Source organism: Coenobita brevimanus, chromosome 40, assembly GCF_032717465.1.
Source record: "Coenobita brevimanus isolate Jiangsu-jjx chromosome 40, ASM3271746v2, whole genome shotgun sequence".
NCBI lineage: Eukaryota > Metazoa > Arthropoda > Malacostraca > Decapoda > Coenobitidae > Coenobita > Coenobita brevimanus.
In genome coordinates, this window is record NC_136993.1 from 13,115,835 (window position 1) to 13,371,075 (window position 255,241).

General features: G+C 41.0%; 1 protein-coding gene across 1 annotated transcript; it reads left to right on the plus strand.

Annotated features, from left to right (window-relative positions):
* Window positions 1–33,119: 33,119 nt before the first annotated feature.
* On the plus strand, window positions 33,120–213,265 carry LOC145396960 (putative glutamate receptor). Its single transcript, XM_080270193.1, has 15 exons — window positions 33,120–33,124; window positions 33,853–34,048; window positions 34,893–35,038; window positions 35,340–35,433; window positions 52,629–52,781; window positions 65,628–65,807; window positions 66,084–66,170; window positions 90,077–90,221; window positions 107,924–108,081; window positions 113,049–113,200; window positions 180,939–180,948; window positions 182,227–182,526; window positions 182,886–183,044; window positions 202,605–202,748; window positions 213,065–213,265. Exons 1-15 carry the CDS (start codon window positions 33,120–33,122, stop codon window positions 213,263–213,265), a joined length of 2,130 nt encoding a protein of 709 aa, XP_080126319.1.
* The last annotated feature ends 41,976 nt before the right edge of the window (window positions 213,266–255,241 follow it).

Genomic DNA, 255,241 nt, shown 5'->3' on the forward strand with positions numbered 1-255,241 from the left:
GAAGGGGTTAATATGGTGATGGAAGCATTAGTTAAGGTTGTTGTTGATGCGTTACCCCAGTCTGTCTGGCCGAGCAGCTCCATCAACCTCAGGCAAGCAACCGCCCCTGAAGGATTACCCCGTCCTGTGAATAGAGGTTTCGTAGCTGCAGACAGCGCCTAACCACAGTTAGGCGCAAGGAATTATATATGTAGATTTTGTTTCCAAGTGGATGCCGCATTTGCGTCTCCCCACCAAGTGAACTGGGCACCATGGTACTGTAGGGTACACTTCACCCCACAATGGTTACCATCCAGCAATGTAATGGGTTTCCTGGGCTACAGGAAAACCTTAGGCTTGTCACTCAGTATAGAAAAACTGAAATTTTGTTCAGTAACTTAAGACTGTTCTGGTCGAGCAGACCCATAAACGGCAAGCAAGCAACTGTCCCCATAGGGTCGTCCCACGTGGTGAGCCGATTTCCCTTGCGGTAGACAACGCCTCGCTATATTGAGGCACGGGGAAGGGTATGGAAGTTTGGCTCTGGGATGGATGTCACATTTGGGTCTCTTCAGCCATTTAACAGGAACATCATTGTAGGCCCCATATCGCCCGATTATTTGGCTATATATTTACCACACAGCGTTGTCAATGGCATCCTGTGTTGCATAAAACCATTTGTTTTGTCACTTGTGTAGAATCACCTGAAGTGGATAGAACTGTAATAAAAAGTGACAGAAAGGTTCGGAGAAACAGCAAGAGAGGGGGCAGAGACAGTAAAAGGATGATGAAGGTGAAGGAAGAAGTAGATAGCACTACATCAAATAAGTGGATAATGGTCGGCACCGTCTGCCACCAAGGTTATTTGCGGTAATTCACCATAATGAATAATGTTACTGGACATGACACTATGTTACCCACCACAGAGATAAATATGTAGTACGTGTGCCTCAATACTAAGCTGAGGCACAAAAATAGTATTAAGGAATCGGCTGTTCGTCAGCGATAATGGCTGTAAACTCTCAGTCTTATCAGTGACAATTTCTACATACTTGTTAATAAAGAATCTCGAAGTTCATTTCCATCATCACCATCATATCATCATCATCATCCTGACCCTGTTTCCCACCTATGGGGTGACGTAGGATCAAGAAACAAGGAAAAGGGAATATAAGCTGGAGACTTATCAAGAGTATATAATTAACATGATTCTTTTTCGCTGTGTGTTGCCTCCCAAGGAAAGCGTAAATAATTATTTGGAATATTCTGAATTGGCGACAAATCGCAAAAAGGGTCATAGGAAATGAACAAGTAACTAACGGGAAGTAAGAAGATGACTTCATTATTACTCCAGTGAGAAATGGAACATTGGTGTACACCTGCACAGAAAAGTATCCTTCGTAGGAGTCCAATGGATACGAAAAGGAGCACCACGAAGACTGCTGCCTTGGAAGGGTTGGTACTCATGCGTGGTAGACATCTCAGCTAATAAAGACGGTAGTTATCCATTACTTTCTATGGACTCTAGTCATGCATTAACTATTTAACATCATGAAAGTATTGTATTCATCATTTCACAGAAAGCTTGACGCTCTATAAGAATCATGGCAATTACATCATGGTAGGAGCTGCCATGAAGGAGTCGATGGTTGCCATACAGTAGCCTAATAACCCAAAAAGGTGATATATATATATCACACATTCACTGAGTAATACATACAGCCACTACTGTATATCATTGGCGTATTTAACGTGGCATCTAGGATCCTGGAAAAACTCTTGTAATATTCATAAACTATCGTATCCTTAAATAACCACCCAAGACTGTAAACGTGATGATTATAATAAGACTGACAAAGGATTCGGGCACCATATCTGAGAAAAAACACAACGCGCCCATACTCCTGTATATCATACGAACTATGTTTGAAGAGGGTCCCCAAATGTTTCAGTTCTTACACGATGCTTCAAGTATGCTTCGGGGTTGACATGATGCGTTATGTGATGGTCAGGGTTACCAGCAGTTTCCATGGCCCTTGCCTAAACGTCCATTGCCATCAACGTTTGTGTCCTGTTGTTTAGCACAAGATCGTACGGATAACTTTCCATGCAAGTTTACAATGACACCCGAAAGTCATGTCGCAGTTTTTTCCTCAGATTAAGTGGGAATCGTGAAACATTATGATAGTTCTACCATTTTAAACATATTCGTGCTTGTCTTGCCTGACCTCCTCAAACTTCATATCTGCTGATGGGATGACGGTATGAACGAATCCAAGAATTTCCGAAACCTCAACATCGATTCGCGAGAATTACTACTTCAGTGAGACGAAATGATCGCCTGATCGTTTCTTCTGACACCTTATCAGAAACGTCAAGCAGCTGTAGTATATTCCTTGATAGGGAGAGGTCAAGCAACATGTGGCCAACTACTAGGGAGATGACGGGTGGCATGATCTTCATTTACGTAGGGGTAGAGAATACCGTACAAATAGTTCAAACAATCGGTGTAAGTATAACCGTAGAAAGGTGGATTATGCAATTCTGAGAGAAATACGCAACAGAGAACTGTTATTGTTCGAATCGCCAATATAGGATCATGAAATAATCACAACGATGGAAGGCAGCACCTGCAAGCAGTGCTTACGCCGTAGGAGATGAACTGCACTTACAATGAAGTACAGTCATAAGAAAAACTATCGATACCCTTCAGAGGTATGCACTATGACACAACGACGAAGTGTTGTAGAATGACGGGACAGGAAAGTTTGTACCGCAAACCCGTCAGTGTCGGTTATGTGAGACACAGATATTAGAATTTGTGCTAGAGATAATAAAAGCTAATTAGATCGTTTGGCCTCTGTGCATAAAAACAGTACTTTTTATCATCCGGCACCGAATTCATTAAGTTAAAATGTAAGAGAATGGTGTAGAGTCGGCAACACACATGCAGACGGGCAATGAGTATGTGCACGCATGGCAGACGTATGACATACTTCAGCCTATACAAGCCAAGTTAGTAAATATCTACGTAATAATGATTTGTATTGCTTTCTACATATAATAAATGTTGAGTAGAAGGAAAATAAAAATACGTGTCCAGGCTCATTGCTTTAACATTTTGTATATGGGTCATTCCACGAAGATGTCAACTTTTTATGTCAAAATCAGAATAGCTTACAAGTATATAAATTATAGATCATTTTAAAGCTTAATCATTAAATTTTATGCATCTGAAGAGAAAAGGAGCCTATATTGTCAACTAAGGGAACCGCATAAAAAATTGTCATGTTATGTCACCGAAGAAAAATCAGTGCTGAATTTAGCACTTCTCATAACATCATTGACCAGAGTATGTTATTGTTTGGAATGCTGACATTGTGTTTTTTATTGAAAATGCGTCTATTTGAGTTGTGATTGACACTACAGTTGTTTACATATATGTTGTGGTCAGAATGTAGCATGACCTTTAAATGGAAGTAATTCAGGAGTAACGTGTCTCACGTTTTTTTCCCCATTTTTCCCAAACACAGCTAACAAACTTGAGAATACCAACATAACTTTATATTATAAATAGGCATCCCAAGGCCTTAATAATGTAACGTAGGGATACTTTGAAACAAACCCTGGTAAGCCATATGATCCGTCACACACGTTACATGCCCACTGTGAGGAACGTTACCGGAAGATGATGTAACGTTTCTCATGCACACCTTTGAACAAAAAATCAAAGTTGCTGCACTGAAGTCCAATGATAAAACCCCTGTGTTTGTTGTTCAGTATGTTTCTTTTAATTTTTTGTTCTTTCCAGACAGTAAATTGATTTTGCCTGGTACCTTGTGAGCGTGCTTTACCATCATGTCCCCAGTGGCTCCAGCTGATTATTTGAATTCTGCTGGTATTCATTTTATACATGTATCATTGTGGACTGATGAGGCAGCAGCCCACTTCAAGAGTAGGTATTCTATGACAGCTCTAACCTTTTACAAAGACATCCACAACTGCACAGCTGAATGGAACTTTCAAGAAAATTATCATGACATGGACACACAAACACACACACACACACACACACACACACACACACACACACTGTTACATAGCCTATGATTTCATCATCCTTTGTGTAATTCTAACGTACAGTATGCTGCATGTTTGATCACGAGCGTGTTCTACCTCAGTCCCCCCTTCTACCGTAATAGTAGAGTAAGTCGTTCTTTCTGTTGTTCAGAGCAGGATTGTCAACTCTTTGTCCCCTCTGGCTTCATTTGCGCGTCCTTCTTACAAGTTGTATCAAGCTCTGCTGGCCCCTATATAATGAGCTCAGTCTCTGCATTATTGCCACTTAGATCTACTCCTCATTTTGTTCACATCTCTGTCCTCCCCTGTACAGTTGTTATTATTGTGAGTGCTCAGGAAATCTCCAACCATCTAGCAGCTGTGTAATTTGAGTATAACTGTTATTGCATTTTTTCTTGTACTGTGTAGCGTAAGGTGTTAATTCTTAGGCCTAGTAAGGTTTTTGTGATTCATGTGTTTTGGGTGTCAGCCCTTATTAATTATATTTTGTATCTGTAATAATATATCTTGCATTCACTGAGTATTATCTGGTATTTCATTTTATCAGGGCTGACTTAGATAAATTTACTCATGCTAATTTCGTGTTAATAGAGGCTATTGCAGTTAACTAAATATTTAACCTGTTTTTTGCCATTACATTATCCTTATGAGTCCTGAATGTTTTGTTGTTAGTTTGAGCATTAAACTTTAACTTGTAATTTTACCTAACTCTTTTGTTTTGAACCTGGAACTTTACGGGACAGTAATGATTTTTAGTATTCTCACTTAAAGTGTACATTATCTTTCTCTGTTCCGTAACATAAATTTGGGGACCTCTTATCAGGATATTCAGGATATTATCATAAGGATATTGCTTGATATTTTGTGACTGTGATTTATTCATGATGTCTACTATTACTACACTTGATGAAGCCAAAGATTTTTTGTCATATGTGCAAACAGTGTGTGATGTAGAAAACAGAACAAAGAATGTACTTAAGCTTGTTGCTCAACAATTGGGAATTGCTGTTCGCTCTCATCATTCTAAAGATCAAATTGTTGACATGATTAATGAAAGCTTGTTTAATGTAACTCCTCCAAATGAGCAAATGCAGATTGAAATAGCTAAGTTACAGCTAGCTCTGCAGGAGGCTCGTGTTAAGGAAGCTGAGTTTCAGGCTCGTGCTAAGGAGGCTGAGTCTCAGGCTAAGGAGGCGGAGTCTCAGGCTCGTATTCAGGGGGCTGAGTTTCAGGCACAAGTTGAACTTGCTAGGATTCAGGCAGACCATGAGTATCGCATGAAACAAGGTGGAACTGGATCATCTAGCTCTGATGATTTTGATGTGGCTAAAAATGTTAAACTTGTCCCTCCTTTTAATGAATCTGATTTAACAAAGTATTTTCAGTTGTTTGAGAGGGTAGCTACAGGTTTTAATTGGCCCAAAAAGTATTGGCCAGTACTCCTTCAAGCTGTTCTCACCGGTAAAGCTCAAGTAACTTATGCATCTTTGCCTCAGGATCAATGTGATAATTATGATGTAGTTAAGAGCTTGATTCTTAAGGCCTATGAGCTTGTTCCTGAAGCCTATAGAGTAAAATTTAGGACAACTTATAAGCAAGATAAGCAATCCCATGTTGAGTATGCAAAAATCAAAGAAGATCTGTTAGAGCAGTGGTTAAATTCTAAGAATGTGGAATCTGATTTTGACAAATTTAAGCAGATGATTTTGCAGGAGGACTTCAAGAGGTGTATTAATAAAGATGTAAGCCTATATCTTGATGAGAAAAGAATAGATAATTTGTCTGATGCTGCAGTTTTAGCTAATGAATTATGTTCTCACTCACAAGAGATATTCTGAAGAAAAGAGGAAAGCTGAGAGTAAGTACGATGCCTCTACTCAGAGTACAGGTAACAGGAAAGAGAATAAAGATGATGTTTCTCAGGAAGTAAATACCAGCTCCACCTCTAGATTTCAGAAAAGTAAATGTACTTATTGTAGTAAGCTTGGTCATACTATGGAGAAATGTTTCAGGAGACAGCGTGATGTGAACAAAAAGGAGTCTTTAAATATTCAGTCAATTGGTCTAGTGTCCACCCTTGAGAGTTCCCAGAATTCTTTAACTGAGTTAACTGAACCAGCTTTGAGGGGTAAATTAAATTCTCATGATGAAGCTCCTCTTTTGAGCAGTAACATGGGTGACACTCTCAAGAGTTCATGTGCTAATTTCCTGTCTGATGGTTTTGTCAGTCCTCTGGACAGTAATGACAGGAAATCAGTTAAAATATATCGTGATACAGGTGCTTGCCAATTCTTATGCTGACCAGTGTTCTAGGCTCTAATGTTAATTCCTCTGATGAAACTGTAATCTTACCAGGTGTAGGGAATAATTACTTCTCCGTCCCTCTGTGCAGAGTGAATTTAGAGTCTGGTTTTGTTAATGCTTCCGTTATGGTTGGGTTGGTTGAGACACTTCCAATGTCAGGTGTAACTTTCTTACTTGGAAATGATATTGGTGGAAGTCAAGTGTGTCCAGCTCCTCAGTTGTCTAGTGAGCCAGTGGCTGCGGCCCAGGATTGTGATGTCCCTGATGTGTTCTATGCATGTGCTGTCACAAGGGCTAAGTCTAAAGTTACTGGTGACTTAGAGGATAATGATGATGTTAATGTTATCCTAGCTGACACTTTTCTTGCTAATTTGGACCACTCACCAGATGAGGCAGTACCCCGTAGTGTTGATAATTTGTCTCGTCAAGAGTTGGTTGAGTTGCAGGTTGCTGACCCTGAGTTGAAAGGTCTAGCTAACTCTGCTTGCGGTGAGGAAGAGTCAGCCGGTGCTTCTACTTGTTATTATATAAAGTCAGGAGTACTTATGAGGAAGTGGAGACCCCCAACAGCATCAGCCGACTGTGAATGGGAGGTTGTACATCAAGTTGTCATCCCTCGTGTTTGTAGGTAGGATATCATTAGAGTGACACATGATTCCAGTTTGGCAGGACACCTTGGAGTGAGGAAGACTGTGGCACGCATTTTGAAACACTTCTACTGGCCAGGTATCTTCAGGGATGTTTCCTGGTATTGTAAGTCATGTCACACCTGTCAAGTTGTGGGGAAGTGTAATCAGACCGAAAAGGTTCCACCTCTAGTTCCCATTCCTCCTTTTGAGGCGCCTTTCACCAGTGTGTTGGTGGATATTGTGGGCCCTCTTCCTAAGACTTCTTCAGGATTTTCTTATGTGTTGACCATGATTGATATGGCTACTCGTTATCCTGAAGCCATTCCACTTAGAAATATCTCAGCAAAGAACGTGGTTAAGGAAATGCTAGGGTTCTTCACAAAGTTTGGTCTGCCCAAGGAGGTACAGTCAGACCGGGGAAGTAATTTCATGTCAAATGTTTTCAAGCAGTCTCTGAAAGAGTTGGGCATCACCCAGATCACGTCTTCAGCTTACCATCCCCAGACCCAAGGAGCGTTGGAGAGATATCATCAAACACTCAAATCGATGCTCAAGAAATACTGTTTGGAACATCAGAAAGACTGGGATAAAGGTCTTCCATTCGTTGTGTTTGCCGCAAGAGAATCTCCAAATGAATCACTGGGCTTCTCACCTTTTGAACTACTGTTTGGCCATGAAGTAAGAGGACCCCTTAAGCTACTCAAGGAATGCTGGCTATTGGAGGAAGATGACGTCAACCTGCTGGAGTATGTGATGAAGTTCAAAGAACGGCTGTCCACTGCTTTACAGCTGGCGAGAGAGAATTTAGGAGCTGCTCAGGAGAAGATGAAGACTTGGTATGATAAGAAGTCCAGGTTACGCCACGTTCAGCCAGGAGATCAGGTTTTGATTCTGCTACTGGTGCATGGGCAACCTCTTCAAGCCAAGTTTAGTGGTCCTTATTTCGTGGAGAAGAAACTCAGTGATGTCAACTATGTCATCGCCACACCAGATCGTAGAAAGAACAAGCAACTTTGTCACATCAACATGCTAAAGTTATATCACAGGCGGGACGAAAATAACCCAGTCTGCACTGTAGCTGTTCCACCCGAGTCTGCAAGTGAAGTTCTCCCATGCAGCATGAGCCTGAGTGATAGTCTGGGGAAGAATCCTGATATCATGAATGATCTCCAGACTAAGCTTTCTCATCTAGCTCCCAAGGAAAGGCAGGAGTTTTCGGCATTACTGCAGGAGTACCCGCAAGTGTTCCGTGCCACTCCAGGAAGAACCACTGTGTTGATGCATGATGTCGATGTTGGAGACGCAAAGCCAATTAAACTGCCTCCTTACCGTGTGAACCCAGTGAAAGTTCCTCTCATCTAGAAGGAGCTTGGCTACCTGTTGGACCACAAGATGATTGAGCCCTGTCAGAGCGAGTGGAGTTTTCCTGTCACTCTAGTCCCTAAGCCAGGTGGGTCACAGCGGCTTTGCATTGACTACAGACGTGTTAATCAGATAACCAAAACAGACACTTACCCTCTCCCTCGCGTGGAAGATTGCATAGACAAGATCGGAAAGGCTAGGTACATAAGTAAGTTTGATTTGTTAAAGGGATACTGGCAAGTACCTATGACTGAACGTGCTAGGGAGATCTCATGTTTTGTAACACTAGGAAAGACTTTTGCATGTTCTGTAATGCCATATGGTATGAAGAATGCACCAGCCACATTTCAGAAGCTCATGAATGTTGTAACAGAGGGTTTGGCAGGGTGTGTTGTTTATATTGATGATGTATTAATCTTCATTGACAACTGGAAAGATCACCTATGCCATATCAGTAAATTTCTTGAGCGTTTGGTTCAGGCTAATCTTGTAGCTAAATTGTTAAAGTGTGAGTTTGGTCAAGCTAAAGTTCAGTACCTTGGGTACGTAATTGGTGATGGACATGTTGCACCACCAGCAGCTAAGGTTCAGGTTATAAGTGATCTTCCCAGACCTAAAAGTAGGAAAGAGCTACAAAGATTTTTGGGAATGGTAGGTTATTACAGGAGATTTGTTCTTAACTTTTCAATTCTTGTATCACCACTTACAGACCTACTGAAAAAGGGAGTTAAATTTGTCTGGACCGATAACTGTGAATCCTCTTTCAGCAAACTTAAAGCTATTCTATTAAGTCAGCCAGTGCTCGCTACTCCAAATTTTGCTAAACCTTTTAAGATGGCTGTTAATGCAAGTGATACAGGAGCTGGGGCTGTTTTGCTGCAAGAGGATGATCAGGGTATTGAACATCCTGTATCTTATTACAGTAAGAAGTTCACGCCACCTCAAAAGAACTACTCAACTATTGAGAAAGAGCTTTTGGCCTTGATTTTGGGTTTACAGCATTTTTCATTTTATTTGTGTTCTGGTTTTGACCCCATACTCATTTATACCGATCATAACCCACTGAAATTCCTTAGTAAGTTTAAAGATAAAAATCAGAGATTGACAAGATGGAGCCTACTTCTTCAGGAGTATTCATTAGACATACAACATGTCAAGGGGTAAGAAAATGTTATTGCAGATTGCTTATCTAGACTTTAGACAGATTGTTTTAGAGTAATAAGAAATTTCCTTTGTAAATTTCTTTTTCTTTCTGGGGAGGTGTTACATAGCCTATGATTTCATCATCCTTTGTGTAATTCTAACGTACAGTATGCTGCATGTTTGATCACGAGCGTGTTCTACCTCAGTCCCCCCTTCTACCGTAATAGTAGAGTAAGTCGTTCTTTCTGTTGTTCAGAGCAGGATTGTCAACTCTTTGTCCCCTCTGGCTTCATTTGCGCGTCCTTCTTACAAGTTGTATCAAGCTCTGCCGGCCCCTATATAATGAGCTCAGTCTCTGCCCTCTGGCTTCATTTGCGCGTCCTTCTTACAAGTTGTATCAAGCTCTGCCGGCCCCTATATAATGAGCTCAGTCTCTGCATTATTGCCACTTAGATCTACTCCTCATTTTGTTCACATCTCTGTCCTCCCCTGTACAGTTGTTATTATTGTGAGTGCTCAGGAAATCTCCAACCATCTAGCAGCTGTGTAATTTGAGTATAACTGTTATTGCATTTTTTCTTGTACTGTGTAGCGTAAGGTGTTAATTCTTAGGCCTAGTAAGGTTTTTGTGATTCATGTGTTTTGGGTGTCAGCCCTTATTAATTATATTTTGTATCTGTAATAATATATCTTGCTTTCATTGAGTATTATCTGGTATTTCATTTTATCAGGGCTGACTTAGATAAATTTACTCATGCTAATTTCGTGTTAATAGAGGCTATTGCAGTTAACTATATATTTAACCTGTTTTTTGCCATTACATTATCCTTATGAGTCCTGAATGTTTTGTTGTTAGTTTGAGCATTAAACTTTAACTTGTAATTTTACCTAACTGTTTTGTTTTGAACCTGGAACTTTACGGGACAGTAATGATTTTTAGTATTCTCACTTAAAGTGTACATTATCTTTCTCTGTTCCGTAACAACACACACACACACACACACACACACACACACACACACACACACGCACGCACGCACGCACGCACACACACACACACACACACACGGACACACACACTCACACGCACACACACACACACACACACACACACACACACACACACACACACACACACACACACACACACACGTACACGCGCGCGCGTGAATATTGCTATTAATATTATTATTATTGTTACTGTTACTGTTGTTGTTTTGTTATTAGTTGTAGTAATAGCGTGGCCTTTTATTATCACTATCACCAGCATAATCATTACGGTACTATTATGAACTATCACTTTTATAATGGATATCATCTCATAAACTACAATTGGCTAAAAGTCATACATCATGAAATTAGGTTATGAAAACCTACATTTTTCTCCACCTTTATACAGTATGTGTAATTTTTTTCTACTGTGCACAGAGTCATGATACATACAGGGTAATTTACAATTAATGTTCGAAATGCCTTCCCCCAACTTAAATGCACAGATTACATAGTCTGACCACAGAGTCCCACGGGCACCTTGGATGCGGGAGAGCAAGTCGTCGAGTCTGTCAGCTGGCCTTTCATACACAAGCTGTTTCAAATGACCCCACACAAAATAATCAAGAGGGTTTAGGTCTGGTGACCGTGCTGGCCACGAAACTGACAAAATTTGTGTTTTAAAAATCACGGACGATGTTGCTTGTGTGAGCATGTGCTCCATCGTGCATGTACCACATTCCTCTTCTTGACAACGAAGGTACGTCCTCAAGAAGCAATGGCAGGTCATTCTCCAAAAAAGATAGATGTACCTGACCTGTTAAACGACCATGGAGAACATAGGGGCTATTACATAATTCATTATTCCACACCACATATTGACAGAAAATCTCCACTCAAGCCCCCTTGACTCAGTAATGTGTGGATTTACATCATTTCACACATGCATATTGTGAGCTTTGAATATCCCAGTCCTAGTCGTCCTAGTGAAGCTTGACTCATCAGTGTACATAAGCTTTTGTGGGAAATCGTCATCCTGTCTTACTTTGCCTAGGAACCACTCACAAAACTGTTGACGAGCTGGATAGTCTTCTGGGATTAGAGCCTGAACCCTTTGTGTGTGGAATGGATGTAAGAGTTGCTCATGTAGAAACTGCCACACTGTGGAATGGTTTGCTCCTAAAGCCCTAGCGATGTTCCGTGTGCTTGTCCTAGGGTTCTCTCCAAGAGCTTCCAGCACTTGTACTTCAAAATCCACAGTTTGAACAGACCGGCCTCGTCATGTATCAGTCGTACACGTAGGTCACCACATTCTCTCAGTCTCCTATCTATGGCATGAAATGTGAAGTAGGGGTGATGTCGATGAGGATACATTTGTTCGTAGATGCACCTAGCTTCTCTGCTGTTGCCGTATGCAGCACCGTATGCCATGTGCATATCGGCCATCTCCTGGTATGTGTATGTACCTCTGCATGGTGCCAAGCTGCCAGTGTAGGGAAAACATTAAAACATGATATAATTAGACTCTCAGTGCGGTGATGCATGTCGTATTTATTCTGGCTACACTCAGAGGTTTTATTCAGCTTTGGAATGATCTGTGGCAGTTGAAAGTGTTAACTGAGATATTTTGTAGCCTAATAATTACTAGGGGTCGTTCCTACATTGAGTAAATCGTCTAATAGTGGTCAGAATATAATGAAAAGGACGTGTCCCGTATTGAAAGGAGTAAGGATGCAGAAAATAATATTCATTTGAGAAATATACTTTTTTTCATAAGGCTCATAGGACTCATAGGGTATTATGTAAATGGTTTTAGGCCACATTTAATGATATGATTTAGGAAAGAGAGAGAGAGAGAGAGAGAGAGAGAGAGAGAGAGAGAGAGAGAGAGAGAGACCAGCATGGTACTGTACATGAGGCAGATCTGGGGTAAGTATGATACACATTAAATTTATAAAAAATTTCATCACGTCATTCACCTAGCAAAGCAAAGTAAAAGATCTCACATTCTGCTTCACGTCTCAAAAAAATGCTTCGAACACCAGTGGCTTACGTGCGTTGATATAAAGAAACAGTAGCATTTTATCTAGAAAACTGATCTAATGGCGCTCCCATATCATTAAGAAGTGTCCATTTATGATGTACAGAACAAAGGTTCACATACAATAAAGAGGAAAGAAACACAGTGAGGGTGTGATGGAGTGATGTCCGTTCGTAAGACACCGACTTTGGTTTCCTGTCTTGCTGTGTAAAAAGCGTTGCCAATTATGTAGCACATGTCTTCCAACGAGATTGCTACGTTTATCCATAGTGTTGCTATTTTCAGTGAGTCTAAGATGTTTTCTATTTTTGATGGGGTTTAATATTGTATAATGAAGGTTCATGAAGTATGTTTGGTGATACAATATATTCTCATTATGTAATTCATCATGTTATGATTGTTATTTTATGCTCGCCTTACACCCCTGTTTCTGCTACATAACTATTCAGACATGTATTTCGTTAATGAATCAACATAGGACATAATATTACATGGAATTTTTGTCTTAACTCTTTTTGCCCTATACAGTACACCACAAAATATTGATGGTGTCGTTTTCAAACACAATATAAATATATATATATATATATATATATATATATATATATATATATATATATATATATATATATATATATATATATCTATATCTATATATATATATATATATATATATATATATATATATATATATATATATATATATTAGTGTTGTCCTCCTCAGTACATCGAAACCGAAAAAGAAGTTTTCTAAAGGCACTCCCTTAAAATATAGTTCATACAGATAAGAAAATGCTTGGTGCCAAATATTTTCTTTAAATGACTTCATTAACTACTGTCACATGTGCGGTGAATATTGTGGGTTTTTGGTCTCCGAGCCAGAGGATAGCAATGTTGCAGTTTTCGGTACTGAAATGAAAATTGTCGAGATGTTACTTATTTCAGTGGAATAACCGAGGAGCAAAAACACTTCATTCGTGTACTTCTGGTTTATCGACAACTAGACAAGTAAAAACAAAACACCACCAAGGAATTACAAACCATCGCATTTCACAAGCAATAATTAATTCCGGGAGCAGCTTGATGGAGTTCCTGCTTTGATCGTGCCAGGGAATTAGTGACGATGGCACTTAAAACTTGCAGTAGATATTGTCGTTACTGTTTATCTCTTGTAATGACTTGATTATATTCCTGTATAACAGCTACTCCACGATCTGCAAAGTCACTTACAACGTCAATCGAGCACAATACCTGTCGTGTTGACTAGAAGAAGCCGTCCTCCCAATCAGCTGGGTGTCTTTTTAGGAAGTCCATACTGATGCCGAATTCCTAAAAAAATCCGGTTTAAGGCAGATGTGTTGAAATTCGCTACATTCTTTTCTGCAATGACTTCCTTTGTTACTAGGTCAATATGTGCTCTTGGTTGAAGTTTCTCATTGTGTTCCCCCTTATGCGCGACCACACTTGCTCTTAAAATAAAAGGGAACTGTCCAATTGAATATAGTGAGTCTGGCTACCTCTTTACTCAGGTACCACAGGTGATTGGCGAGTTTTTGCTAGCGACCGAGGCAATGCTGAAATCAGGAGAGGAGAGCAGTCCTTTCAAGAATGCTAGACGTCCAGCTGGAGCAGCAGTAGGTGACGGAGCATCAAACCAGGCTTTTATATATATTACTCCTATGAGTGTAACAAATTGTCTCAGCAGCAGCAGCCATTTGAAACTGAGCTCGAACCAAATACATCTTGATTCTGTAGATCATGTGGGCCATCCATCTTGCACGGTGAAGGGCACCTGGCCGGAAGAAGTTGAAAGACGCCCTTGGTGGACGCTTACCAAAGAGAATGATGACTAACTCAGGATGTTTACGGTAATCATCTCTAGGTTGAACAATTTTGAGTTCCTTAATGCAAAATGACACAACCTGTTTTTTGCAACGGCGAAACGTACTGGCCACCGCAGGATCCAGAACAACAGGCATCAATGGCTCAAAGTTCTCTTGATCAATGGTTTTCTATCTTGACTGGAAACGCTTGAATGTGGGTATATCTGCACCAGAAGATGGGCCAAAACACGTTGAGAAAACTGCTCCCGCAACCAATTGCAAGATGTGATGACGGCATACGAAATGAAACAGTGGGCATCACAGCTGTTGCTGCAGAAGAGTAGATGCACCTAATGCTGATCCAGTGTTACTTGACGTTGTATCAAAGCTCATACCGACAACCTTCTCTGATAACTCCCAGTCCTTAAGACATTACATCACAGCAGTAGCTTGTCCAGTCCTTGTAGAAATCTTCGGTACACCAAGAAGCTTTTCAGTTCCTCTTGTGTCAGTGACAGTGACAGGAACACAGCAACCTTCTCCTTACCTTCATCTGGAAGGATTTTCCCATCCCATTGGACGATTAGGCTCCTGTTGCATGCAAAAGATTCCAGGATCAATCCATGATTGCCCTCTGTTGGGTTCACATAGATCTTCTGATTGACGACTAATTGATTGCCAACTCTGATCATTCATGACCCAAGGCAGAAGCTGCTATGGATAGTACGTGAACTGCCGATCGGTCACTGACTTTAGTGTGCGGTCAAGTACTGCAGTCAGCTCTGATGTAACAATGTTCCTTGTATGGCACAACCTCTTTACAGTGGCAGCAGTGCTACCACTCTCTCTATCATTGGCTTAATAACTGCAGCTGTCACTGCTGTTCGGTGAGTATGTCAACCCGACTGTCTTCTCTCTCACTGCTTGTTACTTTTTTTTTTACTGCTGCACTCTCTTTGTCATCGACTGGTTATGTTGAAGAGCCTGCTCCTCTTTTTATGCTAGGATTCTTGTCCTCGCTGACTATGGAGCCCCGATTCCTAGGCTCCCGTTGCACTCCGTGGAATTTGTTATCCTCTGGAACTTTAATCAGCTGAAAAGCCTCGACGTGGGCAGTATCAATTAAAGCGCTGAGTCTCCTAAAACTCATCTTTCTTTATCTGTGGTGTAGATCGTCAAGTTTTTCCCTTAACCCCTTAACCGCGGGGCGTCACTTTCGTGACGCTTGGGAGCAAGGGATCATACCGTGGGGCGTCGCTTTTGTGATTTTGTGTTATTTTGAATTCACCCGGGCTTCCAAGTGGGGGCTTGTATCATCTATCAGTACTGCCAATGTCCAACACTAGTCAGCACTCCTAATCTCATCTGTACTCCCATCCATTGTTGACAATTTAGCCATTTCTCCCCGTTCTTGACTCCCCTTCCTACCCCCCCTCCATTACCCTATCTTCTCGCCTGCCCGGCCATGCTACGCTAAGTAAATCTTCCCTGGAATTTTTCACTGATTTCATCCATTGAAATAAGCCCTATGTCCTATTCTTATACCAAATAATATATACAAGAAAGAAATAAGGTAAGTGAGAGTGCCAAACACCTGGAATTGGCTAATTATCACCTGACAACACCTCACGTGCACTCGTTCGCTAATTTTCGCTGTCTTTTTCCCCTTGAAATATGCCCTATAATCGATTTTCGTAATAAATATACATGTAAGGAGGGAAGGGAGAAGCCTAAGTGATATTTACATTCACCTGGAACTACCTAATTTATAATGTATTGTCTAGATTTCCTGCCAATCATATCAGTGCTAAACAAAGATGTTTCAAGATCTAACATTGGTAGCTCTGAAAATATATCTCCTAAGTAGGCCTCTAATCTATTTTCGAAATAAATATACATGTAAGGAGGGAAGGGAGAAGCCTAAGTGATATTTACATTCACCTGGAACTACCAATTTTATAAAGTATTGTCTAGATTTCCTGCCAATCATATCAGTGCTAGACTTAGCTGTTTCAAGAAGTAATATTGATAACCCTGAATAACCCCTTAGCAGGCCTCCACGCTAGCCCTCCGTTATCAGGTTACTCTCAACTTCCGAAGTGAGAGTACGTATGTTTCTTCTTGCTGACTTCAAGGCCTTTTTTCACCCCCATGCAAATGGCCCTGTGACCTTTACCCCCTACTAAACCTCGTGTGGAAAGAGGTAAAGGGCTGACAATTGATAAAAGAGTGACTACGATCTTTCTATTGAGTAAAACAGTGCAAGTGGAATTGTAAATAATGTGTAAATAATGTGTAAACAGCAAGTGAAAGTAATGAATGTAAATATACGTGAACAATGGAAAACAGTTTTATAAGTTATTTCAAGTGACTGCACAACACAGTGTAAATAAAATAGAAATGTAATTAACGTAAATAAAATAGAGAACGTAAATAGAAATGTAAATGAGTAGTATTATACGAATACGAGTATATACCCTAGGAGTAATGAAAGTGAAAGTTTCACTCTAGCATGTCTGAATGCTATGAATTATGAGAGTGAAGATGAAAGTGACATTCACTCTCAATGCCAGTATACAGGACGAGAAAGTGAATGCTACGTATTTTACTGAAAGAAATTGAATCCCTACAGTGACAATAAACTAATACTACTGAAGGAAACTTATTAATAAAGACTGTAGATATATATAAGTGTTATATAGTAATAGAAATATAAAGTGTGAGGGGTTTTATGAATAATAAATGACAGACTACTAAGAGCAAACTAGTGCCAGTGCGACGATCAGATGCGCTCGTAATTTCCATTGCTTTCACAGTGTTTTTTTTTTTTTTAGTATGGATCCCAAACTACTTGAAAATTGTAGAATAGTGTTTATAGTGTTTGTATCTGGCTGTGGTAATCATATTACGGGTTGTCGGGAAGTGTAAAGTGGAGACTTCGTTACCCTACTTCAGAGGTCTCCACAAGTCCTACGGTAACTGACGAAGGCTCAACAATCATTCCAGGAGAAAGCTGAAGGTATGTGCCATAAGCATATGTAATTTTATTATTCTAGGACTAATAACTGATTTTTGGCAAATATTTTTTGAGAGTCTGTCGGAGCCCAAATAACCCCGCGGCACACGCAAGTCATTGGTAAACAAGCCCGCGGTGTAGGGGTTAAGGATAGACCAGTACTGCTTCACCCTCTTTTCCAACTTAGAAATGCCATTCTGCTCTTCTGTAGTTGGGATTCGCTTCATCTCCAAGATGCACACTGATTCGTCAACAACTTAGATGTTGCACTTTTTACTTTCATCTTGGTATATCTTGAAATACCACCCCAGGACTACTACCCAAGATGGGAGACGACTTTAGGGTATCACGTCAGCTGGAAAGCCAATCAGCCAAGCATGATCCTGTTTTGGGGTCGAACATGCCATGAGAGAACTAGAGATGTCCAAAACCGAAAGCCCTACCTGACGTAACACTACTCACCATTTCAACATAACAACTGCTTTACAATCTAAGAGTCTAACCTTGTTTAGCTGACGTTCGTTGATGACGGTGTTTTGATATACTCAACTTGAAATGATGTAATCAACAGTGAGAATATCAAATTACTGATGAACGGTTTGTGGCTGGTCATTTATATACATTGCGGGTGTGGCTGTCTAGGCCAAGCCATGATAGAATGTTCTAAGACATTGTCCATAGGCTGGCTGTTGTGACTCATTAAATATATAAAATCTAACTAATTTAACATTGTATATCTAATTTAAACTAAAAGTTGTTAAATCTAAGATTCTGTAAATTTTTATGAATACTGTGATAAAATGAAAAAAAGACATGACGTAACACTACTCTGCTACGTCTCACGCGGCTGATACGGGGTAATGCAGGATCATGTGACACTGGTAAAAGTTAAAGAAAATGAAATTTTGCAGAAGTCAGTAGTTCCGTGGGTGCAACCAAAATAATGCAAAGCATTTTCAAAATTTTTGTAATGAATATTGGGGACAACCTAATATCTATCTATCTATCTATATACCTAGGCTACTTCCCCCAAGGAAAGGGAGGTAGCCGAGACAGGATGACACACTCCCCATTTACTCATCCATTCAAACAGTCATTCGCATCTTAGCCCCAAAGGGGAGAAGAGACAGATCCTCACTGCACCACACCAAACATGGGTCAACTGCGCAGTGCAATCAGTGACATCCGCAGCAGGGCCCGACAGTAGAGCTGGTTTAACCCTGCCACATCATAATAGGCCCATCCCCTTACTCGTACCTGACCTGACTAGCTGATCAGACCAAATGCGGGAGAATATCCCCTCAGGGCTGCGTCATCATTTATTCATTCACAATTTCTCTCCATTTATTTCTGTCATGCACAGCCACTCTTCCTTGCTCAACAGACATCCCTCTCGCATCCAGCGCTCTCTTCACACTGTCCATCCATCCTATTCGTGGTCTCTCTCTCAGCTTTACACCTCTCACATCAGATCTAATTATCTTTTTCACCAATTGCTCATAATCCATTCTCTCCATATGCCCAAACCATCGCAACACCCTCTCCTCAACTCTACCAGCCATCTCCTGAACGACTCCAGTTCTCCTTCGCACTTCATCATTTCGCACTCGATCCATACGTGTCACTCCACACATACTCCTCAGACACCTCATCTCCATTACATTCAAACATTTCCTCTCTGCTACACCCATATTCCATGTTTCATCCCCATATAACGCAGTCGCTACCACAACATCCTCATACAGCCTTTTCTTTACATCCATTCTAAGTGAACGACATCTAAACACTCTTTTCATTCCTCCCAGCACCTTTCCTACTTCATTTATTCTAAACTTCACTTCTGCATCTATTCTTCCATCCATAGCAACATGCGACCCTAAATATTTAAAACACTCCACCTCCTCAAGCAACTCACCATTCAAAACTATATTCATCGCCCTACCATCTACCAACGTCGTACACTTCATCACTTTACTCATATTCTCATTTACTTTCAGTTTCCTCCTTTCACACACCCTTCCAAACTCCTCTACCAACTGTCTCAATCTCTCCTCTGAATCAGCCACCACTGCAGTATCATGTGCAAACAGCAGCTTCTTAAGATTCCACTCTCCACCATCGACATTCACCAGACTTAGACCTCTACCTAAAACACTTGCATTCACCTCTCTTACAACACCATCCATATAAATATTAAACAACCAAAGCGACATCACACATCCCTGTCGCAGCCCCACTCTCACGAGAAACCAATCACTCACAGCATTGCCCACTCTTACACACGCTATACTATTAGCATAAAAACTTTTCACCCCTTTTAGTAACCTACCATCAAGTCCATACAATCTTAAAACAGTCCACAAAGCCTCCCTATCAATTCTGTCATACGCTTTCTCTAAATCCATGAATGCCCAAAACACATCCTTGCCTTTCGCTAAATACTTTTCACACACTTGTCTCACAGCAAACACCTGACCCACGCATCCCCTCCCTCTCCTAAAGCCACACTGCTTATCACCAATTACTCCCTCTGTAATGCTGATTTTATGTGTATGGCGTGTCAAGGTAAGCAGGTGGAGATTGTCAGACATGAAAGGACTGAACTTGCTGGTGAATCTCTTGAGTGTGTGGAAGAATTTTGTTATTTGGGAGACATGTTGTGTGCTGGAGGTGGGGCTGGAGCTAGCTCTGTGGCTAGGGTGAGAAGTGGTTGGAAGAAGTTCAGGGAGCTCTTGCCTCTCCTGACATTGAGAGGACTCTCCCTACGTGCTAAGGGGTCTTTGTATGCAGCATGTGTTAGGAGTGTAATGCTGTATGGTAGCGAGACCTGGGCAGTGAAGGAGGAAGATATTCGCTGGCTCATACGTACAGAAATGACAATGATTAGGTGGATGTGCAGTGCATCCCTGCGTCCAAGGCCTGGAGGGGCTGGGTTTACGATGGAAGAGTTGAGAGGTAGGATGGGACTGGAGTGTATTGGTGTTGTGATGAGGAGGGGTAGATTGAGATGGTTTGGACATGTGGAGAGGATGGGGGATGATAATTGGGTGAGGAAGGTGAGAACTGTCAATATTGGGGGTGGAGTTATGAGGGGTAGACCGAGAAAGACATGGCACGAGGTCATTAAGCGTGACCTCAGGGTTAAGGGACTGAACAGGGAGGCTTCAATGGATCGTGCAGCATGGAGAGCCGCCATTAGGTGACCAAGGCCGACACATGCAAGCATGTTGGAGCCTTTAAAAACGAAAACGAAAACGAAACGAAAACGAAAATGTACTCTCTCTAACTCTCATAATTAACACTCTATCATAAACCTTACCTACAACACTCAACAGACTTATACCCCTAAAGCTAGTACATTCATACTTATCACCCTTGCCTTTATACAACGGGACCACACAAGCACTTGCCCAGTCAATTGGCACCATACCTTTCACAAAGCACACATTCAACAATCTTACTAACCAGTCAACAATAGTCACTGCACCACCCTTCAGGCATTCCACAGCACACCCATCCATACCTGCAGCTTTCCCTGTTTTCATCTCCTTTACTGCCTTCTCCACTTCCTCCTTCGTGATCAAAGAATCATTCAACTCTCCCAACACATTTATTCCTTGCACCCTTCCATCCGCCACAATCTCAGCCACCCTAATATACTGTGTATATATATTACTCCACTTTCTCCACATGGCACCGAATAATAACTTAAATAACATCTTAACCACCTCAGTGTGAAGGAGATAAAAGCATTTTTTTTTTTTTTGTTCGAGAAATGCCAAACGATTTATTTAGCCAGTTTGGGACGTCTCGTGCTCACATGTTAAGAGGAACAGGCAATACATCACTTCAGTTGTTCTACTTTTTCCCCTCAGCAATTAATAGTTTGTGTTTGGCTTTTAAACAGAAGCATCTATGATGGAAGAGCTGCACAGTTATAGACCCACAACGTTGTCAGAAAGGAAGAGGTTTGTGTGGATGTGGCGCAGTGGACTGTCAGCCCGCGTTATTGCTCAAGACTGTGGTACGAGCGTCACCACAGTGTGCAGGTGGATCAGGCGATGGAAGCGGGAAGGAAATGTTAACACGAAATCTAGAAGTGGAAGACCACGGAAGAAAGGAAGTGACCCTTCAAGTAACTCGAAGAACAAACTTTATTACAATCCCTATCCACTTCCGGACAGTAATAGTTTTATTCATTCGGATGGAGAGTTAACTTACCAAGACCTAGAGAGACATTACTGGGACGACATTTACAGTACGCAGATGATATGTTTGTAGGCCACAGTCCGACGTGCTCTTCCTCATACCCTTACTGCTTAGATAATTCGGTATTTATGAAGAGTGATGGATATCTCAGGGATGGAGGGACAATACTTAGGGCACCGTGGAACACAAATTAGGGATGCGTGAAAGTACCAAGGGAAAAATGTCAATGTTTCTGAAGTTCTATAAGTCGTGAGTTGTTCAAATGCAAACACTGTACCCACACTGGTTGTTTAAATTATAAAGAACATGGAAGCACAACAACAAATGTCATTGCTGCCGCACAACAAGTGTACCCTGATGTTGAACCTAAATTCATTGCGTAGAGACAGTCATTCACGTTGTTAACCCCTTGAAATGGATGATGTTCTTTTTGTTTTATTTTTAATCCCACCAGGAGATGGTATTCAGCTATGGACGGCCCTCTCATACTGCAGGATTTACTGAAGCGTATTTTCTAATCCCTCCAATTCCAAGTCTCTCCCAAGCTAAGTCAGATCGTCCGGAGGTACCCGGGCAGATGTTGCTTTCTGTCTGTCTTCCATGGTCGGTTTCCTTTTTTTATTTTCTGAAGGAAGCACACCTCCTCAACTTTTTTCAATTAATTGATATGTATATTCAGTAGGAAAAATCATTTTGTAATTTAATCATGGAAGAAGTTATTTATTTTGTTCTGTTATGAAGGTTTCTATATGTTTTTCCGGCGCCTTATGACCGAGTTGTTGCTCCGTCAAGTTAATATTTAATAATTCTATTCGATTCCGAAGGTACCATGAATAAAATGACAAACACGTCATAGGACTGAGGGAGTTAAACCTGACCTATACAAGACATTAGCTTCGCCATTTTTTTTTTTTTTACTCTCTCGATACTTCTTTATTCAACTGAGGAAGGTCTTTCGACGTGAAGGAAGTAAATATCTATCCATTTCATTAACCCTTTCAGTTAGAGGTCTTTTTCAGCTTGAATAATATCGTCTGAAAGTAGCAAGAATAGAAAAAAATGCGCCATAGTACTCGGCAACTTTTCAGTGAAAGACTGAGCCATTTTGAAATACTAGGGTGGGATTTTCAAACATACTTACGATCGCTTCCTTGTCGTAACTTAGACTTGTTTTTTGCTGGAAGAACTAAACACATACAGGAAGATTTTGCACTTCCCTTCCCTCGCTGCCCTTAAAACAACCGACGACAATTTTCCTCTACTAAGATATTTGTAGGAGGAGCAGAGTATATAGGAAAACAGTGCTGTCAATTGCCCTTGTTTTTAATGAAAAAAAAAAAAAATCATCAAGGAATTGATCTTAATTATACTTCAGAGTCCCACCTTTATATCATTAGTTACACCGTAACGAACATTCGACTTAATGACTTTTTGAACATTAAAGTTAAGTTATTCACAGTGTTGCTGATAATTTGCAATGTTTGATTCTACTTAGTGCCGACATATTGTCAATAATATACACATCCTGAAGCTTGTCATTTCAGTACCCTGTTATAAGTATAAATGTGTTAATAAAGCTTATATCTTATAGTAATAGGTGGAAGGGGGAGACGGTAGAAAATAGATAATCACTTTTTTTTTATATAGATAACAGAACAGAGTAAGGAAAAACTAATGAATAAAAAAATAATCCATACACCAGATTAATGGTGTCCTCCATTCATAAAAAGTCTGTAACAGTTGTGCTTGAACAGATGTAGGTTGAAGTTCTGGGGAAACAGCTCTGGGATAGCGAGTTCGAAAGAGATGCAGTTCGGGGAATAAAAGATTTCTGATAAGCAGAAGTTCTGCAATATGACATGTGACATTCCAGTCATGAGCGCTACCAGATTCCCGTGTAGCACAAGGGAAGGAATGGAGAGGTGGCACAATGGATGCAACTTTGTCTGAGCATTTGCCATAAAAACATCTGTAAAACAATGCAAGGTAAGCAACATTCCTTCTTACCTGTGGAGGAGGTAGTTCATTTATAACAGAAGAGTTATTAACAATTCTAACAACTTTGTTCTGAAATTTGTTTATTTGCTTTAGTGCAACCTCTCCACATCCATTCCACAAGGGTGAGCAATATTCCAGCTGAGAGTGAACATGACTCTTATAAACTATAGCCAACTACTCATCAGTGAAGAAGCTACGAACTCTGGCCAATAATTCAAGTTTCTTTGAGGTAGTTTTAGCAAGTGATCTGACATGAGACGTCCAGCTGAGGGCACTGTTAAGTGAAACCGAGAATACAATACTTTGTGAGACTGGAATATTAGTAGCACTGAAGGTATTATAGAAATTCGGCAATATTTATCTGTTAGTAAAGTGTGTATGTTTGGTTTTACTAGCATTAAATGAGACAAGGCTATTTTGTCCACATTCACTGATCCTTGATGGATCTTGATTTATAAATATTGCTACACCGAGTTGTGAGTTAGAGATAATAAAGTTTGTGAATGGATGTTTAAGTATGAATGAACTGTGAAGTGTTGAGTCATCTGCATATGAATGGATGTGATTATGGGTAACATATATGAGATATGAGATCATTAATATGAATTAGGAATAGGGTTGGAGCCAGAACTGATCCTTGCGGCATTCCGGCGTTAATTGAGTGGAAAATGGACAACCTACCAGAAAAACAACAAGTTTGACACTAGCACACAGCCAGCCTTGTACATCACCTCAAGACATCTCAAAAGTTGTCCTGTCTTTCGATACACCCTCCCACCACTCAGATACTCCACAGACACATCACTAATGTACATTGCATGCACCTCTGACACATCTCAAACATGCTCCACTTACACAGCAAACATACTACCAGTATCCCTCATCCTCAACACACCACATAAAAAAAAAACAAGTCCAGTGATCCAGTGATTTGGTGGCACAGTTTGGAACACACTTGATTTTGCCACAATATGGGTGCAACAAAATTTTATGGATGATTAGATATTTGGGAGGCCTTTTATGTCAACATTTTCTAACCAGTTATGTTTTGTATTTCACTAGCTTTGCCAACAGGATGACTCAGCAAGTTTACACACACACACACACACACACACACACACACACACACACACACACACACAGTAGCTTTAATAATTCATATTATCTCTAGAATATTATGTTAAGCTTGGGAGAAAGATTTTGGATTGGATAGAGTTGATGCATCCTTCATTTGTCCTTTCACAAGAGGAGCACCCTGTTATTGGAAGATATTAGGAGTAGTAGAAGTAACTAATAAGACCTCACTCTATCGAAGAATATCAGTCTTATTAGAGTACTGGGTACAGGTAGGCTGAACTGCACAATGAAGTGGCACTGCTACTTCTGGTCGAGTATGTTGCTGCTGCTGTGTGCTGGAATGACATATCACGCCCATGCATCACCCGAATCAGCCTCGAAGGGAAGGACACTCTCCCATTCTCAACAACCACTGCTTGTCCACAACACTTCACATCCAGGAATTATCCAAACCCATAATAACATCTCGGATAAATTAGTACCCACAACAGCTGTAATAACTGGTTTGGGGCTTCTAGACTCTCCTTTACGAAGGTAAGTGGTAAAATTAAACGGTCATGAAATGATTTTTGTACTAGCCAATAACAAATATGGATATTTAAAAAATAAAATAATAATGCTGATGTGTATCTTTTATTAGGTCTGTCAGTCATCAAATCTCTTCATTTATAACCGAAGTAATTTCCGTACGGCTCACTCTGAGTTTAGGACAACCACAAGACATCATAGCTTACAGTACTGTACGTGCACAGGCACTCACAACAGCATAAGTAAAGGGCGTGACAAACTTATAGGAATTGCAAATACAAGGATATGGATGCAATAGTAAACAAAAGTAACTGGAACTTTTGCACTTGGGTTAATACAATGAGAAGTAGAAAAAATGTTGCTTTGATGGATTTTGCAGGATAAGTTTTGAGAATATGCAGTGAGAAAGAGGAAGACTGGATTCGCTGGACAACTACAAGGACAGTGGGAGAGCGATATTTAAAGCGAGAATGGAAAGAAATATCATCTGGGAGGGGAGGGAAAGCACTAAAATTAAAAGCAAGGGTTAAACTGGCGATTAGAGAAATGTATGTTGTTTTTTTGGGGGGTGTAATAATAGGAAGGAAAAATAGGCTAATATGTCGTGGAGATGGAGAAAATGATGGAAGGTAGGGGAGATGGGAAAGACAGCCGAAAATCGAGGAAAGGAGTGGATCCTCTTATGGACAGAAGTCTGACAATTAAAAAATTATGCAACTTAATAAACGTAACCATTAAAGTGCGCTTTGTGAGCGCGTGACGAGAGAGCAAGCGTTATATTATCACAATTTCCCTCTTATATAAAATTATAGGCGGAATCTCTGATATTTAATTGCTTAAATTGATGCCAAAAAATGCAGTGTTACACCGTAAAATCATTTTACCTTCCACCTCACAAAGTTAGAGGAGGGTATTGTTATCGCTGGTGTCTGTCTGTAGAATTGGGTGGCTGGGTGTCGAGATTTCATTTCTGGATGAAATCTCAGCAAGTATTAACTATAGTCATGAAACTTCAGTTATGTGTCTCACAGTGACCTGATGCCTTTTGATAGGTAGAATGTTGTGTCAATCATTAAAAAAAAAAAAAAAAAAAAGTTTTTCTAAGAGATTTCAGTGCAATCTGTATAGGGTATCTGAAGCCAGAACCAGAACGTATTCACATTAGAGCCATGAAATTTCAAATAGTTATGCGTCTTATAGTGAACTGGTGCCTTTTGATAGATAGAATGCAATGCCTTAAGTAGTTTTTTTTTTTTTTTTTTAATAATGAAAAATAAAAATACAGTAATTCTTCTGAGATAACTGTTGACTCTGTGTTATACAAGGGGTGGCGAGGTGAGGGTCGTTATACGATTAGTTACGTGTGCAGCGAGGTTGAGGGTATGTGCTTAGTCAAATGGAGAGTTGTAACAGCGTAGTGTTATCTATGTTTAATTTTGATTTCATAATAGGGGTATTCACCAATTAAACCCGAACACCCACTTCAAAATCTCAAGATTCCAAGGGGTTCTTACACCTTTATGGGTGAGTTTATAGACTTTTGTATAACAAAATTTGCTGAATGAGTGTATCACATGCTGAAAGAATTTCAACTCTATTTCACATAGGAGTAAAGATATTAGCTTCTGCCTAGTGTGACGGTTGGTTCGGGTCGGGCCACTCACTTCCATACATAGCTGAAAGTAAACGTCGCTGACCCGCTTCGCTCGCTTGCTCCTAATAATTGGACCGAAGAATGCCTCACTACCTGTGCCAGGCATAACATAAGGAAAGCAGAATGAATGGATGATTAATTTTAAGAAACACACACACACACACACACACACACACACACACACACACACACACACACACACACACAAACACATCAGAGAGAATATGAAACACGATTATATACCTGAGACACTGAAGTGCATAATGCCTCTTGACAGGCAAGAACAAAGTGAGTAATGAGGGGCTCTTCTCGACTGCATTCAGGACTCCCTCCACACTATGTGCTGCACAATTTCTTAAGATAATTAACCTTACAGCAAGGGACTAACTAATACAAATGACAGGAAATGTATAGGAAGGAGGGGGATCACACACACACACACACACACACACACACACACACACACACACACACACACACACACACACACACACATAAAAATTCTGTGAATTTTATGAAACAGGAGTCCAGAAGTACATCCCACAGCACAAAGAAGCAGATAAGAAAATACAGAAATGGTTCAATACAGAATGTAAAAAATCAAAAGAAAGAAAAGATTTGTTGTGGAATAGATACAGAAGACATAATGGTGAAAGGGCGTATAATAATTACAAACAGGCAAGAAACAATTATACAAGAATAAGGAGGGAAGCCCAAAAACAGTTTGAGGAGGATATAATAAATAAAAGTAGTAATCAACCAAAGCTGTTTTACAGCTATATCAGAAGCAAAACCAAAGTAAAAGATATAATACAATCAATTACGGACGAGGGAATCACTTATACACAAGAGAAAGATATTTGTGAAGCACTAAATAAGAATTTCCAATTAGTTTTTACAGAAGAAAAAAATTTTGAGAGGGACTATGTGGAGCATGCATGTCCACACATACTACCAGATATACAAATAGCAGAAAAAGTAATACAGGAGGAGTTAAGTAGATTAGACGGAGAAAAAGCAAGTGGTCGTGATGAAATTTCATGTTGGGTACTACGAGAATGTGCAAAGGAGTTAAGTAAACCATTATTTTTAATTTTCAAGAAATCCTTGAGTCAAGGTAAACTACCTGATATTTGGAAAAAAGCAAATATTGTCCCCTTATTCAAGAAAGGAAATAGACAAAATCCACTCAACTACCGACCAGTATCACTGACCAGTGTTGTAAGCAAGGTATTAGAAAAGCTTATAAGAAAAGATTGGGTAAATCATCTAGAAGAACACAGTATGATAACAGAAAGACAGTTTGGTTTCAGAAAAGGAAAATCATGTGTTACTAATCTGTTGAGCTGCTATGACAGAGTAACAAACACAATACAGGAAAGGGAAGGATGGGTGGACAGTATCTATTTAGATTTCAAGAAAGCTTTTGACACAGTACAACACCAAAGACTTCTATGGAAACTGTACCATCAAGGAGGAACTCGAGGCAAACTGTTTTGTTGGATGCAAGACTTTCTCATAAAAAGAGAAATGAGAACAGTACTATGAGGAAACTACTCATCATGGAAAGAAGTGACTAGTGGAGTACCACAGGGTTCAGTGCTGGCACCAATCATGTTTTTAGTGTATATAAATGATATAAACAGTAACACTGGAAATGAGAGCTATCTGAATATGTTTGCAGATGATGCAAAAATACAAAGGAGAATTATTAACACAGACTCTTGTAAAGAGCTACAAGAAGAATTAAATAAATTTCATGAATGGAGTAGTACATGGCAAATGGAATTCAATATGGACTCGTGTCATGTAATCAAGTTTGGTAAAAGTGGAAAAAGACCTGATTGGGAATATATGTTAGGAAATAAAACCCTATACACATCAGAAAGAGAGAAAGACCTAGGTGTGATTATCAATAACAGACTATCTCCGGCTGACCACATCAGCGAGAAGGTGAGGAACATGTATACACTGCTTGCAAATATGAGAATAGCATTCACATACATAAATGAAGACATGCTAAGAAGGATAATAACATCATTCATTAGACCAACCCTGGAATATGCATCAGTAGTCTGGAGTCCTCATCTCAAAAAGCACATAGACAAGATTGAAAAAGTTCAAAGGGCCGCCACAAGATGGATACCAAGCTTAAGGGACCTAAGCTACGAAGAAAGACTAAATAAACTGAATCTACCAACACTACAGGAGAGAAGGAAAAGAGGTGACATGATAATGCTATATAAGAGCATATCAGGGAAGGAGAAAATAGACATAAATGATTACTTAACATATGGAGAAGCATCAGCAAGAGGACGCTTAAAAAAACTGCATAAGAAGAGAGGTGATAAAGACGTAAGGAAATTCAGTTTCCCAAACAGAGCAATTGATCAATGGAATGCACTACCGAATGAAACAGTGTGTGCCAAAACAATTCACAAATTTAAGGATATGTACGATAAATATGGTTTAAGACACGGGACAATACGAGCTTGACTCATTCCTGTAAAGATACAATTAGGTAAGAACACACACACACACACACACACACACACACACACACACACACACACACACACACACACACACACACACACACGCTCATATCTACTTACAGATAAATAGATAGATAGATAGGTAGGTAGATAACATTAGTCTCAGTAACTCCTAAAACAATAAGGAAAACAGTTTGGCAATCTCTTGAAATAGTTATGAATTGAAGATTGCGAATAATAATCACCCTTGACGACACCATTATAATGAATTTGATCACAGAAGAGAGGATTATTCTTTGCTTTAACAGAAAATCAAATTAAGTACAACCTTCAGGTTACTCTGAACGATTAGAATTGAGATCCACGCTGACGCAGCCAGTATTCCTTCGGGGCTGGTCCCTCGAATTAGCGGCTAGTATAATGCAGTAGCACATATATTTTAAAACGAATTTTCCTCCACTGAGAAGGGGAAGAACAAGTCCTTGTTTATCCTTATCATTGGCATGAAGGATCTGCTGCTGTTGCTGGCGTGCTCAGCGTGGTACGTAGATACTGTATTCTTCTTTGGACGTGGGTGTTAATATTTGACTTCTAGAACGTTTGCCCTCCATTTTAATCACTGTTTGACAACTTGGATGATCCATATTGTGGAATGGGAGTCGTCTTGTGAGAGCTTGGATTCTACTTAAATGATGTTTACAGCTTTCCATCTTCTTTGGCATAGTCCTCTGTGGCATCTTCTTTTGGGTTAAGTCTTTGTTTTGGTCTTCTCTGATGTCTTAGGTAATTTCTGATGCATATTCTGTTTCCCGTCTGGAGCCTATTGAACTGAGGGTCGTTTTCGGCCTTCTTAGGATGATGTTGATGGACTCTGGGATCTCGTCCCAGTGATAGGTCGTTTGTTGGAATCTTCTCACATGGGGTTTCCGAGAGTCTGGTCTCGCTGATGGATTGCTTGATGACGAGTTTCTTGTATATGGGGCTGACATTACCGTGATGGTCTTCGGAATAGTGAGATCTGGATTTTGATGGTTAACAGACCGCTTTCTTGGAAAAGATGATCGATGTATCACGCCATCAGCTCCCTGTCTCTTCTCCAGAATGTTTCGGCAACTGGTATATGCAGTCGCATCTTTATGTATCTGTTTCAGTCAAATCAATGTTTCTTGTTGGTTTTGAGTCGCTCCTAACTCAGCTGACGTAAATTTAGCAGCGGCTTCGGGGTAGATTGTGTAGTATCTGGGTTGAGTCTTGCTGGTAGCAATTCGCGGGAGTGCAGTGGGTGGATGTTGGGCAGCGGGTGTTTCCTGGCGGGATCTTGTTACTTGGATAAGAGAGTTTCATATTTTGCACTCCCTACTGACGACTGTCTTGCCTTGAGGCACATTGTACAGGGCTAGGAGGAGGCGGTACAGCTGATGTAGAAGTTCCCTGCTTTAGCACAGTTAGAACAGACTTGGTTAGTGGAAATGCAGCCATGGTTGTTTGGTCTTACTCTTATCACCTCAGGCATTGCTCCAGGTGGATCCACTTCCTCTCTGGTGTGATCCACTCTCGTCATAACTGTCGTGCCTTATTCTGGTAGATACATAAAATCTTCCTTTGGCGATCTTTGAAGTCTGGAAATCTTGATTTTCGCGTTCTTTGAAGTCTGGGGACATACGCTATACCAGTTTGTTCAAGCAAATCATACAGCTTGTTGTAATTTTCCTCCTTTGTCAGGTAATGGTGAAAATCAGGATCTCTCTCATCTCTTCCGAGCAGAATGAGTCGTGTTCGGGAACTAGGTCCAGCCAAATTCCAGTTGTAACGAGTGACTTTAAAACTTCTTGGGTAAATGAATCATAATTCTGTGGTCCTCCTAGGAATAAATTTGTTCATTCGTTCTCTTCACTCTAAACCTTCCTGAAATGTATCTCATCGATTTGGGAGACTGTTTGGGTAGCATCATCGTGGAGGACTTCGTCTTTCTCAGTCATGATCCTGATGAAGTGCTCTTTCTTTTATTATCGCCCTCCTTAAGCAAGGCAAAGCAATGTAGTTTTTGTCAGTGTGTGTCTGTATCTGTTGCCAAAATATTTCGAAATATTGTGGATGAATTTTCACCAAACCTTCAGAAAATAGCAACAAAGTGGATATGCAGAAACCTATTTCTTTCGGTTAGGATCTGATAAAAAAAAAAAAAAAAAAAAACGACCTAATGCCAGCTGCTATATGTTTCTTAATATGGATTGGCTTTTTGTGAAACACAGCGTCTGAATCCCGTAGGGTTTTGCGAACTGTCTTTTAATTTGGTTTGTAGGTAACTTGTACCTTAGCCAACAACGTATTTTGGCGGGCGATTAGCATTCGGCGCCCCAATGCTTTTGTTTCAAATATTCATTTTACATTCATTTACTTTATTATTGAGGGAATAATATTTAGGGCTTCTGGCTTTTTAATTCTCCTTTTTTGCCTTTAAAAAATACTGATCAATTCCTTCCCACCGTAATGGAAGGCGCAGCTTGACAGCAAGGCAATGTTGAGGTTGAGTTGTGGTAAAGTCGGTGATACGGTTGTGTTAGGGTCAGTGATAAGGATGATTTGTAGCTGGGTCGGTGATAATTTTGGTTTGAGGTAGCGTCGCTAATAAGGGTGAGTTGAGGAAGGAGCAGTTAGAATATTGGTTTTAGGCTGGAATGGCGATGAGTTGTGGTTGGATCGGTTATAAGGAAGAGTTGAAGAAAGGTTGATGATGCCGTTAAGTTTCAGTTGGGCTGGAGATAAGACTGAGGTAAAATAGGGGTCGGTGATACGTTTGCCGTGAGGTTGGAATGGAGGATTAGGTTCAGATGTATGCTTAAAAATAACGCAAAAGAGTATGTTAGAAGAGAGAAGGCATGGTTGGGAAGAGGTTTCACTAGTGGTGATGGATTTTCGGGATGAGGGAGAGACTCGTGAAAAGAGAAGGACTAAGAATACCACGTCTGTGATGGAATACCATGGGCAATGTATGTCCAGTTTGCTGAATAACCCATACATAACTGATATGGGGAAACAGATTTCTGAATTATACCCCAAAACATCACTTATTTTTTTGTTTCACAAGAAGGTCCAGGTCATGTAAGACTGATCTGTTTGGGGTAGGTTAGTGTAGTCTGTTGTTATTCATTTTGGTTTCCCGATTGAAAATAGCTTTGGTTAGGCTAGAATACTGTTAAAACAGTAAGAACAATAATCCTGGGGAAGTACAATTTAGCATGCTTTGGTAAAAAGGCTAATAGTATGGAGAAGGGGAGGGAGGTGCAATATGGAAGGAAATGTAAACTGAGGTTATAAATCGTTATAATGTCTCTTTAGCTTTCAGCAAAAAGAGATCGCTTTTTGGAATGTTCACTTTTGTTATGGATTAAACAGTTGTTCATCATTGTTGGATAATTATTCAATTTTCAAATTAATTATTTAATTAATAATTTATTTATTTAAATAATGAAAACTGAAATTTAGAAAGGTTCCTAAGGATGCTAAAGTAACGTCCAAAGGAACAAGTTTTCACTGTAGATCATGTCCGTTTTTGAAGGATACCCACTTAGGCTCAGTGGATGCCAAAGTTAAGTCCAAAAGATCCATAGGTTAGGTACAAAGGATACAATTTTCTTATTGTATCTTTTAATGAGTAAACTAATATAAAGTTTTAACAAACTGCTCTAGTTGATAATTTATCATGTGAAAAACAAAGGCGGATATTAAAAATCAATCTTCACCTACGTCATTACGGAAGTGATTGTAAAGCTGTTGCACGAGTAGCCAGCATGGAGTAAGTGGTAATTTACACGTGATGGTGTAATGGAAATGTCTTCAAGTGGTAAGTCGTGACATTCAGGTGCTAAATGACATGTGGGGAGTATGAAGAGGACCTTGGGGGCAAATGTTTTTGTTTAATCCATTGGCGCCCTGTGTCCTCTATAAAGGAAGGAACTGGGCATTTTCAAAATTTTATAAAGAAGGGGACCCTGGGGTAAGGACCTATGAGTTTCGCCACTATAAGCCGACAGGCAGAAGACAATACGCTTAGTGCTTTTCCAGCAAAATCCCTCGCACAGGAATGCTGAGCATTAATGGGTTAAGATATGGGACTGGTAGGAAGTTATAGGAAGGGGATGATGGCTTGGTGAAGAGTATATAGTATCATCTTTCTGCGTGAATGAGAAGTGATTAAACTTGAATCGAGGTGTGAACGGATAAGTTATTATTAAGTATCCATTCCATCACCATCTTCTGCAAGAAAGTATCACCCATATCGTCGACATATTTATCATTATCATTGGAATAATAAAACTATATCTTGTCTTTTGGTCTTCTTTCTGTCACTCACAAAATAGTTGGCTAGATGGGGAGGGAATTGAAGCATTTAATTATAGTCTCTTCTTTAATCCTTCTTCCCAAAGATACAGTGAACCACAACTCTAGTAACACCAACGCATGGAGATTGGAATATTTGTTTGGATGAAGATAATATAATGATTGCATTTTTCTTGACACAAGGAGCAAATTATCGGCCGTGGTGAAAATGAATGGCCTGGAGGACGTGGCGGAGAAAGAGAAGGTGTGGCTGGGTGCTTTGCTGGGGTGGGTGCTTCGCGGTGACATCGCTCAGTGCTCACTGCTGTTTGCTGTGGACTATCTGTTCCTGACGTCTTCACTCATAAAAATGCTTGATTCGTTACCTCACCCAAGACAGGTTAGGTTGAAGTTTGGCTGACATCAACACATTGTTCAACTATTTAGGGAGGGCGGGCTTCCTTTAGCTATGTTCGGCTATATTTCAGTAGTGATAGTAATTTATAATAATGCTTGCCACTCATAAAAACTCACAAGTGTAGGACTATCATTTTTTAGAACCCAATATGATGAGTATTATCGTCTCTCGTAGCCAAAAGGAAATTATTAAGAGATGAACAGTACTCTGAAGGGCAGAAAGGTTTATTTTGTCTCTGCTAACCTTTATTTAAAAAAGAGTTGTGCACATGAATCCTCCTCTATTATAAAACTGTGTGTGTGTGTGTGTGTGTGTGTGTGTGTGTGTGTGTGTGTGTGTAAAACCATCAGTTGTCTTCTCTGATTTACTGCCATCCTTATCACTAATGAGTGCCATCATAATTCATCACCAAGATGACCCTTCTTCCCTCACAAAGATGGGATGATATTTGAATGATCCAGAAACAACAGAAAACAAAGCAAGAATGAGGGATGACCATCAACAGCATGCCCAGTGAAGTAGTGAAGTCAGTCATTCACATATAAATCGCTTCCAAAATCTTCTCTATATCTCACGTGTTTTACCTACACATATTTCGTGCTTTTTTTTTTTTTTTTCATACAACTGCCAGATAGTAAATTCGCTGAGTATCTCGTTTTAATGAAGGAAACAAAACAACAAAAAAGTCTTCAAAAACCCGTGTGTGCTCCGTGCATACTGACCCAATCAACTCGATTCCCTGTTAGTTCTCCAGCCACATTAATTTCAGTATCCTGCTTTCTCATACACTCATTTAATAGTTAGTGTGTGTTACTTAATTTCCAAGTTGGTGTTGGTGAAAGAAGCAGACGACCTATTGAAAGCCCTGTGGAGTGGTGAGCTTTGTCGAGCCTATCTCTTTCTTCTCCACAACCCTCAACCTCTGCTGGCCTTCGGTGACCGCCACCTCAGAGCCTGGGACTACTATGGCAAGTGAGTGGAAAACTCACTTTACAATTTCTAATATCCAGTTTACTACTGTAATATCAAATGGTTTACTAAAAGCTACACCTTCCGTCTTCTTATATTTATTGTTTGCCAATTGACAGACAACATTACTCAGCTTGTGAAGAAAAGAGCAGACCACCCCATTATAAAAAAGTTTTTTTTTTCAAGCTTAATAATTATGTATGAAGTCAGTGAGAATAAAACTAAAAAGGCATCATTATGCTGAAGGAGTTAAAATTAGTCACCCAGTGACCCCTCTATTCATGATAATCTTGTACTCCTGCAGGTATGTCGTTGTTGGGTTCAGCCTTGAAGAATTTGATGATTTCACTCAAACGAAGAAAGGAAGGAAAACTCAGCACATTGTGGGCATTGTGCAGGTGACGTATAAGTATTCCTGAGATAAATTCAATGTAAAATATTTTTAGAACTCTCAGTACATATATATATATATATATATATATATATATATATATATATATATATATATATATATATATATATATATATATATATATATATATATATATATATATACAGGGTGTTCGGAAAGTCCTTAAGTGGTTTTAAATATTTATTTAACCAAAACCATAGCAGATAGTATGATGATTTTTTTTTTTTTTGGTCATAATGTTGAGTACACAATGGATTTTCCTATATGTGTTACAAAAGTTCATTGTGGAGTTTAGTTCACTGGAGTTCAGTGGAGTTTAGATGTGCGTTCATTGTGCAATGAGAAGTTTCCAGGCAGATGGATTGGGCGTGATGGGCCGATTTCGTGACCAACTTGGTCTTGTGATGTTACCCCCTTGGAGTTCCTCCTTTGAGACTACGTAAAAGATGAAGGCTACAAAACACCTGTTCCAAACAATGGCATCCTTCATGAGCTGATAACGAAAGCCAAACATAAGGTCACCAGTGATATGCTGGGGGTCACATATGAAACTGATCGTCAGTTGGATATGCTAAGGGCCACAAAAGGAGCCATCATTGAACTTTTCTAACATATATAAGAAAACTCTATTGTGTACTCCATACTATGGAAAATCCGCATCATTCTATCCCTAATGGTTTTGGTTAAATAAATATTAAAAACCACTCAAGGACTTTTACGAACACCATATATATATATATATATATATATATATATATATATATATATATATATATATATATATATATATATATATATATATATATATATATATATATATATATATATATATATATGAGAGAAAGAGAGAGAGAGAGAGAGTGAATACAGTTAAAATCTTGGGGGCGCAACTTTCAGGGTCATATGCCGCCGGACAACAAGGTAATGGACGCCACAAATAAAATACGCATGTTCAAAATAAGGTTAATATCCGTTAAAATATATGAAACAGGGAAAATAAGAGAATAGTTAAAAAAATACTAATTACTTACAAAAGTGGAAAGAGGCCCGCTTCCTGAAGAAAACTAAAAACATTATTAAAATCGCTAGAGGCTCCACCAAGCATCGAGAACAGACAGAAGGCACCATCTGCCCCCTTATGCCTACGGAGGAATCTCTGACGTAGGTCCCCCAGACTTGGACACTCTATCAGCAAGTGACGGGCAGTAAGGGGAACAAGGCAATCGTCACAATACGGTCAACTCTGGAACTGTCTCCTTCTGTTTGTATTTCCTGCTTCCTATGATCTCCAGTCTTTCAAACGCAGTGTGTCCAGGCATCTCGAAATGATCGGATCTTGAATTTGGCTCTCTCTTGTATTTTGTTTTTCCCTTGGAAAGTACAGTTTTGCAGGCTTGTTGCCTTTGGTTCCTTCTTCCTCACATAAAAAAACAAGTCCCATCACTCATCAAGAAAGCATGTGTAAGATGGGAGTGCCCAATGGAAAGCCTGGTAATGGCTACCTCCAGTCACTGAGGCACTGAGGGAAGAACCCTTGGCACAGCCACTCTCTGAAAAATTTCCTTTAGTTTGTTATGAGCAAAACGATCCCAGTGTCTCTGCCAACACACATGAATCACGTATCGCATGTAAGGTGTTACATCAGAAGTGGGAGGTAGTCGGTAGGTGGCCATCGAGATGAAGCAGCTTTAGCTAAAGTATCTGCCCTCTCATTGCCAACCACACCAACATGTGCGGGAATCCAACAAAAGTCCACATGATGGCCACGACGACCAAGAAGAAAAAGCGACTAAAATTAATAAAGCCAGTGGGTCGGATGCATTAAAAGACTCCAGTGCAGAGAGAGCACTATAAGAGTCACTGAAAAATCACAAAAGGATACTGGAGGAGAGTAAAAATGATTTGCAGAGCAAATATAATTGCAGTCAGTTCTGCTGTACACTCTGAAGTAACACCAGGAAGGCTACCCCTCCTACTAAAAGAAGGGAAGACAACACCAAAGCCCACTCCAGTAATAGTTTTCGAGTCATCAGTATAGACAGGGACAGAAAACTTATGAATGGAGGCATGTTCTAAAAAGTGTGAGAGACACATCTGAGAGGGAATAAGCCATTTTTTCCAACAATGGACCTACAGAATGTCACCTGAGGGAGTAGCCAGAAACTCACCCTCGGGATCCGATGTGGACAGACTGCCAGCTTTGGAACTATGAGGGCTAACATAACAGACCAGACCCTGTAACCAAAGGGCTTTGGGAAACTAGGACAGGAGGTATAAATAGGTGATCGTGAATCCTGGGAGACATTGGCACAAGAAACAGAGTCTGGAAGGCGGTGAAGACTATACCAACATCTCATCATCAATGATTGGTGATGCAAAGCCAGTGGGAGGGCATCAGCATTCACCAACAAACTCAAAATCGGGGATGACCTAAATACCCCAGCTGCCAATCGTACACCACCATGAAGCACAGAATCTAATATCCGGAGATTAGCAACTGTTGCAGAGGAGTAGACTTCACATCCATATTCAGGTCTAGAAAGGATAAGAAATCTATGCTAGAGTAGGGGGGTCTGACGATCAGCATCTCAAGTATGTCTCAAAATCCTCAGAAAATTCAAAGCCTTCATAAAAGTTGTCATCACAGAATGAATATTAGGAACCCAGGATAGTCGTCTATCAAACAGAAGACACCAAAACCGAGTCTCCTCACACAGGATATTCTACGACCATAAAGATACAAGTCAGGGTCTGGGTAAACCCCCCAAAGACAACAGAAATGCATAGCTACTGTCTTTCGTAAAGAAAAGCAGAAGCCACAAGACTCAGCCCACTCCGAAATTCTGTTAAGAGCTGGCTGCAACCTCCTGTCTATCAGAGACATCCTAGATGCGGTGAAGGAAATTGAGAGGTCATCTGCATATAATGAACCTCACACACCAGCAAGGAATACACTGATTACACTGTTGATGGCCACAGCAAAGAGAGTAACACTAAAGATACTTACCTGTGGTACCCCATCTTCATGTGCACAAGCATTAAAAAGCACTCCTCCCACTCAGACCCTTAACCCTTTACCCGTGGGGATGGCTGGACCATGCTGTGTCCCTCCCGCAGGGATAGCAGGAAATCTAGGCAATACACGATAATTTAGCTACTTCCAGGTCAATGTAAGTATCACCTAGTTCTTTCTCTTTTTTTATATATATTTTTTAGTATAAGAATAGGTCACATGGGACATTTCAATGGGTAAAGAACAGGGAAAATTAGCGACCAAGTTCATGTGTGGTGTTGCCAGGTGATAAATTAGCTACCGTACTTCATGGCCAATGGCAATATCAATTAGCCTGTTCCCTTTTTTATATATATTTTTTTATATTAAAACAGGACATAGGGCACATTTAAATAGAAATAGCGAATGGAAAAAAAACGGCCGGGAGTTGTGTTATGCGGCCAGGCTGTAACTAGGCGGGGGAGGGGGGAGGGGAGGGGAGGTGGGGAAGTGAGGCAAACAGAGGAAAAATGGCTAAACTGGTAACACTGGATGCGAGTGCTAGCGGTATTAGCAGCGCTGCCTATAGCTACACACTGACAGTACTGATAGATGATACAAGACCGCACTTGAAAGCCCGGGAAATTTTAAAAATCCCTGGATCACAGAAGTGACATCCCATGGTATGGTACTTGTGTAACGAGCGTCACGGTAGTGACAGCCCACAGGTAAGGGGTTTAAAAACAGTTAGATAAATCTGCTGAACAAAAATACGTAAGCAGTCACGAAGACCAAATTCATGAAGAGAAGGTAAAGTGCCGTGATGCCACGCAGTGTCGCATGTCTTCTTCAGATCGAAGAAGACAGTGACCTGGTGTCAGTTAGTTGAGAATGCCTAACAGACAGAAGATTCCAAGGACAGTAGGTCATCAGTGGTAGATCGCAATTTACAAAAACCGTACTGCATTGATAAGAAGTAATTGCCCCTCTAAGTACCACATGAGCTGGCCATTTACCATCTTCTCCAACACCTTCCAAACACAAGAGGTCAGAAAGATGGGATGATAATTTGTTGGCTGTAGATGATCCCTTCTGGGCTTAGGGATGGGGATAACCACAGCAACACACCAAGAGGACAGAAACTCACCAGTACACCAAATTCTATTATACAGTATAGTGCCAGTAAAAAGGAAAATGATTTGTCAGACATATGACGTAAAAAGACATATAAATATCATCACAGCCTGGAGATGATCATGGCACTGTGATAAAGCTGCCCCAAGCTCAGAAACAGAAAAGAGGACATTGTAAAATTCACCCCAAGAAGATGTGAAGCTGAGGCTACAGGATTCCAGTCACTGACATTGGCATGCCGAAGGCTGTTCAGTGTCATTCTTAGACACACCAAAAAATGACTGACAAATGATTCAGCAGCAGCAAAGTGATCAGTCACAACCCCACCTGCATCATATAAAACAAGAGGGGAAGGAACAGGAAATTTGCCAGAATTATTTCTGACCCAATTCCACACTTGGGTGAGAGAAGTCCTCGAGAAAAGGGAGGAAACATCCTCTCGCCATGAAGCATGTCTGGCCTCCTTCAAAACGCGACGTGCATGACCATGTGCCCTCCAAATAGCCCTCAAATACTGAGTGTCCCCTTGATGGTGGTGAAGCTGAAAGATGGCGACCCATTTGGCCCTCACTGCAGAGGTGCATTCAGGGTTCCACCAGGGAACTGATGTTTAGGAAATCGACCAGACGTCTTGGGAATCAATAAAAGAGCTGCTGAATGCATTACATCAGTTTTATATGCCACTGCCTCATCAGTACTATGAAAACTGTCCACAGTGCGGTCAGTGGAACATAACTCCCTGAAGAGTGGCCAGTTTGCCTTATCCAGGCACCAGCGAGCACGACAACATTGTGACTGACATGCAGCAGAAGTTAAAAGAATTGGGAAGTGATCACTGCCATGCAAATCTGGCAACACATCCCATCTAAAATCTAAAACAGCAATAGCTGAGCACAGAGACAAATCAGTGGCCGCAAAAACATCAGTCTGACTATGAATGTACGTCATTTCACCTGAATTCAACACCCCCAACTCCTCCTCCTCCTCCAACGAAGCCAGCATAGCATCTCTAGGGTTGGTCATACTCTCTTCAGATCACTTAGTAAAAGAAGGGGTATCGAAGGTCACGAATAAGGCAGACAAGATCTACCTTCTCAACAGGTGCATATGGACAGAGATAAAGACTACACAATGTATGTTGATGGTGAAGGTAAATCTGAATGACAACAGCCTGCAGTGGAGCTAAAAGTCTCAGACAAGTGAATGGGACATCATAGTGAACTAGGATAGCAGCACCACCATGATGTCCCTGGCCAGGAAGAGGATCAGAATGAAATACATGGTACCAGGAGGACCAGAAGGAGCAGCATTCTTAGCCATGGTCTCCTGGATCCATGTGCTATGCACACTGGGGAATAGCGGACAATAAGACTACGCAATTCCTCCCGATTAGCATGTAAACCACAACAATTCCATTGAAATACAGATCCCATAATGGAGTGGCATTATATCGTGTTAATTTCAGTACCAGAGTTCTGGACACTGGCAACCTTGACGGGTGTCCGAGTACCTGGACGAGGGTTATTAGTGAAAGGTTTTCTAACCACAGCTGACCCCCAGGAGGAGGAACCCAAGATACCTGGTTTTGTAGACAGGAAAGGGGAGGAAGAAGAAGGCCGGGCAATGGTCTTCTACTGTGGTGGAGTGAGAGATGGTTTGGTAGGGGGACTGCAAGCTGCCTTAGCCAGAACAGGGCAGGCAGTGCCATCACAAGGAGAAGCACGATCAGTAGCGCACCCCAGAGTACTAGGATCGCAAGAAGGCAAGGCATCATGCAACTGAGGAGGCGCATCAACAACCCGAGCATCACCACTGTTTGGTGAGGTACAGATCGTCAGCTAAATACTGTCATCAGCCTGCACTCACCCAGACTCCTGAGAACCCTGAAGAGAATGGGTAGTGGGCTTCCCAGCTGAAACCTTTGGTGGCAGGGCCTCAGTCTCTGAGCATTCTGAGGAGCCACGGCATTGCTTGCTATGCACAGGAGAGACTCAGATTTTTTGGATATGTCAGGACAAGGAGAAGCATCGGCATGGACATCAACCACCACTATGGAAGGGTGTCGACTCTCTGTCACTAAAATGGAGGCAGAAACATTAGTTGAAGCAGTTGGGTTACCACACGTCTTTTCTGGCTCTGAAGATGCACGTGATGGTAGCATGCGTCTGTCATTTGTTGCCCCTGCCCTGACCAAGGGTCCAGCCTTCAGTCCAGGAGCAGGGATACATGGAAGAAGGAAGGCACCACTACATACTGGTGGGACCCCCTCAGAATAGGCACTGCCTCCTCCATGTGTTGCCGCCACAGTAGCATCCCTCAACTGGGATATCTGTGACGACTGATTACCCCGAGAAGCAGGTGAGGCAGCATGAAGTGTTGTCTCGTTGTACTGTGGAACCTCCTTACAACGTGATAGAGCTGAAGCAATGGTGACCCCAGGGTGGAAAAACATCCCTCTGACCCTTTCCTTTGCCTCTGCAAAAAATATCTTCTCATGGGTTTGTACTGACATGACATCATTCACAAACTTATACTGGTCACACTGTGTTGGTGAAGCTAGGCAAGCACCATGGCAGTTAATACATGAGGGGGGATTCAGGAAGACCATCTCACCATATGAATTACCACCACAATTAACACACACTTTGCACGTTCCTACTACTAGACCTGCTGACAAGCCCAAACCTCTGGCAGTGGAAGCATCTCTTAGGTCTTGGCACATATACATTGACCCGAAGGCTGTAGTAAGACGCCTCTAAGACATCAGGCAATGTCAACTGATCAAAGGTGACAATCAGTGACTGTGTGCCTGTCAATATCTTGTCTACCTTTTTCTTTATCCTCTCCACCTTCACTACTCTCTGGTCTTTTAGCTCATCCAGGAGGTCCTCCTCTGAGTACCTAAGGAACTCCTTAGAGAAGACAACATCCCGAGTCTGGTTCAGGGTGGAATGACTGGTAACTAACATTTGATCAGCATCCCTGGCCTCTATAAGGAGTGATCCATCTGCTTGTGGAAAACCCTTTGGGGATGACCCACAAGCCTTGGCCAAGTCACAGTGAACCTTAAATGCATTAAGATCCCTGAAGGAGGAACCATCAGCCAGCTTCAAAACTAGAATTTCATGTTTTGGTCAGGCACAAAGACACCAGGCATCATCTCAGTGAAGGGTGAGAGAACTTTCCTGGAGGGCTGTGTGCCGCTCCCTCAAAAGCGCTTCTTACCCCTGTTGCCCTTATGTGGTACAGGGTCGGCAGGAGCAAAGATGTGGCGTTGTTGGGGATTCATGGGCCTGGCCATCTCCCACACGAGGACGAAAAACCTTCATTCCCTCACCCCTTTACCCATCATGGAGCCCAACAAGGGAAGGCCATATGCCAGGGATGACACCACTGGCAACCCCAGAGGTAGTGAGGAAGTATACATGGGTAACCACTGAGGGACCTAGGCAAAGGTAACTCCAGGACAATAGGAGCACCAGGCCCACCAGTGCCCACTTGACCTTAGCCAACGCATGACCAGCCGATTGACCTGGTCAGGCCCAACCAGGCCGTCCATCTAGCAGGAATAAAGGACCAAAGAGGTGTATTGCTAGCTGCAGGATGCATTGTGCAGCATCAATCAACCCCCAGGACTCCCGTCTCCCAGAATTATTGGACGCCATGAACAACGAACACGTGGGGAGGCAAAAGTCCTGCCCTAGATAGCAAATGGGCAGGGACTAACATCACTAACAGGCCTCCTTCACCAATGATGCAGGGGGTGCTTGGTCCATGTGGCCGACAAATGCTGAACCCTACAAAGGTAGGCATGCTTCCAAAGTAGGTGGTATAGCCAACCACGCTTCAAGCCCCACCACCACGTCAAGGAGACTCACCGCAGCCGAGAGAGAGAGAGAGAGAGAGAGAGAGTCCCGGGAGGAAAGAGCATTACACTGGAAAACGATAGATGAGAGAATTCTAAGCAAAAAATGTTATGTGGACATTTGTTCAAATCTCAGCCGTTAGGGAACTACAATTACTGATGACATTATGGATGAAATTTGGAGGAGAACATTTGCTTCCATAAGGTAGCAGTAATTGTGGCTTTATTAGTTTTGAGATTTGGACAAATGCCCATATAAGTTTTTACTTAGAATTCCCTCATCTTTCATTTCCCAAAGTTATGCCCTTTCTTCCCGGGACACCCTATCTATCCATCTACAGCATATCAGTCTAAATAGATAGATAAATAGACTGATAGTTACATACATTTTGCGTGTGTGTATATGTGTGTGTGTGTGTGTGTGTGTGTGTGTGTGTGTGTGTGTGTGTGTGTGTTTCTTCGTTGATATGTTGACATTCACGGGGAAATAGGAACACAAGATAGCTCGAGCACGTAAGTGGGCTAGACCTATTACATTTGTCATATTTTCACAGAAAGTTGATCCACTTGGAACTTCATCAAGTGTATGGTCACATATTAATGTGATTAACAGTCACGATATTGCTTAATATTGCAAAAATCCATTTATAATACTTAAAACTACATCCAGCAAGATACATATATTTGTGGATACCTTAAAATATTTTACATATGATTATATGTACAAATGCTTGGAGCTGTATATGGCAGAAATCAAGATCCTAATCTTTTAATTGTTTCAGGATTTTTTTTTTTTTATGCAAGAAAGAACGAACCAAAGGCCAGGAACCCACAAACTATGTTTTCCAAGAAAAGAAAAGAAAAAAAATATATATAAAAGAGACTATTTCAAGATCCGTTCATTTCGAGATGCATGGACACACTGCGTTTGAAAGACTGGAGATCATAAGAAGTAGGAAATACAGACAGAGGGAGACAGTTCCAGAGATGACCTGTTGCGTAAATGAAAGACTTGGAGTAAGGGTAAACTCTTGCATTAAAGAGTTGGACAGAAAAGGGATAAGAGTTTATTGCTGGATGGGTGCTACCCATCCGATGTACAGGTGCAGGGATGAAAGCAGACAGTTCAGAGGAGCAGTGACCATTGAAGTAGTAATAGAAAAGAGATAAAGATGCAACAGTGTGGTGAAGAGACAGAGTTTGAAGGGAGCCAGTAATAGGAGGAGAGTTAATTAGACGAAAAGCCTATAACTCCACCCTGTTGAGAAGAGCTGCATGTGGGGAGCATCCCCACACATGGGAGTTGTACTCTACACGGGAGCGAATAAAACCCGTGTATAAAGTCAGCACCTGTGGAGGGGTAAAGAAGGTATGGAGTCGGCTTAGCAGATTTTTCAGGAGATGTAATATGATCTTTCCTAGATAAGTCCCTAGTGAATGAAACCCCAAGCATGTTCAAGGATGATGCAGGGTTGAGCTGGATATTATTAAACATTAGTGGGTACTCCTTGTGGAAGAGTTTATCGGGTTGATAGGTGCAAGAACTGAGTCTCTGATGCATTAAAAACAACAAGATTCCTTTCGCACAGTCAGAGATTCGAGCCAAGTCAGACATTAGGTTTGCCATATCCTTATCTCTTGTTTGTTGAAGTAATTGCTGAGATGGACGTTGCGGGAACCGAAAGGAAAGGTGAAGGGTAGAATCATTAGCGTACAAGTGGATAGGGTTAGATGTACAGCTTTGAAGGTCATTGATGAATTTAACCCGTCACGTCCCGAGCTATTTCGCACCTCTGACACCCCCCAATCCCGAGGTATTTTCAACAAATTTTTTTTTGGCTAAAACCTCCGCTTTTGGTGAGAAACATCGAACATTCATAGAGAAATCGCTCACCTAAGGTTTAAAATACTCGATCCAGGTACCAGTACCTCCTTACCTGACTGGGTTTTCTAACAGGCTGGCACCAATTAAAACGAGTTCTGTGGGAGGGTAACTATTTCACACCACTCATAAATGGTATTTATTTATTTACTTGGTACAAATTTATATGTAGTACAAGAGTATATTGGTTTTCAAACAGTAATATAGGCATTATAAGCATTGTTTCACTCACTAACTCATCACCATACTTGACTTTCTTTTGCCACATTACCTGATCATTATTTCTGACTGTTTCTTCCTCTAATGCTATGTAAACTTTGTCCTCCACATTGTCATCGATTGGGGAATCACTCTGGCCCTGAAAGTCTTTACTGGCCAGGTGAATTGCCGAGACAATGGCGTGAGGGGGGGAGGGGGGAGGTTATGCGGTGTAAGGCATTGTCCCTGCTTGGCATCTTGTAGAGCAATAGAGGAAGGTGTACCGTGTATACGTACGAAAAATCACGCGCGAAAATTGAAAATTGTGTAAATTAGGGACCTTGCAATTGCACGATGTACCAGTACGTCGTTGGGACTGGCAAATGCAAAATGTTGCAACATACCCATACGTCGACAGGACAGGGCGGGTTAAAGAAAGAGAGTTGCTGATAGGACAGAGCCCTGAGAAACACTACTGTTGGTAGATCTAGAAGAAAGATGGCTATGCACAACAGCAGCTATAGAACGACCAGAAAGGAAGCTATAGATGAAGGAACAGATACAAGAGGAGAAACCATAAGAGGGCAGTTTGGAAATTAAAGATTTATGCCAGACTTAATAGAAGGCCCTTGAGATGTCTAGTGCAATGGCAAAGCTTTCGCTAAAGTCCCAAAAGGAGGATCACCAGGAGTCTGAAATGTTGGTGAGATCGCCAGTGGTGCATCCCTGACAGAACCCATACTGATGATCAGAAAAAAGGTTGTGATAAGAAAGATACTTTAAAAATTTTCTGTTAAGAATAGACTCGAAAACTTGTGAGACACAGGATGTTAACACAATTGAACGGTAGTTAGAGTTGGGAATGGTCACCCTTCTTTGGGACTGGCTGAGTGAAAGCAAACTTCCAGCAAGATGGAAAGGTACAAGTTGATAGACAAAGACGAAAGAGTTTACCTAGGCAAGGTGTGAGCACAGAAGCACAGCTCTTGAAGACAACAGGAGGGACTCCATTTGGCCCATATGCCTTGTTAGTATTCAGGCCAGTGATGGCAGAAAATACATCAGCTGAAGAAACTTTAATGCCAGCCATGAGGCAGTTAGAGGAGGGAAGTGATGGAGGAACAGCAACGGAATCGTCTCAGATGGAACTGAAGCAGCAGATTGGGTGCTTTCTAGAACTTTGTCCTTAAAGCTTCTACTTAGAACCAAGGATGCCTTCTATGGTAGGTATCAAAAGGATGATTTCTCAAGTGAGGAGATTGAGGAACGCTTGATGCAGCTCTGTAAACATTTGCAAGGAACAGTAAACCCTGTTGAAATTAAACAGAAGTCTGAAATAAAGAAAAAAAACACTAACCAACTGGTTGGGAAACCTAAGTCGGAGAAGGCTAAGTATGTGCCTAAAGAAGAGATAGGTACTTTTCTTAGCTCTTTAAAGGCTGAGGATAAAATATTAAAGACAAGGAATAGACAAGCTGATGAAAAAAGAAAGTAAAACCTTCCATGGTAAACGACAGGAAAATTTTTGTATTTTGTGGGGAGCAACATTTCAGTGCATCTTGTCAACATTATCCTGATTATGCTTCTAGAGTGGCTGTATGAACTCCGAGCATACTTCTGCAGACTGCAGGACTAAACCAATCTTTATTTCAAATGTAAAAGGAATCATCATCATAGTGCTTTATGCCCAAGGATGGAAAATGAGGTACCTGCAAGTGTCAATATGACAATTGAAAAGGGGAATGCTCCAGTAGTAATGCCAGCTGCAGTTCCAATAGCATATGTGAAGATAGTGATTGAGAATAGAAACCTATTAGCATTCACTCTTTTTGATACGGACGCTCAGAAAACCTTCATTTTTGCAGACATTGTGAAGAAATTAAAGTTATCTATTACTGGCAAGGTAAATCTAGCCATTACAGGATTCTTAACTACTAAGGAAGCTCAGTCTTTTAAATTTGGTTAGACTTGTAATACAACTAGGCAGACATAAATGCCGTATAACTGCAGCTGTACTGAATAATATGGAGACAAGTATATATATATATATATATATATATATATATATATATATATATATATATATATATATATATATATATCAAGGGACTGAAGGAAACCTCTGATCATCTACAAAGCTTAATGATAAAGTTGGCTAAACAGAATGTGGAATCAGATACTGTGGGTCCCACAAAAAATGATAATTGGTTCTGAGGACTGTGGAAGATTCCTACATAGGACCTTCAAGAAGAATAAGGTACAGTTGTTCAAGAGTCCAGGAGGTAACCTTGTTATGGGTCAGTTGCCTTTTCCAAAGCAAGAGGCTAAACTAGTAGACTCAGTCTTTGTTACCCCCACACAGGCAGTGATGGTAGCTAGAATAGGAGCGGAACTAGAACCCACTCAGATAAATGGCTTGCTGAATGAAAAAAAAATGAATCTGTACACAATTTATAGGATCTAGATATTGCAGGAATACTCTCTGGGGAATCAACCCCTGAAGATAAAATAACTTTGGATTTGTATAACCAGTCAGTGGAATTTAAGGATGGACAGTATTCGGTAGGATTACCATGGAAACTAAAACATTCGGAGTTGCCAACAAAGTACTAAGCAGCTAAGGCTCAGTTAAATTCTCTTTTAAGAAAGTTGAGAGATAAACCAGAACATCTAACCATATAATATTATAAAATTATCAATAATATTATAAAAGATCAACTGAAGAGTAAATTTACAGAAGAGGTATAATTCCCTGTTAGCCATAAGGAGGGACATTATTTACCACATCATGCTGTAAGCAAGGATTCAGTAACTACTCCCATAAGGATAGTTTTCATTTGTAGCAGTAAAGCGCCCAAGGGATCAGCTAGCTTTAACGATTGCCTATACTCTGGACCTACACTAATGGAGAAGTTAGGGACTGTATTACTAAGACTCAGAGAGAAACCTTATGCTTTTACAGCAGACATTAGTAAGGCTTTTCTCAGAATAGGATTGAGGGAGGAGGATAGGAAATTTACAAATTTCCTCTGGCCTCAAGACCCTCAAAATCAGAATAGTTCATCGGTGCTCTTTGGCTCTTGTGCTAGTCCTTTCCTACTTTGCAACACTTTAAAGTATCATTTTGGCAATGCCAAATGCCCGGAAATAGGGCAGGATTTTTACATGGATAATTTGCAAGGTGTTGCTGATACTGAGGCGGAAGCGTTGAAGGCTTATGAAGTAGCCAATTCCAAATGTGGGAAGGCAATATTGCCGTTACAGAGCTGGAATACAAATTCACCGCTTTTGAGGAATGAAATACAAGGGGACTCCAAATACTGACATTCCCCAAACTCAAAATGTGTTGGGTCTTAACTGGGATACAACAGCTGATGAAATAAGTTTGAAGCCAATTAAGTTCTCCGATGTCTCTCTCACCAAGAGATCCTTGTTAAGTCAGGTCTCCACTCTATGTGACCCATTGGGATTGGTCAGTCCTATAGTTATTAAGGGCAAATGTTTAGTGCAAGAGGTTTGGCGAGAAAAGTTAGACTGGGACACTAAATTGGATGAGACATTGTGGAACAATAGAGTGATGACTATTAAAGAATTGTCTTCAAAATTTAAATTTATGCATGTATCCTCTACACAAAACCCAGCTGATCTGCTCTCGAGAGATTCGACTGTAAAGAGACTGAGCAAAGATAACTTGTAGTTTAAAGGTCCTAAATGGTTACTCACTAAAGATTGGCCTGAGCAGAAACAGTATAGTATTGTGACGTTGGTGCAGTAAACTTAGATCATGTAGTACCTGAGCCAGAAGAAATTGACATCAGCAGATTCTCGTCAATAAGACAACTTATTAATACTACTAAATTAGTTGTTAAATCTTTGAATAAGAAATTGAGGTTTCAGAAGTTAGATCTCATGGAATATTGGCTGAAAAGGATACAAAGGAATTATTACGGAGAGATCTATGACCCTTTAGGCAAGGGCACTGGGAACAAGAATAAGTTCATTAGAGACTTACGCTTCTTCTTGGACGGAAAGGGTCTAATTAGATGCTGGGGCCGAATACTAGAGGCTGATTTGCCTCTCCAAACTAGACATCCCATATTATTACCTAAGAGCGATTATTTTGTACAGTTAATTCTAAAAGAAGCCCATGATTTGACTCTTCATGGAGGTGTGCCGCAGACTTTGGCCCGAATCCGGGAAAGGTATTGGATCCCTAAGGGTAGACAGGTCATAAAGAAATATCTCAAAGGTTGCACTACATGTAGGAGGTATGAACAACGACCGTATGACTATCCAGGACTACCTGCCTTACCAAGGGATAGGGTAAATGTAAGTCGGCCCTTCAAGGTAATTGAAGTAGATTACACAGGGGCTATAACTGTTACCGGTGAGGGAACTCGCCATAAATGTATATATATGTCTGTTTACTTGCACCTACACAAGGGTAGTCCATCTAGAAATGGCAGAAGATTTAAGTTCAGAGACATTCCTGAAGGTATTTAGAAGATTTGCAGCTACAAGGTCAGTCCTAATAAATTAATAAGAGACAACGGAACCAACTTCGTTGGAGCAGGACCTCTACTTTTAAATATAAGGAATGACCCAAAGGTTAAGTCGGCACTGGGAATCCGAAATTGTACCTGACAGTTCATAGCTCCAAGAGCACCGTGGCAAAATGGATTTACCGAACGAATAATTGGTATTGTGAAGAAATGCCTTGGGAAAACCTAACACAGAACAAAGATCACAAGAGAAGAGTTAAGAACAGTGATAACTGAAACTGAGGCTAGGATTAATGATAGACCCTAACCTATCTAGATGACACTAGCGTTTTGATTGAGGCTTTGACACTGGCTCATATGTTATATGGTAGAAAGCTCTATCCGGTGCCTTGTGTGGATATCCAGGAAGAAATAGATGATCCTACCATAGAAAATAATGAATTAGGACAACATCTGTGGGAGGGATATCAACGTCTGAAAAAAGTATTAAACACCTGGAATAGACATTGGAGCGAAGAATATCTTTTGAACCTATGAGAAAGATTTTATGGGGCTCTGGCTGCCAGCAACAAGTCTGTTATAAACATAGATGTTGTCTTAGTAAAAACAGAACAACCAAGATCCCAGTGGCCATTAACTAAGTGATCACGCATCCAGATTCAGAGGGTGTGCTGAGACTCGTAAAATTAAAATGAAGGGGACATACCAACATGAAAACTATTGATATCCTGGTACCCCTTGAGTTAACGGCTACCCCGGAGACAGTGAATGGTGGAGACCAAATGGGTCAAGATGCGCGACCTAGAAGGGCTGCAGCACAGGGTTCTCGAGACCTATGCACAGAACTCCTGACTAAGGGTCACATTACATGATACAGCGTATCATTTTTCGCCCAGCCCCAAAACTGTGGGAAATATTTTCCAACCTGGAGAGCGTTAATAACTAATCAACACGTTGTATAACCCAGAGATTACGTTCTCTTTAATAATTCTTAATATTAATAAATTAAATGCTACTGCGTTTAACTCTTGTGGACAACTATATTGTAAATACATGTAATTACTTTGGAAATTTCCATTGACCTAAACTGCGTCTGCGTGGTAGATGGCGTGTCCTGGGGATGAAAAGCCCTCACATGAGAAGCAGATGTGGGTTTAACATATTTACATATATAAGGTGAATATTTGGCTTGGGTTTAGTTTAATCAGAACTAAGATTAATTGGTTAGATTCGCCTAGTATATATCATGATGTAACCTAACTGTATTTAGCATTGTAATTAATTAAGAGCTGGCACCTCTTCAAATCCTATGAGGGAGAAGAAGCTCGCCATGTTAGTCACTCTGCTCCTAGATTTGGTTCAAGTAGCACGTTGTAATTACGCACTTCAAGGAGGCTTGGAAGCCCAGGCAACCGACCTAAAAATCAGGCTTGTCGTCATCAGTTGTCCGACTCTTTCTAGCTAAGTAACCTTTACGAATTGGCCAGTTCAATGGGGAATTAGCTAGGAGATAGGAGAATAGTAACTAGGTATTGAAATATCCGTTACACCTAATCCTCCTAAGAGACTTCTGTGAAATTACGTAAGGTCATGTTAGACTAACACTCTTCAGACAAAGGAGTGTATTAATAATATCTGATACCACTGAGGAAAATTTCAGGTCTCTATCTGGAACGGTCTTGGAATGCCAGCCTTCTAGATCTCCCTCCTCCCTCCCCCCCCCCCCCGAAAAAATCTACAATATTAATAAGAACTCACTAGAATGTGAAGTTCTTAATAATAATGATAATAATAATAATAATAATAATAATAATAATAATAACAGTAGTAATAGTAGTAGTAGTAGTAGTAGCAGTAGTAGTAGTAGTAGTAGTAGTAGTAGTAGTAGTAGTAGTTATGGTAATAAGCTAGAATTATGAAATTGCTGAAACAGTACTCGAAGAACTCCACATTCCAAATGAATTGCAGACCTAATAATGAGGGACTTTTGGTTTGACCAAAAATTTTTACAGATTCTTACCTGTGACCTTGAGATCAGGTCTAGGTTGTTCATATTATGCAAATCATGTTCTCATGATTCACTACATTTCCACCATATTTGGTCACAATCGGCTGAATACTCTTGATTTTAGCATTTTCAGACATGAGAAGACCATTTTGATTTTCCTCACTATCTCAAAAAGTATTTGCTGGACTCAGAATCAATACCCACGTACACCAGTATATGATGACTACATAATGGACCATGTGCAAAGCAATTGGTTCAGTATTTTTTGGAGTGCAAGAGAGCAAAAATCGAAGAAATAACATTGAGGGCGCTAGTGCTGCGCTAGTGCTAGGATTTTTTTTCTGTGCCAAAAGAAGCCTGCAACCAACATACATCATTCCTTTAAATTTCATGTCTGTCTCGAACGGTCTTGGAATGCCAGCCTCTAGATTCCCTCCCCCCCACAACCACACAAAATAATATCAACAGTATCAATAAGAACTCCAAAGAATGTGAAGTTCTTAATAAATAAATAAATAAAACACTAAGGAAGAGTTACAATGAAATCACCTTTGCACCTTTATTACGTTCTGCATTAATGAGATGTAACTATTCCTGCAGGCTGGGTCAGGTGGTGAGTGGCGCGTGTACATGAACAAACTATACTCGAAGCAGAGGGTGGCGTTCTTGTCTACCTGGCGACGATCACACTTCACACGTATGCCAAACATCTTCCCAGACAAAATCTCGGATCTTCTGGGGGCCACGCTTAATGTAAGATTGTAGTGATTAGAACAGTAGTGTATATGAGTGTAGTTGTAGCTGTAGCTCCAGGTTCATCTGAAACACGAACCTGGTGGATGCCGGTTGAAGTTACACTTTTCCAGTAGCACACACTCCTACTTTCACTTGGAGTTAAGAGACTCATCTTTAACTGGATAGCAGACCTGCCAACCAATATCTGTATTGCTTCTTAAAGGCGTCCTTCTTCCACAGAGAAAGAGTGAGGTAGCTGTTGTTGTTGTTTAACGCTGGTCTGTCTCACTGAAAAGACCTGTCAACTGCAGGCAAAAACTGTTCTATGGGGCCGTCCTATGATAGAGTATTATACACACACTGTGCAGGGAACCCACACATCCTTGTCAAAGACAGTGCCTTACTAGGTTTGAAACAGGGGAGTTCCCAGGGCAAGGTGCAGGGAAATAATTATGAGTAGGCCTGGCTAGCGTGCGGACACCAGAGGCGCTCCATCGAGGGTGCACAGTGTTACAGTGGTGCAGTATCATTCTGTAGCAATGCAGGACGTAATGAAGAGGTATTAATAGCATGGTGGTGCCATTAGTAGACATGGGCATGGAACAGCTAAGCCACCAAGTCAAACTCACAGCTAAGAAAGGAGATTTGTACATTTTGAGTTGATAGTTATACTGGTCATGTGATTTTGTGTTTGTCTGCAAAAAATGAAGTCATCTGTACCATGCACATGCGATATGTGGCAGGTTGCACACTTCAATAAATGTCAATCTTCTTTTCAGTTTCTTAACTCACTTAACTCCTAACTGCCAGGTGTTGGTCGGAACTGTAAAATAATCGGTGGCACAGCGGCGCTGGGTGTCGGTAGGAACTGCACTTGTTTTTCTGGTATATTTTGAAGTGGCCGCCACTTTATCTCATAACCAAGAGCTGGGGGAAGACTCCTACCAGCCTGCCCAACCATACCTCGATTGTCTCTGTGGCGTTGCTAGGTGTAGGACGATCTTTTTATACCTTTCTCGTCCTATTTCATTCCCGCCTCGTGTGGACTTTTGCCTCATCCACCCCTGCCAAGCCTCTTTCCTGGGATACTAGGAAAGGACTAGTGATAATGCCAAAAGGGTGTGCCTTGGACACAACTGTGTCTAGTTTATCTAGTAATGGAGAAGCTATTACACTGAGAACAAAGCCATAGTCGAGGCCATGGGCAGACACATGAATACATCCTGTTCTCGCGACGAAAATTAGTCCTCTTCCTCACGTCACTACTTGTCAAAGCAACAACCTGCAGACCTGGAGATATTTTCATTCGCAAGAGGAACAGTTGATGAGTAATGTGGTCATTAATTCATTTCCCTAACGTGCTATAGTTTCTGATTTATTAAGGTTAAAAGTTTTTTTTTTTTTTTTCATACTGAGGTGAGGCGCGAACAGATTTTAGCCTGGCGTCCAGGGAATTATCAGAGAAACTACGTATTTACAGCCTATAAGAAACCCACCATAAGACCGCCATCACTGGGGGTAGCGCAGAGACTAAGCACTTTGCTAAGAAAGCAAATTTGCCATCCGACATGCAGCTGCCTTTACCAAAAGTCAAGAGTGCCAATTTTGTTGGCATACGCATGCACAGTTCTGTTTTCATGTAATACACAGCTACGAATGTTGAGTGTGGAAAGTAATAATTTTCAGTGCAGAAGAAGCAGCACTAAGAGGATATCCCTCCCTCCCCCCAGCCCTTCCAATGGGTGGTGGCGAAAGTGGTCGGGGTGGCAGGGATCGTCACAATTATACAGTAAGTCTTCATCATATTATCATCATTATCATCAGCAGCAGCAGCCATTGCAAGTCTACATAGGCCTTCCATAACCTTTTCCACAACTTCCTTGGCTAAGCCAATCGCTACCACATTATGCCTTCAAATTCTGTCTCATCTCTACCTCCTGTCTGGCCTTCTTCTGCTATGCATAAAGTATCTTAGAGCCCAATCAGCCAACCTTTTCCTCCATCGGTTATCCATTATCCTTGCTACGTGACCTGCACACCTCTATTTCCGTTCTTATATATTTTCTAAAATGTCTTTGATTTTAGTGTACTCTTTCACCCAAGTTGATCATTTCCTATCTCTTAAAGATATTCTCAAAATTGTCCGTTCCATTGTTCTTAGAGAATGGATTAGTTGAGTCTCCATCGATTATGTAAGTTTCCATTTCTCACAATCGTTTGTCATAGCTGGGATTATACATTCATTATAAACTTTACATTTAATACATAGTGGCAAGCTGCTTTTCATGAGGTCTCTATGTTTACCGAAAGCTTTGCAACCAATTGTAATACGTCTTTTTATTTCACTATCATGGGCTTTCGTTAGATTTAGTACTTGTCCCAAGTAATTGTACTCTTCAGCTTCTGCAGGAATGTCTTCACTTATTCTGATGACACACTTTGATAGATTTCGATCAAACATTACTTTTACTCCCTTTCATCTTCAGCCCTACTGCGAGACTTTTCTGTTTTGGCCATTTAACATTTCTTGCAATGTCTTTGCGGTCTCTGAGATTAGGATAATATCATCTGCAAATCTTAAATACTTTAGATTTCACCATCTATGTTTACTCCTTTGTTTTCCCAGTCTAGCTCTCAGAAAGCACTTTTATAATTTTGGTGAAATTGTATCTCACACTGATGCTTGCCTTTCTCAGTCTTAATATTGTCCGAGTCTTTATGTAATTTAACTCTAGCATCTCCCTCTCTCTCTCTCTCTCTTTTTTTTTTTTTTTTCCGAGCAGTTTTACAATGTTTTTTTTTTACACTTGTTCCCACAGTGAATTTATCTCTGCCACCTGTTCCATTGGTTAGAAAGCATTTTCGTACTCAACAAAACCTAAGCACAGTAGTTTATTATATTCTGTAGTTTTTGCAATTAGCTAATTCATTGTGTAAGTGATCAGTAGTGGAATACCCACTTCGGATTCCCGCCTGCTTATGAGGTTGATTTTCTTCTAAATTTGTTATTCTGTTCATAAGGACCTTAGTGAACAGTTTGTAAATAACTGGTATTAAGCTAATGGGTCGATAGTTACTAATTCTTTTGAGCTGCATTTTCGGTACAGCAAAATAACGTTTGCATTACACCATGTTTTGGAAATTTTCTTCCTTTTTACACATCGAGCACATAAGTGGGCGAGCTTGTTTTACACTTCTATTCCGGCATCCGTCAGTAAATCTGCAACTATTCCTCCTTCTCCTGGGGCTTTCCTTCTTTACGTACTTTTAAGAGAAATTTTTTCTTAGGGTGGTGTTTCCTCAGGTATTTCATTTGTGTCAACTGAAAAGTTAGCTATTGGTACAGTTGTCCGTGATGCATACAGTTCTTTATAAAGTCCTTCAACTCTGTTCACCATCCGATCTCTGCATTTAATGGCTTCACCGTTTTTGTCTTTCAGAATTTGTTGCTTCCCTAGAGCCATTTTACTTCGGACCTGTTTCAGACGTTTTCCTTTTTGGCCAGCTCCATGCTGCCGTTGTTGTTAGTTGTTTGCTTTCATTCTTTCTCTCTTGTATTCATGTATTCTTTCTTTCTTATTCAATTGTGGCAGACACTTCTACCTTTCAGGATCGACTGATCCTGACGAAGTATGGACACAGTGACCAGCCTATGACCTAGTTGTCTCCGCTAGGTTTTCTTTGCTTGCCAACGACTCGTTGCCTTGCAATTGCCGAAAAACCCCTTTCTTCGTACTTTTCACGTTTTGAACTGTAGAAGTATTACTAATGGACGTAGAAAACACTGACTTTTATAGGTGTAATCTTGAGGTCATTCCCTATCGGGAGTGTGCCTTCCATTTTTTCCCTTTTCACCTCTAGTTTTCGAGTGGCAACCCTGCAAAGATTGCCCTTAGCATCCCTAGCAGTCTTGTTTATTTGTGGCAGGCACTTCTACTCATGAGAGTTAACCGGTTTTGAACAAACCTGAACATAGTGACCACCCTAAGTCCCAGATGTGTCCACAAGGATCTGGTTGCTAGACAATTACTTGTTGCCTAGCAAAGACCCCCAGAGAGCTGGCCACCGTCGCCTACCTGCTTGTTAGATGGTTTCTTTGATTTCATCCATGTTTCTATTTCATTTTACTTCTTTCCATATCTTGTTGAAAAGGGTATTTAATTATGCTCTTTCCATTTAATTTTTGTTTGTTTTTACTTTCATATTTCTTCCTGTCATCAGCTCGAGGGCCTTTTCGTAATGCTTGTTGGCTCTGGTTGTATTAACTTTCCCTACACCCTCCACTGATTCTCTTAGCACTTTTGTTAGTCAGTCATTCAACTCATTAGTGTCACACTCAGCATAAAGCTTGAAATCTGTTTGTTATTTCTAACTGAAGGGCTGCTTTGTTTTCGCCTATTTTTACTGGGTATATCTTTTTAATCATCTTCTTTCTTTCACTTCTGAAACAGAATCTTGCTGTGCAACCCACTATTTTATGGTCACTTCCCATATTTACTTTGTTGATAACTGTGACACGATCATGTTATTCTTATCTGCTGTAATGAAGTCGATTTCATTCTTTGTTTTTCTATTTGCACCTTTGTGGGTCAAATTTCTCCCTGTTCTTTTGTGAAAGAATGTGTTCATTATTCTCATGTTTTACATTTTAGCACCATTTGACCACAATTTCACTTTGCTCATTCCTTTCCCACTCTGTATTTTCCTATACAGGCTCCTCCATTTTTCGACTTGCCAACTTTTCTATTGAAGTCTTCCATGAGCATAGTATATCTTGTCTTTTCTTCTTCCAGCTCATAACTACTGGTGTAGGGAGGTGTACCTGCCATTCTTTTTAACCCGCCCCGTCGTGACTGATTTTCCACCACTGACTCCCTCCAACCTCGACCAATTTTGAAAAAAAAAAAAAAAAATTGGCTCAAACCTCCGCTTTTGGTGAGAAACATCGAAAATTCATAGATTAATAGCTCACCTGAAGTTTAAAATACTCGATACAGGTACCAGTAATCCTTACCTTACTGAGTTTTCCATCAGGCTGGCTCCAAAGAAAATGAGTTTTATGGGAGGGTAACTATTCCACACCACTCATAAATGGTATTTATTTATTTATTTGGTACGAACTTATATGTTGTACGAGAGTATATTGGTTTTCAAAGAGTAATGTAGGCAATATAAGCATTGTTTCACTCACTAACACATCAACATACCTGACCTTTTTTGGCAACATTACCTGATCATCATTTCTGACTGTTTCTTCCTCTAATGCTACATAAACTTTGTCCTCCACATTGTCATTGATTGGGGAATCACCCTGGCCCTGAATGTCTTTATTGGCCAAGTCACTGGTAACAGGTGAATTGCCGAGACAATGGCATGGGGGGGGGAGGTCATGTGCGGTAAGGCATTGTCCCTGCCTGGCATCTTGTAGAGGAAGTTGTCCCGTGTATATGTACCAAAAATCACATACGAAAATTGAAAATTGTGCAAATTATGAACCTTGCAATTGCGCGACGTACTGGTACGTTGACGGGACGCCAATGGTTAAAGATTTTGCATATACCGTTTCATATGTTTTAAACATAAGATTTCAGTGTATTTTTGTCATTCCATAAACATAGACCATATTCAGTCATACAGTAATAGTTAAATTAAAAAATAAAAAGAATTTACATCTAATATTACAAATTTACTTAAAATACTATTAAAACCAGAGTAGCATTTATTTAATCTCTTTTCAATATCGTTTTCATCTCCGATCAGTGGCAAGATAGTGACCTAAATAACCATACATTTTAACAATCTCTAGGTTGTTATCACCTAACTGAATACAGTGTGAGCAAGGGATTTTCCCTAGCAGTAGTAGTAGTACTAGTAGTTGTTGTTGTTGTTGTTGTAACAGTAGTAATAGTAGTAGTAGTAGTAGTAGGGCAACCCAGGTCTGTCTGGCTGAGGAGACCCATCAACCTCAGGCAATCAATTACCCATGTAGGGCAATTTCATGCAATGAACCAATGTTCTCCTGAGGTGCAGGGGTGAATGTAGAGATTCTGGTCCTGGATGGACACCGCACTTGCGTCCCTCAACCCAGATAACTTGGACACCATAGTTGGTTCCACATGACTCCATTACCTGATTATATGGTTATCACCAAGAGCTATATATGGTTTCGTGGGTTACATTAAATCATTGGGCTTGTCACTTAGTGTAGAGTCACCTGTGCATTACATTAAGTGAGTGGATGATGGTCACCACCACTCAGTAAAATTTTTTAGCATTTCATATGGTGTTTTCTGAAGTTGTATGTGTGTGTTCTTACCTAATTGTTCTTACCTAATTGTATCTTTACAGGAATGAGTCAAGCTCGTACTGTCCCATGTCTTAAACCATATTTATCGTACATATCCTTAAATTTATGAATTGTTTTGGCACACACTATTTCATTCGGTGGTGCATTACACTGATCAATTGCTCTATTTGGGAAACTAAATATCCTTACATCTTTATCACCTCTCTTTTTATGCAGGTTTTTGCAGTGTCCTCTTGCTGAAGCTTTCCCATACGTTAAGTAATCATTTATGTCTATTTTCTCCTTCCCTGATATGCATTTATAGAGCATAATCATGTCACCTCTTTTCCTTCTCTCCTCTAGTGTTGGTAGATACAGTTTATTTAGTCTTTCTTCGTAGCTTAGATCCCTTAACCCTTTAACCGCAGGCATTGTTTTGCCCCGACTGGCCTCTCCCGCGGGGGTTCCAGCCAAATGTAAACAAACCTTTAAACCTTAATAACTCTGCACAGAACAAAGCTAGAGAAAAAAATAAGGTACCATTAGAAAGTACTAACCTTCAGCTTTGCAGTGATGTAGGTTTCATGACTTTGTGGACTTTCACAGGACGGGCAGTGCCGTTAGAAGTGAGGGGTGTAAAATCACTATTTTACGCCCCACACACCAGTACCAAATGCCAACCACTCTCTGATAATAGTACTATAAACATATATGAACACTGCACATATGATAAACATCCACTCTGTGTTCACTGAGGTAGGTAAAAGGCACTGTAATTGCCCGCACTTCACTGCGGCATCACACGCTCACTGACGTTTGGTTAGCGGCGATGTTTTCATTATTTCTAACTACTATTACTATTTTACATATAATCTGGGCAATATACATTATATTTACACTGCACTTATTACTATATTGCGTCACTGTCGCATCACAGAATTACAGCAGTGCTGCAGATTTTCTTATTACCATATCACTTATATACTGGCTATATTTACATAATTTTCTAGGTAAAATATCTCTTATTACTATATTATACAGTTATTGGTAAAGCACGTCACTGTCGCATCACAGAATCACAGCAGTGTCGCAGATTTTCTTATTTCAATATCACTTATTATACTGGTCAATATTTACATTGTTTTCTAGGCAAAATATCCCTTATTACTACATTATCCCTTATACAATTATTGGTAAAGCATATCACTGTCGCATCACTGTATATCACTGTCACTGTCAGTATTTACTGAGAGAGTGGTACTCGGCAAAGCACGGAGTCACACAGAGAGCGACTTGGCATTCCTGGCACTGGTGTGTGCTCATTTTTCTCGTCCGAGGCCTCCGTGTGGTGTTATGACACACTCTGCAGCGACCCTGTGACAACCTGTCGCCTGCGGTGAGAGGCAATTTCACAAGCTGGTGCCGGCTCATGTAATTGCGGCACTCAAAACGGTCAGGTTGTGTGTCAGAGTGTCGCCTCGGGACCAATGCCGTCACCTGACCAAATCGTGCAAGCAGCTGCTGCACGACAGTCTTGGAGAACTGTCTCAGGGATGGTTGCCTTATGCCCCCGACTTGTGTCTTGTAGAGGAGGAAGGCGTTGAGCATGCACATATCGAGCATGTGGAGGCAAGCCTTCCTGTACCATCGGGTGTTTCTCCTGAGACAGTCTATCTCACCAATCATCATGTGAGACTTATCAACATGTCTCATGTTGATATTATAGTCAATGACGGCATCAGGCTTCATGATTGGCTCTCCCGTCCTGTAGCTGACCTTCCCAGTTCTCTGCAATTCCTCCTTGTGGATGGTGCTGAGCATATTCACGACCTTCTTGTCGTGCCACCTGATCGCCAGAAGCTTGTCAGACTTCTTCAGGTGCACATGTCCCTTGGATGATGATGATGCTTCAGGGAAACTTGGCCACTCTTTCCTATGGCTCCATACAGTGCCAACAGTGCCGGTGCCGTGTTCAGTCAGATATTTGGCGAGTTTCGGTGCTGTGTAGTAATTGTCTGTGTACAGCACATGATTTCCACCAAAATACCTCTCCATCAGCACTTTTACTACGGAGCCAGAGAAGCCAAGGGGGTCTTTCCTGTCCACGTCCATTGTACTTACAGAGTAGATCACGAAATCAAGGATATACCCCGTGTCACAGTCACACAGCACAAAGAACTTTATCCCAAAGCGGTGGCGTTTGCTGGGGATGTACTGCATGAAGTTGAGACGTCCTCTGAACAATACCAGGGATTCATCTATGACGACTTTTTGCATAGGACGGAAAAATCGCATAAATCGATCCCTAATCCTGTTGAGGAAATCCCTCACTTTCCACAAAGGGTCAGTTTGGGATGGGTTTCCATTGTCAGCAAAGTGCAGGTATCCTAGCAGCTGTCAGAACCGATCTCATGACATGTACTTGCCGAATGTTGGGATTGAAGTAATGTCATCAACCAGCCAGTACTCCTCCAACTCATGTCTCTTGATATGGGGCATCAAGAACATGAGAGCAAAGAACACATACAGCTCTCTGATCCCAACAGGCAACCACAACACTTGCTTTGGTAAGCCAATAGGTCCCAGCCCTTCTGTTGCACACTGAGCTGCATACCTATTGGTCTCATCGCTGACAAACTGCACGATTTCGTCATCCATGAAGGCCAGGAAGTAGTCAACAGAGTCATCTCCTTCGTTGCATGGGAAGGCAGGCTGTATTCACGCATTTGTCATGTCAAACGGCAGATTGTGTGGCTGAAAATCAGCACCGTCAGACCAAACAAATGCATCCACTTTCCCGGTGCGTGGTTCAGTGGCAGTGGCAGGTCGCATTGCACTCTTTTCCCCGTGAAAAGGAGCTGAGGTGGAGGCAATGAGTGAGGCAATGGGTGAGGCAGGAGGTGAGCGGGAGGGGGGTGAGTGGGGTGGTGGTGAGTGGGGGGGTGGCAAGGGTGAGGGAGCTGGGCGGGGGGCAGGCGGGGGGGTTACTGACCTGGTGTGTGGTGAAATCTGACCCTTTCTTCCCTGCTTATCACCTCGCTTATCACCCCGCTTTGCCCTCCTACTGCCACGCATCCCCTTTGTTCTAGGCCGGCCTGCCCTGCTTACCCTGCCTGCACGGCCTGCACGGCCTGCCTTCCCTCACTGTGCAGGCTCTGGGAATTCATATTCCTCAGATGATGTAGACTGAGGAGAGGGCATGGCAGAAGATGAAGATGATGTGAGGGCAATAGGGCTAAGGGAACGGGAAAGTGGTGGGAAATGCTTGCTAGGGCCTGGTGTAGGAGACATAAGTTTACGCTTCACTCCCTTCCCACATGCTACACCAATTTTCCCCATAGGCGCCTTCCCTTTCCCAGAGTAAGTTGGGGGCGGTGGGGGGGAGACAACATGTTCACTTTCATCACTGTCACTGTCAATCCTAAACGGTTCACCACCAATCACTGCATAGTCATCACTACTACTTGCTGTAAGTGTATCACTCTCACTGCCATAATCCAGAGTTGTACTTACAGTTTTATCCAGCTCTGTCCTAATTTCTGGGGTACTCAACCCCTTCTGCCTCGCCGTCGGCAGTTCCTTCCTCGGTGTAGAGGTCGAAGGCACACTAGCACTAATAATTTCCGAGGAGGAAGCGAGCAACGATGACTTGGGACAGAGCGCCATTATCACGCACAGAGCTGGACAGATACTGACTGATGCGTGTCAGGGCAGGGGTGGGGGGGCCCCCAGGGGGTGGGAGAAGGGAGGTGTGGGAGGGCTGGTGTGAAAGAACTCGACAGCTACTTTTTCATGAAACAATTTGCGCACAGGAAAAACGCGCGGTGTTCAAAATATTCACGAACATTCCAGAATGACACCCGCAGTTTGGTCCAGTTTTGTTGATGTCATTCTGGAATGACACCCGCAGTTAAAGGGTTAAGCTTGGTACCCATCTTCTAGCGGCCCTTTGAACTTTTTCAATCTTGTCTGTGTTTTTTGATGAGGACTCCAGACTACTGATGCATACTCCAGGGTTGGTCTGATGAATGATGTTATTATCTTTCTTAACATGTCTTAATTTATGTCTGTAAATGCTATTCTCATATTGGCAAGCAGTATATACATGTTCCGTACCTTCTCACTGATGTGGTCAGCCGGGGATAGTCTGTTATTGACAATCACACCTAGGTCCTTCTCTCTTTCTGATGTGTGTAGGGTTTTATTTCCTAATGTATAATCCCAATCAGGTCTTTTTCCACTTTTACCAAACTTGATTACATGACACTTATCCACATTGAATTCAATTTGCCATGTATTACTCCATTCATGAAGTTTATTTAATTCTTCTTGTAGCTCTTTACAAGAGTCTGTGTTAGTAATTCTCCTTTGTATTTTTGCATCATCTGCAAACATATTTAGATAGCTTTCATTTCCAGTGTTACTGTCTATATCATTTATGTACACTAAAAACATGATTGGTGCCAGCACTGAGCTCTGTGGTACTCCACTAGTCACTTCTTTCCATGATGAGTAATTTCCCCTTAGTACTGTTCTCATTTTTCTTTCCATGAGAAAATCTTGCATCCAACAATACAGTTTGCCTTGAATTCCTTCTTGATGGTACAGTTTCCATAAAAGTCTTTGGTGTGGTACTGTGTCAAATGCTTTCTTGAAATCTAAATAGATACTGTCCACCCATCCTTCTCTTTCCTGTGATGTGTCTGTTACACCGTCATAGTACCTCAAAAGATTAGTAACACATGATTTTCCTTCTCTGAAACCAAACTGTCTTTCTGTTATCATACTGTGTTCTAGGTGATTTATCCAAGCTTTTCTTATAAGCTTTTCTAAAACCTTGCTTATAACACTGGTTAGTGATACTGGTCGGTAGTTAAGTGGATTTTGTCTATTCCCTTTCTTGAATAAGGGAACAATGTTTGCTTTTTTTTTCCAAATATCAGGTAGTTTACCTTGACTCAAGGATTTCTTGAAAATTAAAAATAATGTTTTACTTAACTCCTTCTCACATTCACGTAGCACCCAACATGAAATTTCATCAGGACCATTTGCTTTTCCTTTGTCTAATTTACTTAGCTCCTCCTGTATTTGAGGGCCTCCCCGACCAAAGGGGGCGAAGCGACAAAAATAAAATTTTACAGGAGAGGCTTTTAAAGTTCAACAAAGTGTTTGCAACTGTAACTTCGCTATTTATTGACGTACATTGCTCATTTTGATATCAAATTAAACCTTACTATCGCAAGTATATGAATCTGATGGAAGATAATGAAAATTGTGAAAAATAATGTACCTGTTGCTTGTTGTTACAGTTGCATAATGTTGCACACTTATTGAACTTTTCAAGCATCTCCTGTAGCGAAATATTACAATAATACTGATATTATTATTGTTAATAAGAAAATTAATGCCCACACTCACCCATTAGTACTGGAGAATGCAGCACAGTGCCAGTAGTGCCATGTACAGTAGTGCCAAAGTCTTCATCCATTATCCATAATCCGTTGTCCATTATCCAGGCCAGGGTCGTCAATAGGGGTGGTCAGGGCAGGTGAGGTGTGACACTATCTTCGTCTGGGTGCTGGCACTGGCACATAGTCCAGAGTGTCATTATCTGGGTCGTCCTCTGGTGATGCCCCGTTCTCTGGTGCCACATCATGTCCCTCACCCAGTAGTGCTTCCTGGCGATCGAGTAGGCCCTGTAACCACTCCTTGGCAGTGGATTCAAGTAGGTGCAGCATACTCCTGAGGTCTGCAGTCTTCTCCTTTGTGATGACTCTGTCGTGAGTTAGCTTAGGTGACAGTGCCACCTGTGACAGGTCGAAGGTTTTCCTTGAATACCTGCCTCTGCCCTTCATCAAACGAGCTTTGGTGAGGGTGTCTGGGGTATCTGAATAATCGTAGTCCTTCTTGATGTAATACCCCTCTGGATAAGCAGTGTCAACCACCAGTTGACAGGCTGTGGAGAATCCAGGAGTGTGCCGGTTGGTGACATGTGTTGCAAGCTGCTTGAAGTCAAGGAAGTCCTCCCTCTTCATGGCCACAACGGGGAACTTCCTTGTCACAGCTGATGCTATTACATCCATGTAATCTTTTGTACTGGGCAGGTAGTTTGTCTTCCTGAGTTTCTTCTCGATGTTGCCAAAGGCCCGATCGCAGGGCATGTACGAGTGGCCTGGCTTCAGGAATACAAACTCCACCCTGCACAGACGGTGCATGTGTACCTGTTGCAGGGCCATAAGGATCACATAGATGTTCTTGTTCTGCCCTGCACAGTTGTCACAGAACACTCGTAGTCGGACAAAGTCGTGTCCTGCATCAGCCTTGATTTTCAGCCACTTCAGTAAGCAGCTGGCAATTTCGTCTGAACCACGCCCTGCAATAGTCTCATCCCAGATAAACATGGTGGCCTGTTGCATGCTGACGTCGTATACGCAGAAGTTGTCGACCCACAGCTTCCTTTTGTAGAAAGCCACTCCTGCTCGAAGACGTGGGCATGGCAGAGTTTGCTGCAGGTCCATGGCCACCACTCGAAGGTAGTCATCATCTGCTGCTAATGGGGCTGCTTCAGCCTCCTGCAGGACCCTACGAGGGACCTGGGCTTCATCCTTGTGTTGCTGAAGTTGCTCCTCGATGCCAGAGACGTCTTCGCCGTCACACCTGCCATTCCTCAGCTTGACATCGAACGTCTCACAGGTGGCACACACATCATTCTTGGGGGGTTTAAAAACGATGTTATAGTCCCGTGTGAAGATTGTGTGGTAAAAACGTTGTGAAACCTTCTCATCCACAGGGTAATGCTGGTTCATCCAGATGATGTAGGTATTGTGGAGCTCTCCAATACTAGTTCCCTCCTCTAAGTATCGTCGATGGGGCGTTGTCACACGGCTGTAGTGGCTGCTGGTCACAGGTAAAGACTGGATGTGTTCATGAACATGATCCAGCTTGGTGCCAACGATGGCCCTTGGTGATGGCTTGCACCCACGTCGATCCAACACTGGTGTGCCAGATGGTGCCTCCTTCCTCTTCTCCAACAGAATCTGCATCTTCTTCTTCCCCAGGCCATAAATGGAAGTGAAGGCAGTCTTGCACACCTGCACGTCACTGTGTTGCACACGCACATGGTAAGCATAGTTGGTGGTCCTACTGCTCACCTCAGCTGTGGTACGCTTACTCTTGACAGGAACGTTCCTTATCATGGACTGGAGGTAGGCATTTTGGTGATTATAATCACCAATAGACCAAAAATCAGCGAAAATCTGGTCAATTTCTTGCCTACCCACCTTGTTAAAGCATCCATCTGGGCAAGGAGGGCCAATCTTACGTGCTTTCATCACCTTTTTTGTTCCATAACTGATGTATTCCTGCCCTAGGTTACGTTTTTTCTTTGCTACAACCTTGCCCCATTTGTCCACATTACGTTTCCTGATACGTCCTTTCTTTTCTATGTGTGTGGCGGCATCACGCTTTCTTTTGGCGGGAACACGTGTAGCAGCACCACCACCCTCACCACCAACACTTACGTCGTTCCCAGGACTATCACCTTTCCCATTATTGTCACTATCATCATCATCACCCGTCACTGTATCACTATCATTGCCACTCACATCAGAATAACCCCTTTTTTCAGGCACATAATGTGGATCATCTACCGAATCATCACTATCATCACCACCACTCTCATCGCCTCTGCCACTACCATAAAACAGCCACCTTGGTATGATTTTCCCTGTTCCAGAAGGACCAGGAACACACTCATCACGAACACCATCCTTAGATGCCATTGTAGTAGCACTATAATGCAGGTAATCCACGAGTTATCGTGTAAAATTGCAACAAAATCAGGAATCCCTTTGGACGCGTCCGTACAGCACAGAGTCAGAAGGCAGACAAACATGGCGAGGGAGCGGTCTGGCCAATCAGCGCGGACCTACCGCCCGCCTCCTGCACGCTGATTGGCTAGACACCCATCACGCCACCACCACCTCCACCGCCGCGCTCACTGCATTGGATTTGCTACCCTTTGGTCGCGGAGTTTCTCTCGAGCCGAGGCAGCTGCGTGCAGGTTTTGACGCGGCACCCTTCCACGAAATATGAATTTCAACCCTATTTCCAGTGTCGGAAGGGGGTCATTTCACAGCCAACCGCTAGAGGAAGGGTTAAAGTAGTGCTATCTGGTGCTAACACAAAACTGGCCGGGATGGCGCTTCACCCCCTTTGGTCGCGGAGGCACTCATTTCTTTTTCTGATGTTTGTATATCTGGTAGTATGTGTGGGCATGGATGTACCACATATTCCCTCTCAAATTTTTTTTCCTTTGCAAAAACTGATTGGAAATTCTTGTTTAGTGCTTAACAAATATCCTTCTCTTGTGTATAGGTGATTCCATCGTCCGTAATGGATTGTATTTTATCTTCTACTTTGGTTTTGTTTCTGATGTAGCTGTAAAATAGCTTTGGTTGATCACTACTTTTATTGATGATATCCTCCTTAAACTGTTTTTTGGCTTCCCTCCTTATTCTTGTATAATCGTTTCTTGCCTGTTTGTAATTTTTATATGCCCTTTCACTATTGTATCTTCTGTATCTATTCCACAACAAATCTCTTTTTTCTTTTGATTTTTTATATTCTGTATTGAACCATTTCTTTATTTTCTTTTCTGCTTCTTTGTGCTGTGGGATGTACTTCTGGACTCCTATTTCATAAAGTTCACAGAATTTTTCATATATAGCATTTAAATCTTGTCCTGTAAGCTCCTTTTCCCAAACAATTTCTAAAGAAGTACTTCTTTAGGTCATGATACTTTCCCTTCTTATACTTTATGCACTTTTTTAACTTTCATTGCTATTATCTTTGTCATATGCAATCCTGAAATTGCAGTTTGGTTTTGCATGGTCGCTTTTCCGAATGGAGGGTGATATATTAAATTGTCAGCATCGTTTTCTTGCCTAGTAAATATGAGATCTAGCATTGAGGGCTCATCGAGTCCTCTTTTTCTGGTGCTTTCCCTTACATGTTGCGTTAGGAAAAACTCTTGCACAAGATCCAGTAGCTTTTGGTCCCAACAGCTTTCTTGGCTTATTATATCTAGAGTATTCCAATTTATATTTGTATTAAAATCTCCAGTTAGTATTATTCTTTTCGATTTCTCTTCCATTTTATGTAGTAATGCTCTTAAACTCTGAACTGTACTTTCTGCCAGGTCCTCATATTCATCAGTTTCCCATGTGTTTGATCTGGGTGGCATGTACAAATTGGCTACAATTACTTTCTAGTCTGATGTATTTATCTCTACTGCAGTCACTTCTACTTGTGAGGGTATATCTAATTCTATTTCTTTGACTTTTAGATTTTTCTTAGTTAATATTATAATTCTTCCTCCTTTTTTTTAAGTTCCTATCTCTTCTCCATATATTATATTCCTCTAAGTTTAGGATGTCATTCGATATCCTTGGTGTTAATTTTGTTTCAGTTAGGCATATTAAATGTGGTTCATTTTCTCTGACATCTAAATATTTAGATACCATTCCATCCACATTTGAGTACATCTGCTTAATCATCTTGTTTATATACTTATCATGATTTGGTTCTGCTACCTTGTTCCTTTTTATTCCCTCCTGTTTATGTACCACTTTCGTACCTGCAATCCAATTACTTTGTTAAAAAATGTATTCTTCTCCTCCTCTGATCTTCCCTCATTTTTTGTTTTTGCTTCCTCCCTCTTCTCTTTCAGTAATTCCAGTTCCTCTTGTGTTAGGCATCTTTTTATCCATACATTTTTGAACTCCTCTTTTTCCATAAGGTTCTTTGCATTTTTTAGTATCTCCTCCACTGTGTTTATACTCTGGAAGGTTACCTTTAGAGGTTTTGACTTGTTTTTCTCGTATTTCCCTAACTTTTTGTGATCCTCTATGTCTTTACTACAGATTTCCTCTGATACTTCTTTCAATATGCCCATTACATTTGCCATCTCCTTTTTGTCTCTTGAGATCTTGTTTTTTATGTCTTCCTCTTCTATACCAGTGATTATTATAGATTTGTTAATATCTACTGAATCTCTGACTAACTTAGGATTGTTTTGGATTATTTTTTTCACTTCCTTTTTAATGCTTTTTTCTTCCACCCTTGTTTCCAAGTCTTTCTTTACTTTTACCATTTCAGCATAAGTGGTTTCCACATCATTTTTGTAGCTTTGCACAGCTTCATTCACCTGTGTTATCTTCTCCTCAATATCACTGCTCTGATCTATCAACTGCTTACTTGCCTGATTGTCTCTGTATCATTTTTGAACTCTTCCATAATACTCTCGTGGTTGACTACTGTACTTGCCATTTCACTAAGTTTCCTCCTAAGTGAACCCACTTCAACTGTTAGCTCATTTATGGTTGTTTCTTTCTTGTTGACTTCCTTTCCTAATTTTTCTATTTCTTCCTTTTGTAAGTGGATCTGTTTCTTAATTTCATTAGTCTTATTCTGAAAAGCCGTCTCCAACCTATGTACTCTTTCAACCAGTTTGTTGTGAGTCTCCATTTCAACCAGTTCTTGGTGTGTGTGTGTGTGTGTGTGTGTGTGTAAACAGAATGTTTAATGTCCTTGATACAGGACTGTTTAGCGTTGCATGGGGGGTCAAAAGAAGGTCGATAACTGGCTGCGGGTCAACAGGAGGTCGATGAATGATGAAAGGTAGATTGGGGACCCACCAGTCTACTAGGATCGAAAGCTGGAATTCATTCATTCATTCATTGCCAGACGCCATGTATCCCAGACAGGGTGGCCAAGGGCTTAGAGTTAATTGTTTTACAGGGAGGGGCACTAATCCTCCACCAACCCCACTTGACGTAGGTATGCCAACAGCATCTGGTGTTCCCAGGCGGTCACCCATCCAAGTACTAACCAGACCCAACGTTGCTTATCAGAAATTTATAGTAAATACATAGCCTACAATATCATGCAATAAATTGCTAAATATTGCCACATGATTTATGTATAATCAGTTTTTATTTTATATTATAGATTAGTTTTACTGAAACAAATTAATATCTACATTTATCTATCATTAGCCAGAACCACATGATGTTACAACACCATTATAATCAGTGCCGTTTCTAGCCTTTGGGGGGCCCTATACGAAATGCTGTTTGGGGTCCCTTACTTACATTACTCACTTTATGGCACTTGCAATAATTGGCAGGTCCACTGTACCCCCTACAAAATTTCATGAATATGGAGTGACTCAACACACATTTTAATTTCTAAAAAAAAAAGCCAATAATGGCAGCTCGGGGGCCCTATGCAACAGCGTAATTTGCTTACAGTAAAAAACGGCACTGATTAAAATGTCTCTTTCACAAGGATGAATAACTTTCATTTTCTTTAGTCATGTGCACTATCTCAACTAATAATGGATAAATATACTGCCTTTACACATGAGAACTTCATAACTCTTGTCTTGTCCACTTCTTGTATATCTGTTCCATTCCCCTCGTACCCCTCACCCTTCCCTTCGTCTCTCTCTCATCTTCCTAGTCCCAGGAAGGATATACATACGTGTAGCATTTCAGTTCACTTCCCTTGCTGAACGTACTCCCCCCACCATACACAAGCCCAGACTCTGGACTCTGAGGAGCCAGTACATTTTCACCACCCATAGCGACAGAAGTGGTGTCATTGGAAAGACTGCTACGCCTTTACTAAGAAACAATGGCTGCTGTTGATACCAAGATGAAATGCCGATAATATTCACAACAGTATTACAAATTTTGATTCACCACTTCGTTTACCAGTGAAGCAATGCTTTTGCGCCTGTTATGAGAAGAGACTTTCAATAATGATATCATGAAATCTGCAAAGATGAGAGACCACCTTGAAAGGGTTCACTCTGATAAGAAAAACAAATATCTTGTATCTTTTATGGCACTGAGAGAAAAAGCAAAAAAAAAAAAAAACCGAATTTAAAGAAATTTTTCAAATGAACCGGCCAATGTTGATAATGAAGGAGGACTGAATGCGTCATACAGTATCTCCTTGACAATAGCAAAGACATGAAAATCCCGTATACAGAAGAACCTCGATTATCCGGGAACCACGGGGAATTCATAATGCCGGTAAAACATTTTTTCTGGATAATCAATTAACACCTATTACCTGTTGTCCTACATCGTACACTATAGACGTAGCGTGACTTACATATACAGTAATAATATCACATACATAATAATTAATGTAATAATACATAAAATTAATATAACATAAGCAACGTTGGGTCTGGTTAGTACTTGGATGGGTGACCGCCTGGGAACACCAGATGCTGTTGGCATCCCTACGTGTCAAGTGGGGTTGGTGGAGGATTAGTGCCCCTTCCTGTAAAACAATTAACTCTAAGCCCTTGTCCACCCCGTTTGGGATACATGGCGTCTGGCAATGGATGGATGGGATGGGTGTATATGTATCGCATACAATGTACAATAATACAGTACTACTACCTTGTTCCTCGTGTACTTACCCATGTCTCGGAACCCTGCAGCCTGCTGGAGCATCGACAGGTCATGGGTGAGTACACATTACAATTACTGTATTATTGTACACTGTATGCTATACATAAAATTAATATGATGAGGTGAAAGAGAGAGAGATTGTCCAGGTGCTTGAGGGTGCGAAAGTGGATGTATGTGGAATAACTGAAACAAAATGGAGAGGAGAAAGTGTGAGAGAATGGGAGTATGGATGGGGTATATGTGCAGGAGTAGATGAGAATGAGAGGGCAAAGGAAGGAGTATGTATAGTTGTGAGTAAAAGATGGAAGAAGAGCATAAGACAGTATGGATCAGTTGGGTCAAGGATTGTGTGGGTAAAGTTGAAAGTTGGAATACAAATGTGGGCGATTGTGTGTGTGTATGCACCAACGCAAGATCGTGCTAGAAGAGTGAGAGAAGAGTTCTGGACAAATGTGGAAGTGTGCATGGAAAAGTTTGGAAGGAATGAGAGAGTTTTTTTGATTGGTGATATGAATGGTAAAGTTGGTAATGTGAAGGTGGATGGTGAGTGGGGTGTGCCTGCTGAGATAGATGAGAATGGGAGTGCGTTAGTGGACATTTGTGCTGGGAGGGGGTTGGTGATAGGCAATACCCTCTTCAGGCATAAAATGATCCACAGGTATACATGGCGAGTGATGAGAAGGGTGGGTGGTGAACTGAATGAAAGGAAGGCAATGATTGATTATGTGTGTGTGGATGAAAGGATGCGAAGATGTGTAAAGGATGCAAGAGTGTATAGAGGTTGGGGGAGTGGACTTTCTGACCACTATTTGGTGGTGGCCAGAATTAGGATGCAAGTAAGATGGAGGAATAGAAGAAGGGAAAGACGAGAGGAAGGAGTAGTTGCAAGGAGAGTGGAGAGGTTACAAGAGGATGAGAAAAAGGCAGAGTATAAGAGAGAAGTGGAGGAACGATTGGGCAAATATGAATTGGAGCAGATGGGAGACGTGGAAGGTGTGTGTAAGATATTTACAGAAGAAATATGTGCAGCATGTGATGTGGTGTGTGGAAGGAAGAGAAGACGGACGGGGGTGCAAGGAACAGCGTGGTGGACTGAAGAAGTGAAACAGGCTGTGGCACAAAAGAAGAAAGCATACAATGAATGGATGAGAAATAGGGGCTTGGAAGAAGTTGAGAGGCTGAAGAGAGAGTTATATGTGGAAAGAAAGAGAGAGGTGAAAAGATTAGTAAGAGAGAGTAAGAAGAGAGTGGATGAGGAATTTGGAAGGAATTTGAGTGTAAAGTGGAGGGACTGTAAGAAAATGTTCTGGAGAGAAGTGAAAAGAGTAAGACAGGGTGGAAGTGAAGTTAGCAGGGGAGTGAAAGATAAAAATGGTAGATTACTAGTGGAGAACGGAGAAAAAGTGAGCAGATGGAGAGAACACTTTAAGGAATTGTTGAACGTAGGGGATGGAAGTAATGCGAGTATAAGTGGCTGGGGAATGGCTGGGAGAAGGAGGGAGGTGAGAAGACAGGAAGAAATCAGTAGGATAGAAGTTGTGGAAGCAATGAAGAAAGTTAAATCGGGGAAAGCCCCAGGAATTGATGGAGTGTGTGGTGAAATGTTGAAGCATGGGGGAGAGATAGTAGTAGAATGGATGTGGAAGATGTGCAGATTGGCCTGTGAGGAAGGTAGAGTCCCGGAGGATTGGAAGTCAGGTATGATTATTCCCTTGTACAAAGGAAAAGGGGAAAAAGAAGTGTGTGGTAATCATAGGGGCATTTGTCTTCTTAGTATAATAGGAAAAGTGTATGGTAGGATACTTATAGACAGAGTTAGCGAAAGAACAGAGGAATTAGTTGGAGAAGAACAGGGAGGCTTTAGGAAGGGAAGAGGTTGTGTAGATCAGATGTTCATTCTTAGATCTTTAGTGGAAAAGTTTCTAGAGAAGGGAAAGAAGTTGTATGCGGCTTTCATGGATTTGGAGAAAGCATATGACAGGGTGGATAGACAAGGATTGTGGAAAGTGTTATGAATATATGGAGTAGATGGGAAGTTGTTGAATGCTGTGAAGAGTATGTACGATGGTGCGAAGGCTGCAGTGCGTGTGGTTGGTGAACTAAGTGAATTTTTCTCTTTGAAAGTTGGTTTGAAACAGGGATGTGTCATGTCTCCATGGTTGTTCAATCTGTACATGGATGGGGTAATAAAAGAGGTACAAGGTAGGGTAGTGGATGTTGGAGTGGCCCTGGTGAGAGAGGATAGTGTTTGGAAACTCCCTGTACTGTTGTTTGCAGATGATACTGTGTTGTTGAGTGAAGACGAAGGGGAGCTGCAAGGCTTGGTGGATGAGTTTGAGAGAGTGTGTAAGAAACGGAACCTAAAGGTGAATGTAGGGAAGAGTAAAGTGATGGTCTTTGAGAGAGGTGAAGTTAGTGAATGTACAGCGAGGTTGGATGGTGAGAAATTGGAAAATGTGAGTACGTTTAAGTATTTGGGTAGTGTGATGAGTAAGGATGGAGGTTTGGGGGGTGAAGTGCTTGAAAGGGTGCAGCAGGGAAGAAGGGTTGCTGGTTCCTTGAAAGCAGTGATAAGAAAAAGGGAAGTGAGCATGGAAGTGAAAAAGTTACTACATGACAGTATTGTGATACCGACTCTAACGTACGGAAGTGAAGCTTGGACATTGTTGGAAGGACACAAGTCAAGAGTGAGAGCAGTGGAAATGAGTTATTTAAGAGGAGCCTGTGGAGTCACGTGGAGAGACAGGCTGACGAATGAGGATGTAAAGGAGCGTTGTGGTGTGGATGTGGATGTGATAGGAAGCGTTATGAGGAACACACTGAGGTGGTTTGGCCATGTGGAGAGGATGGAGGGTGAAAGACTGACGAAGAGAGTGTATGTGAGTGAGGTGGAGGGGGGAAGAGGGAGGGGGAGGCCGAGGATGAGATGGAGGGATGGGGTGGAGAGGTATATGAGAGAGGGGGGTGTGAGTTGGGAGCAGGGCAGTGAAATGGCGGGGGACAGGGCGACTTGGAGGCGATTTGTTTGTGGCCACCCCAAACGGGATTGAGGCGTCTGGCAATAGATAGAGAATAGATAGATGCTATACATACACACGTTACACTATTTTTATGTATTATTACATAAATAATTATGTATGTGGTACTGTATATGCAAGTCACGCTACTTCTATAGTGTACGGTGTAAGACGGATCTGAGACAATTCGCCGTCAGACTTATTCCCCTTCAAAACATGGATGATTCCCAGTCAGGACAATTCGCAACCTGGACGATTCCCCATCATCAGTAATCCACCTCCCAAGCTACCCAAAAGCCACTCAACCTCTACTATAATAATTTTACTAAATGTCTAATACAACTGTATAATGTATAATAAAATTATGTTTACTGAGCTAATACTGTAAAAATTAAATGTTAACCACTATTGTATCCTTCAGCTATGCTACGTACAGTTGGTTGCTCTCCCGCGAGGGCCACCTTAGTGTTGGCAACGCTGGCCGAGATAGTAACCGCGAATCATTAGTAGTGAGCTCTGATCGAAGCATTCACAGGACTGAGGGAGGGAGCGGGTTTGAGGTGGGTAGGTGGGTGCCTGTACACGAGAGGCGAGATATGACGATTGTTGAGGCGACAGAAAAGTGTAATATTCATAATTTTTTTTTTTTTTTTTCGTTGTTACTTTTGCCATCATGAAAAGTAAAAAGATCAACTTTAAATATTATACTGCAAAACGAAGACAACCGATCAAGATTCATAATTGTAGACTTTAATCGTATTTTATTTTATTGTCGTTTCCAAGCAATGGACGCTGTAAAATACAGACAAAAACTGCCTGAAAATAATGAATCAGAATGCTGTTTATTAATCACATGTAACAAATGTAAGTAACTTCATCCGGAATGTGGCAGCTGCTGACACCACTGGCACATATCAACATCGCCCATATCTAGCGTTACCTAACAAGCAGTTTAAAATCGCATCGTTGCGTCCTCGCATCGTGGAGTTATTAGGGCTCCCATCGACCTTCACATGATAGCAGATTAAATATATATATATATATATATATATATATATATATAGATAGATAGATAGAGAGCGAGAGAGAGAGAGAGAGAGAGCGAGAGCGAGAGCGAGAGAGAGAGAGCGCGAGAGCGAGAGAGAGAGAGAGAGAGAGAGAGAGAGAGAGAGAGAGAGAGAGAGAGATCACAAATTGTTTAAAGCCTCATTGGTCAAGACGTCCATAATTTCATTTTTACAAACAACCATCTGTTGCCATCGTGTCCGTGCCTCTTTGCCTATCTCGTACTATGTAAATTTTTACATAGCAAAATCTGACTATAGCATTTAGCGTTTAGTATCATTAATCAGAATGTAGAAAAAATAGTAAGGTAAAAGAGTGATACAGCATCCCTAAATGCGGTGTTTGTTGTCGGGTGTTAGGAAACGCTTGATAAGGAGGATACGGAGGTGTGTGCTAGGGGTGTCAGCAATTACCGCATGCAGTATTAAGGATTCACATTTGCTATATTCAGTAGCATTATGCTTTATGGTTTCCAAGCATTAACTGTGCCACTTTTCACAGCGGTAATAACTTGACAATAAAGGTATTAAAATATATATGATTTGTTACCAGGTATTGTAGATTTTTATTATATATAGCTTCCAGCCTTCCACTCATCTGTTTCAGACGTCATCCCTCACCTCTCGTGCATAGGTATCCCTCCACTCGCCTCAAACCCCCTTCCTTCCCCCCAAACTCTCTCTGTACGACTCTCTCTTACTGGCTGTGGATGCTTCGAACGCATCTCTCTACTAGTGTTTCAAAGTCAATATCTTGGCCAGCGTTGACAACACTGTGGCCCTCGCGGGAGTGCGGCCAGCTGTACATTATTTTTGTCTTTGTTTTAATTTTCCTTTTTTTTTTTTTTTTTTTTTTTACTGTATTTACTGTACATGATGAGTCATCATCATCACTCATCACCATCACATTATCCACATGAGATTCAGATTCAGAGGGAGGACTGGGTGGGGGAGGATGAGTTGTGGGTGATGCAGGCTTATCGAAGCGAGTGGATAGGCTGGCTGGGGGTTGAACGGCCTGATGGGAGAGACTGGTGGAGCAGCCATCTTTGCTGGAGTACTTGCTGCATCACTATCTGGGAACCCCACACATGAACAGGAGGGTACGATGAAATATTTGTTGTTTTTGCATGTTTACCCCTAGTGAAGTCCCTGATGTCTGACTGATTGCTACATGACGGCGATTTTGGAAGTCATAATGGCTACGAAATGAAGCAGTTCATTAGCTGTGTAGGCTGGATTTCTCTCCAGGAATCGGATGATCTTTCAAAATGATTCATCACCATGTTTCCACAAGACGAACATACTCCTTCCTCCTCTTCCTCATCGCTTGAATCCACCTCTTCCATATTTTTCTTTTCAGGCAAAAGAACACTGTCGATGATTTCCTGGTCAGACAGAGCTGATATTCCACCAAATAGTACGGAAAATTGCTATAAAACAGTGGTGTGTTGTGGTGTTTATACTGTTAACCCTCAAAACAATGGCGGGAACTGCGGTGATGCATTTTAGCGGCGAAAGGAATGAAAACATTCGGGCGGGATGGTTGCGCGGTGAATTTGATATGCTGGATAGGTCCCGGAATTTCCCCGGTTGATCGATTTAAGAATTTTTCTTTGAACTGTCCGGTTCAGTGCCAATTCCGGTTGATTGGCTCGCGGATAATCAAGGTTCTACTGTAGTTGGAGAGCAGACCATAATTCCACCAGTTAAACAGGTGATTGAAACTGTTATGAAAAAAGACTCTCAGCCTGTCCAAAAATGTCTGTCATTAAGTGTCAGTACTGTGCAGCGATGAATTGATGAGATGGCCGATGATTTATAAATTTAATTTTGACATCTGAGCTTCAGCATTCCAAGTTTTCCCTCCAGCTCGGTGAATCAACTTCCACCAGTTCAAACTTTCTTATGGCCTATGTGCAGTATTACAGTCCAAGTCAAAATTGCATTGTTGATTTTTTTTTTTTTTTTTTTTTGCCTAGTGTCTTAAAGCTGATGCAAAAGGTAAGACAATTTTCCAGTGTTTGGAGGAGTATTTGGAGATGCACTGTATACCCAACAGCTATAATATACTGATGGTGAACCAGTAATGATCGGCCGATTCAGAAGATTTGTCACTTAGGGAAAATGTAGCTAATGTTCGTACTGTCCATTGAGTATGACACAGACACCATCTTGTAGCCAAGAAACTCATTGGCGAAAGGAATGAAGCCTTTTGTGTGTATCAGAATAATTAGTGAAATCAAAGCACATCCACTGAACTCAGGATTGTTTGCAATACGAAAAGAATGATGAAAATGAACCAGTGGGGTGCTTGTGAAAAGCCTAGTATTCCGCTAGATGGCTCCACAATTAGGACAAACACATTCCCTGTGCTGTTTAAAAAGCATATTTTCTTTGTGGCTATACTGTCGTGTGAAACTGTGAGTCACAGTAATATTATATATCATAATATATATAATACAAATAGAACACGTACATACAAGTAGCATAAATTGTTTTTATTTATCATAAACGGAAATTAAAATATCATTGATGGCATGTGATGGCAACCCGCCCTTTCAGTGGCCTTATATTATTTAATTTCTGCTACATTTAGTGCAAGTTAGTTCTTAATACATTGTTTGTCCAGATTGTAAATTACGTCAAGTGGGTATTTTGACTCATGCAGTCTCTGTGTGGGCAGGAATTTAATGTTAAGTAAATACTGGGGCTCAACATAATGCTCACTGCCTTCAAGCATGCACACCACAAGACAGTCCCCTGCTGCCCCCACTGAGCTGTATAACCCTCAGACCCTCCAAAGCAATTACAGTACCTTACTTCAGCTACCCTGACCAGACTTCAAGTAGTCTAATCTGTATTATTTAAAGCATTATGTCCTCATGTGTTTGTTTTGAAAACAAATCTCGTGAAAAAAACACGGGACTGTCTTGTGGTGCGCATGGGTGAAGGGAAGTGAGCAGAATCTTGAGTCCCAGTATTTACTCAACATTAAATTTTTGCCCACATAGAGACTGAATGGTCAAGATACCCACTAGGTGTAACTTACAGTCTCAACAAACAATGTATTAAGAACCTAACTTGCACTAAAAGTGGCAGCAATTGAATAATATAGGACCACTGAAAGGGTACGTTGCCATCACATGCCATCAATGATATTTTAATTTCCGTTTATGATAAATATAAACCATTCACACTACGTCATATATACGTGTTCTATTTGTATTATTTAAATTATGGTATATGACATTACATTGATTCACAGTTTCACACAATAGTGTAGATATTTAACAAAGAAAACTGTAATTTTTACACTGTGTGGGGAACGTTTTTGTCCTAATCGTGGAGCCATCTAGTGGAATACTAGCTTGGAAAACACTCCATTATTTTTCCACACTGAGGTAAGATGGCTGACTAGCGGTGATAGTTTGTAAAGATTTGTAAACTGATACAACTCAGCTGTGCAGTTACTAACATATGTACTGTAAACCCATCACTATGTGAAGGGTTAACAAGTGTGAGAATTCTCTTTTCTGTTTGCCAAACCTATATTCAAAAATTAATGAAGTACAGATACGTCTGAAGGGTAAAGATGTTGCAATTATTCAGACCAGAAGAATTCTATTAGGTTTCCATGCTAAAACAGGCCTTTTTCAAAGCTTCATTGGTATGTAGAAATTTTCAGGATTTTTCAAACCTACGGCAACTGGAAGAAAATGAAAACACCTCAGACTGTGATCTGTTGATATGCACACCACACCTTGACAAATTAAAGGAGGACTTTAGGTACACTTGTGGACCCGGCAAAAATGCTTGTGCCTGACTGGATTTTTACACCTTTTGATTTAGAAATGAAAATGCAGACATTGACTTTCAATTACAGGAAGATCTTTTAGACATGACCATGGACCTCGAAGCAAAAGCCTTGTTTAGAAGTAAAAACCTCAGTGACTACTGGAGCAATGTAAATACTGTTGCTAAATACCCCCCAGCTTTGTGCAGTGGTTGAGCTATATTTACTTGCATTCCCAAGTTTTTACATGGTTCAAGCTGGTTCTGACCATGCAAATGAACTTCTAACAAAATAGAGTAAGAGACTGAACCTTGAAGAGCATGGTGATTTACGATTAATACACACCAACCACCGACCAAATATCAGTATCCTTCTTAATGCTTATCAGAAGCATCCTTTCCATTACTGATATCAACAATTTCTGTAATAAAAAAGGTGTTTTTTTTCTTCTTCTTGTAATTATTATTATTATTATTATTATTATTACACTGGTCAACAAAATTTTATAAGCGTAATGGTTCTAGTACATTTTTTGGTGATTCTAAGCAACATGAACCTCAAAAATTCGATTATGATTTCCAATTTTCCTCAGCACGTCCAGTTTTCGAGAACCAATATACTATAGGAAAATCTGCTCGTGTGTTGGAAAATCCGACTCGACTACAGTCATAAAGATAGATATACCTTGTAAAGTTGCATTCAGCTAGTAACTGTGGCGGTTATGTCAGCTTCAGTTATGTACCTGAACCACAAGATATTTAGCAACTCAAAAATCAGCCACAGCGGAAAGTCGGGTAAAATTTTCCCACTTTTAAGCAGATGATTTTTTTATTTTTTGACAACAACAATGTATGCAATGGTAAACTTATATTTGTTATTATTGCATTTCGGCTTTACTGTTACAGTGCCTTGATCTGTGTTGGCAAGCAGTGAAGCACCGCAACTGTATGAATGCATCAGACTTTTCTGCTACATCTGCGGGTTCTTTACACCTGAAGGCCTGAAAAGACGAGTTACAAGGAATATTAAAAATGGTTATAAACATTACCTCAGTTGTCTTGATGGTAATCAAGACAAGAAGTGGGCATCCCTATTGGATGCAAGCAGGGTGTAAACCACATGAAACGGCTATCAGGTATGCCTTTCACCGTACCAATGCTTTGGCGTGAAACTAATTATCACTGTCCTGACTGCTACTCTTGCCTCACTAACACCAAAGGGAATTCAGTGAAAACTCGGTCCAAGATCAGGTATCTTTATGTACCTTCTCTAAGGCAAGCACCCCATGGCCTTGAGTTTTCAATTCCAAATCCTCCATTAAGTACCACAATTGAATCAGAACCTAGTGAGGAGGAGTGTTGCATGGATGCCGACTTTCAAGAGGGTTTAGAGAACAAGGAGCCACAACTCGTCAGTCAGGTAGAGTTGCATGAACTTATGAGATCTTAACTCCCCAAGCAGAAAAATGATTTCCTTGGATCTCAACTCAAGCAATGGAACGTGCTACTAGGTGGAGTTTGTACCACCACTTTCCATCATATAGCCTACAATAAAGCTCTCAGTGTACTTCAAGATGGTTGACACGATTTGTTACTGTTATGATATTGCATCGTTAATGCAACACCTTTGTAAGTCTCGTCGTTATCAAAATGGAAAATGACTGTTGTTCATAGATTCTGGGATGAATGCATTGAAGGCATTCTTTCTCCATAATGGAAATGAGCTTCCTTCTGTTCCGGTTGTGCATGCCCGTGGAATGAATGAAAGTTATGAAACTATGAGTACTCTGTTGACCGTTACTGCCTACAAAACACGTCAATGGAGCATTTGTGGGGATCCGAAAGTCATCTGCTTCCTTCTAGGACTTCAGCAAGGTTACATAATAGCTATTTAGTTATTTACTTGGTACAGTACATATTTATATATAGTAGAAGAGTATATTGGTTTTTGCACAGTAATATAGGCGATATAAGTGTTGTTTCACTCACCAAACACATCAACATACTGCACCTTTATTGGTGACTTTATCTGATCATCATTTCTGACTGTTTCTTCCTCTGACACTATGTAAACTTTGTCCTCCACATTGTCAACGACTGGGGGATCACTCTGGCCTTGAATTTCGTACAGTGGTGCAACATGGCTTTACTGGCCAGGTCATTGGTAACAGGTGAATTGCCGAGACAATGGTGTGCAGGGGATGGGGAACTTCATGCGGGGTAAGGCATTATCCATGCCAGGCCTTGGGTAGAGGAAGGTGTCCCATGTATATGTACCAAAAATCACAAGCAAAATTTGAAAAATGTGCAAATGACAGAACTTACAATTGCGGCATATTTATATACGTCAGTGGGAGTCTATCTATCTATCTATCTATTGCCAGATGCCTCAATCCCGTTTGGGGTGGCCACAAACAAATCGCCTCCACGTCGCCCTGTCCCCCGCCATTTCACTGCCCTGCTCCCAACTCACACCCCCCTCTCTCATATACCTCTCCACCCCATCCCTCCATCTCATCCTCGGCCTCCCCCTCCCTTTTCCCCCCTCCACCTCACTCACATACACTTTCTTCATCAGTCTTTCACCCTCCATCCTCTCCACATGGCCAGACCACGTCAGTGTGTTCCTCATAACGCTTCCTATCACATCCACATCCACACCACAATGCTCCTTTATATCCTCATTCATCAGCCTGTCTCTCCATGTGACTCCACAGGCTCCTTTTAAATAACTCATTTCCACTGCTCTCACTCTTGACTTGTGTCCTTCCAACAACGCACAAGCTTCACTTCTGTACGATAGAGTTGGTATCACTATATTGTCATGTAGTAACTTTTTCACTTCCATGCTCACTTCCCTGTTTCTTATCACTGCTTTCAAAGAAGCAGCAACCTTTCTTCCCTGCTGTACCCTTTCAAGCACTTCACCTTCCAAACCTCCATCCTTACTCATCACACTACCCAAGTACTTAAACGTACTTACATTTTCCAATTCCTCACCATCCAACCTCGCTGTACATTCACTGACTTCACCACTCTCAAAGACCATCACTTTACTCTTCCCTGCATTCACCTTTAGATTCCGTTTCTTACACACTCTCCCAAACTCATCCACCAAGCCTTGCAGCTCCCCTTCGTCTTCACTCAACAACACAGTATCATCTGCAAACAACAGTACAGGGAGTTTCCAAACACTATCCTCTCTCACCAGGGCCACTCCAACATCCACTACCCTACCTTGTACCTCTTTTATTACCCCATCCATGTACAGATTGAACAACCATGAAGACATGACACATCCCTATTTCAACCCAATTTTCAAAGAGAAAAATTCACTTAGTTCACCATCCACACGCACTGCAGCCTTCGCACCATCGTACATACCCTTCACAGCATTCAACAACTTCCCATCTACTCCATATATTCTTAACACTTTCCACAATCCTTGTCTATCCACCCTGTCATATGCTTTCTCCAAATCCATGAAAGCCGCTTACAACTTCTTTCCCTTCTCTAGAAACTTTTCCACTAAAGATCTAAGAATGAATATCTGATCTACACAACCTCTTCTCTTCCTAAAGCCTCCCTGTTCTTCTCCAACTAATTTCTCTGTTCTTTCTCTAACTCTGTCAATAAGTATCGTACCATACACTTTTCCTATTATACTAAGAAGACAAATGCCCCTATGATTACCACACACTTCTTTTTCCCCTTTTCCTTTGTACAAGGGAATAATTATACCTGACTTCCAATCCTCCAGGACTCTACCTTCCTCCCAGGCCAATCTGCACATTTTCCACATCCATTCTACTACTATCTCTCCTCCATGCTTCAGCATTTCACCACACACTCCATCAATTCCTGGGGCTTTCCCCGATTTAACTTTTTTCATTGCTTCCACAACTTCTATCCTACTGAAATCTTCCTGTCTTCTCACCTCCCTCCTTCTCCCAGCCACTGTGAGAAATCGTTTGGACTTATATGTATGTCAACGGGATGTGGTGGATTAATTACCTTTGTTGTATAGAGCACCAATAGTAACGTACTTAGAAAATGGGGAATGAAAAACAGCTTGAACACAAATATCTGTGTAGTGGTCCTCATTTTTTGGGCCACTTTTCTTTTTTCATGGTATTTAAAAGAGATAATGAATGGAAGAAGGAAAAACAAAGAAAAAAAAAAGTCCATTTGCCTTAAGACATTCTCCATTCATGAAATATTTATAGCAACTGAATTTTAATAAAAGTGGATTAAATGTCTGTGGGAAGCAACTCCCAGGAAGTGAATTCCAGAGAGTAGTAGTTCTGGGGATAAATGGATTTTGATAAGCAGAGGTTCTGCATTGTGGGCGAGAGTGTGTTGGTTTATGGGTGCTCCCGGTTGCCTGAGTATTTCAGGAGAAAATGTGAAGGGGAGGCACAATTGAAGCTAGTTTGTCAGAGCACTTACGTTAAAAAAATCGGTATAATAATGCTCAGGATGCAACATCTCTATGTACCAATAATGGAGGAAGGTCTTGTGTAATGGCAGGATTATTGATTAACGTAATGGCTTTATTTTGTTTTGAATTTTGTCCAATTGCCTCAATGCAACTGCTCCACATCCACTCCACGGTGGCGAACAGTATTCGATCTCAGAACACACATGGCTTTTGTATATTGTGGCCATCTGCTCGTCAGTAAAGAATTCACGAACTCTGCACAAAAGTCTCAATTTTTTAGAAGCACTTTTAGCAAAATATTTAACATAAGCTGTCCAGGTTAGGTTGGTGTTTAGTGTGACACCTAGGATATCAATTGTAGTGGATATGGGAATACTGACATCATTTATAATTATGTGGGAGTCTGAGGGATTCTTTCTGTTGGAGCAATTAATGTATTTAGTTTTCTGAGCATTAAATGAGACCAGATTTATATGTCCCCATTGATTAATTTAAAAAAAAGCCTGGTTCAGGGAAATTGCTGTATTTTGGGGGAATTTATAATATCAGATTGTGTAAAGAAGGTGCTAAACGTGAAAGAACTATGAAGTGTTGAGTCATCAGCATAAGAGTGTACCGGGTTGTGAGTGACAGATAGGAGGTCATGTATATGAATGTGATACAGGGTTGGAGCCAACACTGATCCCTGAGGTACACCAACATTTATGGAATGAAACTGGGAATAAATTTCATCTACCATGACCCGCATTTTTCTGTTATGAAGGTAAGAAGAAAGTAGAGGAACCAGTGATGCTAGGCCATAATATGTCATCTTAAACAATAGGGCCTGGTGACATTGTCAAATGCTTTTGAAATATCAAGTACTACTGCGTGTGTTTCACCATGTTGGTCTATTGTTTTGTTAATTTAATGGGTAAAAAGGCAAAGAATGTCTACAGTTGAATGTTCATGTCTAAATCCATACTGCTGATCAATGATTAATTTATTGATTTCAAGGTGCTTGACTATGTGTTTTTTTAACAGTGTCCCAAAAATTTTACCGAGAATGGAAATTATAGCGATTGGTCTATACTTTGATGGATCAGAAGTGGCCTCCCTTTATAGGAACAGGATGGATATTTGCTTCTTTCCAAGAGGCTGGAAAACTTGAGGTACAGATACATAAGGGGAAAAATTTTGTCAGTACAGGAGCCAACATGGGAGAGCAATTTTTAAGTACTATTGAAGGAATTTCATCTGGACCAGGAGCTAAAAGATTCTGTACTGCAGCTTGTACATATCTTGTGTGAATCTTGAAAGTGTGTATTTGAGGGGAATCAAAATCAAATACAGGAATATGGTGATTTCCTGTATTTAGGGTTGAGTTTGTTGAAAAAATATCAACAAGGTTGGCTTCTCCACGTGGGTCATTTACTAGATTTAATTTTCCATTGGGGGATATTAACGGTGGAATAGAAGAGATGGTAGTGAAGTTATTTGAATGAATGAAGGGTAGGCCAGAATATTTTGTTATCATTTGGGTTGTTTTGTAGTTTGTTAGCTTCTCTAAGGAGAATGTTTGATTTAGAAAGATTGATAATAGTTTTGGCATGGTTTTTAAAATTTCTTTAATAGCTATTGGCTTCTTTAGTTTTGGTCCTTGTATATGTGTTATAGACTATTGTTTTATGTTCTGTTACTCTAGCACAATTGTGGTCAAACCATTTAGGTGAATTACATCTTTCTCTGTAACTATGGTGGAGAATGAGTGTTTCCATGCCAATTTTATTGAAATTCTGTATGTGGCCCAATGTGGAGTTTGCATATTGAGAGAAAAAGTAATTTGCAGACCCTCCCAATCTGCCCTGTCGTAGTGCCACTTAGTCACCACGACCGGTTCACACAGGAAGGTTTGGTAGGTGTTGAACTGGTGGCTTGTATCAGAATATGATCCGAGGATCCGATGGGGGACTTCCCGTCGACATTATAATTATCTGAATTGGATGTTAGGAACAAGTCCAACAGGTGGGGAGTTTGGTTGGGGTTGTCTGGTACACGGATAGGTTAATTGACTAACTGGGTGAGATTAAATGTGTCTGCAAATAGCTCGCATTCAAGACCAGAGTCATCAGTTCTGGCTGAATAAGTAAGCCGTTCATCATTATGGTATTAAAATCACCCAGGATGGTGATTTCGTATGCAGTATTTATGTTGAGGACACTTAGTTGTGAAGACAGAGAATAAAATAAACTCTGTTCTGGAGGGGCATTAGACGAACAATAAACACAACATAAATACTTAATTTTACCAAAATAATTTAATTTCTATATTGAATAGTCGAAATAAGGAAATTTAAATTTAGTAATCTCCACCAGGGCAATTTCTTATTTAGCAAGGCAACATACGCCTTCTCTGGGTCCGAAATTTTGAATCAAGATATAACCAGGAAAATTAAATCTAGCTAAGCAAGAGGTGGAGCTTACTTGAGGCTCTGTCAATAATAATAGATCTGGGGATTCAAACTGGAGGAAATTGTGAACAGAGTTGATGTTGAAGTGAAGTCCCCCAATAATGCAGAAGAAAATTTTACTGCATTGATGAATAGTTTAGGGGTGCCGCAGCACTGAAAGAGGCACAGTCGCTTGATTACGACCGGGAGGGCCCTGTGCAGATGACCCAGCCCTGCTGGTGGTGGTCATCTGAGAAACCACCACACTAATTCCCAGTATAACAGCAGCCATGGTTCTTTTTATGGGGGGGGGGGAGGCAGAGATGCATTGTGTAATATGCATGATATGCAATAACAAGACTGATGATTTATGGAGAGAGGATAGCAGGTTTAAGGCAATGTGATATGCTGTAAATGTGTGTGCTGTGTTAGAAGGGTAGCCTGATGCCCTCTGATGTGTGAGGCAAAAAGATGTGTAACCAGCTACCAAGGCCTAGGAGAGAAAATGGAATCCAGGCTATTCATTGAGTCTCCCGTTACCTTGGCGATAGTACTTCCCTGGGCTGGGCTGCATACCCCTACTAAATGTTTCCCAAAACTTCATCTTAGTTTCAGGCAATTACTCAATCATCCTTCCAAGTGGTTTCTCAGGCACTTCTATGATGACAACATAACTGAGTTACGTTACTGTCAACCTAGTTCCACATTTGTTGTCTAAACATCGAACCATTACCTTCAGGAATTCAGAATCATCAAATAATCGTCTAGAGGACGAAATCTGTACCTCGGAAGTAGTCATTCTTACTCATATGTTAATCATTCACCCTAGTGAGGCTACGGTGATTATTTGAGAAGAAAGATATTTATAAGTATACATGGGTGAGACAGGAGACTAGAAGGGTTGTTGATAGAGCTTTGATGGACTATGTGGTTGTGTCTAGAAATGTAATAGGAAGATTGTTGGATGTGAGAGTTCTGAGAGGGGAGGGTGGAAGTATGTCTGACCACTACCTGGTGGAGGGAAAGTTAAGAGTAGGTAAGAGATGGGTGAGAGCTAGGAGGGTTAGGTGTGGCAGGGAGGTTTTGAAAGTGAGTGAGTTGGATCAAAGAGAGACAGAGTATCAGGAGAAATTGAAAGATGAGTGGAACGCAGTGAAAGATCGGGAAAATGGCAGTGTGGAGGAGGAATGGCAGTTGTTTAAGAGTGTTGTGGTGGGGCATGCAGAAGAGGTGTGTGGTGTGAGACGTGTGGGTGGCGGTGTAAGAAAAGGAAGTGAATGGTGGTGCGAGGAAGTAAGTATGGCTGTGGCTGAGAAGAGATGTACATATGAAGTGTGGCTGCAGAGGAAGGATGAGATGTCATATGAAAGGTATAAGGAAAAGAGGAATAGGGCGAGAAGGGCTGTGCGTGATGCTAAAGTGGCAGCAGATGAGAGGTGGGGTAGGCGGCTGACAGAGAATTTTCAACAGAATAAGAAAATGTTTTGGAAGGAGGTGAAAAGGGTGCAAAAGGGAGAGTCTGGGAAAGAAGAACGAGTAAAAGCAGAGGATGGAAGGATGTTAATTGAGATGGATGCAGTAAGGAAGAGATGGGAAGAGTATTTTGAAAGATTATTAAATGTAGAGGAGGAAAGGGTGGCAGAGATTGTGGCAGATGGAAGGGTTCAAGGAATAAATGTGTTGGGAGAGTTGAATGATTGTTTGATCACGAAGGAGGAAGTAGAGAAGGCAGTAAAGAGGATGAAAACAGGGAAAGCTGCAGGTATGGATGGGTATGCTGTGGAATGCCTGAAGGGTGGTGGAGTGACTATTGTTGACTAGTTAATAAGATTGTTGAATGTGTGCTTTGTGAAAGGTATGGTGCCAATTGACTTGGCAAGTGCTTGTGTGGTCTCGTTGTATAAATGCAAGGGTGATAAGTATGAATGTACTAGCTTTAGGGGTATAAGTCTGTTGAGTGTTGTAGGTAAGGTGTATGGTAGAGTGTTAATTATGAGAGTTAGAGAGGGTACAGAGGAAGTGATTGGTGATAAGCAGTGTGGCTTTAGGAGAGGGAGGGGATGCGTGGATCAGGTGTTTGCTGTGAGACAAGTGTGTGAAAAGTATTTAGCGAAAGGCAAGGATGTGTTTTGGGCATTTATGGATTTAGAGAAAGCTTATGATAGGATTGATAGGGAGGTTTTGTGGACTGTTTTAAGATTGTATGGACTTGATGGTAGGTTACTAAAAGGGATGAAAAGTTATTATGTAAATAGTAAAGCGTGTGTAAGAGTGGGAAATGCTGTGAGTGATTGGTTTCCCGTGAGAGTGGGGCTGCGACAGGGATGTGTCATGTCGCCTTGGTTGTTTAATATTTACATGGATGGTGTTGTAAGGGAGGTGAATGCAAGAGTTTTAGGTGGAGGTCTGAGTCTGGTGAATGTTGATGGTGGAGAGTGGAATCTGAAGCAGCTGCTGTTTGCACATGATACTGCACTGGTACCTGATTCAGAGGAGAGATTGAGACAGTTGGTAGAGGAGTTTGAAAGGGTGTGTGAAAGGAGGAAATTGAAAGTAAATGAGAATAAGAGTAAAGTGATGAAGTGTACGAGGTTAGTAGATGGTAGGGGAATGAATATAGTTTTGAATGGTGAGTTGCTTGAGGAGGTAGAGTGTTTTAAATATCTAGGGTCACATGTTGCTGTGGATGGAAAAATAAATGCAGAAGTGAAGTTTAGAATAAATGAAGTAGGAAAGGTGCTGGGAGGAATGAAAAAAATGTTTAGATGTCGTTCGCTTAGAATGGATGTAAAGAGAAGGCTGTATGAGGGTGTTGTGGTACCGACTGCGTTATATGGGGCTGAAACATGGAATATGGGTGTAGCAGAGAGGAAAAGTTTGAATGTAATGGAGATGAGGTGTCTGAGAAGTAAGTGTGGAGTGACACATATGGATGAAGTGCGAAGGAGAAATGGAGTTGTTCGGGAGATGGCTGGTAGAGTTGAGCAGAGGGTGTTGCGATGGTTTGTGCATATGGAGAGAATGGATAATGAGCAATTGGTGAAAAAGATAACTAGACCTGATGTGAGAGGTGTAAGGCTGAGAGGAAGACCAGGAAAAGGATGGATGGACAGTGTGAAGAGAGCGCTGAATGCGAGAGGGATGTCTGTTGAGCAAGGAAGAGTGGCTGTGCGTGACAGAAATAAATGAAGAGAAATTGTGAATGAATAAGTGATGACGCAGCCCTGAGGGGATATCCTCCTGCATTTGGTCTGATCAGCTAGTCAGGTCAGGTGCGGGTAAGGAGATGGGTCTGTTATGATGTGGCAGGGGTAAACCAGTTCTGCTGTCGGGCCCTGCTGCGGATGTCACTGATTGCATTGCGCAGTTGACACTTGTGCGGTGTGGTGCAGTGAGGATCTGTCCGTTCTCCCCTTTGGGGCTAAGATGCGAATGAATGTGTTTGAATGGATGAGAAAATAGGGAGTGTGTCGTCCTGTCTCGGCTACCTCCCTTTCCTTGGGGGAAGTAGTCTAGGTATATATATAGATAGTGTATAATGTAGGTTAACTGATAAATCTTTGAGCATCTAGTCTCCAGCATCTGGTAACCAACAACATCAGCAGATTTGAAATCTTTTAGCTCACTCATTTCAATATATTTCTTAAGTAACTGCTGTATTAAGAATCACTTCAGTTGCACTTCATGACGAACTGTGAGAGGCAAAAGGTGTTACATTAGAATACGAAATTGGTGTTATTTATCGGTGTTCCAATATAGTAACGGTATTTAATTGATGTGGACTGATTCAGGTGGCGACTTTCAGCTTCCCTCCAGCAGTATTTTTCCAGCGAAAGGAGAACGGGGACTCATATGTTTTTGGGCGTGATGTAGAGGTAGTCAGAGCTCTTGCCTCTGCTGGCAACTTTACCCTGAACTTCAAGGAAGTACCACCAGGTTAGTTTTTTTTAATTTATTTTTTTTTTGTGAGCATGTGTTTTCTTCCTCTGTATATAGAGAAGAATTTTACACACACACACACACACACACACACACACACACATATATATATATATATATATATATATATATATATATATATATATATTATATATATATATTGTTACGGAACAGAGAAAGATAATGTACACTTTAAGTGAGAATACTAAAAATCACTACTGTCCCGTAAAGTTCCAGGTTCAAAACAAAGAGTTAGGTAAAATTACAAGTCAAAGTTTAATGCTCAAACTGACAATAAAACATTCAGGACTCATAAGGATAATGTAATGGCAAAAACAGGTTAAATATATGGTTAACTGCAATAGCCTCTATTAACACGAAATTAGCAAGAATAAATTTATCTAAGTCAGCCCTGATAAAATGAGATACCAGATAATACTCAGTGAATGCCAGATAAATAATTACAGATACAAACTATTATCAAAAACGACTGACATAAAGAACCCTACATGAATTACAAAAACTTCACTAGGCCTACAAATTAAACTTATGCTATACAGTACAAGAAAAAATGCAATAACAGCAATACTCAAATTACACACAGCTGCTAGATGGTTGGAGATTTCTTGAGCACTCACAATAATAATATCTGTACAGGGGAGGACAGAGATGTGAACAAAATGAGGAGCAGATCTAAGTGGCCATGATGCAGAGACTGAGCTCATTATATAGGAGCCAGCAGAGCTTGATACAACTTGTAATAAGGACGCGCAAATGAAGCGATGGGGACAAACGGTCGACAATCCCGCACTGAATAACAGAAAGGACGACTTACTCTACTATAACGGTAGAAGGGGGGACTGAGGCAGAACACGCTCGTGATCAAACATGCAGCAACTGTGCGTTAAAATTAGACAAAGGATGATGAAATCATAGGCTATGTAACACCTCCCCACAAAGAAAAAGAAATTTACAAAGGAAATTTCTTATTACTCTAAAACAATCTGTCTAAAGTCTAGATAAGCAATCTGCAATAACATTTTCTTTCCCCTTGACATGTTGTATGTCTAATGAATACTCCTGAAGAAGTAGACTCCATCTTGTCAATCTCTGATTTTTATCTTTAAACTTACTAAGGAATTTCAGTGGGTTATGATCGGTATAAATGACTATGGGGTCAAAACCAGAACACAAATAAAATGAAAAATGCTGTAAACCCAAAATCAAGGCCAAAAGCTCTTTCTCAATAGTTGAGTAGTTCTTTTGAGGTGGAGTGAACTTCTTACTGTAATAAGATACAGGATGTTCAATACCCTGATCATCCTCTTGCAGCAAAACAGCCCCAGCTCCAGTATCACTTGCATCAACAGCCATCTTAAAAGGCTTAGCAAAATTTGGAGTAGCGAGCACTGGCTGACTTAATAGAATAGCTTTAAGTTTGTTGAAAGAGGATTCACAGTTATCGGTCCAGACAAATTTAACTCCCTTTTTCAGTAGGTCTGTAAGTGGTGATACAAGAATAGAAAAGTTAAGAACAAATCTCCTGTAATAACCTACCATTCCCAAAAATCTTTGTAGCTCTTTCCTACTTTTAGGTCTGGGAAGATCACTTATAACCTGAACCTTAGCTCCTGGTGGTGCAACATGTCCATCACCAATTACATACCCAAGGTACTGAACTTTAGCTTGACCAAACTCACACTTTGATAAATTAGCTACAAGATTAGCATGAACTAAACGGTCAAGAAATTTACTGACATGGCATAGGTGATCTTTCCAGTTGTCACTGAAGATTAATACATCATCAATATAAACAACACACCCTGCCAAACCCTCTGTTACAACATTCATGAGCTTCTGAAATGTGGCTGGTGCATTCTTCATACCATACGGCATTACAGAACATGCAAAAGCCTTTCCTAGTGTTACAAAACATGAGATCTCCCTAGCACGTTCAGTCATAGGTACTTGCCAGTATCCCTTTAACAAATCAAACTTACTTATGTACCTAGCCTTTCCGATCTTGTCTATGCAATCTTCCACACGAGGGAGAGGGTAAGTGTCTGTTTTGGTTATCTGATTAACACGTCTGTAGTCGATGCAAAGCCTCTGTGACCCACCTGGCTTAGGGACTAGAGTGACAGGAGAACTCCACTCGCTCTGACAGGGCTCAATCATCTTGTGGTCCAACAGGTAGCCAAGCTCCTTCTGGATGAGAGGAACTTTCACTGGGTTCACACGGTAAGGAGGCAATTTAATTGGCTTTGCGTCTTCAACATCGACATCATGCATCAACACAGTGGTTCTTCCTGGAGTAGCACGGAACACTTGCGGGTACTCCTGCAGTAATGCCGAAAACTCCTGCCTTTCCTTGGGAGGTAGATGAGAAAGCTTAGTCTGGAGATCATTCATGATATCAGGATTCTTCCCCAAACTATCACTCAGGCTCATACTGCATGGGAGAGCTTCACTTGCAGACTCGGGTGGAACAGCTACAGTGCAGACTGGATTATTTTCGTCCCGCCTGTGATATAACTTTAGCATGTTGATGTGACGTAGTTGCTTGTTCTTTCTACGATCTGGTGTGGCGATGACATAGTTGACATCACTGAGTTTCTTCTCCACGAAATAAGGACCACTAAACTTGGCTTGAAGAGGTTGCCCATGAACTGGTAGCAGAATCAAAACCTGATCTCCTGGCTGAAAGTGGCGTAACCTGGACTTCTTATCATACCAAGTCTTCATCTTCTCCTGAGCAGCTCCTAAATTCTCTCTCGCCAGCTGTAAAGCAGTGGACAGCCGTTCTTTGAACTTCATCACATACTCCAGCAGGTTGACGTCATCTTCCTCCGACAGCCAGCATTCCTTGAGTAGCTTAAGGGGTCCTCTTACTTCATGGCCAAACAGTAGTTCAAAAGGTGAGAAGCCCAGTGATTCATTTGGAGATTCTCTTGCAGCAAACACAACGAATGGAAGACCTTTATCCCAGTCTTTCTGATGTTCCAAACAGTATTTCTTGAGCATCGATTTGAGTGTTAGATGATATCTCTCCAACGCTCCTTGGGTCTGGGGATGGTAAGCTGAAGACGTGATCTGGGTGATGCCCAACTCTTTCAGAGACTGCTTGAAAACATTTGATATGAAATTACTTCCTCGGTCTGACTGTACCTCCTTGGGCAGACCAAACTTTGTGAAGAACCCTAGCATTTCCTTAACCACGTTCTTTGCTGAGATATTTCTAAGTGGAATGGCTTCAGGATAACGAGTAGCCATATCAATCATGGTCAACACATAAGAAAATCCTGAAGAAGTCTTAGGAAGAGGGCCCACAATATCCACCAACACACGGGTGAAAGGCGCCTCAAAAGGAGGAATGGGAACTAGAGGTGCAACCTTTTCGGTCTGATTACACTTCCCCACAACTTGACAGGTGTGACAAGACTTACAATACCAGGAAACATCCCTGAAGATACCTGGCCAGTAGAAGTGTTTCAAAATGCGTGCCACAGTCTTCCTCACTCCAAGGTGTCCTGCCAAACTGGAATCATGAGCCACTCTAATGATATCCTGCCTACAAACACGAGGGATGACAACTTGATGTACAACCTCCCATTCACAGTCGGCTGATGCTGTTGGGGGTCTCCACTTCCTCATAAGTACTCCTGACTTTACATAATAACAAGTAGAAGCACCAGCTGACTCTTCCTCACTGCAAGCAGAGTTAGCTAGACCTTTCAACTCAGGGTCAGCAACCTGCAACTCAACCAACTCTTGACGAGACAAATTATCAACACTACGGGGTACTGCCTCATCTGGTGAGTGGTCCAAATTAGCAAGAAAAGTGTCAGCTAGGATAACATCATCATCATCATTATCCTCTAAATCACCAGTAACTTTAGACTTAGCCCTAGTGACAGCACATGCAGGGAACACATCAGGGACATCACAATCCTGGGACGCAGCCACTGGCTCACTAGACAACTGAGGAGCTGGACACACTTGACTTCCACCAATATCATTTCCAAGTAAGAAAGTTACACCTGACATTGGGAGTGTCTCAACCAACCCAACCATAACGGAACCATTAACAAAACCAGACTCTAAATTCACTCTGCACAGAGGGACAGAGAAGTAATTATTCCCTACACCTTGTAAGATTACAGTTTCATCAGAGGAATTAACATTAGAGCCTAGAACACTGGTCAGCATAAGGGATTGGCAAGCACCTGTATCACGATATATTTTAACTGATTTCCTGTCATTACTGTCCAGAGGACTGACAAAACCATCAGACAGGAAATTAGCACATGAACTCTTGAGAGTGTCACCCACGTTACTGCTCAAAAGAGGAGCTCCATCATGAGAATTTAAGTTACCCCTCAAAGCAGGTTCAGTTAACTCAGTTAAAGAATTCTGGGAACTCTCAAGAGTGGACACTAGACCAATTGACTGAATATTTAAAGACTCCTTTTTGTTCACATCACGCTGTCTCCTGAAACATCTCTCCGTAGTATGACCAAGCTTACTACAATAAGTACATTTACTTTTCTGAAATCTAGAGGTGAAGCTGGTATTTACTTCCTGAGAAACATCATCCTTATTCTCTTTCTTGTTACCTGTACTCTGAGTAGAGGCAACGTACTTACTCTCAGCTTTCCCTTTTTCTCTAGAATATCTCTTGTGAGTGAGAACATACTCATCAGCTAAAACTGCAGCATCAGACAAATTATCTATTCTTTTCTCATCAAGATATAGGCTTACATCTTTATAAATACACCTTTCGAAATCCTCCAGCAAAATCATCTGCTTAAATTTACCAAAATCAGAATCCACATTCTTAGAATTTAACCACTGCTCTAACAGATCTTCTTTGATTTTTGCATACTCAACATGGGATTGCTTATCTTGCTTGTAAGTTGTCCTAAATTTTACTCTATAAGCTTCAGGAACAAGCTCATAGGCCTTAAGAATCAAGCTCTTAACTACATCATAATTATCAGACTGATCCTGAGGCAAAGATGCATAAGTTACTTGAGCTTTACCGGTGAGAACAGTTTGAAGGAGTACTGGCCAATACTCCTTAGGCCAATTAAAACCTGTAGCTACCCTCTCAAACAACTGAAAATACTTTGTTAAATCAGATTCATTAAAAGGAGGGGCAAGTTTAACATTTTTAGCCACATCAAAATCATCAGAGCTAGATGATCCAGTTCCACATTGTTTCATGCGATGCTCATGGTCTGCCTGAATCCTAGCAAGTTCAACTTGTGCGTGAAACTCAGCCTCCTTAGCACGGGCCTCCTGCAGGGCTAGCTGTAACTTAGCTAATTCAATCTGCGTTTGCTCATTTGGAGGAGTTACATTAAACAAGCTTTCATTAATCATGTCAACAATTTGATCTTTAGAATGATGAGAGCGAACAGCAATTCCCAATTGTTGAGCAACAAGCTTAAGTTCATTCTTTGTTCTGTTTTCTATATCCAACACTGTTTGCACATTTGACAAAAAATCTTTGGCTTCATCAAGTGTAGAAATAGTAGCCATCATGAATATATCACAGTCACAAAATATCAAACAATATCCTTATGATAATATCCTGAATATCCTGATATGAGGTCGCCAAATTTATGTTACGGAACAGAGAAAGATAATGTACACTTTAAGTGAGAATACTAAAAATCACTACTGTCCCGTAAAGTTCCAGGTTCAAAACAAAGAGTTAGGTAAAATTACAAGTCAAAGTTTAATGCTCAAACTGACAATAAAACATTCAGGACTCATAAGGATAATGTAATGGCAAAAACAGGTTAAATATATGGTTAACTGCAATAGCCTCTATTAACACGAAATTAGCAAGAATAAATTTATCTAAGTCAGCCCTGATAAAATGAGATACCAGATAATACTCAGTGAATGCCAGATAAATAATTACAGATACAAACTATTATCAAAAACGACTGACATAAAGAACCCTACATGAATTACAAAAACTTCACTAGGCCTACAAATTAAACTTATGCTATACAGTACAAGAAAAAATGCAATAACAGCAATACTCAAATTACACACAGCTGCTAGATGGTTGGAGATTTCTTGAGCACTCACAATAATAATATCTGTACAGGGGAGGACAGAGATGTGAACAAAATGAGGAGCAGATCTAAGTGGCCATGATGCAGAGACTGAGCTCATTATATAGGAGCCAGCAGAGCTTGATACAACTTGTAATAAGGACGCGCAAATGAAGCGATGGGGACAAACGGTCGACAATCCCGCACTGAATAACAGAAAGGACGACTTACTCTACTATAACGGTAGAAGGGGGGGACTGAGGCAGAACACGCTCGTGATCAAACATGCAGCAACTGTGCGTTAAAATTAGACAAAGGATGATGAAATCATAGGCTATGTAACAATATATATAAACAACTGCCATGAATCCGGGGGCTTTGAATGATAAGTGAATGGAAGCGTGGCCCATTGGATTGGGCAAATTTGGTCCTTCTGGACGTTGCTACTCCTCAACTGCCCTAGGGAAGGTCAGGATGATTATATATATATAGGCCTATATGCGTGTGGGTGTGTTCTTACCTTACCTAATTGTATCTTTACAGGAGTAAGTCAAGCTCGTACTGTCCCGTGTCTTAAACCATATTTATCGTACATGTCCTTAAAATTGAGAATTGTGTTAGCACACACTATTTCATTCGGTAGTGCATTCCACTGATCAATTCCTCTATTTGGGAAACTAAATTTCCTTACGTCTTTATCACCTCTCTTCTTATGCAGTTTTTTGCAGTGTCCTCTTGCTGATGGTTTCCCATAGGTGAAGTAATCATTTATGTCTATTTTCTCCTTCCCTGATATGCATTTTTATAGCATAATCATGTCACCTCTTTTCCTTCTCTTCTCTAGTGTTGGTAGATTTAGTTTATTTAGTCTATCTTCGTAGCTTAGATCCCTTAAGCTTGGTACCCATCTTTTAGCGGCCTTTTGAACTTTTTCAATCTTGCGTATGTGTTTTTTGAGATGAGGACTCCAGACTCCTGATGCATACTCCATGGTTGGTCTGATAAATGATGTTATTATCTTTCTTAGCATTTCTTCATTCATGTATGTGAATGCTTTTCTTATATTTGAAGCAGTGTATACATGTTCCGTACCTTCTCACTGATGTGGTCAGCCGGAGATAGTCTGTTATTGATAATCACACCTAGGTCCTACTCTCTTTCTGATGTGTGTAGGGATTTATTTCCTAACGTATAATCCCAATCAGGTCTTTTTCCACTTTTACCAAACTTGATTACATGACACTTGTCCACACTGAATTCCATTTGCCATGTATTACTCCATTCATGAAGTTTATTTAATTCTTCTTGTAGCGTTTTACAAGAGTCTGTGTTAGTAATTCTCCTTTGTATATTTGCATCATCTGCAAACATAATTAGATAGCTTTCATTTCCAGTGTTATTGTCTATATCAATTATATACACTAAAAACATGACTGGTGCCAGCACTGAGCCCTGTGGTACTCCACTAGTCACTTCTTTCCATGGTGAGTAATTTCCCATTAGTACTGTTCTCATTTCTCTTTTTATGAGAAAATCTTGCATTCAACAATACAATAAGCATCGAATTCCTCCTTGATGGTACAGTTTCCATAAAAGTCTTTGGTGTGGTACTGTTTCAAATGCTTTCTTGAAATCTAAATAGATACTGTCCACCCATCCTTCTCTTACCTGTAATGTGTCTGTTACTCTGTCGTAGTAGCTCAAAAGATTAGTAACACATGATTTTCCTTTTCTGAAACCAAACTGTCTTTCTGTTATCATATTTTGTTCTTCTAGATGATTTACCCAAGCTTTTCTTATAAGCTTTTCTAATACCTTGCTTACAACACTGGTTAGTGATACTGGTCGGTAGTTGAGTGGATTTTGTCTATTCCCTTTCTTGAATAAGGGACCAATGTTTGCTTTCTTCCAAATATCAGGTAGTTTACCTTGACTCAAGGATTTCTTGAAAATTAATAATAATGGTTTACTTAACTCCTTTGCACATTCACGTAGTCCCCAACATTAAATTTCATCAGGACCATTTGCTTTTCCTTTGTCTAATTTACTTAGCTCCTCGTGTATTAATTTTTCTGATTTTTGTGTATCTTGTAGTATGTGTGGGCATGCATGTTCCACATAATCCCTCTCAAAAATTTTTTCCTGTCTAAAAACTGATTGGAATATCTTGTTTAGTGGTTCACAAATATCCTTCTCTTTTTTTTTTTTTATACTAGGAAGAAGGAACCAAAGGCCATGAGCCCGCAATAACTGTTCCCTCCAAGAGAAAAACGGAATACAATAGAGAGCCAAATTCAAGATCCGATCATTTCGAGAAGCCTGGACACACTGCTTTTGAAAGACTGGAGATCATAGGCAGTAAGAAATACAGACAGAGGGTGACAGTTCCAGAGTTGACCTGTTGCAGAAATGAAGGACTGGGAGTAACGGTTAACTCCTGCATTAGAGAGTTGGACAGAAAAGGGATGACAGTTTGCTGCTAGACGGGTGCTACGTGCCCGTCGTAGAGGTGGAGGGATGCATGCAGACAGTTCAGAGGAGCAGAGACCATTAAAGTAACGATAGAAAAGAGATGAAGATGCAATAGGGCATCGAAGAGACAGAGGTTGAAGGGAGTCAGTAAGAGGAGGAGAGTTAATGAGACGAAAAGCCTTTGACTCCACCCTATTGAGAAGAGCTGTATGTGGGGAGCCTCCCCACACATGAGAGTTGCACTCCACACAGGGGCGGATAAAACCTCTGTATAGAGGCACCAATTGTGCAGGGGTAAAGAAGGAACGGAGTCGGCTTAGCACACCCAATCTCTTGGAAGCAGATTTTACAAGAGATGTAATATGATCTTTCCAAGAAGTCACGAGTAAATGAAACCCCAAGCATATTCAAGGATGATGCAGGATTAGCTGAATATTATTAAATATTAGTGGTTATACCAGTGGAAGATTTTGTCGGGTTGATAGGTGTAAGAACTGAGTCTTAGATGCATTACAAACGACCAAATTATTTTTACCCCAGTCAGAGATATGAGCCAAGTCAGACATTAGGTGTGCCATAGCCTCATCCCTTGTCTGCTGAAGTAACTGTTGAGATGGGCGTTGCGGGAACCGAATGGAAAGGTGAAGGGAGGAGTCATCAGCATATGAGTGGATAGGGTTAGATGTACAGCTTAGAAGGTCATTGATGAATAAAAGGAAGAGAGTTGGTGATAGGGCAGAGCCCTGAGGAACACTTTTGATAGATCTAGGAGATGAACAATGGCCGTCTACAACAGCAGCTATAGAACGACCAGTGATTCCCTCATCCGTAATGGATTGTATTTTATCTTTTACTTTGGTTTTGCTTCTGATGTAGCTGTAAAATTGCTTCGGTTGATCACTGCTTTTATTTATGATTTCCTCCTCAAACTGTTTTTGGGCATCCCTCCTTATTCTTGTATAATCATTTCTTGCCTGTTTGTAATTATTATATGGCCTTTCACTATTGTGTCTTCTGTATCTATTCCACAATAAATCTCTTTTTTTCTTTTTCTTTTTTACATTCTGTATTGAACCATTTCTTTCTTTTCTTTTCTGCTTCTTTGTGCTTTGGGATGTACTTCTGGACTCCTATTTCATAAAGTGTGTGTGTGTGTGTGTGTGTGTGTGTGTGTGTGTGTGTGTGTGTGTGTGTGTGTGTGTAGTGCAGTGCTACTTCCAAATACCGGTCAAGAACTTGGTAGACCAGTGTAGGTTTTGCTGATGTCTGTGAGCGTTGAGCCTTGAAAGTACTGTAACTGTAGACTAAAATGACAGTAATCGAGAGAGAAGGTGACTTCCAATGTGATGTTACAGTGAATGGAGAGAGGCTGGAACTGGCGAGGTTCAAATAACTGGGATTAGTGACAGAAAAGAAAGGAAAATGTGCAAAAGAAATGGAAATTAAAGTGACAAAAGGAAGGAAAATAGCTGGTGCTATGATGGCCTCGATAAGAAACAGAGGTTTGAGAATAACTGGGTTTAGTAACAGAAAAGAGAGAAAAATGTGCAAAAGAAATGGAAATTAGAGTGACAAAAGGAAGGAAAGTAGCTGGTGTTATGATGGCCTCGATAAGAAACAGAGGCCTGAGTGCTGCAGCAGCAGGAGGCTTACACGAAGGAGTGTTATTGCCAACTTTAACATACGAGTGTGAGACTATGGTGTGACATGAAAACGAAAAGTCAAGAGTGGGAGCAGTGGAGATGAGACGTCTGGGGAATGTATGTGGAGTACAGAGAGTGAATAGGATACAACATAATGTGATTCATGAAAGGTGCAGAGCGAGGAAGTCTGGACACCAGAGCTGAAGAGAGTGTACTGAGATGGTATGGTCATGTGGAGAGAATGGATAACAACAGAGTGGTGGAAAAGGTATATCTGAACGAATCTGAAGGAGGGAGGAGGCGAGGTAGTTGACTGATTGATTGTATTAAAATCTGGCGGGGCAACTGCGAGGGTCATATGCCGCCGGACAACAAGCTAAAAGACACAGCAAATTAAAAGTGCATATCCAAAATAAAGATAATACATGTTATTAGAAACAGAACACTGGAAATAATAAATGAATAGTTAATATAATATATATTACTTATAAAAGTGGAAGGAGGCCCGCCTCCTGAAGAAAACTAAAAACATCATTAAGATCACTAGTGGCTCCACCAAGCATCAAGGAGAGACAGTAGGCACCATCTCCCCCTCTATGCCTATGGAGGAATCTCTGACGTAGGTCCCCCAAATTTTTGACACTCGAGCAGGAAGTGGCGGACAGTAAGGGGAAGAAGGCAATTATTACAGTGCGGTTGAGTCTCACCACTCATGAGGAACCTATGTGTAAGCCGAGAGTGCCCAGTGCAAAGCCTAGCAAGAGCCACCTCCAATCGCCGAGACATGGAGGGGAGAACCCTTGGCACAACCAGTTTAAAAGATTTCTTTTAGTTTATTATGAGCAGCACCATCCCAGTGTCTCTGCCAAAACGTATGAATTCTGTACCGCAAGTAAAGTGTTACATCAGAAGCAGGAAGCGGATAGTTGGTTGGGGTTGCTGAGAAGCCGCAGCTGTACTATAGCTAATGTATCTGCCCTCCCATTGCCCACCACACCAACATGTGCGGGAACCCAGCAGAAACCCATTCTCTTCCCCCGACGATGAATGAGGAACAGCCACTCCAAAATACCTAAAACTATTGGATGGGAAGAGTTAAAAGAGTCCCGGGCCAAAAGTGCCCCTTGAGAGTTGCTAAAAATAGTAAAATAATTGCCATGGTGAACAAACACCAACATCAGGGCTAAAATGATAACTGACAGCTCTGCAGTAAAAACTTAGGCAGCCAAAGGAAGACTACCTCCACAGTTAAAACTGGGAAACACCACTCCAAAACCAACACCAGAGGCAGATTTAGAGCTATCAGTATACACAGGCAGAGAGCCACCATGACTAGAAGAATGTTCTAAAAATAACTGTAAAGGATACTGAGGAGTGACAGAATCCTTCCTGCCTGCAAAAGACCTGCAGCAGGTTACCTTGGCCAAGATCCATGGTGCAACCCTCGGGATCCGAACAGGACTGAGAGGTACTGTTGACAAACCAAACTCCTCCATGATATCTTGAATCCTTTAGCCAAATGGACAAAGCACACAAGGGTGTTTAATACAAAAAACAACACTGTTGCTTCACACACTCACAGACAAGTGAGTCTGGAAGGCGATGAATGTGGAGCCAGCACCATGCTGCAACAGACTGATGCAGTAGATCTAAAGGAGGCACACCAGCTTCCACCAACAAGCTGGGAATCGGAGATGGGGAAAAGCCCCAGTTGCAAGGTGAAGACCAGCATGACAGACAGCATGTGGCAGACGAGTAGACCTCGCAGCCATATGAGAGCTTGGAGGTTACAAAAACCTGAAACAGATGCAAGAATGTCCTCTGATCAGCATCCCAAGAGGTATGGGACAGAAACCTCAGTAGATTGAGAGCCTTCATACTTGATGCTTTAAGACTTGCCAAGTGTGAAACCCAAGTCAAACGTCAGTCAAACGTCAGGCCAAAGAATTTCGTTTCTGGTACACAATGGAGTCTCCTGCCACAAATCTCGAGGTCAGTCTGGGTGTACCCCTCTCATCCTACAACAGTGCATAGTCACAGTCCTAGAAGGGGAAAGCCAAAAACCCTTGGAAGTGGCCCAGGCAGAAATCTTGTCCAAGGCAAGTTGCATACGCTGCTCAATAGCAGGCATGCGGGAGCCAGGAAACCATAATATATATCTAAATCATCCACATAAAGGGATACAGATATCCCAGCAGGCACAGTGTCTAGAATACCACTGATGGCCACCACAAAGAGGGAAACATTTAAGACACTCCCCTGTGGGACACCTTCCTCCTGGCACAGTGGCATAGAAAGGGTGGAATCCACATGGACCCGAAACACACAATCAGTCAAGAAGTCTCCAAGCAACACAGGTAGGCCACCACGTAAACCAATGACATGAAGTTATTGTAGGATGCCATGGCTCCAGGCAGTGTCATAAGTCTTCTCAAGGTCAAAGGACACAGCCACAAGATGCTGCTTAGAGGCAAAGTTTTACAGATCAACGCCTCGAGTCTGAATAAGTTGTCCAAAGTATACCATCATTTATGGAAGCCACTCTGCGAAGAACTGAGAAAGCAATCCTTCTCCAGAAACCACACAAGCCTGACATCGACCATCTTCTCAAATAGCTTGCACATGCACGATGTTAAAGTAATAGGGCGATAGTTGGAGACATGGGAAAGGTCCTTACCAGGCTTGGGAATGGGGAGCACAGTACCCAGCTTCCAACTCTTGGGAAGTGAGCCCTCACTCCAAACCAAAGGTCCAATAAAAAATGAACTGAATCAGTCTGCAGATAATGGAGCAGAGTGTATGGAATGTCGTCATGCCCAAGAGCAGTGTCACCATGCTCCAAGAGGGCAGCACGCAGCTCATAGAGGCTGAAGTCTAAATTATAGGGCTCTCTGCCATGAGAGTGAAAGTCAAGACCTAGCCTCTCCTGATTCCTATGAAAACTAGCACATGGACTTTTTGGAGACAGCAGAAAACTGATTTGCAAAAGTAGAGGTTATTGCATCTGGTGAAGATACAAGATCTCCGTGAAGACGCAACACCAGTGGGTAGGGGGGTGAGAACGTACCAAAAATCTTGTGCGGAGGACATAACTGTAGAAACATATGACCTCCACGAGTTACATTGAGCATTCTGCATGACCCATCTATAGTGAGCACATGCTTTGTGAAACTGGATTTTTAGAAAAACAACAAAACATTTGGCAAAGTACCAATGGGCAGCCGCTTTGTAAGCTCCTTTTGCTATAGAGAAATCATCATCAGTCAGTACAGGAGTAGCAGCCAGTGCAGGAGTAGCAGCTGGTACTGGAGCAGCAGCCGGATGAGATGCAGACTGCAAAGGTACTGGAGTCTCTGCGGGACCATGAGGAGGAGTAGTAGAACATCTGGTATCGGACTAGGGACGAGGAGGAAGGTCAGAATGGGGAGCAGGGGCCACAAGACAGTGCACAGCATGCTTTGATCCGGAAAGAATAGAAGCAAAGGACACACCAGGGCGGATATACATAGACATGACACGATCCTTAGCTTCGATAAAAGTCTCTCTGTGGCTCTGAGAGACAAAATTTCATGTTCCATTTTGTAACAATCACAAGATTTAGAAGAAGCAGCGTGCTCACCACCACAATTGACACAAGATACATGACCAGGGAATTCCACACCCACATGAACATCTAAATCATATGACATGCAGACTGCTGGAAGGCCCAGGGCAAGGCACCTACAAATTTGGCTAATATGACCCAGACACTGACAATGGAAACATCTACGAGGCATAAGGACATACGGCCTAACTCTGTACCGGTACCATGCAGCATTAAGAACAGCAGGGAGGCTCAGTGAATCAAAAGTCGCAATCAAGGTTGATGGAGTTTGCACAAGGTCGCCATTTATCTTGCTAATCCTCTCAACCTTTATTACATTTTGGTCAGACAACTCTTCAACAAGGCGTGCCTCATCGTAAATCAGTAGTTCCTTAGCACAGACAATGCCACGAGAATGATTCAATGAAACATGGGGGGAGCATGTAACTGACTGACCAGAAAGCATGGATAAAGATAGAACAGTCACACTCTGAGAAGGGTCAGACACCTCTGCCAACAAACTGCTGGCTCGCCAGAGCCATGGCATACAAGCCTCTCACACTCCCACTGCTGGTACCTCACTCAATTGTTGCCTGCCTCCACCGACTTCGACCTGGCTACCCATGCCACTCCCAAATCACCTGCCTCACCCCCCCCCCACCTTGTCCACATTCGATGAGTGGCCCCTTACTACACTCTATACTAGGCTGCCTTGCCACTGCCACTCTCTGCTCAGCCATCCGTGGCAGTCTCATCAGACACATCTCTCGTGCCCACACTGCAGCAGAAATCATTCAGCTCTCTCCTGCCCCTTTACTTCTCCACTTAGTTTTTTCCTACCCCCCCCCTTCTTAGCAACTTTTCCCCTGAGCATGTAGCGTACCCCCCCCCCTTTCCATTTCACACCACGCCCATTTCTCTGATGAGCTTCTGCCCGTGTCCATATTTCAGGCGAAGGTGAGCAAATCTTTATTATCACCATCATCATTGCAAGACATTTTTATTAATGCCTGTTATCATTTGCATACTACACTTCCACCACTTTTTCATCTAGTATATATGACCACATATTCATTATGCATGAATACTCAGACATTTTCTCGTGTTATGTACATATAATACATACCAATACTTTATTCCGTCATTCACCAGACCCTGAAAAACTCTTCCTAACGATATTGAGGGCACAGAGAGTGTTCTGGATTTATAAACTGAAGTTAATGTATTTTTATTAGTTAGTAAAAAGTTCTTGGTTATTTATGCACTTCACTGGGACCTTTTTTTTTTGTGGTATATAGTCCGCTTAAGAGTCTTTTCAGCGAGGCTTACACTAAGTCAAGACTAGATTACTTCTACAGCTACTACTACTACTACTTATACTACTACTACCAATAATAATAATAATAATAATAATAATAATAACAGCAGCAACAACAACAACAACAGTAATACTAATAATAATAATAATAATAATAATAACTTTGCTCATATCGAACATTAATATTCAGTCAAAACTTTCAAGCATGGAAAACACACACACACACTCGGCAAAAGCGATCATGCAGTACTAAATTATAACTTCAGGATAGCATATGACAGAGTAAACAGCAATGATAGTTACAAAAAGAGCCTAAACTATAAAAAGGGAAATTATCAAGACCTAAAGAAGTATTTCTTAGAAGTTGATTGGGAAAATGAGCTTAGAGGACAAGATTTAAATGCTGTATATAAAAAAATGTTGTGAATTTTATGAAATAGGAGTCCAGAAGTACATCCCACAACACAAAGAAGCAGATAAGAAAATACAGAAATGGTTCAATACAGAATGTAAAAATCAAAAGAAAGAAGAGATTTGTTGTGGAATAGATACAGAAGACACAATAGTGAAAGGGCATATAATAATTACAAACAGGCAAGAAACGACTATACAAAAATAAGGAGGGAAGCCCAAAAGTAGTTTGAGGAGGATATAATAAATAAAAGTAGTGATCAACCAAAGCTGTTTTACAGCTATATCAGAAGCAAAACTAAAGTAAAAGATATAATACAATCCATTACAGACGAGGGAATCACTTATACACAAGAGAAAGATATTTGTGAAGCACTAAATAAGAATATCCAATTAGTTTTTACAGAAGAAAAAATTTTGAGAGGGACTATGTGGAACACGCATGTCCACACATACTACCAGATATACAAATAGCAGAAAAAGTAATACAGGAGGAGTTAAGTAGATTAGACAGAGGAAAAGCAAGTGGTCCTGATGAAATTTCATGTTGGGTATTACGAGAATGTGCAAAGGAGTTAAGTAAACCATTATTTTTAATTTTCAAGAAATCCTTGAGTCAAGGTAAACTACCTGATATTTGGAAAAAAGCAAATATTGTCCCCTTATTCAAGAAAGGAAATAGACAAAATCCACTCAACTACCGACCAGTATCACTGACCAGTGTTGTAAGCAAGGTATTAGAAAAACTTATAAGAAAAGCTTGGGTAAATCATCTAGAAGAACACAGTATGATAACAGAAAGACAGTTTGGTTTCAGAAAAGGAAAATCATGTGTTACTAATCTGTTGAGCTACTATGACAGAGTAACAAACATAATACAGGAAAGGGAAGGATGGGTGGACAGTATCTATTTAGATTTCAAGAAAGCTTTTGACACAGTACCACACCAAAGACTTTTATGGAAACTGTACCATCAAGGAGGAATTCGAGGCAAACTGTTTTGTTGGATGCAAGACTTTCTCATAAAAAGATAAATGAGGACAGTACTAAGAGGAAACTACTCATCATGGAAAGAAGTGACTAGTGGAGTACCACAGGGTTCAGTGCTGGCACCAATCATGTTTTTAGTGTATATAAATGATATAAACAGTAACACTGGAAATGAGAGCTATCTGAATATGTTTGCAGATGATGCAAAAATACAAAGGAGAATTACTAACACAGACTCTTGTAAAGAGCTGCAAGAAGAATTAAATAAACTTCATGAATGGAGTAGTACATGGCAAATGGAATTCAATGTGGACAAGTGTCATGTAATCAAGTTTGGTAAAAGTGGAGAAAGACCTGATTGTGATTATAAGTTAGGAAATAAAACCCTATACACATCAGAAAGAGAGAAAGACCTAGGTGTGATTATCAATAACAGACTATCTCCGGCTGACCACATCAGTGAGAAGGTACGGAACATGTATACACTGCTTGCAAATATGAGAATAGCATTCACATACATAAATGAAGACATGCTAAGAAGGATAATAACATCATTCATTAGACCAACCCTGGAATATGCATCAGCAGTCTGGAGTCCTCATCTCAAAAAGCATATAGACAAGATTGAAAAAGTTCAAAGGGCCGCTACAAGATGGATACCAAGCTTAAGGGACCTAAGCTACGAAGAAAGACTAAATAAACTGAATCTACCAACACTACAGGAGAGAAGGAAAAGAGGTGACATGATAATGCTATATAAATGCATATCAGGAAAGGAGAAAATAGACATAAATGATTACTTAACCTATGGGGAAGCATCAGCAAGAGGACACTGCAAAAAACCGCATAAGAAGAGAGGTGATAAAGACGTAAGGAAATTCAGTTTCCCAAACAGAGCAATTGATCAATGGAATGCACTACCGAATGAAATAGTGTGTGCCAAAACAATTCACAAATTTAAGGATATGTACGATAAATATGGTTTAAGACACGGGACAGTACGAGCTTGACTCATTCCTGTAAAGATACAATTAGGTAAGAACAATTAGGTAAGAACACACACACACACACACACACACACACACACACACACACACACACACACACACACACACACACACACAAAATCCGAATAATTAATTACGGCTCAATTTCGTATTCGTATCATGCTGCTTTGCTTGAGTGTACAGTACATTTGGCCTGTGTTGTAGGGGAGTTGTGGGGTGAGCTACTGCCCAATGGATCCTGGAATGGCATTATTGGCATGCTAGGAAGTGGCGCCGCCGATATTGGCATGGCCAATATCTTCATCACTAGTCTGGGTGGTCGCAGAGATCATCAGCATTTTAGTACACCTTTCCACCAAACTGTGAGTAACCATCATGCATTTGCTTAATAACAGTACTTTATTATTCTATTCTCGTAAAAACTTTCTCACTTGTAGGTTCAGTTGCGGACGTAAAATATGAATTACTTCATAACGATAAGTAAGGATAACGGTTAATGATACTGATATTTTTAACTGAGTGATGTAGACTTTAAAGACCAGCAAATTTTATAATAGTTTCGTAACAGCTCAGGTATAAAACTTAATTACATTATTGTCCTTAACAGTAAAGTAATACATCTCTATCTTTCTGGAATCATATATTAACAGTTACTGATTATCTGATGAGAAAATGCGAATCCTTACAGATAGTAGGCGTTAGTTTATATACCAGAGTGTATGCTTTCAATAGTGCCGTACTGATTGGGTAAACCACTTCCTATTTTTTTTATCTACATTACCGTATTGTTGTTATTTTACATTATTATTTTCTGGTTTTGACACAATTTAAGAATATAATTTTCACTGCTTATCATCCGCACAGTCTCAAAAAAGGTCTATCTTTGTTACTGCCAAGTACAGTATCTTTCCAAGACTTTAAGAAGGTACCCAGTAAGTATCTATAAATATTAGAAAAATTCCATCACTATACTGTGTTAATTTTAAATTCTACATCTTTAAATACAAGGATGGTATAGAATCATCAGGTGTGCAATCTCGTCGACAAAAAAGTGATGAAAGGTAGTGAAATATGATGAATTGCCCAACATTATTTGTGATCATGAACAATATTTATATTCAGAATGCGTGTATGTCTCTTCTAGTATGAGATAGTGAAAAAGACATCCATATATTACCAAGCATTCGCCATGGAGTAGACTGTGGCACCAATCAAGCGGGGCAATACTCCCAAGGTGGATGGAAAGCTGATGAAAGGGAGAGCTGGAGCTCCCGTTTCATCAGCAGTAGGGACTAGTTCCTGATCATCCCCCTTTGATGAACTTTTTCAGTGTTTCATTGACACAGAGAGTAGGCCAGCATGCTCTTCAGTACAAGATTATCTGTCAACACAAAACTAAATGCACATTATACACTACACTTCCTTTTAAAAAATAAAAAGAAAAATGGCGACTAATAACCAAGCCTCGGAGTTCCAAGTTGGGGGATGGGGGACCACAAATGCACCCACCATCCGCTTCTCTCCTGGTGACGGCTCAGCAAGCTACCTGGAACAACTGTCTGACTCACTTCATCATTTATGGAACATTCTCGGCCTTTCCTCTTAACTTTCCCTCTGTAATGTTGAGCACCACCTCTCCTCCTCTAAACCTCACCTTCTCTTCTTAACTGAGACTCAGCTGTCTGAGGCAACTAATAGCAAACCCTTTCCTGTATCCTCCTACATTCTCTATACTCATTTCAAATCCAAAGGTGGCTGTTGTGTATATGTACGCATCAACTTATCTTGCTCTCGTGTTCCTGAACATGATTCCTCTGAATTCTCTACTCTCTGCCTTCAGCATTACTGTCATTCTCTGACTTATTATTATATCTGTGCTGTTTTACTTATCCCCTAATTCTACTATGAAAAATTCTTCGACTATCTTACATCTGCAGTGGGACACATCCTATCCATTTCTCCTTTCTCCGAAATCTCCATACTAGGAGATTTCAATTTTCACCACCAATTTTGACTCTCCTTTCACTGGTCCACCTGATGAACAAGCCTACATCTTTTCTATCCTTAACCCATCGCGTGCCATTGCCGTTTAAAACGGTCTGACATAATGCAACGGCCAGTGCCAGTGCTGTTTTATAATGGTCTAAAATAAAAAAACATCACTGTGACTGCATTTTTCAAGATTCGCTGGTAAAAATTGGAAGGCATGTATGGTAACTGTTCCTCTACCATCCCCCAGGCTGTCAAGGCCATACACTCACTCGCTCCCTCCCTCACGCTCGCTCTGCCTCACTCTGCCTGTGTGCCTCACCCAGTGCTGTATATAGTGAAGGCATTTTGTAAATATTTTCATGTAAGTGTAAGTTGTAAATATTTTCTTGTAAGTTTAAGGACTATATAGTGAAGTCAAGTTGTAAATACCTTCTTGTAAGTGCCAGGACTGTACGTAATGAAGTCAGGTTATACCTATCTTCAAGTAAGTGTAAGATAATGCATTCACAGTAAGAAAGACACGGAAATTGTGATAGATGCTGAAGTAATAAGTGATCAGAACAGTGTACTGAACATTACTATACCTTCTCAGCATAAATACCTGAGTGTACCTTACATAGAAAACGGCTTTCTCTCACGTACGTGGTGAGCATGAGAGAGCGGCTATACCTGTACACGAGTATGCAGGACTGAATAAAACCGATTTCCGACCCTCGGTGAGCATTTTAATGGCGAAATTCGTTGTTTCCACATCAAAATCTATCATTTTAGCCAACAAAAAAAAGGTCGAAAAATGGCCGGCACTGTGGTGACCCAGAGGGCTAAAAATAACTGGCACGCAGTGGGTTAATGACCTAGTGCAGCTTGTACAGTACCCTACCCATATCCCTGACCACCTTGGAGTGAGCTTGAACATACATGACCTCTTCCTTACAACTAATCCTTCTGCTTACACTGTTAATCTTTCTTCTCCATTGGGCTCCTCCAAGCACAACTTTATTGCCTTTGCCTCTCCTATCTCTCCGGTACTGCCTGTGGACCCTTGAAAGAAAACTCGGTTGTGGCACTTTGGAGCTGCTGATTGGGAGGCCCTCATACGGTACTTCTGTGGTTTTCCCTGGAATGATTATTGCTTCCATGGCCGGGAGCCATCTGATTGTGCCTAGCTGTTTATGGATGTTATTTTCTTGGGCATGGAAACATCTATTTCTTTCTCATATTCTTTGACTACTGCAAGAAAGCCTTGATTTAATCACGCTTGTTCTCATGCGGTTCACGACAAGGAGAGGGCCTATAAAAGGTACCACAGCCAACCCACCCTGAATCACATCTTGCTTATATTTCTGCCCGGAATCATGCTATGTCTGTTCTTCGCTCTGCTAAAAATAATTTCATCCGTACTAAATGCTCTCAACTCTCCAACTCGAATTCTTCCAGCTCCTTCTGGCACTTGCAGGAAACCTCTCTAACAACTTTACCTCATCATCCTTCACTCCTCTTTTCTCTTCTGATGGCTCTGCAGCTATTTCTTCTACGGATAAAGCAGATATCTTCGCTCAGACTTTCTCCTCCAATTCCACCTTAGATGATTCCAGTGCTGTTCCATCGTCAATTCCTTCCTCTGACTTCATCATGGCCGAATAAAAATCTCTTCAGCTGATGTATTTTCTGCGATCACAGGCCTGAATACTAACAATGCTGATGGAGTCATTCCTGTTGTCCTGAAGACCTGTGCTTCAGTGCTAACACCCTGCCTAGATAAACTCTTCTGCCTTTGTCTGTCAACTTGTACCTTTCCTTCTCGCTAGAAGTTTGCTCTCATTCAGCCAGTTCCAAAGAAGGGTGGCCATTCCCAACTCTCTCTATCGCCCAGTTGCATTAGCATCCTGTTTCTCAAAAGTTTTCAAATCTATTCTTAATAGAAAAATTTTAAATCATCTTTCCTATCATGACCTTCCTGATCTTCAGTATGGGTTCCATCAGGGATGCTATACTGGCAATCTTCTCACTGACATTTCATGTTCCTGCTCATCCTCCTTTCGGGACTTTGGCGAAAGCTTTGATATTGTACATTACATTTCAAATGCTTTCGATCGAGTCTGGCATACATCTTTAATTTCCAACTATCTGTGCCTATATCTATAGCTTCCTTTCTGGTCGTTCTATAGCTGCTGTTGTAGACGGCCATCGTTCTTCTCCTAGATCTATCAATAGCGGTGTTCCTCATGGCTCTGTCCTATCACCAACTCTCTTTCTTTTATTCATCAACGACCTTCTAAGCTGTACATCTAACCCTATCCACTCATATACTGATGATTCCACCCTTCACTATTCCATTCAGTTCTTGCAACGTCCATCTCAGCAGTTACTTGAACAAACAAGGGATGAGACAATGGCACACCTAATGTCTGACTTGGCTCATCTCTCTGACTGGGATTAAAATAATCTTGTTGTTCCCACTAATGTTTATTTTTTTTCCAGCTTATACCTGCATCATCCTTAAATATACTTGGGGTTTCATTCTCTCGGGACTTATCTTTGAAGGATCATATTGCATCTCTTGTAAAATCTGTTTCGAAGAGATTAAGTGTGCTAAGCTGACTCCATACCTTCTTCACCCTTCCACAGTTGTTGACTTTATACATGGGTTTTATTCGCCCCTGTATAGAGTACAACTCTTATGTGTGGGTAAGCTCCCCACATACAGCTTTTCTCAGTAGGATTGAGTCAAAGGATTTTCATCACATTAACTCTCCCCCTCTTACTGGCTACCTTCAACCTCTGTCTCTTCACTGCAAAGTTGCATCTTTATCTCTTTTCTATCGCTACAGCGGTGGTCACTGCTCCTCTGAACTGTCTGCTTGTATCCTTCCACCTGTACGACAGGTGCATAGCACTCATCTAGGAACAAACTCTCATACCTTTTCTGTCCAGCTTTCTAATGCGACAGTTAACCGTTGCTCCCAGTCCTTTATTTATGCGACAGGTCAACGCTGGAACTGTCTCCCTCTGTCTGTATTTCCTACTTCCTATGATCTCCAATCTTTCAAACCCAGTGTGTCCAGGTATCTCGAAATGAACGGATCTTAAATTTGGTTCTCTTTTGTATTGTCTTTGTTTTTTCTTGGGAGAAACGATTTGCTGGCTCCTGGTCTTTGGTTCCTTTTGCCTTGCATAAAGAAAAATGTAATTTAAAAATAGTTAAAAACAGGTAATAGTATCAGCTGTGTAGAATTACGGAATATGTGTCCAAGAAGACACTATACCTGATAGGAGATCTGAATGAATGAGTTTGCATCGGTCTTGCTGATGATATAATGTCACATGGGTTGTGTAGATGAGCTGTGTCATCATGAGGGTGCCACCACCGCTGCCCCAATGGCAGGCCCCTTTGTGGCCCTTCAGGGAAGACACGTGGCAGGCTTTCGTGGTGGGATTCGTGCTCAGTGGGCCACTTCTCTATTACCTGGCTCGAGGCTCAGCTCGAAGGTTTGTATATTCCCGCAACTTACAACATATTGTAGTTACCTATGACTGACTTTTATAGTGTTCTTGATGTTGCTAGACAATTTTTTATTATAAGCTATTTGTATACATATAAGTTCAAAAAAATTCTTTCTTGTAACCTGAATCACATGAAGAAAGGATTAATATAATGAAGATAACTGGGAACACTGTTTACAGAGGTCCTGACAAGAAGCCTACACATGGTAGCGCTGTGCACCTTGGGTGGAACGAAGCAGCTGCAGAGTTTACTTGGGAGCCAAACCTCCTTGTATTTGGCTGCACCTCACTGTGAAGACATGACCTGGTCCGACCCTGGTGAGGCACTTCTACCGCAAGAGGATGCTGGTTCAATACACAGTGTGTATACTGTATTGTACCTTACTGGACGTCATCCCAAAAGCAATTGCTTACTTGCAGTCGACGGACGTGCTCGGCCATACAGAACAACAAATATTTACAAAAAGATGCTTTAAAATGTCATCCTGTAGTACGATGACTAAGAAGTACTCAGAAGTTGACAAAGCAGGATAATTTAATTTGGAAACTGATATCGTGGTGGCCATGTATTCATATATATGCCCAGAGTCATGTAGAAAATTATTCAAACTTTAGTTCATATAATTTAACTTGGCAAAGAGTTGCATCCATTTGCTGATTACTTCCTTTAACACAAATGCAAAATAGGACAAGACTACGGCTCTTCATCCTTGCCATTGCATTTCTGCGCAATTATCACTATTCAGTTCATCATTCAAAATAGAAGGATGGTACATTTATGGCCAGTTAAAGTGAAAAGAATTTAATGTTCTTGGACACCAAGGGGCCTTGACGAAGATCCCATGCAGTCTGCAGAAACAAGATGTTCAATATATATATATATATATATATATATATATATATATATATATATATAGTGTGTGTGTGGGGGGGGGACGGGGATCATTGTCTTTTTGTGACTGGGAGCTTAGTATATTTAGAGGTGCTCATCTGAGCCAAGTTTGGCAAGAAAGGATACTCACAGAGTACAACACATGCACCTTACCATGGGTTTAAGGCTTAACCTTTGATGCAGCCCAATTCCCTTGGCGTTTGGCTGACTACATTCAAAACCGACTAACTTCATCCTTACCTTGTCATCAATCCATCATCCATATTTGATACATTCGGATCAAAAGTGTATAACCTGACTTTGCCCTCTGACCTTTAGCTTTAGTCTAGTCTTTTGAAAAAACAATCGCTTCATTCTGGGCTGAACGGAAATCCTTCCACCATGGTTGGTCAAAATCCATTAAAAACTTTTTGAGTTTAAGTGCTTATCCTTGATCTTCCCTTAGGCCATAACATCAGAGCAATTGTTTTCAGAAATGAATTACATAACCCTTTCCTGTACCACAACGAATAGACGAAGCTTAGACCTTAGCCGCATTTTCGCGGGCTGCTTTGAACCGGTTTAGACCGGTCTGGACTCAAGTGGTCGTGAGAACAGGCTAATGTTGGTCCGATCCAGTTTGAGTCTCCTACTGACTGCAGTGGTGATTGGGAGTGGCCTAGAAGAATGTCACTATGGTAAGAAATAAAAGATTCTTCTCGAATTCCCAAATAATTTGCGCTGAAACCTGCCTTAAAGGTTCACAGAATACATTTAAAGTTGAAGATGACTGAGCTTGTATTCTTTCAACGAATTTTGAGCTATCCTTCTGCTTCCCCTCGAGTTATAATTCAGCCATCAATGCTTAATTAATCTTATTTCGTGCGATTTAAGTAATACATAGTCCCTACTTCATGGTGAGATATATTTGGTTCCCTTCTTGGATGATCACGGGCTCATACCAGTGTTAAAAATCTAATTTAACCCGCCCAGTCCCGGCCACTTTTCGACCACTGGTACCCCCCAATCCCGGGCAATTTTCGACCTTTTTTTTTTTTGCTAAAACTTTCGCTTTTGGTGAGAAACATCGAAAATTCATAGAGAAATCGCTCACCTGAGGTTTAAAATACTCATTACAGGTAGGAGAGCCTCCTTACCTTTCTGGGTTTTCTATCAGGCTGGCACCAAAGAAAACGAGTTCTATGGGAGGATAACTATTTCACACCACTCATAAACGGTATTTATTTATTTACTGTTACGAATTAATATGTAGTACAAAAGTATATTGGTTTTCAAGCAGTAATATAAGCATTATAAGCATTGTTTCACTCACTAATACCTGACCTTTTTTTGCCACATTACCTGATCATCATTTCTAACTGTTTCTTCCTCTAATGCTATGTAAAGTTTGTCCTCCACATTGTCATTGATTGGGGAATCACTCTGGCCCTGAATTTCGTACCGTGGCATGACATGGCTATACTGGCCAGGTCACTGATAACAGGTGAATTGCTGAGAAAAGGGCATGCAGGGGGGGGGAGGAGGTCATGCTGGGTAAGGCACTGTCTCTGCCTGGCATCTTGTTGAGGCAGGTGTCCCGTGTATACGTACCAAAAATGACTCGCGAAAATTGAAAATTGTGGAAATTATGAACCTTGCAATTGCAGGACGTTGAAGTACGTCCTCGGGATTAGCTGTGACAAAACGTGAGGACGTGGAAGTACGTCCTCGGGATGGCGCGGGTTAAAACAAACCTTTGTCCGAAGTCCGCCATTGTTGACCATCGATGTTTACACCCTGGCACGGATGCTTTTGGCCTTTTTCATGGCTCTTGCTGATGTGCATACACTTGTGCGCAGACTGGTTTGGCCTAGGCTAGCTTCTGGGGCAGGACTGCTTTTGACCAGGTTGTACAGGTCTAACTGTCTGGCCAGAGCAGCAATAAGACAGGTCTAAACCGGTCGATAACGGTTTAAAAGCCTCACGACAATGCGGCTCTTGTTTACTGATCATTTTTGGCCAAAATATTAATTACCTTACCTGCAATTGTAATGATTCTAATTTATTACGTGAGCTTTGAAGTTATTTCGTTCAGTTGTTTTCCATAATCTTAAGACAGACAAACAAACTGAACCAAATGCAAAACACCTGTTTCTAACAAGGGTTTAATAACACTGATATTGAGAAATGTGACATTTTCAGTGTTATGCATTCATTAGTTTGTTCTGAATATGGTGGCTACTTATATTTTCAAGGAGAAACATTTTTAGAATCTGCTAGCATTCCTATTTAGCATTGTAATACATTTGCAGCTTTAGCAATGTTATATATATATATATATATATATATATATATATATATATATATATATATATATATATATATATATATATATATATATATATATATATCCCATTGGGAATATATATATGGGGTAGGAGGATCGAATCCACCCAAGGGTCTTTGGTAGACATCATGAAGGACATCCGGTCATAAAGTGCTACACACTCCAATCCAAAGTCCTCTACCCTGGGGCAACGCATTAGTCCTTCAGGGATACCTGGCGTAAAACCAAATTTTATATATATATATATATATATATATATATATATATATATATATATATATATATATATATATATATATATATATAACTTTGCTAAAGCTGCAAATGTATTACAATGCTAAATAGGAATGCTAGCAGATTCTAAAATATATATATATATATATATATATATATATATATATATATATATATATATATATATATATATCTATTGCCAGACGCCTCAATCCCGTTTGGGGTGGCCACAAACAAATCGCCTCCAAGTCGCCCTGTCCCCCGCCATTTCACTGCCCTGCTCCCAACTCACACCCCCTCTCTCATATACCTCTCCATCCCATCCCTCCATCTCATCCTCGGCCTCCCCCTCCCTCTTCCCCCCTCCACCTCACTCACATACACTCCCTTCGTCAGTCTTTCACCCTCCATCCTTTCCACATGGCCAAACCACCTCAGTGTGTTCCTCATAACGCTTCCTATCACATCCACATCCACACCACAACGCTCCTTTATATCTTCATTCGTCAGCCTGTCTCTCCACGTGACTCCACAGGCTCCTCTTAAATAACTCATTTCCACTGCTCTCACTCTTGACTTGTGTCCTTCCAACAATGTCCAAGCTTCACTTCCGTACGTTAGAGTTGTTATCACGATACTGTCATGTAGTAACTTTTTCACTTCCATGCTCACTTCCCTGTTTCTTATCACTGCTTTCAAAGAACCAGCAACCTTTCTTCCCTGCAGTACCCTTTCAAGCACTTCACCCTCCAAACCTCCATCATTACTCATCACACTACCCAAGTACTTAAACGTACTCCCATTTTCCAATTCCTCACCATCCAACCTCGCTGTACATTCACTAACTTCACCTCTCTCAAAGACCATCACTTTACTCTTCCCTACATTCACCTTTAGATTCCGTTTCTTACACACTCTCTTTAACTCATCCATCAAGCCTTGCAGCTCCCCATCGTCTTCGCCCAACAACACAGTATCATCTGCAAACAACAGTACAGGGAGTTTCCAAACACACTATATATATATATATATATATATATATATATATATATATATATATATATATATATATATATATACGTGTATATGTATATATATTCATATATATATATATATATATATATATATATATATATATATATATACATATATATGTATATATATTCATATATATATATATATATATATATATATATATATATATATATATATATATATATATATATATATATATATACATATATATATATATATATATATATATATATATATATATATATATATATATATATATATATATATATATATATATATATATATATATATATATATATATATATATATATATATATATATATATATATATATATATATATATATATCCCATTGGGGTCCAGTGTCCCCACTATTGGACAGAACTGGGAATTTTCAGATCTTAACCCCTAGGGTACACAATTCTCCAGTCTTGACTACCCCGCAGGATGCAAAAACAGGCCTATTTTTCGACTATGTCAAAGATGAAGAGTTTTATGCCCAATTTTTAGAGCTTGAATATACACCCCTGAAAACGCAAACCCCACCCTCATAGACCCAATAGTTACCCAGCTATGGCCCGTTAAAGTTTATAACAGTTACCTGTCATGGCCCCAGCAAGAAAGAAAATACGCCACTCGCACATGTTTTGTTCTCGAAATTACGTACAAATATTACCAAAATCAATTTTTTTGGTGTGTACGGATGTTATAAGCCATTACAATATGGTTGGGAAAAAATAGAATAGTGACAGACCCCCCTAAATAAATATGATAAAGAGTAAAAATTTTCCTCCCCTTCTCTCCTCTCCCCATACCTCCAATCCCTTCCCTTCCCTCCCCTCCTCTCCCCTCCCCTCCTCCCCTCCCTGCCGAGCTGTCAAATCTAGCTAGGGAAAATGGTCATGAACCCCCCAATAAAAATATGATAAATAGTAAAAATTATCCTCTCCTCCTCTCCCCTCCAAATACCTCCAGTCCCCTCTCTCCCCTTCCCTTCCCTACCCTCCTCTCTCCTCCCCTTCCCTCATGCATGCTAGGGGGTGGGGGTGGGGGTGGGGGAAGTGGTAAGGCCAGGAGTGGGTGGATGGGGATGGAGGGATGGGAGGAGACCATCAAAAGACACAAAGGAAGGGCCCCAGTGGAGTACAGAGACATGGAGGGAGGGTAGGGAGGAAATACCCTCCCCCAAGATGACTCGGGTTGGGGGGGAATGGGGGGGATCCACATGGGAGGGGAGGATGCATGAGGAAGGGGTGGGAGGGGTGATGGTTGTGGTGGTAAGACCTGTGGGAGGTAAGGCAGTAACAAGGTAATGGGGTAGAGGGACGTGGCAAGAGGAAGGTAGGGGGTACACTCTCCACCACCTGGTTATGGGCCTGGGTCCCCCCCTCTGGTGTGTCCAACACCTAGTTCTAATCGGTTAGAAGCCATCTACGTCACAGCAGGGTGGAGCCAGCTGCCGCCAGTTTTTTGTGGATGTTGCACGATCGGTGTTGCTCATCCTTTTAAGAAATTGCCCAAAAAGCTCAATTGATGAGCTTAGTACTTTAGGGGTTAATAAAGTAGGGAACCCCCGGGTAGGGACCTATAAGCTTTGTGACTTTGAGCCAATAGGTGGAGGGCGGTATGCTTAGAACCCTCCCAGGACAGTGCCTCACCCAGCAGCTCTGGGATCCAATGGGTTTAAGACTGGCAAATCTATCAGCTTCTTTAACCCGTTGGAGACCAGTGTCCCCAGTATTGAACAGAACTAGGAATGTTCAGATCTTAATTAAGTAGGGAACCCCCAGGTAGGGACCTATGAGCTTCGCGACTATGAGCCGATAGGCAGAGGGTGGTATGCTTAGTATCCTCCCTGGACAGTGCCACATCCAGCAGCTCTGGGATCCAATAGGATATATATATATATATATATATTTATATATATATATATATATATATATATATATATATATATATATATATATATATATATATATATATATATATATATCTATATATCTATATATATATATATATATATATATATTTATATATATATATATATATATATTTATATGTACAGTTCAGTCACTATTTTCGTGATATATATACTCTCGCGAAATTTCGTTTCACAAGGAGTATATATTCGCAATGGAGTCTCGCGATTTTCCTACGATTTTCGCGATCCCCAGCATCTCCACAGTCACTTTTTATGAGCCACCACCGCCCATGTTTGTTACGTCATATCCCGCACCACTTTGTGTTGTGATCTTACACTCACAGGAAAATCTCTTTTGAGTCTCTAGTTTGCTTGTTGTGTAACGTGTTCCACAATTACATAATGAGTGACCGCAGCGCTGAGGGTTCGAGGAAGGGCAAGTGTGGTATATTAGCCATGCTAGACAGTGGTGCCAGAACATGTGATACTGTGAAGAAGTTTAACTGCCCAGAATCAACAGCGCATTCAATTAAAAAGAATTGTGATCCAGTGAGCGCTATTGTGATTTTATTTTCCCGTTTCTCAGCTGGACATGTGTTTAGTTTAACCTCTGAAAGAAACAGACTCCTTTTTGTAACTGAACACTATCTGAGGGAGTCGGTAGCCAGGAGAAACAGTGACCAAGGTAGCATCTCTGGGGCTGAGATGAGGAACCAGGCACGTCTCTATTACCAGGCTGTTGCACGAAAAAACCGAATTGACAATCCACCTCCCTTCAGTGCATCCATTGGTTGGATCAATGCATTCGAAAGACGTTGCAAGGTGAAATTTTCTGTGTATCAGGGTGAAGCTGGCTCCGTTGATACTGAAGCTGCGAATTTGCCTGCAGTCTTGCAAAGCATTGTTGCACGGGGTGGTTATACCATGGATCAAGTATTCAACTGCAACGAAACGGGCTTTTCTTTGGAAAAAAAAAAAAAAAAAAGCCCTGAAAACGACGTACATCGCCAAACAGGAGAAACAAGCCAAGGGTGTGAAAATATCAAAAGACCGAGTGACAGTGCTGTTTATCTGCAACGCAACGGGTGATTGCATGATGAAGCCCTTAGTGGTTTAACAGCAGCCAGCCCCAGGACATACAAACATGCAGATATGTCCAAATTAAATGTTTACTGGCCCTGCAATACCAAAGCATGGGTGACAATACGCATTACGGACTGGTTCGACAAACATTTTGTCCCTGATGCTATGGCTTATTGTAGAAAAAAGAAAATGGACTTTAAGATTCTTTTGCTCTTGGATAATGCACATGGCGATTCCAAGTTACTAGTTGGTCGTCACCCTAATGTGGAAGTAGTGTTCCTCCCACCGAACACCACACCCCTTCTGCAGTCACTTGATCAGATCATTTGTAATGTGAAGCTGCTGTACTACAAAGGCCTCTATAATGACCTACACCAAGAGACAGATTCGCTGAAGGAGCTTCAGGAGATTCAAATAGAAGATGTTGACATTCACATGGATTGTTCCTCACCTGCTGGACCCTCCGATCCCACCTTACCACCCTCGCCTGGCAATGTGGGAACCTCCACCACAGAACCCCTCACTCGTGAAGTTATCACTGTCAATGCGTTCTGGCGGAAGCTCAACATAAGAAATTCTGTTGACAGAATCGTCGATGCTTGGAAAAGTGTGAATACTGCAATAGTGCATCATGCTTGGAAGTCACTGTTTCCTACTACCGAGATTGGTGAGCACAGGCAGTGGGAATAAGTTGTTCTCTGAGAAATGGTTGAGGCAGCTCGCTCTATCCCAGCACCAGAGTTCATTGATGTGCAAGAGTCTGATTTTAAGGAAATCATTGCTGAACAGCAGCCTGAACCGACCATTAAGAACATGTTGGAAACTGATGAACAAGTCAATGACAACGAAGTTCAGGAAGAAGCCTTACCAATCCCACCAGGTGAACCAACATCTCGCCAAGTCACAGACTTGCTGGCAACCACTGCTCGTTTGAGAATGCAAATTAAGAAATGTGATGGGAGGCCAGAGATCAGGGACACTTTCCTCCCGATGGTGGATAGACTTCTGGCTAATTACAAGGACCTTTTCAACGCCAGGGTTCATGCACATCATCAAACTCTGATAACGTGGTTCCTGTCCTCTCGTATTCAACAAGCCCAGGCCTTGGAGAACATACAGGCTGGGGAGGATGACAGTGCTGTGGACGAGGACACTGATGACATTGGGGAGCTTGATGAGCTCCCACTGGATTTTGAGGGGTTTGATGTTGAAGCATCGGGAAGTGGTCGTGTGGGGGACTCAACAGAGGTGGCGGGGAACAGTGAGGGGGCAGATGGTAACTAACCACTGCTCCCAGCCTCGGAACTCATCTTCAAGCCCCATCAAGCAGTTCAGCGTAAGTGTCAATATTAGTAAAATCTTTGTTCAGTAATATATGACTGATTAACTATGTAATTTATAGTAGGGGTATTGTGTCATTAATGGGTAGCTAAGGCGGAATGAGGTGGCTGACCCCGGAACCAAGTACCACTTATTGCATGTAAAGTATATGCACGAATTTCGTGAGTTTAAGTTTCGTGCCGCAATTGCATTACCAATAAGGTACGAAAATAGTGTCTGTACTGTATATATATATATATATATATATATATATATATATATATATATATATATATATATATATATATATATATATATATATATATATATATATATATATATATATATATATATATATATATATATATATATATATATATATATATATATATATATATATATATATATATATATATATATATATATATATATTTATTTATTTGTGTGTGTGTGTGTACAGTGGTAAAGTGTGCGTTTTCGTACACTGAAGAACAAGGATTCGCGTCCCGCCAGGGTAATAAACTTTGGGAGCATTCTTCTGTCAACGTACTGCATTGGCGGGCACAGGGGGTGCTGTGGCTGAACCAGTGTCGTTTCGTTTCGTTTTTAAAGGCTCCAACATGCTTGCATGTGTCGGCCTTGGTCACCTAATGGCCGCTTTCCACGCTGCACGATCCATTGCAGCCTCCCTGTTCAGTCCCTTAAGCCTAAGGTCACACCTAATGACCTCGTCCCATGTCTTTCTCGGTCTACCCCTCATAACCCCACCCCCAATATTAACACTTCTCACCTTCCTCACCCAATTATCATCCCCCATCCTCTCCACATGTCCAAACCATCTCAATCTACCTCTCCTCATCACAACACCAATTCACTCCAGTCCCATCCTACCTCTCAACTCTTCCATTGTAAACCCAGCCCCTCCAGGCCTTGGACACAGGGACGCACTGCACATCCACCTAATCATTGTCATTCCTGTATGTCTGAGCCGGCGAATATCTTCCTCCTTCACTGCCCAGGTCTCACTGCCATACAGCATTTCACTCCTAACACATGCTGCATACAAAGACCCCTTAGCACGTAGGGAGAGCCCTCTCAATGTCAGGAGAGGCAAGAGCTCCCTGAACTTCTTCCAACCACTTCTCACCCTAGCCACAGAGCTAGCTCCAGCCCCACCTCCAGCACACAACATGTCTCCCAAATAACAAAACTCTTCCACACACTCAAGAGATTCACCAGCAAGTTCAATCCTTTCACGTCTGACAATCTCCACCTGCTCACCTCGGCACGCTGTACACATAGAATCAGCATTATCTCGCAGTCTACCTCTGATACCACTACATCTCTTATGCACCCATTTATCACACACACCGCACAAGATGGAATTACTTCCCACGCCCTTGTGGCAAACTGCACATGGCCACTCTCCCTCATCTTTGAGAGTACCGCCACCAACCTTAGATATCATCACTTTTGTTTTATCTGCATTTACCCTTAAAACCTTTTGCCCCATACCATCTCTCCACATCCTAAACCTTTCCTCCGCCTCCCTTTCATTCTCTGCAATCAACACCAAATCATCAGCATACAACAACTCCCACGGGAGTCCGTTTCTAAAGTCACGTGAAAGGGCTTCAAGTACCATGATAAACAACATGGGACTCAAGACTGACCCCTGATGCACACCAACATTCACGGAAAACTCATCACTCAAATCTCCATTCACTCTCACCTGGGTGTGAGCACCCACATACATGGCCATAACCACCCTAACCAGCCACTTCTCCAAGCCAAACTTTCTCATTTCCCACTTCACCACCTCTCTAGGGACTCTGTCAAAGGCCTTTTCCAAATCAACAAAAACAAAATAAAGATCCTTTCTCCTACCAATATATATTTCCTGAAGCTGTCGAACAATGAATATGGCATCAGTGGTCCCCCTACCTGGCATGAACCCAAACTGCATCTCATCAATATTCACTCTTTCTCTAATCATACCTTCTAAAACTCTCTCCATTACCTTCATTATCTGATCTAAAAGCTTTATACCTCTATAATTTCCTCTTTCCAGGGCATCACCCTTCCCTTTATACACATTTACAATTACACTCTTCAGCCAATCATCTGGGACAACACACTCATAAATAATCCTATTTATCAGGTCAGTGACTAAACTCACCCCTATATCGCCTGAGGCCTTCAACATTTCGGCAGTCAACCCAGACACACCTGCTGCCTTCCCCACCTTCATCCTGCCTATTGCCTCACTCACAGTAGCAGTATCAATCAAAGGCCAAGGGCCAGACACTGGATCTGCTGGCTCCAAACCTTCCCTGTCCCAGTCAAACTCCTCATTCAACAACCGGTTATAATGCTCTCTCCATGCATCTTTAATATCCTCACTGTTCACCACTACCCTTCCTTCATCAGTCTTCACACACTGCTCACCTATGATATCCCGATTATCCCTCTTCACCTGACCTGCCACCCTAAATATATTTTTCCTTTCCCCATGATTTAGGTTATCAAGAAATTGTCTCTGTGACTCAGACTTTGCCCTGTATACCTCTCTTCTAGCCCTACGCTTGGCAGCCAAATATTCCTCTTTGCTACCACCCTTCTTCCATTCCCGGAAGAGCCTTCTTTTCTCCTTAATTGCAGCTTCTACACCCTCATCCCACCACCAAGTTACTTTATGTCTTGGTGGTCCTCTTGTCCAGCCGCATGTTACATCAGTAACTCTCAAGAAATTGTTCTTGAGGGCTCTGTACTGTTCATTAACGCCTCTGTCTACAGCTCCCTGTTCAGCCACCACTCTCCTCAACTCACTATAGAAGGCATCCCTTACTACTTGGTTTTTCAGCTTCCATATTTTCCTCCTAGGTACATAAGTCCTCTTTTTCATCACTTGTTCTTTAAGCACCATATCACAAATCAATAGTTTGTGCTGCTGCACACACTCCTCACTTCCTATAACTTTAACATCCCTCACTAACCTCCTATCGGCCCTCCTAACCAGAAAATAATCTATCTGACTGCTATTTTCCCCAGACTCATACTTAATTAACCTACTGTCTCTTTTCCTAAAATATGTGTTGTACACAATCATGTCCGTTGCCTCCCCAAACTCGAGTATCCTTTCCCCTTCTGCATTCCTTAGACCATACGCACATTCCCCATGCACTCCTTCATAACCTTGTGCTGCTTCACCTACATGACCATTTAAGTCCCCTCCCAAAATCACTATCTCATCATCCCGCATACCACCCACTACACGTATTAAATCATCCCAAAATCTATCTTTCTCTGATTCATCCAATACTGCCTTTGGAGCATATGCCGATATAATCACAGCTATCTTTCTTCCCAACAGAATTTTCACTACCAATATCCCATCGCTTACTCTCAAAACATTCATAACATATTCCACCCATTTCTCCGCAACCATCACACCAACACCTCCATATCCGTCTGTCCCCCCCTGCCAAAACAACTTATAGCAACAGTCCTTCCCAACAATCTTTCTGGCTGATCCACCCCTGTACCGGACTTCCTTCAAACATGCCACATCTACCCACCTCCTACTGAATGACTCAACGACTTCCCCTGCTCTTCCCCTCAAACTTCCCACATTCCATGAATCCACCCTCATCCCCATGGGTGATTTACTGTCCTCAGGCTTGCTTTGAAACTTATTTTGTTTTGTCATCTTCAGTATTAATAAAGGGGGACAGACAGCACAGGTCCCACTCACTGGACAGTCCCAGGTCCAGGCAATGGATCTGGGACCTCTAGCCCACCAGCTTACCAGTGGCTGTGGTAGTGGCCTCAGGGCACCCTGCCAGGACAGCTGCAGGGACACCCTCCAAGCGCGTCTTGGCACTGCAACTATCCCGCCATTATACACCCACTGACAGGGCAGCCTCCTGGGACGCTACTCCCAGGTTCGGGCCCCTCTCTATTGGGCGGAAGCGGCAGCCTGGGAACCGCAATGCCCTGTACCCTCTAGCACAGTCCCGAGCCCCATCTCGCCCTGGACCCAAGATCTATGCGGCGGAACCCCCGCCACGCCTCCCCCCAGAAGTCCGCCACTAGGTAGCGGGGGCAAAGTTTTCTGGCCAGGATGCCCTTGCTGGCGCCAACCCCTATAACGTAGTGGGATACGTTGTGTGAAATGTAAAGTGCATGTGGTGTAGTGCATAGATAGTTAGAGGAAATGTTTGGGAGAGTATGCTGGTCTACTCTCCATGTTACTGTCACACTGAAAAGGTCAGCAAAGGGGGATGGTTAGATAGCTAGTGAAACAGGAGCTCCAGCTCTCCCTATCACCAGCATTCCCATTCCCCTCGGGAGTACTACCCTGTTCAGCCCGTGCTACGGCATACTATATGGTATGCTTGCACCCAGTCGGCTTGCACGGGCCAATTACACTTGGAACACAGACTACACACACGTCCAAAGCCTCTCGAACACTACATTTACACTTACAAGCACTTTTCACCCTACATACAATCTCTACTAGACAGCCTAAGCCATTTGGTAGAGATACATTGGCTGTATCGTCCCCACTTCGGTAGGGATAGGCCGGTCATGCAGTGGACACTCAAACGGTTGATGATATACATATATATATATATATATATATATATATGCATCTGAAATTTCTTCTCTCATACATATTGTATGCCATTGTACATGTATTATAACCATTTATTCCTAATATTTATGCTATACTGCTTGCAGGATGTTTTTCACTTAGTATTTTCGGTGGTTACTGTAACAGAAGGTAACGGTTTCCTGCATGCTTTTATTATAAAAATCTTATAACAATAATTTTGTGGAATGTTTTTAGTTTATTACGAACCCATTATTACAGGATCACTGAAAAGTCCTCAAAGAAAGGAACACAGGAAGAAGTCCTCGGGGAGTGCAACACTCGCATCCCCCAACTAGAATAAGAGCCGCACATTTATTTTCACCTGTAATCCTTACCATAGGCTGCTTGCTCTCAAAATCGAAGTAATTACTTCCGTCTTGCCTCATCCTTAACCGATCCACTAAGTTTGGTTAAAATCGAATATTTTTTTATAGGTGAACACAGAAAGAAAAAACAACAAAAAAACTAGAAAGCACTCAGACAGCGTATACCTGCGCCCATGCCATTGCCATTAAAAAGCATCCGGATCCGGATCCGCCCCCAAATTTAATCAATTCATTCATGGTCCATTGCCAACGTTTCCACAAATTTTTAGTGCAATACATTAAGAACTTTTGGAGATATTGTGCGGGATACTCAGGATCCGGGCGCAAAATTTAACCCGTCACGTCCCGAGGTTTTCCGCACCTCCGACATCCCCCAGTCCCGAGGTATTTTCGAATTTTTTTTTTTTGGCTAAAACCTTCGCTTTTGGTGAGAAACATCGAAAATTCATAGAGAAATCGCTCACCTGAGGTTTAAAATACCCAATCCAAGTAGGAGTTCCTCCTTACCTGACTGGGTTTTCTAACATGCTGGCACCAAAGAAAACGAGTTCTATGGGAGGGTAACTATTTTATCCACTCATAAACGGTATTTATTTATTTATTTACTTGGTATGAATGTCTATGTAGTATGAGAGTATATTGGTTTTCAAGCAGTAATAAAGGCATTATAAGCATTGTTTCACTCACTAACTAATCACCATACCTAACCTTTTTTTTGCCACATTACCTGATCATTATTTCTGGCTGTTTCTTCTTCTAATGCTATGTAAACATTGTCCTCCACATTGTCATCCACTGGGGAATCACTCTGGCCCTGAATATCTTTACTAGCCAGGTCACTGGTAACAGGTCCTTTGCCAAGACAATGGCGTGAGGGGGGGAGGGGGAAGGTTATGCGGTGTAAGGCATTGTCCCTGCTTGGCATCTTGAAGAGGAATAGAGGAAGGTGTCCCGTGTATACATACGAAAAATCACGCGCAAAAATTGAAAATTGTGCAAATTAAGGACCTTGCAATTGCACGACGTACTGGTACGTCGCCGGGACTGGCAAATGCGAATCGTTGCAATGTACCCATACGTCGATGGGACAGGGCAGGTTAATCATTACTTCCTTTGCTCATGGCGCACCGTTCCACAAAATTTCAGCATAGTTCATAATTTTTTGAGTAACCCCTCAAACAGACAGACAGACACAAATAAACCAATGGAGGGCAAAACATAATCTCCTTGGCGGCGTCAATAAGGAAAAATACATACGACAGACTACAGGTGTCTTCTCTTAAAAGAAAATCTTTCTGGGGAAAGGAATGCCAAAGAGATGCGATTTGAAGAATATTGGCATTCTGGTTGCCAGAAGTTGTGAAGTAAGGTGTGAGGGTCACCTTATAACTGCATAGCAGGGGGGCATGCGTGCAAAACTGAACAGACTAATAGATTCCTAGCATCAGTATCAAAGAGAGTATGGCACAACTTGATGTTAATGGTAAGATTTATGAGCAGAAATGAAACTGAAACGGGCATGGAGAAAAAGAAAATTACAAGGAAAAGTAAATTCGCAGTAAAACAAATTAACTATGCAGATAAGATATAGCTTTAAAAATCTACAAAACCTAGGGAAGAAAATATAAAACTAAATGTTGACCAAAAGACACTTAGAATATTAGCTAAACAAGGGAGACTGCCAAGAAAAAATAAAGAGTGAAAAGACTGGTGTTGAAAACAACTATTAAGAGGGAAGTCAAGAAGAACATGACGAACAGACTAGGTGGTGTTACAATTAGAACAAAGTTTAGGAGGATCTCCAGACATCAAATGGCCATGGATCAGATGGATACGACCAACCCCGAGACGAACCAACGCCGTCTCCAAATGGTGCATACGTTGGCAAGGGGCAGAAGAAGGTGTCACAAAAGGCTTAACAGCATGGAATCTAATATACTATAGCAGTATCCGTATGTGTGTGTGTGTGTGTGTGTGTGTGTGTGTGTGTGTATTTTGGGCAGCTGAAACTACGCATTCAAATCTCACCAAAATTGGCAAAAAAATCGCAAAAAATTCGCTGATGTGAAACAAACTTGATCCCATCACTATTGAAAAACTTTAACCATATTTAATGAGCGATCACATTTTGACCAAAAAATGCTACTCCCGGTCCCCAGCATAGGATCTCCATTGCCCATAGGTAGGGCTAAGATATACTATAGGCCTAGCAGTAGCCGTGTGTCTGTGTATGTATTTCGGACTTGCGTTCGGACAACTTGGGTTCCATTCCCGAAGCTGCAAATAACACTTGCTCAATCGGTCAGCTGCAGAAAATCCAAGTGACAACGTTAGACTAGAATAGCAAATAAACGGACCAGCATGGGACCTTCTGTCTCGCCCTGACGGCCAATAGTGACAACATTACACTAGAACAGCACATAAGCACAAGAGTCCTCCACAGGAGCAAGTGCGAGGGGCCCGAAAGGCCAACGAGCAGTTGTTTAATACTAATATCTGAGGGCAAGCAGGACCGCCAGAGTTTAGTAAGAAGCTTTGAGAAGGCAGGAAAGAAATCTGACACAGGGACAGAATGGAAAGGCATATGCAGTTGATTTTATGCGTGAACTGTTATTGCATCAACTGTCTCACTGACTGGGATACCAACATGGCTTGGCACTCACCGGAACTTGACAGACTAAAGCTTCACTGACAACTGGAATAGCTATTCTAAAATCCATAGGACAATAAGGTGAGACGTGAGGCCGAACGTAACAGGAGAGAGTCTAAAAACAAAATGAATTATTTACAAGGACTGCCAGAGCTTAGTAAGAAGCTTTGAGTTTGTGATGGATGCAAGGATTTGTGGGGTTTTACATTACAGAATTTTTGAAGCTCTTCAAGATCTCCTACCTTCTTGGGACTGCAAATTAAAATTACTGAATATTCCTCTTGCCAGATATTCAATTGATCGGTGTAGCTTTTGACAAATATAAGATGCACACAGCAAATGAATGGCATATATATTTCATGACAAATGTAGGACATCTGCCTTCAACAGGGATGACAAAGAATGATGTGTACCAAGCATGGAGTTACCTGTGTCACCAGCAAATCCTATTAGACTATCTTTGTATGGAATGGATTATCATTGAAAAAAGTTACATTATTGTGTTAGCTGTTGCATTTTTTTTTTTTAAGGAATGGTACTTAAAAAGAAATCACTCACTGAATCATTATCGTTAGTTCTTGGAACCAAACATAAATGTTTAACACAACTTTTATCAGTAAGTTCATGTATAGTCAATGAAAATATGGTGTGTCTCAGAAGTGCATAAGATTCTAATGGAATTCTTTCCTAGTTACAATACTGGCTAGTCCAGGTGCTTTTGTTCGACCACATTTTATTTGATCTGCAGTGTGGGAGTCCTTGCAAACAACCTTAATTATTTTGGGGAGATGATCTGCTAGGGACCATGGTAGATCATGCTTAGCACGAAATGCTGATACTCGTATTGATGGAGAAATAGAAGAAGGGAAGGACGGGAAGAATGAGTATTTGTAAGGAGAATGGAAAGGTTACAAGAGGATGAGAAAAAGGCAGAGTATAAGAGAGAAGTGGAGGAACGATTGGGCAAATATGAATTGGAACAGATGGGGGACGTGGAAGGTGTGTGCAGGATATTTACAGAAGAAATATGTGCAGCATGTGATGTGGTATGTGGGATGAAGAGAAGACGGAGGGGGGTGCAAGGAACAGCGTGATGGAATGAAGAGGTGAGACAGGCTGTGGCACAAAAGAAGAAAGCATACAATGAATGGATGAGAAATAGCGGCGTGGAAGAATTTGTGAGACAGAAGAGAGTGTTATATGTAGAAAGAAAGAGAGAGGTGAAAAGATTAGTATGAGAGAGTAAGAGGAGAACGGATGAGGAATTTGGAAGGAACTTGAGTGTAAAGTGGAGGGAATGTAAGAAAATGTTCTGGAAAGAGGTGAAAAGAGTAAGACAGGGTGGAAGTGAAGTTAGCAGGGGAGTGAGAGATAAAAATGGTAGATTACTAGTTGAGAAGGGAGAAAAAGTGAGCAGATGGAGAGAACAATTTAAGGAATTGTTGAACATAGAGGATGGAAGTAATACGAGTATAAGTGGCTGGGGAATGGCTGGGAGAAGGAGGGAGGTGAGAAGACAGGAAGAAATCAGTAGGAGAGAAGTTGTGGAAGCAATGAAGAAAGTTAAATCGGGGAAAGCCCCAGGAATTGATGGAGTGTGTGGTGAAATGCTGAAGTATGTAGAAGAGATAGTAGTAGAATGGATGTGGAAAATGTGCAGATTGGCCTGGGAGGAAGGTAGAGTCCCGGAGGATTGGAAGTCAGGTATAATTATTCCCTTGTACAAAGGAAAAGGGGAAAAAGAAGTTTGTGGTAATCATAGAGGCATCTGTCTTCTTAGTATAATAGGAAAAGTGTATGGTAGGATACTTATTGACGGAGTTAGAGAAAGAACGGAGGAATTAGTCGGAGAAGAACAGGGAGGCTTTAGGAAGGGAAGAGGTTGTGTAGATCAGATATTCATTCTTAGATCTTTAGTGGAAAAGGTTCTAGGGAAGGGAAAGAAGTTGTATGTGGCTTTCATGGATTTGGAGAAAGCATATGACATGGTGGAGAGTCAAGGATTGTGGAAAATATTAAGAATAAATGGAGTAGATGGGATGTTATTGAATGCTGTGAAGAGTATGTATGATGGTGCTAAGGTTGCAGTGCGTGTGGATAGTGAACTGAGTGAATTTTTCTCTTTGATGGGTTGAAACAGGGATGTTTCCATGGTTGTTCAATCTGTACATGGATGGGGTAATAAAAGAGGTACAAGGTAGGGTAGTGGATGTTGGAGTGGCCCTGGTGAGAGAGGGTAGTGTTTAGAAACTCCCTGTACTGTTGTTTGCAGATGATACTGTGTTGTTGAGTGAAGACGAAGGAGAGCTGCAAGGCTTGGTGGATGAGTTTAGGAGAGTGTGTAAGAAACGGAATCTAAAGGTGAATGTAGGGAAGAGTAAAGTGATGGTCTTTGAGAGAGGTGAAGTCAGTGAATGTACAGCGAGGTTGGATGGTAAGGAATTGGAAAATGTGAGTACGTTTAAGTACTTGGGTAGTGTGATGAGTAAGGATGGAGGTTTGGAGGTTGAAATGCTTAAAAGGGTACCGCAGGGAAGAAAGGTTGCTGGTTCCTTGAAAGCAGTGATAAGAAGCAGGGAAGTGAGCATGGAAGTGAAAAAGTTACTACATGACAGTATTGTGATACAACTCTAACGTATGGAAGTGAAGCTTGGACGCTGCTGGAAGGACACAAGTCAAGAGTGAGAGCAGTGGAAATGAGCTATTTAAGAGGAACCTGTGGAGTCACATGGAGAGACAGGCTGACAAATGAGGATATAGAGAAGCGTTGTGGTGTGGATGTGGATGTGATAGGATGCGTTAGGAGGAATACACTGAGGTGGTTTGGCCATGTGGAGAGGATGGAGGTGAAAGACTGACGAGGAAAGTGTATGTGAGTGAGGTGGAGGGGGGAAGAGGGAGGGGGAGGCCGAGGATGGGATGGAGGGATGGGGTGGAGAGGTATATGAGAGGGGGGATGTGAGTTGGGAGCGGGGTAGCGAAATGGCGGGGGACAGGGCGACGTGGAGGTGATTTGTTTGTGGCCACCCCTTATGAGATTAAGGCATCTGGCAATACATTATATATATATATATATATATATATATATATATATATATATATATATATATATATACACACACACACACACATTTCCTTAGTACTTTCATTACCTCACACATCATGGTTCAGATCCTTGACGTCATAGTGCTGGTATACACTATGTATACAATATAAGCACAATACCTGAATGAGTTAACTTCCTCTAGATATTTTCTCTTAATTTGCTGTTATGTCACTGTATTTTATCACTCACCTTCATTTCATGTCCAATTTTTTGTTAGATTGACTGTTTCCTCTTCTCAGAACCTCTTTCATAATCAGATACTAACAACTGAATTATACTTTCTGTGATTTCTATTCCTGCTTTATGTTATTGTTTAAGCGAGCGAAACGAGCAAGAGCACAAAATTTAGTAACACTTTGGAGCCCCAACATAAGTACCTGAGCGAAAGGTCAGGGGTGAGGAGGAAAACTGTGTAGTACAGTAGCAAACTTTTTTGGATATCTCAGCCAATTTTGAAGTTACTAGAAAGATAGACACTAATTTGGAAATTGAATAAAAATCCTCAATTATTTTCATTTCGTAGACAACCCATAATTTCCAATAGTTTTTCCATAAACTGTGGAAATTATTTTTTTATAAGGCAGATTAGCAAAATAGCCAGTTGGGCAAGAGGTAACGGTCTACGTTTGCATGAGTGGTGCAGCAGTATTTTGCGATGACTGTTGAGAGCAACCAGCTTTTACCTTCGCAAGTGAGAGCACAAAATTTAGTCACACTTTGGAACCCCGACATATGTATCCGAGCAAAAGATTTATCGCAGCAGCAAGAATGGGGACAGGGGTTGGGAGGAAATCTCTGTAGTACAGTAGCTAACTTTTTGGAATATCTCAGCAAATTTTGAAGTTACTAGAAAGATAGACATTAATTTGGAAATTGCATAGAAATCCTCAGTTATATTCAATTCATTGACAACTGACAATTCCCAATAGTTTTTCCATAAATCGAGGAATTTATTTTTTTATAAGGCTGATCAGCAAAACAGCCAGCTGAGCAAGAAGTAATGGTCTTAGTTTGCATATTTGGCACAGCAGTATTTTCTGACAATTGCTGAGAGCAATCAGGTGTTGCCTTTTCTAAACAAATAATACTGCCTGTTTGTTCCTTTTTTTTTTCTTTGACCAAATCTGAGTCAAACTAATACAATACCCTGATTGACGAAACTGGAACACACTGGGTGATTTGGTGAAAGTAATTTTTGTGAGTGAGCAAAAAGCAATGTCAGCATTTGAATATTTTTACTACACTGTACAGCTTAACAAGTTGCTGTCTTTCTCAAGACAACTGTGGTAAAATGTCAGGTAAGCAAATTAACCCTCCCAGGCACATTGACATGAATCGTGTTCCTTGTGGTTTGGCACATGAATGCAAATTGATGCAAATTGGGTGAAAAAAAAAAACTGGAAAAAATTTGCCCAAAACTAAGTTTTTGACCGATTTGCATCATATTTTGGTGCGTTCTAGCTGGTGCATCTCTCTTCCAAGGCAAAGACTTGTAACACTGTAACTGCTCTGATGAGACAATGTGCAGCAGAAAAACCTCAGTACCTCATTACCAGCTGGGCTGAAGGGTAGTCTACATCAGTTATCCCTTTAAAACCACTATTTTCCCTCTTCCACACAAGGCAGAAATTATTGAAATATTGTGATTGTACAGTGTTTATGGCTATACTGTGAAGTGATTGTATAGAACATAGATATATTTTTTGTAATGCACTGGGGACCATTATCAGGTGTTAGGCCTAGAGGCAGGAGTCTAGTTTGTTATAGCAGGGTTTCCACTCTACTTCACCCTGACCGTAAATGATATGAATATTTTACCTTTGTAGTGAAGCCAATACTTATATGTGAAAAATATAGTACCTGGATTAGTGAAATAACTGACCTGCCATAGCAGGCATTATGTACACCATAGAGATATGCCATAGTCGCTAAGGGAACAAGTGGTCATGTACGCCATAGAGTCAAGAAGGGCATAATAGAGGAGGCTGTGATGGAATCATGTGATAATGATTTATATTGCATATGGTTTAGTGTGAACTATACGTATAAAATAGTACAGCAAGTGTTTGTCGAGAAATATTGCATGCATTGGCTGACTTAGCACAAACCTAGTACAAGAATCAGAGACAACAAATATGCCACATAATCACAGACTTCAGTGAAAAGGTATTGTACCAATCTCAGACAGTGCTATATTGTGTATGGTTTAGTGTGAAATATATGTATAAAATGGCGCAGCGAATGTTCACCGAGAAATTTTGCATTCATTAACTGACTTAGTGCAAACCTGGCGCAAGGATCAGAGACAAGAAATACGCCACACAGCCACATATATATATATATATATATATATATATATATATATATATATATATATATATATATATATATGTATGTCATGCAGCAGTTGTTCATGGAGAAATCTATTGTGTGTATCGCATGTGTTAGGCAAATGTAGCAGAAGGAGGAGAGAATAAATATGCCACACACACACACACACACACACACACACACACACACACACACACACACTACATAACTCCTCATTTTCAAACCCTTCAAGGTCCTGCCAACACCTCTGGAGGAAGTGATTTATCCATATTTTGTTCATTTGTATTATTGACCTATTTCTATATTTTTAACACAAATAAGTATTGTTTTTTACATATACACATAAGAGATGAAAGTTCAGTTTCAGTATCAGTACCTAGCAAAAAACTATTGGTCCTGTCAAGTTCCTGAGAGCACCATGGAAATGGATATATTTTACGTGTAGACCGAGTAAAAAAAGTAAATAATAAAACCTAACGAACGATAATATGTAGGTGTGGGAGAGGCAGGGAGAGTGTTTTTATCTCGTTTGCAGGTGAGGAGGAGTATTCTATGTTTGTCGTCCATTTACTCGAAAAGCATTGTACGTATCGATTTCTTGTGAGAGCCATGCTAAAGATCAGTTGTTTGTACGTATGTACATCACCAAAATATAAGCCTTTGGGAGACTACTTTTTATGTACAGGCAGGGGAGGAGAGTGTTTTTTTCTCACTTGCAGTAAAACAATGCAGAGGTAGAAGGAGTACTCTACATTTGTCATCCACCTACTCGAAATGTATTGGATGTATCGACATCCTATAAGAACCATGATAAAGTTATTTGAATTCTACATATGTACATGACCAAAATATACGCCTTTGGGAGCATATTTTTTAGGTAAAGGCAGGGGAAGAGAGTGTTTTTTTCTCACTTGCCTTAAAACTATGCAGCGCTTAGAGGAGTACTCTACGTTTGTTGTTCATTTACTCAAAAAGTCTCGGACATATCAATTTCCTGTAAGAACCATGATAAAGATCAGTGGATTTTACTTATGTACAGGACATAACAATGTACTATCTGTGATGAAAAGTTGTAGTTCTGTAGGCAGGAATATAACTGTTATTGTGCACGCATGACGAGAGTGTAGCACGGGAGTGGGTACCCAGTACTTTTTTGTGAATTACTTAGAAACTATGAGGACAAAAAAAATATGCAGGTACAATTGCAGACATATCAAACAAAAACACCCCGTCCACCAGTGAGGTGGTGTAATGTTCTCCGCATCTAGTAACATTGATAGGTATGAAATTTCACCAGGTTTTGTTTCATTGCTAGGACGAACTGAATGCCGTGATCATTGCCGTTGTGCACAGTTACTGGTGATAATATAATATATAAGCATTGTTCCGCCAGAAAATACACTGATAATTGCATGTCATGATTATGGTAATTTTTTTTTAGAATTATGACACGGATTTCAAAAGTCATCTACTGTCGACTCACGAACCATGCAACAGTTAACAGTTCATCATATAAGTCATAGTTATCGCTTCCCCACAACTATCAATGAACAGAGAATTATCGTGATGCCCATCCTTCGTACCATCAACCTTACATTGGATGACCTCTAAAATCAAGCAAGTTCACCACATGCAGATGGTGGTACCAAAGGAGGCAGCAGGGTGGGGGTTGGGGACCTGGGAGATAGGAGAGAGGTGGGTGAGGGAGGGGACAATAGTGGCGGCAGGGCGGGGTGGGGTACCTGGGAGATGGGAGGGAGATGAGTGAGGAAGGGGATAGTAGTAGAATGGATGTGGAAAATGTGCAGATTGGCCTGGGAGGAAGGTAGAGTCCCGGAGGATTGGAAGTCAGGTATAATTATTCCCTTGTACAAAGGAAAAGGGGAAAAAGAAGTTTGTGGTAATTATAGAGGCATCTGTCTTCTTAGTATAATAGGAAAAGTGTATGGTAGGATACTTATTGACGGAGTTAGAGAAAGAACAGAGGAATTAGTCGGAGAAGAACAGGGAGGCTTTAGGAAGGGAAGAGGTTGTGTTGATCAGATATTCATTCTTAGATCTTTAGTGGAAAAGTTTCTAGGGAAGGGAAAGAAGTTGTATGTGGCTTTCATGGATTTGGAGAAAGCATATGACAGGGTAGAGAGTCAAGGATTGTGGAAAGTATTAAGAATAAATGGAGTAGATGGGATGTTATTGAATGCTGTGAAGAGTATGTATGATGGTGCTAAGGTTGCAGTGCGTGTGGATAGTGAACTGAGTGAATTTTTCTCTTTGATGGGTTGAAACAGGGATGTTTCCATGGTTGTTCAATCTGTACATGGATGGGGTAATAAAAGAGGTACAAGGTAGGGTAGTCGATGTTGGAGTGGCCCTGGTGAGAGAGGGTAGTGTTTAGAAACTCCCTGTACTGTTGTTTGCAGATGATACTGTGTTGTTGAGTGAAGACGAAGGAGAGCTGCAAGTCTTGGTGGATGAGTTTAGGAGAGTGTGTAAGAAACGGAATCTAAAGGTGAATGTAGGGAAGAGTAAAGTGATGATCTTTGAGAGAGGTGAAGTCAGTGAATGTACAGCGAGATTGGATGGTGAGGAATTGGAAAATGTGAGTACGTTTAAGTACTTGGGTAGTGTGATGAGTAAGGATGGAGGTTTGGAGGGTGAAATGCTTAAAAGGGTACTGCAGGGAAGAAAGGTTACTGGTTCCTTGAAAGCAGTGATAAGAAGCAGGGAAGTGAGCATGGAAGTGAAAAATTTACTACATGACAGTATTGTGATACAACTCTAACGTATGGAAGTGAAGCTTGGACGTTGCTGGAAGGACACAAGTCAAGAGTGAGAGCAGTGGAAATGAGCTATTTAAGAGGAACCTGTGGAGTCACATGGAGAGACAGCCTGACAAGTGAGGATATAGAGAAGCGTTGTGGTGTGGAAGTGGATGTGATAGGATGCATTAGGAGGAATACACTGAGGTGGTTTGGCCATGTGGAGAGGATGGAGGGTGAAAGACTGACGAAGAAAGTGTATGTGAGTGAGGTGGAGGGGGGAAGAGGGAGGGGGAGGCCGAGGATGGGATGGAGGGATGGGGTGGAGAGGTATATGAGAGGGGGGGTGTGGGTGGGGAGCGGGGTAGGGAAATGGCGGGGGACAGGGCGAAGTGGAGGAGATTTGTTTGTGGCCACCCCTTATGGGATTAAGGCATCTGGCAATACATATATATATATATATATATATATATATACACACACACACACACACACACACATTTCCTTAGTACTTTCATTACCTCACACATCATGGTTCAGATCCTTGACGTCATAGTGCTGGTATACACTATGTATACAATATAAGCACAATACCTGAATGAGTTAACTTCCTCTAGATATTTTCTGTTAATTTACTGTTATGTCACTGTATTTTATCACTCAGCTTCATTTCATGTCCAATTTTTTGTTAGATTGACTGTTTCCTCTTCTCACAACCTCTTTCATAATCAGATACTAACAACTGAATTATACTTTCTGTGATTTCTGTTGCTGCTTTATGTTATTGTTTAAGCGAGCGAAGCGAGCAAGAGCACAAAATTTAGTCACACTTTGGAGCCCCAACGTAAGTACCTGAGCGAAAGGTCAGGGGTGAGGAAGAAAACTCTGTAGTATAGTAACAAACTTTTTTGGATATCTCAGCCAATTTTGAAGTTACTAGAAAGATAGACACTAATTTGGAAATTGATTAAAAATCCTCAATTATTTTCATTTCGTAGACAACCCATAATTTCCAATAGTTTTTCCATAAACTGTGGAAATTATTTTTTTATAAGGTAGATTAGCAAAACAGCCAGTTGGGCAAGAGGTAACGGTCTACGTTTGCATGAGTGGTGCAGCAGTATTTTGCGATGACTGTTGAGAGCAACCAGCTTTTACCTTTCTCAAGTGAGAGCACAAAATTTAGTTACACTTTGGAACCCCGACATATGTACCCGAGCAAAAGATTTATCGCAGCAGCAAGAATGGGGACAAGGGTTGGGAGGAAATCTCTGTAGTACAGTAGCTAACTTTTTGGAATATCTCAGCAAATTTTGAAGTTATTAGAAAGATAGACATTAATTTGGAAATTGCATAAAAATCCTCAGTTATATTCAATTCATAGACAACTGACAATTCCCAATAGTTTTTCCATAAATCGAGGAATTTATTTTTTTATAAGGCTGATCAGCAAAACAGCCAGCTGAGCAAGAAGTAATGGTCTAAGTTTGCATATTTGGCACAGCAGTATTTTCTGACAATTGCTGAGAGCAATCAGGTGTTGCCTTTTCTAAACAAATAATACTGCCTGTTTGTTCCTTTTATTTTCTTTGACCAAATCTGAGTCAAACTAATACAATACCCTGATTGACGAAACTGGAACACACTGGGTGATTTGGTGAAAGTAATTTTTGTGAGTGAGCAAAAAGCAATGTCAGCATTTGAATATTTTTACTACACTGTACAGCTTAACAAGTTGCTGTCTTTCTCAAGACAACTGTGGTAAAATGTCAGGTAAGCAAATTAACCCTCCCAGGCACATTGATGTGAATCGTGTTCCTTGTGGTTTGGCACATGATTGCAAATTGACGCAAATTGCGTGAAAAAAAAACTGGAAAGAAATTACCCAAAACTAAGTTTTTGACCGATTTGCATCAAATTTTGGTGCGTTCTAGTTGGTGCATCTCTCTTCCAAGGTAAACACTTGGTAACACTGTAACTGCTCTGATGAGACAATGTGCAGCAGAAAAACCTCAGTACCTCACTACTAGCTGGTCTGAAGGGTAGTCTACATCAGTCATCCCTTTCAAACCACTATTTTCCCTCTTCCACACAAGGCAGAAATTATTGAAATATTGTGATTGTACAGTGTTTCTGGCTATACTGTGAAGTGATTTTATTGAGCATAGATATATTTTTTGCAATGCACTGGGGCCCATTATCAGGTGTTAGGCCTAGAGGCAGGAGTCTAGTTTGTTATAGCGGGGTTTCCACTCTACTTCACCCTGACCGTAAATTATATGAATATTTTACCTTTATAGTGAAGCCAATACTTATATGTGAAAAATATAGTGCCTGGATTAGTGAAATAACTGACCTGCCATAGCAGGCATTATGTACACCATAGAGATATGCCATAGTCGCTAAAGTAACAAGCGGTGATGTACGCCATAGATTCAAGAAGGGCATAATAGAGGAGGCTGTGATGGAATCATGTGATAATGATTTATATTGCATATGGTTCAGTGTGAACTATACATATAAAATAGTACAGCAAGTGTTTGTCGAGAAATATTGCATGCATTGGCTGACTTAGCACAAACCTAGTACAAGAATCAGAGACAACAAATATGCCACATAATCACAGACTTCAGTGAAAAGATATTGTACCAATCTCAGACAGTGCTATATTGTGTATGGTTTAGTGTGAAATATATGTATAAAATGGCGCAGCGAATGTTCACCGATAAATTTTGCATTCATTAACTGACTTAGTGCAAACCTGGCGCAAGGATCAGAGACAAGAAATACGCCACACAGCCACATATATATATATATGTATGTCATGCAGCAGTTGTTCATGGAGAAATCTATTGTGTGTATCGCATGTGTTAGGCAAATGTAGCACAAGGAGGAGAGAACAAAAATGCCACACACACACACACACACACACACACACACACACACACACTACATAACTCCTCATTTTCAAACCTTTCAAGGTCCTGCCAACACCTCTGGAAGAAGTGATTTATCCATATTTTGTTCATTTGTATTATTGAACTATTTCTATATTTCTATATTTTTAACACAAATAAGTATTGTTTTTTACATATACACATAAGAGATGAAAGTTCAGTTTCAGTATCAGTACCTAGCAAAAAACTATTGGTCCTGTCAAGTTCCTTAGAGCACCATGAAATTGAAAAATTTTACGTATAGACTGAGTAAAAAAAGTAAATAATAAAACCTAACGAACGATATTATGTAGGTGTGGGTGAGGCAGGGAGAGTGTTTTTATCTCGCTTGCGGGTGAGGAGGAGTATTCTATGTTTGTCGTCCATTTACTCGAAAAGTATTGTACGTATCGATTTCTTGTGAGAGCCATGCTAAAGATCAGTTGTTTGTACGTATGTACATCACCAAAATATAAGCCTTTGGGAGACTACTTTTTATGTACAGGCAGGGGAGGAGAGTGTTTTTTTCTCACTTGCAGTAAAACAATGCAGAGCTAGAAGGAGTACTCTACATTTGTCATCCACTTACTCGAAATGTATTATATGTATCGACTTCCTATAAGAACCATGATAAAGATATGTGAATTCTACATATGTACATGACCAAAATACACGCCTTTGGGAGCATATCTTTTAGGTAAAGGCAGGGGAAGAGAGTGTTTTTTTCTCACTTGCCTTAAAACTATGCAGTGCTCAGAGCAGTACTCTACGTTTGTTGTTCATTTACTCAAAAAGTCTTGGACATATCAATTTTCTGTAAGAACCATGATAAAGATCAGTGGATTTTACGTATGTACAGGACATAACAATGTACAATCTGTGATGAAAAGTTGTTGTTATGTAGGCAGGAATATAACTGTTATTGTGCACGCATGACGAGAGTGTAGCACGGGAGTGGGTACCCGGTACTTTTTTGTGAATTACTTAGAAACTATTAGTCACAAAAAAATCTGCAGGTACAATTGCGGACATATCAAACAAAAACACCCCGTCCACCAGTGAGGTGGTGTAATGTTCTCCGCATCTGGTAACATTGATAGGTATGAAATTTCACCAGGTATTGTTTGATTGCTAGGACGAACTGAATGCCGTGATCATTGCCGTTGTGCACAGTTACTGATGATAATATAATATATAAGCATTGTTCGCCAGAAAATAGAATGGACTTGGAAAATGTGCAGATTGGCCTGGGAGGAAGGTAGAGTCCCGGAGGATTGGAGGTCAGGTATAATTATTCCCTTGTATAAAGGAAAAGAGGAAAAAGAAGTTTGTGGTAATCATAGAGGCATCTGTCTTTTTAGTATAATAGGAAAAGTGTATGGTAGGATACTTATTGACGGAGTTAGAGAAAGAACAGAGGAATTAGTCGGAGAAGAACAGGGAGGCTGTAGGAAGGGAAGAGGTTGTGTAGATCAGATATTCATTCTTAGAACTTTAGTGGAAAAGTTTCTAGGGAAGGGAAAAAAGTTGTATGTGGCTTTCATGGGTTTGGAGAAAGCATATGACAGGGTGCAGAGTCAAGGATTGTGGAAAGTATTAAGAATAAGTGGAGTAGATGGGATGTTATTGAATGCTGTGAAGAGTATGTATGATGGTGCTAAGGTTGCAGTGCGTGTGGATAGTGAACTGAGTGAAATTTTCTCTTTGATGGGTTGAAACAGGGATGTTTCCATGGTTGTTCAATCTGTACATGGATGGGGTAATAAAAGAGGTACAAGGTAGGGTAGTGGATGTTGGAGTGGCCCTGGTGAGAGAGGGTAGTGTTTAGAAACTCCCTGTACTGTTGTTTGCAGATGATACTGTGTTGTTGAGTGAAGACGAAGGAGAGCTGCAAGGCTTGGTGGATGAGTTTGGGAGAGTGTGTAAGAAACGGAATCTAAAGGTGAATGTAGGGAAGAGTAAAGTGATGGTCTTTGAGAGAGGTGAAGTCAGTGAATGTACAGCGAGGTTGGATGGTGAGGAATTGGAAATTGTGAGTACGTTTAACTACTTGGGTAGTGTGATGAGTAAGGATGGAGGTTTGGAGGGTGAAATGCTTAAAAGGGTACAGCAGGGAAGAAAGGTTGCTGGTTCCTTGAAAGCAGTGATAAGAAGCAGGGAAGTGAGCATGGAAGTGAAAAATTTACTACATGACAGTATTGTGATACAACTCTAACGTATGGAAGTGAAGCTTGGACGCTGCTGGAAGGACACAAGTCAAGAGTGAGAGCAGTGGAAATGAGTTATTTAAGAGGAACCTGTGGAGTCACATGGAGAGACAGGCTGACAAATGAGGATATAGAGAAGCATTGTGGTGTGGATGTGGATGTGATAGGATGCGTTAGGAGGAATACACTGAGGTGGTTTGGCCATGTGGAGAAGATGGAGGGTGAAAGACTGACGAAGAAAGTGTATGTGAGTGAGGTGGCGGGGGGAAGAGGGAGGGGGAGGCCGAGGATGGGATGGAGGGATGGGGTGGAGAGGTATATGAGAGGGGGTGTGTGAGTTGGGAGCGGGGTAGTGAAATGGCGGGGGACAGGGCGAAGTGGAGATTTGTTTGTGGCCACCCCTTATGGAATTAAACCATCTGGCAATACATATATATATATATATATATATATATATATATATATATATATATATACACACACACACACACACACATTTCCTTAGTACTTTCATTACCTCACACATCATGGTCTAGATCCTTGACGTCATAGTGCTGGTATACACTATGTATACAATATAAGCACGATACCTGAATGAGTTAACTTCCTCTAGATATTTTCTGTTAATTTACTGTTATGTCACTGTATTTTATCACTCAGCTTCATTTCATGTCCAATTTTTTGTTAGATTGACTGTTTCCTCTTCTCACAACCTCTTTCATAATCAGATACTAACAACTGAATTATACTTTCTGTGATTTCTGTTGCTGCTTTATGTTATTGTTTAAGCGAGCGAAGCAAGCAAGAGCACAAAATTTAGTCACACTTTGGAGCCCCAACATAAGTACCTGAGCGAAAGGTCAGGGGTGAGGAAGAAAACTGTAGTACAGTAACAAACTTTTTTGGATATCTCAGCCAATTTTGAAGTTACTAGAAAGATAGACACTAATTTGGAAATTGAATAAAAATCCTCAATTATTTTCATTTCGTAGACAACCCATAATTTCCAATAGTTTTTCCATAAACTGTGGAAATTATTTTTTTATAAGGCAGATTAGCAAAACAGCAAGTTGGGCAAGAGGTAACGGTCTACGTTTGCATGAGTGGCGCAGCAGTATTTTGCGATGACTGTTGAGAGCAACCAGCTTTTACCTTCGCAAGTGAGAGCACAAAATTTAGTTACACTTTGGAACCCCGACATACGTACCCGAGCAAAAGATTTATCGGAGCAGCAAGAATGGGGACAAGGGTTGGGAGGAAATCTCTGTAGTACAGTAGCTAACTTTTTGGAATATCTCAGCAAATTTTGAAGTTACTAGAAAGATAGAAATTAATTTGGAAATTGCATAAAAATCCTCAGTTATATTCAATTCATAGACAACTGACAATTCCCAATAGTTTTTCCATAAATCAAGGAATTTATTTTTTTATAAGGCTGATCAGCAAAACAGCCAGCTGAGCAAGAAGTAATGGTCTAAGTTTGCATATTTGGCACAGCAGTATTTTCTGACATTTGCTGAGAGCAATCAGGTGTTGCCTTTTCTAAACAAATAATACTGCCTGTTTGTTCCTTTTATTTTCTTTGACCAAATCTGAGTCAAACTAATACAATACCCTGATTGACGAAACTGGAACACACTGGGTGATTTGGTGAAAGTAATTTTTGTGAGTGAGCAAAAAGCAATGTCAGCATTTGAATATTTTTACTACACTGTACAGCTTAACAAGTTGCTGTCTTTCTCAAGACAACTGTGGTAAAATGTCAGGTAAGCAAATTAACCCTCCCAGGCACATTGATGTGAATCGTGTTCCTTGTGGTTTGGCACATGATTGCAAATTGACGCAAATTGCGTGAAAAAAAAACTGGAAAGAAATTACCCAAAACTAAGTTTTTGACCGATTTGCATCAAATTTTCGTGCGTTCTAGTTGGTGCATCTCTCTTCCAAGGTAAACACTTGGTAACACTGTAACTGCTCTGATGAGACAATTTGCAGCAGAAAAACCTCAGTACCTCACTACTAGCTGGTCTGAAGGGTAGTCTACATCAGTCATCCCTTTCAAACCACTATTTTCCCTCTTCCACACAAGGCAGAAATTATTGAAATATTGTGATTGTACAGTGTTTCTGGCTATACTGTGAAGTGATTTTATTGAGCATAGATATATTTTTTGCAATGCACTGGGGCCCATTATCAGGTGTTAGGCCTAGAGGCAGGAGTCTAGTTTGTTATAGCAGGGTTTCCACTCTACTTCACCCTGACCGTAAATTATATGAATATTTTACCTTTATAGTGAAGCCAATACTTATATGTGAAAAATATAGTGCCTGGATTAGTGAAATAACTGACCTGCCATAGCAGGCATTATGTACACCATAGAGATATGCCATAGTCGCTAAAGGAACAAGCGGTGATGTACGCCATAGAGTCAAGAAGGGCATAATAGAGGAGGCTGTGATGGAATCATGTGATAATGATTTATATTGCATATGGTTTAGTGTGAACTATACGTATAAAATAGTACAGCAAGTGTTTGTCGAGAAATATTGCATGCATTGGCTGACTTAGCACAAACCTAGTACAAGAATCAGAGACAACAAATATGCCACATAATCACAGACTTCAGTGAAAAGATATTGTACCAATCTCAGACAGTGCTATATTGTGTATGGTTTAGTGTGAAATATATGTATAAAATGGCGCAGCGAATGTTCACCGATAAATTTTGCATTCATTAACTGACTTAGTGCAAACCTGGCGCAAGGATCAGAGACAAGAAATACGCCACACAGCCACATATATATATATATATATATATGTATGTCATGCAGCAGTTGTTCATGGAGAAATCTATTGTGTGTATCGCATGTGTTAGGCAAATGTAGCACAAGGAGGAGAGAACAAAAATGCCACACACACACACACACACACACACACACACACACACACACTACATAACTCCTCATTTTCAAACCTTTCAAGGTCCTGCCAACACCTCTGGAAGAAGTGATTTATCCATATTTTGTTCATTTGTATTATTGACCTATTTCTATATTTCTATATTTTTAACACAAATAAGTATTGTTTTTTACATATACACATAAGAGATGAAAGTTCAGTTTCAGTATCAGTACCTAGCAAAAAACTATTGGTCCTGTCAAGTTCCTTAGAGCACCATGAAATTGAAAAATTTTACGTATAGACTGAGTAAAAAAAGTAAATAATAAAACCTAACGAACGATATTATGTAGGTGTGGGTGAGGCAGGGAGAGTGTTTTTATCTCGCTTGCTGGTGAGGAGGAGTATTCTATGTTTGTCGTCCATTTACTCGAAAATTATTGTACGTATCGATTTCTTGTGAGAGCCATGCTAAAGATCAGTTGTTTGTACGTATGTACATCACCAAAATATAAGCCTTTGGGAGACTACTTTTTAGGTACAGGCAGGGGAGGAGAGTGTTTTTTTCTCACTTGCAGTAAAACAATGCAGAGCTAGAAGGAGTACTCTACATTTGTCATCCACTTACTCGAAATGTATTATATGTATCGACTTCCTATAAGAACCATGATAAAGATATGTGAATTCTACATATGTACATGACCAAAATACACGCCTTTGGGAGCATATCTTTTAGGTAAAGGCAGGGGAAGAGAGTGTTTTTTTCTCACTTGCCTTAAAACTATGCAGTGCTCAGAGCAGTACTCTACGTTTGTTGTTCATTTACTCAAAAAGTCTTGGACATATCAATTTTCTGTAAGAACCATGATAAAGATCAGTGGATTTTACGTATGTACAGGACATAACAATGTACTATCTGTGATGAAAAGTTGTTGTTATGTAGGCAGGAATATAACTGTTATTGTGCACGCATGACGAGAGTGTAGCACGGGAGTGGGTACCCGGTACTTTTTTGTGAATTACTTAGAAACTATTAGACACAAAAAAATCTGCAGGTACAATTGCGGACATATCAAACAAAAACACCCCGTCCACCAGTGAGGTGGTGTAATGTTCTCCGCATCTGGTAACATTGATAGGTATGAAATTTCACCAGGTTTTGTTTGATTGCTAGGACGAACTGAATGCCGTGATCATTGCCGTTGTGCACAGTTACTGATGATAATATAATATATAAGCATTGTTCGCCAGAAAATAGAATGGACGTGGAAAATGTGCAGATTGGCCTGGGAGGAAGGTAGAGTCCCGGAGGATTGGAGGTCAGGTATAATTATTCCCTTGTATAAAGGAAAAGAGGAAAAAGAAGTTTGTGGTAATCATAGAGGCATCTGTCTTTTTAGTATAATAGGAAAAGTGTATGGTAGGATACTTATTGACGGAGTTAGAGAAAGAACAGAGGAATTAGTCGGAGAAGAACAGGGAGGCTGTAGGAAGGGAAGAGGTTGTGTAGATCAGATATTCATTCTTAGAACTTTAGTGGAAAAGTTTCTAGGGAAGGGAAAAAAGTTGTATGTGGCTTTCATGGGTTTGGAGAAAGCATATGACAGGGTGCAGAGTCAAGGATTGTGGAAAGTATTAAGAATAAATGGAGTAGATGGGATGTTATTGAATGCTGTGAAGAGTATGTATGATGGTGCTAAGGTTGCAGTGCGTGTGGATAGTGAACTGAGTGAAATTTTCTCTTTGATGGGTTGAAACAGGGATGTTTCCATGGTTGTTCAATCTGTACATGGATGGGGTAATAAAAGAGGTACAAGGTAGGGTAGTGGATGTTGGAGTGGCCCTGGTGAGAGAGGGTAGTGTTTAGAAACTCCCTGTACTGTTGTTTGCAGATGATTCTGTGTTGTTGAGTGAAGACGAAGGAGAGCTGCAAGGCTTGGTGGATGAGTTTGGGAGAGTGTGTAAGAAACGGAATCTAAAGGTGAATGTAGGGAAGAGTAAAGTGATGGTCTTTGAGAGAGGTGAAGTCAGTGAATGTACAGCGAGGTTGGATGGTGAGGAATTGGAAATTGTGAGTACGTTTAACTACTTGGGTAGTGTGATGAGTAAGGATGGAGGTTTGGAGGGTGAAATGCTTAAAAGGGTACAGCAGGGAAGAAAGGTTGCTGCTTCCTTGAAAGCAGTGATAAGAAGCAGGGAAGTGAGCATGGAAGTGAAAAATTTACTACATGACAGTATTGTGATACAACTCTAACGTATGGAAGTAAAGCTTGGACGCTGCTGGAAGGACACAAGTCAAGAGTGAGAGCAGTGGAAATGAGTTATTTAAGAGGAACCTGTGGAGTCACATGGAGAGACAGGCTGACAAATGAGGATATAGAAAAGCATTGTGGTGTGGATGTGGATGTGATAGGATGCGTTAGGAGGAATACACTGAGGTGGTTTGGCCATGTGGAGAAGATGGAGGGTGAAAGACTGACGAAGAAAGTGTATGTGAGTGAGGTGGCGGGGGGAAGAGGGAGGGGGAGGCCGAGGATGGGATGGAGGGATGGGGTGGAGAGGTATATGAGAGGGGGTGTGTGAGTTGGGAGCGGGGTAGTGAAATGGCGGGGGACAGGGCGAAGTGGAGGAGATTTGTTTGTGGCCACCCCTTATGGGATTAAAGCATCTGGCAATACATATATATATATATATATATATATATATATATATATATATATATACACACACACACACACACATTTCCTTAGAACTTTCATTACCTCACACATCATGGTCTAGATCCTTGACGTCATAGTGCTGGTATACACTATGTATACAATATAAGCACGATACCTGAATGAGTTAACTTCCTCTAGATATTTTCTGTTAATTTACTGTTATGTCACTGTATTTTATCACTCAGCTTCATTTCATGTCCAATTTTTTGTTAGATTGACTGTTTCCTCTTCTCACAACCTCCTTTATAATCAGATACTAACAACTGAATTATACTTTCTGTGATTTCTGTTGCTGCTTTATGTTATTGTTTAAGCGAGCAAAGAGAGCAAGAGCACAAAATTTAGTCACACTTTGGAGCCCCAACATAAGTACCTCAGTGGAAGGTCAGGGGTGAGGAGGAAAACTCTGTAGTACAGTAGCAAACTTTTTTGGATATCTCAGCCAATTTTGAAGTTACTAGAAAGATAGACACTAATTTGGAAATTGAATAAAAATCCTCAATTATTTTCATTTCGTAGACAACCCATAATTTCCAATAGTTTTTCCATAAACTGTGGAAATTATTTTTTTATAAGGCAGATTAGCAAAACAGCAAGTTGGGCAAGAGGTAACGGTCTACGTTTGCATGAGTGGCGCAGCAGTATTTTGCGATGACTGTTGAGAGCAACCAGCTTTTACCTTCGCAAGTGAGAGCACAAAATTTAGTTACACTTTGGAACCCCGACATACGTACCCGAGCAAAAGATTTATCGGAGCAGCAAGAATGGGGACAAGGGTTGGGAGGAAATCTCTGTAGTACAGTAGCTAACTTTTTGGAATATCTCAGCAAATTTTGAAGTTACTAGAAAGATAGAAATTAATTTGGAAATTGCATAAAAATCCTCAGTTATATTCAATTCATAGACAACTGACAATTCCCAATAGTTTTTCCATAAATCAAGAAATTTATTTTTTTATAAGGCTGATCAGCAAAACAGCCACCTGAGCAAGAAGTAATGGTCTAAGTTTGCATATTTGGCACAGCAGTATTTTCTGACATTTGCTGAGAGCAATCAGGTGTTGCCTTTTCTAAACAAATAATACTGCCTGTTTGTTCCTTTTATTTTCTTTGACCAAATCTGAGTCAAACTAATACAATACCCTGATTGACGAAACTGGAACACACTGGGTGATTTGGTGAAAGTAATTTTTGTGAGTGAGCAAAAAGCAATGTCAGCATTTGAATATTTTTACTACACTGTACAGCTTAACAAGTTGCTGTCTTTCTTAAGACAACTGTGGTAAAATGTCAGGTAAGCAAATTAACCCTCCCAGGCGCATTGACGTGAATCGTGTTCCTTGTGGTTTGGCACATGAATGCAAATTAAAGCAAATTGCGTGAAAAAAAAAAAAAACTGGAAAAAATTTGCCCAAAACTAAGTTTTTGACCGATTTGCATCAAATTTTGGTGCGTTCTAGTTGGTGCATCTCTCTTCCAAGGTAAACACTTGGCAACACTGTAACTGCTCTGATGAGACAATGTGCAGCAGAAAAACCTCAGTACCTCACTACCAGCTGGGCTGAAGGGTAGTCTACATCAGTCATCCCTTTAAAACCACCATTTTCCCTCTTCCACACAAGGCAGAAATTATTGAAATATTGTGATTGTACAGTGTTTCTGGCTATACTGTGAAGTGATTGTATGGAACATAGATATATTTTTTGTAATGCACTGGGGCCCATTATCAGGTGTTAGGCCTAGAGGCAGGAGTCTAGTTTGTTATAGCGGGGTTTCCACTCTACTTCACCCTGACCGTAAATTATATGAATATTTTACCTTTATAGTGAAGCCAATACTTATATGTGAAAAATATAGTGCCTGGATTAGTGAAATAACTGACCTGCCATAGCAGGCATTATGTACACCATAGAGATATGCCATAGTCGCTAAGGGAACAAGCGGTTATGTATGCCATAGAGTCAAGAAGGGCATAATAGAGGAGGCTGTGATGGAATCATGTGATAATGATTTATATTGCATATGGTTTAGTGTGAACTATACGTATAAAATAGTACAGCAAGTGTTTGTCGAGAAATATTGCATGCATTGGCTGACTTAGCACAAACCTAGTACAAGAATCAGAGACAACAAATATGCCACATAATCACAGACTTCAGTGAAAAGGTATTGTACCAATCTCAGACAGTGCTATATTGTGTATGGTTTAGTGTGAAATATATGTATAAAATGGCGCAGCGAATGTTCACCGAGAAATTTTGCATTCATTAACTGACTTAGTGCAAACCTGGCACAAGGATCAGAGACAAGAAATACGCCACACAGCCACATACATATATATATATGTATGTCATGCAGCAGTTGTTCATGGAGAAATCTATTGTGTGTATCGCATGTGTTAGGCAAATGTAGCACAAGGAGGAGAGAACAAATATGCCACACACACACACACACACACACACACACACACACACACACACTCTACATAACTCCTCATTTTCAAACCCTTCAAGGTCCTGCCAACACCTCTGGAGCAAGTGATTTATCCATATTTTGTTCATTTGTATTATTGACCTATTTCTATATTTTTAACACAAATAAGTATTGTTTTTTACATATACACATAAGAGATGAAAGTTCAGTTTCAGTATCAGTACCTAGCAAAAAACTATTGGTCCTGTCAAGTTCCTGAGAGCACCATGGAAATGGATATAATTTACGTGTAGACCGAGTAAAAAAAGTAAATAATAAAACCTAATGAACGATAATATGTAGGTGTGGGTGAGGCAGGGAGAGTGTTTTTAGCTCGCTTCCGGGTGAGGAGGAGTATTCTATGTTTGTCGTCCATTTACTCGAAAAGTATTGTACGTATCGATTTCTTGTGAGAGCCATGCTAAAGATCAATTGTTTGTACGTATGTACATCACCAAAATATAACCCTTTGGGAGACTACTTTTTAGGTACAGGCAGGGGAGGAGAGAGTTTTTTTCTCACATGCAGTAAAACAATGCAGAGCTAGAAGGAGTACTCTACATTTGTCATCCACTTACTCGAAATGTATTAAATGTATCGACTTCCTATAAGAACCATGGTAAAGATATGTGAATTCTACATATGTACATGACCAAAATATGCGCCTTTGGGAGCATATCTTTTAGGTAAAGGCAGGGGAAGAGAGTGTTTTTTTCTCACTTGCCTTAAAACTATGCAGCACTCAGAGGAGTACTCTACGTTTGTTGTTCATTTACTCAAAAAATATTGGACATATCAATTTCATGTAAGAACTATGATAAAGATCAGTGGATTTTACGTATGTACAGGACATAACAATGTACTATCTGTGATGAAAAGTTGTTGTTATGTAGGCAGGAATATAACTGTTATTGTGCACGCATGACGAGAGTGTAGCACGGGAGAGGGTACCCAGTACTTTTTTGTGAATTACTCAGAAACTATGAGGCACAAAAAAATCTCCAGGTACAATTGCGGACATATCAAACAAAAACACCCCGTCCACCAGTGAGGTGGTGTAATGTTCTCCGCATCTGGTAACATTGATAGGTATGAAATTTCACCAGGTCTTGTTTGATTGCTAGGACGAACTGAATGCCGTGATCATTGCCGTTGTGCACAGTTACTGGTGATAATATAATATATAAGCATTGTTCGCCAGAAAAGACACTGATAATTGCATGTCATGATTATGGTAATTTTTTTTTAGAATTATGACACGGATTTCAAGAATCATCTAGTGTCGACTCATGAACCATGCAACAGTTAACAGTTCATCATATAAGTCATAGTTATCACTTCCCCACAACTATCAATGAACAGAGAATTATCGTGATGCCCATGCTTCGTTCCATGAACCTTACATTGGATGACCTCTAAAATCAAGCAAGTTCACCACATGCAGATGGTGGCACCAAAGGAGGCAGCAGGGTGGGGGTGGGGGACCTGGGAGATGGGAGAGAGGTGGGTGAGGGAGAGGACAATAGTGGCGGCAGGGTGGGGTGGGGTACCTGGGAGATGGGAGAGAGATGAGTGAGGAAGGGGATAGTAGTAGAATGGATGTGGAAAATGTGCAGATTGGCCTGGCAGGAAGGTAGAGTCCCGGAGGATTGGAAGTCAGGTATAATTATTCCCTTGTACAAAGGAAAAGGGGAAAAAAAAGTTTGTGGTAATCATAGAGGCATCTGTCTTTTTAGTATAATAGGAGAAGTGTATGGTAGGATACTTATTGACGGAGTTAGAGAAAGAACAGAGGAATTAGTCGGAGAAGAACAGGGAGGCTTTAGGAAGGGAAGAGGTTGTGTAGATCAGATATTCATTCTTAGATCTTTAGTGGAAAAGTTTCTAGGGAAGGGAAAAAAGATGTATGTGGCTTTCATGGATTTGGAGAAAGCACATGACAGGGTGCAGAGTCAAGGATTGAGGAAAGTATTAAGAATAAATGGAGCAGATGGGATGTTATTGAATGCTGTGAAGAGTATGTATGATGGTGCTAAGGTTGCAGTGCGTGTGGATAGTGAACTGAGTGAATTTTTCTCTTTGATGGGTTGAAACAGGGATGTTTCCATGGTTGTTCAATCTGTACATGGATGGGGTAATAAAAGAGGTACAAGGTAGGGTAGTCGATGTTGGAGTGGCCCTGGTGAGAGAGAGTAGTGTTTAGAAACTCCCTGAACTGTTGTTTGCAGATGATACTGTGTTGTTGAGTGAAGACGAAGGAGAGCTGCAAGGCTTGGTGGATGAGTTTGGGAGAGTGTGTAAGAAACGGAATCTAAAGGTGAATGTAGGGAAGAGTAAAGTGATGGTCTTTGAGAGAGGTGAAGTCAGTGAATGTACAGCGAGATTGGATGGTGAGGAATTGGAAAATGTGAGTACGTTTAAGTACTTGGGTAGTGTGATGAGTAAGGATGGAGGTTTGGAGGGTGAAATGCTTAAAAGGGTACTGCAGGGAAGAAAGGTTACTGGTTCCTTGAAAGCAGTGATAAGAAGCTTGGAAGTGAGCATGGAAGTGAAAAATTTACTACATGACAGTATTGTGATACAACTCTTAACGTATGGAAGTGAAGCTTGGACGTTGCTGGAAGGACACAAGTCAAGAGTGAGAGCAGTGGAAATGAGCTATTTAAGAGGAACCTGTGGAGTCACATGGAGAGACAGCCTGACAAGTGAGGATATAGAGAAGCGTTGTGGTGTGGATGTGGATGTGATAGGATGCGTTAGGAGGAATACACTGAGGTGGTTTGGCCATGTGGAGAGGATGGAGGGTGAAACACTGACGAAGAAAGTGTATGTGAGTGAGGTGGAGGGGGGAAGAGGGAGGGGGAGGCCGAGGATGGGATGGAGGGATGGGGTGGAGAGGTATATGAGAGGGGGGGTGTGAGTTGGGAGCGGGGTAGGGAAATGGCGGGGGACAGGGCGAAGTGGAGGAGATTTGTTTGTGGCCACCCCTTATGGGATTAAGGCATCTGGCAATACATATATATATATATATATATATATATATATATATATATATATATATATACATATACACACACACACACACACACACATTTCCTTAGTACTTTCATTACCTCACACATCATGGTTCAGATCCTTGACGTCATAGTGCTGGTATACACTATGTATACAATATAAGCACGATACCTGAATGAGTTAACTTCCTCTAGATATTTTCTGTTAATTTACTGTTATGTCACTGTATTTTATCACTCAGCTTCATTTCATGTCCAATTTTTTGTTAGATTGACTGTTTCCTCTTCTCACAACCTCTTTCATAATCAGATACTAACAACTGAATTATACTTTCTGTGATTTCTGTTGCTGCTTTATGTTATTGTTTAAGCAAGCGAAGCGAGCAAGAGCACAAAATTTAGTCACACTTTGGAGCCCCAACGTAAGTACCTGAGCGAAAGGTCAGGGGTGAGGAAGAAAACTCTGTAGTATAGTAACAAACTTTTTTGGATATCTCAGCCAATTTTGAAGTTACTAAAAAGATAGACACTAATTTGGAAATTGAATAAAAATTCTCAATTATTTTCATTTCGTAGACAACCCATAATTTCCAATAGTTTTTCCATAAACTGTGGAAATTATTTTTTTATAAGGCAGATTAGCAAAACAGCCAGTTGGGCAAGAGGTAACGGTCTACGTTTGCATGAGTGGTGCAGCAGTATTTTGCGATGACTGTTGAGAGCAACCAGCTTTTACCTTCGCAAGTGAGAGCACAAAATTTAGTTACACTTTGGAACAACGACATATGTACCCGAGCAAAAGATTTATCGCAGCAGCAAGAATGGGGACAAGGGTTGGGAGGAAATCTCTGTAGTACAGTAGCTAACTTTTTGGAATATCTCAGCAAATTTTGAAGTTATTAGAAAGATAGACATTAATTTGGAAATTGCATAAAAATCCTCAGTTATATTCAATTCATAGACAACTGACAATTTCCAATAGTTTTTCCATAAATCGAGGAATTTATTTTTTTATAAGGCTGATCAGCAAAACAGCCAGCTGAGCAAGAAGTAATGGTCTAAGTTTGCATATTTGGCACTGCAGTATTTTCTGACAATTGCTGAGAGCAATCAGGTGTTGCCTTTTCTAAACAAATATTACTGCCTGTTTGTTCCTTTTATTTTCTTTGACCAAATCTGAGTCAAACTAATACAATACCCTGATTGACGAAACTGGAACACACTGGGTGATTTGGTGAAAGTAATTTTTGTGAGTGAGCAAAAAGCAATGTCAGCATTTGAATATTTTTACTACACTGTACAGCTTAACAAGTTGCTGTCTTTCTCAAGACAACTGTGGTAAAATGTCAGGTAAGCAAATTAACCCTCCCGGGCACATTAATGTGATTCGTGTTCCTTGTGGTTTGGCACATGATTGCAAATTGACGCAAATTGCGTGAAAAAAAACTGGTAAGAAATTACCCAAAACTAAGTTTTTGACCGATTTGCATCAAATTTTGGTGCGTTCTAGTTGGTGCATCTCTCTTCCAAGGTAAACACTTGGTAACACTGTAACTGCTCTGATGAGACAATGTGCAGCAGAAAAACCTCAGTACCTCACTACTAGCTGGTCTGAAGGGTAGTCTACATCAGTCATCCCTTTCAAACCACTATTTTCCCTCTTCCACACAAGGCAGAAATTATTGAAATATTGTGATTGTACAGTGTTTCTGGCTATACTGTGAAGTGATTTTATTGAGCATAGATATATTTTTTGCAATGCACTGGGGCCCATTATCAGGTGTTAGGCCTAGAGGCAGGAGTCTAGTTTGTTATAGCAGGGTTTCCACTCTACTTCACCCTGACCGTAAATTATATGAATATTTTACCTTTATAGTGAAGCCAATACTTATATGTGAAAAATATAGTGCCTGGATTAGTGAAATAACTGACCTGCCATAGCAGGCATTATGTACACTATAGAGATATGCCATAGTCGCTAAAGGAACAAGCGGTGATGTACGCCATAGAGTCAAGAAGGGCATAATAGAGGAGGCTGTGATGGAATCATGTGATAATGACTTATATTGCATATGGTTTAGTGTGAACTATACGTATAAAATAGTACAGCAAGTGTTTGTCGAGAAATATTGCATGCATTGGCTGACTTAGCACAAACCTAGTACAAGAATCAGAGACAACAAATATGCCACATAATCACAGACTTCAGTGAAAAGATATTGTACCAATCTCAGACAGTGCTATATTGTGTATGGTTTAGTGTGAAATATATGTATAAAATGGCGCAGCGAATGTTCACCGATAAATTTTGCATTCATTAACTGACTTAGTGCAAACCTGGCGCAAGGATCAGAGACAAGAAATACGCCACACAGCCACATATATATATATGTATGTCATGCAGCAGTTGTTCATGGAGAAATCTATTGTGTGTATCGCATGTGTTAGGCAAATGTAGCACAAGGAGGAGAGAACAAAAATGCCACACACACACACACACACACACACTACATAACTCCTCATTTTCAAACCTTTCAAGGTCCTGCCAACACCTCTGGAAGAAGTGATTTATCCATATTTTGTTCATTTGTATTATTGACCTATTTCTATATTTCTATCTTTTTAACACAAATAAGTATTGTTTTTTACATATACACATAAGAGATGAAAGTTCAGTTTCAGTATCAGTACCTAGCAAAAAACTATTGGTCCTGTCAAGTTCCTTAGAGCACCATGAAATTGAAAAATTTTATGTATAGACTGAGTAAAAAAAGTAAATAATAAAACCTAACGAACGATATTATGTAGGTGTGGGTGAGGCAGGGAGAGTGTTTTTATCTCGCTTGCTAGTGAGGAGGAGTATTCTATGTTTGTCGTCCATTTACTCGAAAAGTATTGTACGTATCGATTTCTTATGAGAGCCATGCTAAAGATCAGTTGTTTGTACGTATGTAAATCACCAAAATATAAGCCTTTGGGAGACTACTTTTTATGTACAGGCAGGGGAGGAGAGTGTTTTTTTCTCACTTGCAGTAAAACAATGCAGAGCTAGAAGGAGTACTCTACATTTGTCATCCACTTACTCGAAATGTATTATATGTATCGACTTCCTATAAGAACCATGATAAAGATATGTGAATTCTACATATGTACATGACCAAAATACACGCCTTTGGGAGCATATCTTTAAGGTAAAGGCAGGGGAAGAGAGTGTTTTTTTCTCACTTGCCTTAAAACTATGCAGTGCTCAGAGCAGTACTCTACGTTTGTTGTTCATTTACTCAAAAAGTCTTGGACATATCAATTTTCTGTAAGAACCATGATAAAGATCAGTGGATTTTACGTATGTACAGGACATGACAATGTACTATCTGTGATGAAAAGTTGTTGTTATGTAGGCAGGAATATAACTGTTATTGTGCACGCATGACGAGAGTGTGGGAGTGGGTACCCTGTACTTTTTTGTGAATTACTTAGAAACTATTAGACACAAAAAAATCTGCAGGTACAATTGCGGACATATCAAACAAAAACACCCCGTCCACCAGTGAGGTGGTGTAATGTTCTCCGCATCTGGTAACATTGATAGGTATGAAATTTCACCAGGTTTTGTTTGATTGCTAGGACGAACTGAATGCCGTGATCATTGCCGTTGTGCACAGTTACTGATGATAATATAATATATAAGCATTGTTCGCCAGAAAATAGAATGGACGTGGAAAATGTGCAGATTGGCCTGGGAGGAAGGTAGAGTCCCGGAGGATTGAAGGTCAGGTATAATTATTCCCTTGTATAAAGGAAAAGAGGAAAAAGAAGTTTGTGGTAATCATAGAGGCATCTGTCTTTTTAGTATAATAGGAAAAGTGTATGGTAGGATACTTATTGACGGAGTTAGAGAAAGAACAGAGGAATTAGTCGGAGAAGAACAGGGAGGCTGTAGGAAGGGAAGAGGTTGTGTAGATCAGATATTCATTCTTAGAACTTTAGTGGAAAAGTTTCTAGGGAAGGGAAAAAAGTTGTATGTGGCTTTCATGGGTTTGGAGAAAGCATATGACAGGGTGCAGAGTCAAGGATTGTGGAAAGTATTAAGAATAAATGGAGTAGATGGGATGTTATTGAATGCTGTGAAGAGTATGTATGATGGTGCTAAGGTTGCAGTGCGTGTGGATAGTGAACTCAGTGAAATTTTCTCTTTGATGGGTTGAAACAGGGATGTTTCCATGGTTGTTCAATCTGTACATGGATGGGGTAATAAAAGAGGTACAAGGTAGGGTAGTGGATGTTGGAGTGGCCCTGGTGAGAGAGGGTAGTGTTTAGAAACTCCCTGTACTGTTGTTTGCAGATGATACTGTGTTGTTGAGTGAAGACGAAGGAGAGCTGCAAGGCTTGGTGGATGAGTTTGGGAGAGTGTGTAAGAAACGGAATCTAAAGGTGAATGTAGGGAAGAGTAAAGTGATGGTCTTTGAGAGAGGTGAAGTCAGTGAATGTACAGCGAGGTTGGATGGTGAGGAATTGGAAATTGTGAGTACGTTTAACTACTTGGGTAGTGTGATGAGTAAGGATGGAGGTTTGGAGGGTGAAATGCTTAAAAGGGTACAGCAGGGAAGAAAGGTTGCTGGTTCCTTGAAAGCAGTGATAAGAAGCAGGGAAGTGAGCATGGAAGTGAAAAATTTATTACATGACAGTATTGTGATACAACTCTAACGTATGGAAGTGAAGCTTGGACGCTGCTGGAAGGACACAAGTCAAGAGTGAGAGCAGTGGAAATGAGTTATTTAAGAGGAACCTGTGGAGTCACATGGAGAGACAGGCTGACAAATGAGGATATAGAGAAGCATTGTGGTGTGGATGTGGATGTGATAGGATGCGTTAGGAGGAATACACTGAGGTGGTTTGGCCATGTGGAGAAGATGGAGGGTGAAAGACTGACGAAGAAAGTGTATGTGAGTGAGGTGGAGGGGGGAAGAGGGAGGGGGAGGCCGAGGATGGGATGGAGGGATGGGGTGGAGAGGTATATGAGAGGGGGTGTGTGAGTTGGGAGCGGGGTAGTGAAATGGCGGGGGACAGGGCGAAGTGGAGGAGATTTGTTTGTGGCCACCCCTTATGGGATTAAAGCATCTGGCAATACATATATATATATATATATATATATATATATATATATATATATATATAGATACACACACACACACACACACACACACACACACACTCATTTCCTTAGTACTTTCATTACCTCACACATCATGGTCTAGATCCTTGACGTCATAGTGCTGGTATACACTATGTATACAATATAAGCACGATACCTGAATGAGTTAACTTCCTCTAGATATTTTCTGTTAATTTACTGTTATGTCACTGTATTTTATCACTCAGCTTCATTTCATGTCCAATTTTTTGTTAGATTGACTGTTTCCTCTTCTCACAACCTCTTTCATAATCAGATACTAACAACTGAATTATACTTTCTGTGATTTCTGTTGCTGCTTTATGTTATTGTTTAAGTGAGCGAAGCGAGCAAGAGCACAAAATTTAGTCACACTTTGGAGCCCCAACATAAGTACCTGAGCGAAAGGTCAGGGGTGAGGAAGAAAACTGTAGTACAGTAACAAACTTTTTTGGATATCTCAGCCAATTTTGAAGTTACTAGAAAGATAGACACTAATTTGGAAATTGAATAAAAATCCTCAATTATTTTCATTTCGTAGACAACCCATAATTTCCAATAGTTTTTCCATAAACTGTGGAAATTATTTTTTTATAAGGCAGATTAGCAAAACAGCCAGTTGGGCAAGAGGTAACGGTCTACGTTTGCATGAGTGGGCAGCAGTATTTTGCGATGACTGTTGAGAGCAACCAGCTTTTACCTTCGCAAGTGAAAGCACAAAATTTAGTTACACTTTGGAACCCCGACTTACGTACCCGAGCAAAAGATTTATCGGAGCAGCAAGAATGGGGACAAGGGTTGGGAGGAAATCTCTGTAGTACAGTAGCTAACTTTTTGGAATATCTCAGCAAATTTTGAAGTTACTAGAAAGATAGAAATTAATTTGGAAATTGCATAAAAATCCTCAGTTATATTCAATTCATAGACAACTGACAATTCCCAATAGTTTTTCCATAAATCAAGGAATTTATTTTTTTTATAAGGCTGATCAGCAAAACAGCCAGCTGAGCAAGAAGTAATGGTCTAAGTTTGCATATTTGGCACAGCAGTATTTTCTGACATTTGCTGAGAGCAATCAGGTGTTGCCTTTTCTAAACAAATAATACTGCCTGTTTGTTCCTTTTATTTTCTTTGACCAAATCTGAGTCAAACTAATACAATACCCTGATTGACGAAACTGGAACACACTGGGTGATTTGGTGAAAGTAATTTTTGTGAGTGAGCAAAAAGCAATGTCAGCATTTGAATATTTTTACTACACTGTACAGCTTAACAAGTTGCTGTCTTTCTTAAGACAACTGTGGTAAAATGTCAGGTAAGCAAATTAACCCTCCCAGGCGCATTGACGTGAATCGTGTTCCTTGTGGTTTGGCACATGAATGCAAATTAAAGCAAATTGCGTGAAAAAAAAAAAACTGGAAAAAATTTGTCCAAAACTAAGTTTTTGACCGATTTGCATCAAATTTTGGTGCGTTCTAGTTGGTGCATCTCTCTTCCAAGGTAAACACTTGGCAACACTGTAACTGCTCTGATGAGACAATGTGCAGCAGAAAAACCTCAGTACCTCACTACCAGCTGGGCTGAAGGGTAGTCTACATCAGTCATCCCTTTAAAACCACCATTTTCCCTCTTCCACACAAGGCAGAAATTATTGAAATATTGTGATTGTACAGTGTTTCTGGCTATACTGTGAAGTGATTGTATAGAACATAGATATATTTTTTGTAATGCACTGGGGCCCATTATCAGGTGTTAGGCCTAGAGGCAGGAGTCTAGTTTGTTATAGCGGGGTTTCCACTCTACTTCACCCTGACCGTAAATTATATGAATATTTTACCTTTATAGTGAAGCCAATACTTATATGTGAAAAATATAGTGCCTGGATTAGTGAAATAACTGACCTGCCATAGCAGGCATTATGTACACCATAGAGATATGCCATAGTCGCTAAGGGAACAAGTGGTCATGTACGCAATAGAGTCAAGAAGGGCATAATAGAGGAGGCTGTGATGGAATCATGTGATAATGATTTATATTGCATATGGTTTAGTGTAAACTATACGTATAAAATAGTACAGCAAGTGTTTGTCGAGAAATATTGCATGCATTGGCTGACTTAGCACAAACCTAGTACAAGAATCAGAGACAACAAATATGCCACATAATCACAGACTTCAGTGAAAAGGTATTGTACCAATCTCAGACAGTGCTATATTGTGTATGGTTTAGTGTGAAATATATGTATAAAATGGCGCAGCGAATGTTCACCGAGAAATTTTGCATTCATTAACTGACTTAGTGCAAACCTGGCGCAAGGATCAGAGACAAGAAATACGCCACACAGCCACATACATATATATATATGTATGTCATGCAGCAGTTGTTCATGGAGAAATCTATTGTGTGTATCGCATGTGTTAGGCAAATGTAGCACAAGGAGGAGAGAACAAATATGCCACACACACACACACACACACACACACACACACACACACTCTACATAACTCCTCATTTTCAAACCTTTCAAGGTCCTGCCAACACCTCTGGAGCAAGTGATTTATCCATATTTTGTTCATTTGTATTATTGACCTATCTCTATATTTTTAACACAAATAAGTATTGTTTTTTACATATACACATAAGAGATGAAAGTTCAGTTTCAGTATCAGTACCTAGCAAAAGACTATTGGTCCTGTCAAGTTCCTGAGAGCACCATGGAAATGGATATATTTTACGTGTAGACCGAGTAAAAAAAGTAAATAATAAAACCTAATGAACGATAATATGTAGGTGTGGGTGAGGCAGGGAGAGTGTTTTTAGCTCGCTTGCGGGTGAGGAGGAGTATTCTATGTTTGTCGTCCATTTACTCGAAAAGTATTGTACGTATCGATTTCTTGTGAGAGCCATGCTAAAGATCAGTTGTTTGTACGTATGTACATCACCAAAATATAACCCTTTGGGAGACTACTTTTTAGGTATAGGCAGGGGAGGAGAGAGTTTTTTTCTCACATGCAGTAAAACAATGCAGAGCTAGAAGGAGTACTCTACATTTGTCATCCACTTACTCGAAATGTATTAAATGTATCGACTTCCTATAAGAACCATGGTAAAGATATGTGAATTCTACATATGTACATGACCAAAATATACGCCTTTGGGAGCATATCTTTTAGGTAAAGGCAGGGGAAGAGAGTGTTTTTTTCTCACTTGCCTTAAAACTATGCAGCACTCAGAGGAGTACTCAACGTTTGTTGTTCATTTACTCAAAAAATATTGGACATATCAATTTCATGTAAGAACTATGATAAAGATCAGTGGATTTTACGTATGTACAGGACATAACAATGTACTATCTGTGATGAAAAGTTGTTGTTATGTAGGCAGGAATATAACTGTTATTGTGCACGCATGACGATAGTGTAGCACGGGAGTGGGTACCCAGTGCTTTTTTGTGAATTACTCAGAAACTATGAGGCACAAAAAAATCTGCAGGTACAATTGCGGACATATCAAACAAAAACACCCCGTCCACCAGTGAGGTGGTGTAATGTTCTCCGCATCTGGTAACATTGATAGGTATGAAATTTCACCAGGTCTTGTTTGATTGCTAGGACGAACTGAATGCCGTGATCATTGCCGTTGTGCACAGTTACTGGTGATAATATAATATATAAGCATTGTTCGCCAGAAAAGACACTGATAATTGCATGTCATGATTATGGTAATTTTTTTTTAGAATTATGACACGGATTTCAAGAGTCATCTAGTGTCGACTCATGAACCATGCAACAGTTAACAGTTCATCATATAAGTCATAGTTATCACTTCCCCACAACTATCAATGAACAGAGAATTATCGTGATGCCCATGCTTCGTTCCATGAACCTTACATTGGATGACCTCTAAAATCAAGCAAGTTCACCACATGCAGATGGTGGCACCAAAGGAGGCAGCAGGGTGGGGGTGGGGAACCTGGAAGATGGGAGAGAGGTGGGTGAGGGAGAGGACAATAGTGGCGGCAGGGCGGGGTGGGGTACCTGGGAGATGGGAGAGAGATGAGTGAGGAAGGGGATAGTAGTAGAATGGATGTGGAAAATGTGCAGATTGGCCTGGCAGGAAGGTAGAGTCCCGGAGGATTGGAAGTCAGGTATAATTATTCCCTTGTACAAAGGAAAAGGGGAAAAAAAAATTTGTGGTAATCATAGAGGCATCTGTCTTTTTAGTATAATAGGAAAAGTGTATGGTAGGATACTTATTGACGGAGTTAGAGAAACAACAGAGGAATTAGTCGGAGAAGAACAGGGAGGCTTTAGGAAGGGAAGAGGTTGTGTAGATCAGATATTCATTCTTAGATCTTTAGTGGAAAAGTTTCTAGGGAAGGGAAAAAAGATGTATGTGGCTTTCATGGATTTGGAGAAAGCATATGACAGGGTGCAGATTCAAGGATTGTGGAAAGTATTAAGAATAAATGGAGCAGATGGGACGTTATTGAATGCTGTGAAGAGTATGTATGATGGTGCTAAGGTTGCAGTGCGTGTGGATAGTGAACTGAGTGAATTTTTCTCTTTGATGGGTTAAAACAGGGATGTTTCCATGGTTGTTCAATCTGTACATGGATGGGGTAATAAAAGAGGTACAAGGTAGGGTAGTGGATGTTGGAGTGGCCCTGGTGAGAGAGGGTAGTGTTTAGAGACTCCCTGAACTATTGTTTGCAGATGATACTGTGTTGTTGAGTGAAGACGAAGGAGAGCTGCAAGGTTTGGTGGATGAGTTTGGGAGAGTGTGTAAGAAACGGAATCTAAAGGTGAATGTAGGGAAGAGTAAAGTGATGGTCTTTGAGAGAGGTGAAGTCAGTGAATGTACAGCGAGGTTGGATGGTGAGGAATTTGGAAATGTGAGTATGTTTAAGTACTTGGGTAGTGTGATGAGTAAGGATGGAGGTTTGGAGGGTGAAATGCTTAAAAGGGTACAGCAGGGAAGAAAGGTTGCTGGTTCCTTGAAAGCAGTGATAAGAAGCAGGGAAGTGAGCATGGAAGTGAAAAATTTACTACATGACAGTATTGTGATACAACTCTAACGTAGGGAAGTGAACCTTGGACGTTGCTGGAAGGACACAAGTCAACAGTGAGAGCAGTGGAAATGAGTTATTTAAGAGGAACCTGTGGAGTCACAAGGAGAGACAGGCTGACAAATGAGGATATAGAGAAGCATTGTGGTGTGGATGTGGATGTGATAGGATGTGTTAGGAGGAATACACTGAGGTGTTTTGGCCATGTGGAGAGGATGGAGGGTGAAAAACTGACGAAGAAAGTGTATGTGAGTGAGGTGGAGGGGGGAAGAGGGAGGGGGAGGCCGGGGATGGGATGGAGGGATGGGGTGGAGAGGTATATGAGAGGGGGTGTGTGAGTTGGGAGCGGGGTAGTGAAATGGCGGGGGACAGGGCGAAGTGGAGGAGATTTGTTTGTGGCCACCCCTTATGGGATTAAGGCATCTGGCAATACATATATATATATATATATATATATATATATATATATATATATATATGTATATATATATATATATATATATATATATATATATATATATATATATATATATATATATACACACACACACACACACACACACTCATTTCCTTAGTACTTTCATTACCTCACACATCATGATTCAGATCCTTGACGTCATAGTGCTGGTATACACTATGTATACAATATAAGCACAATACCTGACTGAGTTAATATATATATATATATATATATATATATATATATGTATATATATATATATATATATATATATATATATATATATATATATATATATATACACACACACACACACACACATTTCCTCAGTACTTTCATTACCTCACACATCATGATTCAGATCCTTGACGTCATAGTGCTGGTATACACTATGTATACAATATAAGCACAATACCTGACTGAGTTAACTTCCTCTAGATATTTTCTGTTAATTTACTGTTATGTCACTGTATTTTATCACTCAGCTTCATTTCATGTCCAATTTTTTGTTAGATTGACTGTTTCCTCTTCTCAGAACCTCTTTGATAATCAGATACTAACAACTGAATTATACTTTCTGTGATTTCTATTCCTGCTTTATGTTATTGTTTAAGCGAGCGAAGCGAGCAAGAGCACAAAATTTAGTCACACTCTGGAGCCCCAACATAAGTACCTGAGCGAAAGGTCAGGGGTGAGGAAGAAAACTCTGTAGTACAGTAACAAACTTTTTTGGATATCTCAGCCAATTTTGAAGTTACTAGAAAGATAGACACTAATTTGGAAATTGAATAAAAATTCTCAATTATTTTCATTTCGTAGACAACCCATAATTTCCAATAGTTTTTCCATAAACTGTGGAAATTATTTTTTTTATAAGGCAGATTAGCAAAACAGCCAGTTGGGCAAGAAGTAACGGTCTACGTTTGCATGAGTGGCGCAGCAGTATTTTGCGATGACTGTTGAGAGCAACCAGCTTTTACCTTCGCAAGTGAGAGAACAAAATTTAGTCACACTTTGGAACCCCGACATATGTACCCGAGCAAAAGATTAATGCAGCAGCAAGAATGGGGACAAGGGTTGGGAGGAAATCTCTGTAGTACAGTAGCTAACTTTTTGAAATATCTCAGCAAATTTTGAGGTTACTAGAAAGATAGACATTAATTTGGAAATTGCATAAAAATCCTCAGTTATATTCAATTCATAGACAACTGACAATTCCCAATAGTTTTTCCATAAATCGAGGAATTTATTTTTTTATAAGGCTGATCAGCAAAACAGCCAGCTGAGCAAGAAGTAATGGTCTAAGTTTGCATATTTGGCACAGCAGTATTTTCTGACAATTGCTGAGAGCAATCAGGTGTTGCCTTTTCTAAACAAATAATACTGCCTGTTTGTTCCTTTTATTTTCTTTGACCAAATCTGAGTCAAACTAATACAATACCCTGATTGACGAAACTGGAACACACTGGGTGATTTGGTGAAAGTAATTTTTGTGAGTGAGCAAAAAGCAATGTCAGCATTTGAATATTTTTACTACACTGTACAGCTTAACAAGTTGCTGTCTTTCTCAAGACAACTGTGGTAAAATGTCAGGTAAGCAAATTAACCCTCCCAGGCACATTGACGTGAATCGTGTTCCTTGAGGTTTGGCACATGAATGCAAATTGACGCAAATTGCGTGAAAAAAAATAAAACTGGAAAAAATTTGCCCAAAACTAAGTTTTTGACCGATTTGCATCAAATTTTGGTGCGTTCTAGCTGGTGCATCTCTCTTCCAAGGTAAACACTTGGTAACACTGTAACTGTTCTGATGAGACAATGTGCAGCAGAAAAACCTCAGTACCTCACTACCAGCTGGGCTGAAGGGTAGTCTACATCAGTCATCCCTTTAAAACCACTATTTTCCCTCTTCCACACAAGGCAGAAATTATTGAAATATTGTGATTGTACAGTGTTTCTGGCTATACTATAAAGTGATTGTATAGAACATAAATATATTTTTTGTAATGCACTGGGGACCATTATCAGGTTTTAGGCCTAGAGGCAGGAGTCTAGTTTGTTATAGCGGGGTTTCCACTCTGCTTCACCCTGACCGTAAATGATATGAATATTTTACCTTTATAGTGAAGCCAATACTTATATGTGAAAAATATAGTGCCTGGATTAGTGAAATAACTGACCTGCCATAGCAGGCATTATGTACACCATAGAGATATGCCATAGTCACTAAGGGAACAAGCGGTCGTGTACGCCATAGAGTCAAGAAGGGCATAATAGAGGAGGCTGTGATGGAATCATGTGAGAATGATTTATATTGCATATGGTTTAGTGTGAACTATACGTATATAATAGTACAGCAAGTGTTTGTCGAGAAATATTGCATGCATTGGCTGACTTAGCACAAACCTAGTACAAGAATCAGAGACAACAAATATGCCACATAATCACAGACTTCAGCGAAAAGGTATTGTACCAATCTCAGACAGTGCTATATTGTGTGTGGTTTAGTGTGAAATAAATGTATAAAATGGCACAGGGAATGTTCACCGAGAAATTTTGCATTCATTAACTGACTTAGTGCAAACCTGGCGCAAGGATCAGAGACAAGAAATACGCCACACAGCCACATATATATATATGTATGTCATGCAGCAGTTGTTCATGGAGAAATCTATTGTGTGTATCGCATGTGTTAGGCAAATGTAGCACAAGGAGGAGAGAACAAATATGCCACACACACACACACACACACACACACACACACACATGCTACATAACTCCTCATTTTCAAACCCTTCAAGGTCCTGCCAACACCTCTGGAGGAAGTGATTTATCCATATTTTGTTCATTTGTATTATTGACCTATTTATATATTTCTATATTTTTAACACAGATAAGTTTTTTTTTTTACATATACACATAAGAGATGAAAGTTCAGTTTCAGTATCAGTACCTAGCAAAAAACTATTGGTCCTGTCAAGTTCCTGAGAGCACCATGGAAATGGATATATTTTACGTGTAGACCGAGTAAAAAAAGTAAATAATAAAACCTAATGAACGATAATATGTAGGTGTGGGTGAGGCAGGGAGAGTGTTTTTATCTCACTTGCGGGTGAGGAGGAGTATTCTATGTTTGTCGTCCATTTACTCGAAAAGTATTGTACGTATCGATTTCTTGTGAGAGCCATGCTAAAGATCAGTTGTTTGTACGTATGTACATCACCAAAATATAAGCCTTTGGGAGACTACTTTTTAGGTGCAGGCAGGGGAGGAGAGTGTTTTTTTTTCTCACTTGCAGTAAAACAATGCAGAGCTAGAAGGACTATTCTACATTTGTCATCCACTTTCTCGAAATGTATTGGATGTATTGACTTCCTATAAGAACCATGATAAAGATATGTGAATTCTACATATGTACATGACCAAAATATACGCCTTTGGGAGCATATTTTTTAGGTAAAGGCAGGGGAAGAGAGTGTTTTTTTCTCACTTGCCTTAAAACTATGCAGCACTCAGAGGAGTACTCTACGTTTGTTGTTCATTTACTCAAAAAGTATTGGACATATCAATTTCCTGTAAGAACTATGATAAAGATCAGTGGATTTTACGTATGTACAGGACATAACAATGTACTATCTGTGATGAAAAGTTGTTGTTATGTAGGCAGGAATATAACTGTTATTGTGCATGCATGACGAGAGTGTAGCACGGGAGTGGGTACCCAGTACTTTTTTGTGAATTACTCAGAAACTATGAGGCACAAAAAAATCTGCAGGTACAATTGCGGACATATCAAACAAAAACACCCCGTCCACCAGTGAGGTGGTGTAATGTTCTCTGCATCTGGTAACATTTATAGGTATGAAATTTCACCAGGTCTTGTTTGATTGCTAGGACGAACTGAATGTCGTGATCATTGCCGTTGTGCACAGTTACTGGTGATAATATAATATATAAGCATTGTTCCGCCAGAAAATACACTGATAATTGCATGTCATGATTATGGTAATTTTTTTTAGAATTATGACACGGATTTCAAGAGTCATCTAGTGTCGACTCATGAACCATGCAACAGTTAACAGTTCATCATATAAGTCATAGTTATCGCTTCCCCACAACTATCAATGAACAGAGAATTATCGTGATGCCCATCCTTCGTACCATGAACCTGGCATTGGATGACCTCTAAAATCAAGCAAGTTCACCACATGCAGATGGTGGCACCAAAGGAGGCAGCAGGGTGGGGGTGGCGGACCTGGGAGATGGGAGAGAGGTGGGTGAGGGAGGGGACAATAGTGGCGGCAGGGCGGGGTGGGGTACCTGGGAGATGGGAGAGAGATGAGTGAGGAAGGGGACAATAGTGGTGGCAGGGTGGGGGTGGGAGACCTGGGAGACAGGAGAGAGGTGGGGGAGGAAGGGTACAATAGTGATCGAAATGGGGGCTAGAGGAGAGGGATGATGGGGTAGGGGAAGGTGGACTTTGGTAGACGACAAGAGCTACAGTAGGTGGGATAGATTACAAGGTGATGACTGGGCCAACAAATGTATCATGGAACTATCTATCTATTGCCAGATGCCTCAATCCCGTTTGGGGTGGCCACAAACAAATCGCCTCCAAGTCGCCCTGTCCCCCGCCATTTCACTGCCCTGCTCCCAACTCACACCCCCCTCTCTCATATACCTCTCCACCCCATCCCTCCATCTCATCCTCGGCCCCCCCCTCCCTCTTCCCCCCTCCACCTCACTCACATACACTCCCTTCGTCAGTCTTTCACCCTCCATCCTCTCCACATCACCAAACCACCTCATTGTGTTCATGGATACTTTGGAATATTACAATCAGTCCGTGAAACGTCATGTTGACTACGCCACGTGTTCTATTTGACCATCATGGTTTGTAAAAGTTTACAACACACTTTCCACTGGGTGGCTCAGTACCCCCGTATCATAAGTATGGTGACTATTTGTTTGTGCAGATATTTGACATGTCCCTACAGTTTGTCAGATGTTACAACATAGTGACTGGGAATAACTCTCGTAGCCTATTACGTAGTATCATCATGGATGACAAGTGACATCGCAAACAGAGTAGGGATAGACCTATGCAGATTTTTCCTTTAATACCAGTAAATATGAATATTGACAGTAATGATGGTCCCTATGATTCTCATTCATATCTGCATGGCACCATTATAAAATAAGAGTGGATTAACCCAGGTTTATGTTACCGTTTTCTGCATGCCGTGTTTGGTTGTTGATTTTATACATTACCAGTGGTTATTAATTACATTTAAGTTCATGCTGAGCAACTGTTGTATGCCCCAAGCATTCCTTCACAAATCCACGAGCCAATAATGGTGGAACAAGGTTGTGATATCTGCAGTTACCCATCTGTGCACGTGCATATTACATAACAACCAAGTAACGTTCACACTGTATGAAACTGGCAGAATAAAGATAAATACGAGGACCATTGTCCTGTTCACGGAAAGCAACTACTGAGCAACACAACTCATCAGTGTCCGTACATAGAACTGTTCCCTTGGCTAGTAGAGGCAAAAATTACATTTTCGTGACCGTGGCTTTGAAAGGAAGGTTTCTTTGCATTTTCATAATCTTTAACCTTAAAATAAAGATTCTAGCCCCCATGTCCCTCACGAAACGATGGGCTAACTTTTTTAATTGCATTTTTGTGAGCATAGCGCACGCGCTTAAAAATTATCCCGACAGTAAGTCTTTTCTCGACACTGCATCAGCCTTCCTGGAAAAAAGGTTAATTACTGATTAGTAACTTACCACACCATTGTTTTGGAAAAGTTTGCAAATTTTGGAAATGTCTTATTATAGAATTTTTTTTTTACTATGATTCTATTGTCACTCACGGAATGGGCCAGAGTATATCTCCTCATCATATGATATGCTACCTGGACTGCTAGCATACAACAACAAGGAGTACGCACGCTATTTGTCAGAATTCTGGGCAATGCTATCTACGTTACCAGAGACCCAAAAATCATGGTTTAACCAAAATTTTGCTCAATCAATGTCAGGTCTTCCTTATTCTTGCATGCCACTTGACATGTGGATTGAGACAACAATGAACCTAAACTCGAACTTAAAACAATGGTGGCAAAATGAAAAGCAGTTGTTCTCAACCACAAGAAATGCTAACAATATTGCAAGAATTAAGTCTGCACTTAACAAAAGTCTCAACTGTAAGCGACGAAATAGAACACACAAGGAGTGTCAACCTGCAAGATTAAAGATGGATGAAGAAGCTGTTCAAGACTTGCTTGCATGTCTTCAAGACTTCAATGTCGACCCATTCGACACTTCAAATCCAACACTAAGATCACTCCAATCAGGCATCATTGCTCCACAAGATGTAATCGATGACACCAAAGCCGCTCTCCCAGAAGCCAGAGACCAGATTGGGACACTTTTTGAGGAGCGGATTTTCTCAAAATCAAAAAACATTAGTGCAAGAATCGACACAAGAAAGAGGAAAAATTTTGACAGTATTAAAATTTGTGGACAAACAAGTGCACAGATGAAGATGACTGACATGGAAAGGTCAGGGTTAGCGGCAGTGTTGAGTCTTGTAGAAGGGTCGGGTGCCGTTGACCTTGAAAGAGTTTTGAGTGGAAGGGTGACCGAGGAGAGTTTGTCATTATTCAATGCCGATGGTTCCATGAGAAAAACAGCAAAAAACAAGCTTCTTGATTACTTCAGCCTTGAACCAACATCAGCCACCCTAGATGACTATGTCAGCATCATTGACATGGGCATGATCTGGAGACTTGCATCCCCAACAGCAGCAGACCGAGAGGCTAAGAGACGGGATGGGGATTGTTATAGATGGATTCACTATCTCACAAAAATACATGACCTAATCATCTCTAGACATCCCCGTGCCACCACCATTATTCTGGTGAATGACAGATATGATTTATCCCACTCAATCAAAGACGATGACCATGACCGCCGAATCGCTAAACACGGGAGACAGCCAAAGAAATATCCAAAGCTCCAAGAAAAATTCCCGAATCAAAGTGACCTTCAGTCTTTCATGACAAATGAAAGTAACAAAAGGAGACTGCAAATCTTGATAAAAGATTTCTTGTCGCAAAGTGATGGCAGAAAAAAGTTCTTGTACTGTGAAGGCGGCAATGCAACATTCCTAGAATTGAATGAGAAAAAAGAAGACTTTGCATTTTCCCATGCAGAGGCAGACACAATGATATTTTCTGCATATGCCAAGCTGCGCAGCAATGGCATCACAGCACCTGTCATTGTTGACAGTGAAGACACGGATGTCTATGTTCTAGCAGCGTTTGTTTCTCATGATATCCAAGGTGAACTATACATAAAGCGAAAGAGAGCTCACATCAGCTGTCGAAACATGCTTGAGCCAGCAATTGCAAAGGTCATCATAGCTGCTCACATCATCACAGGCAGCGATCACACTTCTGGCTTTTGCGGCCATGGCAAAAAATCAGTCATGAAGAAGCTTTTTGAAGACCCTGAAGCCCGAGAACTTTTGGTGAATGTAGGAAAGTGTTTAAATCTGGACGATGACACTAAAAGGGAAATGGAAACATTTGTGTTGACCAAAATATATGGAGAAAGTGCTGGCATCTCATGTGGACAAGCAAGGGCATCAAAGTGGAGGAAACAAAAGAGGAAAAGTACCGTCACTCTTCCACCTGACCAGGATTCGCTATCAAACCATTTACAGAGAACCAACTACATCACTTACTGTTAGATACATTTCAGAAACAAAGACCACCCATCTCCTATTTCCCATGGTTGGGAACTAAGGAGTGGGAGGTGTCGACCAATTCGTCACACCCTTCCACCTCTGATACAGCAAGCTCAGTGTGCTGTTAGAGAAGACAGGGATCCACAGAGAAGACGAACAGATTGTGATGGCGAGGAAAGTGGCAGTGAAACTGATGATGGCCAAAGTGAGTTTGGACAGTCAACTGACTCAGATGAGGATATTTAGGTGAATCTTGCCTTTCGTGTGACTTGTTAATAATAAGTACATATTCATCTATAAATGTAAATATTTATTTGAACTTTTTATAATGTAATATGTCTGAAATTAATTGCAATATGGCCTGTGTTCAAGATCAAGTAATCTTGGAAATATAACACATGTAAGCACTCACACACACACACACACACACACACACACACACACACACACACACACAAATCAATTGTATATTTTGCTTCTTTATGACAGATGATTTCATTTGACACCGGTTTCGGCCTGATCAGATGCCTTTGATGAAAAAATGCAAAAATGATGTTATAATCCAAATATGACGTTACATCTCAATATCATATATTCGTAAGTCAGTAAAAATGTAATTTTCAACATAAATTTATCCTTGGCTTTAATTTGAGTCATAATTTTAAGGAAGTATGTGATATTTTGTTTTTGCCTTTTTTGCTTATCATTGAATGTCAGCCATCTTGGAATTTCTCCTCTACCAGAGTTAGCCCACCAATTTGAGAGGGACATGGGGGCTAAAATGTTTAATTAACATCTAAAGATCATGAAAATATAATAAAACCTTCCTTTCAAAGCCACGGTCACGGGACTTTTTTATTTGACCCTACTAGCTGAGTAACGGTGTATACTGCAATCCATTAAAGAGGACAGGCGAACCACTGTTGTTGATATATAAACATGTGATCCGCCGTTCATGGTGTTGTCATTATGGCCATCTCTCCTCCCCGTCAGTACCAATGTCTGAGTGCATACAGTTGTCTGGAAGAGGTAGGGGCGGACAGTGAACTGGTTACTGAGGTTGTGAATCAGATTGCTTAACAGCTTCACGTCCTTCAAACTACAATTTACTCTATCAGTATAGGGTTAATAGTAATTCGATATAAAGATTATGTAATACAGCTGATAAAGCATCTCTATGCACCCATTAGCCCACTCCAGTATCGCCACCAATATTCTGGGACCCAGTCCATACCCCCCCCTTTGTAAAATTCGTTTTCATTTACATTGGTGCCATACAGATATTAACGAGAACCACAGGCACGAATTACCACTGTTAAATATTATTTATTTTGGCAAGAGAAAATTCTTACCTCCCCCTCCTCTGTTTTCGATATCACAGTCGTCATCCATGAAGGAATTACATAAAAGCAACAAGAATAGCTCCCAATCGCTTCGACAACTGATGTGACATCAAATATTCTAGGGGCGTTTCATATATCACCATGTGATGACAGTCATCACCATACACTAATAATGCACAATTTGTGTAATGTGCCACCCCGTGGGGAGTAGGTCATCCTATAGATAATATCACAAAACATGTTGATAGACTGCATAACGTGCCAAAGTCTGCATAATGTTTTAACGGCCTGATTATCAATTTCCATAATCAACATTAAACTATAGCAGCTTTGGCACCATGTCACCAGAGAATCATTTACTCATCCCATCCTAGCTTCCTGCCACAGTCCACTCTCCCTTACCTCTTTACTCGTCTCCTGTAGAGCCCCCTCTCCCATCAGCCAGACCACTATTGCCCCCTCCTCACCCAACTCCATCCTCCTGTCTCCCAGGTGCCCCACCCTGCCTCCTCCTGTGGCACAACCTCTTATGATAATGAGTCGATTAAAGAGGCCTATCATTTTCAGGTTCATGGTCAGGGAGGAGGGGGGGGGTCACGTTAATTTGTGATTATTGTGATAGGTGCAAGAATGCCGATAGTCTTATAATGGCTTATATGCTGGCTGTCGGTAAATGTATGATTCGTTATGTTTGTCGAAAGTCAAATGAAACCTGTGTGTTTCATGTGAATAAAATATGAATATGTATGGTGCGAAAATACTTTATTACCATATTCATAAAACGTTGTTATTTTCAGTACATTGTTTATATATCACCAATAACTGCAAACAGGGGCAATGATCAGCGTTCAGTTCATCCTAGTGACTGAAAGAAACCTGGTGAAGTTCCATACCTATCAATGTTACCAGTGCAAAGAGCATTACACCACCTCGATGGTGGACGGAGCGTTTCTGTTTGATATGTCCGCAACTGTACCATGAGAAAGCTTGTGAAATTCTACACAAGATTATGAAATAAAAACATAACCTGTGGGAGAAAACTTTTGCGGTAGAGCTCCCTGAATATATATTTTTTTTTCAATGGTATTTAGTTTTTTGCTGTTTTCTTGAAAACTACAAATCGTATCCCAATCAAATCTCTTTAGAAAGCTGATGAAATTCTCTATCAATACTTCTAATAATATTTCTCTGTATGATGGAAAACATTCGAACTAGGATGTTGGGAAATGAGACTGACGTTCCAAAATGTTTATTCACACCGGCATAATGTACTTTTATTCTTTTTTTTTTTTTTTGCTTATCGGCTAGAACAAACATCGGCAAATATGATGATGTAGGTTTCATAGCAATATATAGATGTTAGGTGGCGAAAATAAGGCGAGAATACATGTTTTCACTGGTGCGCCGGGGGGCTGGCGGAGAAGGAGGTGGATAAAATTGTGCGCTGTAAAATTTACTCAAACTTATCCATGCGTGAGAGGGTTACTGTCAGAAAATCATAAAGATGGTCAGCCACGTGGGACAATATTCAGCATTGCCTGACTTGCTAGCTCGCTCACTCGAACACATTCCACATTTTCGGTGTGAACGTCTATTAGATGTTGCATACCTGGTTTCCAATTATGTATGTAGACCTGCTGTACCTTTAATAATTTCCTACATTACACATTATGGTACTGATCTCAATGCTGAAATGTTAATGGTCAGTGGGAACGTCAATCATCCACCTATATAGTGTAGCAGTACTCTGTTTCAGGGTAGCTCTACTGTACACTAAATGGCAAGACAAATAATTTCCTGTAAACCAGGAATACATGAGGTCGTAACCTTGTAAACGACCAACATATGTTCCCTACGTGTCAGCAAGTGGGTTGGCGGAGGGTTAGCGCCCCTCCCCAGAAAACAGGTAACTAAAAACAAGACAAACAAGTGATGACAAAAGACACCGTACAGACTGCAACATGGAATGTAAGGGGTGCGAATAATGAGGTGAAGAGAGAGAAAGAGATTTTGTAGGTGCTCAAGGGTGCAAATTGAACATACGTGGATTAACCGAGAGTAAATGGTGGGGTAAGGGTGTGAAAGAGTGGGAGTATGGATGGGGTATTTGCGCAGGACTAGGTGAGAATGAAAAGGCAAAAGAGAGAGTATGTAGTGTTGTGTGCATGAAGTGGAAGGAAACTATAAGACGGTATAGATCAGTTGGTTCAAAGGTTGTGTGGGAAAGATTGAAAGTAAGATTACAAATGTGGGAGATTGTGTGTGTACGCGCCAATGCAAGACCGTCCAAGCAGAGTGAAACAAGAGTTATGGCCAAATGTGGAAGTGTATGTGGAAAAGTTTGAAAGAAATGAAAGTGTTTTTTTGAATGGAGATTAAATGGAAAACTATGGAATGTGAAAGAACATGGAGTTGCAGTGAGTGAGGTGTGCGTGCAGAAGTGGGTGAGAATGACAGTACTCTGGTAGACATTTGTGTGGGGAGAGGATTTGTGTTAGTCAGTATCCTCTTTAGGCACAAAATGATCCACAGTTATACGTGGCGAGTGATAATAAAGGTGGGCGGTGAACTAAATGAACGGAATGCAGTGATTGATTGTGTGTCTGTGGATGACAGAATGAGGAAGTATGTTCCGAGAGTGGACCTTCTGACTACCAGTTGGTGGTGGTGAAAGTCAAGATTCAGGTGCAATGGAGGAACAGAAGGAGAGAAGGACAGGAGGAAGTAGTCCATACAAGGATGGTAGAAAGGTTGCAAGAGGATAGGAAAAAGGCAGGATATAAGAAAGTAATGCAGGAGTGATTGGGTAAATATGATTTGGAACAGGTGGGAGAGGTGGAAAGTGTGTGTGAAAGATATTCACAAAAGAAATCTGTGCAGCATGTGAGGTGGTGTGTCAGGTGAAGATAAGACGAAGGGGATACAAGGAACAGCATGGTGGAATGAGGAGGTGAGGCAAGCTGTGGCACAAAAGAAGAAAGCATAAGTGAGTGGATGGGAAGCAGAAGAACTGAGGAAGATGGAAGAGTGCGTTATATGTAGCGAGGAAGACAGAGGTCAAAAGATTAATAAGAGACAGTAAGAAGAATGTGAATCAGGAATTTGGAAGGAATTTGAGTGTACTGTGGAGGGAATGAGAGAAAATGTTCTGGAACGAGATAAAGAGAGCTAGACCTGGTGACAGGGAAGTTAGAAGTGGTGTGAAAGATACAAATGGTACACTTCCAGTGGAGATGGAACAAAAAGTGAGCAGATGGAGAGGACACCATAACTCTCTCGCGCACCATAAGTTTTCAATAAGTTTTGGTTCCATGCACAGAACGAAAACCTCATTCAGGCTGGCTCTGCTTGCGAGGCAAGGAAAAACATTCTATGGTCCAATTTGCCCCCAGAAAGTGCTTATATGGTTATAAATTGCTTCCCATCATCTTCGTTGATGTTTATATTATCAGATAAGAAAAAAAAAACATAAAACAGATGAATTCCATCTCCTCAATTTCTCTCTCATACGCTTTCTTTAAATCCATGAACACCCAAAACACATCCTTACCTTTTGCTAATACTTCTCACACACCTGTCTCACACTAACACCTAATCCACGCATCCCATCCCTCTCCTAAAGCCACACTGCTCATCACCAATCACTCTCGCTGTACTCTCTCTGACTCTCTTAATTAACACTCTGCCATACACCTTACCTACAACACTCAACAGACATACACCCCTAAAGCTAGTACATTCATACTTATCACCCTTACCTGTATACAACGGGACCACACAAGCACTTGCCTAGTCAACTGGCATCATACCTTTCACAAAGTACACATTAACAATCTTACTAACCAGTCAACAATAGTCACTCCACCACCCTTCAGGCATTCCACAGCACACCCATCCATACCTGCAGCTTCCCCTCTTTTCATCTCCTTTACTGCCTCCTGCACTTCCCCCATCGTGATCAAAGAATCATTCAACGCTTCCAACACATTTATTCCTTGCACCCTTCCATCTGCCACAATCTTAGCTTCCCATTCCTCCTCTACATTTAAGAATCTTTAAAAATACTCCCCCCATCTCTTCGTTACTGCATCCATTTCATTTAACATCCTTCCATCCTCTGATTTTACTCGGTTTTCCTTCCCAGACTCTCCCTTTCACACCCTTTTCACCTCCTTCCAAAACATTTTCTTATTTTGTTGATAATTCTCAATCAACCGCCTCTCCCTACCTCTCATCTGCTGCCACTTTAGCATCACACAGCCCTTCTCGCCCTATTCTTCTTTTCCTTATACCTCTTAAATGACACCTCGTCCTTCCTCTGCAGCCACACTTCATATGCGAGTCTCCTTTCAGCCACAGCCATACTTACAGTACTTCCTCTCACCACCATTCACTTCCCTTTCTTACACCACTACCCACTCGTCTCACACCATACACCTCTTCTGCATGCCCCACCACAACACTCTTAAACAATTGCCATTCCTCCTCCACACTGCCATTCTGCTGATCTTTCGCTGCATTCCACTCATCCTTCAATTTCTCCTGATACTCTATCATTTTCTCTCTTTTATCCAACTCACTCACATTCAACACCTCCCTGCCACATCTAACTCTCCTAGCTCTCACCCATCTCTTACCTACTCTCAACTTTTCCTTCACCATGTAGTGGTCAGACATACCTCCACCCTCTCCTCTCAGAACTCTCACATCCAAGAATCTTCGTATTACATTCCTGGACACAACCACATAGTCCATCAGTGCTCTATAAACAACCCTTCTAGCCTCCTGTCTCACCCATGTATATTCATAAATATTTTTCTTCTCAAACAAGGTATTTCCAATCACCATCACACACATCCCAATCATTCGTTCCCCATTTTCATTTTCTTCCAGGCACACCATGCACACCAACTACACCTTCAGTTGCTACATTTCCCACTCTAGCATTCAGATCTCCCATCATTACCACATTCACATTCGCTCCAAAACTCTGCAGACACTCATCAACATCAATCCAGAAAGACTCTCTCTCTTCTTCATCCCTTTCACTACCAGGCCCATATGCACTCACAAATACCCACAACTCACGTTCAAATTTCGCTTTCACCCACATCAGTCTCGATGACACCTCCTTCCATTCAATCACACACTGCTGCACTTCCGGACCCACTAACTATGCCACACTTTCTCTTGTCCTTCCTCTATCAACACCTGACAATCTTTCATTCACACTTCCAAACTTAGGCTCACCTTTCCCTTTCATCTTTGTTCCACTCAGAGCTAACACATCCAACTTTCTTCTCACAAAACATTCTCCCAGTCTCCTCCCGTTTAGCCTCAATCGTACTACATCCACGCACATTCATAGACCCAATCTTCAGGGTACGGGGATAACTTAATCCCCCATCCCTTTCTATGGTCCGTCTCTTTTTAGGAACTAAAAAACAGAGGAGGGGGTCCCTAGTTCCCTCACCCCGTCCCTTTTACTCGCCTTTTACGAAATGCAGGGAATACCGTGACAGAATTCTTCCTAACACAACCTGGCTACAGAGTACTATTACCACCCCATAGTGCAGCCAGATTGTGTCCCCCCCGCCACATAGAGAATGAAAATATTGTGAGTATAAATGGCTGGGGAATGGCTGGGAGAAGGAAAGAGATGAGAAAAAAGGAAGGGATCAGAAGGATGGAAGTAGTAAAAACAATGAAGAAAGCCGCAATGGGGAAATCCCCAGGAATTGATGGAGTGTGTGGTGATATGCTGAAGCATGGGGGAGATAGTAGTTGAATGGATATGGAAAATATGCAGACTGGCCTGGGAGGAAGGTAGAGCCTCGGAAGACTGGGAGTCAGGTATAATTATTTGCCTTTTCGATGGAAAATGAGAAAAAAAAAGTATGTGGTAATCAAAGGAACATTTGTCTTCTTAATGTAATGGAAAAAGTATATGGTAAGATACTTATTGACAGAGTAAGGGAAATAACAGAGGAATTAGTTGGAGAAGAACAGGAAAGTTTTTGGAAGAGAAGAGGTTATGCAGATCAGATATTCATTCCTAGGTTTTTATTCAAAAAGTTCTACAGAAGGGAAAGAAGTTGTACAGTGTGTGGCGTTCATGGATGTGGAGAACACATGACAGTGTATAGACAATGAATGTGGAAAATATTAAAAGTAAATGAAGTAAATGGGATGTTGCTGAATGCCGTGAAGAGTGTGTATGAGGTTGCTAAGGCTACAGTGCGTGTGGATAGAGTGAATTGAGAGAATTTTTCAGTCTAAATGGTGGATTGAAACAGGGATGTGACATGTCTCCATGGTTTTTCAATCTGTATCGCAGTGGATGTTGGAGCGAACCTAATTAGGAAGCACAGTATTTGGAAACTTCCTGTACTGTTGTTTGCAGATGATACTGTATTGGTAAGTGAACAGCAAGACTTGGTGAATGAGTTTGAGAGAGTGTGTCAGAAACGGAGTCTAAGGGTGAATGTAGGGAAGAGTAAAGTTATGGTTGTCGAGAGAAATGAAGTCACTGATTATACAGTGAGGTTTGATGATGGGAAAATGGAAAATGTGGGTGAATTTAAGCACTTGTGTAGTGTGATGATGAAGGATGGAAGCTTTGGAGGATGAAGTGCTTGAAAGGGAACAACAAGGAAGAAAGTTTGCTGGTTCTTTGAAAGCAGTGATGAGAAATAGGGAAGTAAGCATGGAAGTAAAAAAGTCGCTGCATGATAGTCTTGTGATACCAACTCTCACGTATGGACGTGAAGCTTGAACGTGGTTGGTAGTAAACAAGAGTGAGAGCAGTAGAAATGAGTTATCTGACAGGAGCATGCGCAGTTACGTGGAGAGACAGACTGGCAAATAAGGAAGTGAAAGAGCATTGTCATGTGGATGTCGAAATGACAGCAAATGATAGGAGAAATACACTGAGGTGGTTTTGCGATGTGGAAAGTAAGGACCGCTAGAGACTGACGAGGAGAGTGTATATGAGTGAGATGGAGAGGGGAGAGGGAAGGGGAGGCCGAGGATGAGATGGAGGGATGTAGTGGAGAGGTATATGAGAGATCGGGGTGTGAGCTGGGAGGAGGCCAGTGAAACTGAGAGGGTTTGGGCGATATCGAGGCGATTTGTATTTGGCCACCCCTGAAAGGATCAAGGCGTCTGGCAATAGATGGATAGATAGATAGCTAGATATCACTGCTCTTTTACATTGTTTTGCTCGCTTGAACCAGTAATCCTTACTGCACTTTAAAAGGTTTCTGCTACCCAAAATTATCACTAACACTTACCACAATGCATCTCTGTCAGTTTCATCATATATCTCTTCATCCATTATCCACTACTCTTGTGGGCCCGGAACTAGGTTCGTAAGTCCCGACATTTAACCCCTTGAGCGGCACTGGTTGAACAAAAAACCCGCATAACCACCTCACCCCAGTTGATCACGGGACGCCTTTTTGATTGTGTGGTTACCACCTAGTGTAATAAATGGTATCCAGAGTTACAGGAAATCATTTGATAACACTCAATTTATAATCACTTGACGGCAGCAGCTGCATGATGGACGACCTCGTCCTGGTTCGTAAAAGATACATAAGAGATCCTTGTCTTTTTTATTTGCTTTTATCCATTATTGCTCTCAGAAAACCCCTGATTCTCTCTCTCTCTCTCTCTCTCTCTCTCTCTCTCTCTCTCTCTCTCTCTCTCTCTCTCTCTTACCATGCCACAGATGAAAACTTGTTCCTTCGTGAAATGGTGTTTTGAGTAATGTATTAATCTTCCAGTCACCACTCTTCCTTACACTCTGTCCGATAGGTTAAAAAACTAACTTACTGTAGGTCTAAAATTTATTTCACGTTTGATACTTTTGCCTCTGTTTCAGTATATACAGTCTGCCTGTGTTCAGATCTCTAACCTCGATCTAGGCATACATTATATACTCGAACCATTCCACATGTTATTTCATTATTTGAGGTAATATTATGTCATCCATCCCTGCTACGTCATGCATTTTTTTTGTGTGTGTGCTTTCAGTTGCTGTGTCCTCTTTTCCTGGCTTACCACACCCAACTATCACCTCATCAAGTTAACTTTCACTGACAAAATATTCCACTCGGCTCTGCAATAATCATTTATGCTGAAACAGACATTAATATACACACTTCATCTTTTCTTTCAAAATTATCATTCATTCCCGTCATCTGTCCGCTCTGTCGTTCTCTTCAAAGTGCTTACTTCCTTCCATAACGTTTTCTTAATGACCCCGAAATTTCTCAAAATTTTATCACATCATCTAATTTCTGGCCTCAGCCTGGGCAAGACGTCTTACTTGGAGTCTCTGACCTCGAGCTACCTACACGCCACCTCCATGCACCTACTAGAACCCCCGGCACGGGAGCCCACTACCAACACCAGCCGCGTGATCGTGGCCTTCCTGTGGCTGTATGCGATGGTGATGGGGTTTTCTTACAGTTCCAACCTCACCGCCTTCCTCACAGTCACACTCCAACCTCGCACCGTTGACACGTACAAGGATTTTTATGAGTCACGTCTCACCATTGTTGGACTGGGACCCTCTTATGGCAGCCTTATGGAGACATCAGTGAACTTTTATCTCAGAGTAAGGACTGAAACATTTCTCTATCAAATGTAGTATAATGAGTTGTGATCTTTATTTAAAAGTCACAGGATTTTTCGTAGCACCACTTTTATGGGGATTTATTTTGCATATTACATCTTAACATTATCTTCTATTTTATCGATTTATTGTAGACAAAGATTACATCAACACAAGAGTATAACTGGTGCAATATACAGAATCAATTGCTAAGGAAGAAGAGTCACAAAGTTTCCACGGGCATTTAGATTGCGGTCAGGTATTGTTTACTGCATGCGTTTAATTTAATGCTCTCCAACATGGTAAAGTTGCCAAATTTAAGCTGAATTATCCGTATCACAGTGCAGTTTAACATCTTTCAGGAACTGTATAAGCAGTTTGCCCCATTACCATCAGACGATGCTGCAGTGCAGTGGGTGTTAGATGGACGAGCTGGCTACATCACCAGCTACCACAACTCTAAGTACATAGTAGCTAAGCTGAACAGTGCTCATCGAACTCCCATTCTTCGCCTAATGAAGGTCAGACCAGCCTCTTAAGTGGGATTAGTTAAGTACGATGTCTACGATATTTTCTAACACCTACTATATTTTAAGAAGACTCGTAGTACAAAGAGTTATAAAGCGTCCTGAGGTACTATCGAATACCCTATAATATTTATTTTAATCTCGGGATCGACAGATGATTGTCACTGCCCTGAACAGTAGACGACGTAGTCACTCAGTTTTCTACAATTCAGGATTGTAGCCTATTGCATTTGCTATTTCCTCAATGATTTAGTTGACCTCTGCTTAACATCGTCAGTAACTGTAACTCGTTTCTTACGAGGTTCATTGTAGGACCCGACATGCTTCTAGATAGCTTTGTGAAGGTCAGGATGAACTCTTCGTTACGTTGATAATGCAAGATACTCTTTTGTCTTTGGTCCAAATTTTCGTTTTTTTATAGCGAATTTCACGTAGCTCATTGTCAGAAAAAAGACAGTGCTATGGTTCTGCATCCTTTCCATTGCAATTCTTTGTGAGTAGCATCATATTCTAGAGTTCATATATTGTTACAGCTCAGCATTCAAGGTTGTATGATGACAGTTTTAGGCCAAGTTAGTGAGAAAAGAGTATAGAGGGAAATAGGGAACTGTCATGAGAGTTGTGGCCTAGATTTGTGTGTGTCAATCTGTTCATGTCAATGGATGAAGTGTTAGGTTTCAATATATTCAAGCATAATAAGGTCACAATACCAGCACCATCTCTCTCTCTCTCTCTCTCTCTCTCTCTCAACTTTACTTAAGCTTTCCCCCCACGGTTCACAGAGCAACCATCTAGCAACACCCAGTCAGCTTTTTGTCCGTGTCAACTTCTAATACATGATAAACCAGTATTACCAGTCCTTCATCTCTAAAATGGTATGCCTCAGCTATCTTTCCTTTTTGTAAATGGTCTGCAGGCTTTATAAAAATGCAGTGTGTCGACGGATCTCAAAATGAAGTTAACTGTTTTAGTTCTTTTTATTCAGTTTTCTCGGATACGATTGTTTCTGTATACTGCTTGGCTTTGCCTGTACTTTTTCCAGATGGAAAGATCAACAGCAAAGTTTAATGTAAATATTTTCATGAAATTAATAGGATTTTTTGTTACACGTATAATATTTTTTATACGGGATGGCGGTCATCATCATCATCATCATCATGAGGGGTAGGCAAACGCCGTGGATTGCATAGCCTCACTCACCCACTGACTCCACCCGTGAAGGTGCCATCATGCAACATTCCAGGCAGTGACTCTTCGTAGGCTCCCTCGACATGAATGAACAACCTGCTCAAGCCATGAGTTCCATGACCTTCCCCATGGTATCCACTTCGGGTTGACTTTTTCAGAGATCACCCTGTGGGCAATGTCAGCCTCAGGGAAATGGGCCACGTGCCCACATAATTGGGCTGGAGTTTTCCTACTATGTGCGTAATAGACCTCGACACAGTCTCACATCATAGTCAGTCGTAACATACCAGGTCGTACCTGCAATTTCATATGGTCTTATGAAGGCATTTGGTACTACAGGAGCCAATTCGCCACGTCAAATCAATGTTTAGTATCCATGTCTCACAACCACTGAGAAAGGCAGGGAACACCATTGTACTGAAGACTTTTTTTCTTTTTAATGTGTCCGACTCCGGGCAAACATTTCAGGGCGTATCCCCAAGCCTCAGTAGTCCTCCTACATACCACATACTTCCACATGTCACCACTTCGGCGCGAACACCCACCGTCCATATAGAATGCATGCTAGGGCTGTCTCATACAGGACTGGTGCGCTGGCGTTAGCGGGGGGTATTTTACATGTCGGCGGGTCTTCTGGTAGATCAGTAAAGTCTGCCTTTACGAAATTCAAATCCTTAAACTGTTCCCTGCCCCAGCCGGGATTCGAACCTGGGTCCATTAGGTCTGCAGGCCGCCTTTCTACCGATTTAGCCACCTCCTCCATTTTCGTCCTACTACACAAATAACAGCAATGCTAAATGCCCGAGTTGAGTGAATTCATGACCCCGTGAGTTAGACTGATGTGAGAAGATATCCCACTGTCTGGTCGAGCACTGCTGTTTACCACACTGCCAAGATAACTGATTCTTTCAAAGACTTTCCTATTCACTCCACATACTTAAACAGACTGAACTGCCTCCTTCAACAAGCTGGGCCATGGTCTTGGACCAAGAGATCTATGATCCTGGTGGCTTCACATTCTCATGAAATTCCTTCAGAGCACTCAGCAGTATCTCCAGCGACTCCAGTAGGGTGATTGCTTCGTCAGCAGAGTCAAAGTCAGTAACCCAGGAATCGCCAACTGAAATTTCACAGTGCCTTTGACTCACAGCCTTGTCAGTACTCAAGACAGACAATAAGATCTTTAACCCATGGATTGTGAACCACAGCTCAGGCTGGGTAGCGTCACGTTGTGAGCCACAGCTCAGGCTGTGCTGGCTGTGCATCACCGCTAACTAATCCACCCCTATGCAAACTTACGCATGACGCTACGCAAAGACAGAGGGAGAGAGAGTTTTTTTTTTTTTCACCAGATGATGCCCTGGATGTTTATCTTCAAGTTTATATTACACACACACAAAAAAAAAATGTTATTTTTTTGTTTTTCACTACTCCCCTACGTAAACTTACGCATGGTCCTACACAAAGACGGAGAGAGAGAGATTTTTTTTTTTTTCCAGATGATGCCATGGATGTTTATCTTCAAGATTAAAATAAACAAAAGCTAAACAAAAAACTTGTTTTCCTTCATTTTTTGTGCACCACGGGGTGGGATAAGAAGAGGTAACTGCAATTAACGGGTTAAGAGTTATGATGTGGTAGACTGTAAACTTCTTGAGTCTGTATGTGAAGTGCTCAAACATCTGAAACTTTAGCAAATGTTCCTGGATACGTATCAGGAGAATGTCAGCAAGAACCTTGCTTGGTATACTGAGCACTGTAACACCAAGGAAATTACTATGATATCACTGGTCTCCTTTCCATTTTCAGGTAAAGTGACCAAACCCCTTGTCCAGTCAATAGGAACGATACCAGTCCACTAAATGGCGTCTGTGACTGCATATAATGCCCTGATCATCACTTCAATCTCAGTTTTAATCAGTTCTGCCAAGATGTCTCAGACACAAGTTGCTCTACCACTTTTCAACCTATCCACTGCCTTCTTGATTTCTTTTAAGAAAGACAAGGTACCATGAATTTTGGGAGAGCAATCAATGGTTGATGACCAGCCAATGGTACTTCCCCATTGGGAGGCTCAGCCTTTTACAGCTGCTCAAAGTACTCAGCCCAACATACCCTACACTCATTCGTCCCTGACACTAGCCGTCCATCATCCTTTGAAAGCTAAGAATTTTCTAAGTCCCCACTCAGAGTGCCTTCCAATGGTTAAACCAGTGAATGGTTATGCGGGTTCATGTGTCCTGTGTGCCACAACAACGTGAGTCAAAATAGGACTGGGGCTAGGGGTCCCCCATCATTACCCAGCTGCTGAGGTCTTGTACACTTTAACCTGCAACCATCATAATTGGTGCCAGCATGACATAGTCCCAAAAGCCCCATCAGGCTAGCTCCGGAGGAGTGAACCCCTGCCAAAACTGGGGCAGGGTCAAGGAACCCACACTGATCCTGATTCCTCTTCCTCTTCTCAAGTTGAGCGAGATGTAGGTTTTTCCAGGAAGAGAAAGCAAACTATATCTAAACCTCCCATGTCAGAGGGGGGGCTCACCACTGGCCCATGGTCAGAGGCATGGGATCCCTGACAAGGGCTCTCCAGGTGTAATTCAATTTCCTTTCTCCTAGCTGACCACAAACCAAGGCTAAACAGCTCCACCCACCCTGCTAGATAACCGATGGCTTTAGCAGCTCATCTTCCCTTTGACAGGTCTTGTTATTAGTCCTGTAGGGTGTCTAACTATGCTCTTCACTGACCTAGGCCAGTGGGGTTGCTGAATTAGTTGTCAATGATCTGAACAATAAACAGGTAATACTGGATTACATGCTGCCAGTAGCAAAACAATGTTTAACCTGACCTGGTATGTACTTTAGGGATATTTAATGCTCCTTTTTCTTTGTTCTTCTTCCTTTCTGCCAAATTATTTGATTAAGCGGAGATTACTCTTGAGATGTACGATTTAGTCGAGGTTATATTTACCGATTTTTTTTTTTTTATCACCAAAAGTGAAGAGTCATCTGTATAAAGAAAATGTAATATATAACTGGTAATTAAGGTCAAAAGGTTAACCTCAAAGCACGTAAGAGCATTAACAAACATCTGTTTAGGTCGAATGTAACCAGTTATGGGGAAAACTAGTAATTATTCAGCAGGACCAGACCAAATCATAAACCCTCATCTAAATCATGTATTGAAGGCCGCACAGCCTCTCTCTCTCTCTCTCTCTCTCTCTCTCTGTATATATATATATATATATATATATATATATATATATCCTCTTACACTCTCTATACTCATTTCAAAGGCAAAGGTAGCAGTTGTGTACATGAACACAACCTGTTATCTTGCTCTCGGATTCCTGAACTTGATTCTTCTGAATTCTTTACTCTCTGGCTTTGGCTTCCCTGTAATTCTCTGACTAAATACTCGTATATCTGTGCTGTTTATTTATTACCCTTTTTCTACTGACTATGAGAAATTCTTTGATGGAATACATCCTATCGTTTTCTCCTTTCTCTGTGTCACGAATTCGCGCTAGTGTATTTATACAAATTCGTGACATTGTACTTTGGTGCGAAAACCACGAACTCTAGAGGAATTCCCACTGGGCATCACTCAGTTAAACCGTCCTCGTATTCACTGCAATCGGGATGGTTTTCAGATCATTTGTCAGTTTCATAAGTGACCATTCTTATACATGACATTTCTACATCATTCGCCCTCTTTCCGTCGACCGTTGAAGTTACGTCAAGTTTACTTCTGGCAGACACGGCCAGCTCGTACCTTCCCTCCCAGTTTGAACTTAGTCAGCTTTGGATTGTCACGAGGATATGATTGTTGTGCCCAGCGTATAGCAGCGCCTCCATTGTACAGCAAATTCCTGGATCTCCACCTAGACGGTGACTGGCGAAGTGGGCTTGCAGCGAATAGTAGCGTTTGGTGTTCAACACACAGATGCCCAGGCTTTCGTTCGGCTCTGTCCCTCCACTGACCAGTATTTCTGTTCGTTTTTCTAGGCTTAAGTTCAATTAGCTTTTGAGTGAGTGACTGAGTGTATTTCCTTTGTTATTTGAATTCATGAGTCATTTAGTGACAGTGAATTCCCCTTTGAATTCATTTTGAGATTCATATAATGTAAATTTATACTATTGTAATCAATAAATTTACAGTTCTTTTCTTTGAGCTTAATGTAATTAGAATCGTGTTCTATTTCTCCACATTAAGTTTACCTCAGTTACCGCTCCTAGTTTGCACAAACTTTTTACATTATTCATAACTGGTACTTAGGCCAGTTCTTTTGTATCAAACTTAAATCCGTTGTGCCAGCCAGGAGTTAAGCACCAGCAAGAACCTGTCTATTGTTATTAGCATTAGTGATTGATTGTCAAGGGTGGAGTAATGTTCTTAAGAGGCTAACAGTACTAACAATCATCATTCGTGACCGATTAGTCTCTGCTGTGTACTGTTGAGAAAGTTTATAAAATTCTCGTCCTTAGAGAATCGGAGAAGTAAGCCGGCATCAAGTAAAACTTACTACTTGATTTTCACAAGTCAGTTCCTTGCTAATACTTTCAAGCAATATCAGGTATTTTTAATTCTTAAATTCACATCCCCCCATGACATCTGACAACCTCATTCCAGGATATTAACTCCTAGCTCTAAAGTTATTAACGAAATAATACTCACTCACTCACACCTAGGTATTTCTTATCATTTAAGTCTATAGGCACTATCTTACTGGTGGTAATTAATCCATCTCTATTAAATTTATGTAATAGTTTTCCCAGTCAGTTGCATTTTTACTTTTCTTCTTATTTTCTTTATCAGTTTAACTAGATAAAACTGCTCACCACCAACCTGTGCCTACATTATTTACCTTTGGTTATTAGTATTTCTCTGCGGAACAGCAGTCAGTACTCAGTCTTTAGTCTACCCAGCCTTAACTAAGTTAGCATCATGGCTATTAATACATATGTACAGGAAGCCAAAGATATGGGGCTTACTGATCCCCAAGAAACTAAATAATATGTTCTCTCACGGTTTAGTTACGAACAGCAGCATGAGAGTGATGCCTGTGAAGAGCGTAGAATTCAGCTTGAGGAGTGCAAGAGAGAACGTGAACACGATTGAAAACAGTGCGAAGAACGCGAGAGAGAACGTGAACACGAGCGAGAACAACACGAACATGTGTGTGCCGAGCGTGAGGCACGTGAGAAACATGAACTTGAGGTGCTTAAACTCACGCGAGACTCCTTGGCTTCAGGCACATCTGGTGCAGCTAACCCAAGCTCCACGAGCGCTCTCCCTGCACATGTTCTGGCAACCCCGCGCCTCAAGCTTCCTTCGCACAAGGAAGGCGAGCAAATCGAGCCATTCATAGCTCGTTTTGAAGATATGGCGCATCTGTACCAGCTGGATAAGGCAGCTAAGTGGCTCCAGTTCCTTAGCTTGTTTGAAGGCCCTGCCCTTGATATTCTTCACAGAATTCGTGGAGACAATCTCACATATGAGATGATGAAAGCCGCACTCATCAAAATGTACAGTCTCACAGTTGACGATGCCAGGAGGCAGTTTATGAGGATGCGTCTACAAGAAAAGGAGACTGCTGTTCAGTTCCTCAATCAGCTTCCTGCTTACTTAGATGAGTGGATGGAGAAAGATGAAACCCCTCACATGCAAGAGGGGATATTTGACCTTATGCTGCACACGCAGCTAGAAAAGTCATGGCCTGCTGAGCTTATGGCTTAGCTTAAGATCTTCCAGGTAAGGGATGCCAGCCAAATGGTGGAGAAGGCTGATGCATTACTCACTGCGTACGGGTACCAAACTCGTAAGCAACACACGTGAAACAGGAAAGCTGACAAATCTTGGAAACCATCTCAGACTGAACCCCAGCATCAAGGCCATTCTCCGAATAATGGTGAAGGTCCAAACAAACCGCAGAAGAAGGTCCAGGGGCAAAATACCCAGAAACCTGAGTGGAAGGGGTACGACAAGTACCCTAACCAGCAGCAGTCTCAGCTACGGAATCAAAGGTTGGCACAATCCTTTCAGCACCAGCCCCAGTGTAACAAAGGCAGGAGGCAAATGCAGCCTTCATTCCTCAACAGCAGTACGGTGGTGTCATCCATAGCAGCACAGGTATTTCTCCACAGTTCACTAGTCCCCCAGCGACAGTGAACCCTCCTCCACAGGTGGTCAACGCTCCCTTTCCCCAGACGGTGAGTACGACCCCTCAGGTATCTAATTCTCAGGGCACCATGTTTGCTGCATCATTCATTCAGCAGCCTCATCAGTGGCTGGCTGCTTCCTCCACAGGCCCTCCCACAGGTAACAGTGCCTTCCTTGTTCAGCCCAGGTTTGTGGGAGGCGTTCCTGTAAAGGTCCTGAGAGACAATGGTTCCTCAGGTAGCTCTGTCAGGCAAAGTCTAGTGCGGCCTCAGGAGTACACGGGTCGACAGATCCAAGTTCAGCATATTGATGGATCAGTAAGATTGTTCCCTGAGGCACGTATCCAGGTGGCATCTTCTTTCTACACTGATGCAACACCTGCAGTTGTCATGCCAGAACCTTAGAGTGACCTAATAATAGGCAACATACCCGGTGCCAAGTATAGTTGCACCGTAGATGATGTTACTCAGACTTTGGCTGCAGTAACATGAGCTGTGGCCGAGGTTCCAAACTGTGTCACCCCGGTGACCATTGCATCGCCGCAAGATTTTATTTGTAGTCAAGATGTTGTTCAAGAACAACATTCTGACCCGACACTTGCTGCCGTGTGAAAGAAACAAAAGGGTAGAGTGATAAAGTATTCACAGGGAGGTCAACCCAGGTTCCTTCATAAACAAGAACAGCTCTACCGTGAGTCACGAACACCCCAGGGTGAGGTTCGACTGCAGTTTGTCATTCCCGCTAAGTATCGCCGAGCAGTGTTAGAATGGGGTCATTATTCAGCCTCAGGAGGTCACATGGACAAAAGGAAAACCAAGGGTCGTATCCGTGCTGACTTTTTCTGGTCAGGAATGAGACAAGAAATAGACAGCTTTGTGCGTTTTTGCATTGTGTGTCAATGTACCACCAATCAGGGACATGTCCTTCCTGTGCCATTTGAATCCACACCCACAATCTCTGAATCAGTTGAGGGAGAGGGCAGTGGTAATGTGGGTGTAGACCTAATGTCTAGCCTGTTGGTCCCACAGAACACATTATGTCCTGGGCCTGTACACACATATGTACTGTAGGTTAAGGGGAAGTTTGAGACCCCGCAGAGGAAGTTTGAGACCCCACAGAGGCAATCTGAGGCTGTGTCTGAATTACCTTGTGGAGTGTCTCGAGCTGTGGGCCTCTCTGAGGATTCCCGGAGAATGCACATTATCCACATGAGTGTTCACACCACGTCGGGTGTTAAAATGTGACCTGCCTGAGATTGCATAGGGATTCTCAGCTTGCCGATATTAATCGTAAGTGTAGAGTTAGTCTTAACCAGTAAACTGCCCTTTCTGAGAGATTTGAGCAATCCAAGGACTACATTTCCTAGTTAATAATGTATCCATTAAGAAAATAATGGTGTACCCTTTGTAGCATAAGTACTGACTACTAGGCAGAGAGAGAAATCGTAATTTAATACAAATTGGTTGTCGCATTGACACTTTTGATGCTTCACATTGATTGATTTCGCAGGTGCAGCTGGCGGGTGTAGCAGTTTTGTCTTGCAGATCAGCTGATCGTCTCTGCCGCATGCTGCCGCCTCTTCTCTTCTGCCTCGTCGTCTCCATTTACTATCATTTTGTATCATATCATTTTACACATAGGTACAGTTACACTACAACTGTCACAACTACACCGTGTATTACATACACCAAGTTACATAACAATTAGTTGTTACTGTAAATGTAGCGAACTTTTCGCTCAGTTTGGCCTGAGTACAGGATTTTTCACTGTCGTCACTGAGTTTTTTCCTCAAGCTTGCTTTTATTAACGTAAATACGAGGTTTTTACGTTCATGGGCGACAGTGATTTTCTCCTGTAGCAGGATGGTACATACACCACAGTGTGAATCTTATGTGACTGAGTTATTATGTGTATACTGTATGTATATCGTAAAATTTTTCAGAAGAAAAATTTGATTTTGATAGGGCGTAAAGTCACAAATTCGCACAAGTGTATTTATACAAATTTGTGACATTGTACTTTGGTGTGGGAATCACGAACTCTAGTGGAATTCCCACTGGGCATCACTCAGCTCAACCGTCCTCATATTCACTTCACTCGGGATGGTTTTCAGATCATTTGTCACAGTTTCATAAGTGACCATTCTTATGCACGACATTAGTGCTTTCACTGAGTGATTTTACTGCATTTCTATATTGTTCGCCCTCTTTCCGTTGACAGTTGAAGTAAGACCATGCCTACTTCTGGCAAACACGGCCAGCTCGTACCTCCCTTCCTAGTTTGAACTTAGTCAGCTTTGGATTGTCGCGAGGAGAGGATCGTTGTGCCCAGCGTAAAGCAGCGCCTCCGTTGTACAGCAAATTCCTAAATCTCCACCTAGACGGTGATTGGCAAAGGGAGCTTGCAGCGAATAGCAGCATTTGGTGTTCAACACTCAGACGCCCAGTCTTTCATTCGGCTCCGTCCCTCCACTGACCAGTTTTTCTGTTCGTTTTTCTAGGCTTATGTTCGAGTAGCTTTTGAGTAAGCGAGTGAGTGAATTTCCTTTGTTATTTGAATTCATGAGTCCCTTAGTGACCGTGAATTCCCCATTGAATTCATTTTGAGATTCTTATAATGTAAATTTATTATATTGTAATCAATAAGTTTACAGTTCTTTTCCTTCAGCTTAATGTAATTAGAATCGTGTTTTATTTCTCCACATTAAGTTTACTTTAGTTGTCGCTCCTAGTTTGCACAAAGGCTTTACAGTGGGGCACCAATTTTCGCGCCTAATTGGGTCCAAAAATAATGCGCGAAAGTGGAATTAGCGAAAGTTGGGGCATTGTCTTTATGGCAAAAAGGCTAATTGGTTCCCGGTTATCCTAAAGTAACATCAGATTTTCATTTTCACTTGCAATACAGTACCTCAAATCACTATTGTACATTGCATTGTGAGATACAAACAATAAAAACTGTACAGTACACATTATATGAGGAGAAACATACCACAGAGACCAGGTTGAGGTGTTTAATGGATGTTGGGGGTAAGTATCCGAGGCGTTTCCTCCCGACTTTGAATGTCCCGGCCACTTTTTATCACCACCACTGCCTTCCGGCCCTCCCCCCACACCACCAGGCTCTCCCCCCACACCACCAGGCCCTTTCCCCACACTACCAGGTATAGTATAGGCCATTGAACCGTGAGAATCCAACACAATGGGGCTAGCACGCTCGTACACAATGGCGGGAATGGGTGGACAGAGTGTTGACATGACGTCATTCAAGATGGCGGTGGGTTGCGGGCGGGCGGTGCAGGAAATTCAAAGTTCAAAATATTGTCCCAAACCCAAAATTTGTGCGCGAAAATCGATTTTTTTCAAGCGAAAGTGGAAGTTAGGGAATATTTGGTGCATGCCGCGAAAGTGGATTCCGCGAATCCTGCTGTAGCGAAAGTTGGTGCACTACTGTACATTCTTCATAACTAGTACTTAGGCCAGTTCTTTTGTATCAAATTTAAATCCGTTGTGCCAGCCAGGAGTTAAGCACTGGCAAGAACCTGTCTATTATTATTAGCATTAGTGATTGATTGTCAGGGGTAGAGTCACTTTCTCAAGAGGCTAACAGTACTAACAATTAGCATTCGTGACCGATTAGAGTCTGCTGTGTACTGTTGAGAAAGTTTATAAAAATCTCCTCCTTAGAGAATCGGCAAAGTAGGCCTAAGCCGGCATAAAATAAAAATTACTACTTGATTTTCACAAGTCAATTCCATCCTTCCACTTTCAAGTAATATTTAGCATTTTTTAATTCTTAAATCCACATCCCCCCCGTGACACTCTGAAATCTCCATTCTAGGAGCTTTTAATTTTCACAACCACCTTGGGCTCTCTTCTCCTTTCACTGATCCATCTGGTGAACAAGCCTACATCTTTTCTATCCGTAATGACCTAGAACCACTTGTACAGCACCCTACCCATATCCCTGACTGCCTTGGAGAGAGTTCCAACGTAACTGACTCCCTCCATACAACCAGTCTTTCTGCATACACTGTTAATCTTGCCTCTCCGTTGGGTTTCTCTGATTACAACCTTATTACCTCAACCTTTCCTATCACTCCGGTATGGCCTGTAGAGTCTCCAAAGAAAAGTCGGTTGTGGCACTTTGGAGCTGCTGATTCGGAGCCCGTCAAGTAGCACTTCTTTGATTTTCCCTGGAGTGATTATTGCTTCCATGGCTAGGAGCCATCTGAGGGTGCCTCGTGCATTATGGACGTTATTCTCTTGGGCATGGAAGCATACATTCCTTTCTCATATCCTTTGACTAATGCAAGAAACCCTTGGTTTAATCAGGCTTGTTCTAATGCTATGCACAACAAGGAGAGAGCCTGTAAAAGGTACAGGAGCCAGCTCACCCCTAAATCACATCTTTTTTATGTTTTTATCTGGAATCATGCTAAGTCTGTTCTTCACACTGCAAAAAATAATTTCATCCATACTAAATACTCTCAACGACTCTCCAACTCAAATTCTTCCCGCTCCTTCTGGCACCTTGCCAAAAACCATTCTAACAACTTTGCCTCATCATCTTTTCCTCCTCTTTTCTACTCAGATGGTTCTGTAGCTATTTCTTCTAATGATGAAACAGCTTTCTTGGCTCAGGTTTTCTCCTCCAGTTCCACTTTAGATTATTCTGGTGCTGTTCCTCCATCACTTTCCCCCTCTGACTTCCTCATGGCTGATATTATAATTTCTTCATCTGATGTATTTTCTCCCATTAATTGCCTCAGTACTAACAAGGCATATGGGCCTAATGGAGTCCCTCCTGTTGTCCTCAAGAACTGTGCTTCTGTGCTTACACCCTGCCTTGGTAAACTCTTTCATCTTTGTCTATCAACTTGTACCTTTCATTCTTGCTGGAAGTTTGCTGTCATTCAGTCAGTCCCAAGGAAGGGTGACCATTCCCAACCCTCTATCGCCCAATTGCTTTAACATCCTGTATCTTAAAAAGTTGTCGAGTCAATTCTTAATAGAAAAATTTTAAAGCATCTTTCCTATAACAACCTTCTTTCTGATCGTCAGTATGGGTTCCGTCAAGGACGCTCCACTGGCGATCTTCTCTCATACCTTTCAGACTCATGGTCATCCCTTTCGGGACTTTGGCAAAAGCTTTGCCATTGCACTTGACATCTCAAAGGCTTTCGATCGAGTCTGGCATAAATCTTTAATTTCCAACTGTCCTCTTACTGTTTCTGTCCTTCTATCACTGTCTTCTTCTATAGCTTCCTTTCTGGTATTTCAATAGCTGCTGTTTTAGACGGCCACCTTTCTTCTCCTAAATCTATCAATAGTGGTGTTCCTCGGGGCTCTGTTCTGTCACCAACTCTCTTCCTTTTATTCATCAATGATCTATGCTGTACATCTAACCCTATCCACTCATACGCTGATGATTCCACCCTTCACCTTTCCATTCAGTTCCTGCAACATCCATCTCAGCAGTTACTACAGCAAACAAGGGATGAGGCTATTACACACCTAATGTCTGACTTGGCTTATAGCAATGACTGGGGTAAAAAATAATCTTGTTTTTAATGCATCAAAGACTCAGTTCTTACACCTATCAACCCGACAAAATCTTTCACAGGAGTACCTACTGATGTTTAATAATATCCAGCTCAATCTTGCATCATCCTTGAACATGTTTGGGGTTTCATTCTCTTGGGACATATCTTGGAAAGATCATATTACATCTCTTGTAAAATCTGCTTCCAAGAGATTGGGTGTGCTAAGCCGAGTCCATGCCGTCTTTACCCCTGCACAGTTGTTGACTTTATACATGGATTTTATTCGCCCCTGTGTAGAGTAAGACTCTCAGGTGTGGGAAGGCTCCACACATACAGGTCTTCTCAATAGGTTGGAGTCAAAGGATTTTCGTCTCATTAATTCTCCTCCACTTACTGGCTCCCTTCAACCTCTGTCTCTTTGCTGCACTGTTGCATCATTATCTCTTTTCTATCACTACTTCTTTGGTCTCTCCTGCTCTGAAGTGTCTGCTTGCATTCCTTCCCCTATACGACAGGTGCATAGCACCCGTCCAGCAATAAACTCTCATTCCTTTTCTGTCCAACTCTCTAATGCAAGAGTTAACCGTTACTCCCAGTCCTTCATTTATGCAACAGGTCATCTCTGGAAATGTCTCCCTCTGTATTTCCTATTTCCTTTGATCTCCAATATTTCAAACGCGTAATGTCCAGGCATCTCAAAATAAATGGATCTTGAATTTGGTTCTCTTTTGTATATATATTTTTTCTTTGAAGGAACGGTTTGTGGGCTCTTAGCCTTTGTTTTCTTCTTTCTTGCATATATATATATATATATATATATATATATAGATAGATAGATAGATAGAGATATAGATATTGTATATTCATTCTAACTCTGCCTCGATGCACGGCCAACTCCGAGATCGTCAACAGAAACTTATCAGCATCTGAATACTCATAAAGTACTTGGCAGCTTTCCCAACAATCTGGCATCGCAGACAAACATTAATGTTCTTCACCACTGTCTTTCTGGAATTATGTTGATGAGTGTCTGAAGAGTTCTGGAGCGAATATGAATGTGGTAATGATGGGAGATCTGAATGCTAGAGTGGGAAATGTAGCAGTTGAAGGTGTAGTTGGTATGCATGGTGTGCCTGGAAGAAATGAAAATGGGGAGCGAATGATAGCGATGTGTGTTGAGCGAGAGATGGTGATTGGAAATACGCTGTTTGAGAAGAAAGATATTTATAAGTATACATGGGTGAGACAGGAGGGTGGAAGGGTTGTTGATAGAGCTTTGATGGACTATGTGGTTGTGTCTAGGAATGTAATAGGAAGATTGTTGGATGTGAGAGTTATGAGAGGGAGGGGTGGAGGTATGCCTGACCACTACCTGGTGGAGGAAAAGTTAAGAGTATGTAAGAGATGGGTGAGAGCTAGGAGGGTTAGGTGTGGCAGGGAGGTTTTGAAAGTGAGTGAGTTGGATAAAAGAGAGAAAAAGATAGAGTATCAGGAGAAATTGAAAGATGAGTGGAACGCAGTGAAAGATCGGGAAAATGGCAGTGTGGAGGAGAAATGACAGTTATTTAAGAGTGCTGTGGTGGGGCATGCAGAAGAGGTGTGTGGTGTGAAACGTGTGGGTGGTGGTGTAAGAAAAGGAAGTGAATGGTGGTGCGAGGAAGTAAGTGTGGCTGTGGCTGAGAAGAGATGTGCATATGTAGTGTGGCTGTCGAGGAAGGAGGAGATGTCATATGAGAGGTATAAGGAAAAGAGGAATATGGCGAGAAGGTCTGTGGCAGCAGATGAGAGGTGGGGTAGGCGGCTGACAGAGAATTTTCAACATAATAAGAAAATTTTTTGGAAGGAGGTGAAAAGGGTGCGAAAGGGAGAGTCTGGGAAGGAAGAACGAGTAAAAACAGAGGATGGAAGGATGTTAAATGAGATGGATGCAGGAAGGAAGAGATGGGCAGAGTATTTTGAAAGACTGTTAAATGTAGAGGAGGAAAGGGTGGCTGAGATTGTCGCGGATGGAAGGGTGCAAGGAATAATGTGTTGGGAGAGCTGAATGATTCTTTGATCGCGAAGGAGGAAGTGGAGAAGGCAGTAAAGGAGATGAAAACAGGGAAAGCTGCAGGTATGGATGGGTGTGCTGTGGAATGCCTGAAAGGTGGTGGAGTGACTATTGTTGACTGGTTAGTAAGATTGTTGAATGTGTGCTTTGTGAAAGGTATGGTGCCAGTTGACTGGGCAAGTGTTTGTGTGGTCCCGTTGTATAAAGGCAAGGGTGATAAGTATGAATGTACTAGCTTTAGGGGTATAAGTCTGTTGAGTGTTGTAGGTAAGGTGTATGGTAGAGTGTTAATTATGAGAGTTAGAGAGGGTACAGAGGGAGTGATTGGTGATGAGCAGTGTGGCTTTAGGAGAGGGAGGGGATGCGTGGATCAGGTGTTTGCGGTGAGACAAGTGTGTGAAAAGTATTTAGCGAAAGACAAGGATGTGTTTTGGGCATTTATGGATTTAGAGAAATCGTATGATAGAATTGATAGGGAGACTTTGTGGACTGTGTTAAGATTGTATGGACTTGATGGTAGGTTAATAAATGGGGTGAAAAGTTTTTATGTAAATAGTAGAGCGTGTGTAAGAGTGGGAAATGCTGTGAGTGATTGGTTTCCTGTGAGAGTGGGGCTGCGACAGGGATGTGTCATGTCGTCTTGGTTGTTTAATATTTACATGGATGGTGTTGTAAGGGAGGTGAATGCAAGAGTTTTAGGTGGAGGTCTGAGTCTGGTGAATGTTGATGGTGGAGAGTGGAATCTGAAGCAGCTGCTGTGTGCAGATGATACTGCACTGGTGGCTGATTCAGAGGAGAGATTGAGACAGTTAGAGGAGTTTGGAAGGGTGTGTGAAAGGAGGAAATTGAAAGTAAATGAGAATAAGAGTAAAGTGATGAAGTGTACGAGGTTGGTAGATGGTAGGGAGATGAATATAGTTTTGAATGGGGAGTTGCTTGAGGAGGTAGAGTGTTTTAAATATCTAGGGTCACATGTAGCTGTGGATGGAAGAATAGATGCAGAAATGAAGTTTAGAATAAATGAAGTAGGAAAGGTGCTGAGACGAATGAAAAAAGTGTTTAGATGTCGTTCGCTTAGAATGGATGTAAAGAGAAGGCTGTATGAGGGTGTTGTGGTACCGATTGCATTATTTGGGGCTGAAACATGGAATATGGGTGTAGCAGAGAGGAAAAGTTTGAATGTAATGGAGATGAGGTGTCTGAGGAGTATGTGTGGAGTGACACGTATGGATCGGGTGAGAAATGATGAAGTGCGAAGGAGAACTGGAGTTGTTCGGGAGATGGCTGGTAGAGTTGAGCAGAGGATGTTGCGATGGTTTGAGCATATGGAGAGAATGGATAATGAGCAATTGATGAAAAAGATAACTAGATCTGATGTGAGAGGTGTAAGGCTGACAGGAAGACCACGAATAGGATGGATGGACAGTGTGAAGAGAGCGCTGGATGCGAGAGGGATGTCTGTTGAGCAAGGAAGAGTGGCTGTGCATGACAGAAATAAATGGAGAGAAACTGTGAATGAATAAGTGATGACGCAGCCCTGAGGGGATATTCTCCCGCATTTGGTCTGATCAGCTATTTCAGGTCAGGTGCGGGTAAGGGGATGAGTCTGTTATGATGTGGCAGGGGTAAACCAGCTCTGCTGTCGGGCCCTGCTGCGGATGTCACTGATTGCATTGCGCAGTTGACCCTTGTGCGGTGTGGTGCGGTGAGTATCTGTCCGTTCTCCCCTTTGGGGCTAAGATGCGAATGAATGTGTTTGAATGGATGAGTAAATGGGGAGTGTGTCGTCCTGTTTCGGCTACCTCCCTTTCCTTGGGGGAAGCAGCCTAGGTATATAGATAGATAGACCATTGTCAGACTCTGAACAGAAATTTCAAAGTACATATTCCGAAGTAGCTAAATTTAGATTGTTTCGACAAGAATCAACTTCAATTAAGAACCAGAGTGGGAGCAACGGAATTGACATATTTTTTAGTACATCCCGGTAGATCTAAACTTACAAGTAAAAAAAAAAAATCTACTAAAACATGAATGGTAATGACAAATTATTATCCATCTTCCTTCCTGTAAACAAGTGCAACTTCTCAAAAAAAGCCAAAAGATCCTGGTTCAAAATCCATCCCAAAAGTTTCGTCTTTTCACTCCCGGCTCCCAACCCAAACTGCATGTGTTTTGATTATGCCGTGCTGAAATGAAATATTAATAATATCTTTACAGCACATTATTGCTTATCACACTACACCCGTGTCCCAACATCTCTTACTCCCACTAGCTCAGTGGCCTCATGTGTTACATAACGAATGCTTTTTCAACAATATCAGCAGGCACTCGGTACACTCTACTGTAAACAGGCGTTACTCTTAAAAACTATCCAGATTTGTTTTACAGTAGTCACGTAATCATTTTCACGATATATGAACATCAGTGCAGGGTCATTTCATGAAATATGTGGTCTGAAAACACAACACTACCACACTGAGAAATCAGAAAAATTATAGAGAACTATGTTTAGATAATTCATCATGACAACTCTGCATTACCTGAGCTTAATTACTTAAATGATTCCCACATATGCAAGGGAACATATCTCAATCTATCCAGATACCTATGCTGCTTCCCCCAACGAAAGGCGGGTAGCCGAGACAGGACGATACACTCCCAGTTTACTCGTCCACACACACATTTATTCGTATCTTACCCAAAGGGGAGAAGGAACAGATCCTCACTGCACCACACCGCACGAGGGTCAACTGCGCAGTGCAATCAGCGACATCTGCAACAGGGCCCAACAGCAGAGCTGGTTTACTCCTGCCACATTATACTGCACCCATCCCCTTAGCCACACCTGACCTGATCAGCAGATCAGACCAAATGCGGAAGAATATATCCTCAGAGTTAAGTCACCATTTATTCATTCACTGTTTATCTCCAAGCATTCCTATCATGCGCAGCCATTCTTCCTTGCTCTACAGGCATCCCTCGTGCATCCAACGCTCTCTTCACACTGTCCATCCATCCTATTCGTGGTCTTCCTTTCGGCCTTACACCTCTCACATCCGATCCATTTCTCTTTTTCACCATTCGCTCTTCATCCATTCTCTCCACATGCCCAAACCATCACAACACTCTGCTTAGCTCGATCAGCCATCTCCCGCATAACTCCAGTTCCCCTTTGCACTTCACTTCTCACTTGATCCATATGCACCACTCCACGCATATTCCTCAGACACCTCATCTCCATTACATTCAAACTTTTCCTCCCTGCTACACCCATATTCCATGTTTCAGCCCCATATAACGCACTCGGTACCACTACACCCTCATACAGCCTTCTCTTAACATTCATTACAAGTTTAACGATATATAAGCACTTTTTATTTCATTATTCCTAGCACCATTCCTATTTCATCCATTCTAAACTTCACTTCTGCATCTATTCTTCCAACCACAGGAACATATGACCCTAAATACTTAAAACACTCTACCTCCTCAAGCAACTCACCATTCAAAACTATATCCATCCTCCTACCATCTACCAACCTCTTACACTTCATCTCTTTAATCTTCTTCTCAATTACTTTCAATTTCCTCCTTTCACACACTCTTCCAAACTCCTCTGTCAACTATCTCAATCTCTCTTTCCAATCAGACACCAGTGCTGTATCATCCGCAAACAGCAGCTGATTCAGAATCCACTCCCTACCATCGGCATTCACCAGACTCAAACCTTCACCTGACACTCTCGGATTCACGGGCTGAGAGGACTAGGGACCCCCTCCTCTGTTTTTAGTTCCTACAATGAGCCAGGAACATATGTAAAAGAAGCAAATACCACACGATAAAAAGAACAGAATATATAAGTCCACAAACACATCACATTCAGTAGAAACAAAATAGTTACTCTTGAACTTGGTCATAATGAGAGGCTCATAGTTCAATGATTTACACCGAGACAGTATCATTCCCATTTGTATCTTGGGCACTGCACATCCTTTACCACAAAAGCCACTAAGCAACCATTTTCATTACTCTAAATATAATGCCTAGAGAACATACTCCACTGTAACCCAAGGCAGTTCAAATAATTGTCAACACAATACTGTTTCATACCATCACCCTCTGAAATCTTCATACTGCCAAAATCTTTTAAAATTTGTCCTGTTCAAAGACAATGGTTAACCTTGCAACAGTGAGATTTGGATGTTAAACTTCTGTACTTCAGTACCAACACTACAGTTAATTCTTAAAATGTCCATTTCTTCCTCCCTGAAATGCTGTGCCTTTAACCACAGCACACTTTCGTACTTCATCATCCGCACTTTTATATGAAAATTCTTCTGCATAGCCTCATGAGTAAAATTCTTTGAAAGTCAGTCTGTATAAGCCAGATCTATGTTGATCAGGGTGTTCATGTTTAGATGAAGCAGAGCACACAGCAGCTAAATGCTGATTTTTGGTGTTGGTTTATAAAGCTTAAGTCAAGGCTTCACTGCAGTTGTTAAACTAAGGACTCGTAACACACACCGACCAAAAAAAAAAAAAGTATTTGAACATACATAGAGTGCTGTCAATGTCATTTAAATGGATTTATTATATTTATTTGTATTCCAGGAGTGTACCTTGCCCTTCAGTATAGGGGTTGGTCTGCAGAGTAATACACCACTGAAGCCAAGGATTGATTTAGTTACCTACAAGATCGTTGAAAGTGGTTTGGTATCACAGTGGTTTAAGGAATCAGTATGGATTGCTACACGGGTAAGATTGTACAGGCGTCGTTTGAACCAGCTAAATTAGTGTCAGAAATAGCTAAGTCAGTGTGGGAAGTAAATAATATGTTCAATTCTTTCCCCCACTAGGATAGTGGTTCTTATCCTAGACGATGCCAGCCACGCACTGTCGTGTCGGTAAGGAGTACTGAGCAGTATGTGTGTGGGATGGGGTAAGGGAATTGTTCATTAAGTACAGACTCTTAATTATGACCTTTTCATTTAGAGGTATCAGTTTAATAATAGATTGTTGTTTCAGAATATTAACATGTGAATGTGTCTATCCTGGCAACACCGACAAAAATGTTCTCTACGAAGTGAATATGACGGATTTCTCCCAAAGTGCAGTTTCAATAACGTGATTGTGGAAGAAAATAATGTTGGTTTTTGTTTCTGATAATATTATTTAAAAACAGCATTACAAGGTATACATCTGAGAAGTAGAGTGTAGGATCAGTCGAGCAAGGCAGTACTCCCAGGGTGGATGGAAAGCTGATGACAGGGAGAGCTGGAGCTCCCGTTTCATCAGCCCTCGGGACTAGTTCCTGACTATCCTTCCTTGCTGAACTTTTTCAGTGTTTCAGTAACACACAGAGTAGGCCAGCTTGCTCTCCAATACAAGTTTCTCTAAATGTCAACACAAATGTACATGCACAGTACACACTACACATCCTTTCAAAATTGAGAAAAAAGAAAATGGCATACATTAACCATGCCTCGGAGTCCCCGGGGGGGGGGGCATAAATGCCCCCACCATCCGCCCCTCTCCCGGTGACGACTCATCGAGTTACCTGGAACCACTGTCTGACTCACTTCTTCATTTCTGCAACATTCGCGGCCTTTCCACTAACTTTCTCTCTGTTGAACACCACCTCTCCTCCTCTAAACCTCACCTTCTCTTCGTAACCGAAACTCAGCTGTCTGAGGCAACTGACAGCAAACCCCTTTCTGTTTCCTCCTCCTTTCTCTACTCTCATTTCAAAGCCAAAGGTGGCTGTTGTGTACATGTACGCGACGACTTATCCTGCTCTCATATTCCTGAACTTGATTCTTCTGAATTCTCTACTCTCTGGCTTCTGCCCTCCTGTCATTCTCTAACTAAATATATCTGCACTGTTTACTTATCCTCCGATTCTACTGTCAAAAAATCTTAGACTATCTTACTTCTACGATGGAACACATTCTATCCATTTCTCCTTTCTCTGAAATCTCCATTCTAGGAGGTTTCAATGTTCACCACCACCTTTGGCTCTCCTCTCCTTTCACTGATCCACCTGGTGAACAGGCCTACATCTTTTCTATCCTTAATGAGCTAGAGGAGCTTGTACAGCACCCTACCCGTTGGAGAGAGATCCAAGATACTTGACCTCTTCCTTACAACTAATCCTTCTGCTTACACTGTTATCTTTCCTCTCTGTTGGGCTCCACTAATCACAATCTTACTACCTTAACCTGTCCTTTTGCTCCAGTAGGACCTGTGGACCCTCCAAAGAAACGTCGACTGTGACACTTCGGAGCTGCTGATTGGGAGGTCCTCAGGCCGTACCTCTTTGATTTTCCCTGGAATGATTATTTCTTCCATGGCCGGGGCCCTTTTGAGTGTGCTTTGCGCATTACGGAGGTTATTCTCTCGGGCATGGAAGCATACATTCCTTTTTCATATACTCTGACCAATGCAAGAAAACCCTGGTTTATCCCGCTTTTTCTAATGCTATCTGCAACAAGGAGAGGGCCTATAAAAGGTACCAGAGCCAACCCACCCCTAAATCACTTGTTTTTTATGTTTCTGCCCGGAATCGTGCTAAGTCTGTTCTTCACTCTGACAAAAATTATTTCATCCATAATAAAATTGCTCTCAACTCTCCAACTTGAATTCTTCCCACACCTTCTGGCACCTTGCCAAAAATCTTTCAAACAACTTTACCTCATCATCCTTCCCTCCTCTTTTCTATTGTGATGGCTCTGTATCTATTTCTTCTACTGACGAAGCAGATCTCTTCACTCAGACTTTCTCCTCCAATTCCACCTTAGACGATTCTGGTGCTGTTCCTCCATCACTTTCCCCATCTGACTTCCTCATGGCTGACATTAAAATTTCTTCAGCTGATGTATTTTCTGCCATCACTGACCTCAATACTAACAAAGCATATGGGCCGATGGAGTCCCTCCTGTTGTCCTCAAGAACTGTGCTTCTGTGATTACACCCTGCCTAGGTAAGCTCTCTCGCCTTTGTCTTTCAACTTGTACCTTTCCTTCTTCCTGGAAGTTTGCTCTCATTCAGCCAGTCCCAAAGAAGCGTGACCATTCCCAACCCTTTAACTATCGTTTGATTACTTTAACATTCTAGTCAATTCTTAACAGAATAATTTTAAAGGACCTTTTGTATCACAACCGTGTTCCTGACCATCAGGGATGCCCCACTGGTGATCTTACCTACCATTCAGACTCCTGGTGATCTTCCTTTCGGGACTTTGGCGAAACCTTTACCATTCCACTTGACATCTCAAAGGCTTTCGATCGAATCTGGCATAAATCTTTAATTTCCAAACTGCCCTGTTACGATTTCAATTCTTCTATATGTGCCTTCATCTATAGCTTCGTTTCTGGTCGTTCTATAGCCGCTGTTGTACACGGCCATCGTTCTTCTCCTAGTCCCATCAACAGTGGTGTTCCTCAGGGCTCTCTCCTCTCAACAGCTCTCTTCCTTTTATTCATCAATGACCTTCTAAGCTGTTCATCTAACCCTATCCATTCGTACACTGATGATTCCACTCTTCACCTTTCCATTTGGTTCCCGCAGCGTCCATCTCAGCAGTTACGTCAACAAACAAGGTATGAGGCTATGGCACACCTAATGTCTAACTTGGCTCGTATCCCTGATTGGGGTGAAAATAGTCTTGTTTTTAAAGCATCAAAGACTCAGTTTTTACACCTATCAACTAGACAAAATCTTCCACAGGAGTACCCACTAATGTTTAATAATATCCACCTCAATCCTGCATCATCCTTGAACATGCGTGGACTTTCATTCACTCGGGACTTATTTTGGAAAGATCATAGTGCATCTCTTGTAAAATCTGCTTCCAAGGGATTAGGTGTGCTAAGCCGACTTCATGCTTTCTTTACCCATGCACAGTTGTTGACTTTATACACGGGTTTTATTCGCACCTGTGTAGAGAACAACTCTCATGTGTGGGGAGGCTCCCCACATACAGCTCTGCTCAATAGTGTGGAATCAAAGGCTTTTCGTCTCATTAACTCTCCTCCTCTTACTGGCTTCCATCAACCTCTGTCTCTTTGCCGCACTGTTCCATCTCTATCTCTTTCCTATCGCTACTTCAATGGTCACTGCTCCTCTGAACTGTCTGCTTGCATCCCTCCACCTCTGCGACAGGTGCATAGCACCCATCTACCAACAAACTCGCATCCCTTTTCTGCCCAACTCTCTTATGCAAGAGTTAACCGCTATTCCCAGTTCTTCATTTATGCAACAGGTCAGCTCTGGAACTGTCTCCCTCTATCTGTATTTCCTACTTCCTATGATCTCAAGTCTTTCAAACGAAGTGATTCCAAGCATCTCGAAATGAACGGATCTTTAATTTGGCTCTATTTTGTATTGCTTTTGTCTTTTCTTGGAAGGAACGATTTGTGGGCTCCTAGCCTTTGGTTCCTTCTTCCTCGCATAAAAAAAAAAAAACATTAGACAGTTAAAAGAGCAAGATGACTTAAGGGTGCTTCTCTGAATTATATAATTCACTTTAGGTACACTGTTACAGGGTCATCACGCTTGGTGAAACCTTACCAACATCATTTCAGTGTCGTTTTTATTTTGTTATAACAATGCCATGTTTACTCTAACTTGCTCTACAATTACAATCTCTTCATTTTGAATCCTGATGTGTAGTAGGAGGTAAACATTAGAATGTGCTGCTATTCACACACACACACACACACACACACACACACAACCGAGGTGGACGTGCGACATTGGCGCTCCGTACCGAACCAACACAGCCGGTGGCACTACCTAAATTAGTATCTTTGTATGAGTCAAGCTCTGTACTAGGTTAGACTAAATGATTTTTCATTATGAAAAGGAAAAAAATAATAAGTTTAAACAAGACTTGTTCAAACAGGAAAGAGAAACAAGACGAAAGAATATGCTGAGTCATCTGAGGTTTGTTTAGACTACAACAACACGGGGATTGTAAGTACATACTTTGCACTTTTAGTATTGCAAAATGGATACATACTTTAGTAAAGCAAATCTGGAAAAGAAAAGGGATAAAAGTAAAAAGCAAAATGATGATTTCTACCAAGAACTGGTTGAAGTGGAGACTCACAATAAACTGGTTGAACGTGTAAACAAACTAGAAATGGCTTTCAGTAATGAAATTGATGAAATAAAGAAGCAGATGCACTTGCAAAAGGAAGAAATAGAAAAACTAGGAAGGGAGGCCAATAAGAAAGACACAACCATCAGTGAACTAACAGTGGAACTGAGTACACTCAGGAAGAAAATGAGTGAAATGGCAAGTACAGTAGTCAATCAAGAGAGTGTTACGGAAGAGTTCAAAAATGACACAGAGAAAATTAGGCAGGTAAGCAGTCTTATAAACCAGAGCAATGATATTGAGGAGAAGATAACACAGGTGAATGAAGCTGTGCAAAGCTACAAAAATGATGTGGAACCACGTATGCTGAAATGGTGAAAGTAAAGAAAGACTTAGAAACAAGGGTGGAGGAAAAAAGCATTAAAAAGGAAGTGAAAAGAATAATCTAAAACAATCCAAAGTTAGTCAGAGATTCAGTAGATATAAACAAATCTATAGTAATCACTGGTATAGAAGAGGAAGAAGTAAAAAACAAGATCACAAGAGACAAAAAGGAGATGGCAAATGTAATGAGCTTACTGAAGGAAGTATCAGAGAAAATCTGTAGTAAAGACATAGAGGAACACAAAAGGTTAGGGAAATATGAGAAAAGCAAGACAAGACCTCTAATGGTGACTTTCCAGAGTGTAAACACTGTGGAAGAGATACTAAAAAATGCAAAGAATCTTATGGAAAAAGAGGAGTTCAAAAATGTATGGATAAAAAGATGCCTAACACAAGAGGAACTGGAATTACTGAAAGAGAAAAAGGAGGAAGCAAAAACAAAAAAATGAGGGAAGATCAGTAGAGGACAAGAAGAAATTTTTTTTACAAAGTAATAGGATTGCAGGTACGAAAGTGGTACACAAACAGGATGGAATAAAAAGGAGGAAGGTAGTAGAACCATGTCATGACAAGTATATAAACAAGATGATAAAGTTGATGTACTCAAATGTGGATGGAATGGTATCTAAATTATTAGAGATAAATGATTATGTCAGAGATAATGAACCACAAATAATACGCCTAACTGAAACAAAATAAACACCAAGGATATCTAATGACTTACTAAACTTAGAGGAATACAATATATGGAGAAGAGACAGAAATTTTAAAAAAGGAGGAGGAATTATAATATTAACTAAGAAAAATCTAAAAGTCAATGAAATAAAACTAGATATACCATCACAAGTAGAACTGATTGCAGTAGAGATCAACACATCTGAAGGTAAAATAATTGTAGCCAATTTGTACATGCCACCCAGATCAAACGCATGGGAAAGAGATGAATATGAGGACCTGGCAGAGAGTACAATTCAGAGTTTAAGATCATTACTACATAAAATGGAAGAGAAATCAGAAAGAATTATACTAACTGGGGATTTCAATACAAATATAAATTGGAATACTCTAGATATAATTAGCCAAGAAAGCTGTTGGGACCAAAAGCTCCTGGATCTCGTACAAGAGTTCTTCCTAACGCAACATGTGAGGGAAACCAGCAGAGAAAGAGGACGATGTACCTTCAGTGCTAGATCTTATATTTACTAGGCAAGAAAATGATATTGACAGTATAATATATCACCCTCCACTCGGCAAAAGCGATCATGCAGTACTAAATTATAACTTCAGGATAGCATATGACATAGTAAAGAGCAATGACAGTTACAAAAAGAGCCTAAACTATAAAACGGGAAATTATCAAGACCTAAAGAAGTATTTCTTAGAAGTTGATTGGGAAAATGAGCTTAGAGGACAAGATTTAAATGCTGTAAATAAAAAATTCTGTGAATTTTATGAAACAGGAGTCCAGAAGTACATCCCACAGCACAAAGAAGCAGATAAGAAAATACAGAAATGGTTCAATACAGAATGTAAAAAATCAAAAGAAAGAAGAGATTTGTTGTGGAATAGATACAGAAGACATAATAGTGAAAGGGCGTATAATAATTACAAACAGGCAAGAAACGATTATACAAGAATAAGGAGGGAAGCCCAAAAACAGTTTGAGGAGGATATAATAAAAAAAAAGTAGTGATCAACCAAAGCTGTTTTACAGCTATATTAGAAGCAAAACCAAAGTAAAAGATATAATACAAACAATTACGGACGAGGGAATCACTTATACACAAGAGAAAGATATTTGTGAAGCACTAAATAAGAATTTCCAATTAGTTTTTACAGAAGAAAAAAATTTTGAGAGGAACTATGTGGAACATGCATGTCCACACATACTACCAGATATACAAATAGCAGAAAATGTAATACAGGAGGAGTTAAGTAGATTAGACAGAGGAAAAGCAAGTGGTCCTGATGAAATTTCATGTTGGGTACTACGAGAATGTGCAAAGGAGTTAAGTAAACCATTATTTTTAATTTTCAAGAAATCCTTGAGTCAAGGTAAACTACCTGATATTTGGAAAAAAGCAAATATTGTCCCCTTATTCAAGAAAGGAAATAGAGAAAATCCACTCAACTACCGACCAGTATCACTGACCAGTGTTGTAAGCAGGGTATTAGAAAAGCTTATAAGAAAAGCTTGGGTAAATCATCTAGAAGAACACAGTATGATAACAGAAAGACAGTTTGGTTTCAGAAAAGGAAAATCATGTGTTACTAATCTGTTGAGCTACTATGACAGAGTAACAAACACAATACAGGAAAGGGAAGGATGGGTGGACAGTATGTATTTAGATTTCAAGAAAGCTTTTGACACAGTACCACACCAAAGACTTTTATGGAAACTGTACCATCAAGGAGGAATTCGAGGCAAACTGTTTTGTTGGATGCAAGACTTTCTCATAAAAAGAGAAATGAGAACAGTACTAAGAGGAAACTACTCATCATGGAAAGAAGTGACTAGTGGAGTACCACAGGGTTCAGTGATGGCACCAATCATGTTTTTAGGGTATATAAATGATATAAACAGTAACACTGGAAATGAGAGCTATCTGAATATGTTTGCAGATGATGCAAAAATACAAAGGAGAATTACTAACACAGACTCTTGTAAAGAGCTACAGGAAGAATTAAATAAACTTCATGAATGGAGTAGTACATGACAAATGGAATTCAATGTGGACAAGTGTCATGTAATCAAGTTTGGTAAAAGTGGAAAAAGACCTGATTGGGATTATAAGTTAGGAAATAAAATCCTATACACATCAGAAAGAAAGAAAGACCTAGGTGTGATCATCAATAACAGACTATCTCCGGCTGACCACATCAGCGAGAAGGTACGGAACATGTATACAGTGCTTGCAAATATGAGAATAGCATTCACATACATAAATGAAGACATGCTAAGAAGGATAACATCATTCATTAGACCAACCCTGGAATATGCATCAGTAGTCTGGAGTCCTCATCTCAAAAAGCACATACTGTAGTCAAGATTGAAAAAGTTCAAAGGGCCGCTACAAGATGGATACCAAGCTTAAGGGACCTAAGCTACGAAGAAAGACTAAACTGAATCTACCAACACTACAGGAGCGAAGGAAAAAAGGTGACATGATAATGCTATATAAGTGCATATCAGGGAAGGAGAAAATAGATATAAATGATTACTTAACATATGGAGAAGCATCAGCAAGAGGACACTGCAAAAAACTGCATAAGAAGAGAGGTGATAAAGACGTAAGGAAATTCAGTTTTCCAAAAAAAGCAATTGATCAATGGAATGCACTACCGAATGAAATAGTGTGTGCCAAAACAATTCACAAATTTAAGGATATGTACGATAAATATGGTTTAAGACACGGGACAGTACGAGCTTGACTCATTCCTGTAAAGATACAATTAGGTAAGAACAATTAGGTAAGAACACACACACACACACACACACACACACACACACACACACACACACACACACACACACACACAACGTGGAATGGAAAAGGTGTAGAAGTGCTACACTGTTTCTGCCTCTACGCTACGTGAAATGAACTACAAAAGGATAAAAATTAAGGTCATCATATAATTTTATTCGGCTTTTGAGAGCATTTTTTTTTTCCTGAAATGAGGATTTAAATGACCCAGCCACTAATATCTTCATTACTAGAAATCTGCACGAAGGTTAATGAATGAGTTTGGTGGCAGGCAGAACCAAAAAGAAATAAAAAAGTCATCATATTAAAGACATTAACAAAGTAAGTAAGACTGATACTCACAGAGGCAGCAACATCTTTGTCCCCTTTTGAATATTACTGATGTTGACAAGTTCTGTATGTCAGTATTTTGGTGACATGAAACATTGATTTATATGAAGTGATTTGTCTGGAATGATTATTACAATTTTTATATTAGTCAATATTATGATGATGATGATGATGATGATTATTATTATTATAATTATTTTATTATTATTATAAATTATCATCATTTGCAATGGTCAGTGTGCTTTTGAGAAGCAAGTAGTATTTCTCATTTTCTCTTTTGGGATTTCATATTTATTTGTTTTAAATCTCTAATTATTCTGTGTTTGGTAAATGGTATAAAATCAGAGTGGAGATACATTTTACTTAGTAAGATCTAAATAAAGACTTACCAGCAGTTATTGTCACTTTATGATTATTCATTACGTCTCATCAGTACATGAACAGTCCTTTAATATCCTCTGATATGTGGAGATTAAAAAAAATATACGGTAGACTCAACAGTGAGAACTGGTGTTTGTGAGGACTGAGCTGTGAAAAAATGTGGTATAGGTAAAACATCAATTGTTGAGAGGGAAGTGAAGCACAGAATTATTGTGTGTGTGTGTGTGTATGTGTGTGTGTGTGTGTGTGTGTGTGTGTGTGTGTGTGTGTGTGTGTGTGTGTGTGTGTGTGTGTGTGTGTGTGTGTGTGAAAAGACTGGAATTTTTTTAAGGTTTCAACCATAGAGGTAGGAGTAGGTAGAGGCGGCATATGGGATTAACCAAGGGTAGGTCAGAGTGAGGCCGACAGACCTGACTCGACCAACATGGCGGCGACCTCTTTGACAGCTGTCTGACTTGGTTCCGCTGACCAGGCGGGAGTGTTTTCTTAGTTGCAAACAGAAAAAAATATGTTTTATCTTTATTTATTTATTTATCTATTTTTGCATACTAACCTTCAAACTATAATTCACTCTAAAGATACTCACCAGTGGAATGTAATGGATGGGTCAGATTTCTTATCTCCTCTTTCATTACACCCAAATGCGGCACAGGTGGTGGGCATTTTTGGAGACTTAGGTTATTTGATGGTGAGTTACAACTTAGGACAGAACGTCTCACACCCACAGCTGAACTACAACTAAAACCATAGGTAGAATGAAGTCTACTTTGTTTCTGGCATTCTCCCTGAGGAATACCAGGTGGACACACAGCTGGAGGTATTAAAGGCTTAATAATCTCATGGCCACACCCACGGAGGTAGGATTGTGACTCTTACCTCTATGGGCACAGCCATAGAGGTAGGAGTGCAAAGCAATCTTCTTCAAGTCAGATAGGTGTTGCCGTGACCACTTGACTTGACCAATATGGCCGTTTGACAGTTCTCTGGCTTCACCGGAGCCTTCTCACGCCGACTCTACCCTATTCCTACCTCTATGGTTTCAACTACAAAGATACAGTTTTGAATTTGGGTCTCTGTTGATTTTGTTATTCTTGGAGGGAACAATCTTGCTTACTCCTGGCCCGAAGTTCCATCTTTCTTGCCCCCCCCCCCACCCCCAAAAAAAAGGCGAACGAGAGAGGTTACTGACAGGAAGTAGAAAGTATACTGTTCAAATGAAATGAAGTGGATGTTAGCCTGAACCAATGATAGATTAAAGAAAAGGGAACTATGGCTGAAAAGCTACTGCATGAAGATATGTCAGTACCCACATTAAGAAATGGGACTGACATCAAGTTATTAACCTTACCACAAACAAAGGTGACATAATTAAGCATCAATTATTTTCGCAGGAGAACCGGATTAAGCAGAAAGAGACCACAAAGGGGGAAGAAACAGACAGTGGCACTGAGGTGTTCCGAGTTTTGCCTCTGAATGTGGAGCACATGCAAGGGGTCTTCTACATTCTTGGCCTTAGCCACCTCTCTGCTGGACTGGCGTTTCTCGCCGAATTGTGTCTTGCTCGCAGGGAACAACACAGCACCAAAGAGTGACACAAAGACAACGATGATTTTACTCAAATTATGAGAAATGTTTGATAGTGCAGCGACTATACTGATGAACTCTATAAACAGTGATTATGAAGAAAAATTAAATTTAATAAGGTCTTATGCTTTATATGTGAATTAATAAACCTTATGAAAATTCTATGTTCGCAAGGTACACTAAGTCCTACCCAGCCTGCTGCACAGTTTCATTTAATTTCCACTTTCAAAACAGAATTCAAAGCCAAGAATGATTCATGTAACTTCGTGACGTTACCCTCCAGCATAGAAAGATCAACTCTGAAAGGCGTAGGAAAAAAAAAAAAAAACGGTAAGTCGATAGGTACTGTAACATGTGCACATCCATGTCTTGAGGTGTGACAGAGTTCTGCCATCACTGTCATGGAACTGTGCAAGATAGAGCCCTGCAGTGTCAGCAAAATGTTTCTATAGCATAGGTAGAGGGCTTCTCCAATGTGGGCAGAGAGCTCGTGTAGCGTGGGCAGAGAGCAAGACAGTGTAGCGTGAAGAGAGGGCTCCTGTCTCTATGCCAGTGATATATCAACTGCTAATAAGTAAATTCTGAGGATTTCCCAGGAATATTGAGACCAAAATCGGGCCTAAACGCCCCTTTGTAAACTGAGAAGACGAAGTTCTATGCAAGCTTCCATTTCTTGAGGTTTTCTGGGGATCATTAATAAAAATGCTGTGAACATTAATTTGTTAAAATGCAAAGTATGAAAAACAGGGAATCTTTGCACCTGTCTTTATAACAAGATTTATAAATTACTGACAATAGCGGTGCCTTGCCTACTCCAGCACTGGTACAAAAAAGGGCTGAAGTTCTGACGAGTTGTGCGATTTCGTAGCTCGGGAAAAAAAACTGAACAACCCGTTACTAAGACACGGTCTAGGTAGACCACTTCTGTTATAACAATGATATAATAATAAGTACCAATAACACTAGATGTCCTTTGTCCATTCACCATCCCGACCTACACGATCGGATAATTTGCGTCATAAGAGAAGAATCGATTCTGGTCTCAATATGAAGGCACTCTGAGGCAACGATAACTGGATGCTGAATGGTGAAGTCGGTGTCGTCTGTGGTACCATAGATAGAGAGATGTGAAGTGCAATGAGAGGACATTTGTTCAAATACCCCTTCATAACGACCTGTAGGCTACTCGGAACACTACACTTCGAGACGATAGAGCAATCAGAGAGGAAACAAATGAGCACTAGAGCAATTAATGGGCAGGCTGGTTAATGGCAAATCATATGATCATCCCAAGTACACACACACACACACACACACACACACACACACACACACACACATAAAACATACGTCTGGAAGGTGTACAATTTCGAAATGAAGAACCTGATACAGTCTAGGTGGAGGAGTTACGCTCCTTTCCACCCTTAGTGGATGGTGTGTCGTTGTTTGGTCATCCCTCCATCACAAAGACTCAAGCTGATACACAGTAGACCCATGAATGCTTTTGCTTCTCCTAATGGGATGGGAAAATGTCGTTTTTATAAAGAAAACAAAATAGTTTACCATTCGTGTTTTTCACTATTCTGGGTAACAACACAAATCAAGGAATTATATAAATTACGATATATTCCTGAAACCTCACTCATGTTGGTCAAGGGTTCGTTCAACCTGATTTACGTAGGCGGTATATTATTTTACAGTGGTAATTAGGATACCAAAACATTAACTGAGATATTATAATACCGAAGATTACTCCGCTACTTTCCTCAAATGTACCAATATCATCTACCGTTTGTAACCATAGTTTCTTCACGACAATCGTAGTGTTATATTCCATTACCTCCTGAGAAATGATTTGTGTAACAAGTTATTCTGTAACAGGTTTTACGTATTAGCACAGGAGCTTTAAGGATACACCTGGGATATAATTCTATAAAACTATTTTTTTCAGAAAAGCTACATAGATGCCTCCTAAGTCAAAATCAACATACATTCTAAACATTCCTGGTAGGCTAACCGTGTGGGATGAAAAAATTCAAGAAAGCCATCATCGGCATGGGGTGCATATATAGCTTTGTGACTAAAATTCACACTTGGTCATGTAATACCAACTTATATGGGTTTTAAGGGGTGATAAATCCATTTCACCTATTATTCTAATATTTCAGTGTCACTGTTATACATTAGGCACCCTGCAGGATGAAAAACAAGACCTGTCAGAGGACGGATGAGCAATCATTGCCAACAACCATCTAGTAGGGTAGGTGGAGCTCGTTAGCCTTGTGTGGCAATTCACCTTGGAGAAGGAGAACTCTGAGGTAAATCCTGCATAGCCATAGTCAGCGATTCCACACCCCTGTCCATAGGCTAGTGGTGAGCCCTCTCCTGACTTGTGAGGTTGGGGTGCGATTTGCATCCCCTCCCTGTAAAAAAACAAAAAAGTACGTGAAATAAGAGAAGGAAGAGGGATAGGAGTCAGTGCATGTTGCCTGACCCTGACCCAGTTATGACGGGGGGGGAGGGTCCCCTCTCGGGCACTGGCCTGACAGGGCATTTTGGGCCCTGTCATGCTGGCACCCATCATAACAGTTTCGGGGTAAAGCCTATGGGGCCCCAGTGAACGAATGATGGGGGGGGGAGCCCAACCCCAGACCCTCCTTTTGATTCTCATCATGGTGGTGCAAAGGAAGTGCAAGCCCTAGGGACCAAGCACTGAGGGTGGTGTCTTGGAATATTCTAAGCCATTCTAAGAATGATCGACTGCCTTTCATTCATGAAGGTTGGGGCGATGGGGGGTCGACATAGCTGCACCATCTGAAGTTATGTGACTTGGGCACGGTGAGATAAGAAGCAATGGTTACATATACTACTGGTCAGGCTATGACAATGGTACCCATCTTAAGGGTGTCGCAGTGGCAATTGCTGCTCACTTTGTCTTTTGTGTCGACAGGGTTACTCTAGTTCATGAGTGTATAATACTTGTGAAAGTGAAGCACTCCTTGGGTTTCATCTCTCTTATTGCAGTGTATGCTCCGACAGAGATGAGTGATGTTCAGAAAAAGCTATTCTAACCCAAAAATGACTGTTGTGGAACAGTGCCCCTCGCGAGATACACTCCTGGTCTTGGGCAACTTAAATGTGGTTACTGGCACCGATAGGGAGGGCTACAGGGATTGTGTAGGTCCTCATGGCTCTGGAACGAGGAACTCCAATTGTTCTTACCTTCTGGATCTCGAAAAAATTTTGTATGCTAAGAATTGTTGATCCTGGTTCCAGTGGCCAAATCTTCACCACTGTACTTGGTATCCCAATACCAGAGGGGTTGCTAAGAAGATTGATCACATTCTTATTAGTACTCGCTGGAGTATCTTTCAGAACTGCAGCATTTTCAGGAGTGCAGAGTTCTTTGCTACTGATCACAGACTTGTTGTTGGTACTCTAAGGCTTCAAATCAAAACTAAGAAATTCTCAAGATGCCACCAAAAAAAAGGTTCCATCTTGAGAAACTCAGGGATGAGAAGTGTGCATATGAGTATGCTGTGGCAGTCTCAAATCGGTTTGCAGTACTCAGCACTGTTGAGGATTCTGTAGAACAATGGGATAGCTTTAAGCATGCAACCCTGGCACCTGCTGATGAGTGTACTGGAGACCGCCCAATATCAAGGAGGAGATTCATCTTGTGGGGGATGCTGACCACAACCGAGGAAAGTCATGCTGACAGACTGGCTAGGGATTGGTAACAGCACAGGCTTCTGTCTCGACGGACACAAGTTTTACTGAGAAGGGACAAGGAGAGGTATGTCAGGGAAATTGCTGAGGAGGTGGAAGGCCGTTCTCATGTAAATGGCCTTCAACCCGCCTACTGAGCCCTGAAGAAGCTCCACTCCAGACCCACCTGACAGATTAACTCTTGTTTCGACAACAGATGGATGGCTAGTATTGGGGGTAACTGGGTATAGGATTTGTTGGGCTGAGTACTTTGAGCAAATGTACATGGCCGAACCTCCCAGTGGAGAGCTGTTGTTGGCTGGTGTTAGTGCTGCCAAATTGACTGGTCATTACCATTCAAGATTATTTCTCCACCACGTCCGGGGGGAGCCCATCCACGCCTATACGCATTATCTGGCTTCATCTTCCTCACATGACTTTGCACTTTTGCACGGGTAATGGGCTTATCCAGGACAGGGATGCTGATATTTGATATCCATCTCATCATAGTCAGTTGCTCATGAGGGGTTCAACAAGTCCTCAAAATGGACCCTAAGCTGTAGCATCACTCTGAGAAGCACTGTCATGGCGATCTGATATTTTAAATTCATCCTTGAATCATCCCCATCCACTAGCAATCTCTCATACAACCCTAATTCTGTACGGTTCTCAGGTACTCTCTGTTCACTGGAGCTGACATTGTTCTCTGTGCATGCATACAATGCTTCTCACAGGCTGCTAGCAAAGCAGTTCAGATAATCATTACTTAAGCATGACATTGGCTACAAGATCTTTATTGATATTATAAAACTTTAGAGGTTTCTCAACTAGTATGCTTCTTCCCATGGTCCCAAGCTGGGCTGTGTGACCTCCCAAGTATGTTGCCCCTAGCAAGGAGGCTATCCAGGTAAATGCCCGTGCTGGTGACTGTAACTGTTATCTGGGCGTGGTCAGATGGGAGGTCACTGCATTGTACCATAGAAACATCGCTGACACAGCGTAACAACTGAGGTGATGCAACACATGTATCTAATTCCAAGAACCATGCATACGTCTTGTCACTTTAAAAGTGCCTTAAGATATATATAAGCACTAACTTATCAATGAATATAGTAGATAGGAATTCAGCAGTCATTAGCCACATTAATGTCATCCAATATATCCAAACAAGAATATAATATAGCTCGGGGATTAATCCCTTTACCCCCTGGGGGTAGGGTGGTTTCAGGAAGATTCCCCCAGTATCCCTGCTTGTCGTACGAGGCGACTAAAAGGGTTGGTGGTGGGTTAGTGCCCCACCCTGTAAAAAGAACTAACTAAACAAGCGAAAAAAGCACCTCGGACCAGGACGGACCATAGGTTGACGACTAAGGAACGGACAAAGGACATTCTGAGGGTGGGAACATGGAATGTGGGAGGAGTGAATGATGAAGTGAAAGAGAGATATTGTTCAGGTGCTTGAGGATGCAAGAGTGGATATATGTGGATTGACTGAAACTAAATGGTCAAGGTGAAAGGGTGAGAGAATGGGAATATGGTTTAGGTATATGTGCGGGAGTTAATGAGAATGAGAGGGTAAGAGAGGGAGTATGTCTGATGATAAGCAAGAAGTGGAAAGAGAATATAAGAGAGTATGGAACAGTGGGTGCAAGGATTGTAAGGGTGAGGATGAAAGTAGGTATACAAGCGTGGGCGATTGTATGTGTGTATGCTCTGACAGAGGACCGAGTGGCAAGAGTGAAAGATGAGTTTTGGGCGAGAGTAGAAGCATGTATGGACAAATTTGAGAGGAGCAAAAGAGTGCCTTTGATTGGAGACATGAATGGCAAAGTTGGGAATGTACGAGTGGATGGAGTGGTTGGTCAGTGGGGTGTGCCAGCTGACGTAGATGGGAATGGTAGTGCTTTGGTGGACATCTGTGCTGGTAAAGGGTTGGCAATAGCCAACACCTACTTTCGACATAAGATGATCCACCGGTATATATGGAGAGTAATGAGGAGGATGGATGGTGAACTTATTGAACGAAAGGCAATGATAGACTACGTGTGTGTGGATGAGCAAATGAGAAGACAAGTGTTGGATGCAAGAGTGTGGAGAGGGTGGGGGAATGGAGGCTCGGACCATCACTTAGTGATGGCCAAGGTAAAGCTGCAAAGAAAATGAGTGAGGAGATGAAGGGGAAGACTGGAGGAAACAGCTTTTGTGAGAAGAGTGAAGAATTTGCAAGATAGTGAGAAAATGGCAGAGTATAAGAGCATAGTGGAAGAAAGATTGGGAAGGTATGAGCTAGAGCAGATGGAAGGGGTGGAAGACGTATCTAAGATATTTACGGAAGAGGTAGGTGCAGCATGTGAGGTGGTTTGTGGAGTGAGGAGGAGATGCAAGGCTGTGCAAGGGACAGCATGTTTGGAATGATGAGGTGAAACGAGCTGTGGAACAAAAGAAGAAGGCATATAGTGAATGGTTAGTGAGTAGAGGTGGGGTAGAAGATGGGAGAAAGAAGAGAGAGGTATATATGAGTAGGTGAAGGGAGGTGAAGAGACTGGTGAAGGAGAGTAAGAAGAAAGTGGATGAAGAGTTTGGGAGGAATCTGAGTGTGAAATTGAGGAAGAGTAAGTAATTGTTTTGGAAGGAGGTAAAGAAAGCCATTGTGAAAGGGGAAATAGTAGGGGAGTGAAAGATAGGAATAATAGATTGTTGGTGGAGAAGAGAGAGAAATTGAGGTGATGGGAGGAGCACTTTGGGGATTTGTTGAATGTAGAGAGTGACAGCAGTGCGAGTATAAGTGGTTAGGGAATGGCTGGGAGAAGAAGAGATGAGAGGAGGGAGGAAGAGATCAGTAGGACGGAAGAAGTGGAAGCAATGAAGAAGATCATGTTGGGAAAGGCCCCAGGAATTGATGGAGTGTGTGGTGAAATGCTGAGGTATGGGGGTGAGATTGTTGTGGAGTGGATATGGAAGTTGTGTAGATTGGTTTGGGAAGAGGGAAGGGTTCCAGAGGACTGGGAATCAGGTATAATTGTTCCTTTATATAAAGGAAAAGGGGAGAGGGAAGTATGTGGTAACCATAGGGGTATTTGCCTTCTTAGTGTGACTGGAAAAATATATGGTAGAATACTCATTGATAGGTTTAGGCATATGACAGAGGAGTTAGTTGGTGAAGAACAAGGGGGATTTAGGAAGGGAAAAGGGTGTGTAGATCAGATATTTCTTCTAAGATGTTTAGTGGAGAAGTATCTAGAGAAGGGAAAGAAAGTGTATGCTGCCTTCATGGACTTGGAGAAAGCCTATGACAGAATAGATAGGCAAGGTATGTGGGAGGTATTAAGAATATATGGAGTGGATGGAAAATTGTTGAATGCTGTGAAGAGTATGTACGAAGGAGCTAGGGCTACGGTGCGAGTGGATGGTGCGCTGAGTGAGTTCTTTGATCACAATGTGGGACTGAAACAGGGTTGTGTGATGTCTCCATGGCTGTTTAATATATTCATGGATGGGGTTGTAAGGAGGTGCAGGGTAGGTCAGTGGATGTGGAGGTGGCTCTAATGAATGAGGGTGAGATTTGGAAGAAACTGGTGTTGCTGTTTGCTGATGATACAGTATTGTTGAGTGAAGATGAATGGGAGTTGCAAGGTTTGGTGAATGAATTTGGGACAGTGTGTAGGAGGAAGATGCTGAAAGTTAATGTAAACAAAAGTAAAGTTATGGTGTTTGAGAGGAATGAAGTCACAGAATGTACAGTGAGGTTGGACGGTGAGGATATGGAGAGTGTGAGTGCATTCAAGTACTTGGGTAGTGTGATGAGTAAGGATGGAACTTTGGGGGATGAAGTGCTTGAAAGGGTACAGCAGGGAAGGAAGGTTGTTGGTTCACTGAAAGCAGTGATGAGAAATAGGGAGGTGAGTATGGAAGTTAAGAAGTCACTGCATGATATTATTGTGATCCCTATCCTGATGTATGGAAGCGAGGCGTGGACCTTGCAAGAGGGGAACAAGTCAAGAGTGAAAGCAGTGGAAATGAGTTACTTGAGAGGAGCATGTGGAGTGACATGGAGGGACAGGTTGACGAATCAAGAAGTGAAGGAACGTTGTGGGGTGGATGTGGATGTGGTTGAGAAGAGGTGGTTTGGACATGTGGAGAGAATGGAGAATGAAAGACTGACTAAGAGGGTGTATATAAGTGAGGTGGAGGGAGGGAGAGGGAGAGGTAGACCAAGGATGAGGTGCAGGGATGGAGTTGAGAGGTATATGAGGGAGGGGGGGGTGAGTTGGGGGGAGGGTAGTCAAATGGTGGGTGACAGAGCGACTTGGAGGCATTTTGCCTGCGGCCACCCTTTGCGGGATTAGGGCGTCGAGCTATAGATAGATAGACAGATAGACATCATCCTCGAATAACAGTTGCTGAACACTTATCTGTTCCTGTTTGGTACATACTCTATTTTTGTTCCATGATATTACTCTCAGATTCCTTACTCACTGTGGGCTGTTTAGAAAAACAGAGGACTCCAGCAATAAATCACCTCGTCATCCTGGTGTCGAGGCGGACGGCACACACGATATTTTCCGGCCGTTCCTTCTCTGCTTTTTCCACATCCCACACCTCCATCACTCCCTCCTAACACTCGGGTAGACGTTCTTCTTTATGTAGATCTTCTTAAAGTTGTCAGTCACTGTCTTTTGACGACTGCTGTACTCCAAATTTCGTATCCGTACATCCTTGTCCTCCAGCGTCAGAAGTATGGGGTGGGGTTTGTTGATCCTATCGTTGTTGGTTATGAGCGAGGGCGAAGCCATCAGGAGTCTCTCGTCAAGTAGAGGAATTTTCACATATATGGGTGCCCAACCCAGCCTGACCGTAACACTTTTGAGAAGCTAATATTTCAGCAACCACAGGACCAGTCACTGTGTTGTTTGCAACATATGATAGCCCCAATCTTCAAGATTTGTTTTTGACAGGTTCCATCACATCCCTGCGGAGCACTTGGCACTTGACACGCGCCAAGTGCAGCATGTCGAAAATCTCCAAAAGAGGATCACAGGCCAGAAAGTTTATCATAAAAGCATGAAACTTCGTAGGTAGATAGCCATCATTATACTCTAGGAATCCTCGAGGTGTAAAGCGACATTTCAATGCTTTGGGATTTTTTAATGGCCTTACTCATACCTTGCTGACAAAGGCATTTTACTGGTATAGTACCATGTTTCAGCCTACGGTGCATCTGCCGAGGTCATAAATACAAGTCTGCCTCCAGATGACACCCAACTTGTCGTGGTCCATCATTGCATCTCCCAGCACCTCGTTCTTTTCCGGCACACCAGATATGACCAGGTTAGCCTCTCACTTCTTCCGGTCAACCACCTCCAGGAACTGCTGCTGTGCGATGATAACTTGTCCTTGTTTCTTCATTAAGGCCTCCAGCTCAATGATTCTCTTATTTACTGCACTATCAGGGGATGACAACATAATTTTGAGTTCATTCATTTTTGAGGTAAGCTTCTCAATAATTGCATGAAGTGGTCCATCCTCATCATTGGACACCAAAACACTGACTATCACAGTGTTTCTCAGACTTTTTCACTTCATTCCTCACTTGCAGGGATCTTAATATCCTTGTGGCCCCCCTTCAGTTTTTTTCCCATGCCGGTCACAAACAATTATGAAAAAAAAAAAAATGTTTTGGTGCTCTCCATTTGTTTTGATGCTTGTATCTATCAATCGGAATGCATATATTGTTACATATCAGTGGAATGGATGATACTGTTTGCTTTCCGTCAGTCGACAGATTCGAATTTGAGTTGTTGATAATGCAGATCCATCTGGTTCCACACCCAACAGGTTTCAGCTTTTACCTTTTATGTGTAGAAGGGTGGAGAAGCCAGATTCACATAAATATGTTGTGGAAAATCGCAAGAGTACTGTAAGTATGATTTCACTAAGTTTGGATATGACTGATTCATGGAGCATGATGTGACTGATACATGGAGCATGAAAACATAGAGATTTTTCTTCATATAGGTCTCTGGCAGCAGAATAATTCTTGAGGTCATCGACTTCGTCCTGAACATCGTCAAGAATAGCAGCAATATCAAGAGTGTCAGAGAAAGGATTCCTCAACAGTTTTCCTTCTTCCTCTTTTAGTTCTAAGAAGTATCTTTTCAGTTGCTTTCCAAGGATTTCAAGTGCTAAATTATTTCGCTTTTGAGTGATGGGTCAAGTAGGTGATCCTCTTCAGTGTCGTCATGAACAGTTGAAAGATTCTCAGACATGGCAACACTTTGTGCACTCACTTTTCTTTACCATTTATGGAGTTTAGCTAGGAATGCACTCATATAGTCAATGAGGTGAAAAACGTTTTTTTTTTCCCCCATGCCTTGTAGCTTGAGACTCAGCCTATTTAGCTGTTCAAAAATGTCGTCCAGGTATGTAAGACATGATTCCCAAAATGCCTGGTTGAAAAGACTTAATAGGTCATCCTTCCCTTCAATTTCCGGGAATAGTTTAAGTTTCCTCCGAAATTCAAATATTCTGTTCACAACACTGCCTATGGACAACATCGCACTTTAGAGTAAAAGAGGAGAGACTTATGCTCTGAATCATGTCTTCACATAGATTCTGGAAAAGGTGAGAGTTGATATTTGTTTTCACAAAGTTGACTTATTTTATCACTGCCTCCAGGATCTTGCAAAGTGCATCAGGGGAGGTGTTTTTACGCCAGTACAAAACGATAGACCATACGGTGAACCACTTTTGAATTTGGAACAACTTTTTTGACATGGTTTTGTAGCCCTACTTTTGATCCCAGGATTGCTGGAGCCCCATTGGTAAAGTCACAACAATTTTCCCAGGCTATTCCGTTAGCTGTGAAGAAGTAAACTTTTCCAACACATCTAAAGCTATTGTGGTAATTTCAAGTTGTGTACGAAACAAATATTCATCTTTGATGTCATGCATGAATTCATACCTAACAAACACGAGTAGCTGTGCACAAGAACTCACATTCGTACATCCAACTGTTTTGCGAACAGACGAGTTGGAGACATTTTAATTTCTAGTATCACTTGCTTCATGACATCAGCTGACATTTCACAAATTCTTCGTTTCACTGTGATGTTTGACAAGGAAATCTGCTGAATCTTATGTCCACTTGACTTTCCAAGAATTCGTTTGACACTGTCTACAGCACACGGCTTACCATAGTTAAAACAATCGTGTGGGCCTTTTTCTTCCTTGTTATTTCAAGGGAAACCTCATAATTATGATGCCTTATCTACACTTAAGTTCTGTTGTTGGAAAACACTACTTCCATCCAGTGTATGTTTTCCACTAACTCTGTTCATGGCGCTTGAAGAAACTGGGGCCTTTCTCCACATACCTAGGGTGAATTGTCGACAGATGCATCATCTTAATAGGCCTCATAGAATCGTTCCCCAGCACTTTGAAACACAGCATACACTCTGAGGTTTCTCGATGCCATTAGCGAGGATTGATGTAAATCCGTAGTTTATGTATTCATCATTGTACTTTTGCATCTTAGCAACTCTAGTGTCAATTGTAAATCTATATAAACAAGAAGCGGTGCCAAGGCACAGCAAGCCAGTTCCCGGAATTAATTTTAGTGCACACGTATAAACACAACAGGATATCTAGTCAAAGATGTCACATATCAAACTTGGAGTAAATCGGGTGAAAATTTACAATTTTATGCCCATCTGAAATTTAGGCCTGCCCCACCTGACATTGGCTGACCCTCCTACAGCTAAAAGAGGATGTAATGAGGCATGTTATATGATGCAGATTTGAAAGATGCATCTTTATGTGTTTGTTTCATGTCGGTATGACGAATTTGAAAGGAGGTATGGCGAAAAAGGGATATTTACATTGTACATTTTAGTGCCTTCAGTCTGGGCCTTGGTCTGATTTGGCCGAAAATTTAATCAGGTGATCAGAAGGTTAGTCAAAATCACACCAGTACTTTTTGCGTAAAGGTGTTTACAGACAGAGGCCGACTGAGAGACAAACAAACACGCAAACAGACAAACAGAGTAAAAACAACACCCGTCCACGAGCCCATCTGGGGTGTGGATGGTTAGAAAATCCAAACAGATAGAAACAGACGAAGGATAAAGATTAAAATTACATGACCACTTGCACCAAAGTGAATCAATTCACTATGTTGATTTAAATCAGTGTCGAAAAGAAATCACTAACTAGCATAATTCATTTTTATGAAGTCACTGGTTTTCAGTATTGGATGTTTTTGCAAAACAATACAGCACTCATTTATTCGTTATTTTATGTTTCTCATATGTTAGAATATGCTAAATTAAAGAAACTTTTGAGTTAATAATGTAGATGTTACCATTAATGCAACTGAGCCAAACTTTGTTTAGTATCATAGCAACCATTTATTTCGCCGAATTTTCCCTGTGTGGTAGCTGGGTTCTGGCGTTCCTTTTACTTATGCAAAGATTATGTAAAGTCATGGTTACTCTGAACGAAGTCAGTGCGTGATATATCGTGTGAAATTGTTAAATGCAACATTACACTTTCAATAATCATATTAAGTCATTACCGTAACATTTTCACACTGTCACATATTTTGACAGTACACAGTAAATGCTGATCCAAAAAAATAAAAAAGGCAAAAACGTGTCAGACGCAACAAAAGAAACATATCACACAGGATTACATAATCATCCAAAAACATTGATAATTATAAGAAAGTAAGAAAAATTCAAATAACGTTTTAAGTTTGGAGCTGCCTTTTCCCATGCATTAAAATTTAACATTGTTTGTCATAAATCTGAAGTCAGAGCTGCTAAATCTGCAATGAATTTGGGTTTCGTGAAAGCCATTTGATTTAAATTCAAAGTAACACAGTGATTTTTTCAGCAATGAATTTATTTCAGATTGTTTGGTGAAAGAGAATCGGTTGAATTTCATCATATACTTTCAGTCAATGCTGTATTATTTTTTTTTTTTTAATGCAAGTGGCCAATGATAATAAAAGACAAATGAATTAATGAGAAAATGAATAGAAATGAGATTACAAAGTGAATATGTCAGAGTAGTATCAAAGGTAGAGGTGTGATTGAGAGACCCGCAGTGAGTTGGGAAGGCAGAATGGAGAAATACATAAACTAAGAACTATAAATATATGTATATGTATATAGAAAGTTAGTAAAAATTAAGGTCAGTTTCACAATTTTAATATCAATTAAATATCTCAAAAGTAACACTAGAATATTGTACAGAAAACAGTAGCTGTTTGTCACCAATTTATATCTGCCAGCACCAGCGGGGTCCTAGCCGAGATGGAGATTACAACAGGGAACAAGGGAGACACAACGGCACTCTTTACACGGTCCTAAGTCTGTTGGAAGAATCCCTTCTGTGGAGGCGAACAGTACTTTATGTAAGGTTTGCCCAACAACTAGTTAACTCCTGCATATTGCATACAAAGTTTTGCCACTTAGCCATATTTTTACTTGTCTGTTCTTTGGTCCAACGGAATCGAAACAACAAATATACGTTGGAGCGAGGGGGAGCAAGGTGACAAGCTTAAACACGTGGCCCTTAACCCGAGTGTAACGCAGACACACTTTGATATACTACTTACACTAGCCAGCCAGGCCCCCCTATAATCCTGCTGTGGTCCCCAAGGGGGCCATGGCTCCCATTTTCAGAACGAGTGGTCTATCGGTCATCTTTATTTATTTGCTTTATCTGGTACCTCTGTAGCTTCCTCATCTCTGATACTGTATTTACCTGGTCATGATGGTACACTGGCTAAGTAATGCAGCTGTTGCTATGGCAATGGTGTCATAGGTATGGTGATGACAAGAACCTTGTGCAAAGTATGGGAAATTAATTCAAGGGTGGAGTGGAACCAGGCTGTTCGGTATTTGTACTGGTTTATTGACTTAAGCCCAGTTCACACGAGCAAAATCGCGGTCGCTTTCTTGCCGGAATTTGCTTCCCGGTAGAAAATCCGGCCACTTTTTTGCCAGTATGGAGAGACGACATGTCAGTCTTTTTTTTTTTTTGCCGGAATCGGAGAAGGTTGCCTGGCCGATTTAAATGGCAGCACCGAACATGACAAAGCTCTGGGAATGAAGACGAATACGACATCTTGCATGTTTACATAGTACAGTACTACCACCATTTCGCCTTCATCACACCCGGCCAACTGAAGTTTATCCGTCATGCCTGCCGAACTTACATGGTCCAGGGAGATGCTTGTAGCTCTGTGCGAGCTGATTCAGGAACACAGGCATATTTGGAACCCAAGAGATCCACTGTACCTGAAAACCAAGATTTGGCGGCAAACTTTTATGAATGTTGCCCTTACTTAAAGGTCATAGTTTTCAGCTTTGGATTTGACTGGAGGTAAGCCTTCTCTTCATACATTTCTGTAAATAGCAATTTATATTAGTCTCAATCGTCAGCTTACTCTACCTTACCCAAAATTACTGTAGCATGCCTTTACCTAACAAGAGGCACCTGGACACACATCCCCGAAAGCCAAAGTTAGATCTAGTCTTGTTGCGTTTAAGCTAAGCCAAGTTAAGCATGAAGAGTGGAAATAATTTAAGAATTATGCCTACAAAGCTATAAAAGGGTTATTATGAAGTTCATGCCTATCTATGGGCTTTCCATTAAATGTTTTCCCACTGATTTTAATGTGATTCCAGTGATCCAGACCTTCACTGCCACTATTAATATACAGTTTCTGATTGAGGCCTAGGCCTGTACCTCATTAAAATATATTTTACAATGGTAAAAAGCTGAACAAAATAAATGTACTGAAAAAAACAAATGGAAATTAACCTAACTGTAGCAAAAAATAACATTGAAGGTGGTGGCCTTAAACTTCATCAGTGACCCACAAGAGAGGTGATAATTCTTAGAAATTTGTTTCATTCCTATTACAGATCATGTACGGCAGATATTCAAATACTTGAAGACATAATTCATGAAAGAGTACAGCAGCCACCGGACTGCACGCAGTGGCTCTGAAGGAAAGATGAAAGTGAAGTGGGAGCGTTTCCGTACCTCTTGTTCCTCGCTGATGTATGTGACTTCTCTTCAGAGCCCAGCTGGTCCATGCATAGTCAGGAGAAAGTTAGTAATATAGTATCCAAGACCATACCGTCATAAGCATGTACTTACTTGCTTCAACAATTATCCATTTTGTTCTTTACTGAAGCTGAATCACACTGTCTTTACATTGACAGGGGTACAAGTATGCTGTAGGCTTATTCGGATTTTGATCGAATATTTCATACAAGTATATGTTTAAGTCCTCGTTCAGTCCCTAGACATAAACTTGGAATACAAATTATTGAACCGCATATGCAGTACATTATTGTTCTGATCAGTCCCGATACATAGCTTGGACCAAAATTGTATAATTGCATATACAGTACTATACAGTACAGTAATGGTGTTTTTTTACACTGTCACATGGAAATTATTATTTCCTTTATTTTCATAGACTCTGTTATTTCCATCTTGTCAGGTTATGGCTTATCCCCATTACTAGTATTTGATATCTTTTTATAGGTAAATGCTGTGCGAACTTTGGATGTCAACCCAAGTGGCAACACTGTAAATGCTGACTCTGACAGCGAAGTCTCATCTTTGGTGTTGGATACGGTTGGTATAACAGGCTTGGACCTAACTTTTTGAATGGCATATACTATAGAGTAAACTTATGTTGTGAATTAACACTTTAGTAGAGAAATTATGTTATGATTTGGATTACTTTGATAGGTTCTTTATCATTTCGATATGGCATAAGCTGATAACTAATATTTGACTCAGCTCAAGTGCCAACACTGTCAGTGTTGACTCAGACAGTGAAATATTGTCTTTGCTGTTTGATACAGTTGATATAATAAGCTTGGACCAAACTTTTTGAATGTCATATACTATACAGTAATGTTGTGAATTAACAATTTCACACAGAAATTATGTTTTGGATTACTTTGACAGGCTATTTGTCAGTTCCATTTTGTCGGGGTAACGCATAAACTCATTACTAATATTTGACTTTTTTTTTTTTTTTGGCAGGAAGATGTTGTGGCAACTATTGAGGTTAACCCAGGGGACAACACTGTTGTTGTTGACCCACACAGTGAAATCTCGTCATGGCTGTCAACAATAAGTGGAGCTCCGTCGCCTGCAGAATCTTGTCGATCAACAGCAACTGCAACATCCTCACCAGCAGTGCCAACAACAGAGTCTTCACTAGCACCAGCAACTGCAGTCTTCTTCGAATTCTCTGTGAAAGGAACAAGGACTGCCAGTGCCTGACAGCTCTGCACCCAGGTCATCTAACACTCCAGGTAAGAGGCAGTTATCTGCACCAGGGCCATCGAGCACCTCAGGCAAGAGGAACAAAGTACAAAAAGATGTCACGTGCAATTGATTCGTTAATCACTTTGGCAAATGAAACAAAAGCTCAAGAACCTCAGCAGCCAAAAACTATGAGTGATTCAGTTGCAATATTTGTCGAACCTTGTTTTCGTGATATTGCAGACGAGCACCACTTAGCATATGCTTTAGCGGTGATGCAGGCTGCAAAGGATATAAAGGAATAATATAAATAAGGAACTGTTTTGTTATGGATGCAGTGCATTAATCAGCATCATCATCCAATCATATGTTGCACCATGGCATTACACAAGCAATAAACCCTACCATTCCCTTGGATGTAAACCTGCACAGGCTCATTCCAATTGGAGCCCATAATTGCCCACTAAACCACCAAGTGCCATAAATTTGTTATATGGTTACCATCCAACATGGTAAGTGGTTTCTTGGTGTACAGGAAACCATTTGCCTTGCCATTCAGTTGTCACCCATACACAGAAGGAAGAGGAAGTGATGCTGTGTGAATCATTTATTTTTTCATAATAAAATACATTGTATTATAAAGTATTTTAAATATCCTTCATTCATTCTCTACAGTCTTCTGTTAAGGAATGTATGTGGAATACGCAGAGTAGATAGGATACGAACTAATTTGATTCGTGAAAGATGTGCAGTGAAGAAGTGGACAATAAAATCAAAGATAGTGTACTGAGATGGTATGGTCATGTGGAGAGAATGGATAACAATGGAGTAGTGAAAAAGGTATATCTAAGTGAATCTGAGGGAGGGAGGAGGCGAGGTAGGCCAAGGAGAAGGTCGAGAGATATGTTGGATGAGTGTGTGAGGAAGAGAGATTTGGAAGTCGGTGAGGCTAGGCAACTGACAAGAGATCGAGCTGGCTGGATGAATATTGTGAGGAAAAGTGCATGATCTGGGATTCGACACACCTTAACAAGACACCATATGCAACCTGCACTAGAGCAGGTTGCACACAGTGTTCTGCCATGGAACCTGCCCTTCCTGGTTGAAATATAACTTCAACCTTTCTCTTACGTCTTTAGCATCGGAGGAATGGCCTCTGGCAACTATTGGAAGTCTTTCCATTCCACCATGAGGATTCTGACGCCACTGCCCTTCCTGAAGCCTTCCCTTATCGATGATTTCTGTGTCGACTATTTCTGGAGGTGCATATGAATCTCATGAGCTTGTTCTCAAGTAGTTGTGTAAGGCTCCAGCAGCAAGGGTTACATCCTTCTCTTTTGTTGGAGATATTCTTATTGGAGTTCTGAACACCTGGAAACGGGCTGAGAGAATCTCAAACGCGTTTTCAGATGTCCTTCTTGCCCGGAAAAGACGGTAATTGAAAATCCTTGCCTCTACCAAGTTATTCCTTCCTGGGTAAGGCTTCATTAAATATGTTTTTAAAGGAAATGCATCATCTCTTACAATGACGTAAGGACACAATTTGTCTGAAAAAGGAGTGATTTCTTGCCGAGGATTTTGTAGGACATTGCCTACTGATTCCTTGCCTCCTTCAGGCAGCATCTGTCCCACAGCTGAGTAATTTGTAGGACACAGCCTGTTGATTCCATTGCCTCCTTCAGAGAGAACTCTCTTCCCATCTAATGCTCTGATGCACATGGGAAAGTTCCACTGTGCAATCATGTGCTATCTTGCACCATTCCTCCTCTCTGGTTGGCATCTTCAAATTGGTTGGCTTCAGCGCTGTGTAGATGGCCCTTCATACTTCTGGGATGATGGCGCAAAGATTCCTGCTGATCCGGAACTGCATCGCCAGGGACATCTGTGACTCACCTGAAAAAAAAATATATAGGATAAAATATTATTACCAAGGCGTGAATACCTAACCTAACCTTACTTTACCTGTCGGAACCTTCTTTACCTGTAGTCTATTCTGACCTTTGCTAACTGGCAATATTTGTCTATGGACAGTGCACAAGCAACAATTAATACAAAATGATATTGTAGGTACTGTGGTTCAAAAGCACACACACACACACACACACACACACACACACACACACAAAGAAACAAAAAGAAAACTATTTGTTCAGTAACAATTCTGTTCTAAATGAAGCGATTACTAAAAAAAATGAAGGTCAAAATAACATCAAGTACCACAAGGAAAACCATGGTCTGAATTTCAAAACAAAATTGGTCCTAAAAGTAATATTAACCACGAAATCTAACCAAACCTACCGAACTGAATCTAACCCTCATTGCGACAGAACAAAAATCTCTGTAATGAATTAAGCTCATACTGTAGAAGGTGGTCATAAACTTCACTATCAATTGTTTTTAATTTCCACCTGAACTGGAGGTCATAAGTGAATGAATCACATCAACAACAGTATGAAAAACCTAAACTGAATGGAAAAATTGTGGGTGGGCACCAACTTAACTGCAAGCAACACTTACCTGTAGCTAAATATCTCAGAGTGATCATCAGACGCTCTCCAGCAGTCACAGCTTCCCTCAACTGCGTATTTTGTTTTTCAGTGAAGGATGTCACAAGCCCCAGCAAGTGGTTGTACTGGGTCTTGTTGAGACGGATCCACTCATTTAAAGTTTGGGAATCCTCCAAGCTGAGCTCCCTCACCAGCCTGTAATAAACACTCTCTTTGTTTTCTCCTAGACAGCCACGGACGAGTCCAGATGCGTGACGGCACATCCTGAAGTAGACAAAGTGCAAGTGCAAGAGCTGCACACCTGGTACGAGTAAACTGTCCGTCTTTGTTTGTAAACATTGTTGCCGCGTTCTTGCCACTCAGTCCCCGTACGTGTGAACACCTTTCCGGGAGAAATCCCGAAAATTATTATTATTATTTTTTTCCGCAAATCGGCGAAAAAAATTGCCGCTATTTTGCTCGTGTGAACCGGCCTTTAGTCCAAATGCACCCTCCACTTCCTACCCCATTACCATACCCAGGAGATTTTCACAACTGTTATTCATGCAATCAAGGGGTCCTTCAGGGAGGTGGAGAACGCCCAAAACCCAGGAGCTCAAACAGCCTTGGTGTTTACACACAGACGTCTACCTCTCACCCTCACACACACACTTATGCACTATAACACACACACACACACACACACACACACACACACACACACACACACACACACATGCTTAGCTTAAAGTTGTCTTTCTACCACAGAAGACAACGGCTACTATATTCACTAAGATGGTATGTCTCTCAGTCTTTGGTGTCAGCATGTGTGACTTTGCAGATCAATATTGGATCCGCAAACTACTGTACGTCATACAGATGGCATGTCGAGTCCAGGTTTGCTGGGAGAACTCTGTTTTGGTTGTGCCTCCATTGTCTATGCTCTTCTCTAACCAGGTTCTGCGCTTCTTTGAGATGATTTATTCCTTCGCTGTAGAGGGCTCGCCATTGTTTTCTGTCAGAGGCATTGTTTCAAGATCTTTTGGTAGTTGTCCTCATATTATGATCTCTATATCTCTCCTGTCTTTCTGGGTTGAAACGTGCTGCGGTAAGTTGGCCATACAGAACCTGGTGGGGAAGGAAGTACTCATGCATGCAGAACACGTGTCAGACCCATCTAAGCTATTTTTAATCCAGCATGGTTTCTATGGTGCTTGACTTTTCCCACTGGAGAATTTGTAAGTGAGGGACTTCTTCCTCCCATCTGAGTTCTAGAATGCGCATTAAACATCGTATGTGAATAGACTGAAAATGTTTGATTTGACACAGGTAAGTAGACCAGGATATAGCACCATGTAAGGAGGTGGAGAGTAATATAGCTGTATATATTGATACCTTCGTCTCGATTCTCAAGTTGGTGTTCACAAAGACTCTGAATCTGAGATGCCCAAATGAAGCTGAGGCGTAGTTGATTCCTGCAAGGACGTCTGCATCCAAGTTATGGAAATCTGCTAGCACACTTCCAATGTTGGTAAAACTCTCCACCTGTTTTACATTCTTGCCAATTATCTGAAATGCAAGCAGCTCTGTTGTGTTGTTTCTCTGAGATATTATTTGTGTTTTATTGTCATTTACTTGGAGTCACATGACATGGTATATGTTGGAAGATTATAAGAGACTGTTGCAGGACTTCTGGGTATGTGCAAGGACAGCACAGTCATTAGCATACTGCAGCTCTAGGAATGATGATATATCAGCCTTTGTGCTTGAACACGTCTGAGACTATATACTGTAAGCTACCACCCAGACGGAACTGGATGTTTACTCCATCATCGAGGTTCATTTGTTGATGACATGAAAAGGTGACTACAGTGAGACAGATGTTGAAAATGACAGGAACCAGGACACATCCTCGTTTTACACCCACAACTATATTGATGGGTTTGGATTTGTTCACACCTATGGACATGCGAGCATTCATGTTATCATGCAGAGTCATTACGATGATATGAAATTTGTAACTCCAAATTTTGAAAGAGCATTCCATAAAAGTTATATGTTGACAAAGTCAAATGCTTTTGCGAGATTGATGAATGATAAACACAAATCATGGTTCTGCTCATGGCATTCTCTTCTGTCTGTCGAGCAGCAAGGATCATACCACAGATACTTCGTTCTTTCCGAAATCCTCGTCTCTTGCCATCTCGGCACCTCGCATCCCCCTCCTCACGAAGCACCGTTGTTCGAACCTCAGTTGGTAGAAATTCATGTTTGGTGGGGGTGCTCACCATCTACTCACTCGATGTAGTGTTGTTCTCGGGTGTCTACCCTTTCCTCTCCTCCATCCTTCTTTCCGTCCATCCTCTTTTGTCTTTTTTTCCTTCATACTTTCCTCGTCCTTCTGCCTATGGGTGACTTAACACTCCCTCTTCTGTCTTTCCTTCATTCTTTCCTCTTCCTTCTGCTTGAGGGTAACTCTACACTGAGTGACAAGCCAAATGGTTTCCTGTACACCAGGAAACCATTTACTACGCTGAGTGGTAACCATACAGCAAAATTTTGGAGCCTGGTGGTTTAGTGGGTAATTACATTGCTCTAATCGGATTGAGCCGGTGAAGGTTTATATCCAAGGGATGGTTGGGGTTTATTGCTCACGTAAAGCCACTCAGGGATGAGTGAGGCTGGTCACTCGTATCTTAACTGTCAGGACCAAATTGCCTAGCCCTGAGCTCCTACACTCCTCATGGGGCAATGTGGGATTGGATGATGATTATATATATATATATATATATATATATATATATATATATATCCATCATCCAATCCTATGCCGCCCCATGAAGAGCGTAGAAGCCCTGGGTTGGACAAGCTGGTCCTGACTTTAAGGTACATATAATACATATATATATATATATATATATATATATATATATTATATATAAATATATATAGATATATATATATATATATATATATATATATATATATATATATGATAGATAAATAGATATAGATATAAAGTAGCTCCTGCAGTTCACTTATTATATGATTCCGTGATGAGAAACTATTTGGTACGTTTGGATATTTGAGTGATAAGTTAGTGACTTCGAGTACTTATCATTAATCAAGGAACTACAGTTGCGTATAACACATATGGTAATATTAAATGCTGATTTAGACAAGCATGTATTTTTTAGTCATATAAAATTCTTCAGCATTAAACAGCCATATCCATTAAAAACCTAGGACGACAGCGCATGAAAAACTGACAAGAAAATGTTTAATCAATATCTGTGGGTAAGCGTCTGCGTGGTGTTCCCCTGCTTATAGTCCCGCCCATCTCCCCGTACAGACACACCCGCCCACCACATCCCCATGCACATGGATAAATAAAACCCTGAGACCAGAATGTCAGACTCCAGACTGAGGCCAGTGGTCTCACTGCCAGCACTGACACCACCTCATCCAGGCATCTGCTGGGTTTTACTCCCCGGTCGGTTAGTGTCAATTATACTCTTTTACTCCACCGTGGCTTAAAACTGGCACCTCTCTATCTTAAGCTGTATCAGCAGATCAACACTAGAATATGATGCTAGTCATGAAGACGTGCTTTGGAGCGGATGTAGAGCCGTAGCACTGATTTTGTGCCATTGAGCTAAGTGAAATACGATTCAGAATGACAAAACCTTGGCCAGGGTAATGTGAGAGGACTACAGTCTTCCTTTTTTCTTCACCGAAGTGGTCAAAGAGGAATAATGGTAATCCTGCACATTAGCTGTCAGCCAGAGAGATAAAAAAAAAAATACAAATAAAATTGCAAAATAATCTGCATATAGAGCATCGTCAACCGTTCATCACCAGTAAAATGTATACAGTATAACTGCCCTCCGACGATGTTGCTTCAGCTGTTTATTCTGTTAACAGTACAGTTATGGCTCGATGCTATTCATTAGTAAATTATCCAATTAAGGTTAAGTTTTTGCCTTGTATTTTTAAATGCCTTCAACACAATGGCGTCTTTTAAATTGTATTGTTATATGGGGGAGAGATCAGTAGGATAGAAGTTGTGGAAGCAATGAAGAAAGTTAAATTGGGGAAAGTCCCAGGAATTGATGGAGTGTGTGGTGAAATGCTGAAGCATGGGGGAGAGATAGCAGTAGAATGGATGTGGAAGATGTGCAGATTGGCCTGGGAGGAAGGTAGAGTCGCGGAGGATTGGAAGTCAGGTATAATTATTCCCTTGTACAAAGGAAAAGGGGAAATAAAGTGTGTGGTAATCACAGGGGCATTTGTCTTCATAGTATAATAGGAAAAGTGTATGGTAGGATACTTATTGACAGAGTCAGAGAAAGAACAGAGGAATTAGTTGGAGAAGAACAGGGAGGCTTTAGGAAGGGAAGAGGTTGTGTAGATCAGATATTCATTCTTAGATCTTTAGTGGAAAAGTCTCTAGAGAAGGGAATGAAGTTGTATGTGGCTTTCATGGATTTGGAGAAAGCATATGACAGGGTGGATAGACAAGGATTGTGGAAAGTATTAAGAATATATGGAGTAGATGGGAAGTTGTTGAATGCTGTGAAGAGTATGTACGATGGTGCGAAGGCTGCAGTGCGTGTGGATGGTGAACTAAGTGAATTTTTCTCTTTGAAAGTTGCGTTGAAACAGGGATGTGTCATGTCTCCATGGTTGTTCAATCTGTACATGGATGGGGTAATAAAAGAGGTACAAGGTAGGGTAGTGGATGTTGGAGTGGCCCTGGTGAGAGAGGATAGTGTTTCGAAACTCCCTGTACTGTTGTTTGCAGATGATACTGTGTTGTTGAGTGAAGACGAAGGGGAGCTGCAAGGCTTAGTGGATGAGTTTGGGAGAGTGTGTAAGAAACAGAATCTAAAGGTGAATGTAGGGGAGAGTAAAGTGATGGTCTTTGAGAGAGGTGAAGTCAGTGAATGTACAGCGAGGTTGGATGGTGAGGAATTGGAAAATGTGAGTACATTTAAGTACTTGGGTAGTGTGATGAGTAAGGATGGAGGTTTGGAGGGTGAAGTGCTTGAAAGGGTACAGCAGGGAAGAAACGTTGCTGGTTCTTTGAAAGCAGTGATAAGAAACAGGGACGTGAGCATGGAAGTGAAAAAGTTACTACATGACAGTATTGTGATACCAACTCTAACGTAGGGAAGTGAAGCTTGGACGTTGTTGGAATGACACAAGTCAAGAGTGACAGCAGTGGAAATGAGTTATTTAAGAGGAGCCTGTAGAGTCACATGGAGAGACAGGCTGACGAATGAGGATATAAAGGAGCATTGGAGTGTGGATGTGGATGTGATAGGAAGCGTTATTAGGAACACACTGAGGTGGTTTGGCCATGTGGAGAGGATGGAGGGTGAAAGACTGACGAAGAGAGTGTATGTGAGTGAGGTGGAGGGGGGAAGATGGAGGGGGAGGCCGATGATGACACGGAGGGATGAGGTGGAGAGGTATATGAGAGAGGGGTGTGTGACTTGGGAGCAGGGCAGTGAAATGGCGGGGGACAGGGCGACTTGGAGGCGATTTGTTTGTGGCCACCCGAAACGGGATTGAGGCGTCTGGCAATAGATAGATAGACTATATCTGAACGCTATTACCCAGCTTCCATATCCCTCTCCCCTCTCCCGAAATTGGCGGGTTAGAAATGGTCTTTACTTCTTTTGCGACTTGAGGCCATCCCGAGTTGGATAAAACGGCCTGATGTCGCCTGAGATGTTAATCTTAAGCTGAAGGGGTTAATATGGTGATGGAAGCATTAGTTAGGGTTGTTGTTGATAAGTTGCCCCAGTCTGTCTGGCCGAGCAGCTCCATCAACCTCAGGCAAGCAACCGCCCCTGAAAGATTACCCCGTCCTGTGAATAGAGGTTTCTTAGCTGCAGACAGCACCTAACCACAGTGAGGCGCAAGGAAATATATGTAGATTTTGTTTCCAAGTGGATGCCGCATTTGCGTCTCCCCACCAAGTGAACTGGGCACCATGGTAGGGTACACTTCACCCCACTGTGGTTACCATCCAGCATTGTAAAGGGTCTCCTGGGCTTCAGAAAAACCTTAGGCTTGTCACTCAGCATAGAAAAACTGAAATTTTGTTCAGTAACTTAAGACTGTTCTGGCCGAGCAGACCCATAAACGGCAATCAAGCAACTGTCCCCATAGGGTCGTCCCATGTGATGAGCCGATTTCCCTTGCGGTAGACAACGCCTCGCTATATTGAGGCACGGGGAAGGATTTGGAAGTTTGGCTCTGGAATGGATGTCACATTTGCGTCTCTTCAGCCATTTAACAGGAACATCATTGTAGGCCCCATATCGCCCGATTATTTGGCTATATATTTACCACACAGCGTTGTCAATGGCATCCTGTGTTGCATAAAACCATTTGTTTTGTCACTTGTGTAGAATCATCTGAAGTGGATAGAACTGTAATAAAAAGTGACAGTAAGGTTCGGAGAAACAGCAAGAGAGGGGGCAGAGACAGTAAAAGGATGATGAAGGTGAAGGAAGAAGTAGATAGCACTACATCAAATAAGTGGATAATGGTCGGCATCATCTGCCACCAAGGTTATTTGCGGTAATTCACCATAATGAATAATGTTACTGGACATGGCACTAACTATGTTACCCACAAGAGATAAATATGTAGTACGTGTGCCTCAATACTAAGCTGAGGGTACAAAAATAGTATTAAGGAATCGGCTGTTCGTCAGCGATAATGGCTGTAAACTCTCAGTCTTATCAGTGACAATTTCTACATACTTGTTAATAAAGAACCTCGAAGTTCATTTCCATCATCACCATCGTATCATCATCATCATCCTGACCCTGTTTCCCACCTATGGGGTGACGTAGGATCAAGAAACAAGGAAACAGGAATATAAGCTGGAGACTTATCAAGAGTATATAATTAACATGATTCTTTTTCGCTGTGTTGCCTCCCAAGGAAAGCGTAAATAATTATTTGGAGTATTCTGAATTGGCGACAAATCGCAAAAAGGGTCATAGGAAATGAACAAGTAACTAACGGGAAGTAAGAAGATGACTTCATTATTACTCCAGTGAGAAATGGAACATTGGTGTACACCTGCACAGAAAAGTATCCTTCCGTAGGAGTCCAATGGATACAAAAAGGAGCACCACGAAGACTGCTGCCTTGGAAGGGTTGGTACTCATGCGTGGTAGACATCTCAGCTAATAAAGACGGTAGTTACCCATTACTTTCTATGGACTCTAGTCATGCATTAACTATTTAACATCATGAAAGTATTGTATTCATCATTTCACAGAAAGCTTGACGCTCTATAAGAATCATGGCAATTACATCATGGTAGGAGCTGCCATGAAGGAGTCGATGGTTGCCATACAGTAGCCTAATAACCCCAAAAGGTGATATATATATCACACATTCACTGAGTAATACATACAGCCACTACTGTATATCATTGGCGTATTTAACGTGGCATCTAGGATCCTGGAAAAACTCTTGTAATATTCATAAACTATCGTATCCTTAAACAACCACCTAAGACTGTAAACCTGATGATTATAATAAGACTGACAAAGGATTCAGGCACCATATCTGAGAAAAAACACAACGCGCCCATACTGCTGTATATCATACGAACTATGTTTGAAGAGGGTCCCCAAATGTTTCAGTTCTTACACGATGCTTCAAGTGTGCTTCGGGGTTGATATGATGCATTATGTGATGGTCAGGGTTACCAGCAGTTTCCATGGCCCTTGCCTAAACGTCCATTGCCATCAACGATTGTGTCCTATTGTTTAGCACAAGATCGTACGGATAACTTTCCATGCAAGTTTACAATGACACGCGAAAGTCGTGTCGCAGTTTTTTCCCTCAGATTAAGTGGAAATCGTGAAACATTATGATAGTTCTACCATTTTAAACATATTCGTGCTTGTCTTGCCTGACTTCCTCAAACTTCATATCTGCTGATGAGATGACGGTATGAACGAATCCAAGAATTTCCGAAACCTCAACATCGATTCGCGAGAATTACTACTTCAGTGAGACGAAATGATCGCCAGATCGTTTCATCTTACACCTTATCAGAAACGTCAAGCAAACGTAGTGTATTCCTTGACAGGGAGAGGTCAAGCAAGATGTGGCCAACTACTAGGGAGATGACGGGTGGCATGATCTTCATTTACGTAGGGGAAGAGAATACCGTACAAATAGTTCAAACAATCGGTGTAAGTATAACCGTAGAAAGGTGGATTATGCAATTTTGAGAGAAATACGCAGCGGAGAACTGTTATCGTTCGAATCGCCAATATAGGATCATGAAATAATCACAACGATGGAAGGCAGCACCTGCAAGCAGTGCTTACGCCGTAGGAGATAAACTGCACTTACAATGAAGTACAGTCATAAGAAAAACTATCGTTACCCTTCAGAGCTATGCACTATGACACAACGACGAAGTGTTGTGGAATGACGGGACAGAAAAGTTTGTACTGCAAACCCGTCAGTGTCGGTTATGTGAGACACAGATATTAGAATTTGTGCTAGAGATAATAAAAGCTAATTAGATCGTTTGGCCTCTGTGCATAAAGACAATACTTTTTATCATCCGGCACCGAATTCATTAAGTTAAAATATAAGAGAATGGTGTAGAGTCGGCAACACACATGCTGACGGGCAATGAGTATGGGCACGCATGCCAGACGTATGAAAGTCCTTCAGCCTATACAAGCCAAGTTAGTAAATTTCTATGTAATAATGATTTGTATTGCTTTCTACATATAATAAATGTTGAGTAGAAGGAAAATAAAAATACGTGTCCAGGCTCACTGCTTTAATTTTTTGTATATGGGTCATTCCACGAAGATGTCAACTTTTTGTGTCAAAATCAGAATAGCTTACAAGTATATAAATTATACATCATTTTAAAGTTTTATAATTGAATTTTATGAATCTGAAGAGAAAAAGAGCCTATATTGTCAACTAAGGGAACTGCATAAAAAATCGTCATGTTATGTCACCAAAGAAAAATCAATGCTTAATTTAGCACTTCTCATAACATCATTGACCAGAGTATATTGTTTGGAATGCTAACATTGTGTTTTTATTGAAAATGCGTCTATTTGAGTTGTGACTGACACTACAGTTGTTTACATATATGTTGTGGTCAGAATGTAGCATGACCTTTAAATGGAAGTAATTCAGGAGTAACGTGTCTCACGTTTTTTTTCCCCATTTTTCCCAAACACAGCTAACAAACTTGAGAATACCAACATAACTTTATATTATAAACAGGCATCCCAAGGCCTTAATAATGTAACGTAGGGATACTTTGAAACAAACCCTGGTAAGCCATATGATCCGTCACACACGTTACATGCCCACTATGAGGAACGTTACCGGAAGATGATGTAACGTTTCTCATGCACACCTTTGAACAAAACATCAAAGTTGCTGCACTGAAGTCCAATGATAAAACCCCTGTGTTTGTAGTTCAGTATGTTTCCTTTAATTTTTTGTTCTTTCCAGGCAGTAAATTGATTTTGCCTGGTACCTGGTGAGCGTGCTTTACCATCATGTCCCCAGTGGCTCCAGCTGATTATTTGAATTCTGCTGGTATTCATTTTATACATGTAACATTGTGGACTGATGGGGCAGCAGCCCACTTCAAGAGTAGGTATTCTATGACAGCTCTAACCTTTTACAAAGACATCCACAACTGCACAGCTGAATGGAACTTTCAAGAAAATTATCATGACATGGACCATCATGATGGGATTGGGGCTTTACTAAAATGGAATGTCTACAGGCGAGTTTTGCAAGGTCTCTGTACAGGAAGATCTGCTGTAGAATTTTATGAGGAGGCTGAACAAATAACAGATAAAACTGAACTAATGTATGTGTCTACTGAATATATAAACACTGAGAAGTCAAAATATGTAGAGATCTGGAAAAACTGTAAGGCAGCAAAATCCATTCAGCAGTGAAGGTCAGTAAAACCTCTTGACCACTATAAAGTAGCATTGTATCATTTGACTGCAGACCAATCACCTTTTAATCAGTGCTAATCAGGAGACTGGCTATGACCCACAATCTGGCTCCAGTACTAACAGTGACAGGGAAAGTACACCATCTCTTGCAGAGTCAGAGTCATTCATGTCCCAGCCTGTCACAGAGTACTACTGATACTGAGTCAATACAAAAACCATCCCCAGGTAACTAGGTACTAGTTCATTACACTACCAAGATGTTGTCGAAGCATTATGTTTCAGTGGTAGAATCAGTTCCGGAGCCAGGCATGTTTGAGTTAATTATTTAAGAGAGGTACTGACAGAATGGGTGATAGCCAGTTTAATTTTCCTGACAACCCGGACAGAGATCTCCTCAGACGATATGGTTGTGCAGGCATTGCCAACTCCTCATGTGTCAAGAATGACACACACATTCAAAGGGATGAACTTTCCTTCTTCAGTCAATTAATCTAAAAGGATGAATTTTCCATATTCGATAAGCAAGTAGTTGATCTTTAATTTTTGTGTTGTTATATCACTGGTGTGATATACAGCTAAGCTTATCATGTAACTTTCACATCAATTAATGACTGTAGGGTTACCTATATGTTATAAGTTTTTTTTTTATGTTCATAATATTCAAAGGTACATTGTTCTTTTCCGCTGCATCACCCCAACCCTGGGGTTGGAGAAATGTGGAAGTGTGCATGGAAAAGTTTGGAAGGAATGAGAGAGTGTTTTTGATCAGTGATATGAATGGTAAAGTAAGGAATGTGAAGGTGGATGGAATAGTTGGTGAGTGGGGTGTGCCTGTTGAGATATATGAGAATGGCAGTGCACTAGTGGACATTTGTGCTGGGAGAGGGTTGGTGATAGCCAATACCCCCTTCAGGCATAAATTGATCCACAAGTATACATGGCGAGTGATGAGAAGGGTGGGTGGTGAACTGAATGAAAGGAAGGCAATGATTGATTATGTGTGTGTGGATGAAAGGATGCGAAGATGTGTAATGGATGTAAGAGCTTATGGAGGTTGGGAGAGTGGACTTTCTGTCCACTACTTGGTTTTTGGCCAGAATCAAGATCCAAATAAAATGGAGAAATAGAAGAAGAGAAGGACGAGAAGAAGGAGTATTTGCAAGGAGAGTGGAAAGGTTACAAGAGGATGAGAAAAAGGCAGAATATAAGAGAGAAGTGGAGGAACGTTTGGGCAAATATGAATTGGAGCAGATGGGGGACGCGGAAGGTATATGCAGGAAATTCACAGAAGAAATATGTGCAGCATGTAATATGGTGTGTGGGATGAAGAGAAGACGGAGGGGGTTCAAGGAACAGCGTAGTCGATTGAAGAGGTGAGACAGGCTGTGGCACAAAAGAAGAAAGCATACAATGAATGAGTGAGAAACAGGGGCGTGGAAGAAGTTGAGAGGAGGAAGAGAAAGTTATATGTAGAAAGAAAGAGGTGAAAGAGAGAGTTATATGTAGAAAGAAAGAGAGTAAGAAGAGAGTGGATGAGGAATTTCGAAGGAACTTAAGTGTAAAATGGAGGGACTGTAAGAAAATGTTCTGGAAAGAGGTGAAGAGAGTAAGACAGGGTGGAAGTAAAGTTAGCAGGGGAGTGAAAGATAAAAATAGTAGATTACTAGTGGAGAAGGGAGAAAAAGTGAGCAGATGGAGAGAACACTTTAAGGAAATGTTGAACATAGAGGATGCAAGTAATGCGAGTATAAGTGGCTGGGGAATGGTTGGGAGAAGGAGGAAGGTGAGACGACAGGAAGAAATCAGCAGGATAGAAGTTGTGGAAGCAATGAAGAAAGTTAAATTGGGGAAAGCCCCAGAAATTGATGGAGTGTGTGGTGAAATGCTGAAGCATGGGGGAGAGATAGTAGTAGAATGGATGTGGAAAATGTGCAGATTGGCCTGGGAAGAAGGTAGAGTCCCGGAGGATTGGAAGTCAGGTATAATTATTCCCTTATACAGAGGAAAAGGGGAAATAAAGTGTGTGGTAATCATAGGGGCATTTGTCTTCTTAGTATAATAGAAAAAGTGTATGGTAGGATACTTATTGACAGAGTATAGAGAAAGAACAGAGGAATTAGTTGGAGAAGAACAGGGAGGCTTTAGGAAGGGAAGAGGTTGTGTAGATCAGATATTCATTCTTAGATCTTTAGTGGAAAAGTTTCTAGAGAAGGGAAAGAAGTTGCATGCGGCTTTCATGGATTTGGAGAAAACATATGACAGGGTGATAGACAAGGATTGTGGAAAGTATTAAGAATATATGGAGTAGATGGGAAGTTGTTGAATGCTGTGAAGAGTATGTATGACGGTGCTAAGGCTGCAGTGCGTGTGGATGGTGAACTGAGTGAATTTTCCTCTTTGAAGGTTGGATTGAAACAGGGATGTGTCATGTCTCCATGGCTGTTCAATCTGTACATGGATGGGGTAATAAAAGAGGTACTAGGTAGGGTAGTGGATGTTGGAGTGGCCCTGGTGAGAGAGGGTAGTGTTTGGAAACTCCCTGTACTGTTGTTTGCAGATGATACTGTGTTGTTGAATGAAAACGAAGGGGAGCTGCAGGGCTTGGTGGATGAATTTGAAAGAGTGTGTAAGAAACGGAATCTAAAGGTGAATGTAGGAAGAGTAAAGTGATGGTCTTTGAGAGAGTTGAAGTCAGTGAATGTACCGCGAGGTTGGATGGTGAGGAATTGGAAAATGTGAGTGTGTTTAAGTACTTGGATAATGTGATGAGTAAGGATGGAGGTTTGGAGAGTGAAGTGCTTGAAAGGGTACAGCAGGGAAGAAAGGTTGCTGGCTTCTTGAAAGCAGTGATAAGAAATAGGGAAGTGAGCATGGAAGTGAAAAAGTTACTACATGACAGTATTGTGATACTAACTCTAATGTATGGAAGTGAAGCTTTTACGTTGCTGGAGGGACACAAGTCAAGAGTGAGAGCAGTGGAAATGAGTTATTTAAGAGGAGCCTGTGGAGTGACATGGAGAGACAGGCTGACAAATGAGGATATAAAGGAGCGTTGTGGTGTGGATGTGGAGGTGATAGGAAGCGTTAGGAGGAATACACTGAGGTGGTTTGGCCATGTGGAGAAGATGGAGGGTGAAAGACTGACGAAGAGAGTGTATGTGAGTGAGGTGGAGGGGGAGGCCGAGGATGAGATGGAGGGGTGGGGTGGAGATGTATATGAGAGAGTGGGGTATGAGTTGGGAGCAGGGCAGTGAAATGGCGAGGGACAGGGCGACGTGGAGACGATTTGTTTGTGGCCACCCCGAACGGGACTGAGGCATCTGGAAATAGATAGATAGATGTTTTGGTTAATTTATCATGTGCTTCACATTAATACATGATATACACTGTTTTGTGATACAATTACTGTAACCTTCATAAGAGATGATTTTGTAATTATATGAAAAACAAAATTCGCACAAGTGACGTTTCTCACTCTTCCCGTAACGTGTCTCACGATCACATTTTTCTTAACAGTAGCAAAATTCTTAGAAACAGAATTTGCTGCGTATGGTTATGATCCTCATACATTGATATATTAGTGATATAAAGCACTTCTTGACTGAACCAGTAAAATCACATAGTTATTGACAATACTCATGCAAAGTCAAAGGTAGGGTAGCATCGCGGTAACGTTTCTCATTCCACTTTTAATAATTTATATAGAATCAGAATAAAAATATATGAAGAAATCTGATCATGGCATAATGTAGTGTGAGGTGTTGGTAGTATACCTTGCAAACGGCATTTATATATATTGCCTACATAAGAAAATACAAGTGAGAGTAGATCAGTAACATGTCTCTGAATGTAATGTTTCTCACGATGGAATGACCCATGCCCATCCCCTGCTTCCAAAAAAACCTCTAGACGACGACGCATGGATGCCACTAACTCAGCCACACCCCATCCATATTAACTCTGAAGCATCCATCTGAAGCATTTAACCACCCATATAAAGCAAACAAATGAACTCGTGCACCCCTGCTAGACTAACATACTAAATGAAAAACAGTCGATACCTATTGATTTAATACCCATGAAAATAATTTATTTGTTTTATTCTATAGATGATCAGTGTTTAATAAGTGTTGAATAGTTGGAAAATAACTTAGGAGTTTCATTGTTAATCCCCGGCGGGGCGCCCAGGGGAACGCAAACACATCCTATATATTTCCCTACCATATGACTCATTCTTGCTCATTATTCCAACTCTTGTAATTGGATTGTGATATGGCAACACTAGATAGGGGAGGGGTGAAAAGTGAAGGACCTGCCCACATAGGCCAGCTAACGTTCGTTTTCCATGGAACATTCACTGGGGGTAACGATAGCTTTTCTTATGATTATACACGAAAAGCTGTGCATAGACTTCGGCCTTCTGGGCGATGTGTTCGATCTCCAATCTGTGGGCTTCATTTCGGCACTCTTACAAAGCATTTAATTATCAATAATCACTATGTATCTTCATATGAAGAAGAGTTTGGAGAACAGTGTTTGCTAATGCTGACAAATAATGACTATCACACCTCATAATTATTAACTGAATAATGTGACTCCAGTTAAATTATTAAAGTAGGGAACTGACATCCGAACACTTATTTAGCTAACTGAATTGCAATGGCGTTGACAAGGTAGTAAAAAAAAAAAAGAAACCTGTGAGTCTGTGAGTAACACTTCATTATATATATATATATATATATATATATATATATATATATATATATATATATATACAGTATATATATATATATCTATCTATCTATCTATCTATTGCCAGACGCCTCAATCCCGTTTGGGGTGGCCACAAACAAATCGCCTCCAAGTCGCCCTGTCCCCCGCCATTTCACTCCCCTGCTCCCAACTCACACCCTCCGCTCTCATATACCTCGCCACCCCGTCTCTCCATCTCATCCTCGGCCTCCCTCCCTCTTTCCCCCTCCACCTCACTCACATACACTCTCTTCGTCAGTCTTTGACCCTCCATCCTCTCCACATGGCCAAACCACCTCAGTGTGTTCCTCATAACGCTTCCTATCACATCCACATCAACACCACAACGCTCCATTATATCCTCATTCGTCAGCCTGTCTCTCCATGTGACTCCACAGGCTCCTCTTAAATAACTCATTTCCACGGCTCTCACTCTTGACTTGTGTCCTTCCAACAACGTCCAAGCTTCACTTCCGTACGTTAGAGTTGGTATCACAATACTGTCATGTAGTAACTTTTTCACTTCCATGCTCACTTCCCTGTTTCTTATCACTGCTTTCAAAGAACCAGCAACCTTTCTTCCCTGCTGTACCCTTTCAAGCACTTCACCCTCCAAACCTCCATCCTTACTCATCACACTACCCAAGTACTTAAACGTACTCACATTTTCCAATTCCTCACCATCCAACCTCGCTGTACATTCACTGACTTCACCTCTCTCAAAGACCATCACTTTACTCTTCCCTACATTCACCTTTAGATTCCGTTTCTTACACACTCTCTCAAACTCATCCACCAAGCCTTGCAGCTCCCCTTCGTCTTCACTCAACAACACAGTATCATCTGCAAACAACAGTACAGGGAGTTTCCAAACACTATCCTGTCTCACCAGGGCCACTCCAACATCCACTACCCTACCTTGTACCTCTTTTATTACCCCATCCATGTACAGATTGAACAACCATGGAGACATGACACATCCCTGTTTCAACCCAACTTTCAAAGAGAAAAATTCACTTAGTTCACCATCCACACGCACTGCAGCCTTCGCACCATCGTACATACTCTTCACAGCATTCAACAACTTCCCATCTATTCCATATATTCTTAACACTTTCCACAATCCTAGTCTATCCACCCTGTCATATGCTTTCTCCAAATCCATGAAAGCCGCATACAACTTCTTTCCCTTCTCTAGAAACTTTTCCACTAAAGATCTGAGAATGAATATCTGATCTACACAACCTCTTCCCTTCCTAAAGCCTCCCTGTTCTTCTCCAACTAATTTCTCTGTTCTTTCTCTAACTCTGTCAATAAGTATCCTACCATACACTTTTCCTATTATACTAAGAAGACAAATGCCCCTATGATTACCACACACTTCTTTTTCCCCTTTTCCTTTGTACAAGGGAATAATTATACCTGACTTCCAATCCTCCGGGACTCTACCTTCCTCCCAGGCCAATCTGCACATCTTCCACATCCATTCTACTACTATCTCTCCCCATGCTTCAGCATTTCACCACACACTCCATCAATTCCTGGGGCTTTCCCTGATTTAACTTTCTTCATTGCTTCCACAACTTCTATCCTACTGATTTCTTCCTGTCTTCTCACCTCCCTCCTTCTTCCAGCCATTCCCCAGCCACTTATACTCGCATTACTTCCATCCTCCACGTTCAACAATTCCTTAAAGTGTTCTCTCCATCTGCTCACTTTTTCTCCCTTCTCCACTAGTAATCTACCATTTTTATCTTTCACTCCCCTGCTAACTTCACTTCCACCCTGTCTTACTCTTTTCACCTCTTTCCAGAACATTTTCTTACAGTCCCTCCACTTTACACTCAAATTCCTTCCAAATTCCTCATCCACTCTCTTCTTACTCTCTCTTACTAATCTTTTCACCTCTCTCTTTTTTCTACATATAACTCTCTCTTCCGCCTCTCAACTTCTTCCACGCCCCTATTTCTCATCCATTCATTGTATGCTTTCTTCTTTTGTGCCACAGCCCGTTTCACCTCTTCAGTCCACCACGCTGTTCCTTGCACCCCTCCGTCTTCTCTTCCTTCCACACACCACATCACATGCTGCACATATTTCTTCTGTAAATATTCTACACACACCTTCCACGTCCCCCATCTGCTCCAACTCATATTTGCCCAATCGTTCCTCCACTTCTCTCTTATACTCTGCCTTTTTCTCATCCTCTTGTAACCTTTCCACTCTCCTTGCAACTACTCCTTCCTCTCGTCTTTCCCTTCTTCTATTCCTCCATCTTACTTGAACTTTAACTCTGGCCACCACCAAGTAGTGGTCAGAAAGTCCACTCCCCCAACCTCTATAAACTCTTGCATCCAATATACATCTTCGCATCCTTTCATCCACACACACATAATCAATCATTGCCTTCCTTTCACTCAATTCACCACCCACCCTTCTCATCACTCGCCATGTATACCTGTGGATCATTTTATGCCTGAAGAGGGTATTGGCTATCACCAACCCCCTCCCAGCACAAATGTCCACTAACGCACTTCCATTCTCATCTATCTCAGCAGGCACACCCCACTCACCAACTATTCCATCCACCTTCACATTCCCAACTTTATCATTCATATCACCAATCAAAAATACTCTATCATTCCTTCCAAACTTTTCCATGCACACTTCTACATTTGTCCAGAACTCTTCTCTCACTCTTCTAGCACGATCTTGCGTTGGCGCATACACACACACAATCGCCCACATTTGTATTCCAACTTTCAACTTTACCCAGACAATCCTTGATCCAACTGATCCATACTGTCTTATGCTCCTCTTCCATCTTTTACTCACAACTATACATACTCCTTCCTTTGCCCTCTCATTCTCACCTACTCCTGCACATATACCCCATCCATACTCCCATTCTCTCACACTTTCTCCTCTCCATTTTGTTTCAGTTATTCCACATACATCCACTTTCGCATCCTCAAGCACCTGGACAATCTCTCTCTCCCATTGGATCCCAAGGGTACTGGGCGAGGCATGGCGCTGGGTGGGTACTAAGCGTACTGCCCTCCGCCTATCGGCTCATAGTCGCGAAGCTCATAGATTCCTACCAGGGGATTCCCTACTTTATAAAGACTTGAAAAATCCCAGTTCTGTCCAATATTCCGGACACAGGGCTCCAATGGGATATATATATATATATATATATATATATATATATATATATATATATATATATATATATATATATATTGGGTCAGTGGGGGCGCTCACCATCCACTCACTTGATGTAGTGCTGCTCTTGGGTGTCTGCCCTTTCCTCTTCTCCATCCTTCTTTCTTTCCATCCCCATCTGTTTTTCCTCGTCCTTCTGCCTGCGGGTGACTTTACACTCACTCTTCCGTCTTTCCATCCTTCATTCTTTCCTCTTCCTTGTGCCTGTAGGTGACTCTACACTGAGTGACAAGCCAAATGGTTTCCTGTGCACCAGGAAACCATTCACTACGCTGGGTGGTAACCATATTACCAAGTTTTGGTTCCTGGTGGTTTAGTGGGTAAATATTGCCCTCCAATCGGATTGAGCCGGTGAAGGTTTATATACAAGGGATGGTTGGGGTTTATTGTTCACATAATGCCACTCAGGGATTAGTGAGGCTGGTCACTCTCATCTTAAATGTCAGGACCAACTGCCTATCCCCGGGCTTCTACGCTTCTCATGGGGCAACGTAGGATTGGATAATGGATATATATATATATATATATATATATATATATATATATATATATATATATATATATACAGGGTGTTTGAAAACACCAAAACCTCAATATATATATATATATATATATATATATATATATATATATATATATATATATATATATATATATATACACACACACACAGGGTGTTTGAAAACACCGTCAAAACCTCAGGGTGCAATATATATATATATATATATATATATATATATATATATATATATATATATATATATATATATATATACACAGCGTTTGAAAACGACACCATCAAACCCTCAGGGTGCAATATGTAGGGAACTATAAGTAAAAACATATAAATAACCAATGTCCTAAAACATACCACTAAGGAGATGAAGGCAGTATTAAAATTCAAATGATTCCAAGCCCAGACCATGGACGGAAATAAGCGGCACATGTACGAACTCAGATACACGTATCTCCTCCTTCATCCCTCCTCCCCCCCCCCGACACACACACACACACACACACACACACACACACACACACACACACACACACACACACAAACGCGCGCGAGCGCACGTGAATATTGCTATTAATATTATTATTGTTACTGTTACTGTTGTTTTTTTGTTATTAGTTGTAGTAATAGCGTGGCCTTTTATTATCACTATCACCAGCATAATCATTACGGTACTATTATGAACTATCACTTTTATAATGGATATCATCTCATAAACTACAATTGGCTAAAAGTCATACATCATGAAATTAGGTTATGAAAACCTATATTTTTCTCCACCTTTATACAGTATGTGTAATTTTTTTCTACTGTGCACAGAGTCATGATACATACAGGGTAATTTACAATAAATGTTCGAAATGCCTTCCCCCAACTTAAATGCACAGATTACATAGTCTGACCACAGAGTCCCACGGGCACCTTGGATGCGGGAGAGCAAGTCGTCGAGTCTGTCAGCTGGCCTTTCATACACAAGCTGTTTCAAATGACCCCACACAAAATAATCAAGAGGGTTTAGGTCTGGTGACCGTGCTGGCCACGAAACTGACAAAATTTGTGTTTTAAAAATCACGAACGATGTTGCTTGTGTGAGCATGTGCTCCATCGTGCATGTACCACATTCCTCTTCTTGACAACCAAGGTACGTCCTCAAGAAGCAATGGCAAGTCATTCTCCAAAAAAGATAGATGTACCTGACCTGTTAAACGACCATGGAGAACATAGGGGCTATTACATAATCCATCATTCCACACCACATATTGAGAGAAAATCTCCACTCAAGCCCCATTGACTCAGTAATGTGTGGATTTACATCATTTCACACATGCATATTGTGAGCGTTGAATATCCCAGTCCTAGTCGTCCTAGTGAAGCTTGACTCATCAGTGTACATAAGCTTTTGTGGGAAATCGTCATCCTGTCTTACTTTGCCTAGGAACCACTCACAAAACTGTTGACGAGCTGGATAGTCTTCTGGGATTAGAGCCTGAACCCTTTGTGTGTGGAATGGATGTAAGAGTTGCTCATGTAGAAACTGCCACACTGTGGAATGGTTTGCTCCTAAAGCCCTAGCGATGTTCCGTGTGCTTGTCCTAGGGTTCTCTCCAAGAGCTTCCAGCACTTGTACTTCAAAATCCACAGTTTGAACAGACCGGCCCCGTCATATATCAGTCGTACACGTAGGTCAGCAGATTATCTCAGTCTCCTATCTATGGCATGAAATGTGAAGTAGGGGTGATGTCGATGAGGATACATTTGTTCGTAGATGCACCTAGCTTCTCTGCTGTTGCCGTATGCAGCACCGTATGCCATGTGCATATCGGCCATCTCCTGGTATGTGTATGTACCTCTGCATGGTGCCAAGCTGCCAGTGTAGGGAAAACATTAAAACATGATATAATTAGACTCTCAGTGCGGTGAAGCATGTCGTATTTATTCTGGCTACACTCAGAGGTTTTATTCAGCTTTGGAATGATCTGTGGCAGTTGAAAGTGTTAACTGAGATATTTTGTAGCCTAATAATTACTAGGGGTCGTTCCTACATTGAGTAAATCGTCTAATAGTGGTCAAAATATAATGAAAAGGAAGTCTCCCGTATTGAAAGGAGTAAGGATGCAGAAAATAATATTCATTTGAGAATTATACTGTTTTTCATGAGGCTCATAGGACTCATAGGGTATTATGTAAATGGTTTTAGGCCACATTTAATGATATGATTTAGGAGAGAGAGAGAGAGAGAGAGAGAGAGAGAGAGAGAGAGACCAGCATGGTACCGTACATGAGGCAGATCTGGGGTAAGTATGATACATATTAAATTTATAAAGAATTTCATCACGTCATTCACCTAGCAAAGCAAAGTAAAAGATCTTACATTCCGCTTTACGTCTCAAAAAAATGCTTCGAACACCAGTGGCTTACGTGCGTTGATATAAAGAAACAGTAGCATTTTATCTAGAAAACTGAACTAATGGCGCTCCCATATCATTAAGAAGTGTCCATTTATGATGTACAGAACAAAGGTTCACACACAATAAAGAGGAAAGAAACACAGTGAGGGTGTGATGGAGTGATGTCCGTTCGTAAGACACCGACTTTGGTTTCCTGTCTTGCTGTGTAAAAAGCGTTGCCAATTATGTAGCACATGTCTTCCAACGAGATTGCTACGTTTATCCATAGTGTTGCTATTTTCAGTGAGTTTAAGATGTTTTCTATTTTTGATGGGGTTTAATATTGTATAATGAAGGTTCATGAAGTATGTTTGGTGATACAATATATTCTCATTATGTAATTCATCATGTTATGATTGTTATTTTATGCTCGCCTTACACCCCTTTCTGCTACATAACTATTTAGACATGTATTTCGCTAATGAATCAACATAGGACATAATATTACATGGAATTTTTGTCTAAACTCTTTTTGCCTTATAGTACACCATAAAATATTGATGGTGTCGTTTTCAAACACAATGTATATATATATATATCTATATATATATATAGATCTTTATATCTATATCTATATATATATATTAGTGTTGTCCTCCTTAGTACATCGAAACCGAAAAAGAAGTTTTCTAAAGGCACTCCCTTAAAATATAGTTCATACAGATAAGAAAATGCTTGGTGCCAAATATTTTCTTTAAATGACTTCATTAACTACTGTCACATGTGCGGTGAATATTGTGGGTTTTTGGTCTCCGAGCCAGAGGATAGCAATGTTGCAGTTTTCGGTACTGAAATGAAAATTGTCGAGATGTTACTTATTTCAGTGGAATAACCGAGGAGCAAAAACACTTCATTCGTGTACTTCTGGTTTATCGACAACTAGACAAGTAAAAACAAAACACCAAGGAATTACAAAACATCGCATTTCACAAGCAATAATTAATTCCGGGAGCAGCTTGATGGAGTTCCTGCTTTGATCGTGCCAGGGAATTAGTGACGATGGCACTTAAAACTTGCAGTAGATATTGTCGTTACTGTTTATCTCTTGTAATGACTTGATTATATTCCTGTATAACAGCTACTCCACGATCTGCAAAGTCACTTACAACGTCAATCGAGCACAATACCTGTCGTGTTGACTAGAAGAAGCCGTCCTCCCAATCAGCTGGGTGTCTTTTTAGGAAGTCCATACTGATGCCGAATTCCTAAAAAAATCCGGTTTGAGGCAGATGTGTTGAAATTCGCTACATTCTTATCTGCAAAGACTTCCTTTGTTACTAGGTCAATATGTGCTCTTGGTTGAAGTTTCTCATTGTGTTCCCCCTTATGCGCGACCACACTTGCTCTTAAAATAGAGGGGAACTGTCCCATTGAATATACTGAGTCTGGCTACCTCTTTACTCAGGTACCACAGGTGATTGGCGAGTTTTTGCTAGCGACCGAGGCAATGCTGAAATCAGGAGAGGAGAGCAGTCCTTTCAAGAATGCTAGACGTCCAGCTGGAGCAGCAGTAGCTGACGGAGCATCAAACCAGGCTTTTATATATATTACTCCTATGAGTGTCACAAATTGTCTCAGCAGCAGCAGCCATTTGAAACTGAGCTCGAACCAAATACATCTTGATTCTGTAGATCATGCGGGCCATCCATTTTGCACGGTGAAGGGCACCTGGCCGGAAGAAGTTGAAAGACGCCCTTGGTGGACGCTTACCAAAGAGAATGATGACTAACTCAGGAAGTTTAAGGTAATCATCTCTAGGTTGAACAATTTTGAGTTCCTTAATGCAAAATGACACAACCTGTTTTTTGCAACGGCGAAACGTACTAGCCACCGCAGGATCCAGAACAACAGGCATCAATGGCTCGAAGTTCTCTTGATCGATGGTTTTCTATCTTGACTGGAAACGCTTGAATGTGGGTATATCTGCACCAGAAGACGGGCCAAAACACGTTGAGAAAACTGCTCCTGCAACCAATTCCAAGATGTGATGACGGCATACGAAATGAAACAGTGGGCATCACAGCTGTTGCTGCAGAAGTGTACATGCACCTAATGCTGATCCAGTGTTACTTGACGTTGTATCAAAGCTCATACCGACAACCTTCTCTGATAACTCCCAGTCCTTAAGACATTGCATCACAGCAGTAGCTTGTCCAGTCCCCGTAGAAATCTTCGGTACATCAAGAAGCTTTTCAGTTCCTCTTGTGTCAGTGACAGTGACAGGAACACAGCAACCTTCTCCTTACCTTCATCTGGAAGGATTTTCCCATCCCATTGGACGATTAGGCTCCTGTTGCATGCAAAAGATTCCAGGATCAATCCATGATTGCCCTCTGTTGGGTTCACCTAGATCTTCTGATTGACGACTAATTGATTGCCAACTCTGATCATTCATGACCCAAGGCAGAAGCTGCTATGGATAGTACGTGAACTGCCGATCGGTCACTGACTTTAGTGTGCGGTCAAGTACTGCAGTCAGCTCTGATGTAACAATGTTCCTTGTATGGCACAACCTCTTTACAGTGGCAGCAGTGCTACCACTCTCTCTATCATTGGC

Coding starts and splice junctions, on each gene's coding strand:
- LOC145396960 (XM_080270193.1), top strand. Junction 52,782..65,627: donor TTCTGGGGGCCACGCTTAAT/GTAAGATTGTAG, acceptor AGCCTCCTGCAG/GACCCTACGAGGGACCTGGG. Junction 182,527..182,885: donor CAGTGAACTTTTATCTCAGA/GTAAGGACTGAA, acceptor AACATCTTTCAG/GAACTGTATAAGCAGTTTGC.